The 288,358-nt window shown below is 41.6% G+C and overlaps 1 protein-coding gene and 1 long non-coding RNA gene across 5 annotated transcripts; one reads left to right on the top strand and one right to left on the bottom strand.

Moving 5' to 3' along the window:
- Positions 1-49,697: 49,697 nt before the first annotated feature.
- MMP16 (matrix metallopeptidase 16) lies at positions 49,698-231,134 on the bottom strand. 2 transcript variants are annotated; one of them, XM_083747795.1, is made up of 11 exons: positions 215,669-215,687; positions 211,891-212,141; positions 156,951-157,099; positions 144,055-144,177; positions 134,899-135,203; positions 121,349-121,510; positions 117,307-117,521; positions 89,587-89,725; positions 79,012-79,162; positions 70,366-70,481; positions 49,698-62,450 (listed from the first exon to the last, which is right to left on the bottom strand). In XM_083747795.1, exons 3-11 carry the CDS (start codon positions 157,052-157,054, stop codon positions 62,116-62,118), a joined length of 1,650 nt encoding a protein of 549 aa, XP_083603921.1. In that variant the 5' UTR covers positions 157,055-157,099; positions 211,891-212,141; positions 215,669-215,687; the 3' UTR covers positions 49,698-62,115. The 2 variants fall into 2 exon arrangements, with proteins under 2 accessions (XP_083603921.1, XP_083603920.1); XM_083747794.1 differs by lacking the exons at positions 211,891-212,141; positions 215,669-215,687 and adding an exon at positions 230,293-231,134.
- Positions 200,290-276,869, top strand: LOC310848730. Of its 3 annotated transcripts, none has more exons than XR_014566557.1 (5): positions 200,290-200,317; positions 205,639-205,728; positions 206,645-206,705; positions 227,668-227,750; positions 276,736-276,869. It is a non-coding gene; the product is annotated as an uncharacterized lncRNA (long non-coding RNA). The 3 variants fall into 3 exon arrangements; XR_014566558.1 differs by lacking the exon at positions 276,736-276,869 and adding an exon at positions 271,201-271,467; XR_014566559.1 differs by lacking the exons at positions 200,290-200,317; positions 276,736-276,869 and adding exons at positions 203,271-203,507; positions 271,201-271,467.
- Positions 276,870-288,358: the final 11,489 nt, after the last annotated feature.

The following is a 288,358-nucleotide window of genomic DNA, read 5'->3' as shown; positions in this document are numbered from 1 at the left end:
TTTTCCAAGTTTAACTACAAATCAGGCAAGCTCATGTCATAACTAATTAGCTGCTATTAAATGCTGGACTAACTGTAAAACCTGGAACGTAGAAGACTTCCTACTGAGGTTCGCTGGTGGTTCTGATACAAGTGAGAATACAACAATGCCCTTTCCTAGAGACACCAGCATGAAAGCATAGTGTCATGGTGACAATATTGTGAACACACTGAGCTGGATCCAAATGTTCTCTTCCTCCAAAGGAGAGCACTTTTTTGTTACAGGGGAATTTCCTCCCATTTAGGAATGGGAACCTCTGGATCTAAGGGTAGAATAGCTGCCATAACCATTGGCTGGGATCCTATTACAAATGGTGGAAGAGAAGAAATGCACGGACACTTCCCACCATTGGTACAAAGTAGAGATGTGGGAGAAGTTCTGAATCCATACTTTTCAAAACAATATACAAATTTAAACAACCATCGTTTGAAATTTGCACTTCTCTGAATTTTGCAATGCAGACCTCCTGCCGAGTAATGTGTACAAAAATGTATATACTAGGCTAAATTGTGTCTGGAAACTCATATATTGGTGAAAAATAGCATATTAGGGGATTTTTTTAAAAAAAAATCTGTCTATTGGGGGAAATTGCATACAAAATATGTATATTAGGAGTAATTTGCACTAACATTTTGATGAACAAACAAATGAACCTAAGGTTAGAAAAATCTTAAGTGCCTGTTTCTGCATTCCCATGCCATTTTGCAATGCAAGAAAACATAGAGCAAAATGATGTGCATGGCAGGTACTAGGTTCCTTATCTGTTCATGCAGGGGACAAACATACGCAATCATTCCACCTCATTACTTATAGGAGAAAAGTTCACAAAACCTGGCATATATCAATCAATTAATTCTTCATAACAATTCAACTTCCAAAGAAAGAGGTTTGTGTTGCTGTTTTTTTAAAAAACACACACCAGTTTTTGTCCTTGTCCATAGGTCTGTAGCAATCTGACCCTCTACAAAAAATGTAATTTCTCTTTAATACTGAACCACCAACCCCACCCTCCACCCCAATGTGCATTAGTCTGCCTGAAAACTAGATGGGATGTTGTACATTTCAGGGCCTTTGTATGTATCTCACTCTGAAGACAGTACTTCAAAAAAAGTATTAAAATATGCGTATAAAAAACATCCCACGCAACCTCGACGAGATTATTTTTGCCCAATTGCTGTAGGCTTTACTCTACTATTACTGCTATATTCTAGACATTTTCTATACTTTCTTCTTCCCTGTTATCACTATCAGCCTCCCATTTCAAATGATGCTCACAACTCTCTTCTCCTTCTGTGGCCTCTTTCAGCTATGCCTCCCCCACACTATCCCATTCTTCTCTGTGTTTTGGCTTCCAGGCTGTATTTCTGATGCTTCCCTTTACCTTTTTAGCTTCCTTGACTGACAGCTTACTCAGTATCTTTTGGCAGTCTCTTTCCTTTTGTAATTGCTCCATGTACCCTCAGCAAATGTGAATCATGTCCCTCTTCCTTTCTTGCTTGTAGGACATTATCATCCTTCCTGTTGCATTAATGCTTTCTTCTCTTCTCTTCTTTTCTCTTCTCTTCTTTATTATTCACCACCCATCCACTTTAACCGTTTTACTTTTCCAAACTAACTCTTTATGTGGTCTCTTTCACAATGTTCATTTTTGCAAGTTTGAAGCAGGGTTGCAACTTACTATGAATTTATCAGTTGGATTAGAATTTACCCTCCATCTGCTGCTGGATTCCTAGCTCCCATTAGCCTCAACCTGCATGGTCAATGGACAGGGGTAATGGGAACTGTGGTTTAATATCTTGGAAGCACCATATTGCCCACACAAGGATAGGAATGAATGAACTTTCAGTTTCTCTCAGTTTCTCCTTTCCCCAAACTTAAGTTCAGTCCTCTACAGCCTGCCATTTTTGGGAAATGGTCATCATGAAAATTCATCAGAATTTTAATGTCAATTTCTCCTAATTGACATTTGCGTATATGATTTTGCCGAATATGCACATTTTAAAAAAGCAGTTCCCCATAATATAATGTAGTTTTGTACATTATACTCACAAATGCACACCTTTTGGGCACACTGTACCCTACTATATGCATTTTTATACACATTACTTTTCTAGAGAACTGCATTGCAAAATTCAGAAAAATGCGAATTTTGAAGGGTGACAAGTGTTTTTGTTCACATGTGGCTTCAGAATGTGTGCATTAGGTAGGCTCACTGATAAATGAGAACTGAATCAAATTTCTACCCCATCCCTGCCCCTGGGTAGTGTTTTAGCTGACAAACAAACACAGCCTCATCTGGGCAACACATTTAATAAAACTGCTGATGGCAGACCATATGTTTGAAGACACATTTACCCTTCTCTCACTCATAGGAAGGAATGCCAGTGTTAAGAAAGCCCTTGTCACAACCTATGCATACAACATCCACAAACCAAGGAGTATGTTTTTTCCCTCCTTCCAAACAATTATTTCTTCATATTTATTTACTTAAAGAATCTATAAACCACCAACATTTGAAAACATTATGGTGATGTAGAAAAAGGTTTCCAAAGCGTGGGTACTACTACACTAAATGCTCTAACTGGGTGCTCATTCAGCAAACTGTAACACCCACAAGAGGGCCTTACTTAAGGATTCAAGAAGGATTATTTGGGGAAAGGTGGTCTCCCCTTAGGCTGTTTGGGGCTTTATATATGTGCAATAAAACCTAAAACCTCAGTAGCTAACTTAACAGGAGGTATCTTGGGCAATGTGTGGGTCATTCAGATCCAAAGGCTTCTTATTCACCTGACATGTTCTAAAATGGGCATGACTTTTGCCAGCTTGGACTGGCATAGGAAATTACCTACTACTGCAATCAATGAATGGGGGAAACCTACTACGTGAGCTTGATCACAGCAAAACAGCAGGCACATAATGTGGGGTTGCTCTGCCAAAGAATGGTAGATTGCTCTCTAGGTTCTGTTTATACTTGTGACTGCTCTGGTCTATAAACCTACTTTCTTTTTGACTAAGCTCTACTGACCTTCACAAATATACTGACAGGTTAGGAATGCTGCCCACAACTGACATCTGCATAGCATCTCTCCCTTGGAAAGGTCAACCTGAAACCAGTGTTGATGATGTGAGGGTGAGTGCAATGGAGCTTGTGCTTGTTATTGGGGATTAAGGCAGCTTCCATTCTCATACTCCATTGAATAATTGGTTTGTTTACACTTAGGGTAGAATTCCCAACATTCAGTATTCAGAGAACAGAGTATTCAGTATAGAAATGGGTAAAAGCAAGGTGCCAAATTCCCAACGGAGCAGAAAAGACTACTTATGTATGCGGCCACAGCTGCGGCCATCTCTTTCCAGAGATGGAAAGAAGACAAAGTCCCTACCAAAGAAGAATAGCAGAATAAATTGCCGGATTATGCCAAAAAATGACTGAAGAATCAGAAATCAGGAAGACCAAAATTTTAATAAGGAACGGAGGAAATTTAAAATTTATCTTTAAAACCATTGTAAACAGCTAAAATCATTATTAGGATTGGAATATCACTTGTAGTTTAATGGTGAATTTTGCATATAATGGAGATGTAAAAGATTTGGATTATTATAAAAGAAGCAGGAGGAAATGGTTAACAAAAGGACCCACAAAGGGGAGGAGAGAAGTTCAGGAGATTCTTTGTAATCTTGTTTTTATGTTGGTTGTTGGATAACTGACTGTAAAACATTTAACTGAAAAACTAATTTTTTATTTTTTATCTTAAAAATAGAAACGGGTAAAAGTAATGCTTTCTGTTGAGACCTCATTAAGAAGTTCAGGTCTTAATCATAGCACAGTATATCAACAAATGCAATTTTTCCTGCCCCGAATGTTGACTTTCCCTTCTGGGTAAAATCTTTCATTTTCTAGACTTGAAACATGCCAACCTTATCACAGTATTATCAGTAAAAGCAGTCCTGGATGAGGCAATCACAGTTCTTGGGCTGCAGAAACTGTCTTTTCTCTGAATAGAGGAGTTGAGAGAAGAGACTAGGGCAGGAATGGTGTATGTTACATTCCTTATCTTGTCTTGTCTTCTTCTTGTTTTGACAGCATGGATTCACACTCCCTCCAGCTCTAATTGTAGCACTTTTCATTACTTTGAATGAAACTGGTGGGTTTAAAACTCTAGTAACTAATCCAGATTCAATCAAAGCTTTGTTCAAAATTCTGACACTCATGGTATAGTTGTTGAGCCCCCCCCCCCCAATTTGAAGATATTTCCAATCATATCCTCAAAAGAACACAGAGACCTGGTGCCAGTACCCAGCATGGTAAAGCAAATGCCAGTACCATGCTAACATCAACACCCCTTTTTAAAAACAATTTTGTCACTGTTTTGCTCTGTGCTCTGAATAGAAGCATAAAGGTACAGGGACCCCTGACCATTAGGTCCAGTTGTGGCCGACTCTGGGGTTGTGGCGCTCATCTCGCTTTATTGGCCGAGGGAGCTGGCGTACAGCTTCTGGGTCATGTGGCCAGCATGACTAAGCTGCCTCTGGCGAACCAGAGCAGTGCAAGGAAATGCCATTTACCTTCCCGCTGGAGTAGACCTATCTATCTACTCGCACTTTGACGTGCTTTTGAACTGCTAGGTTGGCAGGAGGAGGGACCGAGTAATGGGAGCTCATCCCGTCGTGGGGATTCGAACAGCTGACCTTCTGATTGGCAACTATGCTGAAATGAATTGCACAGAAATGAATGGGGTGCAGTAACATAATAGCAAGATATTTTATGTAATTAGGTAGTTAAGAATATAAGCTATGTAATTTTTCCACAGCAGACGGTGAGACAGAGCACATGGTTTCGGGTGGGAGACTAATTCCAGTGAAATGGAAACAGTGCTGCAGACTGCAAATACAGGTAGAGTAGAAGACAATACCATCTTACATCCATTGTCAGCATGCTGTCTCTGCTGATGGGAGCTGGGAACAATGTCTGGATGACCACAGGATCTCCATTCCTTGCTTATCGTATCAAGCTGCAACATGGAGCAGGTTAGCCTGGTGTGTGGGGTGTGTGTGTGTGAATGTTCTGACAAAATTCTGATTTTGTTCCATAGTGCTGCTTCTTGTTAGAGCTGAAAAACCGCTAAGGCCAAGTATCTCAAACTCTGTTTATTTGGATTCTTTATCTCTTATTGCCACAAATGACTGGTTTGGCTCACAAAAATAATAATCCATCTTTCACTGGCAGTCCTGCTGCTCGAATGGTGTATGTGATAAGAGGCAAATCAGAATAGCTAGTCACCCAGGCAGTCAATCAAGGGTACAATGAAGACTGGCACTGTAGTAATCTCATGGATATATTATCCATCTTCACATCAGTGTGAGGTTCGCATAAATGCACCTTGATAGCTGCCTATTCACTCATTTCAGCCTTGCTGACTTCAACAGCCCAATAGTGCTGCATGATTGGCTGATTTAGACCCCCTTCTGCAACTTCAAGAGTTTTCCTTTCAGACTTGTGTTTTCTTATGATCTGCTTTAAAGAATGTCTCATGGTTCACAAGAGCATGGTGACCCCACTTGTCAAATAAATGGTAGTATTTTTTTCCCTTAACAGCTTGCAGACAGGATTCATTCCCTATCCTCGATTTTCCTTTCACAACCATGCTTCTTACATCCAGTCCAGCCTATAGCCCCACTTCCCAAACCCCACTGGTGAAAACATAAACATCCATCTTTTAACAACTATGTCATGGGAGCATGCCAACATTCTTTGTATCAAGACCATACATTGCAGTGGCAATTTCATGGTCCGCTTAGTTATTGCCTTGAAAATATGCAATAGAATAATATAAGACTGAGGAAATCAGGAGAAATGCATTAGAGTGTATTATTGCTATAGCTTGTAGCAATAACTGAGCTTTTTCAGTTGGAACACAAGCAATGCAGGATCAGCTTTGAGCGTTCTGGTACTCTAGACAAAGTATTTAAATACTCCCACAATGGCCTCAACTGACTGGGCCTAGTTGTGCCTCTTTGTCCTCCTGTCTTAAATTCTAACTTGTCAACCTCTACTGGGTGCTGTTCTCTTGCTTTGCAACTCAGTTTCTTCTCTATAAGAACCCATTCACACAACTACCTTAGCTCATGGCAATAACAAGTTAGTCACACTGGTGTCAAGCTGCACTTTGCTAGGGTCCATTGGTGGGAACTAGGCCAGAGGGAGAGGGTGGGTAGCTGCTGCTAGTGGCAGCTGTTGCTGAAAATCCTTCTCACCACCATAGTAACGCACCCTTCCCCAAACATTGCTCCTCTGCCCTATCATTGTAGGCGGCTGGTCTGGTGCTCAAGTCCTCACCTCTCTAGGTAAAGGGAAAGGACCCCTGGATGGTTAAGTCCAGTCAAAGGCGACTATCTCGCTTTCAGGCCAAGGGAGCCGACATTTGTCCACAGACAGCTTTCCAGGTCATGTGGCCAGCATGACTAAACCGCTTCTAGTGCAATGAAACACCGTGACGGAAACCAGAGCACATGGAAACACTGTTTACCTTCCCACTGCAGCGGTACCTATTTATCTACTTGCACTGGCATGCTTTCAAACTGCTAGGTTGGCAGGAGCTGGGGCAGAACAATGGGAGCTCACCACTGTTGCACCACTGATTTGAACCACCGACCTTCTGATCGGCAAGCCCAAGAGATTCAGTGCTTTAGACCACAGCGCCACACCTCTCTACCCTTTCCTGGTAAGGGCACTTGCAGGTGAAGCAGGAAGCCTGCCAGGAGCAAGGGAAACCCACTATAAGTCCCTTTTACATTGGACTTATAAAAACATAGACAGCCCTAGCTCTACATTCAACTGAAGAGCCAACATCCCATTCTAGGACTCTCATGGCCAGAGTATGTGACTTTAGCTGACTTATCAGACTTGGAGAGAATCGTCTGGGACAGTCCTTACCACCTGCATACTTCAGGAGCCACTGGCTGCCGAATTAGATACTTCTCTCAGGGGGACAGAGTTAATCGCAGATCGAGACCAACAAGACTTCAGAAGGCATGCTGCTCAGACAACAGCTCTCTTTGTGTGAGTTCAGGCACCTGACAGAGTGATCTGTCTAGAGTCCACAAAGACCTTGCCTTGCCTTTTGTGAACCTGCATAACCTATCTTGACTGCTTTCTTGGGTGTGACTTTTACTCTTCTAGATGCGATCCTCCAACAAATGTCACTGCCTCCATCCAGCCTTCCTTCTGAGCCTTCAGCCAAGCTAGGGCAGGACTGCCACACGCACATATGAAGAACCAGTGACTGGAATGAACCAGTGCAGTTTGATGAAGTTCACTGAATTAGTACAAACATCTCTGAACTGCAGCTAAAAGTGGTTCCCATAATTGTTAGGCGAACTGGTCATGAATTATGTTTACCTTTGAAGAATTTCTGGTTTATCTTCAAGTTCATCATTGCTAGGGGAATTAACAATCCATATTCTACTCTGTGTGCTTTGGTGTTCTTAGCCTTCTTAAGTATATTTTATACTTCAGCACAGCAACTTGTAGCATTCTGAACTTTGAAAAGAAATACGCCAGATATCCTTTGGATAAACATGAACTGAACTCTAAACTGAATACGACCTGTACGAGGTCCTTTTGTAAGGGGACATGTTGAATTTAAACTAGAACTAGTTCCTTTTTTAAATGAACTTCCAAGCTGTGGGAAAAACAGATGTAATATTGCCAATTGGACCACTAAAGCTCCCCAGACAAACCCTCTTGGGGTGGGGATGAAATAGAACAGCAATCAGAAAAAGACATGCAGTCTTGAAATGGTGCAAACTCCACCCACTTTTGGCTCTGACTTGCAGCCCCCCCTCCCGCAAAACCAGAAATCTTTTACCCATATACCGGTAAATCAAATTCATGCCCAATTTCTCAATGCATTCAGAGTCCTGTGGTTGGCAGAAAATGAAACCCTCCACAATTTCCCCAAAGTTTGCTATTTTCTGCCTCTAGTTAATGCTATTGTGCTGTTCATTACCATACCAAAAGCTAACCTTCACATGTGATAGCAGTATATGAGTTAAGAGATATGAAAAGTAGTTTTAGCGTTTTGGGACCATAATGTGTTACATTGAGTGAAAATAGTCTTGACCAATCTTTGTGTATATTGGAGCAAATTTTCATCTCTTACGTTAATGGTGCAAATGATCTGATTATATTGGATAAGAGGGATATTAAACTCAAAGGCAGATTCGAAATCCTAGAATTAAAATTAGTTGGAGCAGAAATAGCATTTATTCTCTCTGAGAATCACGAATAATATCTGTTATGTGTGACATTTCAGTGGAAATGTTTCCAAGGCTTACACAATTTATCTCCAGTCTTCATGGAATGTATTCTGAGTAATCAATGCATTCACACAGCTCAGGCATGAGAAGACATCCCATTCATTTCATTGCAGCTTCACACACACATGGCACCCCCAATATTTTGTTGGACTCCCACCACACCCAGCTAGAATGCTCAATGGTCAGGCATGATAGGAGCTGGAGCCCAACAATATCTGGAGGGCATCTCATTGGCTACCCCTGAACGGAAACATTCCATCCCAGGCAGCTCCATGGAAGCAACAGTGTGGAGGACATGAAGTATGAGCTGATGCCAACATGTTGATAGGTTCTGCTGCTCTATAAAGCCACCTATTTCATACAAATAACTGCAAGGAAGTAGCGCCTGTCAAAGCAGACACAGAAGTTCATATGTTACTTCCTCCAGGTGGATTCATCCACAGAGCCACTTGATATTGAGGGCTTTGAAACATTTGAACCAGCACATGGTGTATGACAGTGTGCTCCCTCCATTGAAGCACACAGAGGTTAGAAACCTCCTAGAGGGTTCTGGATCACATCAGGGTTCTGGATCACACAAAGGCTTTTAACCACTTTCAGCCTTCAGACCTTTGTACTAAACATGGAAAGTTTGGAGGAAGGTGGAGCGTATTTGATCCCCTACATTAATCTAGCCTTCCCATGATCAGGTTGGACTCCTGAATGGCATTAGAATTTCAGTAAGTTCACAATTCACTTTCATTGATAATCATTATATAGTATGTACTATCATCTCCCAGTCGGGCTTCCACTGTTAGATAATGTCCTATGTTGATAGGAGATAATGCTTCATTATCAAATGACTGATTGTATCCATTCAGACATTTATGCTATCAAGAGATGTGCTGTGAATAACTTTGTGAACAGGCTCATGTATATAATGGGACTGTCATCTACCACCATCAATCCTGGAATAGTTCATATATGCTAAGCAGGGAAGCTCTTCCTAAGTGAATTGTAGCCCAGCCCACAATGAAATGAAAGTATTGGGCATGAAGAACTGTGTGTATATCAGCTTACATCAAAGTACTTTGGTTTAAGTTAAGGTTACCAGATGTTTAAGTTAAGGTTACCAGATGTCCCCGTTTCCCGGGGACAGTCCCAGGATTTACAAATCAGTCCCCTGACAAAATCCATCTATTTAGTAGGAAGTTGAAAAGTGTCCCTGGATTCATTGGGGGGAAAATCTGGTATCCTTAGTTTAAATGGGATGTGGATTTATCTGAAAGTGTGCATTAGGCTGGGTTGGGTTGAGCATGTGCATAAAATTCAGGATGTGACACTGACCATATAGTGGTGTTTAAACTATGAAACTCGCTCCCACATGAAGTAGTGATAAGTATTTTTAATTAATTAATGCATTGGTACATTTAGGCAGTACATTAAGTATTCACTTACCTGTCAATTTAACTTACTACTACACAGACATGTGCAGAATTACACTGTAAATATTACAGAGCCCTGTCACAAGACATATCCTGCAAAACAAAGAAAATAATTATATTCTAATTGACCATTATTTACAGGAGGCTAAAACAGTTGTAGGGCTTTTTCTATGAACAGAGTTTTCACTTTCATATTTCTTTAGGAAAGATATCTGAATCATTCATTAATCTCCCTCCCTCCCTCCCTCCCTCCCTCCCTCCCTCCCTCTCCTTCCTTCCTTCCTTCCTTCCTTCCTTCCTTCCTTCCTTCCTTCCTTTGCTATAGGGGATTCAAGGATGGCCTGGATGAGTCTTAGCTGAAGGGTGTGGAGGGACTGAATCCTTTACAGTCCTTTGCAGACTTAGTATTATTATTTTTCACATAGTGAAACTTTCAAAAGGAAACAGGCAATCAAGAAATGTTATTGTGAGCAAGACTTAATCATTTTCCAATGAGTATTCCTGAGCACTTCCCAAAAGCAACTCCACCCTGCTATCTTGGTCTTATACAACACACAAACACACACAAACACACACACGTGGCTGGCTTAAGCATATGCAGCGTTGGGGTGCAAAGATCCGCCCGCAGCAGAAGAGCCCACTGTGGCACTCCGACCGACAGGCGGGCTCTTCCCTGGACTCAACTTTCGGGACCCAGACTCTTGGCCTGGCGCCCCTGAGCGCCTGGTGTCCTGCACTCCTAGTGCCTATGGGTAAGATGACCTCATGGATATGTATGCAACAAGCTGCTTTTGTACATGCACACCTTAGGAAATACTCACTATTTCCAAATAGCTTTGATTCATATGCTAAAGTAGCACCACCCCCTCCCCCAGCCACAGACTCTAGGTCAGCTAGATTGAGATGCATTTGCTTACTGCTAATGGATCAATTATAGACACATATGCAGACCATATAAGCAAGGACAAGAAGAGAAAGGAAGCTATACATGCATTTTTCAGCCTAAATGAGTCACTTGCTCTCAGTTTTCTGATCCAAGAAACACTTTAATCTGAATCCCCTGAACTGCCAACTGCATGACAAATTCCGCCTCCTTCTGAAATGTCTGTAGCCCGCAGCGCTGAGTCAGCAGGGCAAGAAACAGGACTTTGTGTCAGGGACTAAGAAGATGCACTGCTTGGAGGTCTGCTGACTTAGCATAAAAGAATCCTAGCAGCAGCAGCAGCTGGATAAGCACAAAATGCCTCTTTTTCTTAAATATAAGAAATCAACATCAGACACTTTCCCTTGATTAAACAACTGAAGAAGCTTAGTGCAACGTTGACTGCCCTCAAAGAAATCTACAAGCACTGAATTACAGAGTGCATTTGCTATGGTATTTTCAGATCAAAACAACTTTCATTGCACCTTTGAGAATTTTCTTCATGGACCTATGAGAAATGACTGTGACACCAAATTGAACAGTCACTAGGCAGCCCCTTTTGTGTGTGGAAATTCCCCACAGAACCAGAGCAAATTCATCTGTGAATGGGAAACAGACCTTTCCATGATAACTGATAATCTTTGCACTGGAAATAATCAACACAGGTGAGGTAGCAGCATTGCACCTGCCAAACCCAACCCAACTTTACGGTTTCAGTGTTCCATTAAAACCAGGCCTATGTGCATTCAAGGTGTACTTTTTCTGACTCACATTTGTATATGCTCTGCTTCTCTCGGTGTCAGGAATGGATAGTGGAACTTGTGAAGGGTCTGCTAAATGTCTCTGATATAGCTGACTGCTTCTGCCTTTACTATTGTCACTCACATACCCCCTAACTCTCTTCTGACCATTTCATTTCCATTGCAGGAATTATTTACTCATTCTGCATGGAGTTCACATTGTGCATTTTTACTGGATTTGGGGGGCTCCCACAGGGACCATTGGGGTGGGAGTCAGATACAGCCTGGGTGTTACTTATTCACCAAGGAGGAGTGGACATTGTACAAGGTGAAGACAGCACCACAGGGCTGTTTTGGAAATGGTGTGCATGTCTGGATTCAGCAAAAAGTGACCACAAATGCATTTCTGAAGCTTAGTGGATGAGAGAAAATGACCAGAGGGGAGAGAAAAACTCTCTTCCTGTGCAAGTGTCAATGTGTGGGTCTGTGTTTTGGGGTTGTTGTTGTTTTAGACATTTAGACATCACATAGATCTTCCCACTTTTTATTGTGCTTCCCAGGGGCATGTAGCAGCAGGGACTCACACCATAAACAAAGGGTATTTAGTATGGTATCCCATACAATGTCTGCTCCGTGAACAGCAATTGTGTTTGCAAAAAATATCTCCGTTTGGCATTGCCTCACATAAATAAGCAGCTGCAATGTGGATGTGGTCAAGATTTAATTAAACTATGATGGGGGGAAATGTGCAAGCCTGAAGACATTCTCAGGGAGAGCACATGCACCAGTGGCAGCAAAGCAAATGAGAGAAATGCACTTTAAAGTATATTGCTTCGGAGGGAAGTGATCCCCAAATATATGCTAACATACATGAAGGTATATGACCTATGGCTCAAGCCTTATACTTGCTAGATTCATTACTTTGTAAACTGATATTTCTCCACCATCACAAAGGCCTACGGCTGAATTACAGTCTGTGTCTTCTTTGAAATGACATTGTCAAGTAGATTAGACTGAGAGACGTTGACTTGTCTGAGGTTATCCGCTGAGCATCTCAGAGGCACTTTTCAGGCATCTTCCTTTCATGTCGTGACACTTGCTGGTCCCACCTCTTCCACCATATCCTTGTTAGCCCTGCCCTTTGCCATCCACATTTTGGAGGGGTGATCTGAAATATAGAGTCCAGTGTACATGTGCAGGTTCCCCACATGCAGATCTCTGCTGGTGTAGGATTTGGAAGGTGGTGGACTCCTATATGTGGGAGGTTTCTAAACAGAGGTTGGATGACCATTTGTCAGGGATTCTTTAGCTGTCATTCCTATATTGCAGGTGGTTGGACTAACACATGGTTAAACTATGGAACTTGCTCCCACAGGGGACAGTGATGGCCTCCAAACTGGATGGCTTTAAAAGAGGCTTAGTCAATTTCATGGAGGAGAGGCCTTAAGCCATGATAACTATGTTCTACCTCCACAGCTCAAGGTAGCAATGCTTCTGAATACCTACTGCTGGAAACCACAGGATGGAAGAGTGCTATTGTGCTCAAATTCTGTTTGCTAGTTTTGGATAGGTATCTGGTCAGCCATAGGCCATTCTTCTTATATTCTTCCCCTGCTGGTGTTGGTGGCTTTTGTTCCTTAATCTGATGGATGGAGCCACAGTGTCCTTTCCCCTTGTCTTCTGCAGTCCCAAGGCAAATAGCAGCTGGAGCAGAGTGTTCCTTCCAGCAGGGAACAGGTGGGGGAGATAGTGAGCTCCCTGCAGCTATTCCTTCTTTTATTGATAGATGGGACCAGATCAGTCTCCCTCATGCCATGGTATTCCTTCTGGAGGCAGAGGGCATGGCTCCCAGTGACTCTTGGCCCCTTGACTGGTGGCAGAGGCCAGGGTGCATTAACTCTGACTCACAACATGGAGATTAGTCTGCCAGTCTTGTGTGCTGCCGGAAGTCCCAGCTTGAGAACCATCAGGTGGCACCTTCCAGTATGTGCCTTTAAGTACACAGGATGGTGTTTTCTACAAGCTGCCCGATTCACAAACTAAGCTGATTACTTAAATTGGCTTAAACCCAAGTTACTCCTTAGCCAAAGTGGTCTTTGATGACCGGCTGCAGTCAGAACTACCACCAGACTTCTGGCAGCAGGAGTTGGGGCTAAGGTTGCTGGTGAAATGCAAAGAATTCTTCATTTTAAAAGGAATTCTAGAGAGGAGGGGGTATAATTCTCAAAGAGACTGGCTAATATGCCTAACAGTTGGACTGCATTTAATCCAAATTATTTTACCTCACTCTTGGATCTCATTCTCTCTTCCTCTATTTTGTGTGTGTGTGGAGACAAATGCACCAATTTTCAAATTATGACTGTTGTAGTATAACAATTTGAAGGTGGCCTCATTTTCTCTCATTTCAAATACTCTATTATTAATGAGAAACCCAGCCTAATTATCTTTCCATATGCCTTAAAGTGAAAAATGGCAGACCTTTGCTGAAGAGAGAGATATTTTCCAGTCAGCCATTAACAGCAGCATGCACATTGTTTATTTTTTCTGGCAACGGGCCCTTGCCCCTCAAAATCCAAAGCAAAGTTAATTTAATAAAACAGGATAGAGTTTAATGCTGGAAAAGCCATCCTGTCCCATTAGGGCTTGTGCAAAATTCTAAACCTCACTCTTCTATCCGAGAACCCAGAAATCCCTTTAGTTACAAAAGGAAATGGTTCCTGGATCTTCACATGGGAAGGACAAGGCATTAAATATTTGTACTGAAAGTCCTTCAAAAGCCAGTCAACTTTATGTAATGATTAAATTTCTCAGAGTGATCTGCAAGGAGTTACCCTTCTTCTTATTGCGGAAAGAAGGCCTTAAAAAGTTTTAAACTCTTTGCTGGAATGGCTCTCCTTTTGAGGAAAGCTTGCAGTGTTGGGGACTTCTTAGTTCAGAGAAAAAAGATGGCACATTAGAAATTGATAAAAAAAATAAGTAATGCAAGGCATGGAGAAAGTGGATAGTGAAACCTTTTTTATTCTCCCTTTCTCATAACATAACATCCCTTGAAGCTGAATGTTGGGAGGTTCAGGACAGATAAAAGAAAGTGCAGCCTGCTCCCCCAGGAGGCAGTAATGACCACCAACTTGGACTGGGCAAATTCATGGAGAACCCATGATGGCTATGTTCTGCCTCCACCGCTGGAGATGATCATGCTTCTGAATATCAGTTGCTGGGAATCACAGGTGGTGAGAGTGCTGTTGCACTCATGAGAACATGATGCCACACTACATAGGCCACTGACCTGATCCAGCAGACTGATCTTATGCTCTCCTCCGCCTGCGGGGGGGGGGAGGAGCATTGAAGATTCCATCAGACTCCCTCAGCAGGGGGTACTGGAAAGCAGGGCTCGGTCCATCAGCTGTGCTTTGGCAGGCCAGCTCCATCAGGCCTCCTCTGCCCTTAGGTGTCACCAGGGGGCAGCCATTCAATCAGACAGATTCAGTGGGAGCATCAGAGGAAGCAGCAGGGCTCGTTGTGTCAGCTTTGCTGGAATCCCACCTCCATCAGGCATCTCTTGCCCCTGAACTGTGCCATCCGGTCAATTGTTTAGAAATCTGTGCTTGAGTTTTGAATTTTTTTATTATTTTAGATTAAAAGTCTGTGTTGAGGGACTGCCTTGTTTTGTTCATATGTAATCCATTCCGGTAGCTCTTCTGGCTGAAGAGCAGGGTACAAATGCTCTAAATAAATTTTAAAAAATATATACCGGGTGTTCTTATGCTAGTTTTTGCCTATGTTCAAAATTAAACAAACAAAAACCACTAGGCTATTTATACATTAAATGAAGCAGCAAATGAAGTAATAGTCATTCATTTCAATATCCTCCTTTTCTGCTTTTGGTTATACAAACATCAGGTGCGTTCCAGCTTTATGAACCAGTGACATTATAATCAGTCACGGAAACATACCCTCCAACACACTGAGGCAAAAATCAGGATGCTGTCTTCTGGGGCCATGCTCCCGCATGAGTCAAGTGATCTGCATGAGTTTGCAGCCCTGGAAAAGTACTTTTGGGGGAGTTGTTCTGTCACGTAAGCAAAGCGCCCCAAACCATGCATTTTGGGGGGCCATGTGAGATTGCGGCCCTGAAAAAAAGCATGGGTGGGCGGGTGGCAAGATTGTAATACAAGATCACAACACTCAAAATGGCTGCTGTGCTCTCGTATGAAAAAAATGGGATGTCCCCGTTTTGCTGAGATGGTTGAGAAGTATGTGGAAGCCAAAAGTGAAACAACCACTGCTACTTCCAGGTTGTTTTTGTTGGGCTTGGGAAACCTGCTCTCAGTGGGCCATCCTCATGATTGGGCCTCCTTCCTACCATCCACTTGTATCACCCATTTGTTTTCCTCTTGCAGTAGGCATCACTTCTGAGACCGAGAAAGGACAAGGTGTTCAAATGTTAAGTCTTCTCCTTGCTCCTCTTACTACTGGGTTGCTTAGAGAGGGCAGGTGAAGAGGTAGCAGTCACAAGGAAGAGGAAAAATTGGGCTAGAAAGCTCTCAGGATTGGCCCTCCTACTGGAGAGTTTGGGCCTCAGGGGGTACCTAGTGATGCTGACCTCTGACACTAGTCTTGGAGATAATCAATAATATCATATAGATATGCCACTCTTTCATATATCTAGTTTCTAGAACTGTAAACTGGCAAACTCATGCCCCTCTCTAAATGCAGAGAAAGCAAGTCCCTTTTCTTTCTTTCTTTCTTTCTTTCTTTCTTTCTTTCTTTCTTTCTTTCTATCTATCCCATGCCACACAGGAGTACAAAAATGAATTTTAAAACTGCATGGCTGACAGAGGCAATTGTGTCAGTGGTTTGAATTCAGTTGACACTCCAATCAGAGGGTCAGTGCCAAACATGTGGGAATGAGGCATGTGAACTGTCTAATCTACTTGGTTCCTTAATTCCCATGCGCTATCATACAGCAAAGGGTTCCACCGTGAGACTGCGGTGAGTCTATAATCCTGTTGAAATTAATGGGATATATTCCACTGACTCCGTAAGAACCTAGATGTGACTAACTTCCCCTGGATCTGGGCCATTCTGGTTTAACAGGGAGAATTTGTGCATGTATATTCATCGCTTCATGGTTGCAAAAAGCAAAGTGATGACTCAAATATGATGGATCTGTGAAAATGCCATGAGGTATAAATACCAAAGAGAGAGGTTTTGTGCCACATCATGACCTCAAAAATGTACTTGCATACTTGCAAGCGTATCTATTTTCAGGAGAAGCCATTCGTGTGTCTGCTGCAAAGCATTCGGTGATAAGTCATCAAATGATGAGTTAGTTAATTGAAGGTTCTTGTATGGTGTTAGCTAATCATGTGCAGCAGCTTACCACAAAGATCAAGGAACATTCACCAGAGCACCACAGACCTTTTGTAATGACCTTTTGCAGTGGCGTGATGAAGACTGGCTGATCCACATGGCAAGCAGCTGCACAGAAAGCTCAGAAAGTGCAAACAGGAGTAATTTAGAGTGATTCCACATGGTGGTCATCAGTGCAGGCCTGCTCAACATGTGGCCCACCAGCCATATATGATTACCAAGTCAAGGCTAAATCTCCTATTCTTGCTGCCTATCTTGAATAGCAAAAATAGAATTGCCAAGTTTGGGAATATTTTGTAGCCTGCAAGTTGTGCAGATCTGCCCTGATGCATAAAACCTGACCATTTCTCAAGATCTTCTACTTCCACAAAATCTTTCCTACTGTGTACCCCAAATTAAGAGATGGGTATCCTTTTCTCAGTAAACCTCATTTTGCTTGCTTCTATGAAGGATGTCTTGAACAGATCTTCTAATTGTAACTGTAAAGCAGATGTTTCTCCTTCAGAAAGTTCCTCATACTTGGTGTAACATCTGGCAAGTGTTCATTCATGCTGTAAGCACCTAACAGACAGATGCACAGGCTCTACTGGTTTAGAAAAGAGGATTAGTAGAAACATTTCTAAAGTAACATCAGACCAGGAAATCTGCATTTTCCATCAACTGAGCAAGGAAAGCAATTCCTACTGGAATCCTCTTGGAACACATTGCATCCTAATTTTGATCAGACTGAAGGGCATCTGTTTTTCCAATATCCTATACAAGTGCTATTATTACAGTGTCTGTGCTGCAGACATTCTAGCAGGAACCACAAAGAGCTCTAGATTCAATTGTCAAGGGCTGAATTCAAATTCTAAATAACAACAACAGTAACACATCTTTTTAAAAAATAATTTGTAGCAAGGCATGTTTGGGTAAATACTATATCACATTACAGCAAATGTCCAAATTTGGGCAGATGACAACAATCTCGGGTGAATTTGGTAACACGTAAAAATTCAAAAATGGAGCTATGAATATTGAAAGTCAATCTAACTGAAAGTCAGTCTAGCATTTATTTGTGCATAACTGGTGTGCAGGAATGTACACAAAGTGAATGCTGCCATTCACATGTAAAAGCCAACATTCACTAAATTGTCAATGGACACCTAATTTTACGTTCAATGCAGAGTTGCACAGCCTTCTCCTTAGAAAACAAAGAGTCCTTCTAGATGAGCACCTTATACTAAGACCGGTAGATGCTCTCTGGCAGAGGTCTATTCCTGCCTGTTTACCAGATCATTTTAATAGGAGCTGTTAGGAACTGGGTCTGGAACTTTCGTTATAGCAAGCTCAACCAGTGAGTCCCTTCCCCATTACATTGTCACCTCTCCAATCTCTCCAATAATGGTAGCCAAACCTTTTCAAGGACTACAGTCAGATATGACTCTCTCTCTCTCTCTCTCTCTTTCTCTCTTCTCAAGTGTTATTCTGTTAACTTGTCCTGTCAGTGCAAGGATTAACACTAGCACCACGGGACTTTCCCTCCTCTCATCTCTTCCTGCATATGCTTCACCCTACCCAAATCTGCTCTGGAGAGTTGGAGGAACTCCTAGAACAGACAAGGGGCTGAGGGAAGAGAGCACCCCTGCTGCACTATGAGTAAACCTTTTGCTGTGTGGACCCTGGCACACCCTACATTTATATCCTACTTTGTCTCCAAGGAGCTCAAAAGTGGGGGTACATGGTTCTCCTCTCTATTTTCCCAATCTGTCAGGGAATGGACTCTTACCTACCAACTATTCCCACTTCTACTACCCAGCCTGAAACTTTGTGTACACACCACCATTTCATTACACCTACTTCACGAAACCCAGTTTTTATCACTTTTGTTCCATTTCAGCTTCTGCTGGTAGTATATTCTCTACAGGAAATCAATGTTCTACTGAAAATCTCTTTCGGGATGTGCTGTATTTCAGTGCTTAAGTTTCAAACTGATTGCAATGTAGCGACAAATTCATTTCAACTGAAGGTCTAGTGTCAATGCTGTTGGGATTGCACATTACTGTCTGTCTGCATCAACCTAGGCTTTGTTATAGGCTACGATATCAACCTATCTACTGTTTTCTTATTTAACAAGATACATTTATAGTATTTTTGAAGACTTCCTCAACTGCATATTTTCGACATATTGGGTGGGGAAGCAGGACTGAGCCTGCTATCTCCCCACCCTTAGTCTTCACACATTGATTGTTTCTGTGCACTGCTACCTTAGGAGTAGAATTTAGCAAATATATTCCAAGTATGTAGTGAATATTTATACTGGTCAGAATGCTACTTCCCTGAATTTTTGTTCTCCCTGTGCATAATTACATAATTGATTAAATTGTCTTAATTTCTTACAGGGTCCATTTAGCACTAAATAAGTTTTTACCTCAAATTCTTCTGAAAACTAATGTACCTTTCTGGATTATTAAAAAACCAAATCACTGTTCTTTTTTGTCAGCATGGAGCATTTTAATGCAACTTCTGGCATTCTGCATGATCAACTCCGCCAAGGAAAACAAATGTTCAGAGTTTGGGAAATGGAGATTTTTTATTTTATTTTATTTTTTGCAGACAGCTGAAGATCAGGCAACTGTTCATATTGAGTTATCAACAGATGCTGGAAAATCCTCCAGCGTGGGCACATCCAGAGAGCGGAAGCAGCATCAAACCACTGAAGGCATGTTTACAGGTTGGTGATTGCACCTGGACTCTCTTCTGCCAGCCTGGTTTAGTCTCTGTTATACAGTCCACTCAGTTCAGCTTGGTGTTCTACCAACAGAAAGACATAGGGAGCTATATAAACTGTTGGGGGGGTGAGCTAAAACAGCTGGAGAAGGAAGAGCCTCTGGAGACATAACAGAGGACGAGGGGGAGAAGGAGAAGGGGAGAGAGAGAGAGAGAGAGAGAGAGAGAGAGAGAGAGAGAGAGCGCAGCTGCTCCAGCTACTGGGGGACTAAATGTGAGAGGAGATTGGACAATGGTGAAAGCCAAGGAGCACTCTGATCCTGCCAGCAGCAAGAGAGCTGCACAAGATATGCTTGTCCCCAAGAGTTGGCAAAAAGTTGAGAAAGCATGCAAGGGAACAGTTAGCACTCCTACAGGGAAGTCCGTGTGGAGTGATCATAGTGTTCCTCAGAGGAACTAGATGTTGCTGTCCTCCAGATGTTGGTCTCCAACTCCCATCAGGGCCAGCAAGCAAAGCCGGTCATCAGAAATTATGGCACTTGTAGCTCAGAAACATCTGGGGAGTCGAAGGTTCGTCACTCCTACTACAGTATGGATAATGAACCTGTGGCCCTTCAGATATTTCTGGGCAACAGCCAGCCCTAGCAAGCATGGCCAGTGGCCAGTGACAATGAGAGTTGTAGTTCAGGAGCATCTAGAGAGCCAGAGGTTCCCAACACCTGAACTAGAGAACAATTTATGAGCTCGAAGTATTTCCTACAGACTAGAAATTGTGATGGGTTAGAAGAGCTGTTTTGGCCAACTCTCAGAAAGGCCACTTCTTTAACACCATAGTTGCCCAGTTAGTCTGTCATTGACTGGAGTTGATGTGGGTCTCTGCCTTATGTCAGTCTGCATCACCAAGAAGAAGACCAGGAGAAAAGGAAACTTTCCTGAGTTACAGAGGGCTCCTAAGAAGTAACTAGGAATCAAGCTTCTGTGTTTCTGTGCATCCCTATGAACCATAGTGCTTAAGTTGTCCTGTACCCTGCAGTCCAAAAGGGTAAAGACAGTCTGAAGAGAGCAGAGTGTAGCACACAGAACCTGCCACACTCACACTGCTGTTTCCTAGTAATGATTTGTGTGAGTGTGGAAACTAAAGAAAGTACCACCATTGGGAAGCAACACCTAAAATAGGCTCGTTCAAGCTAATCACAGTTTTGTCCATGTAGCTGCAACCAGAGGGAGATGCAAAATGTGAAGGATTTGGCAGCATATGTCTTCTACAACCCACCTCAGCTGTAGGGAACCTTTGGCCCGTCAGGTGTTGCTGAACTGCAACTTCCATCATCCCTGGCCATTGGCCAGGATTGCTGGGGCTGATGGGAGTTACAGTTCGGTAACAACTACTTACATCAGGAGCTGCCCCTCCCCCCCATGTAGGCTTCCACTGTCTCAGGCATTATCCTCACGTTATGTTTTGCAGTGCAGTGAGTTAAACCCAGAAGTCCTGTCAGAGTGATGCTATGTCACCACTGGCAGAGGAAGGCGGGGTGTGTGGTGTGCAGCGGGTGTCAGTCGCGAGGGTGGGTGACATTGCCGCGCCGCTCCCCCGGCTCCCTGCACAGGTGGCGCCCCGAGACGCACACTGCGTTGGCGGCGGACCACAGATAGCAGTGCCTCTCCCAACGCTTGCCGTGCGGGTGGCAGAAGGCTAGGGACACTCCCTGTGTTGGCAGTTATCAGCACCCTCCCACGCTCGACGTGTGGGTGGCAGATGGCTAAAGACTCTTGCCATGTGGGCAGCTAACCCCACCCCCACATGCTGGCTAGCCCCGCCCCTGCACCGCTCCAGGTGTATGTCACCACACAGTACTGATCTCTATGGGTAGAAGAGAGGCAGATGCCATCCAGCAGCCAGCAGCATTTCAACCCCACTCCAGATTTCCTCCTTATTCCCAAATCCCCCTCAAAGAGTACACCAAATGGAGCAGTGAATTTTGGGGGTGTTTTGCTCCAGCCACACAATGGAAAGGATTAAAAACAGCTGCGGAGACAGATTGGAAACATTTCTGTTGTCTTTTTGCTTTTTGTCCCAGCTCTGCCAAAACTTCTATTTACTCTGCAGGGAAATCTTACAAAGACCATACCCATCTTGCCTCAACTATTTTGGTGATACATGTCCCCCATGCCAAGCTTGTCTATAAAGCCAATCAAAGGATTTCTGCGGTGTCGTTTCATGTTGTGCGTTGAACTCTGCATAAAAGTGTGTGAATGAATGGATAAAATAAATTGAGGAAGGAAGATGGCGTGCAAGCTTGGACTGAAGTGTCATCAGCCTGAGCATTCCCTTTCTTCACTTGCCCAGAGTCTGCAGCCTTAGTTCATTCAGGGAACAGGGAAGGCACAAGTTAACTGAGGCTAAATCCAGACACATGGCAGTGACCTTGCCACATCAAAAATAAATGTGAGAATTGGGTTGCAGTGATTATTTCAACAGTGTGATGTGAAAATCCCTGCCTCTCCATTTATTCGGGAATTAAAGGGCATTCTGGGGTCTGGGGTTGTTGTTTCTTGATGCCATTGTGAAATTCTATTTAAGCAGCACATTTTGATATAGCACATTGAGAATAATGACTTCTTTGGAAAAGCATAATGGCAGTTTCCTTGTGTGCTTTCTGTTTTCAGTGCTATTACTGAAGCTTGAGAAGGGGCCAAAGCAGCTGTTTGCTGGATTTCTGATAACTGGAAATATGGTTCCCACAGAGAAACAGCACAAACTTTGAGAACACAACTAATGCTCACTAATCCAGACTTTTGAAAACCTCTTGAATTGCACTGAGATGCGGGGATGGCCCAAGATATTCTGCTACCTGAGTTGTAACAGCCAATGGCACCCACAAAAGGCAAAGGTGCATACAAAAGATAAGACTGGCCTCCTAGTTCTGGTTGCTTGGTCCTACTTCCTTGTTTTATTTATTTAGCACCAGCTAGCAAAATTAAGAATAAAGCCTTAATAAATGCTTCTTGAATAATCCTGGCAACTATATAGAGTAATATATTATTCTCATAAAAGAAGTGCCCTTGTTTACTGTGTGTTTTAAGGATCATACTAGCATTGACAGAGCAACGGGAGCTCACCCCATTGCGGGGATTCGAACCACCAACTTTCTGACTGGCAAGCACCACTCGCATCTGCCAACCTAGCAGTTCGAAATCATGCCAATGCAAGTAGATAAATAGATACCGCTGTGGCGAGAAGGTAAACGCCGTTTCCGTGCACTCTGGCACTCATCACAGTGTCCTGTTGCGCCAGAAGCAGTTTAGTCATGCTGGCCACATGACCTGGAAAGCTGTCCGTGGACAAACGCCAGCTAGCCTCGGCCTGAAAGTGAGTTGAGCGCTGCAACCCCATAATCGCCTTTGACTGAACTTAACTGTCCAGGGGTCCTTTACCTTTTTTACTTTACTAGCATTAAGCATTTGGATTAGGAGCCTTGGGAAATAAATGATTTTCCCAAACTCCATTGACTTTCAAATGACTATATAAATGTACTACATGAAAAGCATAGAATACAATTATATAATCGCATAACCTAAATTTTCCTAAAGAGCAGGTACCCCCCCCCCCAAGAAACCAACCACTCCCCAAAGAGGTAGTTAGAGCAAAATACACAGAGGACAAATCAACTTGGAGCTTTAAAATACAACTAGGATTTGTTTTGATGCTTACCAAGGCTGTCCTTGAAGAACCAGGAGGTCCTGTGAGAGAATCTACCTGTTGCGTGTGTAGGTCCCCAGGCCACCCCTCAAATAACTTCACACATAACACATAATTTTAGTTTTGGTTTTTGGGCACTATTTTGGCCACAACTTTATTAAAATACAAAATCAGTGAGTGGTTGTTTAGACATTGGTTATGACTATCTGTCCCCCCACCTGGGACAGAACTGACATCCCGAGGTTCGATCGGTAGCCAGTAGAAGGGAAAGTCAAACTTGGGGGTCATTTGAGCTAAGCGTCGGACCCACGCCGCTCACCCCAGCAGCATCCCGAAGGCTTACAGGGATTGGACGAAATCATGGCAAGCCCCAGGATTCCTTTAACGGAATTCCCTTCAGCGCAATAGGAGGGGCAGGCCCAGCCTGACCCCTCCACCACCAGCATATTATAACCAATGCCTAACCGCAACCTTACAAGTTGTGACGAATTGCTGAGTAGTAGGCAAAAACCAAATGGCACAGCCAATCACCAAATGGCAAAATTCCTACTAGGCCCCTGTGCCAAGGCAGACGACCCCATGACAGGCAAAGCAAGGTCAACCGGAAAAGAGGGCGGGCGGGCGGGTGATCCGATGCACTCTGCAAAGAGAAAGAGAAACCAGAGTGCACCAATATTTAAAGACTATGGTCCCACCCACCCAATTTGCAACATACAATTTGCCCCAGCAACCCAGTTATCCAATCACAATGCCAGGCAACAACTATTAACCTGCCTGGCAACAAGAGGCCTGGCCCAGCGGCCCACACCACAACATGTGCTCTCATTTATTGGAGAACACACTTTGTATACATTTCTTCTATTTTTAATATTTTGTGTTTGTTTGTATGTGAGGGTTTACCAAAAGTGCATCTCCTTTAGCTGCACCCTTAACCATATCTGGGTATTTTATCTTTCCAGGATCTTTTTCCTTTTAACTTCAAAGCAATTTTAGGTCAGAATTGAAGAGTCTTCCTTTAGTTTCCAGGGCCCGCATCAGTTAATTGTACCAGGTGTTTTACTTGAGCTTAGGGACACAAAATATTCAGTCTTCTTCACCCTTTAGGTTAACAGCAGCAGCTGGCTGGCCAGCAGGTCAATAGTAAAGACAGTGAAAGGTTGCAGAGTAACTTAAAGAGGCTGAAAACATCTGCCGACCAAGGCATATGATTATATTTTGATTTCTTTCCATTTTGATAGCCTTGATGCTAAATGCAATGAACATCTTTTTATCCCATGGAAAAAGAGGCATCTCCTCAAAGCTAAGTATTTCTGTTTTATTTGGAAGTCCTCAACAGGTATAGCAGATTCCTAAAATGCACAAACCTGTTAGCTCCAATATAAACCTGGAGTGGGTAGACACTGGTTTTGGTCAAAGTGCTCCACCATGATTGTTTAGAGGTCCCGTGAAGACTATTATGAATTAATTTGAGTTACCCATGAATTATTCTCACTTATAGTGCATGCACGAAAGAGCTACGTGGACAAACACAGATGGAAATTCAGCTATGTTTGGGTTTGCCGAACAGACCTTTCTTGAAAGGCCTGCTGTTTCTTTAAGGAGTAAACTAAATGCCAGTTCCTTCCATTTGAAAAAAGGGGGAGAGAAATGAGAGAAGGAAGCTTATGCAAAAGAGGTACTTGAGCTAAGTGCCTAATGTTCTTGAGTGCCCTCTGAGTGGAAATGAAAGCAGCACTGGTCTGGCCAATGCTTTGCAGGCAGTGCGCAGAAGGTGGGGCTGCAGTGAAGCACTAGAGGTATAAGCATGCAAATACATTCATTTCCAGTAGGAATTCAGCTGCTGTTGCTGTTTAAAATGCCCGACTTTGATTAGGTGTGCTGCAAAAGTTGAGAGAGATAACAGCGTTCAGAATTCCATTTTGGATTAAAGTTGTATCAGCTGCAGATTCTGCCATTTTGCCTTGGGAACAGCACTTGGACCCCTGAACGAAAGCAAGCATATTGTGCGTCTACACACACACACACACACACACACACACACACACACACGAATTAAACAACTGCAAAGAATAATTTGGATTACAAACAAAGTATCATATACAGCTCTGATCTTTTCAGAGAGAAGAGAGGGTGCGAAGTAGGAGTGTTTACATATAAACACAGGATTCCATTACATTTGGGGATTTCAAAGAGATTATTGGAAAGGAAGCTGAAGAGATCGGTTTAAATTTGCAGGACACAGCTGCACAAAGAGCTTCATATACACATGATTATAATATAATGAACATAAAAATTGTGACCTTTTCCTGCACAAACCCCATGGAGGTGAATGGGGAACTGCACTCATCTTAATTCATTTTAATGGGAGTTATTTTGCTATTAACAATTTTAGTGAACGTTTACAAGAACAGACCCAAGCAGTAACTTTCAACCAATTGTTGTGGTTGTGTTTAAAACACTAGCTGGTTTGTATGGAGACAATACCAGTAATTTCACATACACTACCTTTCCTCCCTCTTATGAAGAATAAGATAAAGGTAAAGGTACCCCTGCCCGTATGGGCCAGTCGTGTCTGATTCTAGGGTTGTGCGCCCATCTCACTTAAGAGGCCGGGGGCCAGCGCTGTCCGGAGACACTTCCGGGTCACGTGGCCAGCGTGATGAAGCTGCTCTGGCAGGAGCTGGAACTGAAAGACGGGAGCTCACCCCGCCACAGGGATTCGAACCGCCGACCATACGATCGGCAAGTCCTAAGGTTTTACCCAATACTTCAAATCAAATCAAATACCTAGATATTCTGCTATGCCCTGTCTGTTTCCTGAAAGGATGGTTCGTTGGGAACCCTTTCGGGTAAAATTGTGGTTAAAAAAGAAGCTACTAAAGCAGTGATATCTTTGTCCTGATCTGCCAGGAGAAACCTCATTTGACTTCTTCTTGGAGTTACAGGCCAGAGGTCCAACATTTTTCTCAGCATCAGTTGGCGAGGTTTTCTGTGTAGAGGGCAATCTAAGAGAATGTGGTCCATTGAATCAGGTACTACTTGGTTGCAGGCACACAGATGGGCTTGATATGGGGTATGTGAGAATCTACCTTTGGTCACTGCAGAGGGGAAGGCATTTAATCTCGCAAGTATAAAGGCTCTTCAATGGGAAGGGAGTAGTAGATCCTTTAGATATTTGGCACAGGTTCCGTAGAATGTTGTAATACCTAAGGCCTCCGGAGAACAGGATCTCGGAGTATGAGGTAACAAGCACTGTCTTTCATGGTTGTACAACTGCTGCTTGATTATTTGGAATATGTAACTTTCATCACATATTTCAAGGCTCTCGAGAGCAATGCCCAAACTATGGATTTGCTCTATACGATCTAGATAAAATGCGGTCTTCAAGCATAGAGGTTAAGAAGGAGTTAGATGTTGTTCTAAAGTGGACTTTCAGCCAAGCCTTGATTGTAGTGAGCCATGCATTGGTTTCCATCAGATGTTGACCAGTTTCAACACATAAGGTTAAGTAACTTATGCATTTTAGGGGCACCACGGATCTTACAAAGAAAAGTTGCTTGAATTTGTTCAACTTCTCCATTAAATGCTTGTATCCAAATTGGAATGTCATACAATAACTGAGAAAGGACCTTGGCATTAAAAATATTTATTGCAGCAGGGACCATCTGGTTGCCTCTGAGGAAGAAAAAATGAAGAATCGCAGGTGTAGAGGATTTTGCTTGGATGAGCATTTGGCGTCTGTATGTTGTCCAGTTTAAATTTAGCTGGTAGAATATCCCTAGGTATTTGAAAGATTTTACCTGGTCAATGGGGTGATTATCTAGTCTCCATTTGACAATTTGATGACTTTGAGAAAAAATCATAATTTTGGATTTTTTGTAATTAATTCCCAGGGAGTTGATCTGGCAGAATGGGGGAAACGAGTTCAGAAGTCCTCTAAGGCTGACCTGAGTATAAGAAAGAATTGTAGTATCATCCGCGAATAAAAGCAGTTTTGTTTTATGTTGGCCTAATGTCAGTGGATGTCCATTTACATCCTCAGAGTGATGAGCTAGGTCATTTAAGAAGAGGTTGAATAAGTGGGGTACCAAGATGCATCCTTGCTTTACTCCTTTGGTTATATTTATACTTTTTGTCAGCTCGTCTTTAGAGTTATGTTTAATTTGACATAATGTGGGAGTATGTAATTTATGAATTAAAAACAGCAGGCATTGGTCAATTCCCATTTTATATACTTTGCGCCAAAGTAGATCACAGGGGACTGTGTCAAAAGCTCCTTTTTAGTCTAGGAAGGCCACACAAAGTTCCTTCCTTCCATTTTCCATGTATTTTTCTGTGAGGTGTGAAAGGACTATGCAGTGGTCAGTGGTGGATTTGCCATGGCAGAGGCCTATTTGTTCAGGCCCGAGGTTCTTGTTAGATGTCATCCAGTCCTTCAATTTCTTTTCCAAATGTCGGGCATACATCTTGCCAAGGATTGACAGGAGACTTATTGGACGGTAATGAAGAATACCTAAGGAATCAAATTAATATGATGCTGCATTGACCAATTTTGTATGGAAAAGACAAAAATGTGAACATTTCTAATGAAGTATAATTAAAAAATACATTTTTATATTATAATAATAATAGCCATCATTGTGTTGAGTTCAAAATAAGTGAATAAAACAAGTACAATTTAAATGGAATTGAAAAGAATAACACAACCCACCCAATTCCAAACAAGGCCTTAAATGAAATTGACGATTTCTTGATGAAGGATCATAGGAAACTGTCGCGAATTCCTCGCGGCGCTTTTAGCAGAAACGCTCAGAGTCCCAGGTTTTTACCAGTGCAGTCTTTTTAATGTGAGCTATATACCGGTATTTACAAAAACAGTCCATACAGAGTACCTGCTCCTTAAGGCAAACGAATACTTTCCACCACAGCACCACCATACCACAGCACAACCACCACACAACCACAATTACTGTTAAACAGGCTTTCCTTTTAAAACAGGTGATAGCCAATCACATTAATCACATTCCTGCTGAGTCACTCTGACCCAGCACTTCACAGAGTATTGCATCATCCTGTTGAAGCCTGCAGACTTACTCAGTATCCTGCGAATCCCAACAGAAACTGCCTTATTCCTAGCTAGACCATTGGTCCATCTACGTAGCTTAGTATTGTTTATAACTGGCTGGCTGCAGCTTCTTAGGGTTTGAGACAGGGGTCTTTCTCAGTCCTCTCTCACCATAATGAAATATACAAGCTTTCTACATATGCTGAGACTTGCCTAGGCATCATGACCTTCCAACATGTGTGACAGCTTGGACCTAGATGGTGTGGGCCCAGCCAGATCAGGAGAACCAGCAGTAAAGACCACAAAAACAGCTAGACACAAGACCTAACACTGGTCATAGCCCAGAGTCTGTTGAATTAAAGAATTATAGATGGACAACTCTGCCAATTCTATTTTATCTTGGTTTTCCATTTTTGGTTCACCTTATTTCCAAAGCAGCTTGCAATTCATCCATATTTTACTTGTGTTTCTCCTAGTATACATTTTTTTGTGAACCGTTATGCTTTAAGTTCCCAAGCAATTTCTCTTGATATAATACATTTTGAACGTATTTTCCCATTATACACATTTTGCACACATTTATTTTCGTTGGAGAATTGCATTGCAAAATTCAGTGGAATGTGGATTTTGAAGGGTTACCTGCATTTTCATTCATGTATTGTTTTTGGTAGCACAAGTTTTAATGTGAACCAAAGTAAATCCCACCCTCATCTATATTCTGAATAAGGATCCTCAAGAGACCACAACCTTCTCTCCTGGGGCTCTATGTTCCACATTGGTGGATCACCAGCAGAGGCATGCAACCAAGAAGAATTGAATGGAAACAAGAAGGGGAGCTTGGCTCCAGACCAATACACTGGCCCTTAATGCTCACCACTCTCAAAGATGGAGGTGGGGCCCGAGCAGTACAGTCTGGGTTGAAAAGCACAAAAGACCTGGTGAAGCTCAAACCTGTTGCTCACTTGAATTCCTGTGAGGTCACTACAGCTTTATCTCCCAGACTACTTTAGCCTTAAGTGATCTGGAGAGACTCGTGGACTCTTACTTAATGGAAGGACAAAATACTAAGCAGCGGTATTTCTGCCAGTTACCAGTATCTGACTCAGGGTTATGCTGTGATTCTTTGCAGTCAACCTCCTAGTCAGGAACTGCTAGGTCCAAGGTCCCTAGAGCTCATCTCTGACAAGAGGAAGTGGTTTTGTTCTTTGATACAAGTTCCCAAGCTTTTACGATGCTTATTTGTAAGCTTGGGAACAAATTCATCCCACACCCAGTCTCAGAATGTGGGATATTGTGACATTATTAAAACTTAGATTTTACAGAAGAAAAAATAACAGCCAAACAAATGTATTTCTAGAGTATTGGGTATTGTTTAATATGTTTTGGGACAAATAAGTTTCAAGAAGATATAAATCTGAACTATTTATTTATATTACTGCAATATGTCTATATATCTACATTAACTTCCTGTGGTTTTTAACAAATAACTAATTTAAGTTTGTGGTGTTTTGATTTTTTAAAACCTACATATGAAATCTTTCTCAAAGTGTCCTAGAAATATACTGCTTCCTCTTTTTTTGCCTGTTTTCTACCGGTCAAAGGATTCATGCCATGCCCAAACGAGTCAATGTATATATCCTTTTGACACGAAGAAAAAATATAAAAGAAACTAGCCCAAATCCTTTGTAATAAAAACCAGACATTAGACCTTCCAAGCCATCAAGAAACAAATGAGAAAGTTTTCCTAATAGAAGGTAAGGTTAGACAGTTGTTTCTCTTAGGCAATGAACACATACAAGTTAGATTTTCTTAGATGGAGCAGCAGACATCTTCAGTGCGATTGATAAGGTGAGGTGGGGGGGGGGGAATACTAATGCCTTGGCAAACCCTGGCAGCGATAGATTAAGTTTTGCTTGAATGGTTCCCGAGTTATTTTCTCCCTGAGTGACCTAAGACAATTGGATTGAATGATAGCTCACTTTGCCCTAGGGCTTATTTGAGGTGGACTCTTATGCATTGCTACTCTGACAACATTCCTGTGTGGCACGACTTGTGGAGACTTCCAATGGAGCAACTAACTTAACCAACAACTTCTGAGATTTGGATTTTATTGTTGATATTTAGCAACTGTTGGATCACTTCAAAGCTTGACAACACACACACACACACACACACACACGTTATTTACCAGAGTAAGCGATTCTCTCCCCGATGCTTTTTAACATCTTTATGCGCCCCCTCGCCCAGCTTGTCCAGAGTTTTGGGCTGGGTTGCCATCAGTATGCCGATGACACCCAACTCTATCTGTTGATGGACGGCCATCCTGACTCGGCCCCAGATACACTGACCAGATGTCTGGAAGTTGTGGCTGGATGGTTACGTGGGAGCCGGTTGAAGTTAAATCCTTCGAAGACAGAGGTCCTCTGGCTGGGACGGAGTGATATGGGATTGAGGGGGCAACTCCCATCTCTTGCGGGGGTGCAATTAGCGCCAGCACCGTCCGTTAAGAGTTTGGGTGTAATCTTTGATACCTCCCTCTCTATGGAGGCGCAGATTATAGCTATAACAAAGGCGGCATTTTTTCATCTCCACCAAGCTAAGCAGTTGGCTCCTTATCTCTCTCGCCTTGACCTAGCCACTGTGATCCACGTGACGGTCACCTCCAGACTGGATTATTGTAACTCGCTCTACGTGGGGCTGCCCTTGAGACTGACCCAGAAACTCCAGTGGGTGCAGAATGCCGCGGCAAGACTCCTTATGGGGTCTGCGCTGCGAGATCATATTCATCCGCTACTATACCAGCTGCACTGGCTCCCGGTGGAGTACAGGATCAGGTTTAAGGTGCTGGTTTTAACCTTTAAAGCCCTATATGGCCTAGGACCCTCGTACCTACGGGACCGCCTCTCCTGGTATGCCCCACAGAGAAATTTACGGTCTGTAAATAAAAACATCCTAAAGATCCCAGGCCACAGAGAAGTTAGGCTGGCCTCAACTAGAGCCAGGGCTTTCTTGGCCGCGGCTCCAATCTGGTGGAACGCTCTGTCACAAGAGACTAGGGCCCTGCGGTACCTGACATCTTTCCGCAGGGCCTGCAAGACAGAGCTGTTCCACCAGGCCTTTGGTCAGGGCGCAGCCTGATCCCCTCCTCTGGCAATCTGCACAGAATTTTGCTTGATGGTTGCCATTAATTTGATCTTAATTTGATTTTAATTAATTTTATAATGAATGTTTTTAGAATGTTGGACTATTTTGATTGTTGTTAGCCGCCCTGAGCCCAGCTTCGGCTGGGGAGGGCGGGATATAAATAAAATTTATTATTATTATTATTTAACTTTTGAAGCAATGTTTACAATGTTATATGAAAAGAAGGTTCAGATTTACTGTTAAATGGACATATCTCAGGTCTGCAGCCTGACATGTTTTGTAATGGTGCTAAGGAGATTAGGGAATTGTTGCAGAACAGTTAGAATTTAAGAACAGGTTGATGGATATTCTGCCAAATGGCTTAATAAGAAGTAGTGCAATCAAGTAATTCCAAAACAGCTAACTGCATTACTTCTTACGGAACATTTGAATACAGATGGCAGGCGAAATCATTCCAAACTGTGCCAATTTGGATTCCTCTTAAAGTATTGTTGCCCAATTTGGCATGATTTTGCCTAGTTAGGCATGAAGGTTCCAAACTGCTCTCATTTGGATGCCTCTGAAGATATTGTCACCCAATTTGGCATGGTGGCTCCATGGAGCAAAGAACAGGTTATGTTCTATGTTTGGATACTATCGCATGCCATTTTGAATTCAGGTGGTGGACTGAACAGCTCCAAACTGAGCTGCTTCACATGCTTCTGAAGATATTGATTCCCAATTTGGTGTGATGGTTCCCAAGAATGAGAAACAGGTTTTTGTCTACATTTGATTTTGAGTCCAGATGGTGGAGCAAACCATTCCAAGTTGCACTAGATAGGAATCCCCTGGTGATATCATCACCCATCTTGGTGAGACCATTCTAAAGTACAACACTTTGGATGCCCCTTTGGATATCATCACCCAACTTGGCATTATGGTTCCTGGAAACAAAGAGCAGATTTTGCTATATACCATTGGATGGCATTTTGAATCCAGATGGAGGACCAAACCATTCCATACTGTGCCATTTTTGGCAGCTCTGCAGACCCCAAAAAGATTGAAAAGAGAGTAGTCAAGGCCACTGAGGTCCTAAAGTGACCCCACCTAGGACTCTGGGTGGGGAAGAAGAGGAGAGAGGAACCAGCTACCACTCCTGTGCTGCATCAGTTCCAGGGGTCAGAAGATGGTGATGACCTCATTGCTGATTGTGACAGTTGATGCGCATCATCTTTTATTCCATGTCTTCTTAAAATCATAGTGTCATTCCTGAATTTCCGAAACCTCTTTGATAGTAATCTCTGAAAAGTGGCTTCTGGGCTATTTTGAAATTTAAATCTCACAAATTACCTAGGATTAGCTTTATTTTTTAACTATCACAACCCTTTTGTTCATTAATGATAACTTTTTTTTTGCCTACGTAGTCAGACTTTACCCAATTTTATCTGTTAAGCTGATACACTACATAATGAGACTGCGGGTTTTCTATTTTGAAATCTTAATGTAATTCCACTACTGGCTTCATTTTCTCTCTTAGGCTGGTTTTCAAAAGAAGCACTTTCATTGGCCAGAACATTAAACAATGTTTATACAGATAAGCTACCTATTATCCTAGATCAATTATGCATGGTCTTCAAACAGTTATATCAATTGCTGTAAAAACTGAAGTTGGATGGCGTGAGAGACCTAACATTTGAAGGACAAAAGTTCTGCAGTTCCTTCTTGCTGCACCTATGAATTTGAATCAGTCATGTAAAAAAAAAAAATAATCATGTAAAATCACTTGAACCTGGCTTATTTGCTGAGACTCTGCTGTAGTCCAATGTGCCCAAGTAACATATGATACCATGGGATATAACAATGCTTGTACCCCATTCTTGGAATAGGCTGGTGCTGTGGGTTAAACCACAGAGCCTAGGACTTGCCGATCAGAAGGTCGGCGGTTCAAATCCCTGTGACGGAGGTGAGCTCCCGTTGCTCAGTCCCTTCTCCTGCCAACCTAGCAGTTCAAAAGCACGTCAAGTGCAAGTAGATAAATAGGTACTGCTCTGACAGGAAGGTAAACAGCATTTCCGTGCGCTGCTCTGGTTCACCAGAAGTGGCTTAGTCATGCTGGCCACATGACCCAGAAACTGTACGCCGGCTCCCTCGGCCAATAAAGTGAAATGAGCACTGCAACCCCAGAGTCGGTCACGGCTGGAACTAATGGTCAGGGGTCCCTTTACCTTTTATTCTTGGAATAATCCGGATGAAGGAAAGGTTAGAGATATAAGACATAAATAGAATCAGAGAGAGTCTCAGTGTGGCAGACAATGTACAACTGAGGCGGGGAAACATCAAGCACATTGTAAGTATACATATTCATGGTGATTCTAGAAGAAAATATAGAAGCAGTCACACACCTCACCTACCGTGCAGTTTGGGCCTTCTCTAGCCTGGTGCCCTCCAGATGTTTTGAACTACAACTCCCATCAGCCCCAGCTAGTTGGCGAAGACTACCTTAAAGCCTTTGTTCCAGCCAGGCAGTGTCAAGATTTGTCCAGAAGGTGCTAAGTGGCATGTCAGCAAATGGAGGAGTTGCGCCACTTTCTAACTTCCGCTTTAATTTTTTTGTTAATTAATCAGTTATAGTTTCACTGTTGCATACTGTATTTTAAATGTGTTATTGTTATTTTGTGTGCCGCTTGGGATAATTCCCCATATGAAGTACCTGTATAAGTGCAGTTAAAAAATAAACTCTCCCAACCTACCTACCATGGTCCCATTTCTGAGCCATCCACAAGTATTTTTCCAAAGAAGAAGAAACAGACATGTTAAATGCAATCTCAGATTTAACATCCTTTCTAGCTTGGGTCCCAATCTATGGCCCAGAACTGACACCAACTAAAGGGGGGGGGGGAAATCTAAAATTGTAGAGCTCTAAAAGCCTCTTAATGATTGTGCTACCACCCAAAACAGGAGAAATTAAGCTGTCTCACATCCAGGATTTATTAAGCCAGCCTTTCTCAACCTGTGGGTCCCCAGATGTTGTTGAACTACAACTCCCATCACTCCTAGCTAGCAAGGTCAGAGCTCAGGGATGATGGGAGTTGTAGTCCAACAACATCTGGCGACCCACAGGTTGAGAACCGCTGTATTAAGCCATCATTAGGCAAACAGTGACTTGTGAAACTTTGAGTGAGTGTCTTCGGGGGAGGGGTTAGCCACATCAGTCTCTCATTTGCCAAGGAATCCTGTTCCTCCACTTCATACAAGAAAACCTCAGAGCACATTTGGACTCAGAAGCTGCATAGGATATTTGAGCATCAACATCCCATCTTCCTGCCTCAGTACAAGATGCTCAAATAGTATGCTGCCAAGGGTAACTTTTGTTTTGTCTACCTCATCACCATCAAAGAAAAACAATAGGCCTTGAGGCCATTTGTTCAAGGATCAAATCCTGCAAGGGAAGTAGCAGGTTCTCTGTTCTGCTGGGTCCCTGACATCATCCATTCCATAGGTGGTGTGCTGATCTACAGAGGCCACTTGATGATTATTGTGTCAGTGGAACAAATGAAGAAATTGGAGAAGATGAGTCCTGCTGATCTCTCAGGAGTCATTTGATCAAAGTTGGAACTTGAAAATCAATTCTCAAATGCAATTCAAAGTATAATGTTTGAGAGAGGAAGTGATTCTCTACACAAGCATTTCCCCAAAGCTGTGCACAGCCAGATGAGTGAAGCTGCCTTTTGAAGAGATCCAAAGTAAATATTATACCCAGAGACAAGCAAAAATATACATAAACGCACCCTAGGAAATGCAATTCTCAGCAAGTTTAGCAAGTGCTATAATTACGTCTGCATCCCGTAAAAAGACCTAGTATATATATATGTTCTTGCAGTTAGCAAGAATGGAAAGCAAACTGCTTAATCCAAATTGCTAAGTCAGCAGTTGCTCCTGCCAATGATTCACCTACAGCTAAAACAATACTTTGGGTTGCAAGTGCCTTTCCTGGGGCTTTCACTCATATTTTCATGCTGACTTTTTTATGCAGTTCTTTTCACAGTGAATCATAGAATAGTAGAGTTGGAAAGGACCTTGAGAATCATCTAGTCTAATCCCCTGCAATGCAGGGATAAGTAGCTGTCCCATTTGGGGATCAAACCTGCGACCTTGGCATTATCAGCATCATGCTGTTTGAAAGCACAGTTTATTAAGATATTGAAAATAAAAATGGCTAGGTCAAAATGCAAAATATTTCATTCTAGCCATAATAATTTAAGAGCTGCATATACAATCTGTATATAATTATCATGCTGCATAAAGGTACCTTGTGAGGAAATGTATTGGCTTTGGGGAAGTTAGAGACACAGGGAGTTTAAACTACAATCTTATACACACTTACCTGGAGTCCCACTGACCTCTATCCTCAATATCATAGAAAACTGGAGGAACGAGTCGAAATGATGTTACTGGTGTTGGCTGCTTTCTCTTCTGTAGTGGTTCTAGGGGTTGCTCGTGTGTAAACCGGTGCAACGCCTGGCTGGGTTGCCTGAGTGAACCTTTTCTGTCCGGACAGCCACTCGCCCGTGGCTGTCTCAATCACTGGCAGAATCCGTCAGTGGGCGTTTCTTAAATTTCTTCCAGCAAAGAAGCTCTTTGACGCCTAGTCTCCTCCTACTCTCCCTGCGCGGAAGCCTTCTGTGCAAGGAGGGTGTAGGCAGCGGAGGACCCTTACTCTCCCCGCTGGTCCCTGGCAAGGAGTCATGGGACCACCTCGCCAATTCCCCCATCTGCCCCCTTCTCCACTGGTGCTACGCTGATTCTCTTCCCCAGAAGATGGGCTGCCTCTCCCCATCCTGGGACGCTCTCTGGAACCCCTCCGGAGCACGCTCTCTCCCTCCGGCCCTGATGGCAGTTCCCTGACATCTTCACTGGTACTGGGCAATAGCATCCTACCGAAAGCAGCACCCAGTTCTTCCCTGCCCCACTTACAGCAGTGAGACATTTCCTAAAGCCTGTAAAGTATCCCCTGAGGTAGGATAATGATGATTATGTTTATTATATCCCATCTTTTCCCTAGACCATGACTCAAGGTGGCTTGCACAAATTTAAACAGCACAGATAAAATACAGAAAGCTAACAATGTCTGAAATATTATAGTTTAAAAGTAATTAAACTATAAGAGAATTAAAACATCTATAGATGTTGACCACACAGTTCTACACATGTTTATTCAAATGTATGTTTTACTATGTTTAATCAGGCTTGCTCCTGGGTAACAGGGCAATCCTAACCATGTCTAACAGTTCGAAAGCACGTCAAAGTGCAAGTAGATAAATAGGTACCGCTCCGGTGGGAAGGTAAACGGTGTTTCCGTGCGCTGCTCTGGTCCACCAGAAGTGGCTTAGTCATGCTGGCCACAGGACCCGGAAGCTGTCTGCGGACAAATGCTGGCTCCCTTGGCCTATAGAGCGAGATGAGCACGCAACCCCAGAGTCGGTCACGACTAGACCTATTGGTCAGGGGTCCCTTTACCTTTAACCATGTCTAGTCAGAAGGAAGTTCTATTGACTTCATGGTAAGTGGGGATAGAACTGCAGCCTAAGTATATACAGAACTGCAGCTTTAAATACATTACCAACTGCACATAGACAGGCCATTACTACAACTCTATGTAGCCCAGTACTCTTTACAAAAGAACTCAAAAGCTGGCAGAGGGTGACCTTCCATCCAAATTTTGCTCCCTGCCACTTGTTTGCTTTACAGATTGTGTTAGATTTCCTAAAGAACCAGGGATTTGAATTGTGGAGCAATGTTATCCAAAATATAGAATTCCAGAAGCTGTATTGCAGAGGTTCTAGAGGGAGAGGACTTTGCTTGAGGTCATTAACAATGCTCAATACACAGCTATGCTACAGTCCCAAAATGAGAAGGAAATAAAGGGGGGTGGGATGAAAGAGACCATGATATTGGTGCTGTATCAGCTGCTGTTAATAGTTTGTGCTGTGTCAGCTAATGCCTCATCCTGATCTTGGCAAGAAGAGCAGGGGCATCATGCAAGAGGCCAACATTCTGTCATTAATCTGCAATTATTGTGAGTTCATACCTTGAGCATCCTGGCAGAGCAAAAGTTATGCACACAGAGATTTACTAACGCATCTCATTCAGGGCTGGGGGTGGGGAGGTACTTCCTATGAATTAGGATGCAGTAGCCATTCAGTGGCTCAACAGACTGGGACTAATGACAGGTATTTCCTGCTTCTATGTTCGTGATTCGCAGCAGAATGGTTCTGAAATTGGCTTAGCTATTCATGTTGAATGTTCACTGGCTGTATCTTTCCAATGACAATACGTGCCATTCTTTGACAGCAAAAGCCAGGGTGTTTGGGTTTGTTTGTTTTTTGCTGGTTGTGGCAATACAATCAAGTTTAGCATCAATATTTATTTGTTTCATAAAAAGAAAGAAGCTTGAAGCTGTTTACAAAAAGATAAAACAATAAAAGATTTTTAAAAATTGCTAACACAGCACAATAATTACAATTGTGAAAAATGGTTTAGGATCCATTACAAAATTGCTCTTTCCCCCCTTTTCTTTTAGGAAACTTACACAAATTGATGGTAGATGTAAAGCAGAACCCTACTATGAAGTGTTCAGGCTTTTCCCAGCACCTAAGAAATGAATGAAAGTAACATTCCCTTTAACTTTCAAATTAAGTTTTGATTAACACTAGCCTAGGAACAAAATCTGGGATAATAAGACAAAGCAGATATTCTGTTTGACAGAAACTATGTTGCACTAGGCCCACGTGCCATGGTATAAATATCATAAATGTTCTCATAATCAGCAGCTGAAGAAAGGATGGGGTCATTTTTCCCTTCAAAGTTTTCTCTCTCTCTCTCTCTCTCTCTCTCTCTCTCTCTCTCTCTCTGCCTTGTCCCTTAATTACAGTTGCTGCTTCCAAGTTCTACCAGCTGCTGCCACTGCAATGGATAAACAAATCAATTTGAGGAGATATTTAGGAAGATGGACTTGGAATACATATATGAATTCTCTGGAAATGAAGGGTTTGCAACACAATTTTAGGAAAGGTTAGTGCAAATTGATTTTCATGCATCTGAAGGTTATTTTCTGCACCTGTTAGAAGGAATCAATAACTGAACTACATATGACTTGATGGAATCCTGCGTTCAAATTGATTACAAAAGAGGCCATAGGAACTTCTGGAGGAAAAACAAAACAAAGATACATCCCCCTCACAACACACTTACTTTAGTGTGTAGTCGACAAAGAATCTGGATCATATGTGCAAACCAAAAAGAAAAGCTGGAATTTTGTTCCAACTGACCGTTTGGGGTTCTTCCCTCTGTAAGTACTCAGAGTGACAAAGACCATAACTTATGAAGATAATGGTATCAGAATCTGTCCCCATCTGCACTACACATTTAAAGCAGTATTATACCACTTTACACAGCCACCATAAAGAATCCTGGCACCTGCGGTTTGTTGAGGGTGTTGAGAGTTGTTAGTGGATTCCTATTCCCCTCTCAGAGCTATAACACTTATGGTGTTCCCAGAAAGAGGGATTTGTTGGCCCTGTGTAGCTCTGAGAGGGGAATAAGGGTCATTCCATGGGTTTCTCCTCCTCTAAGAAAGCAAGTCTTTAATCCTTGCAGAATTTGAGATATGAACCAAAGTGTGTAGACAGGTGAGTGGTACTCAAAAATATCTGGAAGACAACACACTGGAGACATCTACTGGAGTTGATCAAGATGCCTACCCACTGAGAAGTAACAGTGATAAACCTTGAATACTAGTTTTTCGGATCTTGTCACCAAATTGACTAGCAATAATAGACAACTGCTCAGATGAGAGGTATTTATTTGGAATATTTATTCCCCACCCTCCACTGACCCACTGTAAACTGAGGGGTTTTTAGTCTAAGGGTGGGTGCAATCCTATACACATTTACCTGAGCACAAGGCCTATTGAACTCTGTAGGGCTTACCTCTGAGTAAATGTGCAAAATTTCAAGCTGCAAGTAATAGGGGGGGGGGGGGATCTCTGAAATAGCACGTGTTACAGCCTTGTCAAGAGTTTCATTGAATTCTGTAGAAAAAATATTGAAGTTGGAAATGAAATGTCTGGTATCATTTATATTATAAAATGCCATCCCAATACATGTATGAATGTCAAAGTCTTTGCTTGATGATAAAAATGCAAACCATATTTATGCCCCTCTATAAAATGTAGTCCTGCCCACCTAGCAGTTCAAAAGCATGTCAGAGTGCAAGTAGATAAATAGGTACCACTCCGGCGGGAAGGTAAATGGCGTTTCCGTGCACTGCTCTGGTTCGCCAGAAGTGGCTTAGTCATGCTGGCCACATTACCCGGAAGCTGCCTACAGACAAATGCCAGCTCCCTTGGCCTATAGAGCGAGATGAGCACTGCAACTCCACAGCCATCCGTGACTGAACCTAACGGTCAGGGTACCTTTACCTTTATGAAATGTATATTGACTGTATACAGGATTTTATGGTTTAATAGCAGGTGGTCTGATACATGAAGGAAATCTCTATTCCCCCTCTGATTCACAAAGTCCCACGCCCCTCATCTTTGTGTCCTCACATGGATCTTGTTCTCTGACTTTCGTGGAAGTACCTACAAGCTCATTTACATTCTAGTATGTTTGGCAGTACAATTTGAAAGAGTCATATATATGACCTGTTCACGAATCCACTTCTGTGTTTCCTTCAGTGCTTTTTTTTCTAGAAAAAGAGGTGCCAGTACTCACCATGAAGGTGTTACAGTCAGTGCCACACTTTTTAACAACAAAAAGTGGTGTTGATACTACGTACCCCTGAGTGCCCCCTGGGGAAAACCCCCCACTGGTTTCCTTCCTCTTTATTTCAAATTATCTCAGATCCCCCACCTCAGCTTCTGAAGTCTGAAACTGAAGGAAAGTAAAGCAAAAAACCAAAAGAAAAGGCAACGGCAATGGCAAATTGGTGCACGTGCAAGGATGTTCTATGTCTCTCTCACACAAGCAAATACTGTAAGAGCTAATAAATGGGGCTTTCACCAGTGGAGTGTTTTGAGGATTGGATTAGACAGTCACATGGAACATTCTATGAGCCCAGCATGTGTGATGGAAAGGAGAATATATCCTGAGCCATGATTTTCTTAACTGCTACAGTTCATTGGAAACATCTCCCCCCTATTTTTAATTGCCAAGTCTATTCAGCATAAATGTTCCTGAAATACTGTCAAAGGCAGCAATTTTAGTTGCTGTCCAATAGACAATTTGTGTTTAAATGAGTGCCAAGAAGAATAAACATTTCAAAGCTGTAGAACATCAGGGCTTGTCCAGACAACAGCAAGAGCAAAGAGAATGGTTTCTTTTCAACCCTTTACTTAGGCTGACATGAATCCAAACAGGAGTTGTTCAATATTTGGGGCCCAATCTGCAATGCAAGGCTGGGAACCTATGGCCTTCTAGGTGTTGTACAACTACAGTTCACATCATCCTTGACCATCAGCCATGTGGACTGTGGGGCTGATGGGAGATGGTGTTCAAGTCCAATACTATCACATTCCACATGGTTCCTCTCTCTAATGTAATGCACAAGAGGGATAGCAGCCATTACAGACCTCAATGCTGCTGCACTTTTGGGAGTCTCAACAGCTGTCTTTCAAAATTGGGAATGTGCAAAGAGATTTTACTAGTTTTACTGCAATGTCCTCTTCTGAAAATTCCTTGAATGTTTTTCTCGAGCAGGTTCATCCAATTATTAACATCCCTTTCTTATTTGGAGACAACAATAAAAAGGTAAAGGTAAAGGACCCCTGACAGTTAAGTCCAGTCACGGACAACTTGGGGGTTGCGACACTCATCTCACTTTACTGGCTGAGGCAGCCGACATTTGTCCGCAGACAGTTTTTCCGGGTCATGTGGCCAGCATGACTAAGCTGCTTCTGGTGAAACCAGAGCAGCACATGGATACGCCATTTACCTTTCCGCCGGAGCGGTACCTATATATCTACTTGCACTTTGACGTGCTTCCAAACCGCTAGGTTGGCAGGAGCTGGGACTGAGCGATGTGAGCTCACCCTGTCGCGGGGATTCAAACCACCAACCTTCCAATCAGCATGCCCTAGGCTCAGTGGTTTAGACCACAACACCACCTGCATCCCTTGGAGACAACAATAGGCAAGGTCAATTGTGGTGGATCAAGGAAGTATACCCCTGTATATTCTGTTGGACCTCTCCATGGATTTGATATTTATTTCTTTATACTTTTTATACTTCTTAATATAATAAAAAATCCTCCATTTTTGGCTTTGATCCTACCTACTGCCAGCATATGCCCCCCAACAGATTACCTTATAGGAAATGTGGCCCTTGGCAGACCAGAATATATCTACCCTTGAACTAAAGAGTCAGTCAAACAAGCTAGTAAGAAGAAAAGGAAATCTTCATGTTATCTTATGAATATTTCTATGGTAGCAAAACTAACTGTTATGAAGTTATGGCAGAAAGTTGGGTGAGAGAGAATCAGAGCTAGTAGCACACTTTATTTGATTAACAGAAGCATCAGTTCATGAATCATGCTTTGGAATGCAAGATGGGAAGAAACACTTCCTTGAACAGTAGTGCATTCACATGCATGAATGACTTTTCAGTTCACATTCCATGATCTGAAATAAACTATGTTTACTGACAATAGATTCGTTAGACTCTCTTACTACCAGCACTCATAGGAAAGGGGAGGGATAGTGAATCTTTTTTTAATATACATATTGACTGAATGTGTTGGCTACTTCCAGTGTTGATGGAAGAACTGAAACAGCTTTCAGTAGCATCCATGCTAAAAGGAGATCCTTGTTCTGCGTTTTTATTTGGTGCAAAAATATTACACTCAAGTTTTGGCATTCTAGAAAATATTAATGGAGATGTCTGCAAACGGAGTAGTCTCCAGTCGAAGTAGGAGCCAGGTTAAACACATCCCCTTAAAATGCATATGTATGCAGTGGTCAGAGAGGTTTTGATTTCAAGACAGCCTTAATTAATGAAGGTGCTTTGGTAGCTGAAAGGCCCATTGCAGCATTTGTTACTGCAACCATTCAAAAACTATCTGATTAAGCGTGTTCTCCAATAAATGAGAGCACGTGTTGCGGTGTGGGCCACCAGGCCAGGCCTCTTGTTGCCAGGCAGGTTAATAGTTGTTGCCTGGCATCATGATTGGGTAACCGGGTTGTGGGGCAAATTGTATGTTGCAAATTGGGTGGGTGGGACCACAGTCTTTAAATACTGGTGCACTCTGGTTTCTCTTTCTCTTTGCAGAGTGCATCGGATCGCCCGCCCGCCCGCCCACCCTCTTTCCGGTTGACCTTGCTTTGCCTGTCATGGGGTCGTCTGCTTTGCAGCAGGGGCCTAGTAGGAATTTGCTATTTGGTGATTGGCTGTGCCATTTGGTTTTGCCTACTACTCAGCAATTCATCACAACTTGTAGGGTTGCGGTTAGGCATTGGTTATAATATACTGGTGGTGGAGGGGTCAGGCTGGGCCTGCCCCTCCTATTGCGCCGAAGGGAATTCCGTTAAAGGAATCCTGGGGCTTGCCACGATTTCGTCCAATCCCTGTTATGGGACCAGGGCTGCCCAATCCCTGTTATGGGAATCCTTGTTATAGGACCGGGCAGGCAAGCTTTCGGGGAGCTGCTGGGGTGAGCGGCGTGGGTCCGACGCTTAGCTCAAATGACCCCCCAGTTTGACTTTCTCTTCTACTGGCTACCGATCGGACCTCGGGATGTCAGTTCTGTCCCAGGTGGGGGGACAGATAGTCCTAACCAATGTCTAAACAACCACTCACTGATTTTGTATTTTAATAAAGTTGTGGCCAAAATAGTGCCCAAAAACCAAAACAAAAATTATGTGTTATGTGTGAAGTTATTTGAGGGGTGGCCTGGGGACCTACACACACAACTGCTGTGTAGCCATATCATGACAATGTAGGTACTTAAATTCATGTGCAGGCAAGAATTTAGTTTCCTATTTGTGATCCTTCCCCCAGTATCCTTGTAGATTTTACATCTTGAGGTAGGGTAATGCTTTCTGTCATGACAAAATGTAATGTCAGAATCAGCCAAAGTAGTACTGAGTTGAAACTTCAAAGTAGGTTTTAAAATCCTTTTAAAGGAGCAAGCAGATGGTTATTTTTCGCCAGAAGCAGGGCTCTTCCACCTGCAGCAATGTTCTTCTTCTCCTTCATTACATTTATCTGATTATCTATCCACCAAAATAGATTAGAACTTGAGCCAATGTGCCAGTAAAGAGGGAATCACTGTAATAAAATATACATTTCTACAGAGCCTTAGGCTGCAGTGCTCTGTACACTTACCTAGGAGCAAGCTGCATCAAACGCAGCAGAACTTTGTTACAAGTCAACATATATACGACTGAGATGCATGCCCAAATAAGCCCCAGATTTGCAGCTTTCTGTAGTCAGTGAAGATTTATTAAATACAGGTGGGTTTCAGCACATCCTCAAAAAGCTTTACTGACTTGGAGCTCTAGGGATTTAAGATTAGTTCCTGTGGACCATTAATCCATTAGTCCACCAATATGCCAATTTAGAATGGTTCATGGGGAATAAACTCTCTAGAGCTCTAAGTCAGTAAAACTTTCTGAATATGTGTTTATCTCTGCAAAACAATCAAGCAAACAAGCAAGCAAGCAAACACTTTCTGAGGATGTACTCTCCTCCTTTGGTGACTAGTCATTCGTTCAAACACATTCACCCTAATCCTCTTTTCCTTTCTTGTTTCCCCAGTGACACTTTTTAACTATTATGGAAAGAGTTCTGACAGCTCCAGTTCACAATTAAGGCGTTTAAATGGAAGGAGGCATGTTTTGATAATCGGAACAGTTGGACTTTTCTGTATTATAATGGAGACATCTAAGAAACCAGCACATGGCTTCTCTTGCAATAAGTGTGTTCATTATTTCTCATTCTAGGCTTCAAAACAAGTGACAACTATTTCTTTTAGTGAATTCCTTCTGCCAACAGGAGGGGAAACTAGAAATGAATGCTAGATATTTTCAGCTATTTCCTTGGACAGACATTTTATTTTGATCTTGTTTTATTGCTGCTTTATTCTGTATAATATGTAGCTGGCTGACAAAGACAAATTCTCTTGCTTTTATTCTAAGTACTGGCGCAAATATAAAGCATGAGAACAAACTCTTCAGATTTTTTTGCTCAAGAACAGACCGGAGGGGTTGATTGCTTTCCATTTATTAATTTTATTGTTATCATTATAACCAATTATTTCCTTCTCCCAACCCAAGGATAAAATGATGCTACTCAAAACCTGCTGCCTTGCCTTCTTCTTCCAAAAATCAGAAATCAGCTTGCAAAGGTCTTTAATAACTACAGACTACTGCTCTCAAATGATTCTTATGCCATAAGCTAATATAGGATGTCTTTGTTTCTAATTGTGAAAGTATCCATTGTTTACCACAACTTATTTCATGCTAGTCATAGTCTCCAGTGTTATTAAATTCATTACGGAGTCTCTTTGAAAGGTCAGCAGCCAAAGCTGTAAGGAAATCTCGTTTCCAATTCACTTTTAGAATAACACCAGGAAGGGTGGCCAGATATCACCTTCTCTGAATATAGAATGTTAAAAACACTTCTCATGTTCTTATGGGTAAACCTGCTGTGTTCAGACTACTTAAATAAGTATCCAATGCCCTGAATCAGAATAGTGAGATAATCTCACCCAAGGTCACCCAGTGAGTTTCATGGCTGAGTGGGGATATGAATCCTGGTGTCTCAAGTCATAGTCCAACATTCTCACCCGGTACACTGCACTGACTAAGTAGAAGGAGGTGGCAGTGAGCCAGATAGTAAGCTGAAATCTTATTATCATAGTTAACCAGAGCCTCCTGGGATATGTAATTAAGTGGTTATGCTGTGTAAAGTGTGAAGTCAGCCTTTTGTTCACAGTGATACTTAACAGAATTAGATAATGATTGTTTAGAGTGTAGTCTATCTTACTTTAGAAGACATAACTTTTCAACTTTATACAGGTTGCACATTCAAGATGGCTACAGAATTATGTGCATTCCTATTATTCCATCGCATTTGCCATAATTTCAGTACAGTAGTTTAAATTTCGAATGCTAGTATTTGTCCTTTTGTTTCACATACAACTGAATGTTTAGAAACAGCTTTTTAAGTAAGACACTTCAATGATGCTGAAGCTGCCACTTCGATCAAAGGAAGGTTTAGTTTGTGGGGAGAGGGGCTTGAGTCACTTCCTTTACATGGTATGTAAAGCTCTGGGAGGAGGACTTGAAACAGCACATTCCTGAGACAAGCCCTTTACTGGAATGTGGAGTTCCACCTACTCCTCAAGTTTCTCTTTTCTCCTGATGGACATACAAGGTAGTAAGAAGGTTCCAGTTTTTCATATTGCTTTTTTGCTTTTACAGTCCTCATTTACAATGTTCTCATAACACTGAGCTGAATTTGATCTTTGGTATCCAGTAGCTATTGACTTACCAGATTTTTCTACTGTCAGCATTGTGGAACTGGTGTACCTAGGCCCTGCTGATGTGCATGTTTACATTTGAGGGCAATCAGCATTCCTTAATGAAGCCTATTTAAACAAGGTGTAATACTTAAGACTTGCCAAAGTACTTAAAAACTGGTCCTTCCAATCCAGACCTTTCCTTTGCTGAAATCATCAAATGTGCAATTGTTTCCTTGTTGGAGTCAGAGGAAAAATTCTTTGTGAATAATTTGTTCATTATGGTGTAATGCTTACATTTTGCTTCAAGTACAGATTTCTGCGAATTCTAAGTTTTGAACTCATCAAACCATTGCCTTAAACAGCTCTCTGCGTATTTTTAAGCAAGCTTATTGTCCTCTTGGGCCCCAAACCCTGCTATAATCATGACCTTTTTATTCCCATCCTCATCAAGATTCAAGATATATATCCAGGTCATGCAACAGAGTTGGATAATTCGGATGCACGGCTACCATGGATTTCCTTCCCACAGTACTTAATTAAAGCCTGTCATTTGCTGCCAGGATATGTGATGCAGAAAGGGGATTCATGGAAGACAGGCTATTAGGCAAGATGACTGTAGAACCTCTGGGTTCACAGCCAGTATGAGTAACCGTATGTGAGAGATTCAGTGGGGAAAGACTGTTGTTTTCATATTCCGTCAGCTCCTCGGAAGCCCCAGGATGGTCATTGTTAGAATAGGATGCTAGACTAGATGGACCTTTCAGCACAGCTTTTCTTGTGTTTTAAGTCTAGTCCTTTATGCACAGAAAACAGATAACTTATCGCCAGGGCTCTCTGGGTTTATTAAACAGTAGAGAGAGATGTCTGGAAGAAGCAATGCCGATGACCATATTAGCCTGCTCTTCACAAATCAAGAAAGCCATAAATGAGAGCTTGGAGTCATAGTGAACAGCTTGATGAAGATGCCAATGAAGTGTGTGACAGCTGTGAAAAGGTTACATCACATGTAAGGGATCATTAGGAAAGGGATTGAAAATAAAATTGCCGATATTGTAAGGCCATTATAAAATCTACAGTGCATTCAGAGTCAGAATACTCTGTGCAGTTCTGGTTTTCTTGCATCAAAAAGATTGTTGTAGAAAAGTTTCAGAAAAGGACAACCCAAATTATCAAGTCGCTGGAACAACTCCCCTATGAGCAATAGCTACAGTATTTGCATTTGCATGGTAGGAGTGTATGAAATTATCCATGATGTGCCTTCAAGAGGTAATGTCTAAGCTATAAAGGGGTCTTCAACACTTGTCCATAATTATTCTAATGATTTGTTTCCAAGTTATCCTGCTCTAAGTGTAGGGATTGATGAGATGTGGGGTAAGGTTTTTCCTGCTCTAGCACCTAAAATTAGGAAAATAAAAAAATAAACTGAAATCTCTATGTCAAATAAAACACATTTTACACACACACACACACACACACACACACACACACACACACACACTGGGAGCCTTTCTAATACCCTTTCTCAAGGAGGCTATTTTGGGAAAGTTGCCTGTCTGTCTAGCAGTTCAAGAGAGCCTTAGGCCAATTGTGTCAGTAGCAGCTTGAGGCCAGTGTCCCAAATTCCAAATATCATGCAAAGAGTTGAAGAGTGCATAGTTTGTGTTTGTGTTTTACGCAAAGTTGAGTAAAAGGGCAGACATGCACTATCAAAAATAGATTCACAGACCAGAGGCCCACACCGATTTACATTCACAGAGAAGCTAACCACTGACCACACATTTGGGCACTAGTCATGTCATATGTTTCCTTCATTCAGTTTATCTGCTTTTACACTTCCTGTAAAAATTGTCCTGTAACTGTTATGTGAATTCTAGAAGTGGAAGTGCTCTATAAAGTTAAACAAAGGGCATCCATGAAGTCATGCAAATATCCTATTCATAATTTGATACTTCAGGTAGTTATTTTCTTCTGACTTCCAGTTTATATGCATGGGGGCACCATTTGGGAGGGGAGCTGGAGTGGCAGAAGTGATTTCTCTCTCTTTGTGTTTCACTGAAACTTTAGGACATCTCTAGCCTCCCACCAATAGCATTTGAAAAGTCAGAAGGCCATCTATGTAGTTCAGTCCTCCAACTACCTGAAAAGCAAACTCAACTGAGTTCAATTCGAGACTCCCTCATCAATTACAATTAGTTTTTTTTATTTAAATAACTCTATGAGAAAAACCTCATTTCTGCCTCGAGAGCTCTAAATGAACTAGTAATGTTGCTTGTCTTACAATAAATTGGTTTAAACCCTTCTGTTTGTTGTCCTCAAGACAAATCTCAGCTCCAACACAGCAAGGCTAGCACTCACAGCTGGCAATTTTCAAGGCTCCAGGGACTCCATTGGTCCAGCTCAATTATTCCCCTGAGCCATGGGGGGAAAGAAGCTGTGCATTCCATGTGTTTGTCTAACTAAACCTCCAAATCTAAGCAGCCAACAGCATGTAGGAAGATGTTTTTTTACAGGCTCTGCTGGTGGCCCTTAACATTTTCATGACAGCTTTAGCTTATAGCGAGACAATTTGCGGGGGGATGTCTTCCCATATACCTGTGTTGAGTGCAATGCACTTATTGTCCCATGCTGTCCCAGCCTTCAACAACTTGGTTTAGGACTTTAACTCCTTTCAGGCCCAACCGGCTGTTTGCGTGGACAGGCGGAGTCCCCCAAACCCTGAGTGCCCCTCATGTGGAATAACGACTCAAGACAACATGCTATGGGATTAAAATTGGCCTCAACTTTATTATGCTTGAGATGTGGGTAGACCTTGGCTCAGGCATTGGGTGTTTATCCCTCCCAGTCCCCTGCCACAGATCTGGGGAACATCAGGGTTATCCAGTGTGTGAGGAGGATGGGCTGGCTCTGGAGAACATATGTTCAAGCAGAGAGAGCCCGCCCCCATTACACCACAGTTGCAGGGGAAAACAATGACGACTTCTAGGCGTATGGCCAAAGCCTCCCCTCAAACAACCCCTTTAACGGGGAACTGTGGTATCACCGCCGCAAAGAGAAGGGGGACGTGGGTCACCGCTACACGCCCACCCCCATTTAAGGAAGATAGACTAAAGGATTCCGCCCAAGGCCTAATACCGCCAAAGTTGTGATGTTTTGCTACAGGAAAGGCAAACCTGCCAATGCAGGAGAATTCCTTTCCGGCCCTTCAATGGTGACCTTGATGTAGCAGTGCCTGCGTACCTGTGGAGAAAAGGTTAACCTGCAAAAGAAGTCTTAACTTAGGGTGGGAGAAGCTCTGGAGCCTACTGACGATTCCCAGGTAAGGTCCTCCCCCTATTGTGTCAGCAGGTGGTCCCTCCTCCTACCTGGCTTGATCACCTTGGCAACGCCTCCCCAGATGGGATTGGGCAACTGGCTGAGGTAGGCGGAGACCTCCAGGTATCCCACCTGGGGAAGGCGAAGCCAGGGGGCTGTGCGCGACCACACAAAGGGCGCATTTAATGTGGGGAGCGGTCATTGTGGGAGTTGTAGTCCAAAACATCTGAAGGGCACCAGGTTGGCTGAAGAACAATTTTGAGACAAATAGCATTTGATAGGTTTCATGCCTTTTCTCAGCAGAGCCATGACCTCCAGTGTGCAGGTTCCTCCATACACCCCATATGTATCCCCTCCACCACATGCCATAAGTATGAAGCAGATAAATGGCAGAAGGTGCTCGCTTCCCACTGTTCAAATCGGACAACAATCTAAATGAAACCACGACAGATTTAAGAAACGCTGCTTCTGCTTTCTTATTTATTGACAGGTTTTTTTTTAATTACAACACAATGAAATGATGGTAAGTACATAAGATAGTATAAAAAAAGCAATTTTTAACCCTTCCCTTGGTTAAGACACTTACAGCAGACGAGAACTGCCCCACCCCGGACCCCCCTCCTCAAATGAAAACAAAAAAATAAATAGAAATTAATAAATAGAAAACAAATCACTGCACAGCCCTTAACTCTTTGATTGCCAGGACAAGAACCAAAAAGACAATTCTAGCATGTGACGTTTTAATTTCGTGGTTAAAGGTTGCCGCAGCAGTCAAAGGGTTATTATACTATTGTAAACATAAGTATTTTGTTCAAAAATGTTCAGTCATGTCATGAGTGAACAGCAATGAGATTAATATCATGACCCCTTGACCTTTAATTATGCAATATTATAAGGAGTTAAACGATAATAGCTTGGTGAGCTGGTACATAGATTAGTTAACCCATTTTTTTATTTAATAGTGCACTATGAGGCCTTCATTTACTAATAAAGAATGTGTGTATAATAAAACACTGTTAAATGCACTGATCAAGAAAATAAAGAAACAATGAAAAAAAATCTGTCTAAGCACCACAAATTTTTGCCTGATTATATCTGACAGTCAATATACACTTTAGCACCATTTAGTCAGCCTTCGTTTTGCACACAAACAAGCTTTGTGTTTGTCCATAGAAACTACTTGAAAGAAAAAAAAATGGTATTTATTAAAAAATATTATGAATGCAAAGAATGTTGTGGGAGTCGTACAGTAACATAAAATTAAAGTAATGTAAAAGAAATCAGCTCTCTGAAAATAGGAAAATGCAGTCACTGTCTCTTTGCTTACATGCAGCACTGGGAACCAAACTCTGGCATAGAATATGTATGTGCAAAAGCGGGGGAAAGTAAGACCGAATACCTTAACACAGGTATACAGAGCTTGCTGTTTTGATGGATCTCATACAGTGTGACCACCATAGCAACAACTGCCTGTATAAAGGAGTTGTTTCTGATAAAGTATTTAGGCATGATAGGCAGTTTCCATTCTGGCTTGTTTTTAGGACTACCTAAAAGACATTTTCAGATGTTATCTGGTTAAAGGCATGTAACTCAAAACCAGATGTGGTTTAATTTAAGAGTAGACCTTGTATGTGCAGAGTCAAGAAAAGGATTTTTAACAAAAAAAAGGGGGAGTTAATACGTTGATTTTATAATAAGCAGAACATATCAGAACACACTTCTGCTCCCCGGTGCTAACACATTTTAACCATAGCATGTAGAACCCTATGTGCTAAATTCCACAGGGCATGTAATCCACATCTTACTGGAGTTACAAAGAAAATTCCCATTGGTCTTCAAGTCTCTTGATAGCATCTTGTGCCTAATACCCTGACTAAATATTTTCTGACAACATGTGTAACAAAATCTTGGGGGCTATTTATTTTAATAGGAGAGAAAGTCCACTTTGGAGGTTATCTGGAGCACAAAACCAACTGGGAATCCCCTGCCTGCTGATTCGTATCTCCCTATAGACTCCCAATTTGGGAAGTCAAACACACATTTGGAACTCTGCAGAGAAAAGCAATTTAGGAGCATAGTATAGGATGGAGAAACAGTATGAAAAGGATTATCCCTTCTCTTTTTGTTGTTGTTGTTGCTCCCTCTCAATGTGAATTTTACTTCATTTAAATTGCCATCAGTCTCTTGGTGCACACATTTGCTTGTACGTTTTGATTAGGTCTATAGAGGTGGAGGAAATCAAGCATACATCTGTCTAAAGACCAGTTGCAGAAATATAAAGGGTCAGATGTGGGAGAAAAATTGGTTTCTCATCATGCAGTGGGAACAGTGGATGCTGAAATACAGGAAGGCAGCCAAGGGTCAGAATATAAATCGTTTCCTAGATCATTTCCAGCAAAAGGCAAGTGACATTGAATAAATATGAATAATGCTGTGGAAACAACTAAATTTTTATTGTAAGCAAACAGACTGGCAGTAAACCAGCATTTAATTTAGGAGAATGGGTAACAACAACACTTTTCTGAATCATATACTAAAATATGCCCATATCCCCTGAAATCTTGAACTGCCATGTCATGTAAATGACAAAAAAGCTACCATCATGCTTCAGCCATGACAAGAAATAAATAGGTCACCTGTAAATAGCTCCTGTACACATATTCCACAGAATAAACTGCCAATATCTAAAGATCTGCAGCTCTTCCTGCAAATCTACGAAACTTCCAGGGCTCAAATAAACAGTACGGGCTCTGGAGAGGAATTATTTAGCTGCAGAGGCTGGCAGCTATAAGGATAAACTAACAGAGGGCACAGAAAGATTATCTCACCATCTCAGGACTCTTATCTGCGGGGAAAGAAACAGGGGCATCCCAGACTCACTTCTTATTAGTGATTACGATGGGTGATCAGAGTTGTGCGATGGAGGCACACAAACACTGTCCACAGGGAATTTTACAAAGCAGCAAACATTTGGACAGTGAAAGGAAAGGCTCAACAACAAGCATTTTTAATAATAAAACTGAAAGGCACCTGTGCAAATGAATGCTAATTTTGTTGAAACCCAAGCCTATGTAATGTTGTCATCCGGGCATCGGCCCACATAAAATAACACCAAGCCAATTTGACTGCCTTTTACATCACTTTGGGGGCAGGAGAAAATCACCAAGCTGCTGTCTTTAAACACTCTAATTGAAGGGAATGGTTTCTGGTGGTGGAATTTATTTTTCTCTTGTTGGGGTGGAAGTCAATGGTTGAATGAAATTAAAAGTCAAAGACATGTCTCACCATGGGGGGGGGGGCTTGATGTTAAAGGATATAATGCATGTGTTAATCCAATCTAAACGGAAAGCACAAAGATGCCAGTCAAATAGTCAGAGATACGAAAGCTGTGCAGCAACAGCTACACACAACTACACTATAGATACACACACAAAGAAGAATTTGAATTGGGGCGAGTTGAATATCTTTATTAGGTAGCCAAAAACGTTGCTTGGAGAAAAGCAAAATGCCCATTTTATGAATGAACAGAGGCCTTTGTTTGCAGTTGATTCAGCCCTGTTGACTTAATTATCATATCCCAGTATATTTTAGCTGGTTTATAGATTGGTCCACTGGACGACTTTCCAAAGCCTATACAATACGGTTGAATTGACATTGTTCATTTTGCCCTGCTGGAAGCTCACCGTTTCACATAGCAAACAAGTATAATGAAGAGTACATCCACATCTCGGGAATTTATTTATTGATTTCATTAAAAATTATATACTGCTGATGGTTTTTGTTTTTTTAACTACTTCAAAGTGGCTTACAAAAAAATTACTTGAGTGTGATGTTTTCCATATCCTTATATTAAAACCACATAAATATTTTAGCATGGAAATGTTTCTTTTTATCTGATAACTTTCATGAGACTATAATAACTTAGAAAGCTTGGGACACTTTTCTGCCAAAGTTGACTTCTCAGTCCTATTTAGCTTTTTAGAGAAAGCGCTTGAGGTGCTATTGGTGGACAGCAGCACTTTTCTATGAAGATTAAAGTGCCAGGGTTCCTGTAAAAACCACTTTATCTTCTTGCCATGCCTTGTCAACAACACAGGACTGGCCCTGCCATACAGCATGGTGGAACAGGCTGTTTCAAACAGCAGGACTTAGAGGATAGGTGAGAACAGGAATTGATGTTCGAAATGGTACAGAATTTTTAAAGTGTTGGCCCTAGAAGGGTTAGTGAATAGGTTGCCATTTGGTGATCAGCTTCAAGGGGGATAATTACTTGGTCTGGCACTATAACAATGGCACATTTGTTTATTTATTAAAAGATCTTTACCTCTCCCTCCTCCCAAAAAACAACAATCAGTTATCAGGGCAGTGAATAAAATATGACCAATAATGGCAATACTGCCATAGATAAAAGCATAAAACACTATCTAAACAGCTTTGTAAGAGGAAGTAAAACACAATAAGACTAAACATCTAAAACACCAGGCCCAACATGTAAGTTTTGACCAGGTGCCAAGAGAATAACAGAACCAGCACCAACTATACTTCTGTGAGATGTCGTAACAGACAAGCATCTGCTCCACATTGACAAGACACATGTAGAAGGTACTTTAAGACAGTTTTCTTCAACCCTGGATCTCCAAATCTTGGACTGCAGGTCCCACCACCCCTGACCATTAGCTATAGTGAGGGTTTCAGTTGAACAACATCTGGGGAACCAAGGTTGAAGAACGCAGCTTTAAGAAAAGCCTCCTTTAGCAGCTCTTAAAACAGATGTAAATCCGTTTTGCAAACCTCCTGACCATAATTTCATTATGGGGACAGGCCCTCTTCCATCACAACTGTGTTGGACTGCTTCACAAGCACTTCCTTGAGCCATTATGCTTTTAGTTGGTTATTCATTTATTTCAGGCACCCTTTACACATTAGGTTGGTGTGTGTGTGTGTGTGTGTGTGTGTGTGTGTGTATGTTATGTGGTTCATTAATGAAAACATGGCCATGTCAGCAATAAAATAGCATGACCACAGGCTTTACAAATGGGACACTTGAATACAGTTACTTGAAACCTAATGGCATATATGTCATTGGTTGCCATGACAATCAACGAGCCTTACTGAGAAGCGGGTCCATTTCCTTTGTATGTTCAGTAGTTGGTAGAACTGCCACAATAAAGTCACGTATGGGGTTATTTCAAATGACAACAACATTGCCGTCACCCTGGCTTCCTGCTGGGTTTTGCACATGATCATTTTGTAGCAATAGCTTATATGCATACTGGCACAGTCCAAAGATTATGTATTAATGAAGCCCTTGCCAAACTGGTGCCCTTGAGATGTTTTGAACTGCAACTCCCGTCATTCCTAGCCTGCATGGTTGTGCTTCCTTGGGCTGATGGAAAATATAATCCAAAACATTTGGAGGGCACCAAGTTGGAGAAAGTGGCATGGATACAGGCTTCTCCTTGACAACAGAGATTATTTTTTTTAGGCCTGCACTGTGTTGTTCTTAACTGAGGCACTTTCAACAACTATTTAAGGGTAGGAATACTGCACACACTTCTAAAGTCCCTGCCTTAAGCTTGTGTAAAAGGGACCATGAACATTCTCAGTTTTGCTCTCATTTTCGGCCTCCGTGTTAATACCTAACTAATCGGCACTTTATTTATACAACATGCTGCTGGCCATGGGTCCACTAGTCCTTCGTCTGTGCAATATGACATGTAAGAAACATAAGGCCTAAGGGTTGAAAAGAAAAGAAAAAGTAGATGTCTCCCCCTTCTTGTTGAATACACCCCCCAACCTCTTCATTTCCCCGGAACTAAACAAACAAACAAACAAACAAACAAACAAACAAACAAACAACTAAGGCAAACAGGAGTGGCATGTCTTGTAAGAGAGATTTGTCTTGCTATATCGGACAATGCTGGGTGGCAATCGGTCCCATCTTGTTATTCTGGCTGCACTTACTGTTTGGCTGACGTGTATACCAACTGGTTTTACAAGAGGGCAGCAGATGATAGAATCTGCATTGTTTGGCCAGCTGTGTCATCTTCTAAAGCCACAGGCACCTGTTACACATTGGAGGCTACAAGCAAACCTTTCCAATAAACAGGCAACCTCGTTTTTTCCTTCCAATATATGCAGTTCAAGCATCTATCTGCAAGATGATGAGTACTTAGACCTCACTCGAGGGTTTCCATTTTCTGAGTTCTTACCAACAAGCCAGAATAGGATCCTGTGCTTTGTTAGATATTGAAGCTGGCATTTTATTCAGATCAGCATGGTGGCATTAGGAAACAAGCAGAGGTATTCATTATAAAATGAGCACACAGCTCAACATGAACTAGCAGGGCCAGCGTCCAAATACAGGACACTAAAATGGTCACCAGTGGAATAGTTGCAGGGATATGCTTCCCCAAATCAGATATTGAATAATAGAACTGTAGCAGGACCATGAGAATCGTTTAGTCCAGTGCCCTGCAATGCCGGAATCTTTTGGGCTTGATGTTACTAAGGTCTTACTCTTCTGTACATTTACTTGGGAGTAAGCTGCATTGAATAAATGAGATTTCTAAATAAACATGTACAATAAAGAAGTATGGAAATGGGCTGCACAATAGTGTTCATGGATTGAATAGATAAGAGGAGAAATATATATTACATAGGTTCACAGATCACATGTAGGTGAGTGAGACAACACCATTGTGAGTGGTCTGTTAATCATCTCAGTAACCAAGTTAGACAAGAGAATCTCATTACTAAACTTAATTGCATTGTTTAGTGTTTTCATACACTTTTGTTCTATGTTTAGCTGCATTTTTATGCTTCTTAAAACCATATCCTGCCTCAAAAACGTCACCAAGAAGTTATAAAATGCATATTATGTTTAAGACATAGAAAGGGCTCCTTTGGAGCAAGATCATATTCCTTCCAATTCAGCATACCAAGTAATCACCTACAAAAGTATTTACTTAAATTTCATTCCCGCCCCCCATAAATGTTTAACCCAGAAAGATTTTTTTTCCTGGTTTATGGTAAATAATATTGTGCTATTTATCCATTTACACAACACACCATAATGATAAACTGCAATAGATTGATGACATCTATATTTTTGAGTTGCACTGATCCACATTGTGGACTGTGACAATATGACCACAGATGCCTTATTAAAAACAGCTTCTCTCCACTGATCCCATGTATTATAGATATGAATCTCATGCTTTCACTGTCCACTTCATGCATCTGATGAAGTAGGCTCTTGCCTACAGAATGCTCTTGCTACAACAAATTTGTTTGCTTTTGAGGAGTCACAGGACTCTTTCTGGTTTTTATTTAAAACAGATGCCATTTATTCAAAATTCAATGCTGTTTTTTCATGCTAAAATTGGGCAGACCCATTTATTCAAAATTCAATGCTGTTTTTTCATGCTGAAATTAGAGATCATGTTAAGGTTCTCACCAATAGCTGAGTGAGAAAGCAGCCTTGAAAAGGGTTGGATGGACTTCAGACAAAATGCTAATCAATTATCAGTTTCCCCCCGCATTGTGACTTTAAAAAAAAATCTTGTTGAAATTCAACGTCTAAACTGGTAAATTCACATTCTTATTTTTGAACTTTTTAAGTGAAGACACACAAATTTCTAAAATTAGCTTGAACACATAGGGTACAAGATCCTGGGGGAAACTATCAAATGATTGCTTCATAAAATAGAAATTTGTAATAGAAAAGCTAATACAACTTTGACCTGCATGGCAAAATCATGCCCAAACTTTTTTTTCAATTCACCTTCTCTCTGTATATAATATATAATGCACTTTTAAATATATCAACTTATTAAGCATTCACATAACCATGATGTACCTTATATCAAGCACAGCACATTATCACACTTACCTTCCTGCATAATAATTACTGTACGTTAAATCCTCCAAATATAAACATTTGTATTACCTTATAAAAAGAGCAACCAGCAACATGCTCAGCTTCTTCATTGCTTTCCAGGAAATCACTGTACTGAAATTCTATGCTGCCATGAGATCGATTTTGAAAGTAGAGCAAAATGTTCAAGTGAATGAGGGAACAGAAATAAATTGAAGCACCATACTCATGTAACGTATAGGCTACAGTGAAGATCCAAAATGTAGTGAACATGGATATTCATGCACTGATTCCATGAATCTCCTTCCACTTTTCAGACACATATAAGTGAGAGCTGCCGATCACATTCAGGCAGCTGTCAACAGTCACTAGGGAATCTTGAGTTTTTAAGACAGTCACAACAATTGTTTAGGATCTCCAGTGTTTACATGGGAATGCCAACACTCACCATATTTTGGACTCTTCCAAGCCCTTCCAAGTATTTAAAGAACAAATGTGAGCAGGAAGTGTGTAAAGAGTGCACGGTTGTGTGCTCTGTTCCTATCCCAAAGTCCCTGCTGGCTCCATTCCTGGCCTTCCCAGGAATGAGAGGGAAGATCTAGAAGGTCTTCTAAGTGTGTTTAGCTAAAGGTGCTCAGATGCCTCCTGGAATCAGGAGCCTGGTAATGTAGGCAGGGCTCCTGATCATGGCAAGGCTTCTAATCTTGTGCAACCAAATGCACCTAACCTGCCCCCTCCTTTAGACTGCAGGGATGAGACAGGTGGAGATATTGGGGGAGAAGTTGGCCCACAGCCCTTCTACACACGTTATGCCCTCACACATTCTTTGAATGACTGGACAGGGCTACAGTAACATAAAAATCTATTGCCTACAGTAAAACAACAGCAAAACTAAAACATCTGAATTAAGCTCATCTTAGCTTCAGCTATCCCAGGGTCAATACAAAGGGACAGGTTCTTTTTTTTTGCCTGTAACAGACCGTGATTTCTAGATTTCTGCCTGAGGCAAAATAGGAACCACTTCATGGTTTTGCTGGCTAATAGGTAGGTTTAGAAAGTGAGGTGGAACGGAGGACTTCACAGATTGCTCTATGTTTGCAGATGTGGTCAACCAAGGTACTCCGGTACCAACAACTAAAATGGATATTTTGGTGAAATGCAATGGTTGCATAGTGGCTCAGCCTTTAGGATACTGCAAACAGCACCTCTAAGACTCTCCAAAATGCTATTGGCATTGCATATGTGCTACAAAGCAACCCATTTCTCCTTATTTTTGTTATCCAGCCACACTTCTATATATGCTCGGAGAAAAACAATACCTTGCAATGCTGTATAGGATGCCTCACATGATTATAAAACAGACCCTCCATTCAAAACAAAGCAAAACCCCAAATCATGTTCAATTGAATAAAAAGGCATACTAATCTTCATGCTATGCTCAATATAAATATAAATTCAAGGCAGTCAAGCTATTTGTTACCAAAAAATAATGTGTATATATACTTACACTCTCTAAAAAATGATTCAGTAAGGTGGATTAGGAAATCACTAACAAACGGTCTTGAGTCTAGTATAAAAAACTTTGACGTAAAAGCCAATGGTGGCCATTTTCAAGTATTTTAGTGTGTTTTAGAATGTCATCATCTATAATGAGTCATTTGCAGAAAGGACTGGTTTTATACAGAAAATTGAACCAAAATTAAACAGAAACTCATTTCCACTGCAGTTCATTTTTAGAGTGTGCATGTATACATAGCAACTGTTCCATCTAGGTACTATCTGCTACAAATACTGGGCACATTCCATAGGGAAATTTTCCTGTACCAACTGCCCAGTGAAATACATGGGAGCTGAGCAAGAACGCTGCCAGGTGCTACCTGTTGGTTTCCACCAGTCTTGGGGATGGGGGCTCCTCCATGTATTACAGCCATTTCCCTTCTCTAAAATAAGTGAATGTTTGGACAATGTATAGATAGGACTCTTTTTGTTGTAAAAGCCTAGTCCCAATCCAAATTAGATCAGCCACACCAGATTTCCCACTGAGTTTGTGCCGGTTTGCAAGTTAAAGGTCAAAGAGCAAAGACATCAAACAGTACACTGTAAGGAAATTCAGACAGCAAAGGTTTTTTTCCTTTTCTTTTTCACAGAAGACTATGTTTAACTCAGTAATGACAATCAACAGATCAATAAAGTTCAAGGCAAGCTGTTCATTGTTTCAAAAGCTACTCCCCTGGAATCCCAGCTTTCATAAAAAGCCAGGTATCTGACATTTGGGGTGCATCCTTTCTGAACACCTTTAATAAGTTCACAGCCTAGTGACTGTAAAAAGCCTGTCACTGCAAGAAGCAGTTCCTAAAATCAATAAAAAGAGGTCTGTCAGTTGCTGACTTTTCTCTAGGAAAAAATATTGATACATAACCTGCCCTGCAGGTCACATGAAAATGACAATACTGCTGTTAGCACAAATATTACACATGATGACACAATGCTTTGGTGCTCCCTTGGTTCTGTCAGTGATTTAATGCACAGCTAAATGCCAGAGGACTTGTGACCCTTTGGGAACTAAGGCAAACGCCCGATTGGCAACACTTTGCAATGGGAGAGGCAGCACCATGAAACGCCAGAGTCCTTGCTCTCTGGTTTCCATTGGAACTGTTATCTGCACCTGCATATCTACATGATGCAAGGCAAACAGAATAATCCTGCAATACAGTTTAAAAATGCAAGAGTTAAGAGGAACACAAACTCAAGCGCTACGCTAGTTGATGGACAAGAGAGTTCCACCTGGTTCCATCATCAATCCCATGTTCCTGTTGCTCTCAGACTGGAGAAAGACAAAAGCTTTTATGAGAGTTGAAGCTGATATGACAGGAGCATTGTTTCTTGGGATGTCGAAAGTGATTTCTCTTTTCCCCGCTGTCATTTCTAATCAATGGGTTTTGCAGCACTACAGAGACTGCAAAAGCAATGAACAGAGATACATCCCATAGCCAACGTTGCCTCTATCATACTTCCTTCATCTTGCTAAAAACCGCAGCTGTCTGTCTCGAGACTTACTCACTTCCAGCTTTTCAGTCTCAGCCACTGTGGTTCGCTGTTACACTGCCCATACCCATGTAAAAGCACTGTAGCAAAATGAAAGGGAATCTGCATAGCAACACATTGGTGTCACACATTGCAAACATTGCCATGTTTGTTGGTGTGTGGTGGCAATGAAAACAAAATATTTAGGATATACACTATCAATAGCATAAATGGATGTCAGGTCCTTGTTACTGGTGGCTACCATTGCATGGAGCAATGAAGACTGGATAAAAGAAGCAACAGAGATGTGGGAGGACTCCTGCAATGGATTGGCATAGCACATCTTGAGAAACCAAAGACCAGCTAGACTTGCAGCCACTTTTATTCTGTCTGCTGCAATGCATTGTTTTAAAATAATAATAATTATCTAATATTGTTTGCTTCTGTTATATCACCATCAACAGAGTGAGCAAATCATTTTTTTAAAAAACGCTCTCTTATTTTAGGTTATTCTAATTGTGTGGTATCTAATCCACTTAGAGACCTACCAACCTGCCATGTGACCTGCCAATCATGATGACTTCTGGCATACTGGTCTCAGCTGCCATGTTTTGTTATGGTACTATATCGCATCATATGGAAACTAGAGTGCATAAAGTCACTAGAAGGAGGAGAGGCAGACACAGAAGTAAATGACGCTAAGAGGGAAGGAAGGAGACGATTTGCAGAACTGATATGGTTTATGGACCACCTACAAAGGAACTCGTAAATCACAGGAAATAAGTTTTAGAACCCAGAGTTTTTTTAAGCTGTGCAATCCTATAATTTTCAGACTGCCAATGTTCACAGCCCTTGAAACTCTGAAAACCTATAGTTCTCAAAGGGTCACAGATTACACAAACCTAATACTAGCATTATGTTTCTCTGTAACATTAAGTGTCACTTTAGTTCACTGCAATCTACTTCATAGGCTTGCTGCATTCTGCTATGGTTTCAACATTAAGTGTTCTTGACAGACCTGTGGAAGGCCTGGGGCTGCTGGCCTGGTACAGCTCGGGGGGGGGGGGAAGAAAAAAAAAGAGGAGGAGGCAGGAAACCAACAAAATCTAAACCAATCAATAAAAAAGATACTATCTGAATATAGTAATGAATATAAATGTGTTAAAACATTGAGGACATAGCTCAGAACAGCTGTATAAAACACAAAATGAATGTATCATTAAGGCTGTTACTATATTGCAGATATTTTGGCCCCTTATTTGTTGGAAAATGGCTGTCCAAACAGTCTGAATTCCTGTGTGTCATCCTGGTCTCCCACTTAACAAAAATTATGAGTAGGAGTATAGGACTATATCCGTAGCTGACAGAAAGCAATCCTCTTTGGAGACAAAGCTGTTTTGGGTCTTCACACTTCCTGAAAGTTCCATTGTGATTGTTGTGTTATAGTTGCTCTATCTTTTCTCTTTTTTTTTTTTTAAAAAAAAAATTGATTACATTTTTTATTATTATTTTTTTTTTAACCTCACGCAAAACTCTTTCAAAGGGGAGCAGGCTTCAAAGGGGACAGAAAAAATCCCAACAGAGACACTGGAGACGCTTCTTGTTTTCCCATATTTTTGCTGTAATATTTCCTCTTCTTTATGGAAAAAATCCTGATAGTTTTGCATTGGGTGTACTGAGCGTGCAGAGAGGAAAAAGGCTAGAACCGAATGACAAAGAAAGACAAAAGAACTGGAGGAACGGCAGATACTGTGTACGATGGAAGCTTCCCACTAGAGTGAACTCTTACTTCCTGTGCAGGGTGCAGGCAGCCCCCTGGGTTTTAAAGATCAGCCCTGGTCAAAGGGCTGGACAGATGCCTGCTCCTAGATAGGAAACTGCATAACAGCTCTTCGGTTGATCTCAAGTTACCACGAACTCCTAGGAGAGAGAGAGGGAGAGAGAGAGAGAGAGACATACCCCTACATCACACCCACTCTTGCATAGAGCGTTTGCAGTACAGTATGTGGCGGGGTGTTCCTTTCCTCTTGAACTGGAACACAGTGTAAACCAAGACAAGGAGGCACAGGGCCAGGATGCAGGGAATGACAATGGCTATGGCTTTCACAGTGCTGGCTGTGTTGTCCAGTTTGATGACAATGTCTACGTCATCCTGAGGGCTGTGTCGGTCTTTGTCCCGGTCTGCTGGTCCATCACAACCCATAAAATCCTTTAGGATGGATCTGGGATATCCAGGTTCTACTTTAAGCATCTGGTTGTTGAATTTCCAGTATTCTTTGCCTTTGTAGAAATACGTGAAGCCTGAGGAAGAAAAGTGTGAATTTTTCAATGAGTTGTAATTTTGTCGTGTCCAAAGTCAACAAAAGACAAGGAGCTACTGAAACTTTAGAGTTAACAAGCAGGATTAAAACTGACATTTAGAAATTAATAAAACGGATCCAGCCATTCCAATATCCACCCAACAGGACCTCGCTACTCTATACCTTATTTGCAGTAACAATTGCTTCAAAACTCCCATATCTTCATTGACCCATTCTGCACAGTCAAACCTCAGTTGTCTAACGTAATCCATTCCAGAAGCCCGTTTGGATTCCAAAACATCCGACAACCGAGGCGTGGCTCCCAATTGGCTGCAAGAGCTTCTTGGACTCAAGCGGAAGCCGCGTTGGACGTTCAGCTTCCGAAAAATGTTTGAAAACCTTACTTCCGGGTTTTTGGCGTTCAGGAGTTGAAACGTAAGATACCAGGGGCTTTCGGGAACTGAGGTTTGACTGTACATGATTCTGCCAATTATTGTGAAATAAAAAATATATCTTTGCTACACCCTGCATTTTAAAACTTGTACCTGGCAAGTACTTAGAAACCTCATGGCTGAACATTAACTCCCAACATCTGATTAGTGGATAAATAGAAAGGATGATAGAAAAGAGCTTTAGAAACCCCATACTTGTCATCAAACATGCTTTTCGGCTTCGGTTGTGTGAAATGCTACTGTAATATATGTTTAGGCCTCTTCTGATACATCTTTCTGGTATTTATTCCAGAAAGCATTCTCCTAATATGGCCTGCTGGGATTAAAAAAAACAACACTATTTTATTGTTGGTTTGTATTTTAGGATATTAGTTGTGATTTTATTGTGAGTGGACTTGAGTGCACTTTACTGTACCAATCTGAGATTGAAAACAAAAATTAGATAAACCTTTCAAAATTAGATAAACCTTAATTTTTATATTCAATAAAATTTGTCTGTTGAATAAACTTTGTCACAATTCTAGCTGCAGAGTTGGGAAATACAGTACCCATATCTGCATAGACAATACCAACGCTTTTTCTTTGGGGCGACACTGGGGTATGCATACTCCTAAATAGTTTGTGAAACTTTGTAATTTTCTCTATTTACTGTATTTATTTTTCCTGATTTGAACTATAAAATGGTGATTTTATTGAGTCAAAATAAACATTTTTTTTAGAAAAAAAGCACTGGACAATATTGAGCTAAATTGACCAGTTGTCTGACTCAGCAGCTTTATATGTTCCTATCATAATGCCATCATGTGTTCCCAATATACCGTACATACTCAAAGAAAAAGAAAAAAGATAATCGGAATAGCCCTTCCCTCACAGAACATTCTTTTTCCAACAACTTTATAGGGCATGTTGGTTTTTTTCAACAAAGACATGTCTTTATGTTGAAAAAAGTACGTCTGATGAGAAACCAACGTATCAAAGCAATCCTTTGTTATGCACAGGAAACTGTACATGCATAACCCAACAAAGCTGTGATTTTTTTTTTTAAAAGCCCCATTAATTTAAGTGGGGAAGATTGAAGCATAATTTAGCTTGTGTCATGTCCCTAACTTTATGAAACAACCAAGACAGATGCATTTAGACCAGTGGAGGGATTTAAGATCCTTATTTAAAACTGACATTTAAATAGGATCATAAATTATGCTCACCCTGAGTCCTGTTTGCTCAAAGAGCCCCTGCCCAGCTTGGGAACATTGGTCAATTATAGCAAATTACAGCACTGTGCTAGACCCACCTACATTGCTCCTCCCTCTCGACTGTCTGGGCTGATTCTGTTCTCTGTTACTTCTATGTCTTTGAGAGGAAATGCTGTATTAACTCTGCCAATGGAAAGCAGGTGTGCACAGCTTCAGATTTTCTGCGGGGAGCTAGAATTTGATCATTCAAGTGCAATCCAGGATAATTAAAAATGGTGCCTAATTGCAGAAATGCTGCTTTCCTGCCAAATAATCCAAAGCATTTGACTGGCCCAGATGAAAAGTGGCACCGATCCAGTCTGAAACAAACTTTCACAATGGGTGAACTTCCTCCTACTGTTTAAAAACTGTGCACAAATAACTGGAGCTTTCTCTATCTTTACTATGTCACAGTTTGCATTCTGCAGTATTATAGGTCCCCAGAAAAGAAAAGAAGAAGAATGGCCTTCATTTGTGATGCAAATAGTACTAATTGGAAAGTTTAGGTTCGATACTAGTTTCAACTGCTTGCACAAAAATGGGTTTTTGAAATTGCACTGTGGAGAGGAAAAACCTCTTTAGAGCATCTCATTTTCTATTCAAAATAGACCCAAACGCTTTCACCCATCACCATTTTTTGTTAGTTTCATGATGGAATAATATAAAAATCTTGTGCCATTGCTGTTATTTATTTTAATTGTCCTTCAGAAATTCTAGTGCATAAGATATTACATGGGGTACTTGGGACTGTTGCAGGGTTTATTATCTCATAAATTTGTCCATTACTAGAAAACAGTGGCACAATGGAAATTTTCTTTCTTCCCAAAACTTTCTCCTTAAATATTATTTCCATATTAATTGATAACATATATCCTGTTGCCCCCACCTTCTTTGTTTCTTATATTCTGCCCATCAGCGAGTTGTGTTGCTTCTCCTGATACGATGTTGCAAAAGCACAGCCCTACCTTTCTGCCTCCTCAGCAAAATCTCTAATACACTTCCAATCATCTCTTACCCTGACCCACTGCATTCTCTGCATTTCCATTGTCACTCCTTTTCTCAGCTCCGTTCCAAGTCAAAGTCTGTGTGACTTTCTGTTTCCTCCCATGTGCAGCACAAACACCCAGTCCCTTCCTGACCTTCTCTCCATGCTATCTCTCAACCATCATGAACCAGTGTATTCCTGTGACCTCTCCTTCTACCCCATTACTCTCAGCCATCTAAAGGTCTCCTGCTCCCATAAGAGTCATCCACATGGTTGGCAATTTATATGCAAACAACCGGAGTACCTCTTTTTGACATTTAATAATAATAATAATAATAATAATAATAATAATAATAATAATAATTTATTTATTTATACCCCGCTCATCTGGCTGAGTTTCCCCAGCCACTCTGGGCGGCTTCCAATCAAGTGTTAAAAACAATACAGCCTTAAATATTAAAAACTTCCCTAAACAGGGCTGCCTTCAGATGTCATTTAAAAAGAAGATAGCTGCTTATTTCCTTCACATCTGAAGGGAGGACGTTCCACAGGGCGGGCGCCACTACCGAGAAGGCCCTCTGTCTGGTTCCCTGTAACCTCACTTCTCGCAATGAGCGAACTGCCAGAAAGCCCTCAGTGCTGGATCTCAGTGTCCGGGCTGAACGATGTTATTTAACAAAATAACATATGTTTACATCAAGTGTGCCACTGAAAATCAGCATAATTTGCTCACTCTGCTGCTGGTTGGGTTGGAAAATGCATAACTTGATGATGTTGTAAAATATACTGCATGTTACAGTGAAGGAGGAGAGAACCTGAAATAGGGAGAAATGTCATTTTTGGTGGCAGCTCCCCTTACCTAATTGTAATGCATAACTCTGCCCCAAGTCCTGCCAAAAAGTATAAAACTTTCTTCTAAAGCTTTCTGCGTACCTCAAAAGCTTACACATCTTTTTTTCTCAAACAGAGCTGGTCCTGTTGAAGATATTTCTTACTATCAAGAAGCTTTCAAAAGTAGATGTAAGAATAGGAGACATATATCTCAGTTTCTTTTTTTTTTAATCAAGCAACACAAATGTTTCTCCCCTCCCCCAAAATGAACTAGGAAGCTAAAAGGATTAGCGCTATATTAATGAAAGATGTTGTTTAATTGGAAGCAGTTCCTCTGATGTTTCTCCCCTGAAGCTATCTGGTACAATTTCAAGTCAAATCTTTATCTGAAGAGTAGAAGAGAAATGGTTTCAGGCAAAAATTCATCAGAGTTCTCTGAAAGTAGGTTGTGGGGTTTCTCATTTGCTTGTTTCATTGTCTGTTGATGCAATCACCAATTGTGCCATGCAGTGATCTTAACTTTGGGGGACAATTCACAGCACTGTTCCTTGCAAGCTTCACCAGGCAACTTTCAATACTTAGTTTTTCTTCTCCGAGAGCCCAGAGGATTTCTTACATTTAGCCTCGAAGAAACGACATTAACAACAACACAACACAAAGGCAAAAACGGCTCACTCCTTAATTGTATTGTCTGCCTAGGTCTCAGGTATCTTTGCTGTTATTTTAGTAACGGAAAACCAATGAAGTTCAGTGTGACCTCAGGGCCACTTCACACACTACAGAAAAAGAATGAATCCTCATGTCTCCTCAGTGAATTGACCGTGATTTTGCTGAAACATTTCAAGAGAACCCACTCATCTCAAAATGCCTCGGAAACACTCTGCTGTGAAGTGCAATTGGTTCAGGTTTCCAGGCATTCATTTACTGTATGTTTTCAGACACACAGGTGCCCTTTACAGAAAATTTACTGACCTGCACTGAAAATATGGAGGTCCATTTCCCCCCCTGCAATGCACAGCCATTTACACATAAATAAAATGGAAATTATTGCATCCTGAAAGCAAAGGCTGAAATCTCTGGGCTAGTTTGTAGCCCTCTGACTGGGAAGCAGTGAAATTCCACTCACATTCTATCACAGGGGACAACAACATAACCTTCCTATTATTTATGGTGGTTTTTCTCTCTTATGCCATCACTGTGCAAAGTATGAGTGGAGAAGTCCCTGTCCTAAGAGGCTTACAGTCTATCATTCAACATAGATAAGACATAGGTGGAAGGAGAGGGAATAGGAAAGGGTGTATCATAGAAGAGTATGTAGTTATTTCAGTTCACCTACTTAGTCCTATATTTAGGGCTGCTACCTTTGGTCAGGCAAAATACAGGACAGATTGGTGGTTGGGGGGGCACAACACTCTCATGACACCAAATCCTGCCCCCCCTTGGTGGAGGGGGGTTGCTCACATTTGGCTTCCCACCTCCCTCAGCAACTTGGCCCCACTCTTTCGCTCGACTCACATAGACAGCCAGGGGCCGGGGATAGATGGCCAGCTGCCATGGGCAACTTGAGTTGCAGCTCCAGCCTCTCACCCATGCTGGCAGCAGAAGAGCACGGAGGAAGAGGGAGGAGCAAAGGTCAGGGCAGGGTGGTGAGGAGGGCCAAGTGGTGGGGTTGAAGAGGGGCAGCAGCAAAAGGGAAGAAAGGAATGGGTGAAGGAGACCACTTCTTTCCTCTTCCCTCTATTGTCGCTTACGCCAGGCCGCGTTCCTCATCAGCTGCTCCGACAGTGATGCAGCCGCCATTTTGGGCCAGCTGTCTCTCTCTCTCATGCCCGACAGTGTTAAGGAAGGGAGGGGTGCTCCTGGGGTTGGTGGGGATAATACAGTAGATATAGTAGTGGTGAGGACATTGATGATGATAATTTATTATTTACATCCTGTCCATCTGGCTGGGTTTCCCTAGCGACTCTGGGCGGCTCCCAAGAGAATATTAAAAACATGATAAAATATCAAACATTAAAAACTTCCCTAAACAGGGTTGCCTTCAGATGTCTTTTAAAAGTCAGATAGTTGTTTATTTCTTTGACATCTGATGGGAGGGCGTTCCACAGGGCGGGCACCACTACTGAGAAGGCCCTCTGCCTGGTTCCCTTTAACCTCACTTCTCGCAGTGACAGAACCACCAGAAGTCCCTTAGAGCTGGACCTCGGTGTCTGGGTTGAATGATGGGGGTGGAGATGCTCCTTCAGGTATACTAACAGAGAGTGAGGAGAAGGGAGATGGGCAGGTGATGCCAACCAATGAATGGGATCTACCCTCTGCCCTGTCTGCCTAAACCCTCTCTCTCACTCTCCACCAGACCCACCCTCTCCCTGCATATTCTGAGGAGGATGAACTCAAATATTGGGGGAAAGGTGTCCTGTTTGAAATCCACACAGGGCAGGGGACACTGTTGTCCAAAACAGGGACGGTCACATTTTCTAAGGACAGGTGGCAACCCTACCTTATATTATAGTGATTAGAAGGTGCAGCAAAGGCTTTATTTGCACATCAGTATGATCCACTGAAAATATAGTGGTACCTCGGTTTTCGGACATCTCAGAAGTCGAACGTTTCGGCTTTTGAACAGTGAAAACCCAGAAGTAACTGCTTCAGTTTTTGGATGCTTTTCAGAAACCACATGGCTTCCATATTGAGTTTTCCAGATGGAAATGCATGCTTTGGTTTCCGAACATTTCGGAAGTCAAATGGTCTTCTGGAATGGATTACATTTGAAAACTGAGGTACCACTGTACTTGTGATATGTCCACAACTCCTACTTGCATGTTTATTGGTTAAATGTAATACATTTAAGGAAGCCAGCTAATACAGCATGAGATTACTCTTATCAGCTCTGATTCACATATAGAGCATATTTGTGTGCAACAACAGCACCATTCGCTGCTGTGAATCTGGGAATGCTCTCCCCAACCTCACATACACCTTACAGAAGTGAATGAAGATGCCTTGACACATTTAGCACTCTGTATTTACACTGGAGCCAAATTTAATTGAAATGCATTTCCAATCCTACCTAGTGCATCAGATACTATATATACTTTAACACAAGTCTTTATAGAGACATATGAGTGAGTGTGTGTGCATGTGCGTGTATGCACACACAAATAAAACTAGTTTTTTATGGCAATAAATGTGAGAACACAGTGTTGCACAAACTAGTTTCCTGCTGCAAAAAAAATAAAAAAAAGAAACTTCCGCCCTCACACACCCAAAATGCTCAGCTCAGGAAAGATTTTCTATTGATGGATGAAACAGACTTAAAGCAAGGAAGTGATTAAGAGTATTCCCGAGAAGAAAATGTTGTCTGCAGAAATTAGATATTTGAGCCAAAGGAAGGAATAAAGATTCTAAACTAGGGGGAAATGTCTCATAATCTTTTACAGGGGAGACACGTCCTGAGGGAAGAAGGAAGGGACAAAAGAAAACCCAATCTCTGTTAAATCAATCACATGTGGAGAGCTAGAGGTACGTAGCAAGTGAAACTGGTTGCAATCCCATATCTTTATTTCACTCTCAAGACCACATCATCAAATTGTTAAGGGCAGTAATTAATATGCACATAATGATGACTTTCAGCATCAAGAAAAGTCTATGGTGCTTCGTCTTAGTCCAGGGGTTATAGTGGTTACATAAATGTGCAATATAGTTTAGCTATAACTTTGCCATAAATAATTTAGTACTGATGTAAACTTAGGTTCAAAACCACTGGGTCATCCTTTGCTCTTCTTTATTTTGCATCAAATAGCAATGAACTTGTGATAACACTTTGCAATTGTGTGCTCCACAGCACAAAAGTAGATTCACCTGGATAAAGCCAATGGGGCAAAAATTTGCACAACGCAAGCAAATTATACTCCAGACTAAATCCAGAAGCTGTGAACCAGTGTTTGGAGAATAAGGTTCAAAGTGATAGAGAAACAGCATACACAAGAGATGGGCAAACTCTAACAAGAAAATCCCATTCTGGATAAATTTGGAAATGACTCTATATTATTGTAATCTGCAGCAAATAGCAGCTCTGGGTGGCAAATTTTCAGTGAGTGAATGACATGGGGAGAAATGTATATTTACACTTCCCCTGTTCCACCATCTTGATCTATGAGTCTGAAGAAAGAGGAGGGGATTCCCAATCACTGGATTCAAAGATTAATATGGAAACAATCTGAGAACAAGTAGAATATTTTAAAAATTCAGAAATCCAAAAGCATCTATTTATAGGTGTGGTGACATGGAGTTACAAAGCAGTGTAAATTCAGGTAGCAAGGCACAGCTCGAAAAAGTGAGGTACTTAAAAGATGGTCTGCAGATCAGGAAGATTGTTTTATTAAAGAACAATAACATGCACAAGAAGCTACGTACCATTTTCTTTGTGGACAAAGGCTCCCTGAGGTGATTCCGGGATACCTTTCCATATTGTGATTGGTTTGGGATAACCAGGATCCATAGTTCTCATATCTTCACTGTACCTCCAGTACCTAATAAACAAAGCTACACGATTAGAATATGCATTTATGAATGCCTATTTTCAATGTCAGAAAAGAAACATTGAGTGCAATTATGAAATCAGGGCAATAACATCCTTCCTGCTTTAGGTACATTCCCAGGTAACAAAGGCATTTTATCTGCTTGCTGATTGGACAGTTGTTTCTAGTAAGGGCACAGTAGATAAAAAGATTTGCCTAGTTTGAAAACCAAATCAACAAGCGCCTTCTGCATAATCAGAACAACTCTGATGCCTAGGGGTTCTACAAAGCTGCACAAGGAGGAACATTATATGCAAAGATCCATAATAATGTTTCAGTTGAAGTTTTAATCACACACAAGCCATTAAACTCTGAGTTAAGGTTCCCACAGCAATCTTAACTCTTCTCTTATGAATGCTTTACAGGAGTCTTTTGTTACCCAATCATGCAATATGCATTAAATAATTCAATATGCTGAATTCTGTACATGCTAAATCTGGGTACAGAGAAATATTTGCAGTAAAACAAAACAACAACAGCAGCAGTAGTGCACAAATTCAGAGTCGCTAAGGCTGTAATTCTATGGATATTTACACAGGAGTAAGCCCCACATAATACAGTGGACCTTACTTCTGAGTAACGTGCACAAGATTACACTTCAATACTATTTTAAAGCAAGGTGTTGTCAATATGCTTAAGATGTGAAGTTTTATTTCTCTGTTACATCTGAATCAGGAAAAGCTGTGAGAGACCCAGAGGGGTATCTGGATGCAATGTTAGACTGCATAAGGGGCAATAAAGTGAGTCTGAATCCTGAGAAGACGGAGTCTTGTTGGCTGGGTGGTTACCAGATTTTGCTTATTATGTGGGCTGCTTGTGATTGCCTAACCATGTTCTTGCAATGTGCTGTGAGCAGTGCTCAGCACCAAAAGGTAGAGGAAGCCCCAGTGTTGTCCCAGCCAAAGCAAAGTGGGTTACAACTTTGTAGGCCACACAAAGGGTCGGTCATGAAGGAAGCGCTAAGCCAAAACTTCTGCCCTATCAGTTCAGGGTTCTTTTAATCCTGCTTGTCATGGTTTTTAAAAAATCTGGCTTTAAACATGCAGCTGCACTTCCACCTCCACCAGAAAACAATTGGGTGCTCTTCCGTGTGCATTGAATTGAGCAGCTTATCTTATAGAAATTGCTGGGTTTTCCCCATAATATTTCTAAAAAATAAATCTTTATTCTAGAGGCTTCCTCCCAGCAGAAGTTCACTGTGCATGCCAAATATATTTTGTTGCTGATCTGCCAAAGGCTTTTTGTTTTCAAGATTAAGCTTAAAATCATGTGCGATGTTTTGAGACGAAGTCATTTTAGTTATTAGAAAAAAAGGCTTCTATCCATTCCCTAAAGCATGAATAAAACTCTTTTTTCTTCGTGTTTTATGATAGGTGAGAAAAGAGATGAGTGGTCTTTCTGCAGTATTTTCACAGTCAATAAAAATTCACTTTCGGTCACAACTATGTGTCAGAAATTACATATGAATGAAGAGACACACACTGGAGGGGGGAGTATTTAAAAATAAGAAAGCAGTTTGTATAATTTTCATTGAAAATGGCCATTTGATCCTACACTCAGCAAATGCAATATGCATTAGTCTTCCTCAGGGATTAATCACATCATAACATTACTGGGGAATGTTGCCACATTGCTCAACCACCTCTAGACATCTATGCATTGGGTTAGATGTCTGTTCTAAAGAAGCCTGTATGTGAGCTCAGCCATAGACTTCTTCACAACAGATGTCCCAGCAGGAGCGTCCTTGATACTAGGGAACTGGTCAGTAGTGTGGACCCACACCCCTGGTAACGATAGACTATATTCTTTACATGATTCAGACATGGAGGCTATCTTAAGTTCTCAATTCATCAGAGGTTTAACAAAAGAAGAAGAAGAAGAAGAGTTTGGGTTTGATATCCCGCCTTTCACTCCCCTTCAGGAGTCTCAAAGCGGCTAACATTCTCCTTTCCCTTCCTCCCCCACAACAAACACTCTGTGATGTGAGTGGGGCTGAGAGACTTCAAAGAAGTGTGACTAGCCCAAGGTCACCCAGCAGCTGCATGTGGAGGAGCGGAGACACGAACCCGGTTCCCCAGATTACGAGACTACCGCTCTTAACCACTACACCACACTGGCTCTCGCACAGTCTGAGACATGCTAATTCAGAAGTAAATTTGATTTACTTAATGGCAATCTGACCAATAACTGAGGTCTTTGGGGGAGTGACTGTTAGTGGTCAGATGCATGGCTCATTTTCTCCAGGAGCTATGTGCTCCATACTGTGGGCCCAATTTTATGGAACTCCTTTCCAGTTGAGGTCAGTCAAGCCCCCTCCCATTCAAACTTCTAGTCCCTACTGAAGACTATATTCCAGTAAGTACCATATTTTTCGCTCTATAAGACGCACCAGACCACAAGATGCACCTAGTTTTTGGAGGAGGAAAACAAGAAAAAAATATTCTGAATCTCAGAAGCCAGAACAGCAAGAGGGATTGCTGCGCAGTGAAAGCAGCAATCCCTCTTGCTGTTCTGGCTTCTGGGATAGCCGCACAGCCTGCATTCGCTCCATAAGATGCACACACATTTCCCCATACTTTTTAGGAGGGGGAAAGTGAGTCTTATAGAGCAAAAAATACGGTATTTCAGACACCAGGACTGGTGTGATGAGAATGATAGTGAGATTGAACACATTATTGAGAAGAAAATGAAGGCCTTTCAGATCTGGCAAAGAGATAGAAACTGCCACTAAGAAAAAAAACCCTATACCAGTGCTAAGGCTGAGGTTCAAAGAAGAACTAGAGAACTAAAGAACACCTGGTGGATAAAAAAAGCTCAAGAGATTCAGCACTTAGCTGACACTCATGATGCATAGAGTTTCTTTAAAGTCACAACGACCACCTATGGACCAATAAATAATGGGATATGCCCCCTATGCTCAACAGACAGTACCACACTTCTAAAAGATAAATAAACTATTGCATTACACTGGAAAGAACATTACCAGCATCTCCTTAGCCACAGCTGCTGAGGTCCTCTCAAAAATTCCACAAAAACAAATTAGAGATGAGCTTTCAGTATCTTCAAATCTGGGAGAGTTGTGTACAGCTATTAGCCAAATGAAAAACAACAAAGCCAGCAGACCTGATGGGATGCCTTCCAATGTCTTCAAAGTGGGCGGAATTGAACTTACACAACAACGTCACAAGCTCATTGAAAAAATCTGGGAGAGAAAGCAGATCTCTGCAGACTTTACCGATGCCAAAATTATCAACCTTTTTTTAAAAAAGGTGATAGAAGGGACTGTGGAAACTATCGAGGCATCTCTTTATTAGCTGAGGTCAGCAAAATTCTTGCAAGGATCTTGGCAAACTGTCTTCTAACTATATCTGAGGCTACACTTCCTGAATCCTAAAATGATTTTCGACCTTCTAGGGGGACATGATTTTCACCACTCAACAGCTTCAAGAAAAATGCAGAGAGCAAAACCAACCCCTGTATATGGTGTTTATTGATCTAAGGCCTTCAACACTGTAAATAGTAATGCCCTGTGGACTGTCCTTCTGAAAATTGGCTGCCCAGATAAATTTGTGAACATCCTCTGGCTCCTCCACGATAATATGACAGCAACAATCGCAGATAACAATGGCTCTCAAAGTGAACCATTCACAGTGGGATCAGAAGTTAAATGGGGTTGTGTTATCACCACAACTCAATTTATTATTTTCATTGTCATGTTCCTACACATTGTTGAAAGAAAACTCCTCAGCGGGGTAGAAATCATATATCAAACAGATGTGAACTTGAGTATGATGTTAACTTGAGTAGGTTGAAAGCAAAGAGTAAGGTTATTATAACTTCCATCATCAAGCTTCAATATGCTGATGACAACATAGTGTGTGCATACTCAGAGGATGACCTCCAGACCATCCTAAATATCTTCACAGAAGCTTACGAAAAGCTTGGCCTATCACTCAACATCCAAAAAACCAAAGTCCTGCACCAAAAAGCACAAAACAACCCCTCTGCAGTGCCACAAATCCAACTTAACATTGTAACATTGGAAATGTTGATCACTTCTACCTGGGTAGCTATCTTTCCACAAGGGCTGACATTGATGCTGAAATCCAACATTGCCTGAGCTCTGTGAGTGCAGCTTTCTCCCGATTGAAGTGAAGAGTGTTTGAGGACTGGGACATTCTCAGGGAAACAAAAATGCTTGTTTACAAAGCTACTGTACTACCAACCTTACACTTGTGAAACATGGACCACTTATAAATGTCATCTCTAACTCCTCAAAAGATTTCACCAAGGTGTTTCTGAAAAAAATTGCATATCACTTGAGAAGACAGGCGAACTAATGCCCGTTTACTGGAAAAAGCAAAGATCACCAGTGTTGAAGCAATGATTCTTCAACATCAATGATTCTTCAACATCAACTTCGCTGGACTGGTCATGTTGTACGGATGCCTGATTATCATCCTCCAAAACAGCTTCTCTATTCTGAACTTAAAAATGGAAAGCATAATGCTGGTGGTCAACAAAAGAGGTTTAAATACTCTCTCAAGGAAAATCTTTAAAAATGTAGTATAAACACTGACAACTGGGAAATACTAGTCTACGAGCGGTCCAGTTGGAGAATAGCCTTTACCAAAGGCGTCATGGGCTTTGAAGACGTTCAAACTCAGGACGAAAGGGAGAAACATGCTAAGAGGAAGGCATGTTTGGCAAACCCTCACCTTGATCAACTCCCACCCAGAAACCTATGTCCCCACTGTGGAACGACATGGGGATCCAAAACTGGCCTCCACAGTCACTTACGGACTCACTGTTAAAACAGTGTTTATGGAAGACAATCTTACTCAGCTACGACTGATTGCCAAAGAAGAAAGAAGAGTCCAGTAGGTATTTTAACTGAATTCTGTTTTTATAGCTTTAATCTTTATTGTGTACTATTCGATTTAAGCACTATATAAATGCCCCAAAATTATATTATATGGGGGAGGGTATTTATTGTTTTTGTTTTGCTCCTGTTTTTATTATATAATGTATGTTTTTATCTTGTATGTTTACATTGTCAGTCATCCTGAGATGTACGGATGAAGGGTAGTATACAAACTGAATAAATAAATAATAATAATAAAATAATAAAATAAATAAATAAATATATAAACCAAATCAAACACTCAGGATTTTATTTTTTTTAGAGGAAGGGTGCACAGAATCTGCCTGCACATAGATTAAAATCACTGAACAAATGAAGTCCATCTTTCCATGTACAGAAAAAGAGATTCACTAATGGCAAAATTCAAAGATAAAATGGGTTTGATAACCATGGCCTCCAATTACAAAGCTGCAAGTGAGTTCAGAAACAGGGTAATAAGGGGAAGAGCCAACTGGTTTTTTTAAAAAAACAAAACCAAAACCAACAGGCATTCAAGCAAAGTATAGATAAAGTCCTCTGGCACTATCTCTTGCACAGCTCTAGCAAATTTAACTGAGTTCTGCCGGGCAAACCCTACTTCATGGGATTAATTCAAGATTGTACTCAGTAGAAAAATCAGCATAGATTTATCCAGCATGGCTGTGTACTTTTCTATTTATATCACTTCCTTGGGACTTCCTCATTCATGTGTACATTCTCCTTGTGGTTTTCCAGGCACATTTTTCTCCTAAGAGGACTACAGCATATTTTCACGATCTTAGCAGGGAGGCCATTTTGCTCCTTTGACTTTGGCATCACCTCTCGCCTGTCTCTTTCATGCCTGACAACCTCATTGCTACTAAAGAAGCAACGGTGGGTTGTCCTAATTCAGAAAGAAAACCGTAATAGGCTTATTCATGCAATTAAAACCAGCAGGAGGATTCAACTATAACATTACATTAAGAAGGGGGGGGGGGAGGAAGGTGATATAAACAATATGTACTGTGAAGCTTAGTGGGATATGGGCTTATTCCCACTGGTGGTCAATATCCTGTAATAGCTCAATTATCTTGGCATGGCTCATGTTCTTCGATCTTCTTCTTACATACTGTATTGCATTTATGTCCTGCTGAGGTTCATTATGCTTGTTACAGTTCTAAGTAGCAGCCTCTCCATCAGCAGAAGTTTCCTTTGATAGTTCCCTCTAGGTTGATTTTTTTTTAAAGTATATTGCTCAAGCTAATAGTATTTTAGGAAGACCTTGACTTAGCATAGCTGCCTTTGGAAATAAACCTACTATACAAAACCTCAATCGAATAAAACTTACAGAAAGTGTAAGTCACAAATGCAGAAACAGGATGCCAACCATTGTCTTGGTCCCAAGAACCTGCAGGTTGAAAACTGTTGCCCAGGAATAAACTTTAAAAAAATAACAAATCTCCCTATCTGCAGGAGACAAACTATAGGACAGGTTTTGTTCACAGTAGACGCTGATTGCAATATGCTTGAAATTAAACATACTTTTCAGGCGTCAAGATGTTGCCTACTTCTTCTCCCAAGGCTGGTACACAGAAAAGAAGGCTCCATTTATAAAACTGATTGTGACAGTCTTCATAATATAGACTTATATAGCTCAGAAAGGCAAACAAAATTAGCAGCACAGTTGGGGAAAAGATTTAAACAGCATGCATGCTTGCAGGGATGCAACTGAGAGTCTCACACACTCCATAGAGCTCCTACTGCCTATGGTGCCCAGTAAAATTGTTGGTGCTATATTCTTCTCTGTCTCTCTTTTTATTTCTTTTTATCTTTATTTCTTATTTCTTTCTTTCTTGTGTTTTCTCTTTCACATTTTCCTTCTATCCACTCTACTTTTGCCTGTGTTTTATCTTTTGAGAAATGCACAGGAAGGTGATGGATGGAAGGTGAAAGATCCTGTATGAGAGACAGGGAAGGGGAGATCTCCCAAGGTGGGAGGCTGGGAGAAGGAAGGGAAGCTACCAGGTGACTCCTGGGAAGGTCCATACCCTTTTGTGTGAAACAAGCGTTATGTTCTACCTCTCCTAGAGCGCTTTGTATTTTTTCTTTCTTCTCCTCTTTCTTTTTTTCCCCTTTTATGTTATTTTCTTTTTTCGTTTTCATTTTCATTTAGATTAATCTGTTTTTATTGTATTTTATGCTGAAAATATATATATGAAAAAATATATATGAAAAAACACCAGGAAATCTAGTTACACACACAGGGTTCATTCCCTGAATTGCATATATACACAATGTTATTCAATATACTGAGAGCTTCTATACATTCAAGTGCTTCCAAGTGGATTTGAATATCAGAGGAAGGCCCATAACTATTTACAGCTGCATAGCTGTGACCTGACCATTAAGGAAATGAGGAAAAGTCCATTCCCCTGTGGTTTCTATAAGCATCTAGGCAACAGGAGTTGCACTTTGGTCAGTGATACACATTCAGGAGCTCCAAATCTCACACAGAGCTTCCAAATAAGCAAGGACATCTCAGTGTTAAGGTAGCTCCATATATATCTCCCTTGTGAAAGGTTGAAATCATTGAGATACTATCAAAGTAGAAAACATGAGCTAGGCAGAAAAATATTTTGGTGGTGCCAAGATCCCCTTAAGACAGATAGAAGTCACAGCATGACTTCCCATCACCTTTAGGGTCCAAGGGGGAATTGATTCATGCCCCTGTACTAGACGTTCTGCTCTCTGCTAATCTTTCTGCAGAAGGACAAAACACTAGGACCAATCTTTGCCACAGCTTCATCCTGGTCCAAAATAAGGCAGCAGGAAGTTGGGGAGACAGAGCAGCAGGGAACTGGAGCAAGGTAGAGCTAAATCTCCTTCCTCTTCTATCAGTGCTTGTTTGCCATGTTGAGGTAAACCCTGCTTAACTACCAAGAGCACTGAGGATTAAAACAATGCATTAACAAAAGTCACAGTTCATTTTAGAAGCAATCCATGCACAACACTTGCTTCACACAAATAACATAATGCATAAAGCTAAGCTGCTCTGAGAGTACGAAGCAGATTGCAGGTCTTCTGTCATCCTCCATTTCTGTCGCCAAACTCATACTGAAATTGTAACACTTTGTTTTCAGTGTTGTGACCCTAAATTCTTTTGTGCTAGGATTTCAAAAGTACCAGCACAGAAGTGAAGGGAGATAGAAAAATATGCAAATTCGTTGAAAACTTTCAGTACCTAGGTCTCTGAAGTTATTTGACATCACCTGTAAGATGTATATAAAACAATTAATTGCAGGATAAATGAAAATAAATGACAAATGAACGTGCACAGTAGAACCTGAAACCTCAGAGACTTGCTTCCCTTGACAGAGAAGATTTATAATAGTTGGGCAAACACAAAAGATACAGGTCTTAACCTGTGTGGAAGTGTACATATAAAGCCTTGAAATAGTAAACAGTCAACCCAACACTAAAAATTCCATGTGTGTAATATTTTTCACAAGGCCATTGGAAAACAAAGGAACACAAGCAGTCATACACAAATGCTATGAAAATAACAGGTTGATTAGTCCCTTCCAGGATGAATATACCAACCTATCTCCTTTGAAGAAGTAGGTTTTCCCAACGTCTTCCCACCAAATTGCTGAATCAATACCATGGGGTGGAATCCCACTGCCCAATGTTATCAAATCGTGAGGATATCCTGGCTGGAGAGTAGTGTCCTTGAAGACCCAGAACTTGTTACCTGAGAGCAGAGGGAAGGGAGAAAGATCCACATTAACTTCTCGTACTATCATTTGTTGATAAATGTATCCAACAGGCTCTTTCCCCTGAACTCTCCCCAAGAAATATGTAAGACATTAATTAGAAAAAAGAACACAACAGAACACAATGCAGATATCAACATATGAACCAATATCCAGACATTGGCTGTCATTCATCAGAATTCCAAATATTCCAAATGGAGCAGGCTGCCACAATTTGTGGATCACCAAGCTGAAAGCAGCTCGTCAACCATGAATGGTGGCCCACCAAGAGACTTCATATGCTGCTTGGCTGTAAAAATGGTTTGTGGTGAGCTGATGATTCATGGCTACTGGGCTGCTTTTGGTAGGTCATGAGAGGTGGAGGCCTGCTGAATTTGAATTCTGCAGCATATTATGAGCTGTCATGGAGTGAAAGGCTTTGTCTGTGGTAAGATCAAGAAATGCCCAAGTTTAGCAAGCTGCTTGAGCTACAGAACTGGAAAAACTTCAGCTGATGATGTAGTTCCATAGAAGCAGGCTGTCAATTTGTAGTGCGGACATGCCGCAAGACACCCTTAGGCATAGAAGCTAATGGGAAAGTGGATACATTTCTCAACACCAATCATTTTAGAAAATGACATGTACAAAAATGGGAACCCATATCCTTTCTTGTGCTTAACAAAGTATCCAGGCAGACTTGCCTCACGTACACATATCGGCCCTTAGGCACTGTTTTTGTTACAAACATTTTTAAAGGAAACTTGTGTTCACCCCAAAGATTGAGGATCAAGTCTGCGCTAGAGTCACTGTGATGGAAAAACCAGAGGGTTGTTTCACGGTTTGTTTTATAGAGATCCCTCAGCGGCATTAAATAAGGGAAGTCTTAAAGAGTAATAAGAGGATGCAGGGGGAAATAGTTTGGTTTCTTCAGCCAGAATCTTTGAGATTTACAGCATCTCCTTTTGTCACATTTTTAATTAGGAAATGGGATACGGTTTCAATCCTTCCCATGCTCAACTTGTGAACTAAATCTTTCATCAGCTCCTTTGCAACTGCTTAACAATCCGCTTTCAAGCATGAGAATGTCCTACTCCTACTTTTCAGATACATTCTTCTTATTCATGAAAACATTCACGTCATTCTATCGCCTCCCCAATATGCATCACTAGCAGTTGGGGTTGTTACAACTTACCTCGATGGAAGTTGGGTAGGGCAGAGTGATGGTGAGGTCGGGACTATGAAGACACACCAGTGGGAGGGCAAGAGAGGTTCTGCCGGTGTGTCTTGGTACCCCAACCTCACTGCCCCACCCAGTGCCATCCAGATAAGCTACAGAGAGCAGCACTGTGGCTCTGATCTACCACACAAATGTGGCATACTGATATGCACCATTGTTTTGATGCTCTCCTCCCCAGTGGAACACATCCAAGATATTCAGGATCCATTCAGGTGCTTTTAAACTGCATTCATAGCGAAGGGATGATGATGCACATGCTGCTTCTATCTCAAACCATGTCTCAATGAGTGGAGAGAATTGAAGGGGGATAGTCGGTGTGTTTGTCTGAACGTAAATACGTTCCCTGTGATCGGGAACAGTTTGTGAACAAGATTTTCGATCACAAGGAGGATTGCAATTATTCCGTCCAACATATTTATGACCCAATGAATCCAGCCCAGAGACCAGTGCCTCCTCAATAAGCACCACTGCCCTTTCTCCCTTTGTGTCCATCTGTGGACCACTGTTGGCTTTCAGGTTCACGGCACCAGACTGTATTGCTTTGTGGCACACAAGTTGCACAGACATGTCTTACACTGTGTGACCATTTATTTAAGCAAGGAGTGGTTTCCTGAACAATAACTACAAAAGTACCTAACACTGCATAGGCAAATGGAACTACAGTGGTACCTCGCAAGACGAAATTAATTCGTTCTGCGAGTTTCTTCGTCTTGCGGATTTTTCGTCTTGTGAAGCACGGATGCACCCTGGTATTAACGGTTTTAAGAAAAAGGAAACAAACTTGCAAGACGTTTCGTCTTGTGAAGCAAGCCCATAGGGAAAATCGTCTTGCGAAGCAACTCAAAAAATGAAAAACTCTTTCGTCTTGCGAGTTTTTCATCTTCCGAGGCATTCATCTTGTGAGGTACCACTGTACGAGTTATATTTGCCTCTCAGATCCTACCCAGCTGATACCTTTTCCTCTGATATTTAGGACTAAACAAATTTAAACTCTAGAAGCTATCTGGATATATGTTATTTGAGTCTCTAGGGCAATGGCAACAGTAATTATTTATATGCAAGATTTCTATTGGTTTCAGACTGATGGAGATGTATTATGCATGCAGGAGATGACGGGCTTATACTGCCACAGCTGTCATCATTATTTGTAGCATGCGCTGTATATAACAAACTCAAGATTTACATGACTGCAGGTTTTCTTTGAGAGAGAGAGTTTATTTTCTGATTCTTCAGCTCAAGGAGTTATATGAGAAAGCATCTGGATTTCAGTAGGAGAAGGAGGTCAGAGAGCTGCACATTTCAGGAGTTTCAGCAAAGAAACAGAACGAGAGCCTTCAATCTGAGAAGTGCATACTGAAAAGGAATTTAAGATAAGGAGCAGGCAATTTTTTTAAAAAAAAATTATCAAGTTGAAAAATTTACCTGTGGGGATCAGTTCCAACGTTATCTATCATCCTTTGTGATGAGCACAGTTTAGTTTAGTTAGGTGGGTGCTGAACAAGGCAGGCCATAATATTTGTATTGTCTCTACCATGCATTTCAGCCCAAATGTGTGTACTATCTCTCCCCCTCTCCCTACAGCCCTTCTGTTGGAGGGGTAATATTTGAAAAGTCCTCTAATGAACTCTCCAAACAGCATTGGATGAGTCACTATCACACCCTCTGTTTGGAATCTGTACAATGGGAATATCAATGCCCTTTATCTCAGGGCTTTAGAAAGGTTAAGTATGAGAGATTCTAAAGTGTTCCATCTGTATGTTAAAAGTGCTATAAAATTAACATTGACATTTATATTTACCTCATGTAGCAAAGAGATTAAAAGTGTTAGCAGGGTACTGGAAAGTTCCTTATTTCAAATCTCAGAGCAGTCAGGAATCATTAGGCAAGTTGCTATCTCTGAGCCAAAGCAAATACTTCTTTAAATTTATTATTATTATTATTTGTTTTTATTACCCACCCTTCAAGAAGGTCCCAAGTTGGGTTACAGCATATAGAAACACAATGCAATTAAAACAATAAAAAACTAACCCAACCCATAACCCCCAAACAATAATTCAATACAACACATTACAAGGAGGGTACCATAGCCAAATTGTTCCATTTTCAAAGAAAAGACAAATAAATCTGCTCTCTCAGAAGCATTGAGCCTGGTTCCAAAAAGTCACGAGGAGGATTGAAAATATGTCGAAAGAATTAAAAGACCTACTAGGTGTCTTCTTTGAATAAACAGTCTTGCTAATTGATTCATCCATGTGATTTCAAGGGCCTTCAAGAGCTACTCCTTTGTAGTAGGTGCAGATGCTAATCTTTCGGTTAAACTCTTTTACAGTGTTGCAAATATTGCATAACACTACATGCAGACAACAGGGGTTTTTTTCTGGCCAGCCTTCCTACTAAGCTGTTCTATGGCACAGTGGCACAGAGAGAACAGGTGAGAAGCTGGGCTGCAAACGTCTGTTGCTGTTTTGCATTTATCTACAAGACTTCACTTGATCCTCAAGCTCATTCTATCTGTATCACATATTCATTTTGCTTTCAGCATGCCTTTTCCTTACACTTGCTTCACTTAAATAAAATAAAATCCCTGAATTTCTATGCAGGCAGTGTTACTTGCTTCTTACCCATATCCTGCCAGTAAATTTTAGCTTTCAAAATGAAGCTGTCAAATAGTGGGATGAGTGGTGTTGAAAGTTATGGCAGCACCAGTGTGAATTTTACAACAACTTTGCTACTGCTGCATTTGGGCTTGGCACAAGTTCTAGCGCTGTGGATGCCTTTGACAGTTAGCTTTTAGCACTGCTTAAATTTCTTGTCACACTAGGAAGAATTTCACAATCTGCATCCCTGCCAGTTAAAAAATATTTACAGACTTATCTGGCATTTCCTCATTACCTATCCTACAGGAAAACTACCATGGAATGCTATGAAAGAATACTGCTATATTTTAATTAGGTGTTCATGCTATATTACCGAACAGCAAAGTTTCTGTACCTTCTGAGCCGTTATGGAGAAGATTAAGTACATATCTAAGCACTAAATAGATAAATAAAGATGGGTTTTATGCTATTCATTTCATTTTTTTCACTCAAGTATCAACTTAAAATGATATTTTACACTTCCATTTGGGATAGTAAAATGCTATTTTCAATCAATATTTGAATGGCCATACAGCACTTTAATGAAATCCAGCCAAGATTTCATAGAAGGAAGATACATTTCAAAATAGGTATATTTTGAATATACCAACTGTACTAAAGAGATAGCGTTTCCTTCTGGCTTCACCTGCGACTGGTGTGTGGCCTTCTGAAAGTTGACCCATGTTTGAGGGGGTTCGGGGCCGTGCAATGTCACCATGCCATGCACGCATGATGTCAGCACACCCCACAGCATGCTCACAGTGTGTGTGCATGCCCCACGGGATGCTGATGTCACTCGTACACACAACGGGGAGGTGGGCTGACGTGTCATGAAGATGCCCCATGGAGTGCATGTGCAGAGCTTTGATGGAACCTTGACCCCCTGCCCTCCTGCTTGGTGCCGGTGCCAGCCAGCCTGTCCCAACTCACTTCTACGCATTCAATGTACAGTCATACCTCTTGTTACGTTCGGTTCAGGTTATGTTCTTTCAGAATACGTCCCGCGGTGAACCAGAAGTAATGGAATGGGTTACTTCTGGGTTTCATGGCTCGGGCATGCGCAGACGCTCAAAATGACATCACGCGCATGTGCAGAAGTGGTGAATCACAGCCCCCACACACGTAGACACAGGTCACGTTCTGCTCATGTTGTGAACGGGGCTCCAGAATGGATCCCGTTTGCAACCAGAGGTACCACTGTATGTGGATATACAGTCTTAATAGGGGTCTTCAGGCAGATTTTATCATTATACAACTCTAATCCCTGATGTGTGAATTAAAAACAACAACTCTCAGTTGTCAGATGAATTTTAATTAATTGACCTTCCTCTATAAAATAGAACATTATTAGGAGTATAGATGAAATGAATCCAGCTTGAGCCGATTATCCCTTTTTTCTTTTTTCTTTGGTACGCAGGGCAAGAAAAAAAACAACTAAGTGCTAGAATGTCTAAGATTTCCCATTCAGTGTATTATGAAACAATATTTGAACCATATATTTATATAGGCCAGCTGAGAAAAGCCAGAAACATTGGCTCTGCCCATTGGCTCTCTCCCACACAGGCAAGGCATAGCCTTTTGAAGTTCCTCTCCTTCAGCCTCAATGGTGAAAGAGGCTTGGCAAAGCTCTCCCCTTTGGCTTGGCCAAGAGTTTAAATGGTCCTTTGGCCGGGTCTTGGCTTGAGAGAAAACAGCTTAGGATTCTATAGACCTAATTTGAGCAACAAATTCCAAAAGGGGAACGTAGAATCCAAATGAAATTAAAATAACTAAATAGAAGTCACATGCAATCACAGACGGAACAGACAGCAAGGCTGTGATAGGAGATAATGATATAGGAAACACAGGGTGAAGGCAGACAGACTTTCTGTGTGTGGTAGAATTGGTTTTGACACTGACCTGAGCAAGTGGTGCTCAACCAGAAGCATGAAAAGCGACCCAGGAAAGACCAGGCACCATGGGACGTCACTGTGCTCCATGAAGAAAGCCAACCATGAGGATTTCACAGCCTATACTGGCCTCTTATTGAGCCTTCACACAGAAATTAGAAGCTCCTCCCATCCCCATTGATAATCATTTATTTTGTTTGCATTGGCTCAAAGAGAGTCTAGTTGAAAGAACAGTGCCTCAGGATATGGACTTTGAGGCAGTAAATTATGGGAGGGAGAGCATTTAATGTTCCTATCAGACATGTTCTTTTGCCATTTAAATGGTCTCCACAGATTCAGGTTGAAAAACAGACTCTCCTCTGTTGTGTCTCATTTTGCCCTGGGACTATATTGTCCCAAAGTTCTGGGAAGGGGGTCAGATGATGCTCCTTCCCTTTGAATATTTTCCTAAATAGCCCCAAGTGCTATGTTGCCACATACAGTCACCTATACTGTCTAGCATGCTGGATGTCTAGCATGGAAATGTGACCATGTGGTAAAATCATAGAACTGTAGAGTTGGAAAGAGCCACGAGGGTCATATAGTCCAACCCGCTGCAATGCAGCAATTTCCCTCCCAATGTGGGGCTTGAACACACAACCCTGAGATTAAGAGCCTCATGCTCTGCCAACTGAGTTATCCCAATGTTTAAGATTGGATTCATAAATTTGCCCCTGCAAATCTGAATTTTCAGCAACAGTATTGCATTGCATGTTAGTCTGTGACAAAGAACCTACCACAGATATAGGACTGTGGCTTAGCTATATCAAATGGAAGAAGGGTGGTAGGAATGCAGTGTATATCCACAAAAAACCAGCCATGCCAATGGGAACTGACATTTCCTTCACTAAGTGATTTTCATAGGACCCATAATTTGTTATGTAAGGGACTTTCTTAAGAAAGAATGCGGACAAAATATGTTTGCCATAGTATAATTAAGGCAGTTGTTTCAAAGTTGCTTAAGGGTTCAAAGTAAAACTAATCTTCTAGAGAAGGATTAGAGGACAACATGCTTTTGAAAGGTGTAAAATGATTAGATAAATCTAAAAGAAAAATGGTTCGGCAGACTCATCTTACTCTGAAATTTCATTACAAGGTAATAAAACATGATTGAATTCTGTGGTTTGCATGCAGTAATATAAACATAACACATGGGGAGGAAAAGATTTGGGCCTTTTCAGAAGATTAAAAATGTTTTTGTCTGCAATGTGTGTCTGCTGGCTCTTACAACAGATACCAATATACCATATTACAAAAGCAGTGAACATGACAACAAATTGGCAGTGTTTACTTGGGAGTAAGCAACATATAGTTAAATGGTGATTACTCCCAAGAAAGTGTGCATGGGACTGGTGACTAAGATTCATTATTTCTATTTCAGAGCATAGGAGAAAAATGGAGTTGGGCTACAGTAAACGGTTTTTCTTCATCAGCCCATCTATCAATCACTTTGAAAGAATATTCAAAGTCTGAGCTAATGGTCCTTAGCAAACAGGAAGAATGCAGCTTTCATCATACATATGAAGATACATTGAGTTGGTCAACTACGTTCTACTCAGAGTACTCACTGAAATTAATGTACCTAAGTCAGTCATCTTTATTCATTTCAATGAATTAATTAATTCCAAGTATGACTAACATGGGCTACAACCTAACTCACTTATGGACACTATTGGGGCACTTCCCTGTCCCCTAAAACACTGAAATTTCAAGTATGAACACTAGAAACCAATTAGACAGAAATTTTCCACAACATCTAGAAAGTCAAGTGAAGACATCCTTGAAACATACTACATGAAAGCAGGAGCTGTCCTCTTCACATGCCTGAACCAGACCCAGCTTGGAATGGGGGTGGGTGGGAATGTCAGAAAACAATATAAAATCTATATATGCAGAATGCAAACTTACTAGTATTATAAATGCACTGAAATAAAAATGCATGTCTTTGTGTCTTTGTAAAATGATGCCAACAGTATGTCTGCTTAAAACTCCAAACTCACGATGCATTAACACTCTCTCTAGTGGTCTGACTTTTGCTGCTAGTGCTCACATTTTCTCTCTTTCTAGTGGTTTCACTTACATTGCTTATGTTTACTAAACTGGTGTGTGAGTGGGAAGCCTGTGGTCTCTTGATATACTGGGCCACAACTCCCACCTTCTCTAATTATTGGTTATGCTGATTGAGGCTCATAGGAGTTGGAGTCCAGCAATATCTGAAGGGCCCTGATGCAATGGATTACCACGTGCATGAATAATGGCATTTATGAGAACAATCACCAGGGAATGGTGGTGGTCTCCCAAGGCCTCGATCCTGGCCAATTTCTGGTTGACTCAATCACCTCCAAAAAGAGACAGCTATAGCTATACCTGGAAACCCACCATTTTGTATCCCACCCCCAAACTTTGATTATTTTCTCCCAAGGAGCTGCTACGGTAAAAAAAGGAAGCCGAAAGAGAAGTTGACGTGCCTAACTCTGGCCACAACAGCAACAACTGCAACTTACCTCAGACAAAGGGGAAGACACTGAGGAAGCTATTGAGAGAAAGGGGAAAAGGAAAGCAGTTTCAGGGGAGAGCTATAAAGCGGTGACAGAGCAAGAAGTATTGGGGTCTAGAAAGAAACAACAGAGCTAGGAATGGGAGAAAGAATCAAAGAAAGAAAGCCACGGAGTTGGGGTGCAGGAGAAGATGTAAGTATGATGAGGTGGGAATGGGGTGTTTCTGAATACCAGTCCCTGGGGAACACAAGTGGGAGTGTGCTACTGTGCTCATATGCTGGTTATGGGCTACCATTTTGCATCTGGCTGGCCACCGTGTGAACAGAATAGGCTCTGCAAGGCCTACATACTCAGCATGCCCAGCAGGTATGGTAAACTTAATGCACACAAAAGAGCAGCCATTTTGAATTAAGATGGATGACACTATGCCATGTTTGTCTCATCCTTGTGGTCTGATCCAGCAACCCTCTTCTTAACATCTTTACTACAGGTTTTAAAGGTCCCTGATGGTGTTTCATCTACCCTCCTCACAAACCTTTTGAGCTACAATATTTTTCAGTCCTTATTAACTACACAGTTAAATTTGAGCATTTTCATCTGATTCCCTTATTGTTGTTAATGTAAAAAATGCTCATTTAACAAATCTTGCTTTATAAATAATCATATCCTACACGGATTTTCACTCCCAATGAGCAGGTTGCAATGATAAACTAGTATTTATTCAACATACAGTATAATTTTCACATTACACTCAAATTAGATGCATATTTAAGACCTTTAATTTTAAGGAACAGCTGACGCCTGGTGCAAAAAAAGGGGGGAAACACACCGAAAAATGGGGAGGGGCCACAGGCTGCTGAAAAACAGTTAATTTCACATGCCATATTTTCTGGGCTTTATGCAATTTTTAATTATGACGAATATTTGCATAAATGCAGGAACTTTATTAATAATTCATTTCCCACCTGAACACTGTAATGTCACTGTATTGGAAGGAAATAAATTATAATATAACACAGGTGACATGATAAGCAAGATAAACAACTGATGCTTAAAATAAGTAACTCTGATTAGAAGGGGGGAAAGGAAAATTAGAGGGGAGAAGTGTATCTTTCTATAGTTCATGCTATTTAAAGCACAAAAATTGCACAACCAGCAGCACAGTCCCATGCATATTAATCCAGAATTGATTCCTGCTATGATCAGTGGAGCTTATTCACAAATAAAGGTGCATAAGATTGCAGGCTGAAAACAGGGTAGTTTATACTGGGGGGTGGGGGTGGATACAATTTAGCTATGATAACTATAAAACAATGAACAGCAATGTAGGAAAATTCAAGTAGCACAAAGCCCATAAAAGAATAAAAAGTTTGGGAAAATAAAAAGATCTTTGCCAGAATGATAACAAAGTGGGTGCCAAGCTAGATGCTCTGAGGAGAATGTTTTAAAATTGTAGTTTGACCACTAAGAAGACTCTCTCCATGGTAGCTCCCTGCCTTACCTGAGATATGGAAGGGGCCACACATAGAGATCCCTCTACTGAATTTCTTAAGAGTATGGGAAGGTATGTATGGAGATAGGCAGTCCTTCAAGTGCCCTGTTTCTAAGCTGTGATGGTCAAAAACTGTTGCTTTGAATTGAGTCCAGAAGCAGACCAGGAGCTACAGATACAGCACAGACACAATAGGACCATAGTGACTAGTTTCAGTAATCTGGCAGCCATATACTGTAGTAATTCTAGTTTCCAAACCTTTGAAGATACTCCTGTTGTGTCAGAATTCTAGTCTAACCCAAAAGTTACTAGCGATATCACTCATAACTTCAGAAACCCTTTCTCCAAGTGGGATACCTTCCTGACAAGGTCCCAGATGAATACAGAGAAATCTGTGGGGAGATCTTGGCTATAACTTCCCCAGTTGCAGTGGGCAGCATTTCGTAGGAAGAATCGGTTACTGTCTTAACTCTGATTTAAAGAGCACTTTATCTAGGAGTGTAAACAAGTTATATTCCAAAAATTGCTTCTGTAGCTGGTCATCCTCATTTCCATGTCATAGCTCTCCAAATGCAACATGTTAGCAAGTTTCTTAAATGAATTTTTACTCTTCATGTAATTTCACTTCTTACCTTTAAAGAAAACAAAATTCCCGTCACTGTTTTCATAAACTGCATCAATACTTGGCGGTAGCCCCCTCCAGAAGTAGGTAATCTGCATGGGGTATCCATCCATCACTCGGTTGTTTCTGACACGCCAAAACCACTGATCCTGGAAACAAACAAATGTACCTCTTATAACATCTTTGGCACCACCAAAGGCACCACCTTTTCAAAGATACAGAATGTTACTTAGCCTTGCCTTCGGACAACTATTTTAAAAATATATTTCTGTATTTCAGCATGTTTTAATTAGCACTGGCCTATTAAATGCTGCGGGACATGGGTGGCACTGTGGGTTAAACCACAGAGCCTAGGACTTGCCGATCAGAAGGTCGGCGGTTCGAATCCCTGCGACGGGGTGAGCTCCCGTTGTTTGGTCCCTGCTCCTGCCAACCTAGCAGTTCGAAAGCACATCAAAGTGCAAGTAGATAAATAGGTACCACTCCGGCGGGAAGGTAAACAGCGTTTCCATGCGCTGCTCTGGTTCATTAGAAGCGGCTTAGTCATGCTGACCACATGACCCAGAAGCTGTATGCCAATAAAGCGAGATGAGCGCTGCAACCCCAGAGTCGGTCACGACTGGACCTAATGGTCAGGGGTCCCTTTACCTTACCTATTAAACGCAATGGAGAACTCAGGAATGCACTGGTACACCAGTGGCAGCACCAGATTGGCTCTGCCACTGTGTCTGTACAGCCCAAACATTGCCTCGCCCACCACCCACATTTCAGTAAACATCATTGCCACTGCTAAGAAGCTTTGACCTCTATATAGACATGTCTATATTACATGGTGGTCTAATCATGGCATTCCTAGGAATAAGCCATATGCCACCCTCCATTTTTAAAAAAGGTGGATGGTACATCAAGACTGGCATCAAAAATACACTGTTTTCCGTGCATACATTTTTGAATGGTATTTAAACAAAATGCCTCTGCTTAAGGCTCAAATTGAACCTACGGAAACACACAATGCTAAATAAGGATAGTGAGCAAAAAAGGTATGCTGGCTGGGGCTGATGAGAGTTGTACTCCAAAACAACAGGAGGGCACCAGGTTGGTGAAGATTAGTCTGGGAGAAAGATGGTCTAAGAGAACACGCTACAAGTTGCCGCAATATGTTAATATCCATTGAATGAATGGCCATTGTTAACCTGATATTTTCATAAAACAACCCTCGTGCCAACTACAGTGTTAATGGGGAAACTGTCATAGTGTCATCAGTTGTTTCCCTCTTTTTCTCTTTCTTCAAAGTTTTTGGGAAAACAATGTATACATGTGTACAGGTATTAGAGGTTACTGTGTGTATATACATATATATACACACAGATACATACATCTTGTCTTTTAGTATTGTTACTTTGTCTGAGGTGAAAACAAAGAAGTCACCGCTCTCCTCAAGTGAAAGTCAGGTAGTTCTTCAGCATTTTTTCACTGCTTTTGAAAAACAGGTGTTTGTTAAATTGCAAAGCAGCATCAACACTAAAGCAGTTCATCTTTGTACGTGAGAAAAGAAAGGAAAAAAAGAACACTATTTGGTTGGTTATCTTCCAGGATTTACAGTCCTATGTTAAATGCAGCTATAATTATACAACTGAAAGACAATTTTCTTCTTCTACATGGCTGTTCTTTCCTTAGTCTTTAATGGATTACTGCTATTTACCTAATGTATTTCTCCTTCCTAAATGACTTTAGCTCTTTTATTAGTGCTTTAATTTATACAAACAAAGGCAATCTTCCAGGCTCAAGTCTTCCTTGAGGCCAGCCAACTGCTCTGCTCCTTCATCCTAAACATATGGGTAAATTTCAGCAGCGCAGGAAAAAATACGTGACACATCTTCAGATGCCCTTTTTCTTATTTATTTCACAAATCCAAGATTCAGCACAAGTGCTAAGAATAATCACTAGTAACCTGACACAAATTAAACTGAAGCCCTGAAATATTGTACTGCACATGCCTTCCTCTCTGCAAAAGGTTCCTGCATTTTCCGAGACTGGTTGCTCATGGCACAAAGAACACTGCTGCATACAAAGCCAGCCCATTGGTCCATCTAGATCAGGGATAGGAGATCCTTTTCTCTGCATTTCCTTGTGGCCAGCCTTCTACATCATGGTGATGAGAATGGACAAAGCTGGCAGTGTGTGGGATCACCCCACACTTTCTCATGCATGTGCACACACACACAAGCCCGTTTGCTACTGCTCATCTGTTTCTGAATCAGCTGGGCAACAGGTGTAAGAGATCACCAGGAGCAGCTGCTTAGAACTTCCCTCTCTGTGATCTGTCCCCTCTCAGAAAACCAGGAAGCAGATTAGCAGTAGTGAAGAGTGAGCTTTTTCCTTTTTGAACCAATCCAGGCACCTTGAAGTGTTGGCTCTCAACACCTTGCAGTTCACCTTTCCCAACACAGGGAGCTCGTGATCATGTTTGCAATGATCCACCCATCTCTCCTTTCTGCTACTGCATGAAGTGGGAGTTCCCAATGGGAGCATTTTTGTGATCATGTATGGACTGCTGCTGAAGAGGGGCGGCACTCAGGAGATGTTGGCTGGCTGGTGCAAACAGTTGTGCAGAGCAAATCCAGCCCAGGGGATGCCAGTTCTCTAGTCCCATCTACACTAACTATCAGTGGCTCTCCAAGATTTCAGACCGAAGTATTTCCTGATCCAGCCTGAAGGTTCCTACTTCCATGCCTCTGGGAACTTCAAAAAGTCACTGTGGTGCTATCTGCAGCAAGCACCTCAAGTACTGATATATCTGCTGATTTTTAGAGGGCCTTTCCCTAATAAACAGATTTATGTAGGCTATTTGCATTAAATATTTGCAGTTTTATGCACACTTTCTTCTAATAAACACATTTTTGTACAGTTTTTTTTTGTTTCATTGAGGGAAAGGATATCAGTGGTTACCTGCCACAATGGCTATGCTGTACCTCAAGTGTTGGAGGGAATATGCCTCTGAATATCAGTTGTTGGGAATCACAAATGGAGGAAGTGCTGTTGCATTTGTGTCCTGTTTGCAGTGTTCCCATAGGCATCTGGTTGGCCACACTTAGAACAGAATGCTAAATTAGACTGGCCTTCCAGAGCCACCTTCAGTTCTTATGAAGCCAAATAAGTCAGCTAAACTCTATGGTGTCTGGATGTGAAAGATGCTCTAGTTAGTGATGAGTATAAACTTAACAAAACTCTGTTGCGGATTACAAGACTTCTTTCCTGGGAGGAGGACGCTAGTATGAAAACTTGGCATAATCAGAAATCCTGAAAATCTCAAGAGAGCTTTGTTCAATTTTTATCCATTGCTAACTAAAACGTATCTCATATGCCCACATCATAAAGTTTATGTGGCTTGTTGGGCTACCCTTTTCTACTTGAGCCACTCTGGGCTGTAAGATCTACTGCAGCACTTAAGGGGGGACAATAAAGCAATTTTTAGGATTAATTGCTCAACTTCAAAGATGGGGGGGGGGAAGGCAAACAGAAAAATTAAATTCTCTCTTTGGGAAACAAATCTGTAGATGCCTAACCAAAACACATTTCTCAAATCACAGATGTCAACCACCTAAAATTTTATTTAAGGGCAAAAGATGAGGCCAGGGAATAAAGTTAAGGGAAGGCCTGTTCAAAATGGGCATTAGGAAGCACATTTTCACTCAGACACTAACAAATGCCTAGAACAGTTTGCAGAGGAAGTTTCTGAGGCGTCATCAATCAAAGGGGGACTAGATTCTGCTCTGGGAAAAATGACGCAGTGGTAAGTCTCACAGGGCAAATTCCTTTTTGTCATCCCTAAAGATTAGGTTTGGTGCTATTATTTCCTTTCCTCCTTTTTTCTCTCTTACACAAAGTTCATTTATATTTAATATGACGTGAAAACATGCAAGCCAGAAACAGATTGCTGTTGAAAAGTATTGATATTTATTTCTACCTCCATTAGACCACAATTTTCTTCCATAGCCTTCTGATCTTTAACTCAAGAAGCAAGGCAGTTCACAATACTCAGCTGAATTTCACATTCATAAAAGAGATGTTGAAAATGCTGTTTTCTCCCTACTGAAAGATTGATGTCTTCAGTTTATATATGAACAGTTGAGATTTTTTGAAGGAAGCAGCGCTTTATTACAGAGAGTTTTTACACCCCATCCTCACTACAGATCAGAGGACAGGGCAACTTACAACACAGCATACAGTATGAACAGTGAGATGACATATAAAGTGAAATGAAATGAAATAATGCATCCATTATAAAAACAACAACAATAAGCCTCAACTGCAATCAATATGAACATATGCATGAGGTAGCTTTAAAAAAATAAATACCCAGTAGTCAAAGAAGGAAGTGGGGAAAGGGAGCAATGGATGAGAATATGACAGAGTGTATGGCTGGAGAATATCAGTAACATTCTCTTTGTGAATGAAGGTGTAGATAAAAAATCAGATAACAAGGAATTGTAGAAAAATCAAAGTATGAGCTTTTCTTTTATATGAAGTAGTTAGTTATGTTAAATAGTTCCCAAACAGAGAAATAACTAAGATCACTAAAACAAGTTGTTGTTTTTTTAATAGAAAAGTAATAAACCAAACAAATTACTGGCAGCACAACCAAAAAATACAAGTTAAATCAGAGCTTAGGTTTGTATCTCTGTTTGCTAGCGAAAAGGCTCTAGCATTAGTGGATGCTAATGCAACACCAGAATCCAATACAATAGCTCACTGCACAACAGATTGCACTATCATTGTGCAATGAAGTTACCAGCAACCTGCTTATGAATTCTCTTGTGCAAAAATAAGAGATTTTTTGGGGGGAGGGGTGTTGCAAAGTACACAAGATCACATTACTGTAAATGACTTTAACAATGGATACAACCCCCAGTTACAGCGCTAAAACATTATACCATGTTCTTTTGAGGTGAAAACCTACCACACCACTTCTGTCAATCTATGTGGATGACATAGCTCTCCACATATTTCCCTAAAGCTTTGAAGTTTACGGACACGGGCCAAACTTCCTTACCCGGCTCCAATTTGACAACATGAAATAACATACTCGAGGGATGCTAGAAGTTGACATGTCAAAAAGAATACTATCACAAAGTGCTGCTCCTCCTTGCCCCCTATTCAAGCATCTGAAGTTAGTGAAGGCGCTCAACAGTCACGCTGACAGCTCTGGTGTTTTGTAAAACCCATCAACCTACATGTTACCTGTCGTGAAGGTGCCTATCTATCTTTCTGACATCCGCCCTTTCTGAATATAAGCCTCAGTGCAGTAGAAAATCATAGAGCTGGTACATTCCAGTAAACACTAAGAACCTGAATCCAATTTTATCATGCTACGTATTTCTTTTTTTTTAATCACCACTGACAAAAGATTCGTTGAAATACAGTGGCAGCGCAACACTGAAAGCCTCTAATTTTCTGTTCAAGGTACTGCATATGCATCAGCAAGAGAGCTGTGGCACAGACTTCATGCTAATATAATGCTTCAAGAACCAGGTCTTTCAAGAATAAAAACAGAGGGCAATTTTGCACAGCAGTTATTTCTTGATGTGTGTGTAAAGTATTTATTTTATTTTGACAATATCTACTTTAGAAGTGAGGCAGAAGAAGGAGTTATATTTAATCTATGCTTTTTGACCTTAAACAGTGAAGGCTGTGCCAAAATAGAGAACAATTTAATGCTCCAAAACATCTTTGTTTTTCCCTCCACTTCCTTATGGAGAACGAAAGAAAAGCCTGCATGTCCACTCAGAGGACTAAAGGCCAAATATGATGGGATGAAGCCCACAAAGAGGACAGTGTGCATATCTTTAAAGGATTTTAGTGGCAGCTGTGCTGAGGGGAATTCAATATGGGACTTTAGCACTATGGGGAAGGGGATTTCCCCTCCCCATCACTAATGTGTCCAATGAAAAAATCATTCCTCCAACTGCTATATTCCCTGGGCCAGTTGGGATGTGTAGAGAGAAATGTACATATGGAATCTGTAACAGTATATGGACACGTATCTCCAAATAGCAGCTGGGGGAGGTGGGCGGATGCCAACCAGAATTTTCATTGGGTAAATGTCATGGTGGAAAAGGTTAATTCTCCTACTGAAGCACTGTATTCCCAATCTGCCTCCTTGAAGGCAGATTCATGGATCTTATTCACAGATCATCTGTTGTTTGGCCCCAAATATAGATTTTGCATAGTTCTAGATGTTCTGTGGAATAAGCAGTTGAGTACATCTTGAGAAAAGAGTCAGAACCCGCAAACTGTGATAAACAACATTTTGTGGATATTACCTCCCAGCGCCTGCCAACCTAGCAGTTTGAAAGCACCTCCGGGTGCAAGTAGATAAATAGGGACCGCTTACCAGCGGGAAGGTAAACGGCGTCCCCGTGTGCGGCTCTGGCTCGCCAGATGCAGCTTTGTCACGCTGGCCACGTGACCCGGAAGTGTCTCCGGACAGCGCTGGCCCCTGGCCTCTTAAGTGAGATGGGCGCACAACCCCAGAGTCTGTCAAGACTGGCCCGTACGGGCAGGGGTACCTTTACCTTTACCTTTACCTACCTCAGTTCAGGTCAGCCTCCATTGCAGCTTAATCCAAATTCAAACTGAATAAATTTGGGAACCTTAACAGTAATTCCTTGGTCTCAGTCATGCTCCATACCTTTCATGTTACTGACTTTATTTAGATATTATGCTAATAAAAATATGCACTATATAGACTTTTTGTATAACCTTCTAGTAATTTATGCAAACGTGCAGTGCTTTCTTTCATAACCTCTAACAGGCCTCCTGACAATTTCTGGTTTTATTTCAGTGTCATGGCTAGGTTCCAGTGCAGGGAATTCCATTCTGTCTATTAACTCCCCGTGACCACTGCAAATCAATACAATGTTCTTTATGTCCATAAAGGCTTGCTGCTCTACTGGTTTTCTGTTTATTGAATGCTCATTTAATATACCAACACATTTGCCCACAAAATACAAAATACAAGATCACTGGCACCTTGGGTACTGCTTTTGTGCAATGGGTACTATGTTTGAGGGAGACAGAAAATATTGCTTTGGTTCAGTGCTCCCATTCCAAAAGAACTTATGCAGCACAAACCATGCCACAAATTATATCTTTGGCATTCTATGGACAGCATAATACAGGGAAGTCACAATATGGGCAAAAGGCGACAGGAAGCCACATTCAGTTAAGCACTTTCTGTAGTTTATGGGCATAAAAAGCACACTTTACAAGTTGTTTGTTAGCATTTCATTTTGCTTTACTGTGAAAAAGCTTCTCACTAAACATAAAATATCATAGAATTGTAGAGTTGGAGGGACCCTGAGGCTCATCTACAGTAGTCCAAGCCCCTACAATACAAGAATCTCAACTAATGCACCCATGACAACCCAACCTCTGCTTAGAAACCTCTGATGGCCATCCGACCTCTGTTTAAAAACCTCCATTGAAGTAGAGTATACCACCTCCCAAGGGAGTCCATTCCACTGTCAAGCAGCTCTTACTGTCAGAAAGTTATTCCTGATGTTTAGTTAGAACGTCCTTTCTTGTAACTTGTACTTCATTTGTGTCCTAGCCTCAGGAGCAAGAGAAAACAAGCTTGCTCCATCTTCCATGTCAAGCCCTTTCAACATTTGAAGATGGCTCTCATATCTCCTCTCAGTCTCCTCTTCTCCAGGCTAAACATACCCAACTCCCTTATAATGCTTCCATTTCCCCCTTGTTACATTGCAATAAAAAAATCAAGAAATAGCAGAAGATACATGATGCTAAACATGATAAATATTTAACAACAGCTGTGCACCTTTTTTTTTGAAAACTTTAGGTCAATCAGAAAATTATAAGGTTTGTAAATGGTCCAAAACCACATTCCTCTTTTTTGTTTCTCAGGCTATATAGTTCTTGTATCTCCATACTGTTGAAAGTATCTAACTTCCTCACTGTAGCTATTACTCTTATTCACTTGTTAATGTTCTTGTAATGTCTCCACATTCTTTTCTAATTTCACTCACTTCTGCCTTATATGGGCTTTCCAAACTAATCTGTAGCACCAAAATCCCCATTTCATCAGACTTTGTAACAGCAATTTGGAAAATCTTCCATAGTGTAGAAATTTCTCTTCCAGGTTCTTACTAGTCTGAGGACTCAATTCTTAATTTATCCCAAAAGAAACATTAATGTCCTTAAAATCTGCTACAGCTTTCCACCAAGCACTGAATTGATGTCTTTTGTTGGATTCCTATTAACATTTGTGAACCTTTTTCTCTTACACTCTGGAGAAAAGTGTGTAATTACTCTGCCTAATATTTATAATGATTAAAATACAGATTGATGTTGATATACTTTGGTCCAGTTTGGATGTTACATTCCTGGCTTAAAGAGTTATAGTTTGTTAAGTAGGGATTGATCTTGGTTTGTTCCCATTGTATCCATTCAGGCATCATGCTAAACCAGAATTTAGTTTGATGTGACTATGTCTGGGTGATCCTTGGGCTTGCATGTTCCCTGCTCATTTCTTCTAGTGCAGTTGTTTGGAAGCATTCACTACTATTTTTGCTTAGCTGCAGTTCACTGCTTTGTCCATACTGACAAACTGTGGTTAAGGCTACCTATGGTTTGTTTGAAATAAGAGAATTTGAAATCATAGGTTGAAGTTTCCATCTTTCAAACAAACCATGGGTCATGTCATGTTTCCCTGCTTCGTTTCCCAGTACATGACATCTGAACACAGCCGTTATGTCTGAAACAGTGGTTTAATGTTGGTTTGAGCCCACTTAGTAAACAGATGTTACATTACATTTCCCTGCTTACAGATGCAATTGGGAACAGTAGTTTAAACAGACGAAGACTGAAGTGCTGAGGCTGGACTCTGAAGCACACAGACTAAGAGACAGAGCTAATTTCTGGCTCTACAAAATATTATTTTTTTAACAAAAATTATATAAAATTTACTAGAACAAACCCCTTCATGGATCACTGCCTTGCCGTGGCGAAGGGGCCTGAATAACTCAGAGAAGCTATGAGCTATGCTGTGCAGGGCCACCCAAGATGGATAGGTCATAGTGGAGAGTTTTGACCAAACGTAATCCACCTGGAGCAGGAACCAGCAAGCCACTCCAGTATCCCTGCCAAGAAAACTCCATGGACAAAGACACCAATGACAAACCCAGACAGCATCTTAAAAAGCAGAGACATCACCTTGCCAACAAATGTCCGTATAGTTAAAGCCATGGTTTTCCCAGTAGTGATGTATGGAAGTGAGAGCTGGACCATAAAGAAGGCTGATCACTGAAGAATTGATGCTTTTGAATTATGGTGCTGGAGGAGACTCTTGAGAGTCCCATGGACTGCAAGAAGATCAAACCTCCCCATTCATAAGGAAATCAGCCCTTAGTGCTCACTGGAAGGACAGATCCTAAAGCTCAGGCTCTAATACTTTGGCCACCTCATGAGAAGAGAAGACTCCCTGGAAAAGACCCTGATGTTGGGAAAGATGGAGGGCACAAGGAGAAGGGGATGACAGAGGACAAAATGGCTGGACAGTGTTCTCGAAGCTACCAGCATGAGTTTGACCAAAATGCGGGAGGCAGTGGAAGACAGGAGTGTCTGGCGTGCTCTGGTCCATGAGGTCATGAAGAGTTGGACATGACTAAACGACTAAACAACAACAAGAAGAACAACAAAAGACCACTATGCAGTTTACAATAACTACCTAAAACATTCATTTAAAATACCAAATACAAAACAAACACAAAAAACAAGTTCCATAAAAGTATAGATTTTAAAATGCTAATTTTAAAACACATACCTATTAAATGCATGTGTCAAAATTACAGGCCCAGGTAGGCTTGCTGGAACAATAAAAAAGTTTTTAGCAGACACCAAAAACAATACAGTTAAGGAACTAGCCTAATATAAATGGAAGAGGAATTCTAAAGTGTAGGCGATGCCATGCTAAAATATGGATCCTTTGCAAGTGTGGAATGATAATTATGTGGAACTTGTAAAAGGGCCAGTCCCACAGATCTAAGCAGCTGAGAAGATTTATTAAGTTAATTAAGCCAGAAGCATTATCGCCGAAGAGCCCCTTTGAGTGTTTTTCCCTGATTGCATGTAAGTGACCCCTAGGCCTGCTCCACATGGACGTTTTGAAGAGCCATTATAATGTCTGCTGGTCTGTTATGTACTGAGTTGAATAGGATCCAAACTGCAGCAGTCTGATTGGTCCTAGAACAATAGGCTCCAAAAGGGAGCAGTCTGATTGGTCCTAGAACAATAGGATTCAGAATGCAGCAGTCTGATTGGTCCTAGAACAATGCAGCAGTATGATTGGTTAGCAGGAACCACCCAATCATGCTCCAGATAGAAGTGAATCCACAACCTGATTGGCTTACAGTAGAATTCCGGAATTAGCCAATCATGTGCAGCCCATTGTGTAAATAATGTATATAAAGCAGATACTTTGAGGGGACTTTCATTCATTCCTCCTCACCACTATGAGCTGAATAAAGAGCATGAAATCACTTTGTGACTCTGAGTATATTTCATGGTCTATCATGCAAGCAGGATGACAAATAAAAGGCAGGTGCTAAAATGCAATCTTCAAAAACATAAACAGAAGCTTTATTCGCACCAGTATTTCAATCAAACATTTAACAGCATTTAATTAAATAAATGTGCAGGTCAAAGAATCAATCTTGCACTGAATGCGGGAAACCAGACTTATTTTGACATCTAACCACCTTGTACTACATTTCTCCCTTTTGTCAAAAGACAGCAGCAATGGTAGCATCTGTGCTAGCTACCAAGTTCTAGGACAAACACTTTCCTAAACAACAGTGATTTAAAGTAAGTTTTATCTAGGAAAGCTGTGCTCAGGGGCAGTACCTCTTTCAGCAGAACCTCTTTGCAATAGACCTCTTTCTTTTTTGTTTTTGTTGTGGGTTTTTAAAATTCATTTTTCTGTCTGAGCTTGATGGGAGTGAAAAGAAATTAAATGACTTCCCCAAGGCCAGAAAGAATTCAGCAGCTCAGTGTATATTACAAACATCACTGCCTCCACTCCAGTGTCCTTTATTCCAGCCTATAGACTCTGCAACTCTTACATATTCAGCCAAATGCCACATTTTATTAATTTGAACTGAATACCTGCTTAGAACAACCACGCTTCTGTATGATTTGCAAATTGGGCCACGTAAGATCAGGAGAAGTGAAAAACAAGGGAATACCTGTACACAGAAAAGATGTCTCTTAGCAAAATCAGTTACGTTTTGGCTGATGTATCATAACCAATTCCAAATATTAACTTGTCAGCATGTTTAGTCTATTTGTCCACACCTTTCACAGGCAAACAGGAACACCTACCTATTATTTCCCCCTTTCTTATAAACCAGTACCTTAGAATCTTTGTATTGTGCTTTTGCTACAGTGGAATAAAAAGCAGCCTGTGTCATAAAGCTTTAGCAACCTAGGCTTGGTAAGTGGGTCAGAGCTGGGTGGTTTTTCCTGCCCGCAAGAATAATCATCACACTGAACACTTCTTTTCAGAAAAGTCATGTGCAGAGTCGTGCCACCTTTGCTTTAATAGTAGAAGCCAAAAGGCTCCTAAGGCTGGAGACGCATGAGATAACATCACAGTAATCTAAGACTGTGTTCCGTAGATGCCCTTCCAAGTCTGCCTTCAAACCTGATGATGTACCAGCAAACAAATGCTAGCTGGAGCCCTTCGGTTTTGCCCTTCTCTGCTGGACCTGTCATTTGCCACCTCTGCTGCTCCCTCCACCTAACTATCACCTCCTAACCTCTGATAAGAGAAATATCTGGCAACTGGCTGGCAGGGTCTTGTTAGCATACCTCAGTTGGAGGTAGAAGAGGAGTCAGTAATAGGTGGAGGGAACAGCAGTAGCAAAGTATGGGGCCAGCAGGGAGCTGAAGGATTGAAGGAATGTCTTCAAGTTGTTGGGCTATTTGACAACTCAGGTATTCTTATTATTCTTATTCTTATTACTATCAAACCTCAGTCCAAAGATCACAGGGTGGTTTAAAAAACACAAAAATGCATAACATAATAACAAACAAAAACAATACCCCCACCCCATTGATGATGATGACAATAAATAATAATAATAATAATAATAATAATAATAATAATAATAATAATAATAATAATAATAATTTATTTATACCCTGTCCTTCCCGGTTCAAAAACCAGGCTCAGGACGACTAACTACAAATTTTAAACACTTAATTGTAAAAGCAGCATAAAATACAGTATAAAAACATGAATAACAAAATTCAAATTTCAGAAATCAATTTAGGGGAAATCCATCTAATAAACATTAGATAATCACCAGGGCTAGCTGGCTGAATTAGTCAATTTAGAAAGCTAAAGGTTGTTTAATTGGCCAAAGGCCTGGGATGAATGTTTTTGCCTGGCACATGAAGATATATAATGAGGGAGTCGGGTGAGCATCCCTGGAAGAGAGCATTATACAAGCTGGGAGTCACTGCAGAATGAAGCGGGCTTGAAGTTAAGTCTGAGCTAAACCAAACCCCTGACTTGGCAATCTTCTTTGTAAATCACCCAAGGTGAAGGCCTGTTTCCATGGCCTGCAAACATAGCAAACACTTTGTCTCATATTACATAGGAGGAGGAGGAGGTAGCATGCTCTTCTCGATGCCCCAGTTATCTGGGCAATAGCAGTGACCATTTAGAGTGATGGGAACCCAGAATGAAGACAATGTGCCGTGCTCTGAATTGGCCATGTTTGTTTTCAAAGTGCTAAATCTAATAGACTATTTGACATAATTACATTCATAATGTGATTCTTGATGCAAACAGATTTTTTTTTTAAAAAAAGTAAGCTTGCGAAGGGTCTTCCGAAGGACTCCAGGGACTCCAAAAATGTATTTGTGATGCCAAAATCTTCTTCTGTGAACAATCAGGACAGTTTTATTCAGAGCACCTCTGCAGAACCCTATCTAAATTATCTTTATTACATCTGTCTTGTTAAAAGCCAATATAAATAATGGTGGCTGCACTGATTCCCAGCCTGGTTGCTGGAACTGGTACAATCCCACAAACACTCCAATCTGATGTGAGTTGGGGGCATCAGACTGTATTATTTGGCTATAAAATAGAGGGGGGGACATATAAAAGGAAATAATATTGAAGATTAAGTCAAGGACTCGCCTTTGTATTCAGAATCAGTCTCCAAAATGCCAAGTCTACTAGCTACAGCTTTAGTGGGTCTTTGAAATTCCTATTGCTTGGTTTTTATAGGAACCTGAGTAAAGAACATTAGCTCTGTTACTGCAATCTCACAAAGCCAATTGGATCTTTAAAGCTGTGAAATGGTCAAAGTCATTTCGAAGTAAATAGGGTGTAAATGTATGTGATTCAAGAACTGGACAGCAATGGGGAATGCACACATTACATCATTCATTTGATAACTGCAGGTACAGCTTTTCTACCTGCCTGCAGTCGTCATGGACCACTGCCTCTTAGGACATTAGAAGCATGACCCAGCACAACAGGAGTCAAGCTGGGAGGGGATAAAGACCATTCCGCACTGTTTTCATTCAATACAAGTCCATTTAGGGGATCAGCTGCACTATTTCAGCAGGTCCAATTCCTACCCTGCAGACACATCATTCTGTGCAGACTAAACAACTCTCATAGCTGACACCATGAACAGGCTACCTCCTCCTGAAGCACCCTTTCCCATCCTTGAGTCCCCAGATGTTGTTGCGTTATAACTCCCATCATCCCTAGAAGCAGGGCCAGTGGTCAGGAGTGATGGGACTTGTAGTCCAACTACACCTGGAGACCCAAGGTTGAGAAAGGCTATCCTAAAGTGTCCTGGAGAATGAAGTCTCTGCCTTTTTCCAGGATGCTTCCTGTGGTCCAGATGGCATGCTGCATCCTGAAGCCAGGAGCATGGGGTGCTGCCCCTTGAGGTTGAGACTACACATTACAACCAAGCTGTGGCCCGCACCAAAACTAGTTGTCCCAGTCTCTTTCTCCTCCCCCTCGTGTAACATTCAGGACATAGCATCATCATGTTTTGAAATCCCCTTCCAGTTGCTGGGGGAAGGAAATGCACAACGTGATGACATTATATCTCGCCTTTCCTCTACTAAGCTCATAGGGAACAGGGGAAAGAAGATGCGAGAAAGTGCCAGAACTGTGGCTTAGTGCCAGCAGACGAATTACATAGGTGGTGATCTTGCCTGAGTATTCAGACCTTTCAGATTCAAATTAAAAGGGACATCTAGAGGGTGACTGGCTATGTACTAACATTGGAACAAAAAAACCAACCCAATGCTGTTGGAATTTAACTAAAGTTAAAGATTTAAATATACCCAGAGTATGTCGTATAACATTTAACAGTTAGATGCAGCAACTGAACTAGTCATAGCCCTCAAACAGGGACGTCCCAAGAATACCAAGACCACAACTACAAAGACGACTGTGGTTTTGCAGTTATCATAATGAATGAAATTGCCTGACTGGGATGGAATGCAACAGAAACCAAAGATCTGTGACTCGAGTGATGTCTTTGTTGAATTTTGGAAAGGTGTGCACAATTTTGTTATCAATACTACCACCTCCTTTTCTAATTTGGTCATTTATACTCTTGACCCACGTATTTTTATATATTTGTGATTTGTAATCATTAATATTGTTTAAGGATGAATAAACTAAAGCAAAGAAACCCTGAAACTTTCTCTCTTTTCAACACAAAGTGGCATGTCCTATTATTTCTTCCCCCTTCTACCTGTTGTAGCTACTTTTTTTCCATCTCTTGCCACTTTACAGATCCAGCTTTTTCTTTTCCTTTTTATTTCCACAGATAAGAAGCCTTTCATGTTCATCATTCCATTTTATTTCTCTCCTAAACCACTGGACCCCTCTCTCTCTTATTTCCCACCAACAATTTAATGTTGGGTTCCCTGTTTCTAAATTTGTGTCCTGCAAGTTTGTTGGAACCCTAGTATGAAAAACTCAGCACATTTCATTAAAGAACTGAATTTTTAAGTCTTGGATTTAGAAACTCAGGCCATCTAAAAATATCTATTTTCATCCAAATGAAACAAAATTGCAATTCAGTAGCACCAATCTTTTAAAAATGCTTGTGTACTTCTATTTTTCTAAGAATATATATTCAATATAGTTACATACTTGAGGATTAGTCATGCTGCGAATATAGATATGGAAACTAAATAGGAACTATCACGCAATCATACAATCAGACACCTGCTATGCTTCCAGTTAATCAGTGTTATTTTTGCAATACTTTCAATATGAAATCATTATTCATTTTTTCTACATAGCTGGTCAGTATATCATCATCATCATTATCATCATTAAGTACAACAACAGCTTTTACAGACTTTTTAAAAATGGAAACGTGTAATTTTTATTACCTGTGTAATGCTATTTGTATATATGTTGTTTTATAAAGTAATGAATAAAAAACTGGTCCTTACTCCATGAAACTTGCAAATCTTACAAATTCACAATACGAAATTTGAACCCATGTAACTTAAACTGAAGACTATACTGACGCTTATGGGCAATGAATACAATAATCCATTGCTGTATGCCAGAAGTAAGTTCCATTAAGTTCAATGAGACTTACTCAAGTAGCCTAGATAACATTGATTAACATTGCATGGAATACACGGCTAAGTAATAAGAAATAATAGAGAACCAACATCCTTAGGAGGTTGTCAATAATGTGAGAAAACATGGCTGGAATTACTTCCCATCAATGGCATAACAATGTACAGCACAGCTAGTTGTTTCAGAACTGGAACTGTCCATTGGACTGTCGATAACACTTTAAGTGTAAGAGATACAGTGGTACCTTTGTTTGCAACCGTATTGGATTACAACCATGTCAAACCCAGAAGTGTGTGTCCCTTTTTCTGGATTACAACCCATTTTTTGGGGAGGCCCCATTGGCGAAAGCACGCCTTGGGTTACAACCTGTTTTGGTTTACAACCGGACATCCAGAACGGATTATGGTTGTAAACCCAGGTACCTCTGTATAGCAATATTGTTTGTTCGTAAGGACCTGATTGCCCAGCCATGATTCAATAAAAAGATTTTTATTTTCTGACAACTCTTTTAAAATATCTTAATTCAAAACTAAGGGAGTAATAATCTATGGGTGGCATTCCAGGAAATGGATTCAGGAAATGCCATTCTGTATATCAGTATATCATTCATGGAGCTCATCTAGTTAATTATCTACCTGAGCTCTGGGTTACCAAAGTCTGGGCTATGGCCATACTAATCAGCAGCACAAATATCAAGTTTCAGCAATAATACTATTTCATCCATCCCACCACAGAAAAGGTCCATGGTTTTTTTTTCTACGTAAGTAATGTATTTCTCCTAAAAATGGAACACAAAGAAAGGTTATCTTAGCACATAGGTGTGGGAGTATGCAATTCTTCAGATATGGTGTGTTCTCCCTGAAATGAGAGCACGTGTTGTGATGGGGTCTGCCGAGCCATCTCCTGTTACCAGGCAGGGTTAAAAACTAGGCTGCTTGGGGCAATGATTGGAGGGATGGGTTGCTGGGTTAAATTGCATGTTGCAATGTAGTGGGTGGGTCCGGAGGTTTTAAATATTGGGGCACTCAGTTTGTTGCTTTCTCTTTCGCTGAGTGCATTGGATCACCCGCCCACCCGCCCTGAGTTCAGGTTGACCTTGCTATGCCTGTCATGGGGTCGTCTGCCGTTGGGGCAGGGGCCTGGTAGGAATTTTGTCCACATGGCTGATTGGCTGAGCCATTTGGTTTTTGCCTGCTACTTAGCAAATCGTCACAACTTGTGAGGCTGTGGTTAGGCATTGGTTATAAATTGGTTGGAGGAGGGGTAAGGATAGGCTGGGCCGGCCCCTCCAATTCTGGTGTGGAAGGGAATTCTGTTAAAGGAATCCAGGGGCTTGCCACGATTTCATCCGATCCCTGAAATGAGACTAGGGCCAGCAAGCCCTGGGAAGCATGTGGTTGAGGGCCTGTGAATCAGCTCCATTGCTCCCCAATATTGTTTTTCCTTCACTGGCTACCGAGGGGGTTCGAAAGTCAGTTCTGTCCCAGGCGGAGGGACAGATAGTCTTAACCAATGCCTAAGCAACCACTCACAAGATATGTATTTTAATAAAGTTGTGGCCAAAATTATGCCAAAAACCTTAAACAAAAATTATGTGTGAGTTATTTTTAGGGGTGGCTTGGGGACCTTCACATGCAATTGGACCCCCAGCCAGTTAGGGCAGTTTGCATGGCAAAGCAGTAAGGAACAATAATTTTACTGAATAGTTTTTAAATAGACCTCTGAAGCCTTTGTCCTCGTAATTCCTATCCCTATCTGCTTGTTCACACTTATCAGTGCCTTCCCATCTTCCATTGGTCACCCACAAACCCCAAAATATACAGCTCACATACAAAGACATAGAAAACAGAGTGTGGGATTAATTGGATTCCAAGAGGAGGGTTTCACTTCCAGCCAAGTGTGATGGGATGTTACGAACTATGCTTTTTATATCTTCTGCAATTAATCAAGCTTATGTTTTGTAAAATTGTGTTAATCTTCTATGATCACTACAAGCTTTAAAAAGAAAAAAAAATCCAGTTATAGGAACATTTGCTCCAAATTATGTAAGGGGTACTCTAATAAATTATTTTTCATTGAAAAGTCCTCTCCCATCTTTGAATGAGCATGATTAATTAACATAAATAGGGATAATACCTCTACAGCTGAACGTATTATAGTGTTATACTATTTCGAGAAATAAGTACATGCCCGTATGTATTATTCAGATGTAAATGCAACTGAAACTAGAGAAGTGTTCCCAAGGGAGTGAAAGCAACACCATTAAAGATGCTGTTCTGAAGGAATTGTCTGAAGCTTGCAATATTTCCAAATGCAACAAGACAAGCACAACAACTAAATGAAGACTAACAGTGGTCAAAGGCCATTATGTGCTTTGCTCCCTTCCATGCCAGCCCACAAAAACGAAAACAAAACAACATCATACATTGCACAGAAAATAGTGCTAGCTAAAACTCAAAATTAAATGCAACTAGAGCAAGGGCAAACTATGCAGAATTAATTATACCGTATTAAGAAGCAGAAGTTAACATGGATACTATAGTCACATCCACACTGTGCACTGAAAGCATATGTTAAGATTCCTGCTCTGTGACTGCAGTCATGAAATTGTTGTCTATCACATGACGGTATATGTTTTGACTCCACAGAGTGGGAAGTGACGGAGACAGGATGTTTGTGTTACTGTGTTCCATGAAGTGGGACTATTGTCCTTTGTTTTTTCTCTTTGCTGACTGATGCTAGAGAGAGAGAGGGAACCATGTTGCAGTGACCCGTGTGTGTTTATATGTAAATAAAGTAGATTAGCCAAAATGCTGAGTTGCTGAGGTCTGTCACGCGAACTGCACAGACTCTGCACATCCCTAAGTGTGCCGATGTCTGTTGGCATCAGTCGCTGTGATGTTCGGGCAGAAGAAAGCTTTTGAAGCTCCCGAATGAACGACCAGGAGGGAGAGAACGTGCCAGTCGGGCATGTGTCTCTCCCAGGGTCCTACTCGAGAGTAGGATGACTCCTGACAGCATATGGCTCCCCCCCAAAAAAAGAAAATCCTGCGAACTGTAGTTTGTTAAGGATGCTGGAAATTGTAGCCCTGGGGGGTGAACTACAGTTCCCATGATTCTTCTTTTTTGGCGGGGAGCCCATGTGCTTTCATTGCATGGTATGGATGTGACTTATGGTAAGACAAGGAAAACAAAGAATAAAGCAATTTGGGAAGGACTGGGATTTCAAGAAATTTCTAAATTTGCAATAAGGAATGGTAAGATGTAACTCATTTTCTAGTGTAGGCACTGAGGAAACTCTTACAGACCCCAATCTTCTTGAAACTATCTGGTCTCCAAAATTACAGAGTAAGGAATGGATGCCTACTGTTTATCGAGTGATTCAATAAAGGGGTGGAGTTAGTGATTTTTCAGAGTGGGAGCAAAATTTCTTGAGGTTCAGTGTCGGTGGCAGCAGTTCTGCGGGTTTTTTGGGGTTTTCGAAGGGGTAGGATAGGACTTCTGCCTTAGTGTCAGTGAACATTTTCTCTGCAGCCACTAGCTACCATTTCCCCCACCAGAATGATTTCACTTTGTACCACAGCATTTGTGGAAATAGTAGTGGTTGCTAGGAGGTGTTGCCACCACCCTCCCAAAGCTCCTAGAACAGAACTTTTTTACAGAGGAAAGTTATGTTGCTGCCACTACCAGAGAAAACAGCAAAATATAATAGGTTGTCAATTTCTGCTGCTGCTAAGGGAAGGCCTACTGAATATTTTTATTTATTTATATTATTTATTTATTTTGCTGCTTCCTAAAAAGAATGTCCCCACCAGAGTTTTTTTTTTTGGGGGGGGGGGAATCATTTCCCTTGAATGTTGAGCAGAAAGTTCTCCATTGAGAACTTTAGTTCAGACCTTATTCCTGGTGGTCTCTGGGGTTGTCTTGCAGATTCTCCAACTCCCCGTGTGATTGGGTTGAAGTACTCAATAAGAAGCAGCCAGATATCATGGCTGTAAATGCAGCTTCTGAATAAACCACAGCGGCTTCCTCTCTAATAATGTATTTAGTATTAGGGTCTAATATATTGAATGGAAAAGCCAAGAGAACAAGGGTGTAAAAACCCTGAAGTGTTACTGTTACTTACACTTCCTAGAGTGCTTCTAGAGGCAATTCCAATTGCTTCTCAAAATGTCCACCTAAATTAGTTGAAAGGCTATTGTTTTGTAGTAACAAGAAAATTTAATTAAGCCTTGTGCTTGACGTGCTCTTGCAATTATTCCCCTTAGTTCCATTATAATGTATTTTAATACTACAAGATAACACTTGTTTGTGGTAAAAAAAAACCTGAAGAAACGTCTCAGTGTAATTTTAGATTATTCCTCGCTGTGAATATTTGTAATTATTTTTGTCAATTATGCACTTTTTTTGTTCTCCCGCCAACAGAATATTTTTAATCAGTTCATGCAGTGAACAGATTTGAAAGCAACCTTTCCCCTAGGCCCCTTAAGCAAGCTGATTCCTAAGAATATAGAATATTTTCAATGAGATCTACATTTCATCTATACTAAGAGCGATTTTGTTTGACTAATTACACAGACCTTTGGGGATGCAGAAGCACCACCTTCGAATAAAACATCAGCTAACCTTTTGATCTTTGCTAGACATGTGTCTGTGCATGTAGCCGCTGCTAAAGGAATCAAAACGGATTTCTGTGAAGCTGTCTATTATTTCTATTAATTTCTGAATTGCCTTTCACATGAGTCTCAATGTGATCTGAAAACGTAGCATAAAAACAACTGACAACAAAATTAGGTTTAAGATACAAAATCTTTGTGCAACAAAAATATATCCAGTTTCAGTAGTAGTATAATACTATAATAGTAGATACCTGTTGTATCTCATAATTAAGGGACCAGGAACCAGGTGCAGGATGAAATCTTCTCTTAGCACAGTCCTTCAAATTTCCACATCCTACTGAACTTTGCCTTGTCTCTCTATTGCATTAATCATGGTTAATGCTAAGCAGAATTTCACCCCAAACTATCGTCTGTAGCCATTTTCAATCACTGTTTTCAAATCCCATGCTTCTTCTTCTTCTTCTTCTTCTTATTATTATTATTATTAATTTGTACCTCAGCCACTCTGGGCGGCTTCCAGCAAAATATAAAAATACAATAGTCTGTCAAACATTAAAAGCTTCCCTAAAGAGGGCTGCCTTCAGATGTCTTCCTACCTTTGTCATCTTCCACTGACCTATTGGCAGTGTCAGCGCTAACTCTCCCTCCGACATTGTCCTCTACTCCAGGCACGTCCAACTCCCAAGAGACTGGGATCAGTATAAAAAAGTATAAAAGTATATACTTTTATAAAAAGTATAAAAAACTGACAGTGTTCTATCCATTGTCATTGGAGGGAGGAGGCGCATACGTGGGGTGGGTGGATTGCCCAGAGTTATCGAGGGTTTTTTTTTTTTAGGAGGGTAGTGCCCAGGGTTGTTGAGCACTTTTGGGGGGAGGATTGCACACAGTCTTTTAGCTTTTTCCTTGTAACTTTTTGTACACGGTAAGGATCCTATGATCTACCAGGAGCAGCTAGAGATCTAATGGTAGCTCGCGATCTACTGGTTGGACATCCCTGCTCTACTCCATCAAGCAGCTGCTACAATCTCTGAAACTCTACTCCAGAAGAGCAGCAGGGCTGCAGGAATAGTGAAGAGTTTGGATTTGATATCCCGCTTTATCACTACCCGAAGGAGTCTCAAAGCAGCTAACAATCTCCTTTTCCCTTCCTTCCCCACAACAAACACTCTGTGAGGTGAGTGGCACTGAGAGACTTCAGAGAAGTGTGACTAGCCCAAGGTCACCCAGCAGCTGCATGTGGAGGAGCGGAGACACAAACCCGGTTCACCAGATTAGGAGTCTACCACTCTTAACCATTATACCACACCGGTTCTCACCACACCAGTAGGTCTTGAACTGTTGAGACCATCTCTGCTTTAAGAATAAACCCTTGGTGCCTTTGGTGTTGTGTGGAATCCATCATTTCAACAGCAGATGCAACTGGGTGGGGAAGAGAGCTGCAAACGAACTCCAGATGTGTTTCAGTGCAGTCCTTGCTGGATTTTTCCGCAACTGTACTAATGCCACAAACTGACTCCACGTGAAAAGAAAGATTCTCAAAGCACACTGGGTGGGTCACACTGGCAATAGATATTAGCAGTGGAAGGGGTGATTACAATGAACACTCCCAAGAACAGAAGCAGTCTAGCTGTCCATGTTGGAGCTAGAAAGTGGGGAGAATTTCCAAAATAATATTCGGCTGTTGAAGGCAACATTTGGCCGAATTCCGAAGGAAACCTCCCTGCCCTGTTTGTCCAGGCAGATAAGAAGATGATGTCAGTATGAGGTACTCAAGATATCAGGCAGTCTGAGGGGAGCAGGTTGGGGCGGGGGGAAGCTTTCATAAAATTAACCATAGTTTGATAATCTGTGGGACAATTTGTGGTTTGTTTCTGTGAAACTATATATAGCCACTATAACTGTATTATTAGGGTATGATCTTTAATTTTCATGGCTGCATTAGATGACTGCCTGCTGAAAGTCCAGCTGATTCTATTTCACTTTTGCATTCATTATTCTAAAAAAAGATCACTAATTGTTTCTTTCAATCGCTCAAAAGTAAAACCCGCTTACGTGTGCGTTCAGTGCAATTTTGACCTTCTCTCTAACTGCCACACAGTTCAGCAGTAAAATGTACTGCTCCACTACTGGAATCCAAAGTTTTTATTTGAATAACATACTTCTGTAGAAATTTCCCAGGCTTCTATTGAGAGGCCAGACATTCACAGAGTCAAGCAATCACAAGACAGCTCTATTAACAATCTTGAAGAGGTATGGGATAAATAAATACCTATCACTTTAGAAACAATAATAATAAAATACTGGTGCTTTTCCTTCCCTCCTCAATGCCACTTTATCCTCCATTCTTAATCTTTAATTTCCTATCCCCAAATCCCTTTATAGTGAAATTACTAATCTGCTAATGAGAAACAGCATATTCATCAAAACCAATTAATGTCATATTGTTTGCAGTGATACCTTCTCTCTCTACCCCCTTTCCCTTCAGTTTAATAGGGCTGTTGCTCAAACTAAAATGGAATTTTAATTACATGCACAGAGTTTCATATGAAAGGTAGTGCAGACTAAACTAATGGGCAGAGGTGACGACAGCTACCATTTCACCGCAATAAAGTCAAATTTGGCCTGTCTTACACTGCAGGAAAAAAACGTTGCAATGTTTCTTGACAGCTGCAGTGATAGGAGACATATTTTGCTTGAATTGCTGAAGGAGCACACGTTAATTCTTCACAAAATATTTTGTCGCTAGCCAAAGAATACTCTTTATGGGGAAAATAAAGCAGGCTTCTATAGGCAAGCCAGTGTGCACATTAGATTTAATCTGCTAGGAGCCCTGAGGCTGCCTGCATTCAATGTGAGTCCTACTCAGAGTAGACCCATTGAAAATAATGAGCAAAACTAACTTAGGTCTATTAATTTCAATGGGTCTACTCTGAGTAAAACTTAAGCGACTACAATGCCTGGTTTCAAAATCCTACTCAACCATGAAACTTAATGAGTGGCATTGGAACAAGCTATTGTTTCTCAGTCAAATCACTTCACAAAGTAAAATGGAAAACCACCAAAAGCACATTGAAAGAAGGATTGATAGACAAATGGATAGACTGAACAGTACTCAAAGAGGGAAGCAAGGGAACAGGGATGATTTCAAAGTTGGAATAAAAAGGAAGTGGGTAGCCTAGCCTATGTACAATTAAACCCACCCCAAAAGATGATGCATAGCATCCCACCCCAATCCAAGCAGGGAGCCACTGACCTTCTGCATAATCCTCAAATAATGACCAAGCACTATCCTCTTGGGTAATTTGGAACACTCATGTTTTGATTTCACGCCAAACCACTTAGAAGTTAGACTACAGTCAAGCATTTAACATTTTGTTAAATAAATAAAAACAAATGCATAGTACTAAATGTATAGTACTACTTTGAACTTATGCTGGATATAAAGATGGTTGAATTGTATATAACAACTGAACAGGCACAAATAGACAACTATGGGTGATATTCAACTAAGTTTTACTCTGAGTAGAACCACTGAAATTAATGAACTTGACTAAGGACCATCAATTTCAATAGGTCTAAATATCACCCCAGAGTTATATAATAATAATAATAATTTTTTATTTATACCCCGCCCTCCCCAGCCAAGGCTGGGCTCAGAGCGGCTTACAAGCAATAATAAAAACAAGATGAATGATTACAAACTTAAAAACAAAATAAAACACAACAATTAAAATAATGGAACATTAAAATATTAAAATGTAGCCTCATCGCAGGAGGAGAAGGAAAAGAAGGGGGGGAAAGAGAGAGAGAGGGGGGGGGAGGGAGGGAATCAAACTGGCTCCAAGCCAAAGGCCAGGCGGAACAACTCTGTCTTACAGGCCCTGCGGAAAGAAATCAGATCCTGCAGGGCCCTGGTCTCATGAGGCAGAGCGTTCCACCAGGCCGGAGCCAGAGTTGAAAAGGCCCTGGCTCTGGTCGAAGCCAATCTAACTTCCTTAGGGCCCGGGACCACTAGGGTGTTGTTATTTATGGACCTTGAGGCTCTCCATGGGGCATACCAGGAGAGGCGGTCCCGGAGGTACGAGGGCCAATCTAACTTCCTTAGGGCCCGGGACCACTAGGGTGTTGTTATTTATGGACCTTGAGGCTCTCCGTGGGGGATACCAGGAGAGGCGGTCCCGGAGGTACGAGGGTCCTAGGCCGTGAAGGGCTTTAAAGGTCAAAAGCAGCACCTTAAATCTGACCCTGTACTCCACCGGGAGCCAGTGCAGCTTGAAAAGCACTGGGTGAATATGCTCCCATGGCAGAGACCCCGTGAGGAGCCTCGCTGCAGTATTCTGTACCCGCTGGAGTTTCTGGGACAGCTTCAAGGGCAGCACCGCGTAGAGCGAATTACAGTAGTCAAGCCTGGAGATGACCGTCGCATGGATCACTGTGGCCAAGTCGAAATGGTCCAACACTGGACCTGAAGTCATTCGAGGGGCCTCCAGTTCAGTCACTGTATCTAAATTGGCAGGGAGGTCACGGCGGAGCAATAGGACTTTATCCGCAAAAAAACTCTTTTTTTGTGCATTATGAGTTGTGCATTATGACCATTTATCAGGTAACTGAATACCATACAGTATTTTAAATCAATGATATCAAATTATTGTTCTTTTCTCCTATCTATCTATCTCAACCATTTACATACTGCTTCATACCTCAGTCTGTAAGCCAGGTGTGGGGAATCTTTAGCTTACCCCATGGCCAGGCTTGCTAGGGCTGGTGGGAGTTCTAATTCAGCAACAACTGGAGGTCCAAAGGTTCCTCACACCTGCTCTAAGTAAGGTAAAGCTAAAGGTAAAGGGACCCCTGACCATTAGGTTCAGTCATGACCGACTCTGGGGTTGCGGTGCTCATCTCGCTTTATTGGCCGAGAGAGCCGGCGTACAGCTTCTGGGTCATGTGGCCAGCATGGCTAAGCCACTTCTGGCGAACCAGAGCAGCGCACAGAAACGCCGTTTACCTTCCTGCCAGAGCGGTACCTATTTATCTACTTGCACTTTGACGTGCTTTCCAACTGCTAGGTTGGCAGGAGCAGGGACTGAGCAACAGGAGCTCACCCCATTGCAGGGATTCGAACTGCCGACCTTCTGATCGGCAAGTCCTAGGCTCTGTGGTTTAACCCACAGCGCCACCTCTGTCCCTTAAGTGAGGTAGGGTAAGGTTTAAAAAGTTACAATAAAAATAAAATCAGTTATCCATAAGATCAGAAAACATACTTAAAATGCCTGTTGAAATTAAAAATAATACTTCTCATTAGGTGATGCACATTCAAGAGTGGGAAGGCCTCTCTGATCTCAACAGGGGTTCCACAGAGTTGGGCCCAGAGTACTGAACACATGGCTCCTGGTGGATACAAGCCATACATCTGGGCCATGAGGGATCCTCTGAAGATCTCAGTGACCGATTGGGGATATAAGAAGTCAGGCACTTAAAGTATCCTGGACCCAAGATGTTAAGAGTCTTGTAAATGTATAATAAATGCAATGTATAATAAATTCACCATTTTAAGGTAAATTCGCATGAACCCTTCCTAGGCAGAACGTTCCACTGAATTAAATGGGGCTTACTTCTTAGTAGACCTATATACCATAATCAGTCAAATGAAACTAGTCTGCCTTAATAACTACTGTTATTATTTTATAATTAAAAGATAGAACCTGGATAGAAATTACAATTGATCTCTTTGTCTAAAGTCACAGGCATAGGCAAGGAATAAGATTAGTATTAGTGATGCACTGAATAATTTAGCTGTGTGTAAAACAAATTAGGGCATGTTCCTTTGTTCATAAGATGGATGGTGCAACAAAGAGGTAGGTATTTTAATATCCTGCTTAATGTCAACTTAGAAAATGAGATTCTTCCTTAACCTTTCTGCTTCATTCACAAAGATGGATGGCCACAAGGCCCTACAAAGAAAAGCACACAAATGTTTGAGGAGATGATTCAAAGAGTTGGGGCATCTATTAGAAGTGGGAATCAAAGAAGTCACAATTTAAAAAAAGGAAAATATGCTTTTTATGCTTTCAACTGAATACCTGAAATGAAATTATATAGAATCACCTACCTACGAGTTATCTATTTTGTGAAAAGGAGAAACCACAGGAAACCATGACGTACATTCTGTTAAGTGGCACTATTATGTAATGCTTAGTTACCTAAAGCATTTCAATTTAATCAACTCCAAATTGCTTTAACTCTTGAGATGTTATCACTGAAACTGACACATTTGCAATGAGTCCTGTTACATATTATGCAAAATGGCAGAATCACCTGTGTTGAATCACCATTGGCTGTGGATTATGGCAGAAAGTACCGATGCAAATCCATCAGTCCACTTGATGTACACTGCCAATGTAAGGTTACTTCTATGGAGAAGAAGCAACCAATCCTCCAAGGGGTGGCATTGAATTGGTATTGAGAACAGAATTTCAGTCAGTAGGAAGAAGACAAACATTCATACATCTGATCCTTTCTTTCTTCTTTCTTTTGTTCACACAAAGTCTCTTCCCATACTTCCTGGAGTATATCAACATTCATTGTAGAAAAGAGTCACCAACCTTTTTAGGTAGGTGGGCACATTGGGATTTTTCAGCTAAATAATGTAGATTATGTTCCTATGCTTAATATGGAGAATTTGCAGAACACTATCCCTCAGAAAACTCATTGAACGTACTGAATGATACATTTTGGCAACATCACAGGGTGATGTGCCAGATCGATATTCTTTTCCAGTAATGAGATTTGCTTTTGTTTGTTGTGTTTGAATCATTAGTGAAATCTTTGCTCCACCATGCCTGCCCAAAAGCCTTTCCAGTCCACAGGATGTCACCATATGGATGCATCTCCAAACAATATGACAACCGAGCCAACCAAAGAGCAGCAACAGCACAAAAAGCCCACAACACCTGTGAAGGGCCTCTTCTAACACAGGCTTCCACTAGAAAAAAAACGTATCAAGGCAACCACAGCACAATGACAAACAGCCTTTATAAAGGGACTGATCTAATTATAAAGTTAAATTACAGGGTTCTTGTAAAGAAAACACAATAACAGCAATGAGCCTGGAAGTGGCTAAGTTCCCAACAAAATCATCCCTATTAGCTTCTATTCATGACTTGAATTATGCCTTTTTATCTCTGCACAGCATTCAGCATTTACTTACCATTAAATTTTGAAGCATTGCAACTTTCTGCTGACATTAATTCATTCCCCAAAATAGAAGACTCCAGCCTTTCCTCTGTTAGACATTTAAGCCATTCAGGTGTTTATTTCCTTGTTTCTTTCTTGAACTTTAGAACAGCAAGAAAGCTCAGGAGTAGAGGCATGATGAATGAGAGGCGGTTTTCGAAAAGGCAGAAATGTTGTCACTTAATCTAACAATAAAAGAGCAGCCTCCTACCTTGAAAACAAACATTTCCCGACGAAGAATGGCTAGAGTGTTAAAATTTCCATCGCAGATGTTGGGCTTGGCTCCAGGGTAAGAAGGCTTGTCTCCTGTGGGTGGCCGTGGAGGTTTAGGCCTGTCATTCTTCCGTGGATCTGCTGGAGGGACAGAACGATGTGGGGGCACTGTTGGCAGAGGTCTTGTTGGTGGCGGGAGTTTGTCAGGTGGCCCTTTGGGGGGGAAAAATGATACTAGCAGATTAACGTCTAGGAGACTGCATACTGATCAGTTGATGATGCCATGAGCTGAACTGCACAGGAGCTGCAAATTAAACCCACACGAAACAAGCAAATTTGCACAGAAAATCTGGCAAATAAAGGGAGCTGGTATCTCAACAGTGGATTGCTTGTGGCCCTTAAAACTATGGTATGGCTGAGTTCCACAGCCTTTATCGCCAATCCTACCAATTAATTGGGATGGAAATGTTCAAACAGTAATCTGCAGTTAAAGCTTAAGTTAATTAATCACACTTGAGTAGCTGATTAGAGCTTGCAGCCCTGTAACTTTTTCCGTTTTTCTTTTTTAAAAAAATGATTGCTAAACTTCTTAGCAGCAGAGATAAGTCTTAATACACGGTAGCAAAAAAATGTCTGCTGCCAGTGTATTTCCTTCTTTACTATAAATTGGGAAATGGACAAATTGGAATTAGTTGCTAGCTTCAAGGCCAGACTACTCACACTGAATTAATTAGATCTAATCAACTTCGCATAATTCCGGTCATGCTGAATGTGCATAATTTGGGTTACTGAATTTTTGCTATTTTGATTTGCTGTAAGTTACCAGTAGCTCCAGCTATTTTATACTGCCTTGTTCACTGAAGCCAAATCATACTTAGGGCAACCACTACTCTCCCTGGACAAGAAGTTCTCAAAGAAGAACCTGTGTATAACAGATTCTGAACAGCTGGTGCCTGATTAAAATTGGGATCTAATGTCTAGTCATCACAAATAGTGGCTGAGGAGGCAAACTTGTGTTTGGACTGCATCATTCTAGACTGCAGGTTTCACTGAACATCCGTTTCCTCTGCCAAGGAAGCCATCACTGTGGTTTACAAAAGTATGCATGGTGTGAAATACGTGGAGATAGGCATTTCTCTTCCTCTCTAAGAACACTGCAATTTGCGGTCATCCACTAAAACTGGCAGTAGATTCAGGGAAGACAAAAACAAAGTGTTTCTTCATGCAAAATGTCATTAAGTTGTGGAATCTCCCACCACAAGATATTTGCCAAGGACAATAACCTGTGGGTTAGAGCAGGTGTGGAGAACCTTTCGCTCTCCAGACGTTACTGAGCTGAAACGTCAATCACTGCTGACCATTGGCCATGCTTGCTAGGATTGATGAGAGGGCAATATCTGGAGGGCCAAAGGTTCCCCATACCTGGTTTGGAGGATTTCATTTGACAGGTCCATGGATAATCTTTCAATTGTCATGGTGAAATGAAGCCACCAGGTTCAGAGTGCTGGTTGCTAGAAGGCACTTCGTAGTTATGGTGTCATGCCGTGGGGTGGGGGACCAAAGGTGGTTTACATTTTTAAACTACTAAAACAAATATAAAATATAAAACGAAGAGCAACAAGAGCCAATGGTATGTGATTCTTGGCCTGGTCTTCCTTACTTCTGCTGGTCAGGGATGCTGGGAGTTCTAGCCCATCTTAAGTCCACTCTGGGTATGACATAGTTGAATACAACCCTAAATACTTATTGACAAAACCTTCATAACAACTATCTTTAACAAGTCACTGATTCAGTCTACAGCTTCTTACCTAAGGAAACCAATGAACCAGTGAACAATATTTAATCTAAATAGTAAAACAAAGTCCATTGTTGATTTTATCACTGTGGCAGCAGAATCAGGTATCTTCCAGGAGACAATATCTGGTTGAAAAATGCTAAATCCAAACTAAAGTTTCCACATGATATTTGCTAGTGATGTCATGTTTAACTTCTCAAGGGCAATAAAACTCTTCAAAGTACAGCTTACAGCTGCTAGATACTGGTATTTAGTATGAAGGCAAAATAACCTTGTCTGGCCCTTCTGTCTAGACTCATGAGGTCATAGAAAACATCTTCTTCTGCTTAACCACACAGGAGAAACCCAACCATTTAATTTCCTCTGTGGAACAGCCTGGATATGATAACACATATGCAACAGAGTGGCATCTACCATGCTGCTCCTATATAATCTTATATCAATGCACCCAATGCTTAGCACCCAGTTCAACAGTGCACATTGGAGCAAGAGAATATTCTTCTCTGCCTGAAGCAGCTTGGAAACTAAAACACACAGACACATTTCTCAGAAAAGAAAGAGAGTAAAGGAGAGAGAAAGAGGAAGGAACAGCAAACATTTTGGTGCAAATAAAAGTCTTAAACAGAAGTTTAAATCAAACTTTAAAATACAAGAAGCCACAATGGATAAATGAACAGAAATCAAAGATGTCAGAAGGCAAATAAAAAAATGGCAGTGCTGATCCTACACCATTTTGGTGGTACCTGGAGTGGAGGGGGGAAATGCAAACCCAAATGATGTGTCCATCCCCATCCCCTCTAATGATATGTGTTTGCTGAATTTATCTCTGCATGGATCTAAATTGCATGCAGAATATTTGAAAACCTTTGGGCAAAACTCAACCCAGAAAAGAGTTGTTTTGGTGATTTACTACCTTAGCAGTGGTATCGGCTCAGAATAAATACTACTTGTTTTGCTTATCTTTAGGGGGATGATCTGGCATTTCTAGTACTTAATGGAGAGAGGAGCTCAATTTGCCTGGTGTGAAAGAAAAAAAGGAATATTATGATGAACTTCTGTAAGGATATATTGGAATGAGTCAAGAGAGGAGCTCAGTTGGTAGAGCATGGCTCTCTTAAGCTCGGGGTCGTGGGTTAGAGCCCCATGTTGGGTGAAAGATTCCTGCACTGTAGGGGGTTGGACTAGACATTCCTCATGGTCCCTTCCAACTCCACAATTCTGTGAGTCAAGTGCAAGCAAGTGCTTCAGTGAAGCAATCAAATGGAAAGGATGGCTGGAGTGAAGAAGGACCAAGAGCTGAAAACAAATGAAGACTGAGCCAATGGTTTGTCCTGGAGGAAGTCAGCTTACTATGTTTCTAAGATGACTAGAGCAGATATAAGCAATAAGATAGAAGAAAGAGGAAAGAGAAGGGCGAAGGAAAGAGGAAATATTAATATTTTAAGAGAAGTCTAGGTTCTCCTTGAATAAAAAATATTTGTACTACTTGGTTAAATATTTAAGAACATTGTTGCTGTTAAGTGTGGATTTCAGTTCAACTTGTGAGCAGTATTTAAAACATGGTGGTTTGGCAAAAGCCCTTGGCTTTATCTCAACACAGAATCAAAATCCCTTCAAGGAAATGGATACAAACAACAAGAACAAATAGTTATTGTAGTTTGCATGTTCATATTTGTTCAGTTGTAAGCACAACCCTCAAGCTACAAAGTCTGACTTGAAATTGTAAGGTAATTCCCAGAAAAGTTTAAGAGACATCTACCCCTCCTTTTAACATTCTAAACATGCTCTAATGCAGGCATCAGCAAACTTTTTCAGCAGGGGGCTAGTCCACTGTCCCTCAGATCTTGGGGGGGGGCAGACTATATTTTGGAAAAAATATATATGAACGAATTCCTATGGCCCACAAATAAACCAGAGATGCATTTTAAATAAAAGGACACATTCTACTCATGTAAAAACACACTGATTCCCAGACCATCTGCAGGCTGGATTTAAAATGTGATTGGGCAAAATCCGGCCCCTGGGCCTTAGTTTGCCTACCCATACATGGAGTTTTTAAACAAGTGGGTTGCCTCATTCACTTCAATGAAGAAAACAGATAGTGTGCACACAAGGAGTGCATAAGAAGATATGCAACCTTCAATGGATGCATAGTGTGCACAACACACTGTAGCAGTGTATATATCTGGAAGTGACCCATCCCCATTAGAATTTTTTTAATATTTTAAAGAAATAACCAGCATACCATATATCTTTTGGATTCCCTGCAAATCATCATTAGGTAGTTTGAAGTTGTCGGTTTCCATGTACTGGTAAAATGGAGCCATGATGGCAGTAGGGTCATTTGAATGCTCCAGACCCAAAGCATGTCCCAGTTCATGAACTGCAACTAGAAACAAATCGTTCCCTGGAGGAAAAGAAGAAAGAAAGAGGAAAGTTTTAAAACTGCCTTATCAATGCATTCACTGTATTTGACACAAAGCACTTCTTGAATGACTTCAAATCATTTCGCCTACAGTTTAGACATGACCACCCCACACTTCCTCAGGCTCCCTGCTTTATGAGTCAAAAGCTCCCAAAGGAATCTTAAGTATGCTCTTCTTCTGTGGAATTGACTCATGTGTGGCTGACTATACGTGTGATGCTGGGAAATAAATAACAATAATTTGATTCAAACCTGGAAAAAGCGGGAAAGAGCTGGAGAGTCCTCTTGGTTCATGAGGAGACCCTCCCTGGAGCCCAAACACGACAGCAGTGAGGGAGGAGAAAACTCAAAAGAGACGAAACACAGCGGGGTTTTGTTTTGGCTATCCAGTCTCCCCACCTAGCTGTGAATGCATGTGCTAGCACATCCTCCAGCCTCCAGCCAGCCCTAGAGCAACAATTCTAATTGTGGATATTTATGGATACAGTATTTTTGGTCTGGATTGGAGAGTGTGTGGCAGAGAGGGAGCTTAAAGAGTGTTGAGAGGGTGCTCCCCACTTATGCAATTTTCACTTATTTGTGCTGGGCCCCTGAACATAACCCCCATGTAAGTGGGGGGAAACCTGTGCTGAAAAATGTAATGAAACTGAAAAATAATAATAATGATTTCCACAACTGTATTTTTGAGTTTGTTTAAACATCTGGGAGCAAACTTTTCATGGTAAACACTTGGTGAAAAATAGACTTGCTTGCTTTCATGAAGCTGCATATTTCATAACAAAGGCTATAGTAAGTAGTAACAATTCATCAAGTATATGAATGCAAGCTTATTTGCCAATTATTATCATTTATTAAATCTGGATACTGCCCTTCATCCGAAGATCACAGGGGATCTCATTTTGTATTTTTAATACAATAAAAACAAGAACAAAAGCAAACCAAAAACCACCTTCCCACAACACATTTAAAACGACAGAATATTAATCAGCAAAAGGCTTGGTTACAGAGAAACATTTTCACCGGTGCCAAAAGATAAGTAATGAAGGCAGCAGGTGAGCCTTACCCCAAATATCCCAAATTGGAGAAGTGCTTAAAAAAGCTGAATAATGACATATTACCATGTTAAGTTTCAACAACCCCAGAACTAGACTCTGCAATACAACTGGGGGACTTATTTTCAAAGCACAAGTTTCACAAATGAGTGTACCAATATATGTTTCAAACGATGCTTTCAAGATCCTGGGCAGCTGAAGTAGTGGTATGTGATGATGATTGTTGTTATTTAAAAAATTAAGTCTGTTTTGTTTTATGAGTCATTCCCTCGAAGCACCATTTTATCAGAGTTCAAGGTCGCTCTTCCAAATTAGAGCATAGGGGGACAGACTAAATTAACCAAGTGTTCACAATGATGAGAAAGTCAAGGGGAATTTCAATAGAAATTGAATTGACACTTCCTTGCTTGGATTTAGCTGGTTTGTTTCCTCCCGGAGCATTGTCTCAAAGCTATTTCATTGTCTGAATGAATATACACAATGGGCTTATATGTGAGCCATGTTTATTCTACTTTACTGTTGTCCTGTCTACCTGCAAAGCCATGTGAAGCGAAATGACTCAGTATTTTATTTACTTTATATATAGTGTTAATTTCTGGATGAAATCCCCTTGAGGTGGAAAAGGATGATATAAAATTACATTACATTCAAAGCTTTGTAATAATAATGATACCATTAATGCAAAGGGGTATAGTTTAAGGTACACACAGCCAGGACTTTGCTGAAGCTAAGCAGTACAGGATCTGGTTTATGCCTGAATGGGTGACAACAGCAACAGATGTAAGGTTCTGCACTTAGGCAGGGAGAACTACTGGCAAGGACCAGCTGCACAAATATAACTACTGGCTTGCCAACAGTATATGTGAAAAGGATCCAGGGGTTTTAGTGGGCCACAAGCTGAATATGAGTCAACAGTGTGATGCAGTAGCGGGGGGGGGGGGGAGTAATGCTATTCTAGGCTGCAACAACAGAAGTATAATGTCCACATGGGAGGGCGTTGCAGTGCATTGGACTAGATGACTATTTGAATCCCTTCCAACTCTACAATTCTATGAACCTGGGAACCATAGACATACCACCTTGGATTCCGTGAGAGAAGAAAAGCAAAATATAAATTTAAGAAAGAAAGAAAGGTCAAGAGCAGTTCTTTCAACTGGCCCTGGAAACACACTAGTATAAGGCCAACGGGCACAAAATTGATTTAAGGTGTTCAGACCTCTTAGCCCCAACAAGCACTCAAACAGCCACATTGTGCGAATGAGTTTGATTCTAAAGAAGACATAATTTTATTCTATCTTTATGTTGACCGTTATTACAACACTGGATGTTTGAAGGCATTCAGGAAACCTGATAAACCACAAACAAACAGCAAAAATAAATCCTAGTTTCCAGTAACGAGCAAATAGCATTCCTCCCGTAACTACTTTAACCCACTGACTTCCTCTATAGGCAGTTAGGCAACCTGCGAAATTTACATTCCATGCATTAATTCATTTCATTTATATACCGCTTACCATCCAAAGCATCTTGAAGTGGTTTACAATAACTAAATACATAGGTGTGTTTAAAGATATGCATACACACACAGCCCATAATAAAGCTATGTCAAATAAATCCATCTAACATGTAACAAAATACATAAAGAATATTCATGTCCATAAGAATAATATAAATATAATCAGAGCACTACAAGGCAGTATAATATACATTTTCAAACATCACAACAAAGATACAATTTTCATCCAAGCTCACATTACCACTACAAGCATTCACTACCTCAACCAATACCTATGTCAACCATGTAAACGTGAAGCACTCATACTCAACAATATGACATCCCCCATAACAAAGGGTCACTGCCAAGCATTTGTATAAAATGAATGCCTAATTGATGAGACACTATACACACTATACACATGCCACTATATACTATATACATGCCCCACCCCTGCTGAACTAATAGCCCTCTCCCATCTCTCACCTGAGAAGGGCCCAAATCTATATCAGAGCTGGATCTCATGCTGGAGGGAACAGAACTATTTTGATCCACTAAGTCAGTTCTTGGTATGAGCTTTCGTGTGCATGCACACTTCTTCAGATACAGTTTCAGTGTATCTGAAGAAGTGTGCATGCACACGAAAGCTCATACCAAGAACTGACTTAGTTGGTCTTTAAGGTGCTACTGGAAGGAATTTTTTTTTTTGTTTTGACTATGGCAGACCAACACGGCTACCTATCTGTAACTGTATTTTGATCCACTCGCTCCCAACTATAGTATTACAACATACCCAATACTGCAGAACTTAAAAACCTAAAACACTTGGGGTTTTGGTGTGTGGTTTTTGTTTGTTTGTTGCATTCTGTCATATTATATTTTGTACCACTGAAAGTTCAGGCACTTTCAGATGCTAGAAATGATTAAAAGAAGAAGAAGATACAATTCAAGTTGCGTACTTTGTGATTCTTGGATCTAATTCAAACAAGCAGTCATACCGTGCATTGAAATCCACCCGTTGCCCTGAAATCGAGTTGCGCTATTATATGTGTTCTCACTGCCTAGGTTGCACTGATCATTCCAGTTACCTCCTTCTGTGAGGCATTTAGCGCTCCACAGAACAGCCAAGTATAATTCATGGGTTGCCCACCCCAAATCCCATGGAATAAAAACAAATGTATACATGTTCAAGCCAATGTGGAAATAATAGTTTGCCTATGACAAATTTAGACAAAGGTTTTCTAATCAAGATGGGGAATGACTAGACAGGCTGAGGGAGCTCTTGGCTAATCCATAGAGCTATTCATTTCTCATTAACACTGTGGAGGAAATGCTCTGAACTGTTTGTATTAAACATAAATGTAGCATATAAGTATGGGGGTAATGGGGTTAACTTGTACATGAAGTTACTCTATCATTAAGGGCAACAATTGGGCAAATATGTAATGAAGAAGACACATTTGTTATTGATATAGTGAGAACAGGATACCTTTTTTCAAAACACAGCTAATAATCTATCACGTTGAAAGTGGGTGTTTACACAAACTGTATATGGCAAGCAATGTTTCTGTGCAGGCCAGTTGCTACTGAGATGAATGAAAACTTGTGCAGGATCAATGCTCGATCAATTCCACCCTAACTCACCAGCTTACTTGCATCATTGCTGTATCAGATACCAAGAATGTGAATGTTGCACTTTCAAGCATCTCTGCCTGAAGTCCCTCTCTTGCTGTGTCTCAATGCCACATGTGATATATCTACAGTTGAGACACTTGGCTCCCCCAGGGGATTCATCTCTGAGATTCCGCTGGTGCAGGTTCCTGCAGCACAGCTTGCGTCCACTGTGTCAACTGAGCTGGCAGCAATGTGAAATTTACTAGAAGCTGATTATCTGCAGTTCAACAGAGGTTGGGATTTTATGTTTTTCATAAATTTCTCCTGGCTGCTAGCACACCATTGAAAATGAAAATAAATAAATAAATGACTGAGCTCAGCCTGTATAGATTTGAAGTATGTTTAATATGAACCCTGTGTTTCTACAATACTCAGAAATTGGTGAGTTCTGTTAAAAGACAATTAATTTATATCACTCTACGGGATTTAAGTCAATTTTCAAATCAGGGAGACTGATGAAAAGAGGCCATGGGTGGAAATAAATGTGAAAAAGTATGCACTAAATGCCAGTATTGCAGCTTAATAAGCATGAAGGTTTTCTTCAAGTTTCCAAGAGTTAAAGCAGATGATCTGCAAGTTCCCCATATTATTTAAAATAATGCATAAATCACAAGCTTGCAAAAAAGTAAAAGGCATGCTCCTTTCCTGAAACTCAGATAATTAACCTTGATTTGATTCTGCTTCTGAGAGAGACGCACACTGCATGTTAAAAATGAAATGATGTACATTTAGAACACAGAATATATGTGGTAATCTATAAAAAGAGGTTGTCTCTGTAAGAAACCATTTGTCCCTCAGCTAAGAATGTGTGGGAATACCAGAGGAAAGAGGTGATTAGCTTTTAAGCTCCTCATCTTCTAAGCCATTTTGACAATGCACAGAAATTGCCCTTCCTCAGGATGTTTACAAGGACTTGCCTCTAGTAAAATGTACTGAACTGTAGCCTTCCTAGCTGTCTTCACATCCCTAATGTTGATTCATTCAATCTAATTTAATTCTTGATTAAATCAGATTAGCTAGATTTGGTGATTTGCTAAGCAATTGGGTTAAACTAGATGAAGTACATCTCTATAAGTCTCTAGGAGGGACTCTTTCTATACTGAGATAAAATGACAGCCAAAGAAGGGTAATAACTCAGAAATGAACATACCTCCGGATTTAAGGAACACTGTTTACTAGGGGCATTGTATGATAAGAATTATTATAACCACTACATTTTTATATAATGTGTGTGTGTGTTGTTCTGGCTCCCGTCCAAAACCAGTCAATTTTTGGTAGTTAAGTAAAAAAAAAGTAAAATTTCATTACAGCCGTTTAATGGTACAAACTCAGCAGCTAGGAAAGAACCGAATTTAATCCAGGTGCTCTTACAATACAGAGGAATAGCAGCAATACGTCCAGTCAAAGAACAAAGGAGAAGATTTGAGAGCCCAAATTAGCAGCAGGAGTTGCAAGACTACATGGGAGCTGTGATGGGAGCGGCTGCAGAGACCACATAACACCGGTCTTGAAAGACCTATATTGGCTCCCAGTACGTTTCCGAGCACAATTCAAAGTGTTGGTGCTGACTTTTAAGCCCTAAACGGCTTTGGTCCAGTATATCTGAAGGAGCGTCTCCACCCCCATCATTCTACCCGGACTCTGAGGTCCAGCACCAAGGGCCTTCTGGCAGTTCCCTCACTGCGAGAAGCCAAGTTACAGGGAACCAGGCAGATGGCCTTCTCAGTAGTGGCGCCTTCCCTGTGGAACACCCTCCCACCAGATGTCAAAGAGAACAACAACTACCAGACTTTTAGAAGACATCTGAAGGCAGCCCTGTTTAAGGAAGCTTTTAATGTTTGATGTATTATAGTATTTTAATATTTTTTTGGAAGCCGCCCAGAGTGGCTGGGGAAGCCCAGCCAGATGGGTGGGGTATAAATAATAAATTATTATTATTATTATTATTATTATTATTATTATTATTATTATTCTTCTTCTTCTTCAATAAGTTTCCCTGCCTACCTGGCAAGCTTTGAAGCAGAGGTGGAGAAAGTTCAGCTCTCATGAAAAACCTTGCCCCATGAGCATTCTTGACCCAGAGAAAGGTGCTTTTTCGAGGGAAGCGAGTCTCCTCCCTTCTCTTGATGCACCACCTCTCCTTGGGAGAGGTTGCTAGGAGTGCCTCCTCTTCAAAACTTTCCTGTCCAGTCACAGCAGGCTGCATCCCTGAGCACCCTTGAGGGAAGGGGCAGCCCCAGGTCTACTACCTCATCAGGTCTGGATTCACCTGGGGGTAGAGGGCACTTAATCATGTGGGCTCTGCTACATAGCCTCTTACCCCAACTTCTCCTTCTGAGTCCCTCACTTTCAGGTACCTCCCATTCCTGATCAGATTCCAAGGGCTCAGAGGAACCATGACATTTTGTACATAAAAAGAAAATTCTGCTCTGTCATTTACCTCGTGTATTTTATATTCTTATTCCTATATTTGTTGTTTATGTATGATTGGAAATTATCCTTAATTGTGATATATTATGGAAATGTCTGCTCTTCTTTGGTTTGAACTCATATTTAGTTTTTTATGTACAGTGATACCTTGGTTTTCGGAAGTAATCCATTCTGGAAGACCATTCGACTTCTGAAACATTCGAAAACCAAGGCACAAAGTGGTCTGCAGAAAAATGAAAAAAAATAACATGTACACACAGCGGAAGCCATTCGACTTCCAAGGCGTGTTCGAAAATGGAAGCATTCCAGGTTTTTGGCGTTCAAAAACTGAAACGTTTGACTTCCAAAACATTCGAAAACCGAGGTACCACTGTATTTCTGTCTGTATGGGTATGCATGTTTGCACAAGACAGATAGGAATACTTGGCCGGCATTCTTTCAACATACGAGTTTATATTCTTTATTTATATAAATATTTTAATGCAAAAAACAGCTATCTGAAAACAAATTATAGTATAACTGAATCACATCATCAACCCTTGTTTTTAGAGCTAACCAGTACACACACAAAGAATGAAAAGAAGGGGAGAAAACAAAAAAGGAATAACATGAATGAGAAAAAAGAGAAGAGAAATAAGTTTGTGACATGCAAAGTATTTTTTTAAAAAGAAAACAGAAGCACAGAACAGAAGCACAGCAGAATGACGAGGCGATCAATATATGAAAATAGAGTAGCCATGTGTCTTGCTTTACAGAGAACAAGTCCTCTATTTCAAAGGCTATAGGAGGACAACAGGCTTTGAAGGCAATTTCAAGACAGCCTCTGTTTGAAGGGCTGTCTGGGCCAAGTCTGGTTTAAAGATAAAGAACCATAAGAAGGAAGATAAGGGACATTGAAGTTGGCCATCAGCTGTTATCAGCTGGGCAGCATACTGAACAGGTGCCCAGTCCACTATGGTGAGGGATACTGTATTTCTAATTAAATTAAATCAATGTGTATCTATCATAAATCAAATATCTGCAAATATCTGACCACTTTTTCTTTCTCATTTCAAAGGGATGTTTGAAAGTAAGACCACCATAAGTGGGGCAGGGCGGGGTGGGTGGGAGGAGGTGAGTTTCCTTATATCCACATTTCTTCTAGTAGATATCATAACACTACTTGATAACATATGGGTACGGGTGATTTGTCATCTGAGCAATTTAAAAGCTTGTCCTCTAATATTAATGCCCAAGAATTTTAGAAGTACAGGAGACCTGATACAAGGTCGTTTTTCACCATCTAATGCCTGTCCCTCATCAGGCTTTCATATCAGAGATACCTTTAATCAAAGTTGGAGGATGCAATAATTTACGCAGCTGGGACATGGCTACTTTGAAATAAGAAAGCCTATTCTTGCTACTATCTCTTAATAGCTCAGCCAGCAAAGCATGAGACTCAACCTCAGGGTTATGGGTTTGAGCCCCGTATTGGGCAAAAGATTCCTGAATCGCAGTGGGTTGGACTAGATATCCCTTGCGCTTCCTTCCAACTCTATAATTCTACGATTCAAAGCCTATAAAACAAAAGTAGATAACCTCCATCCTGTGGCCTTAATTATACCCAGCATGACCCCACTGTAGCCTCCAAGACTGTTTTCCCCAAATCCTACCCTCCTGTCCCATGCCTGACATAATATTTGATGTCAGGGATGAAGCAGGTGGAAACATTACCAAGAAATTATCAGAACCCTTGAGGAGCTTGGTGCAGGACCCTTGTTGTCTCTGCTGACACCCAGCAACCTGCAGGGATCAGCTGTGCTACAGAATTCCCCACTGGGAACTTCAAAGCTGCCCTTTGCAGCAGAGGGAAGTTGCCACTGGCAAGTCCCTCCTGATGCAATTAGCTGCTTCAGGAGGGATTGCAGACTGGGAGGGTTAAATTTAAAAAAATCACTTACACAGCAGTCCCAAGCATGTGCGCTCTACCACAGTTGGTTGCCATGTAAAGCTACAAACAGACACATAAGGCACCGAGCCAAGGAATGCATGTAACACAGTACGTATTTTGGAAGATGAGTCCCACCTCTCCCGAATTCCCAGGAGAAGTGAGGGCTCAGCCAACAAGGATCCTCTTAAACTCTCAGAAGGCCATTGATCTGAGAACTTTCACAGCTTACAGCCCTGATTTAGGCTCACTCCATTTTCTTTTGCAAGTGTTGTAAGAATTTTCTGTAATAGCTTATGGAAGCCACAACTGGACTTTAGCAAACATCTTTGAATAGTTTAATGGTGCTGGATGGTTCGTTTGTTACACTGCCCCTCATCCAAAGACATAAAGACCGGGTAGCCTAGAAGCAAAAGGAAGTGCTACCTCAATCCAATATTCAAGTTGTTTCTTTTAGATGGTGTTTTGTTTTCCCCACAAAACTTTATCACCCTTGTTGTTTGGGAATTAATACAAATGCTTTCAGATCAGGAGTAACTCCAGCAAGATTTATGAAAGCAGAAGCAACAATATATTAAGGTTTTACTGAGCACTCCAAGAAGTTGTTCATCTCTTTTGAGAAACACAAAATTCAAATTGCCTTCATTAGCAGAGCAATATAGTGTGGAAAATGAGCCTGGTACTTTTCAAGGGGGTTGGCAATTTGCATTTTTGCTAAATAATCAAGCTGTTGCATTCTCCCACCCTCTTGTAGGACAGAGGAACATGTGAAGAACAATCACTCAACCAGCTAATCCTCTTGATGCTCTGGAGTTCAATTTCGTTTTTAAACAAACTGTCACTGAAGTTCTCGGCTGTTTTATAAGATATTTTAAATGACGGCAGACCATACAAGGACTGTACTCACAGAAACCACCATTTATGCCAGGAGCTGGAACTGGGGCATCTAACTCTGAAGAATACCTTATACCTTTAATCTAGTTATATATTTTGCTCCATTGTGACTTTTGGATGTCTAAGATAGTGTCTTCACAAAGGGACCTTGCCTGGGGATTTTCGTACCTCAGCTCAAAAGGTTAAATGTATTTTTAATTATTTAAATTTTAATTATTTTAATTATTTAATTATTTAAATTAGTTGTTTTGAGACTTTGTATAAGCTTAATTCTGTTGAATTGTGATTCCCCACCCCCATGTAGTTTCAGTGACACTTCTTTAGTGAAAAATTTAACTAATAACTAAAAAGTTACTGTGGCCATTACTGATTTAGTACCCGATGGAAGTAAACTGGAGTATGAATGGAGAGGCTAGGAGGAGAAGGAAGGAAAAGCCCTGTTTTGCTAACAGAACTCTGCGTACAGCTCATATGTTTGGGCCTAATTCTGTGAAACTCCCTCCCATTTGAGATCAGATGGAACCCGTACCTGCTGAACCTTTGGTACTTGGTAAAGACCTTTTCCAGAAGGCATTTTAAGTGACCTTTCAGATTTAACTTCACTGTACACATCTAAGGGAGCAATTCAATTTAGCACTAAGGAGATCACTCCCTTAGCATAAGGCATAAGCATTTCTGCTTGCCTGATGGAACAATCTCTTTCCTCCCTCCTTTGTGTTTCATTCAGGAGTTTCTCTCAACACTCTCACTGAGCATTTTTCTTTTTTTTGGGGGGGGGGGGAGACCCTGTTGCACTTGGAAAAGTCTTGCATGGGCTTCTGCTAGCAGGTCTAGTTAGTTGGAATATAAATTGTTGATATATACATTGTTGAAGGGGAGTACAAGCAATGATAGTTGATAGGTGTGCTGTGCCAGGTTACATTTCCTCTTCGTATAACTTTCTTTAGCAGATTGCACAAATTCCTGCTGGTGTGAATGCAATTCAAAAGCTCTATAATATACTGTATTGATTAATATCCAGCAATCTGAATTTGTTACTGAATTATTATAGTGTTCTGCACTATTGGCCACACACACACACATATGTCATCATCATCTTGTTTGATAACCTGCAGAGTAGATTATTTCCTCTTGTCTAAGAAACACGTTCTGAATATGCTTCCAGGTATCACCTTGTAGAAAAGAGACATTGGGGCAACACTCTGTGATGTGATGTTGACCCAATAATGCCTCAAGTGACATTTATGCCTGATGCTGAGAACTGCTGCACCAGGAAATAACTACTTCAGAAGAGGAGAGTGCTAATAATTTGTGATGTTGAGCTAGCACGACGACGATGCCACCCTCAGTGGTGCAGACACTGTAACTATACCCCACCAATCACAAAGGTTTAGAATTTGGCAATTAGAGCCTTACATCTACAAACATTTCACATATCCTAGTATCATGACTTATTGCTAGACAACCCAATATTATTAAACTGTGGTAACAGTGGTTTGGCAAGATGAAGCAGCACAGCTGCAGCCACTCTAATATCTCCCCCTTGAAAGTGCAACTTTTCCTTGCATCAGTATCTCTTCGAAAGCCTAGAGATACAGTAAACAGTGCCTCCCTCAGTGCAGCTAATCAGCCATGCCCCTTGTACCAGCTTGAGAACCCAGAATTTTGATCCAAGATGCTTTGGCTTTAACACCGACTCCTACACTGCAAGACCCACAACAAAGCGAAAGAGAGTCAATTTCAAAACCATTTGTAAATTTGATCTTTAGTGAGCAGATCAAAGGAAATGCATTGCAGTGGGTATCTGACGTGTTTCTCCGGTTAGGTCTTTAATTAAAATTCTATCCCATAGCATTTTCTTCTGCTGCTGCTTTGCTATTGAGGTTCCTGGATTACCAAATGCTTCCTCTGATGCCGAGGTGAGATTTAAAGCTCTAAGTACACAGTAAACCATGAGCGGCAGAGTTCATTTTGCTGTCAAGGGGATAGGATTTCATCTGACATAAGTGAGAATCCTATAGGTTTCTGTGATAGTTAAGATCAATAAACTGCTGTCTTATTGAGCCTGCCACGCTGAAAAAAAAATGCACCATTTAGATGTGTTACTATGCTGGACTCATCCTAGGTAGTATTAGATTAAATCCTTGTTACGGATATTTAAATGCAAACATTGTTCAATAAAAGCCCGAGTCGGGGGGGGGGGGGTGGATCCCTGAAAAAGAAAAGAAAAAAAGTGTCCACAGTTACCCCAAACCAATCAATAAACCTCAATATACATTTTGTGTGATCATAAAGCCTTAATTAGCAATTCTAGCCTTTTCTGCTTGAAGGACATTTTAATTTGAGTTCAGGATATAGTTCCTTCCTTTTACAGACATCACATATTGTTTGAACCAGACATCACGCAGCAAGCAAATCCATTTAATGTGCAGTGCAATCCTAAAATGAGACTACTCAGAAGTAAGAGCCACTGGGTTCAATGGGATTTGTTCCCAGGTAAGTGACTGTAGAATTGCAGCCTAAATCATCTAATTAACCACCAGCTTTAATTTGCTTACCTATCTTAATCAAAGTATTCTTATTTTTTGAACAATACTTGCAGTGTGAATTTCCAATAGCCCCATCCTCATATGTTATTCTGTGCAAACCTATATTATCATGTGGTTCCAGTTTCCGATTATCTCTTTTGATGGTAGCAAAAGAGTACTGAAAAACTCTTGGAGATTAAAATATATATATTTATAATAAGGAGCAAATAAACACAGATGTGTTTGCTCTGTGTTATGAACCAGTATGATTCACCTCACCTGCAATCTCCAACCGAATTTATACATAGCGAAATAGTGAGTGGACGTATTTCTTAATTTCCTACAGCTAATTAGATATTTATTTTTGGTGTCCATACAGATGCAGCAGGCAAGATTCCAGCTACTGAATCCCTATATAGGACTCTGCAAATCCCTATAAATACTGGGGCACGGGGGTTGGGATAAAAGAGCATTGTATGTCAAGAATGGGTAAAGAAGATGGGCAGGGGTCCCTTCTTGGTTGTGCAAACATTTGGCAGACCAAGAGTTAATACAGTTAATGCCAGAGAGTAATTGAGTGTGGATAGCTATGAAATCAGGTGCTATTCATTTACCATGTGTAGAATGGGGTGTCCCAGATGGTAATGCTTGGGTTTTCAAAAAGTGAAAATCCAGACAATAAAGTTTGACAAAGTTTTTAAAAGTTGCACCTGGTTTTCAGCATCGTGATATATCACCAGCTAAACATCATGATATACCGATATATCACGATGTCTGAAATATGGATGGAACTATGTAGAGGCACTGGATGGCTTCACGATTTTCCCCACAGTGATTTTTGCATAGCGCTCGCTCTCTCTCTCTCTCTCTCTCTCTCTCTCTCTCTCTCTCACACACACACACACACACACCATGATTCACAATATATTGCCAATATATTCAAAAATTATGAAACCAATATCATAATATGGACTTCAAATCAGCATTGGACATTATATCAATATATCCCCCAGCCCTAGTATCTGTTCACGCACCAAAAGTTACAATATATGCTATTAGCTTTAAAAATAATAATTCCCAAACATAACATTAACCAGGAGATAAATCTTTACATCGTTTTATAGCATACAGTATGTTCAAAATAAAGCCAAGCTCATCGTCTCTGTGAGATAGGAAATTGTGTGACAGGAGATTCCTAGAGTTCCTTTTGCAAAGTTAAATCCAATTGCCAGCAACATTACCGACACTGAAATGCAGCCATGGTGGCTGCTGGGTGCCACATTTAGGTATGCAATCAACCTTCGGTTCTGTATGTACATAATGTACTAGAGATAGAAATGGAGGCTGTTTAAATATAACTGGGTTCTTACCATCATGATTAGGGTTTCCCAAAGTCCATGGCTCATCTGAGTCAAAATGAGTATCTCCCCCAATTCCTGGCCCGGGAAAGTAAGCGTGAGCCAAAAATCCTCCCTCCCCATCAAAGGGAGAGCTGTCTCCATGAAAACCTGATGCAAAAATGATTGTAATATCCACGTCCCTCTTGCCATTCTCTAGTTCAATGTAAGGAACTTCCTCAAACGTCAGAGGGGTTACATTCTGCCACACGTCAAAGGCACGGCGAATAGCTTTACGGGTTTCAGCATCTCCTACTTTTGGAGTGACGTTCTTTATGCTGCAAACAAACAAAGGTAATGTCCTTATTAGTAACACTGCTCACTTCTGCTTCAAAAGCAATGAATTGTTTTGACACAGTCCGTACTGGGGGAGGGAAATCAGTCTTAAGGGGAAACAGTCAGCATTAATAACACTTAACATTAGCATAGTTCAGAGCACTACACATACATATCCTAGTTAAATATACTCACATGTATTACCTAGCTGTATCCATACATAAGGTTAAGTCAGGATTATTACCTCCAATATTGCAGATGAGCTGATTGAGGGTGTATAAGGCTTGCCTAAGGCCATCTTTTGAGTTCATGGCAGAGGCAAAAGTTTGAACCAGGGGCCTCCTTAGTCATGCTCAGTCTCTTAGTCACTCTGTTACACAGTGCTTAAGCATTATTAGTAAGTGACTGTTACATCTCTTCCCCGACTGGTTAAAAATAAACATCTCTCACAAAAACTTATTTGACAGGCAAGAACTGTCTGTTTTCATATTAGATAATAATTACAATTATTTAGTCAAATGATGGCACTTCATTCTCATCAAACAGATGCAAATTTTATCTTATTATTAATTATAATTAACAACAGGATAACAGGCTAGGCACCCACCCAAGAAGCACTACACAAAGCATGATAATTAACAGGTACTTTTTAAGGACAGTGAAGCTATTGATTCAATTCTTGGTAACTTAAGTATACAACTATCTCTAATAAAATACAACTGTCAACACCAGTTGTGACTGTAGAACTGCTCCCAATGCCCCACTGGCAAAATAAACATCCAAACAGAGGAAGAACTCAATGCTGCAGTTTCTACCCATGCTAACCCTCAGGAAAAGGTATATAATAGTCCAATTGGAGAAACTGCAACAGGACCCACGACTGGAAGGAGGCCAGAGTCTGATTTTTGAGAGAAAGAGAGAGAGAGAGAGAGAGAGAGAGAGAGAGAGAGAGAGAGAAAGAATCTTTAGACCCTTCCGGAAAGAATGCTTCCAAGCAAAATGTGCAGGTAATTTTCTAAGCAATTTCTATGAAATATGCCAGCCTACTTGCTCCCGCCTTCCAATCTTTTTAGCCAAAGACTGAAGTCAGAGATGTGATTGACAAGTGGGTTGTTTGGACACCAGGCTATAAGATTGCCTGAGGTGTGAAGGAGCCGTTGTTAGTCTTCAAGTTACCACAAGTCAAACTAATTTTGTGGTCCTTTATTTCATGGGCTTCATTTTGGGAGAAAGGGGGCCCCAACCACCTTAATCTGGCCTTGCGTAGTGCATGGAGAGGAGCTATCACATTACATTGTATTTCCTGTTGCATGGTGGGTGAGTGGATGTGACAACAAGTCTCAAATTACTCAGTCAAACATGAAGGAGAGATGTTCCTGGGACGCACATGCCACTGGGCTAACATGGGAACACAGCCAGAGAGTCACACAGAAGGCATCTATATCTTTCACCCTAACATGCTCCCTTGGTTTCTTTTCTTCTTTTTTCAAATCAATATTTTTAGAATAACATTTTCCCCACCCCCCAAGTATGTAACAAATATATATGGAACAAAGGCTTCAGAATGAATATTCTAAAAATATTTCAAAAGGAAACATTCCAGAGCGCAAACATGTTATGTAACAGTTATATAAATTTCCTCCAAATGTGATGCTTTGTCAGAGCAGAAAATTTTCATGAATAAAATCTTGGATGATTCATTGATGCAACATTATAAATCATGCCAGATTATAAGGCACTGCATATCTCCAAAAAGTGCATATAGAGCTCTCATGTTTCCATTTTTTTTTAAAAAAATTAACCCTGTTATGTTTAACCTAGCCCAATCATAGTCACTGAAAGATCAGGGATTAATTAAGGCTATTAGAACATAAAATGGCAAGTGGGGAGTTGATACCCCTGAAAGCACATAAAATTCAGTGCACAGAAGCAAAATCAAGTTGGGAGAGGTGAGTATGTCTGCAAGTGATGAAGTAACGCAGCCCTCCTCAGTAATCCAAACAAACAGTAATTCAGATGTCTGGATTATCCGAAGACTTTGGATGCCCTCCAAGGCTGGCTGCTGCTGATAGAGGAATGGCTGTCGCTGGCCCTAGCTAAGAATAACAATGCCAAGGGGTTAAGTATTCTAGCTTACAAGCAGGCTGCGTGAGAGTGAGTGCTGGCTATTTGGCCCTTTCTCACTGCTCCCATTCAGTTATAAGCAACCAGTCACAAGCAGCCAAAGCGTCCATGCCACTTTAGTCCTACATTGCCACCATCAGAAGTTATTTGTTTTATATAATTGTAATTCCTTTCTAGCTGCATTTTGACCCAAATTTATTTATTTGTAAGAATTTCTAGACTGCTTGATACACACACAAACCCCCTAAGCTTTATACAAAAGTAATGTAAAAACAATAAAACTGTATAATAAAAAAGCAGAAACAGGTAAATACAGGAATTCAGAAATAACTGGTCCCCAAAATGTCAAAAATTGAGCCCTTGCAATGTCTTGCAATGAAGTGGAGGCTCCGGGTGGAAATGCAATGGCCAACTTTATGCGACTCTTCTTAAAAATTTTACACATTTCCAGAGAGTGCCATATTACTCAAAAGATTGTAGTTTAATCCTGAGTACTTGGTTAAGAACAAAAGAAGTGCAGGTAGAGATTGTGGTTTAAAGGAATTACAGCAAATAGACGGGGCTCAAATGCGGCCACAACATTTTTGTTTTGTTTTGTTTTATGATTTCATTTCATTTCATTTCATTTTAACATCTTGCTGCAGAAAGGAATACAGGCATCTCCATCTTCTAGCACTGGCCTCTGGATTTTTGGCGTACACTACAAAATTTTGAAGGAGGGCAGCAAGGAGAATCTGTCTCCAGAAGAAATGGGAGGTTTGAAGCAAGAATGAAGTTGAGTTTCCACATACATAGTGGATGAAGGTGGTGGGGTGGGCCTGACATCCTTCTTCAAATCTTCAGTGGAACACCTGAGTGGGGTCGGAATCACAGCTTGGAATCAGTCGAGAGCCAGTGTGGTGTAGTGGTTAAGAGCTGTAGCCACGTAATCTGGGGAACCGGGTTCGCGTCTCCGCTCCTCCACATGCAGCTGCTGGGTGACCTTGGGCTAGTCACACTTCTTTGAAGTCTCTCAGCCCCACTTACCTCACAGAGTGTTTGTTGTGGGGGAGGAAGGGAAAGGAGATTGTTAGCCGCTTTGAGACTCCTGAAGGGGAGTGAAAGGCGGGATATCAAATCCAAACTCTTCTTCTTCTTCTTCAGTCACAACAAATACAATCTCAGCTCCACTCTGCTAAAGTGATCTGTTGCAAAACCCAATTGACTTTAATAAGGTCATGATTTCATGTACTGTTTTAGCATTGAGAGAAAACAGTAAATTACAGGGCTAATACATAGCGGGGAAAGTACTTGTAGTATGTAAATATCATCAGTATGGTGGGACAGCAGTTAACCACCAATGTCCATCTTCTGAAAGCAAAGATTTCCAGAAGACTTTAAGTTTGGTGACCCTTCTAAAATAAGATTCCTCGCCGTATGGCAAAAAAAATAAAAATCTGTCCTTGAGCAGAGGACGTTTTGCAGCCATAAACAGAAAAAAGTGACGTTTTGATACATGAACTCTAATAGTAATAACACAAGAGCACAATTTTAAGCATATACACAATTCCGTGTGATAGATGAGCCTGCCTTGTTGATGACAGATGCAGGGAAGGCTGAATTGGAGAAATACATAGTTTTGTGCCATTTTCAATAAACAGGTAAATTGTTAAGTAGTCCCTTTCTGTCAATTTTGCCTTTCCGTCTAAAATGCAGTTGTTCCCAGACATCCACAGTCATATATCTAACCTGTCAAAAAAGAAAAAAAAGCAGCAGCTTGTGACAACAAGCACTATTCTCAATTTGGTAACTACTTTGAGCTTTTGGTCCTTTTGACAGTATTTTCAATGGTATGGGGAAGACTTCCTTCATGGCAAATCCCTTTCACTGTTACACAATTTGAATAGACACCAAATAAGATGCCAGAAGGCTGTTCTCATATATATAAAAATATAAACACAAACACACATACTACACACAAACATATTTTGTGTGTTTGTGTGTGTGTTTATATAAGTATAAATGTATGTATCAGCCTTTACTGCTTCAACTTTGTGTCAAAACAGAGAAGAAACAGTAAAATAAACTAGTGAATACAACAAAACAAAACATTCCTAAAAGCAGTAAAATCTTATTTATTATACTAGTGAGAAGGAAGAAAGCTGGGTTGAACTTTAGAAGCTACCAAGGTGAATTCCACCACTGCTAACAGAGTCAATCTATTCCAAGAAGCCCACAGAAAAATCAGTTTTCTGCAATTCAGACCAGTTGGCTTCCCCGTCAAGAGAAAGTCGTGTTTTGTAGCAGTGTTTTGTGACTGACACCAAATTGTTCAGGATGGCATTGACTGTGAAGAGCTCCAACAAGATCTATTTGAACAGGTTGGCTGGAAACTATGATCCAGTTATGACTGTACCATAAAGATTGATTGGAGTTGTGATCCAACAGGTGGCTGTGCAGCGGTCAGTCCAAAATGGAAATGCTTATTAGAAAAGGGGTTGAAGAAGGAGGAGGAGGACGAGGACGAGGAGGTAACATCTTTGCCTTGAATCCAAAGATAAGTTAACTGAAATAAGTTCACAGAAGGAAAAGTTTCCCATTCTTGCCTCACTACAACAGTGCCTGCACCTCCCCTATCAAGCACTTGTGCCCTCCTGAATAATGTGGGATAGGGCACAGAGGGCTGCTGAGGGACTGAATGGATCTCTACCTGCTCTGAGGCAATTAGCCCATCCCAGCTGTCTCTCATGTGCCACCACACACTGCAGAGATCCCCCAACCACAAAAATCCACTGGGAGAGGTTTTGAAGGGAAGGGAATTTTTCCTTCTGGAAAGTTCTTTCAATTAAGTTAGCTTAGGAATCAACGAGTTATATCTACATCTGTTGGATTGTCACTGGATGCCACTGGTTGTCCCCCTAGTCGGTGAGGTTCATTTGATATCAACACAAAACTCCTGTAGGATGCCTTTCTGGTAGATTCAGCAGATGCCTATGGTCCTAATGTTTGTTTGCTGAAAGTCTTAGTCACCTCTAGGGGTGAAGTCAAATTGCTGCATTAGTAGCACTCAAATGACCTTCCCAGGGCAATAGACTTGGCCATGTGCATGGAGGTCCTGGGCTACCCAGATAACAACAACAACAATAACTTATTATTTATACCCCGCCCATTTGGCTGGGTTTCCCCAGCCACCCTGGGCAGCTTCCAACAAAAGATTAAAATACAATAGTCCTTCAGACATTAAAAGCTTCCCTCAACAGGGCTGCCTTCAGATGTCTTCTAAAAGTCTGGTAGTTGTTTTTTCCTTTGACATCTGGTGGGAGGACATTCCATAGGGCGGGCGCCACTACTGAGAAGGCCCTCTGCCTGGTTCCCTGTAACTTCGCTTCTCACAGTGAGGGAACCGCCAGAAGGCCCTCGGCACTGGACCTCACCCCCTCCCCTCAGCCTTACTGATGTGGTCCAAAGAAAAGCAGAGCAATGTGCTTGGTGCCAACTTGGCTGCAGCAGTTGCCAGAAGGAGGCATACAAGATGCCATCCAACCATCTTAGGGACTTCACTCCGGATTTGTGTAGGGTTTACTCCTTAGCTTTTTCTTCTCCTTAAGATATCCTGCAAGGCAGTGGAGGTTTTGGATCAGAGTTTTCCTTCTCAACTTGATGAGCCCCATCAGCCTTCTTCCCTCTTCACAAGCAGAAACTGCCTCCTTGACCATTGGACCCACTATTAGTCTCATGTGCTCAATCCAATAGTTATTTTATTATGAACTAATTAAATTAAACCTCCGCATTTAGTGACAGCATGCCTCTGAATAACAGTTAATAGGGGGCCTGCATGCCTTGTTTATGAGTTCCTTGGAAAGCTCTGGCTGGCCACTCTGGGAAACAGGACCTGCGACTGAATGAAGCCTTGCCATTGTCCAGCAGGGTCCTTATTTTCTTAAGAGACCCCACCTTACAGAAGCAGCCTGCTTCACACTTTGAGAACTGCTACTGAATTCTCAACATAGTTCTTTGAATTATTGATCACACCCATTAAGAAAGCAATTTCGTACAAAGTAAACTCAAGATACAGGGGGAAATCTTGCTGCCTGGAATACACGACACAGAGAAGAAACAACTAAACACAATATAGGCAATGGAGTGAGGTGGAAACAAAAGATGGTCCAAGAGTGTGTGCAGTTAATCACATTCATTCATTATCTGGGGGGAAAGGGATAGCTAGCGAGTGAGTTTTCCAATTTTTCTGACTATACGTAACAGCTCAAGATGCAGACATCTAAAGCAGACAGCGAGCTCTGTAGCACTTAGTCTCAAAACAAGGTGACTGGCAATAGAATGGGAAATGAAATCCAATGTTGGTAACCGCATAGTGGGAAGAAACCCTAACTTGGCTGTAAATCACTCAGGGAATATAAATCATCAGAATCAGTGTCCCTAAAAGGGAAGGGGGAGAGACTGCTAAAATAAGGGAGGAGAGGAAACAGCTTATTTAAGATTATACCCTGATTTATTCTGGAAGCTTAGGATGAGTAACATCACATTATGATATTAGCATAAAACATTATTCTAGTGCCCTTCTTTTTCTTAACTGAGCTACGTTACAAGATTGTACAGGATTTCTCAGAAGAATACACAAGAAGGACTTTGCATGTTTGAAATTTAATATATAAATACAAATGAGTATTGCTCAAGCAAAAAAAAAACAAAAAACACCACTTCCTAATCATGTTCAAAGAAAATCCAAACATTTCAAGTAAAAAAATGTTCTAGGACTATCTCTTCTGCAAGCAAGCTTCATAATATCCCATGTTAAAGATGTAAGGTGTTGTTGTTTTTTAATATGCCAATGAAAATATACAGAAAATGAGCAATAGCATGAATAGGTAAAGGTAAAGGTACCCTTGACCATTAGGTCCAGTTGTGACCAACTCTGGGGTTGTGGTGTTCATCACGCTTTATTGGCCGAGGGAGCCGGCGTACAGCTTCCGGGTCATGTGGCCAGCATGACTAAGCCGCTTCTGGCAAACCAGAGCAGCGCACGGAAATGCCGTTTACCTTCCCGCCAGAGCAGTACCTATTTATCTACTTGCACTTTGACGTGCTTTTGAACTGCTAGGTTGGCAGGAGCAGGGACCGAGCAATGGGAGCTCACCCCATCACAGGGACTGGAACTGCCGACTTTCTGATCGGCAAGTCCTAGGCTCTGTGGTTTAACCCACAGCGCCACCCACAATAGGGTCCCATTAGTTATACTCCTCATCAGACTAGAACAAGGAAATGCCCTATGAAATTAGGATGAAATTAAGCAAATTGTTTTTGACACTAAAAATTCATTGATCTTTGGAATCATTGGAATTTATACCAAAGTAATGCTTTATACCAAAGTAAGGGCCTCAGTCCATCTAGATGGGCTTTCTTTATACTGCAGATCTCCAGGGCTTGAGGCCTACCTGGAGACGCCAGGGATTGAACCCAAGACCTTTTGCCTGCAAATCATGTTCTCTGTTCACTAAGCTATAGTCTTTCCTCTATGGAACCTGCTCTCCTGGGAAGCTACTAAATCTAATAATATAACTCAGTTCAAAAGAGTCCTAGACAAATCAATAAAATCAATCAACAATGATGAGCAAAGAAGTTCAAAGGATTCACATTCTCATAGTGATGAAAGATCTAAGTACCCTAAATTTCTGGAACTTGAAACAGTGACAGTGCTCACCCATTCTTTGGTTGAAATCTACCTCTGTCACACCAGCCTTAAACATGGATGGTCGTAGCAAACTTTAAATAAGTTACCCTGGCTAGATATAAAGGTCACAGTATATATTTCCCCTAATGGACCAGCCTCCACTGTAGAACAAAGGTGGAGCCTGTGGGTATTCTGCAAGCTTAGACAGAGTCAATCCCTTGAGGCACTACATTCAACAGGCCTCCTAGCTACACTGGCTCTTTGTTTGCATCTTTAAATGGGCTTCTGCCTCTGATTCTGGGCTGCTCTCTGCCACAGCCTCTTCCTGCTCACTAAACCCTGTTGCTTCTTCAGCTTCCAACACCTCCTCCTCCCAGTCTGCTCCCTCTTTTCCATTTCCCCAGCGTCCCACCACCAATCCCCTGGCTCTGAGCCTTCTTCCCTTGGGGGTACTCCCAGAGGACCACCAGCTGCTGTCCCCCACCATTCTTCTGCATCCAGCCAGTCCATGACACATGTTCTAAAAGTGTTAAGAGAATTACACCTACACACACACACACACACACACACACACACACACTTCTATAGCATGAAAATGCTTCATCAGCCACTTGCCAGTTTTTAATCAATCTAATTCCACTTTGGCATAGACCTGAAGGCCCCCAAATCCAGAAAGCACTCCCTGCCCCCATGACCTGGTGAGCATATTTAGATGAGTAGACCCCACTTTTCTTCTTCCTGAGCAATTTCCCCAGAAAAGTTGCCAAGCCTGTTGAAAGATGTTCATAGAGGTTTAAAGGAAGGCAAGAGGTTAATTTGATAGTGAGAGCTTCAAAAGAACACTTTTATATAATCACGGACCATTTGGACTCCAGAAAATCAGTCATTGCTTCTGCAGCTCATGAGCATTTTCTCCCAAGACCTGCAAATCAATATTTTCAAGCTGCATACCAACATCATTCTTTGACAAATCATATCTCAGTAATAGAGCTGCATTTATTTATTTATTTGCAATGCTAAAGCACTTACAAGGGAAAGGGTCACGGCTCTGCTTTCATTACCTGTAAGTGATATGTTTGTGTTGCCACTTCTGTCCTGTTAATGCGTATCGCTTTCGACGAATATTAAATCTGGAGTTGCCTCGTGTCTGATCAGGCACACCGCAACGAGGCTTCTTCATCCAGCTTTAAACAAATAAGGAGACAAAGGAAGAGATCAGTGGCACACAGTGGCAATAACTTCTTAATGCAGCTGACAACCTCTAGCTCATTTCATTAATAAACAGCTATTCTCTATCTCCACCTTTCCAAGATACGACTCCCACCCACCACACACTTCCACATCTATTTCCTGGCTGGCATTTCTAAACAGCACATCCCATTAGAATAACCATACAGGGAGACAGAAAGGGGCAAGCAAGCAGATTGGTAGGTGGGGTTGCTATCTGTTCATGATTTGCATGGATCCTTCGTATTCAGGAGCTCTGTGCAAATTACGGTAAGTAGGAAATCAACAATGGATGGTGCTTTGTGAACTGGGCTCTGATTATGGCTACCTTCGGTTTCTTTTATTTCAAAAAAAGTGCCTGGAGGGAGGGAGAAGGCAGCTCCTTGAGAGAGCAGAGAGCAACAGCAAGAATGATTTATATGTAAAACCTGCTATTAATGGAAGCTGCGGAACCATGGAAGCTGGCTCCCTCCACCCCCAATCAGTCTAGTTTAGTGTGATCTGACTGGCAGGAGCTCTCATGGTTCCTGACAGGTCCTTTCCAGACCTACCTGAAGATGCCCAGGATTGAACATGGGATTGAGCATGCAAAGCATGCATTGTACCACTGAGCTTCAGCTCTCTCTCTCTCTAACCCATATTATAGAAATATAATGCACATTGGAGGAATGAGTAAATGCCCCTATCTCATTTGCTTATTGTGCCGCAGTATGACTTTGCCAGACATTTCAATCTACCTGCCCTCTGGTTTAACTTGCTGAATTTCTAAAATAGCAAAAACACATTTTGCTACACTGATCTCTCTCTCCTCACCCCCCCACCCCATGCATATCAGGGCATTGATTGAATCTGCACATGAGGTGCACAGTATAAGCAGAGCTCTTGATACAATCATTTTTGCATTGTGTTCTCATGAGTCAATGCACTCATGTGCATCGGCAACATGCAGGGGGGGGGGTTGATGTAAATTACAGTAAGTGTGCAGTGGAATGAACAAAAATCAAAAGATAGGACACATGACAGGTAACTTTGACAATCAAGTCATTTGGAAACCCCATAACTGGAGAGAGATCCAAACAGGAGAATTTCGTAAGCATTCCTAATATATTGTGTTCCTTACTCTGAAAACTAAAATTGCTGTGTAAGATAAAAACACATTACTATTGCTATTGCTATTACTATTACTATTAGGTCTGTGACTGGACCTAATGGTCAGGGGTCCCTTTACCTTTTAAGATAATAAAGGTCTATAACGACCATTAGGCTGGGTTGAATACCACCATTATTAGAAACTCACAATTATACGTAATCACAACGACAATGCCCTAATGTTGCATTCCTTTTGAGTCACTGAAACAGTGAATAGCTGAGCTGCTTGTATTTTGCCATGTAACACTAGGAAGCTGCTCTCACTTTCCAAGGTTCACTAATAACTACAGGAGCATTTACAGGCAAATAAAATGCAATTGATTCAAAAAGTAATTTCACAGTTTGGATACAATCCAATACAGAATTAGGACATGGAATTGATTTCCCTTGCCTGAAATTAGCTGAAGTTGGTGCAGGATTGTGGCCTTTGTGTTTAGATCTCTCTCTCTCTTTTTCAAGTCATTTTTTAAAAATCTGAACAAGCTTCGTTTCATTTCGTCTCTAGCCCAAAAACACAGAGGGATTGTTTGGTCTCAGGCTCTGACATAATTGAGCTTCTCATTAGTTTCTTTCCACTAAGAGCAAACAGCCTTAATTAGCAAAATACAGTTTCTCGGTGGAACAAGGGCACAACAACTTCCTGGGCAAAATCCCCTGCATTAATTGGGTGCAAACTCTGTGGGAAAGACCAAAAGATAACCACCTCCACCCACATGGCCACATTCTTCACCTTCAGCCTTCACTTGCATCAAAGGATCAGGCAACGATAAAGTAGCTCCCATGCTGCAGAATGCGCATGGCAGTAGCAATTCAGGGTTGATCAAAACTGAAATAGATCAAAAGTGAGCAGGGAGAATAGGTGTTTGACTTCCAAGGAAAAAGCTAATGAATATTAGATAAATATTAGACTTTCTCTGGAAGTCAGCCAAGCAAGTCAGTCTGAGGGTTTTTATTGGTGTTGCCCTTTTGGCATACATAAAGGCTCCCTTTCTTGATCCACCTGCATTCAGCTCAATCCAATATACAAAAATTGGTCTAGGAAACACTAAGATATTGTTAAGCCTCTGTAGGCAGGCACTTCCCACCCCCACCTTTTGTAGTACGACATAACGAGGTTAACTGCAATTCCCATCATCCCTGACCAATGGTCTTGCTAGCTAGGGATGATGGGAGTTGTAGTCCAAAAACAGCTGGAGACCAAAGTTTGGGAAACCCTGGCTTAGATTAGGTGGGGTAATCATATAAGGGTGGTAGAGGTACAAAGGCTCCTGTTTTAATGCAGAAGAAAGAGAACCATGTGGAAAGGATGTTCTTCCCATTATTTTAAATGTCAAGCAACTATCAATACCCCATATAATCCCTCCACTAGTTGGAGGGATTACCTCAGCATTCACTGAGCCTACACTAGGTAGAGGGAGTCATATTAGCTTACAAGGCAATCTTACATGCAAATGATTACACTTAAATATGATAGCCATCTAAAGGAGAATGGAGAAAGCTTGTTTTCTCCTGCTCAGGAGGCTAGGACCCAATCCAATGGATTCAAGTTACAAGAAAAGAGATTCTGACTAAACATCATGAAGAACTTTCAGACAGTAAGAGATGTTTGACAGTGGAATGGTCTCTCTTAGGTGCTGCTGCTGGACTCTCCCTGCCAATTCTTTAATTCTATGAAATATGCTCTGAAAATAGGAGAGATGCATTCCCCCATTTGATAATTTGTGTAAAATGGCCGCAATACAAAGAATGACACAACTAGACCCAGTATGGGCTTTGCGGCCCCAAGTAGCCTTCCCCCCCCCCAAAAAAAGTCTGTAGTCTGGCATTCTATACAGGAAGCCACAAAAAGGGTAAGACAGAATAGAGACTTCTTATCACATAAAGCATCTCCTAAGTCCATCCGGGCATATAAAAGTTCTTTGGTGCGGACAAGCCCTTCAGTATACGTGAACAAACCCTGACAGATTGCAGCCTGTCATTTCATGAAACTGTCACTGAGTCTGAATAGGTATCCAAAATACAGAGGGAACTATCTTTTCTCTTGTCCAACAGGCGCTTTGAGCTCAATACTAGCAAGAGAGATAAAGAAAAGTCTTTTGGAGTCCTCACAATGGAAACCATGTATGCTTACTCTGATAAGAAGAGGCTTCCAATTTAAAATGAACGCTACTAAGAAACCATTCATGGGCTAAAGAAAACAGATCCTTTCTTTAACAAACAATAGTTAGCAGATTTACAGTAACAGTGATGCAGGGGTTCAGTCAAATTAAATTCAGGAAATATTATTAGTTGTGCATTCTAATTGTTAGTTCCGCAAACAGAAAATCTCATGGAGTGGGTTTAGTAAACATTTACTAAATATTTAAATGAAGGATGGAGCTGCTTCTCTGACAAGGCAAACATTTATTTCTTTTCTCTTGTTGTATGGCTAATATCTTACATGCTTAAAGAATGTACCAACATAAAAATGCAGGTGTCTTCTAGTGAGGTTGAAGGGAAACCAACTCCTTTTAGGCAAAAGTCCTTTCTCCACCCCACAAATAGGCTGAACTAGCTGGGCTGAGAAACAACAATGCCCCACTGATAAATTCAGAATAAAGACATCACAGAGTTGACCCTGTAAAGTGCATAGACATACGGTGAGGCTCACTACCAGCTATCAAGACAGAGACTCGTGTTGAATCTGAACAAGACCTGCAACTTCTGAACCAAGGACTTAGATCTTGGATAAGTAAATTTAGCAATTGGCTTCTGCTATCCCCCGCCACACACATACTTGCGTTGTGCAAGAGTCAGCCTTGTGATACTTACTCAGTTGTGTAACTGCTTCTAACTCCAAAGACCCGACATTTGAAAAATCTTGCTTGATAGCTATCTCCACAATGCTGTTCAAGCACAACTGCCAGAACCTTGCAGACCTTTTGCCTCAAAAGGGAGTGAATTGTAGTGAACTGAAATCATCTGGACTGAACCTACCTTTTAAGTCCACCAATGTAAATCCCCACATATATTTTGATACCTAATTCTAGGCAAGTACAGTTAACTCTGAACATGTGTGGAGGACACAGCACTACAAAATGGATTTGCTTTTAAAATGTTAATGACAGGTCATATCAAGTGCAGTCGGGATATTGCGATCGTTAAGAAAAGACAGCTTAGGTGATGCATTGGATCTGTATACAACAGGGCTGGGGAACCTGTGGCCCTTCTGGTGAATTGCTGGACTCCAACTCCCATCATCCCTGATCATTGGTCATGCTGACTGGGCCAGAGGGGACCCGGAGTTGAACAACACAAGAAGGTCCGCAGGTTCTCCACCCCTGCTATAAAATCTTAAGGAATTTCCTTCCACTTGCATAGAAAGGTCTCTTTTTCAGATAGCTAAAAAAAACCATCACAATATATTATTTTAATCAGCAGCTGTGACTGATAGACGAAGGGGTCTTTTGAAGAGTGCATGTATGTACTAATTTGTATTTAAAATAAGACTATATTATGTGTGTTTTATAGATTGTATGCACTATAATTTGTAATAGTAAAAGGGTGTGATTTATCTTTAAAAATAAACATAGACATCCATAATCTTTCAGATGGTTTTAGCCTGAACAAATGTAAGGGCAACATGCGGTTCTCATGCATTGATACTATACAGCTATTACACCAATAAGCAGCACACTCATACACATTGCAGTAAGCAAATAACAAAAGACAGATGGTCTCACCTTAATGTGATATCACTACATCAAACGAAAGAGGCAAGGGATAAAGCAAAAACAAGAACTATTATCCTATGTTAGAAATACTCTACATACATTTATTACACATAGAAATAAAATCTGGAACACAGTACAGAATTATTTGAGAAAAAGGTTGTTGTTTTCCAAAAATATTATTTTTGAAGTCATCTGAATCAGAGATCACCCATTGTTTACACTCACTGCAGATGTAATGGAAATACCTCTTTCAATTACGGAGATTTAAGGAGATTGAGATTAGGCCACAGGACTGTAGCAACATCCCCTCTCTAAAGTATATTTATTTATAAAAAGCATTTATACACCACCTTTAGGCCCTAATACAATTTACTACATTAAACTCATTAAATTATTTAAACCAGAAAGCATTAAAACAAGCCAATCAACAGGCAGATGGTAATTAAAATAAATCCAAATCTGGGTTGAATTAAATGTTTAATGCATTTGCATTTAAATATACAGGATATGCAAGCACCAATTTAAGCCTCATGTGTGAAAATGACCTTGGACAATGTATTTCAGCGTTTCAGGATGGATAAACATTTTGTAACTTATTTTCCCTCTCATCTTAGCTGTGGCTGAGTGCTACAGTCCAGCCAATAACAGTAAACTATGGTTAAGACTAACTAGGGTTTAACTTTAAAAGGTAAAGGTAAAGGACCCCTGACAGTTAAGTTCAGTTGCAAACGACTGTGGGGTTGCAGCACTCATCTCGCTTTACTGGCCGGGGGATCCAGCGTTTGTCCATAGACAGTTTTTCCAGGTCATATGGTCAGCAAGACTAAGCAAAACAAGAACAGTGCACGGAAACGCTGTTTACCTTCCCGCCGAAGCAGTACCGATTTATCTATTTGCACGCTGACATGCTTTTGAACTGCTAGGTTGGCAGGAGCTGGGACCGAACAATGGGAGCTCACCACATTGCAGGGATTCAAACCGTGACCTTCCAATCAGCAAGCCCTATGCTCAGTGGTTTAGACCACAGTGCCACCCTTGGGTTTAACTTAACTGCTGTTAAATCTCCTACCAACTTCTGACTGCATTAAAGGCAAGAAAGGGCTTAATTGCCATGATCCCCTGACCCACTCTCCATCTCTGTTTCATCCCATCTTCTTGGCCAAAATGACAGGCACAAGATGTTTCTATCTGTGACTTTAACTTCCTATATGCACTACAGGGTTGATTCATAAAAAGGGAATCTACTTTTCTCCAGCATACTTCCTGTGAACTAGGTTGTATGTTGCCATGCCCAAGAGTGGGGACGGAGGAAGCTACAATCTGGACAAGCCCTCTGTGAGCCAAATCAGTGGCAATGTGTATTGAAAACAATAATGTTTGCTCCCTTAGATATTACAGAGACAGACAAGGGCTGTAAATAATCCAAATGGCCCATTTTCAACCCTAAGCTTCAAAGCCATGGCTGAGAAGAGCTCTCAGGCTTTGTCAAGCATTTGATGGCATTTTTTTTGCAGAGAATATTCTTCCCATCGTAAAGGGCTTTGTGCTCAAGGGAGGAATTTAGCACAGAAGACAGAATCCACAGGTAGGCAATCAATATTCAAGTTTCATTCCATATCCTTTCATCTCACTAGAACTATTTATAATCCACAGAACATTTTAACCCAAATTCAATTACCCTTCAGAGTAAAGAATTATCATGTCCTATAGCCTTTGTATGCATTTGCTTTGCTTTCCGTTGCAGTGGTCAAAAGAATCGTCCAAGTCACTGTAACAAATCCTTCACTATCATTAGCTTTAAACAAGACGTATGACTCAATGTATGATGTATGTCGAAGCACAGCTATGGCAAAGAAATATACTGCATGCTGCATAACATCCAATGTAGAGTTGCTCCATTTTCTATCAAATGCTGCTCCACAGTGAACAGAATTGTAGATGATTTCCAACATCACTTTTCAAAAAGGAAACAAGTCATGGCCAGTTGGCCTGTGAAATAGTTGTGTTTTCTGGTCCATGTTAAATTGTGTGATAACCTTTCCAGAATAAAAAAGTTTTTTAATGTTTGCGATAGACTCATAGGAAATATTTAGGAATACATGAAGGAAATGGTTATGGTCGAACACCTGCTTTGCATGCAGAAGTTCCAGGTTCAATCCCTGGGCGACTTTTCCCATTAACACTGACCTACCTGGCAGTTGTTCCTTGATAGTTTCCATGCTGTCCTACCAATTTTAAAGGTGAAAGGCCATAATCTCCAATGTTCATTATAAACTAGTATCTTTTGAACTTGTGAACTTTGAAGATCACAAAGATAGATAATAATTCTAGACTATCCTTAATTCTATTTGGGATTATCTAGATGCAAAACATCTAAAATATATACTTTCAGGCGTATGCAAGACACATTGTGCTTTGCAAGTCTTCTCCCTCCTGCACACTCAGTCAGAACCTAAAACTACATCAGCAGGAAAAAAAATGCTTAGGAGAACTGAAGCATAACAAATGCTACAACAGCCAAATATCACAAACTAGTATGTGCTGTTTGCACAAATAGAAGCAGAGATGTTTAAGGCTGCATGCTAAATCTTCAGTTCAAAGCATTCTTCCTTGTGTGTTATATTGAAATAGAGCAAGCAGTCTTCCAAAGAAACAAAGCTAATTCTGATTTTCCAAATGTTCCTCTTTCAAAGGGAAGACTTTATGAAACCATTATAGAAGGAAATCAAAAGCATTAGGCTGAAGAAATAGGAATAAAGAAAATAAGAAAATTTAAAGAGATAACCTGGCATTTTTCTTGCAAAACATAAAGCTTATTAAAATAATATTTTGCTTTCACATATGTTCCTCTGGCTTTTCCAATCTATATCATTTCCCAGTTTAGTAAGACTGGAATTTCCCCTTGATTTTACTATACTTTAATCTGGTTCTGAATAAGAGGGAGACAGGCTTCTAGTTAAATGAAGTCAGGCAGATACCAGGCAGATTTCAGACAGCAATATCATCCCTGGGCTGAGGGCACCATAAACAGAAACTCCAATTAAGTCTGTAACAATTCAGTTTGTTACAGCAAGCTTTCACTGCACTAAACCTGCCTCTCCTACAGGGGGCATGGAAACATCATGTCCAGCTTGTCAAGAATCCTAATGGATGCCTTCCAGCAGGCTTTCTCAAATATAGTTTTGCAGAAAAATTGGATCTGATGTGATGTTAATACAAGAACTCTGAGAGGTGACATTGTACAAGTATTTTGAGAGCTGACAGTGTTGCACAAGTAGTAACACTCAAGCTTAAATGTCACCACAGGTATAACAATAACAACGCCAGTTGCACTAGGGGGTTCATAGTATCTTTTGCAATGCAAGACAAACATTGGATTTGGCTGTTGTGCTACAATATGGCTGTACAGTATTACATGTGGGCTGCCACAATTGGATATCACCCATTGTATTTCATCAGAAAAATACCATGAGAAGTTAGGTGATGCTTGATAAATATAGACTTCAGCAGCCCTATAGCCAAGGCACACTGCTCATATGAGCATGTTCCTCATTGAGGCACACATTTTTAAAATTAACATTGTCTTGATGAAAATGCATACCAGATGGTTGCAAAATGTTATCACTTCTCTTTTCCAGCTTGCTATGAAAAGTTAGGTTCCCATACGTTCCATCACAATATGAGAAACTGGAGACAACCGAACAATGTGATTTGCATGAAATTATATTGTTTGAGAGCAGAACGGATGCGCTCAGAAGGTGGTGAACTCTCCTTTTTTGGAGGTTTTAAAGAAGAGGTTGGATGGCTATATGTCAGGGAACTTTAGCTATGACTCCTGCATTGCAGCGGGTTGGAGTCCCAACTCTACAATGCTATGATTACATAAGTGGGGGCCAAGGATCTCAACCAATATCACTTTATAAAAGTTTGGATGGCCCTAGTTAATTGCCATCCTTTCTCCAGGGCCATTGCTTCTTCTATCCTGGTCTAAATTAAAAGCTAGCAAGTGATATTACAAAAGTAGCTTTGAACCAATTCCAATAATACATGTTGTGGGTCTGTCCATTCAAAGGTTTCAGAAGAAACTCCTTTCTATCACTAAGCCTTTGGATTGTGGTGCAAATAAAACTAAAACCTATAAGACTAAGGGATAAATCTAATGCACATCTATTCCCAAGAGTTTATTAGTAGATTTAGTTTTCCTTTAAGCTCTTTTAATTGGCTTGCAGCTCAGCTCAGGAAGTATTTAAGATGATCATCGCAAGTTGCACTAAGCCTGATCAAGAAGATTCTGCTTTTAACTAGAAGATTGGCTCTCAAAAAACTTATATTGGCTATCCTAATTGAAAACAACTTGATTTTTTAAAGGGGATTTTAGGTGCAAAAATCAGCACTTGGAAAAGCAAATATCTGAGAACTACTGAATACTCAAAGATACGATGAAAGGTAATAGAGCAAAATTAGTCAACCTACTGTAGTCATCTAATGCTATCATCACCAAATGATAGATGATAGATAGATAGATATAGATAGATAGATAGATAGATAGATAGATAGATAGATAGATAGATGATAGATAGATAGATGATAGATGATAGATAGATAGATAGATGATAGATAGATAGATAGATAGATAGATAGATAGATAGATAGATGATAGATAGATAGATAGAGATAGATAGATAGATAGATAGATAGATAGATAGATGATAGATGATAGATAAATAGATAGATATAGATAGATAGATAGATAGATAGATAGATAGATGATATAGATAGATAGATGATAGATGATAGATAGATGATAGATAGATAGATAGATAGATAGATAGATAGATGATAGATAGATAGATAGATAGATAGATAGATAGATAGATAGATAGATGATAGATATTGTTGTTGTTTAGTCGTTTAGTCGTGTCCGACTCTTCGTGACCCCATGGACCAGAGCACGCCATGCATTCCTGTCTTCCACTGCCTCCCGCAGTTTGGTCAGACTTGTGTTTGTAGCTTTGAGAACACTGTCCAACCATCTCGTCCTCTGTCGTCCCCTTCTTTTTGTGCCCTCAATCTTTCCCAACATCAGATAGAGATAGATATCACATTTATCGTTGTAAGCAGGGATTCACAGTTTTGATTGCCCTGGTTATCATGGCAAGTGAGATGAAAAGAACTGTAGGCTTCCTCTCCATTCAGAAGTTCTATGCACCTACTGGAAAAAATGCTGTCCCAGTAGTAGGTGGCATGACCTCCCATTGTTGCTGCTGCTTACCAGGGGGTAGAGGGGAAAACTTGAGGTTGGTGTGGCACCACTCTACCACCTAGTTTTGCCCACCAGTTGAACTTGGCTTGTTATGTTTGGGGGGAGATAATAACCTAGCTCACTTGCCTTCAAAGGTTCTAAAGCAGAGCTAAAATAGCTCCATGTCCTATTCCAATAGCTGTGCAAAAGGACTGGAGAAGTATGTTCACTCCCGTTTCCTGTTAGCAGGATGAATTCTCCTTTGTAATTCTTTTTGGTGGTTTTAGCTGATGGAATTTTCGTCTCCGCCTCCAACTCACTTAGCAGTTCAGAAAACACACTACTGAAACTGCTGATGCCAATCTCGGATTGGAAAAATCATTCCATTCCACTCGCTCATGCATTATTGCACTGAAAAGCAATAAAGAGCAGGCCTCATGGGTGCCCTAAGGGAAGGTGAATGGGTCAGAAATACTTGAACTTTAGGAATTTAGAGAATCCAGCAACAGGCATCATCTTAGCCGTAGACTGAGAAACTACAGGATGCCTTCTAAGAGCTCTAGATTTCAGTAACATATTTCAGATTTAATAGACAGGGGAGAGATTAGAGACAGGGTTCTCTGCTAAGCTAACATGAATGAGCTTTTTGACAGGAGAACAAATCTTCAACTGCTTGAAACTTTTAAATGCCACATTAGTGGCAGTTTGGGGGAAGCTGTACATTTCACCAAAGGAAAATCACCTATTGCAAACTGGCAGTAAGGAAAGTTATAAATAGAAAAGGAAAAGATAAAGAAGTCTCTTTTCTCAGTGGCAGTTGCTGCTACCAAACTCCTGGAAGCAGGGATACTGAATGCAGCAAAACAGTTTATATGGAAACTTCATTCTGGATTTGAGAAACTAGGATCACTATCTAGTTTACAGATAGATCACAAGAAATTCAGTGCTACACTATTAAGTGGTCTTATGGCCATGTTGATTTCTTAAAATTCCCTACACAGATGCACAAATCACCATACTGGCTTGGATTCAATTGTTGAGCATCCTTATTTCAAAACATTTAGAAATCTGGGCTGAAAATTAATGCAGAAGGTCATGTCCAGGGATGTTGGCATACAAAAATGCAAAGCTAAAAGGAACTAGACAATCTATTGGTTCTCCTTACAATTTAATAGCCAGGTGAAAGTACTTAGCATTATAGCTAACAAAGTCATTGTGCAAGTGGAACGACTTCTGTTCACTCAACAGATTTCTGCTCCCTCATCTCCCCCTTTGCAGCCCTCACATCTGGGGTTCCACCAACTCTCTGGAGCAGTTTTGGGGATGTCTGGCAGTGTTTAGGCGGGAAGAGAGAGAAGGGAAGATCCATTATGTAGGCAGAAGTTGTTCCCCTCACATCATTGCTTGATCAGATTCAACTCTTAATCTGATGTCAGTAGAAACAAGGTGATGTGCAATAAATAAAAATAAAGATGCTGCACACAAAAAACAAAGTGAGTTTTGCCATTGACACCAATTGGCTGCAGACTCCAACCTTACATATTTTTGGGAAAGTCCCACTGGACTCAAAACAAAATTGCTTTTGGGTATACAGGACTGCAGTCTTAGCCTAAAATCCTGTGTCTTGCAATAACTCCACTGCAATAGCAAATGAAAAATCTACCCAATTATTAGCATTTTTAAAATAGTGCCATTGATGTACAGAGGTCTGTGCAAAGAACATATAAACTAAATCCTGAAAATCTGGAAGGCAACAAACAACTGGGGAAGAAACAAGTGAAAATAAGTAATCTGGGGGGACAGGGATGGAGGACAGAATGGGAGAGACAATTGTAGCAGCTTGCCTTTCATTTAAGAATATAACATAAAAAGAACCTTGCTAGATACGGGCAAAGGCCCATATAGTCTTACATCCTGTTTTCACAGTGGTGAACTACATGCATTTGGGAAGTTCAGTAGCACTCTCTCCACTTGTGATTCCCAGCAAATGGTATTCATTCACTTTGTCCTTCCTATGACATTTTGGCCTGTGCAAGGTTTCCAGTTTACATAACTACCAGATAAATGATGACACATGACCACATACATTTCCTCACAATGTTTCTCTAAACATATGCTTTTTTGCTTCACTCCTATACTGTAAATATGCTTTCAGTGATGGCTTTCCCCCAAACTATGGTTCTAAGAAACTTTCCAGTGTCAAAGCATAGGGTGACAGCATGTGTGACAGAGAAGCCTATTTTCTATCTACTTTTGAAAGTTATGCCACATATGAAAGCCAATTTCTTCCTCCTTATGTTTCCCACACTAACCTATCAAATGCTTTGTCACCACCATAAAAATTGTGAAGTGAAAGTATTTCTGTTGAATGTTTATATAAATATTGATTTCCCATGTTTGTTTTTCATCTTCCTTTTCTCTCTTTTTGTGAAATGGACTCTTACTGAAACTTCAATTATATCCTATAGAGTTCCTACATTTTTTCACCAAACGTATGTTATAAGGGGGGGACCTTATATTCAGAGTGACCATTTAGATTTGCAGAGATATCTTAGCTGGTCAAAAACAAAAATTTATTGCACTTCAAGTTTAAAGAAGCAAGAGCAGTCCAGTAACAATTACTTACTCGATTGTGTTCCTGTCCACTTTTCCTGTCATGTTAATGCCATAGAACTGCTGCATAGCAGCTATAGCAGATTTCATTGTCTCTGCAGTGCGCAACACTGACATTCTGGGGTCAGTTGGTGGAAGATAGCCGTACTTTTGTAGCCACACCTATAATGACAAGCATAGTTTGTATTAAGGACGATTTGCAATCTACCCTAGGTGCCATCTAGTTAAGCTTTTCTTTCAAACATAAAAGAAGCAATTCAAACATAGGAAAAACAATCCACAATGCATTTTCTTAATATTCACTAAGAATGAAATAAAGTGTTTATGATCCAATTATTGCAGTGGAATGTGCACGCTCTGATATCTCCAGACTGTATCCATAGGCAAGAAAGGTTGTAAGAATAATTATTGTATATATCTTATGGATCAGAATAAGGGGCAGCATGGAAGGACCATTTGGTAGACAGGATGACCTATTTTTATAGAACCCGGTTGTTATTGTTGTTTTAAATGTTGTTTTACAACCCAAGTAGACAGTCCTCACATTACTACCCAGCATCTTCTGGCAATCAGCACCCTCAAGTCCACTGTCAATTATGTCCGCTGAGGTCTCAGGTCAAGGATAACAGCAGTCCCATTTTTTCCTTATTATTATCATCATCATCATTTCTATACCATCCTTCATCCGAGGATCACAGTGCTGTTTACAATACTGTATAAAAACACAAAAATACATACAAACAAAAACAATACCCCCAATACACAGTTTAAAAGTCCATAGATTGTTTAATTAGCCAAAGATCAGGGGGAAGAATAATGTTTTTGCTTGGTGCCTATGTAACAAAGGTACCAGGCAGGCCTGCATGGGGAGAGCATTGTTCTGAAACAATGTGGATGCTGCTGACACACACAAAAACATGGGGGCTATGCTTGCTTCTTTTAGCCACAATGTTAAAAGCACAAGAAATCTAAGGCCACGTTCGTACATTACTATACTTCTCAGAGTCGTCAACAATCAATCAAGGGAAGCTCTGTGAGACGAACAGGAATCACTTAGCAATTATTGCAACACTTAGCAAACTACAACTCCCATAATTTTTTTTTGGAGGAAACCACAACCATACTGCTTTAAACGCATGGTGTGGATGTAGCCTGAGAATGCAGTTGGGGGGAGGGGCAACAGTAGTCCCTCCATCCTGACCCTGTAAACAGAGTCCTAGAACTCACCCTTCACTGTTAAATGAAGCGCTCACAGATTCACATTTTTATTTTGTATTTCATTCAAGACTTTACAGAGATCTTTTAAGCAATACTCTCTCTCTCTCTCTCTCTCTCTCTCTCTCTCTCTCTCTCTTCCATGTGCTGAACTATAACCAACAAGGAGTTGATAAGCATCTGACCTAATTAGCAGTGATGTGGTCTGATTTTCCACATTCAGCTAAGCCACGTTTATCTCTTACACATCCTGGTTTAATTTCCTTTTAAGAAGAAACTCTCACCTTCAGGCCACATCCTTCTTGGATGAAGGCCCTCCTCTAATGTGGTTCTGTTCCATTTGGAACTGTTTCATGTGTTTGTAATGATTTTACCTGTTTTTATAACTGTATTTTATTGTTGTAGCCCGCCCTAGCATGTTGTAGCAAAGGCAGAATGATCTTATAAATAAATAAGAAACTGTGTCTAGCTTATATATTTAAAGGCTTGCAACTTACATATTTAAAGCTTTGCAGCTTCCTATCTTGTGCCTTGTGAGGAAGTTGTCAAATCACAGTGTGCTGATACTGGGCTAATCAGTGTAACTTTCACAATTAGAGTGACAAATCCCCCTCATACTTCACTTGCAATGTCATCTGACACACCGTCATTAGATGGAATAAAGGACTTCAAGCTTCACATAAAAGTGAAATGTACACCAGCTGTAGAAAGGCAATCCTTAAATATCCACTGTTCATACTAACCATTTATTTTGAAATAACCTATCAGTTCTTGAGGTCTCTATTCCCAAGTCTAGAAGAACATTACCAGCAAAGCATCCTTCTAATGCTAGTGTAATGTCATGAATGGTGTTTTGGCATATCTATGGGTGCTCCTGATCTTAAGCCTGATGTGCTGCCACAGGGAAGATTTAAGACTTCTCCAGCCACTGACCACATTAATAGTCAGCAACCCCTCAGAGGGACACATGTCAGTGGTGGACATGGCCGAAGTACTGCATGCATACACTCACCACAAATACAGACTACACAAGCAACCACACACAAATCCACACATGACAAATGCAAGTACAGAGCACACGCACAGCACTGGGGGAAAAAGCTGGTGAGACATTTCCCATGGCTTGCCAGTCCAGATCTGGGACACAGGTTCATGGCAGATATGGCTACCTGTGGCTACTGGCCATGATGGCTATGCCTCCACAGCTGGAGGCAATCATCTGTTTTAGTATTTCAGCTTTCAGGTGTTTATTTTACGATCAAGCAGTGACTAATTTTTTAAATAAATAAATAACATAAAAAATTTATTCCGAACACCAGTTGCTAGAAACCACAAGAGTGGAGAGTGCTCTTGTGCTTGGGTCCTGCTTGTGGGTTTGTCACTGTGAGACCAGGATGCTGGACTAGATTGACTTTAAAAGCCCTTTCCTAAGACTGCTGCAGCTGTAAGATCTTAGGCTGTATCTTTAACAAGGAACAATAGCCTGGACATGAAATTACTAATGCAGTCATTCAAGAGACAAGTTTTTTGCTCAATCTGTTTTACACCCTACATAGACATGTTGACGGAACCTTTGTTAAGGCAGTATTATTAATGAACAGGACTTATATGCCTCCTGACAACAAAAATACTCTGGGATACACACACACACACACACACACACACACACACACAACCAATAACATTCTGTTGAACAGAAAACCTGGGGTTTCTGAGTATGGTGGTAGGCCACTATATACAATAGGCACAAGACTCTATTTGAATTTTCTTCTGAAATATATTTGAGACGAGGGGGAAAAATTGGAATAGTTAACATCCAACAGTATGGAATTATCTGTGTAATTTTCCTACAGGTCTCTCCATTATTTGCAGATGGAGAAGAAACACAGGAATTAATTTCAGCAAATTGCTTCCATAAACGCTGGTACAAAATTAAGTTAGAATTGCTTGGCTCTTCAGTGAGCCTATTAAATCATATTGAGCAATTTAGGAAACATGCACATATTAAGTACACATCAGTCCAAACAGCTTTGTTATTAGAAGGGTCTCAACACATCTGCATAATACAAAATGCACTAACAGATGGTGGTGGGTTAATTTGGCAAGGCCCATAGAGGGATAGTCTACTGAAATCAAATCAGGGGGTCGAAAGGTTGAGCTGCAAAGTTCCTTTTGGGGAAATGATTATTTAAACTGAATCTGACATTTGGTTTTCCAGTTCGGTTTTCATAAAATAAGTTTACAGTTTACAGTGCTTCAAGCCTGCATCAGCAGATTTGAGGTGCTGCCCATCAAACATCTACAAAACAGAAGAAGAAAAATTGCGCTCCACTGCCTGCAAAAGCAGCACTCTTTATAAGTTACCTTTTAGTCTATTCAGTTTGCTTTCTTAGAGGTGACTCTAACAATGTGATTCTATGCATCTTGGCTTGGGATTTAGCTCCACAGAGTCCAGCGCTGCTTTTAGCCCTCCCCAATAAGTGTGTGCAGTGCTGGAGCCTCGGAAAGGATACCTTTGGAATCACAAGTGAATATTCTTTGAGAGGCTCAGATGAGCCAAAAAAGCCCGAGGTTCCACACGAAAAAAATCATTTCAAAAATGTCAAGAACTAATTTGAAAATAAAAATAGCATGTTATATAACCATATGCACAGAAACAATTTTGGGAATTTTGCAGCGTGAAGAGAAAAAGTCGTGCACGTTGCTTTCGCTGGTGCCAATGGCCCAGTGCCCACCAGCTTCAACGGAAAGAGAAACGAGTACCAAAGTAAATGAATGAAACAGAGGTAGCCTTTATGCAATGGAAGATTATTGCCTCTCCCTTCCCTTTCACACCTTTTCAAAAACTAATCATATCACCATTCCCACTAACACATAGGGCCACTATGTTAAAGCTAAATCCTGATCCATCCATTTTGGTAAACAGAGCCAATGAAAGGTTTTATTCATTCATTTAGCTTTCTTATTTTTTCAAAGGCAAACTCTTTTCAAAGATTTGCAGAAACATTAGCAGTACAGAATATGTAGTTATGCCCAACTTGCTGTATGAAGAAACAAGATCCACACATTTTTATCAAAAGCAAGGGACGTTCAATCAACATCTGGCTATATGCAGAGCAGGAGATTATAGAGATCGCATTTGTGCAGAAAGAATTAAGGAGATGGTGCAACTCTCCTATGAGGAAGGTTCACAAAATTTGAGGCTTCTTAGCTTCAAACAAAATGGGGAATCATAGAATCAGAGAGTTGGAAGAGACCACAAGGGCCATCGAGTCCAACCCCCTACCAAGGAGGAAACACCATCAGAGCACTCCTGACATATGGTTGTCAAGCCTCTGCTTAAAGACCTCCAAAGAAGGAGACTCCACCACACTCCTTGGCAGCAAATTCCACTGTCAAACAGCTCTTACTGTCAGGAAGTTCTTCCTAATGTTTAGGTGGAATCTTCTTTCTTGTAGTTTGGATCCATTGTTCCGTGTCTGCTTCTCTGGAGCAGCAGAAAACAGCCTTTCTCCCTCCTCTATGTGACATCCTTTTATATATTTGAACATAGCTATCATATCACCCCTTAACCTCCTTTTCTCCAGGCTAAACATGCCCAGCTCCCTTAGCCGTTCCTCATAAGGCATCATTTCCAGGCCTTTGACCATTTTGGTTGCCCTCCTCTGGACACGTTCCAGTTTGTCAGTGTCCTTCTTGAACTGTGGTGCCCAGAACTGGACACAGTACTCCAGGTGAGGTCTGACCAGAGCAGAATACAGTGGCATTATTACTTCCCTTGATCTAGATGCTATACTCCTATTGATGCAGCCCAGAATTGCATTGGGAGTGAGGTGGGGACATGATAGAGGCTTACAATATTATGCAAGGTGTAGCTAAAGTAGACAGGAAAGAGTTTTTCTCCTATATAAAAAAGGTAAAGGACCCCTGGATTATTAAGTCCAGTCAAAGGTGACTATGGGGTGCAGCACTCATCTTGCTTTCAGGCCGAGGGAGCTGGCGTTTGTCTACAGACAGCTTTCTGGGTCATGTGGCCAGCATGTGCTTCTGGCACAATGGAACACTGTGATGGAAACCAGAGCGCACGGAAACACCATTTACCTTCCCGCCGCAGCGGTACCTATTTATCTTCTTGCACTGGCGTGCTTTTGAACTGCTAGGTTGGCAGGAGCTGGGACAGAGCAACAGGAGCTCACCCCGTCGCGGGGATTCGAACCGCCGACCTTCCGATCGACAAGCCCAAGAGGCTCAGTGGTTTAGACCACAGCGCCACCTGCATCCCTAACTCATCTCCCAACTCAGAACCATCAAAAGGAGTTGAATGTCAGAAGATTCAGGAAAAGAAGTACTTCTTCACACCCCCCAAGGCTTCAGACATAGCCATACTTAAAACTGTGGAATTTGATAATGAAAAATATAATGAAAGCCATCAACTTCAGCCACTTTGAAGGGGTATTAAATACTTCCATGCAGGTAAAAGTTATCAATGACTACTAGTCTTGATGGCTATTTATTATCTCCAGGATGAGAGGTAGCATGACTCTGAATACCAGTTGCTGGAGAACAACAGCAAGAGAGCGCTGCTGCAGTCATGCAACAGTGGGACTATAACGCTCAGGTTGTTAGGCTTAGATGCTTTTCAGCAGTCTGTTCTCATGTCTTTACATAGCCATTTTTAATTTGGTACCCTGCTTTACAAACAGGTCAGACCACATGATTATAACATGAGAGTCCTATGTTCTGTTTCTCCCTTCTCAGTTCATTGATATACACAATTTAGCATTCTTCTAGTTTTGACTTATAAACCTACTTGCTTGAATCCAACATGAATTAGAGACCACCTCTGCTACCTTCCTGCATGACTGCTGTGGTCAGGACTTGGCTGAGAGTCTAGCAGAAAACAGTCGGCTCCTTTATAGCTGCAATTCTATACACCCACAACCTTGTGTTCTCTCCAGATGTTTTGGACTACAACTCCTATCAGGATAGGCCAGCATGGCCAGGGATTGGTGGAAGTCCATTCTAAAGCACTTGGGAAAGATTGCTATAAACTGGGAGCAAGTCCCATTGGACTCAACAGAACTTAGATATGAAAAGACATGCATAGGAATGCATTGTGAAATTATATCCAAATATGTGCACGAGACCGAAGACCTACTCAGAGTCTTTCATAGCTAGCTTTTGTTTTTTTCTTAAACACATTAAAGTACACTTTAATGTAGGAAGCTAAAATGCAAATATACATTTAATAATGAAATAAAATAGCTTTTCGTTGTTGTTTTATCTCATGAATAATTACAAAAGATCCAAGAGTGCTTATGGTTTTCTCTCACATGTCACACATACTAATGAGGCAAGACTGTGCAGCAAAGCCAAGATCTGAACTCAGCTTTTACAATGATGAGCCCAACCTAAGTCCAGTGCATTATACTGCATCTTTCAGTTATATCAGTTTTGATGAGCTGGAATGGTGCAATGGCTGAGAACTATGAGGGACCTGACTCTGATGTCTGCTCTTGTAATCCTGAGATATTGCTCCTTAAGTACATCTAATAAAATATGTAATCTAATAAACCCATGTTCAAAATAGGGTTGATGATTAAATATAATAGTCCTTGTATTCTTGGAGCAATGCTATTAGCATACTATCTATATGAAAGTCATTTTTAAATATTCCAAAATGGCCTCCTAGTCAATGCACTTCATCTATGGAACGCTGTCTCCTCTGAGATGGAGGGCCAGCTCTTATGGGTTTTCAGTGTCAGCTGAAGACACACTTTTTCACTCAGGCTTTTGCTGGTTATTAGTGTCTGACTTTTGTTGCTGCTATATTTCTCTTAGTTATTACTTAATGTTTTATTTTCTCTTGCCTTTTTAGTTTTAGTACACTGTTGTTTGTGTTTATAGTTCATAGTACCCTGCTCTGGAACTACTTCTGTGATGAAGGGTGGGCTAAAAATATATTTCACTATATTTACTTCTTCACACAGTGCACAGACCCATAACTGGGTAGGTCCAGGTTGTGGTAAAAACATCTTTGTGTGAAAGGGGTGATACCTCCCATCCGTACAAGATGATGCTGAGACCACTTCTTATGGAGCCCATCCTGGGTTCAGAATATGTGACTTCTACTACCCACTTACAAATGTCCCTGTTTTAAGAAAAATGTTTGAGAGGCTAATGACAGTCTAGCTCCCCATTGCCTGGGAAGAAATTGATTATCTGGACCAATTCCAGTCTGGGTTCAGGTCTGGTTTTGTGACCGAATCCACCTTGGTTGCTCTGACAGATGATCTTCATCAGGAAAGGGAGAAGGACAGGGAGACTGGAACCCTGTTGATTCCCCTTGATATCTCTGTGGATTTCTATACCAACAACCATGGTTGATGAACTCTGTGTGTTGGAAGTGGGAGGCTCCATATTATGGTGATTTGGCTCCACTTCTAGCAGAGTTTCCAGAAGGTAGCATTGGACAACCAGGCCTCAGCTAGGGAACAACAGTGGGAGAGGACTTTTGTGCTCATGTCCTGTTTGTGGGTTTCCATAGGCATCTGGTTGGCCGCTGTGGGAGACAGGATGCTGTACTGGATAGATCTATGCTCTTATATTCTTATCAAGCGAATGACTTTTGCTGATTCCTCATTCCTCTGCAACTCCCTGATGTACTCCAGAGGTTGGGGGCACCCTTCAGAACAGTGTGGGAGGTGGTGAAAGGATACAACCCCATGTAATCCTGAATCATAGGAAACTAGCATTACCTTTTGTAGTTGAACAGGTTTATTCTGCCTTAATATATTTGGCGGGGAACCGCACCTGAAGGGTTTACTGCCAGCATCCAGCTATATTGACCCAATGAGATGAAAATGCAGATTGACAGGGCCAGATTGGTATCAAGAAAATACCTCTTTGCATACAAACCCAGTAGGATGGATGACTGAACACCTCTTGTATCAACCTGAAAGCTCACTTGTGATGCATTGTTATGTGATCACCAATCTCAGATAATCTTTCTTAGTTTTGTTTATATGCCACCTTTCTGCCCAAAAGACCTCCCAGGGTGGTTCATAAAAGTTTAAAATGCAAATAGAAAATTTCAACACCACCACAAATTAAGCTCAAATGGCAAAGAATCAAACAGCACAACAAATTAAGCTCAAATGGCAAAGTTTCAATAATGTCCATCACCCACTCCCCCCAAAAAGTCAGAAATGCACATCAAGATTAAAAACAATGACTTGGATTCAAAGATGAGTTAATTTGGGGTAGTTCATGGATGGAAAGTTTTCCACCCCTTTCTCTGACCCTTTGGAGTGGAACCTCCTGAAAAATGTGGGATGGGCCACAGGGGGCAGGGAGGGGAGGGGAGGGAAAATTGTTCTGTGAACCTCCTTAAGTTAAGCACCACATTTTCCCTGGGTCTTGTGCTACGGGCGGGGGTGGGGTGGGAGAGAGATTCCAGCCAAGTCAATGTATTCCTCTGCTTGCTCACCCTTCTCCTTAAACTATTGCTGACACTGGGTGGAAGTGTTTTTCTACAAGGCTGCCTTTCATCTTTCTGCCTAAAATTCCCATTGCATCTTCTCAAGAACATCTCAGGGTAGCACAGAACTTCACACTTTAGACATGTGGTGGTATAATAACAGAAACCACAAAGGTTTGCCATGAAGATTAAAAAGTACTTCTTCGGAAATAAGTTTAAACACAAGGATAAGTAACATACCCAATGGAGAGACAAGTACAGTCAAATAAACTTAAGAGTTAAACGCCACCCACTTTCCCTCCAGCTAAACAGTCCCTATCAATTTAGGAGTCACTAAGGGCAATGACAGGCCTAGACAGCATCTTGAGAAGTAGAGACATCACCTTGCCAACAAAGGTTCGTATAGTTAAAGCTATGGTTTTCCCAGTAGTGATGTATGGAAGTGAGAGCTGGACCATAAAGAAGGCTGATCGCCGAAGAATTGATGCTTTTGAATTATGGTCCTGGAGGAGACTCTTGAGAGTCCCATGGACTGCAAGAAGATCAAACCTCTCCATACTGAAGGAAATCAACCCTGAGTGTTCACTGGAAGGACAGATTGTGAAGCTGAGGCTCCAGTACTTTGGCCACCTCATGAGAAGAGAAGACTCCCTGGAGAAGACCCTGATGTTGGGAAAGATGGAGGGCACAAGGAGAAGGGGACGGCAGAGGACGAGATGGCTGGATAGTGTTTTCGAGGTTACCAGCATGAGTTTGACCAAACTGCGGGATGCAGTGGAGGACAGAGGTGCCTGGCGTTCTCTGGTCCATGGGGTCACGAAGAGTCGGACACGACTAAACGACTAAACAACAAACAATTCTGATGTTAGAATGGCACTCTTGATGTCCTTCAGAATGGCATTCATCCCTTTGTCCCCAGAGAGCATACCTTGATCTGCCTACCAAAGCAAATCACTGGGCAGATATAGCCTGGGCCTACATGACTTCTAATGCTCAAGTTCAAGGATATTAGAGGGTCTTAATTCCCTTGTACAGAAAGAACCTATGTGCCATCCTCTCCATCTTCAATGAATTCTTCTACCTTCCAATCTGATCCCTGGAAAAGTTAGACTTGACAAGTTAAGCTCCAAAGAAGCCTACATGCAAGATTCATATTACAGACCTTCACAAGTGAATGGTACCTCTGGGGCTGGTCAGCGGGTTCTGGTTACCAGGAGCTGAGGATGCTTTGGAGTAAGCAAGCAAGCAGCAGCAGCGGCAAAGACCATGGGTGGCAACAGCAGCTGCCCAGAGGGCTCCCAAGGAGAGGGGTGAGGAGAGGAGGCTGAGGGAACACTCCACAAGGGAGGGAGGTTCAAAAAAGGGTGAGTGTCTACCAGCTCTGCAGGCAAGGGTTGTCATCTGGGCAGCCCAGGACTTCCATACACAGTGTCCAGGCTTCTGCCCCAGCACTTCAGTGCTGATAACGCAGCCGTTTGACTTCATCCTCGAGACAGACAGATGCCAACAAGTTCCTTTTAGTTCTTAACATTTCCATCCTTAAAAAACAAAGACACACACCCCTACAGCTGAACTTCCAATAGGTGTTTGCACTGAGCTGTCCAAAATGATGTCCAAGCTGCTTCCCTGAGTGATTACAGTTAATTCAGAAGCCAACTATGATGGACAAGTTGAAATTATTCCCTCTGGAGTGCATTACCTTGTCAACATTAAATTCGGCCTGCCACTAATAATCAAGCGCTACCCATCCGCTTCCTCCAAAGCTCTGTTGATGCTTCATGATCATGATGAGTGAATATACCTCACAGACAAACAAAAATCCTTATGTTATGGCAAGCCTCTAAATCTAAGGTGACAGGTAGACTTTGCATTGTTTCTAGCAATATGAGAGCTAACTGAATAGGTGGGATTGGCTGCACATGGAGCCCATCTTTTTACTGGGCGCATCCAGCCTTTCAGTTGGAACCACACTGACAGCTAATCCCTGCCAGCAGTGAGGGCTCACAAAGTCTTATCTGCCCTGCAGGCAACTGCCAAAAGAGCAGCATCTAAGGGCACTGGACCTTGGGGGAATATAAAAGATATTCCTACTCATTTTCATTTGGTGATGTATGTGCCTGGGAAGGGATGTTATGCTTCAATTCCAGCCGTCCTCATGGTCCTTAATGTCACAAGGGACCCGGTGATCTAAGTGGAAGTTTTACAATCAAATTTCTGTCTAGTGAAATATCCACTGGAGGCTCTTAGAATTAACATGGCAAAAGGAAGAGAGAGGGGCACACATCATGAGTCGATGAGAGAATAACCCTTTTGTAATACACTGCAAGCAAAAATTGGATTCCCTGCATCAGAGGTAGCATGTGCAATGCCTTTTGGCTGTCTTGGACTACAATTTCTATAACCATTGGCTATGCTTACTGGGGCTGATGGAAGTTGTAGTCCAATTTATCTGGACAGAGCCAGGGTTGGGGAAAACTGCTCTAGCCTTAGTGAAAAAGCAACATGACAAGGAATAGACTTAGAGAGGGCTGTGTGTGTCAAACAGGTTTTAGGCAGGATTCTTGTTTCCTTATTTTGTTATTATATGGCTTTGTGTCTAAATAGGTATATTTTACAAATTATGTGTATGAATTTGTTGGGTTCATTGCTTAGTTTTGACTGGACTGAAGCCTTGAGGACAGGGGTGGCATCAATATCTGATAGCCCAAAGCATGTTTAGTCCACAGCAAGCACCAGTGAGTTTAATCCTTAGCAGGAGTGCTCAGCACTTCAGCCTAAGTTTGCAATTGCAAGTAAACCTTACTAATAGGGCACTATTCTGACCGAACCAAATACATTTATGCTTAAAAACATATTGCTAGACTCATGCAAAAACTAAATTAAGTACAATAAGGCATGCCAGCAAATTGACTTGAAATAAACAACAACAACACACACACTAATAAAATAATAATAATCCACCAGAAGGCCCTTCGAGCTGGACCTCAGTGTCCGGGCTGAATGATGGGAGTGGAGACACTGGGTCAAAGCTATTTAGGGATTTAAAGGTCAGCACTTTGAATTGTGCTTAGAAATATACTGGGAGCCAATGTAATACACACACACATACACACACAAACACACACAGAACATGCAGGCTCAGAATGCCTGTTATACTTTCGTTTTCCCCTGTAGGATATCTAGAAATGACTAAAATGTCAATGCTACCTATTTAATTAGTGTGCTCCAAATATCTAACTCAATCTCATTTTTTAAGCCGTTCATATGAAGGTCAAAGGAAATATAAGTGTTTGTGCTATATTTGAAAGGGATTGCTATTCTTGCTCTAAATGTATATGCTTTTCTCTCTCTCTCTCTCTCATCATTAATGCTAATAATTTCCAGTAACATTTAAATAACTGACCTGATCACTAAACATAAATGTGATCATAATAATATTACCACTTGTATCCCAGGACCACTTCTGATATTACAGCACCAGATAGATCCCCTGGACAGGTTGCAAGTAAGAAGAAGAGCAGATGAGGGCTGGACTAGAGGGGGTAGGAGTTGGGAGCAGTGCCCTATTTTCCCAAAGGGACCAGCCTCTACTGCACAGCAGCCATTCATTTTTTATCTACCACACAACTCTCCGGGAAATAGTGGGAAACTGAAATGGTGGTCATCAGAGGGGTTTGCTTTTCCACAATGCCCTGAAGTTCCACTATGTTTGGGGCATTGTGGGAAATTTAAATGGCTGCCCAGGGTAAGGGCATCAGTGCCAGTGGCGAGTAGCCCTAAGCAAGAGAAGAAGAAGAAGAAGAAGAAGAAGAAGAGGAGGAGGAGGAGGAGGAGGAGGAGGAGGAGGAGGAGTTTGGATTTGATATCCCGCTTTATCACTACCCAAAGGAGTCTCAAAGCGACTAACATTTTCCTTTCCCTTCCTCCCCCACAACAAACACTCTGTGAGGTGAGTGGGGCTGAGAGACTTCAAAGAAGTGTGACTAGCCCAAGGTCACCCAGCAGCTGCATGTGGAGGAGCAGGGAATCGAACCCGGTTCACCAGATTACGGGTCTATCACTCTTAACCACTACACCACACTGGCTCCTGTATTCTTGCTGTGCCTTCCTCCACTGCTAATATCTGGACGCGTGCTCCAGAGTCCATCACTGGAACTAGCTTTCCACTCCTCTCAGAACCACCTCAGTCCCCTCCCAAATAATCAAAATAAAATCTCCAAACTTCTGGGTTCAGGTGGCAGATGACTGCATGCTTGGGTTGATAGAACAGGGAGTGCCTGTCAGCCTCTGTTCCTCTGTGAGCCATTTGTCTAACAGATGAGCCAGCAGTCACCTTCTTTTATCCCTGAACTGGAAATTCTGTACACTTTCTGATTGTTGTAACACAGGGTGTGTGTTTTTCTGGCGTGTGTTAGCTAGCATCTGTACACGTTTCCTTCTAAGAGGAACTTTGAAAGTATCCACTTTCAACAGTAATTATGAAATGGAACATTTCTATTGCCATCATTGTACGAACCTGGCAAATCAGCTCCCACCAAACATTGTGCTGTAATCCTAGTCACAGACGCTGCCAGGATATCTCCTAAGCAACAAATCAAGTTTACAAAGCCAAAGTCTTGTGTCAGAATTATCAGCGCAATATATTATGGAAAGGAACCACAGAGCTTTTGCAAAGGCAACACGCTGAATATTTATCACTACAAAATATATTGCATTTCACAGCACAACATCACATGTTGCTCTAAATAATTAAAAGCAAAGTACATTTGTCAAAATAACTACACACAGTACATCTGCGATGACATCTTAAAAGAACTGCACAGCTACACAAAACTGGTTCTCTTGCTATTCACTCAAAATGAAATTTTATAGGGAAATCAGTACAATTTTTAAGACTCCAGAATTACTTAGCATATGGACCAATATTTCCCTTTTTAGGAACAGTTATTGGAATGTACTGAAACTGGGAAAGAGCTGTAGTTTACTGGCAAGACATATGCTTTGCATGCAAAGGGTCCCAGGATCAATGTCCAGGTAGAGCTAGGAAACACCACCGTCTGAAGCTCTGGAGAGACACTGCTAGTCTTGAACACCAATAGTAACTAGCCTGGTGCCCTCCACCAGATGCTGGACTGCAGCTCCCATTGGCATGGCCAGTGGTTGGGGATAATGAGACTTGCAACCCAACAACATCTAGAGGGCTGCCGGTCAGCCATGCCAGGTGTAGAACTAAATGGACCAAAGGTTTGATTAATGTATGGCAGCTTCCTATGTTCCCAGTTGTCAGGGCTTCAGGGACAGAGAGCGAGGGGGAGGGGTCCCAGGGCGACGAGGAAGAGGACGACGACGACCCGAGGTTGTCAGTGAGTCCGTCAAGTGAATCCGAGGATTCCCAAAAGGGAGCCCCCCTGGTCAGGCCAAGGGGCAGTAGAGAGGGAAGCAGTCAGAAGCAGGGGAACGAAGAGGGAATCCCCAGTGGGGGGTTGGAGATCGGGACCGGCCTCCCCGTCGGAACGGAGTGAAGGGGGTGGAGTTGCCAGTGTGTCAGAAAGAGCAGAACAGGAAGCAGAGAGGGGAAGGAGTTCGGAGCAGAACGTCCTGCCGGAAGGGGAGGAGTGTAGTACCGAGAGTAGCGTAACGGTCGAAAGGAAGGTCAGAGGCAACGTACGCGCGCCAAGTTCAAATGTGGAGGCGCGCGGAGATGAGGAGAGCCCTGAGGAGGAGCCTGGTCCCAAAGCACGAAGGAGGGGGGAGCAGGCGTCAGAAGACTCAGCCTCGGGGGAGTCCCGGAGGGAGGGAGCACAGGGGGGCAGGAAGACCCTGCGGAAAAGGAAGGAGAGGAAAAGGTGGAGCAGTACAAGCCTCTTAAGCTGGTGCAGGGGTGGGACTGACTCAGAGGGGACTTCTAACATCTAAGGGTAACAGATGCGGAGCCACGGAGCTTGGATGTAACGACAACAATGTTCTTTAATAAAACCTTTTGTATATAACTTGGACTGGACTTTGGTCTCTTGTGAGCTGGGACCTCGGGTGGCTCTGACACCAGTGTTCAGTGTAATCTATATTTGCAAATCAGGTCTTATATAGGACAAACGTTACATCTGCACCAGCCACCCTCAGTGGTAGCTGGCCTGAGAGATTACCAAGAACAAGAAGAGGAAATCACCAAATAATGTTTGGCCCTTATACCAAATAGTTTAAGATGGCAATTGTTATCTAACCTCTGAAGCAGTTAAATAATTTATAGTCTGATCAACAACCCACTTAAACTCAACTACTTAGTTTTAAACCAATTTACTCCCATTGAGACACAACAGATAAAATCCAATTACTTTGGGTTAATTGAGATGTGAAGCAGGGTGCTAGTTACTTATAGCTGCGATTGCGATGCCATTATGAATCACACTCCTGTCACCATTCAGTCTGCCTGGCTTTCTTGTGCAGCAGGATAATGTCAAGAAAAATGGTGCCTAGCACATACATCATTTCTATATTAACCCCCCCCCCCCCCGGAAATAAAAGCATATTCTTTATAATAAAACTGCTGTTAACATCCTTAAAACTGCTGTCACATCCTTAAAAATAGCAAAATTAAGAGAAACGTAGGGATCTCCAAACTAACAGGTGAAGCATTTGCTCAAAATAAAAGCAATATTTACATGAAAAAATTGGCAGTGCTAAAAACATCACCGTATAGAGAGAGCTGTTGGTTTTCCCAGCAAAAGCATCAAAACAAAGTTTTGCATCCCTAATTCCAAAGTAGGGTACAATGGGGTTCAATTAGAAGCCATAGTTGACTCTTTTGGCATAAAAATGCTTAATTATTCTTTCTTAATACGCTGACCTCATCGGCTATGTGTCCTTCACAGGTATAATTTTCACAAATTGCTTATATTTCCTGTTTAATAAAGTGTATTTAATTCCTTTTTCCCATGACAAGAACTTTTAAGCAATGTAAATGGAAGGATGGGATTGCTAAACAAAAAAGAAATGAATAGACAGCAAGGTTGAGGTTCACCCTGAAGGAGCAGTCAGACCATAGGACTTCTGAACTAGGTGTTCCTTTGCACATTTGCAACAATTTCGTCAGGTTTTGATTAGACATCTCCAACAATATTCATCCCACATATTTGTTGTTTAGTCGTTTAGTCGTGTCTGACTCTTCGTGACCCCATGGACCTGAGCACGCCAGGCACTCCTGTCTTCCACTGCCTCCCACAGTTTTGTCAGGCTCATGTTTGTAGCTTCGAGAACACTGTCCAGCCATCTCATCCTCTGTCATCCCCTTCTCCTTGTGCCGTCCATCTTTCCCAACATCAGGGTCTTTTCCAGGGAGTCTTCTCTCTCATGACATGGCCAAAGTATTGGAGCAGGAACCGGCAAGCCACTCCAATATCCCTGCCAAGAAAACTCCATGGACATCCCACATATGGCATCAGCAAATTGATACCCCACTAACAATGGTTGGATCTGCCTAGCCACATTTATCGGCCTTACGATGTCTTGTGATTAAATCTTGATTATTTAAATTAATTGACTTGCATATGATGTGTTCACTCATTTTTTAATCTCAGAAAACAGTGTCGTTGTCCCTCCAGTCCCACTGGACATATGATGCTAGAATTTTAAACAGACTGGCACTGCTTCTGTTTTACGGTGCCCCTGACAACCTGGTAGATGCTCTATTCTGCTGTGCTTGTATTTTTTATTTTGAAATTTTTACTGGTGATGCTTTTTTATTGATTTTGAACTCTTGAGGAAAAGCTGGATGAAATTATGTTTAAATAAATAAATAAATAGAGTCCCCTAAATAAAACTTGGCTTTCCCAACAACACACACATCATTAAGTCATTTTTGGCACATTGGCAGCCTAAAAAAAAAGAAGGGGGGAAAAGTACAAATTTTTCCAACTAAATAAAAATCACCACAAGCAAGCTACTATTTACTGTCATAAGTGTGTGCATTTGGGCATTTCACAGGAAGAGACACAGAGTTGTAGTTTTCTGGTAGAGAACATGCTTTTCATGCAAATGGTCTCAAGTTCAATCCCTGGCAATACCAGGTAACTTTGGAGAGCTCTTGCTATTGTGTATATCAGGAATGGGTCTCCAGATCTTGTTGAACTCCATCTCCCATTAGCACCAGTCAACATGACCAATGGTCAGGGATGATGTAAGGTGAAGTCCAACAATATTTGGACCACCAAATAATAATAATAATAATAATAATAATAATAATAATAATAATAGTAATAGTAATAGTAATAATAGTTATTATTATTATTATTATTATTATTATTATTATTAATTTATTTATTTATACCCCGTCCATCTGGCTGGGTTTCCCCAGCCACTTTGGGCGACTTCCAACTGGATATTAAAAACAATACAGCATCAGACATTAAAAACTTCCCTAAACAGGGCCACCTTCAGTTGTCTTTTAAAAGTAAAATAGTTGTTTATTGCCTTGACATCTGCTGGGAGGGTGTTCCACAGGGCGGGCGCCACTACCGAGAAGGCCCTCTGCCTGGTTCCCTGTAACCTCACTTTCACAGCGAGGGAACCGCCAGAAGGCCCTCGGCGCTGGACCTCAGTGTCCGGGTAGAATGATGGGGGTGGAGACACTCCTTCAGGTATACAGGACCGAGGCTGTTTAGGGATTTAAAGGTCAACACCAATACTTTGAATTGTGCTCGGAAACGTACTGGGAGCCAATAAAGATCTTTCAGGACCGGTGTTATATGGTCTCGGCGACCACTCCCAGTCCCCAGTCTAGCTGCTGCATTCTGGATTAATTGCAGTTTACGAGTCACCTTCAAAGGTTTCCCATCCCTTCTGTAAAAAAATAGATAGACAAAGCCTTCCTATGTTCACAGGCAGCTTCATACAACTGATGAAGCCCATGCCAACACAAATACTTTAACCTCCAAAATGTGAGAAGACTCAATCGCTATCCCAGAAGCACAGCGCTCAACAGACATTGGTGCTAAGCCCCACAGATTCACTTAACACTGTAAACATTATCATTTTACTGTAACTGATCTCAGGAACAATGCCTTTGGTTTTTATTTCACCGCGTTCTTATTTTATTCCTTTGCCGTGTCTGCAAACACTTAAAGATTTTATGTGTTGCACAGCTGAATATCAAAGCAGTGATATTAATATTACTAGGAGGACCTATGCTCCACTGGATAACTGCTTCAATTAACAAAATGAATTGCCCACACTTTGGGTTTTACAAAGTCCTAAAGTAATGCTGGCTGCTGCTTCTCCGCCCCACCTCAACCCCCATCAATGCTCTTGGAATTAAATCCAGATCCAGATGTCCTCCCATATGTGTAACAAATTCCTGCCGACTCCCACATGAGGAAAGGTTTAGGCCTAATGTTCATGGAAAGTCAGAAGTTTATTATCTAAATGGGATATTATTAAAATTAGCATTAAAGCTTACAGATGTTTTATTTTTCATGATACCCAGTTAAATGAAATGACAGTAAACAAAGGACAATTATTTCCCTTTTTGTTTTGATCAAAACATGACAGTTCCTTCGCTTTGAAGGGGGTGGGGACACTAACTGGAATATATCTTTGGCCAACATGGATTTGTAACATGGCAATACTTACTAGTAATGTCCTATTTAGTGTATTTGTCAGCAAATTTGCAGAATATAGCTCAAGGTGGTGCTCACTTATAGCCGTTAAGAACAAGACGTATTTCCTCAACTCACACATGGGTTTTCTTGGCTTGGTGGTCAAGAGGACATGAAGCAAGAATCATTTTCTTCTCTTTTTTTAAATAATTTTTTATTGATTTTCCAATTTTTATCAACACAACAACACTAAACAATACATGTAACAACAGACACACACAAAAAGAAAACATAGATCCAACTTTCTTAACCTCCTTTTCATAAGCCTCTTTTCTCGGACTTCCCCATACTGTCCCCTTTTTGCATCCTAGTTTCACAATTTTTTCAGCAACTCTTTTAACCAATTAAAATTTAAACTTATTCTCCTTTTCAATATCACATTAAATGAAAAAGAATAAATATAGCTGTAATTATACATCTTCCTTTCCCTTCACACTTTAACACTCCTCAATTTTATAGCGATTTTTAAGATATACTTTAAACTTCTTCCAATCTTCCTCCACAGTTTCTTTCTCCTGGTCGCAGATTCTGCCGGTCATTTCTGCCAGTCCCATAAAGTCAATCACTTTCGCCTGCCATTCTTCCAGCGTGGGTAGCTCTTGTGTCTTCCAATACTTTGCTAATAGAATCCTTGATGCCGTTGTGGCGTACATAAAAAAGATCTTATCCCTCCTTGGCACCAGTTGGCCCACCATACCCAAAAGAAATGCCTCTGGTTTCTTATGAAAAGTACATTTGAGTACTTTCTTAATTTCATTATAAATCATTTCCCAGAAAGCTTTAATCTTCGGGCAGGTCCACCAAAGGTGAAAGAAGGTACCTTCAGTTTCATTACATTTCCAGCATTTATTATCGGGCAAATGATAAATCTTAGCAAGCTTGACTGGAGTCATGTACCACCTGTAAATCATTTTCATAATGTTTTCTCTTAAGGCATTACAAGCCGTAAATTTTATACCTGTGGTCCACAACTGTTCCCAGTCAGCGAACATAATGTCATGTCCTAGGTCCTGTGCCCATCTAACCATTGCTGATTTAACAGTTTCATCGATTGTATTCCACTTCAACAGCAAGTTATACATCTTTGATAGGTTCTTCGTATTGGATTCTAACAGTTCAGTTTCTAATTTCGATTTTTCCACCTGGAACCCAATTTTCCTGTCTTGTTTAAAGGCCTCCATTATTTGATAATAATGGAGCCAATCTCGTACCTTGGACTTTATCTTCTCAAAACTCTGTAATTTAAATTCGCCACTCTCTATTTCTAAAATCTCAGAATATTTTGGCCAGTTGGTTCTCGTGTTTAGCTTCTTCACCTCTTTAGCCTCCATTGGTGATAACCACCTGGGAGTTTTATTTTCCAGCAAATCCTTATACCGAGTCCAAACATTATATAATGCTTTCCTGACAATATGGTTTTTAAAACCTTTGTGCACTTTAACCTTGCCATACCAGATATATGCATGCCAACCAAACATGTTATTAAAACCTTCCAAATACAGAATGTCTGCGTTTTCAAGTAGTAGCCAGTCTTTCAACCAGCAGAAAGCTGCCGATTCATAGTACAGGGCAGGGCAAATCCCCCTCTTTCTTTTGAATCAGTAAGTATCTTAAAGTTTATTCTGGGCTTTTTGCCCTGCCAGACAAATTTAGATATACCTTTCTGCCACTTCTTGAAACAATTCAGTTTATCCACAATTTGTAATGTCTGAAACAAAAATAACATTCTAGGCAATACATTCATTTTAATCACTGCAATTCGTCCTAGCAAGGTAAGCTTCAAGTTCGACCATATTTCTAGATCCTTCTTAATCTCAGTCCAACATTTATCATAATTGTCTTTAAATAAATTCACATTTTTAGGTGTCATATTAATTCCCAGGTATTTCACTTTTTTTGCCATAATTAGACCAGTTTCCAGCAAGAATCATTTTCTCTCAAGTACTTTGTATGCTCACTCAGAATGTTCTCGGGACAAACCAAAGAGGGTTTGTAAGAAGAAAACAAATAATGATGTTTTGCCTTTTACATTGTGTTCATGCCAAACTTGAGCAGGTTGGCCACCAACACGAGCTCAGCTAGAACCGTTCCTCCTCCTCCTCCTTGCCACTGCACCCAGTTTTCTTGCTCACCCACCTCTTGACAACAGTGGTGGTGAGGAGGAGGAACAGAAGATGCCACTGCCTGCTTACTCATTGGCTCTCCGCCCAGCAAGTGTGCAGGCAGTGGCACTGATGAGAAAGATGAACAGCTGCCACTGCCAATAACAACAATAATAGTGAGGATTTAGAATCACAGAGGGAGTAAAGGGGACCCAGTGGAGAACATCTTGCTTAAAGGCTCTCCAAAACCTAGAGCAGGCACTGGAAAGGAGAATCCAGTTCACTATTACTGCACAATGCAAAGATGAACATTTGAGGATGGAATAAAAGGAACAGTGAGATTTTCATTTCTTAAAAAGAGACATAACAATAAAAGAACTATTGTAGCCAATTCCCATTTTAGGAATGTTTCCAGCAAGAGTGTCAAATCTTATTATGTATTAACAGCATTTTTAGTTTACAGCCAAATATGCATGCTGACAAGAAGAACAACTCTAAAATGAGTCTCCTCTGTTCTATCAAGATAGGCTAGATTCAATTAAAGATATAGCAGCAGCAAAGGAATAAATGATCACAACTGAATGATTCTTTAACTTAAGATGTACTGATCTTCAACTTGCACTCTCTCGCACATAATGCATGTGTGTGTGCATTATCATTATTCTTTACTGTGGAGCAGATAGACTTTGACTAAGTCTGTGTGAGGTTCTTTTCTAAAAAAAAAAAAAGCCTCAGATTTCAAAAGCTTAAAATAATACACAGCAACACATAATGATTCATTACAAGAGAACTTTTGGAGTGCAGATTTAACACATTGTCAATGGGGCACAAATCAAAAGACAGACAAAAAGTCACTGGTGGCCTTTCTGAGACAATGAGGTTTTCATGCAATACATGTGTACTACTCATTTGTCGAACACAATCCAGATGTTTCCCCTCCTGTTATGAAATGGCTACAGTTTAACAGCACTGGAGAGTCAGCATCGTGAGGAAAGACAGCATCTGACTATGACTGAGAAGCTCAGTGTTCAAACTGATACTGAGTCTCCAGGTGACCTTGGGCCAAATCATTATATTTCAGCCTAGCCTTCCTCACAGGTTATTGGGAGGGATTAAATGAGGGGGAGAGAACCATAAGAGCACCTTGAAAACCTTGGAGAAAATGTGGGATACAAATGTAATGGAACATACAGTCTTTTGAAAAAAGTTATTCTTTCTTTCTGATCCATTGCTGTTTTTAACGGCTGTGTGTGCAGTGTGATTGCAAAAGCATTATGGGCAAGTACTGGATATTATTACCTGTGAGATATATAAATGGTCAGGAGCTACACTACTCCCCTGCCTACAATGATTTGTGATGACTTTTAATACTGTATTTACTGCTTTGAAAGCTGAGAATACTGGTGCTCAATCACAGAAGCCTTCACCTTATGAAATAACCTTCATGTTTGTTTTTTTGAACAAGGGCAATGCTATCCCCACTCCTTCCAAAGCAACTCTTCTGCCATTTCTTCCAGCTGCTACAATTATCTAATTTAGGCTTACCTTACTGACTACTTTGCTACTTTCTTTGCATAGGGTTATGAAGACCAGGGAAACCTAAGTCCAGATACCTGTCCAACTACTAGATTTACTGGTATAACCTTGGACCACTTGCTATCTCTCAGCCTAACCTACCTCACAAGATTGTTGGGGGGGGGAATGGGGTGACCAGCCATATTTACTGCTCTAAGCTCGCTGGAAGAAGGCTGGATAAAATAATAATAAATTGCTACGCATTCATAGGTTAGTTTCAAAGAAGTGTCCGTGCAGAACACATATTTCACTCATGGAAGACGCAGTTCTATACATCTATGCTGCATGAGAAAAGTAAAAAATAAATAAATTCAGAAATGCTCTTCTGATTGCGCAACCTCCTGGAGGAGAATTGCTAGAGAGAACCCATTGTGTTGCACTAAATGAACCCTGCTCTACAAACCGTTGAGTAAGCATTAGCAGAATGGTGTTAGCAAGTGGCTATTTTTTTCTTTCATTCTTTGGATTCAAAGAAGTCCTGACTGGACAGTACTTCTGGATCTATAAACCACACACAGTGAACATAAGCATTTTTATTATTTCAGGAGGTGGAGAACTTAAATCACTCCACCGCTGAAGGCGTCTCCTTTTAAAATATATGATATAAAAAGGAGCCATTCCAATAGTGTAAGACAATTCACAGAATAACAAGTTTCTTGCTGCTTTGTAAAGTGCTGAAGCAATTTGGGGACACTTGTTATCAATACAGATACTGGAGCTATCCATTTATCCAATGACAGTATTTCCTTTATATTAAATCTCTGACTTACCTATAATGATTATACGAGATGGATTTATGCGAAAGAGTCTGAACATTCCATTATGTCAACCGTTCCATCCTTAAGTGTCGTAAAAAGTCATCTTAATAAACATCCTTCAATGAGGTAAGTTAATAAAACGGGTAGAATTTTTTCAGGAGCGGCTTTTTATGCTGTTACTGAATAAAAGGTAGTGCAGTTTAGCAATTTAAGTGTAAATACTTAAAGTGTCCGTCGCTATGATACCTTGATGTTGAAAAGGTGTTAAAAATGTCCCTGAAGGTTATTCAATTCCCTTGCTTAGTCATGAGATGTTTTCCATTATTCCTATTAGAATTTCCTTTTCCTTTTGTGATCACATTGTAACAATAACACAAAAAGAACATTATGCTATGGCCTGATCATGTTATTAGGATAGACACATGGCTACTATTCCCTCTTTTAGGGAAGGTTCAAAGGTTCAATGATAGAGCACAGGTTCAATCCCCAATTCCAGGTTGGGCTGGGAAATCAGAGTATCCACTGAATTTGTATGAATCCCAAATCATATGCTAAATTAGGCCAATTCGGAAAGACTTGGAGCTTGCCCAAGCGAAAGAGGGATCTCTTCAAACTATACCAGGGACCTTCAAACAATTTGGGATACTTTGTGGAGATTCCATTTTAAAAAGCTCTGGGGAGGAAATGAAAACATTTCTCATAACTCCCTAGCAGTAGTCATTCCCTCAGAAAGGCTAACATGTCTGCAGCTTTAATCCAACTCTGCCCCCAAAACAGAGGGGAGATATTGTAGCCTTCTCATAATTATTTATTTTCCCCATAATAGTGAATGAGGGGCCATGATGAGGCACAAGACCTTCAAAATTGGAATTTGGATACAAGCCAAATCAGGCAGCCTATAAATCAGTGTGAACCAAATCAGCTTGCTTTCTGAATCACCAAATCAGGGTCTGAACAAAGTATTATGGTCTGCGCATATTCCTACTAGGAAACATTCCTATCTGCAACCAGCCTGGGCAGCGAACACTGGGCTAGATAGACCAAGAGTTTCACTTGGTATAAAGCAGTTTCCACTGTTCTCTTATTCTGTCCTGTTTAGTGGCTGCTAAACACACTGTTGTGACATTGTGGAGTATTTCTCTTTCCCCTGCCCCATTTGCTTAGCTGCCACTAGAAATAAATCTTACTGGGCAACAATACCACATCATGCATTTTTATCATTAGATGTCAACAAGGGCAACAGGGGAGGAGAGAACAAGACATAGAGCTTTTTTCCCCTTTAGTGCACCCCTTTGTGTGCCATAAAATTATTTAAAATGCAGGCCACATCCACACCAGATATTTAGGGTGGAATTCAACTCCCTGCTATGACTAATGTTCCATCGGCACAAGTATTCCAGCTTGCTTGATGGAATGAACCCCCTCTCCACCCCCACATGCTGTTCTGGGGTGCTCTCCCAACCTTCCCCACCCCAAGCCAATTTGTGGGATGTAAGGGCACATTGGGAGAGGAAGTGGGGAAACCCCACTGTGAAAGTGGAATACCTTGCAAAGAGCAGAGGTGAAATAATAATAATAATAATAATAATAATAATAATAATAATAATTTATACCCCACCTATCTGGCTGGGTTTCCCCAGCCACTCTGGGCAGCTCCCAACATAATAATAATAATAATAATAATAATAATAATAATAATAATAATAATAATAAAAAATAATGTGGTAAAACATCAAAAATTAAAAACTTCCCTAAACAGGGCTGCCTTCAGATGTCTTCTAAAAGTCCCATAGTTGTTTATTTCCTTGACATTTGATGGGAGGGCATTTCACAGGGCGGGCGCCACTACTGAGAAGGGCCTCTGCATAGTTCATTGTAGTTTCACTTCTCGCAGTGAGGGAACCGCCAGAAGGCCAGATATTGACAGACAGGGGTATGTGTGCCATAGGGCCTCACCTGACCACCTAATATAGGTTGCTGCCCTCAGTGTTAAAGGAAGATTTAGAAGACAGTCCAGTCAACCTTGATTCATGAAATGGAAGGGGTGCCATTTTGTCTCAAGCAGCAAAGTCTATTTGGCTGGGCCTCAGGGCTTTTTGGCGGGATGTCTCACATAGCCACTGTCACTACATGATGCAACTTCTCATGACTGCGGGAGAAACAAAAATTTTAATATATAAAAATATAAGCATTAAAGGCCTAATGACTACAAGACCTTCTGTATGAAGTCTAAGAATTCAGAGGTTGCCCAATGCAGCAGTAATTTGGGTGCCAAAGTCTTTTTGAACAGAAGTTCCAAGCACAGCAACAAGCAAAAGAGATTATAAAAAGGTAAAGGTACCCCTGCCCGTACGGGCCAGTCGTTGTGCGCTCATCTCACTTAAGAGGCCGGGAGCCACCGCTGTCTGCAGACACTTCTGGGTCACATGGCCAGCGTGATGAAGCTGCGCTGGCGAGCCAGCACCAGCGCAGCACACAGAAACGCCGTTTACCTTCCCGCTATAAAGCGGTACCTATTTATCTACTTGCACTTAGGGGTGCTTTCGAACTGCTAGGTGGGCAGGAGCTGGGACCGAAAGACGGGAGCTCACCCCGCCGCGGGGATTCGAACCGCTGACCATACGATCGGCAAGTCCTAAGCACTGAGGTTTTACCCACAGCGCCACCCGTGACCCGCCAAAAGAGATTATAGGAGAGTGTAAATAAAGAAAATCTCAATGCCAAGCTTGCAGATTTTTTTTTCTAATACCCATCTCACACCTTAATTTCAGCTAGAAGTAACTTTGCTTCCCAGATGATTTATTGCTATTTATCAGTAGACCTGGAACATTTATGTCATGATTAATAAAAATAATCTCAGGGTGCATGATTAACTATAGATCACCCACATTGTATAATAATTGGCGATTTTGCTGGTGCCCCAGGGACATAGCATATCTAGGGATTTTGATTCCAAGAGATCTTTCTCAAATGATTAAAATTAACTTGAATAGGTTGACAAATAATCTTTCCAGTGATTTGAAAGGAAGGGCATTACTTAAATTTAGTATCTGAGGGGAAGATTAACACACTTAAGATGAATATTCTGCCGCCGACAATATGGTAATATGATATTTCTCTATATATTCCCCAAGTGTATTTTCAAAAGGTTAATGGGATATTTAGGAAATTTATTTGGGATAATTCCCCACCACATTTCTCACTTAAGAGAATGCAGCTGCCAGTTTCCAGACATTATTTTATACCATAAAGCATATCCTTTAGCACATACAACTGTTGGAGAAATTTCTCCTTCTATTTAGAATTTTGTGGGGATCCCTATTTGGATATACAGCTTACATTAAGTTACAGTGGTACCTCGGGTTAAGAACTTAATTCGTTCAGGAGGTCCATTCTTAACCTGAAACTGTTCTTAACCTGAAGCACCACTTTAGCTAATGGGGCCTCCTGCTGCCGCTGCGCCTCTGGAGCACGATTTCTGTTCTCATCCTGAAGCAAAGTTCTTAACCCAAGGTACTATTTCTGGGTTAGCAGAATCTGTAACCTGAAGCGTATGTAACCTGAAGCGTCTGTAACCCAAGGTACCACTGTATATGTTTAACCCAAGATAGAGAAACTAATAGTTACTGTATCCTCAATGTGAGCTGATGGTGAGCAAATGGGGCACTGCCCCACCAACCTCAGTCTGCCCTCAGCCAGCCTCCATTTGCCTGCCTTCTTTCATACAGCTGTATCAAGAGGTGGCTTTGCCTCTCATTGGCTGTGGCTCCACCTACTTGCCTTCCACCCAACCAGTACCTATAAGCACCAGGCACCACTGACAGTGCCAAGAGATGCAGAAGTTGGAGTAAGCAGGCTTTCTTCCATCTTTCATTTATTTTGCTTGGAGTTCCCACCCAGTAAGACTCTAGTATGGTGATCTCGAATTGACAGTCCAGTTAACACTGCATCCATTCCACCCAGAGTTTAGAGTGGAGCGATATGAGTTAGAAGCTGGAAGCCACAGGCTGGGAAAGCAGAGAGTCAGAGCAATGCTTGATTTCTGCTTGAATCCAAGGCTACGGCTATGAGGAAGCAAGTCCCTCTTGAGGGGTTAATGCTGTGAGCCCCTCCATCATAGACTCAGGCTGTATACAGTGGTACCTCAGGTTACATACGCTTCAGGTTACAAACTCCGCTAACCTAGAAATAGTGCTTCAGGTTAAGAACTTTGCTTCAGGATGAGAACAGAAATCGTGCTCCAGAGGCACAGCGGCAGCAGGAGGCCCCATTAGCTAAAGTGGTGCTTCAGGTTAAGAACAGTTTCGGATTAAGTACGGACCTCCGGAACGAATTAAGTACTTAACCTGAGGTACCACTGTATATGTGTGTGTGTTTGAATGGACCATATACAGTGGACGCTCGGGTTGCTAACGTGATCTGTGTGAGAGGCATGTTTGTAGCCCGCAGTATTCGCAACCCGTGCGTCTGCACACACATGGGTTGCAATTCGGTGCTTCTGCACATGCGCAAGCACCAGAACCCAGAAGTAACCGTTCCGGTACTTCCAGGTTTGGCGGGTTGCACAACCCGAAATCGCGCAACCTGAAGCGTCTGTAACCCGAGGTATGACTGTATCTTAAAGACACCAAAGTCTCTGCTGTGCCTCCTTCCGAAGAAACCAAACCCTGAGTAAGTGCCTAGAACTCCTGGAATCTCGCACCATGCAGAGATCGAGGTGGTGTGCAAGTGTAGTTTACATCAAGCACATGCATTAAGTAGCAGCCCTTTGATAAAGAGAAGGGGTGACATGGCAAGCAGCTAGGATCTCCATATCACCAGGGGAACTTCTAGGATACAAGATCATCTCTTTCCCCTCACCCTATTAATAGCTGAATTTAGCTCGTTATCTTCTTTAAAATTAAGAAGGTTTGGGGCTCTGATTTAATGAAGGGGATATGCATGCCCATCACTCCCAAACTTCAATTATTTCTTTGCTCGCCTCAGGTCCCTAAGGTTCATATTGAATTAATTCTCCAACTAGTTTGCACCTTTGTATTTCTGTCAGGACCGAAAAGTTATTTTTAGCAATTTAATTTGGCCTCTCTCTCTCTCAAGTTGTCAGAGCAGGAGGCCTTCAGAAGGCTAAAGATGAAACATCTGCCTCGTATTCCCTATCATATAAGAGCCTTATATAGTGATTATTTGTTTTTAAGTATTCCCTTTGATATGAACATTTGCAACAGTTATTGCTTTTATCAATCATGAGTGAATCTATATTATTAAATCCTCACAAACAAGAATCACCACCAGCCAATATATCAATATTTCCTAGCAAACACCAGAAAGTTAATTATACTAATTTCACACACTAACGATTTTGCCATCAGCTTATAAACCTCTGGGGCCCTCTTTTTCTTTTATTCGTATTAACCATTCCAAAACAAACTTGAAAATTGCTTCACAAGCCATGTTTTGTAACCTGGTGCTATTGCTATATTTCATTTAAATTTTCATTTAGCATGACACTTGGTAAAATTGTCTTTCGATAAGGTTGAGAGTTGCTACATAGTATTTTTACATGTGTCATATTGGGTCAAGTTCCATTGAGCAAATGGGACTTTGATGATCCTATTTGAAGAGAAAAGGGTCTGCTGTGACAACAAAACCTCTTATATTCGGTATTATTATGCCTACAGCACTTTTCAGCATGTGAAGTACAATTATTGTTCCATTTACTTTCATCTCTTATATGACTTGCCCAGCAGAACAAGGATTTCTTTACCAACAGGCTGCCTCATGGAGCTTTATAACAAGGGGGGGGGGGCAGGGAGGGAAAAGTGCATTCAAAAAATGGCTCTTCTGTTTCCCTTGAAAAAAGATATCCTTAAGTTACAAAATCTTTTTCTTTGCTCCTAATTTAAATTATGGGAACTCTGCTTTTGGTAACTAATTCCATACAGTTCTCCTTTATTCTGATTCATAGAGCACCAATTGTTTTGTGACCCATATAAATATGGTAAACATAAGGGATGGAAGAAAAATGTTTATACACCATCCAGGCTCACCTTTATGAGCCATAATGCACGCTCGTCTCATCTTCAGACACCTCCCTATGACCATAAGTGCATGCATAGAGTCTTTACACCAACTACCAATGTGTTCTTTGTCTTCTTTAGAATAGCTGGTTTAAAACAAAACACACACACACACACACACAAAAACCCTTCCTTTTGGAGCCGTGCAGGCGTGAACGCTATTTATCAAATGATAACAGTGACATAAGCATAATAAAAGTTAATTTGGGGGCTAAACTAAATTTGGAGGGCGCTGGGCAGATCTTTGTACCCCAGGTGGCGCATATGCTTAAGACGGCCCTGAATCTGATAGTGGACTCTATTCCACTAGAAAGTTTTTGCCACAATATGCTTTGTTTTTCATTTTTATCTAATGCTCCAGATAGGTTGTTAAAATTTCTACATAGAGAATAGCATATATAAATCGCAGAGTCTGAACATTTAGAGGACACAGGTGAGGTTAGGAAACAGTTTTAGAAGACGGCATTATACAAGGCACTCTTGTAAATTCTTATTTTATTAAACTCAATGTAGCCACTGAGTCCATCTGTCTAAAATAAAAGCAGATTAAAGCTATATTAAACATAACAGAAGGTCAATGGTAATCTTCTTAACATGATTATTTAAGCTTATACAAATATATTAAAATACTTACACCCTAATCCTAAACATTTATATTGGCATATCTGCTTGCAGCACTAATATAGCATCCTGCTTTCAGGTGCTGAGTTAGCACAGCAGTGGCTATGCTCTTTGTTAGGAATCTTTCTGCTGAATTAAAAAGTTTTAGGACCAGACTGTGAAGTCAAATGCCATAAATTTTAACAGGCTAATTCTAGAATCCCCAAAGTACAGGAGCTTAAATGGTAGACAAGAAAACTAGTGACTCTCTTACCATGCTTTTGGCTAGAAGACCATGTTAAAAGGTAAAGGTAAAGGTACCCCTGCCCATATGGGCCAGTCTTGACAGACTCTGGGGTTGTGCGCCCATCTCACTCAAGAGGCCAGGGGCCAGCACTGTCCGGAGACACTTCCGGGTCACGTGGCCAGCGTGACATCGCTGCTCTGGCGAGCCAGAGCCGCACACAGAAACGCCGTTTACCTTCCCGCTGGTAAGCGGTCCCTATTTATCTACTTGCACCCGGAGGTGCTTTCGAACTGCTAGGTTGGCAGGCGCTGGGACCGAGCAGCGGGAGCGCACCCCGCCACAGGGATTCGAACCGCCGACCTTTCGATCGGCAAGTCCTAGGCGCTGAGGCTGTAACCCACAGCGCCACCTGCGTCCCAGAAGACCATGTTACCCCAGTTTAATACAGTGGTACCTTGGGTTACATACCCCTCATGTTACAAACGCTTCAGGTTACAGACTCCGCTAACCCAGAAATAGTACCTCGGGTTAAGAACTTTGCTTCAGGATGAGAACAGAAATCGTGCGGCAGCAGCGGCGGCGGGAGGTCCCATTAGCTAAAGTGGTGCTTCAGGTTAAGAACAGTTTCGGATTAAGTACGGACCTCCGGCTAAAGTGGTGTCTCAGGTTAAGAACAGTTTCAGGTTAAGAACGGACCTCCAGAACGAATTAAGTATGTAACCAGAGGTACCACTGTATTCTCTTTTTACCAAGATGGACAGGCCTTAATTAATCAAACCAGTGGCTGCATCCATTTCCGCCCGCCTGCCCGCCATAGTGATCTTATTAGTGCAGGCACTGATAATGAAGTTTTACTATGCAAATCACACCCTCCTCATGTAATTACCATTGTGTGAGGAGGGAAGAGTGTTCCCTCTGTCACATCACATTGCTATCCTTGCCCCCACAGTGCTTCACACGTTGGAGGCTGAACTGCTATATACTCAGGCTCATCACGCAATTTAGAACCCTGATCTTCCCTATTACAGAAATTTAGCCTGCAGCGTGTGAAGGGCTGTGAGATATGCAACAGTGACACAATGGAGGCAGTGGGGACAGGGAGCATTCCCTCATGTTCCCCCTGACATGATGGTAATCCCCTGGGAGAAAGCATGCTTAATAGCTCTGGAGTTACTTGCTACCTGGTTCTATGTTCTCTGTCTCCTGAACACAACTGAGCAAATAGCTAAATCAGGCAAGACCTAGGTCCACAGTGAATACTGGTCCACAGTGAATACTGAAACTGGAATCTCAGAATGCAGGAGAGGAGATTCAACTATTACTCAGCTCTGAAAAGGGAAAGGGATGAAGCTCTGCAGATGTTTTTGGACCTCAGACCCCCTAGGCTGTAGACAGCATGGACAATGGTGAGGGAAAGTGGGAGTTATGCTCCAAAAGCATTTGGAGAACGACAGGTTCTCTATCCCTGCTTTAGCCTTCTTCCTTGTCCATGAAATTGAAATTGCTTCTCAGTACCACTCAAGTGGCAAGGTAAGCCAAGAGGACGGGAAACTAGACTTGGCTATTCCACAGAATTAGCTAACTGTATCATTTACTGTTTTGCAGTCTCTCATATATGATGAAGCATCATGGTAGCCTTTGTTTTGCTGACTTAAGCTTATTTGCTGAGAAATCTCATATAACACATACACACACACACACACACACACACACACACACACACACATATGCAGAGCAACTCTTTTATGCATAAAACTTCTAAAATATTATTACATATTTCATTATGTAATTTAGGTCATCTTTCATTAAAGCAAGCAAGCAGAGTGCTAATTGTTAATTCAATCATGATTTGCCAGAGAAACTCAATACTTTTCCCTCTGGAAAGTACTGGAATCTGGTTAAGTAGTAATAGTGTTAAATTACAGTAATTCGAACAGCATGAAATCAAGCGATGCAAATTCCAGTAAATTCTCAAGTTGCAGATTTGAAATCTGGTAGTGGTACAAAATCGCTTCACAAAACTTGGGGGGGGGGGTTAGGGTTCATGGAAACAGTTCGGACACCATGGCGACACTAGCCAGTATCACATTTCATGTTAGAATCAGTGATGATGTGTGTGTTTAATAGAAACATTAAAAGCAAAAAATGTTAAGGTACCTAATCGTGTACATCTGCTTTTCTTAATTACATCTCATTGCAATTTCTGAAAACCTACACAGCAATATGTAGGGGAACTTCTTTTCCAATTCAAAAAGAGAGATTATTTTTTTTAAAAAAAGTAACCATCACCAGAAAAAAGAGAGGTCAACATATTTACATGAAGTTATTATTTCTTAAGTCTACTCTTTGGTGCTTGCCACTGAGCTTCCTGCTCAAACTGCTCCCTCACAGTCCCAATTATATTTCCTCCTTTCCCCTCCTAATGTTTACTGTCGCAGGCTGCGGCCAAAGACTATCAAAGCCTTCTCAGCTCCTCTCCCATGATGACTCCTTGCCCTACCATAGTATATCCTCTTCACGCCAAGTTCCATCTCTCTCTCTTCCTTTCTCCCTATCCCCCTTAACAGCAACAGAATGTATTGCTCTGACCCAAGTCAACCCTATGCCTCCTGTCACGTACACATTCTGCTGGTGCGGTGCACACACATCCTAATAATTTGTTGTTGTTTAGTTGTGTCCGACTCTTCGTGACCCCATGGACCAGAGCACGCCAGGCACTCCTGTCTTCCACTGCCTCCCGCAGTTTGGTCAAACTCATGCTGGTAGCTTCAAGAACACTGTCCAACCATCTCGTCCTCTGTCATCCCCTTCTCCTTGTGCCCTCCATCTTTCCCAACATCAGGGTCTTTTCCAAGGAGTCTTCTCTTCTCATGAGGTGGCCAAAGTATTGGAGCCTCAGCTTCACGATCTTAAGAATGGAGAGGTTTGATCTTCTTGCAGTCCATTGGACTCTCAAGAGTGTCCTATTAGACTCTTGAGAGTCCTAATAATAATAATTGGCAAAGCATCCGCCTTCCAGCATTTCCATGCCTGCATTTAGGTGTCCCCTCTCTGGGAATTATCTGTAAGAAGGAAACTGTGGCTCCCAGGCTCCATCAACAGTTTGTGTACATCCTCCTCCTCCTCACACAACAAAGGTACCTCACATCCTGAAGCTGAAAGCAGTGAGGTGTTGAATAATCCATCAGTGACACATCACTTGACATATGTGTGGATGCGTGAATCAGCTCTTAAGAGGTGCCATCCTACGTGATGCAGCAGTAAATTAAAAAGTCTTTCGTCATTACCAGGGATCTACGATTTCCAAGCCTTTCCAAAGCTTACTGTGGCATCAGGGAGAGGTTACATGGTTCTCTGGAACCTAGGAAAGTTTGAAATGGCACTTAGACATTTGAAAGCAGTGAGTCTCCTCATGGCTTTCCAATAGTCATCAGAGTCAGAATGGTATAGGGAGTTGTCCTTATCCTACCCTCCCACCAGTGAAGGCACTAAGAAAGTCACTAGAAGTCAAACAGCTTTCTAAGTTTCTACAACACTGAGTGTGTAACTAGTTGCCAGGGGTGACCAAACTTGGGATCTGCATATTTTGATGCAGAATTTTTTAAACGAGAAGGTGCAGAGACAATGTACAAGTACAAAAATACAAGGGAGGGGGTTTTGCCTGTTTCTGGATGAAGTGGAGCAAAACCATGTATCATGCTAGCAATCCAAGTATCAGTGGAAGCAGTGGTTTCTGTATGTCAGAGATGAGGAATCCATGGCACTGCAGATTTTATTGGGCTTCAACTCCCATCAGTTTCAGATAGTGTGGTCAATGGCCAGGGATGACTGCAATCAAACAACATCTGGAAGGTGAGAGGTTTCATATCCCTGCTATATGTGTTGCTTTGTAAGAAAGGGCTATCACTGATAATAATTTAAGAAACTATTTCAGATTCATAGTTATAAAAACTAATAATACTGGAAGTATGAATATATCATCCCCCCCACCACCCAATGAAATAAGGGAAATGCGCTACTGGTTACAAATGAAAGCTTTAGCTAAAATTACCAAAACATTGCCTGTAAGGTACTCATGAAACATCTGAGACAGCTTTGTTTCCTTGGTTGGGGAGTATTCTACATGCTTTCAGGTAAACTGACTAGATGATATGATTCTTTCCCTCTGGAGTCATATAATATGAAAATAGCTTTTCAGAGGATGACATACATTGCCCAGGTTGAGAAGAACAAGAACTTTCTCATTTTCTAAATATGTGAGCCAACAACAACTGGGAAAGAACTGTTTATAATGTATTGAACTAATGTAACTTACCATTTTTTTGCCCTATAGGACACACTTTTTCCCCTCCAAAAATGAAGGGGAAATGTGTGTGCATCCGATGGGGTGAATGCAGGCTTTCGCTGAAGCCTGGAGAGCAAGGGGGGGTCAGTGCGCACCAACCCCTCTCGCTCTCCAGGCTTCAGAAAGCTTTCCGCTAGCCGTGAGAGGCGCAGCTCTCCCACGACTAGCAGAGAGCTTGCCGGCACCCAGAAGCTTGGGGTGCGCTGAGCTCAGCACGCCCCAAGCTTCAGGCTTTGTGCAGTGCTCCGCTAGCCATGGGAGAGCTGCGCAAAATCGTGCGGCTCTCCAATGGCTAGCAGAGAGCTTGCTGGCACCCAGAAGCTTGGGGCGTGCTGAGCTCAGCACACCCCAAGCTTCGGGCTTTGCACAGCGCTCCGCTAGCTGTGGGGCGCTTCCCCCGCCCCAGCCCCGCACCTGGGGGGGATATTTTTTCCTTTATTTCCCCCCCAAAAAAACAGGTGCATCCTTTGGGCTGGTGCGTCCTATGGGGCGAAAAATACAGTACTCTGTTCAGTGATAGTGCACACTTAGATCTTACAGGCAGAATGGTGGGAAATCTGTCATCCAGAAAAGAATCTTTTAAGAAAACACACATATCCAATAAAAAATTAAATATGTCAAGATTGCCTATCTATGAGGCAAAAAGACTTTACAGAGTTCTGTAGAGACCAGATAAATGTCTGGCAGTCTGAGAGGCAGGAAGTCCAAGGGGAGGGAAAGTCCTTTATCATGCCACTACCATGACAACATTTTACTTGTGGTGGCAGCAGTGTCACAGCTGGGCTAAGTACACATCCATCGATTCTGCTTGGCATCTTCTCTGGCACTGTCTACTCTGCATGGGCTGCAGCTCCTTCTCAAGGCGAACTGTTTTCTTGACTTAGCGCTTGAAACTGAAGAGGATCTAATGAATATGTGCATTTTATGATAAATGATAAATTCACCATAAAATGACATTTACCATTAATTCTTAAATGCTTCTTTACTTAAGCCAGTGCCTTTGGTATATGGCAAATTTTATCCTTTCCCTCCATCATTTACAGGTAATATGAGTTCACAGTTAATGTCCCAAAAAGGAAAACCTTGTGACATAATTGTTTCACAATCAGTATCTTAAGAGGCACCAGCATTCACTGAATTTCCAGACATCTGCTGTTTTCATAAAAATATTTTTTATGGAACTTCCGTTCATCATTTTAACTATCATTTGATGCAATGTTGTGGTTTATTTTAAAATAAAATGCCCACAACATTTGTCATCCATTTAGAATACCACAAGGTTACCACTCTGCTAAGCACAGATGATACCATGAGGTCAACTAACAGAGAACAAGGTCTAGGTACAGAAGTGCCTTCATATTTCATGATATTTCATGCCAGCAGTGGTTAAACTTTAGATTACCTAATGAAACAATCATGTTTTGAAGTCTTTGGCTGTGTGTAATGAAAGTATATCTCTAGGCTACTATGTTCAGGGTCAAATACAGAGGGGGAAAGAGAAATCAATCATTTACATAAGCAGCCCATCTAGCAGTCCTAAAAACCTGCTATTTGCTCAGTTTTTAAGCAAAGCATGAGGGTGACAAGGTTAAAAAGGAAGTTGGACTGCTCTGTCAAAGCTTTTCTGAAATTTTATTTGATAAGCAGGCTAAGACATCCCAGGAAAATGTGATTATTAAAATATCTGTACAAGTGTGATTGCATGACAACTGTTCAGTTAAGTGCTGTATTTAAAACTGTCTTGCCTTTCCATTTCTACTACACATACTGGAAGCTAACATTTCTCCTTAACCTGTTAAATATTGTTATGAGTTTGGTGTGTTAAGGTGGATGCCATACCCCTCTAATCTCTGAATTCAGCAAGTATTAGAATTTAATCAGTGCTTCGAATTCTTGGAATAGCCAGGCTAGCCTCCTGGTGAGATGATAGCCTGGGAGATGAGCCATTAAGGGGGATTAAAGGGCTCAGTGCAAGATGGCAAGTGGGTTGGGAGCCCTCCCTTAACACATAAAGCCAGAGTTTAGGATAAAATGTTTTGGGGCAGTGATATGACCAAGAAGTAAAACAGCAAGCTGCAAAGAGAGAAGAAGAAGAGTTTGTATTTGATATCCCACTTTATCACTACCCAAAGGAGTCTCAAAGCGGCTAACATTCTCCTTTCCCTTCTTCCCCCACAACAAACACTCTGTAAGGTGAGTGGGGCTGAGAGATTCAGAGAAGTGTGACTAACCCAAAGTCACCCAGCAGCTGCATATGGAGAAGCAGGGAAGCAAACCTGGTTCCCCAGATTACGAGTCTACCGCAATTAACCACTACACTACACTGGCAGAGCAATTTTGAGACCAATGTATTATTTCTGTTGGCTGTGGCTATGGAAGAAACAAGACCCTTTTGGGGTGTTAATGCTGTGAACCCCTCCATGGTAGGCTTAGGTTGTATATATGTTTAAATAAACCATATATCATAAAGACACAGCAGTCTACACTGTGCTCATTTCCAAAAGAACCCTGATTATGTGCCTGGAACACCTGGAATTCTGCACCACTTGGAGACTGGGGTGGCGTGCAACAATATAATGCTTCCATACTTTTCACAGAATCATAGAATTGTAAGGGTCAGCTATTCCAACCCCTTGCAGAGCAAGAATCTCAACTAAAGCAACTATGGCAGATGGCCATCCAACCTCTGCTTTAAAACTTTCAATGAAGGAGAGTCCACAACCTCCCAAGGGAGTCCATTCCACTGTCAAACAACTCTTACTATCAGAAAGTTATTCCTGATATTTAGTTGGAATCTCATTTTGCAATCATTTGAATCTATTGCTTCGAGTCCTAGGCTCCATATCAGCAGAAAACAAGCTTGCGTCATCTTCCACGTGACAGCCTTTTCCATACTTGAAGATGCCTATCATATCTCCTCTCATTCTCCTCTTTTCCAGGCTAAACATACACAACTCCCCTAACCATTCCTCACAAGGCTTGGTTTCCAGACCCTTGATCATCTTGGTTGCCTTCCTCTGCACACATTCCAGCTTGCCAATGTCATTTCTCAAATTGTAGCCTCCAGAACTGGACACAAGACAGAATAGAGTGGTTACTATGATTTCCCTTGATCTTGACACTTTATTTTCAAACTCTGTTATGGACAATTCTGGGATTTCTCAAAAGCTTATCATGTGATCCTCAATCAGAAGTTCAGTGATGGAAAGCACTGTTTCTGAATGTTAGTGTCATAATAGTTAGCTAAAGCTTTGCATGCTTATGGGGAACATAAGGTACTTGGCTAAAGCTATATATGCTCATACTATCTACTGCACCAACAGTTTTCCAGCTGGAGAATACACACAGTGGCATTTGTGGCACATATGGCAAACAGAACCTGGCACAACACAATTTGATCCAGAAGGCTCAGGCTCTCTCGCTCTCTGGCACTCTATAATCTGGATTATACACATAAATCTGTTTATGTCTAAAGGATCACACCGAGTGCAGGCTAGACGACCTTCAGGATCCTTCAGATCCTTTAACTTTGCATACTGGTCAATACCTGCACTGAAACCCCATGAAACATATTCCATTGTTAACTACATACATTGAGCAGGCTCAGCAGTCTTTTGTGTGAAGTATCATTATTTAAAGAAATGCAGCCATGGGATAAATTCCTACCTTAAACATTTCACAAAGGCAAACATTTTTTCCACTGTTTTGATTACAGAAACCTGCTCCCATCTCAGAATCTAGACTAAATAAGAGACAGATGTGCTCATTGCATGTATGGCCCCTTAATACTTGTCTGTCCTGAAAGTGCTTTTAATTTATTTGTAGTTTGTTTTGAAATAGATAAACCAGAATATGGATCATGCTGGCTGCAGCTAATTGGCAAATGGAAGTCCAGCCACACATGGTAGGTCACGGGTTTCTCACCCTGGTTTAGCGCGTAGTAAAGGATGAGAGCCAAAATGACTGCAATAGAAAAGAATGTAGAACGTGACAGTGCAAACCAGGGTTTCCCAAACTTGGTTCTCCAGCTGTTTTGGACTGCAGTTCCCATCATCCCTCACCACTGGTCCTGCTAGCCAGGGATGATGGGAGTTGTAGTTCAAAAGATGGGAGTGGCTGGGCCTGGTGAAATTTTAATTCCTTACCCCTACGGTTATGATCCGTGGGTTCCCACTTGATTTTATTTTGATTTTAAATGTGATTCAAATTGTATTTTAAACTAATCGTTTGATTTTGTGTTTCTAATGTATTTTATATATTTGGTGTTAGCCACCCTGAGCCCGGTCTTGGTTGGGGAGGGCGGGGTAAAAATAAAAAATTATTATTATTATTATTATTATTATTATTATTATTATTATTATTATTAAACAGCTAGAGACCTGAATTTGGGAAACCCTGGTGTAAACAAACATATATGTGTAAACAAGAGTGTGGGTAGAGACAACCTTTGTGGCACTGCATGGTCAATTGTATGACTCCCATATTCCCCCTGATATAGCAAAGCCAGCAATTGCATAAGATACTGCACACAGGGAATGAGGGAACGAGGTATGCCCCACGGAGGACCTTAAGGTCCATAAATAGCAACACCTTAGTGGTCCTGGGCCCCGAGGAAGTTAGATTAGCCTCAACCAGAGCCAGGCCTGTCATGAGGCTGCATTTTAATGTTTCAATGTTTCAATGTTGTATTTTAATCTTGTTTTTAAATTGTATTCATTCAACTTGTTTTTATTATTGCTTGTTAGCTGCCCTGAGCCCGGCCTTGGCTGGGGAGGGCAGGGTATAAATAAAAATTATTATTATTATTATTATTATTATTATTATTATTATTATTATTAAAGGTTTTGACCATGCATTTACTAAGAGCATGTCAAATTCCACCCCAGGTTGCAGTAATATCACTAACCCGGGGGGGGGGGAGCAGTTCTGAGTTTTCAAAGAAAAGAAAATACCTTCAGCCACGTACTAGGAGGCTGTCAAATTCTGTGTGGCTGCTACAGCGAATGCTTGCTTCCAAGCCGTATTTCTCTCGCTTTGTTTCCTCCTGATGGCTAAGGATATAATCAATACATTTTTATCCTTCCCACGGAACTGTCAGCTCTACAGTGTTAGAAAACGGAACATTTTCTTTTCATATTCAGCTTCCTTTCACACATTGATTTTTCTTCCTGTGCCTGGAACAGAGCAGAAACTTTACATCCCCCCATTTGTTCAAACACAAACAACTTCAGCTTAAATCACTGCTCAAAGCAGCAGCTTATCCAAGTTGAGTGTTTGCTTCCTGACATCAAGACAGGTTTGGGGAATATCAAGTGCTTTGCAAGCATTCCTCAACAGGTAAGAAGGGAACTAAACGCCTACCTTGCAATTCATAAATTTAAGAATTTCTCTTGCAATAACAGATACTGTGAGACATCGGTGGATGGACAACTTATTTCCTGATATGCGGCATTCAATGGAACCTGGAAGAACCACTAACAGAAACTTGCGGGATTGGGTAAGAAAAAGGGCAAAGTATGGTGCTGATTTGATATGGAGAACCTGTGGTTCAAATGAATGGCTGTTTCTTTGTCCTGTACTTGCCTACTCAAACTCTATCAAGCAATGAACACTAGATAAGAAGTATCCTCAGACTTTGCACCATAGGGCTTTGCCATGCTTTAAAGAAGACCCAAGAAGACTATTTCATTCCTCTCCGCAAAGTAGTTTACAAAATCCCAGACTCCTCTAAACTGGCTGGGTTCCGCTCAGCTGCCAGTTACAGACAGGAATACATTTCCCCTCAAATGGTAAATATTACAATAATAGCTTTAGCAACCAAGTGCAGCAGGATGAAGCTCCTTCAGTAGCTCATCAGATGCAGTTTAGCTCAGTCGAGTTAAATTAAGGTCACAGGTTCAAGTACAGCTCCCTTCAGCCGACGAATTCTGGGATAAGCATGGCTGGCTCTATATTGCTACAGTAGGTCTGAAAAATGTGTGAGAAAGCTTGTTTCCATTTCAGCTTATTTCTATATACAGCAAGGCTTATCACAATAGCTTTCATTTACTGGAAGTTTGCCTCAATGCAGTTTTAATTGAGTTCTAATCTAGCTGTCTCACAGACTGTCCTACACCTACAGCAATAAGCTTAAAGGGGGTTTTTTTGGGAGGGGGGTATTCCTCTGTGAATCACTTAAGCATGGTTTCAGATGGATCTCTCTATTCAGCATGGAAAAGTTTCATTTTTACAGTGTCAAGAAGAAACATTTCAAAGCATGCTGACTCAGAATGAGAGCTGTCCATGGTTTGACTTTCATCTCTTTGTCTAATAACATTGCACAACCTCTGTCCTTACAATTTGTGGCCTCAGTAAAAACTGGCTTACCTTGCCAGACTGTTGTAATGGTTTTCTAGAGTTTGAATACCACCCAAGCAACTAAGATTTACTCAGAATAGAACTACTGGAATTATGGGACCCAACTTAGCAATGTTCATTCATTTCCATTGGTCTATGCTGGGTAAAACTTAGTCAACTGCTACTCTGAAGGACTTGGAGCACTTAAGAATGCAATACTAAATATTATTTTCAAGGAGCGAGTATTAGTGTGGAGGAAAGAGCAGAAGGGTACAGATGTTTACTACAGATTATAATGTAACTTAAGTGGGGGTAGGCAAGAAATGAAGATAGGTTTGCTGTGATTTGAGGTTTTCAAACAGCCTATTTCATCAGATGCCATCAAACGCCAATGAGCTACACTAAGCTGCATCTTGAAATCTTTTGCTGCAGCTTCTCCCTGCCCATTAAATATACTATTTATATTCTTTTGCATAGAAGAGGATAAGATCTCCTTCTAATACTCGTGTCCTATAAATATAAGGTATAGATGCCTTATCATCTCGCTGGCAAGCACAGAAAGTATAGAGAGCAACCCATCTTACTAGTGAATGCTTCTAAAATAAGAGCAGAGCAGAACTCACAGAGATGATGGACGAGCAGAGTCATATCGACCTGCTATGTGAAAAATAGCCCACATTACAAAATTCCACCCGCAAGTAATGTTTGCACATTCTGAAAAGACTTGCAAGGTAAAACATGATTAGAAAATAACTGTGTGTGTGCACGCACACACAACGTACTATAACTTTGTTTTGCCTCATGTGAGATCAGTATAAACAGTGGCATTAATCGCTGTCATTTATAGCAAATGGCTATTAGTTCAGCCGCATTGAGTAATAAACTGCATATACCCATCTGCCCATGCAGCAGCTTGAGTGAGCATGCTGAGGCTCTAAGCCATGGGTAGGCAAACTAAGGCCCGGGGGCCGGATCCAGCCCAATTGCCTTCTAAATCCGGCCCACGGACGGTCCAGGAATCAGTGTGTTTTTACATGAGTAGAATGTGTCCTTTTATTTAAAATGCATTTCTGGGTTATTTGTGGAGCCTGCCTGGTGTTTTTACATGAATAGAATGTGTGTTTTTATTTAAAATGCATCTCTGAGGCATAGGAATTTGTGAGGCATAGGAATTCGTTCATTTTTATTTTTTATTTCAAAATATTGTCCGGCCCCCCTTAAGGTCTGAGGGACAGTGGACTGGCCCCCTGCTGAAAAAGTTTGCTGACCCCTGCTCTAAGTTCTGTGCAAGCACTTTCCCATTTTTTCCAGTATTGGGGAACGATCCAGACATTTTGCTCATGAAGCATTTTCTGACAGTGAAGAGCAGTACTCACACAGCTGCACTGGAGCCCTATTTGACATTGGATCACAGCCATACCACACGAAAACAATACACTGTAGCTGCATAAGCAGACGGTTGTAAACAATAATGAGATTCACATAATCATTTATTTATTTATTTAGCGAAAACTTTCTCAGTCTGAAAATGTGAGCCATGGCTTACGCCCTGCCACATAAGAAAAGAGAGAAGGGGATAATTATTTTCTTAGTATAACCACACCATAAAACTTTTGGTTTTCCTCTTGTAGAAAATTATATCTCTCTATTTTCTTGTGTTTGAGCCACTTCCTCCACTATTTGCAATATCTGTATACTAATCTTCCGTCATAACATTCCTAACCAAAAAGAAACTCAAAATAATATCAGTCAAAACAACCATTTAAACCACAAATCAACAATTTAAACAAAAACAAAACCCAGCAGGTTAAACAAGGGCATACCATTAAATTTTCAAAATTGCCGGGTAAAAATGGCGTAACAAAATAAGGGTGCATTTACTCTCCTCCAAATGGGAAGAACTATGCCAACCTGACCTCAAGGGGGAAAGAGCTGCCCAGCTTAGAAGCCACTGCAGACAAGACCCTGTTCCTCATTTAAAACAGTATAATGATCTATAGCACTACCAGAACACAGAACAACAAAAAATAGACAAGATGAATCCAAATCTAAATTGGATCATAACTTTGGTTGGCCAGGTCAATTATCCTTAACCAACTGTTCATCAGCTGTTTCAGTCTCCCGCTGTTTCAACTCAACCTGCTAATTTCAGGAAGAGATCATCCTTCATTCTATCTTGCGCTAGGGAGGAACTTGAATGTACTTCTGGTCCATGCCAATTTTACACATTTCCATCCACAAATCCATTACATCCCATTTTCACATTAACTAATGTCCTAAGAGGGTGGGATCTGAACAAACAGCTAGAATGAGAATCAGGTAGTCTATTCCTACCTGCAAGGAAGGGGGGAGAGCCCTGAATAGCACTCCATTCTTAAGAATAAACACGAAATGTTAATGCCTGGAGCTGTGTGTGTGTGAACCAGGAAGGCATAATGAGACTCTCCAGCCCTTTATTATCACAGTATTTTTGAGAACCCAGATACAGAAAACAAAATGTACTGTGACACTCTGAACATATACAGTTGACACTTGCATTTTAATGAGCAGATACCATTTAGCCACAGACAATGGTCTTTCCTATCACTAATACATATGCTTTAGTTTTTTATTGCTGCATAAAAATGCAATTATAGAACAGCTACATGGAGTGGGGGGTGGAATCACCAAAATCAATAACTGAGATAGGCATCTCTGGGCAATAAATTGTAAATCTGCAATAAATGATTAATTAGGCCTTACTATCCCACAGCTGCATTCCCAGTTTGGGAAAATGGAAAATATATTGCACATAAGCAGCATCCACCAAGGGTTTATCTTGCCACAAGACCATATGGAAGACTGTCCCCATAGATTCTGTATCCTGTAGTGGCATAACATCTGCTGTGCATAGCAACACTTATCTGATGTAATAAGGCCTTCTGTTCTCTGGCATTCTGAGTCATAAAACATTCATTTTTCACCAGCCATAGGTTCATCACACAGTCCATTCAAGGTGGGTTGAACACAATTAGAGCTTCAGCATATATAATCATAATGAACACACGTTTGGCAGATTTATGATTTCAGGGTGGCCTTTGAACTCCAAGGTGTTTGGAGAGGAGGGAGAATTGCTGCAGAAAAACAGAGGTCCAGCGCCCCCGTGGCTGCTTAGCTCCAAAGAACCTTTTTTTCTAACAAAATTGGCTGTCAGAATTTTGTGACACATATTTGCAAGAAGTGTTCGGTTCAACTTGAGGGATGTAGTGTCTCAAGAGCTTCACACTATTACAAAACTTTTGGCCATGTTTGTAAGGCAAGCTTGCCAAAATATTCATTATATAATTATTGAATTGTAGAGTTGGACGGAATCTCAAGGGTCTTCTGGTCCAACCTCCTGCAATGCAGGAATCTTTTTGCCCAACATGGAGCTCAAACCCACAACCCTGAGATTAAGAGTCTAGAGCTCTACCAACTGAGCTATCCCACATACGCTTGCTCTGGGGCTTAATGGACACATCACCAGGAGCCTTCCCCAAACATAGTGCCCCAAAGTACATTTGGATGCAAGGACAGTGAAACAGGTGGTGATGGAAATCATTAATTGGAGCAGTGTGACACTATGAGTCATTGAAAATTGGGATCAGGACTCCAAAGGTGTTTGGACCCAAGTTGTAAAGAGTTTGGGAGTTGGAATTTCTACAAAAGTAGAAGTGAAATGACAAGCTGTGCACAGACTCCAATGTCTGCACTGGAGTATTTCTAAGGTTAGAATCAGGTCAATTGACTGTCTATGACTTGACTGCTATTTAATTTTCTATGAAACAACCAAAAAAGCCCTTTTGAATGTAGCAGGAGGACATTTAGTTACAGAGAGAGATGGAGAGTTCATTTCATAAAGTCATGTACTGCCATATATATGTATATATATGGTATTTAATATTTCCTTCGTCTGTTTGGTTAGATTTTGTTTTAAAGAAAAATTGTAAAATTCCAGCGCTGGCCCCAGTTTCAGGATAAATGCCAAGGAGAACTGTTCAGTCTGGTGAAAAGTATTCACACATACTCATATTAACATTGCATGGTGAGCCAGAAATAAAGGATTACAACAGTTTGATGCTGCTGTTGTGAAATAGTGATGAACTAACTTAGTGGTGGCAATTTTATTGTAAATTAGCCCAAGTCTTTATCTTCATTTCCATTGTTCTAAATTGGTGCTTTAAATACTTGACCATTATTTCAAAATATTGGATGGGTCCACTGATAATCATAGGGGAGGATGTGTGAGGAGAGAGCACATGGCCCTTACTGTATTTTCACATTCATACACTTTTCCTGAAGATAATCAACAGATCAGTTAATGGACTGGGGCACTCTGCTGGGAGAACTAGTAGGGCATAGGAACCTACAGCTGTATAGTCGAAGACAGGCAAACACAGGGCAAGTTTATTCAGGAAAAGAGGCATACACTAAACTCTCTGACTTTGGACTATTGGCATTCACCCATTTCCTTGAAAGCTACGGAACCTATTCCAGAAATTTTCAGTGTTTTTCCCAAGAATACTGCAAGGCCTAATGAAACCGTAGCAATAGCCATTTTCATTGCCACTAGGTATTTTTTCACCAGGAAAGAGAAGAGGGCAGCTATGGTGGCTGGGAGAACTAGTGTAGGAACTGTGCCAAACTAGTTATGATCTGAGTTTGAATGTCACTTGTAATTATACAGTGGTACCTTGAGTTACAAATGCCTCAGGTTACAAATGCTTCAGGTTACAAACTCCGCAAACCTGGAAGAGTTACCTTGAGTTGAGAACTTTGCCCCAGGATAAGAATGGAAATCATGTGCTGGCGGTGCAGCGGCAGCAAGAGCCCCCATTAGCGGAAGCACGCCTCTAGTTAAGAACAGTTTCAGGTTAAGAACGGACCTCCAGAACGAATTAAGTTCGTAACTAGAGGTACTACTGTATTCCAAACCCTCCAATTCTACTACTTTGCAAATCTCAGAGACCTGCTTCCCTTGCCTTGCCTAGAATCATAGAACTGTAGAGTTGGAAGGGACCACAAAGATCATCTATTCCAACCCCCTGCAATGCAAGAATATTTTACCCAATGTGAGTCTTGAACCCACAACCCAGAGGCTGAGAGTCTAATGCTCTACCAACTGAGCTGTCCTAATGCTAGCATGTCAGCCAAGAGGTGCACCTCATAGGTTGCCTGCCTAACATTTGTAGAAATGAGTTTAGGAATTACAGTGCAAAAGGAAGCTTTAAAAACATAGGGATAAAGTTTCAAGCGGGATATATAATGTATTGTATATGAGAAACAGTATGTGGTCACATAATTAAAGACAAAGTGAATATGTGAAAGACGTTGATATTAACTGAAGTCAAGCCTGACTTTGTATGCTTAGCTGTGGACCATGTAGTATAATTTACAGGAAAAAATAATTCCTGCAGAAAAATATATATTAGACAGTACACGCTTTACCAGAATGTCTGGTCACTTACCAGACAAAAAGAAAACACCACATTCACTACTGGAATTACAGAAGTGAATATCGTTTTAAAGAGGTGTGGAGTACTAAATACCTTACTTCAGCCATACAACTTACTGCAGTCCACTCAACTGTCATGTTCAAATAATAGGGCTGGCCTACCTTACAGGGTTATGGTAAGAGTTGCTGAAAGAATGACTATAAAGCTTTTCAAACACTCAAATGAAGTTCCATGTTTAATTATTTTAAAAACAAACTAAAACACATCTACCCTCAAAGGGCTTGGAGGGAGTGGGAAATCCTATTAGTCTAGACTGGCCACAATCTTCAGAAGCAACTCAGTTTCATTTAAATAAACATTAACATCCTTATTGATAAAGAACAATTAATGTGATGAAGGAATGATATAGTGAATTGTATAAAATAGCAGTATATAATAAGGAGGCAACAAATCAGAAATGGAAGTTGAGGGAAGTCCAGGAGGGAGGAGGTGATGATGTGTAATATGTATGTTATTGATATGACATGTTTGTAATTATAGAAAAGAAAATCAATTAAAAATATTTTTTTTAAAAGAAGAAGCAACTCAGCTTCCTCGTGCTATCACATTGTGAATTGTCAGCTAAACCATCATTTTGCTCCAGATACAACATTGCCACAATATTCAAGGCTCTGTCCTCATTAGCTACAGCAGAAATCCAGCCATTATAGAGTAAGCAAAGCAAATTATAAACATACCATAAAATATTTATTCTGGTTCTTCTGAACAGGGACAATATATACATTCACTGTATGTAAAACATGCTAGAAGAAATCAATGAACTCAAACCACATTTTTACAATAAATACAATTTCTCCCCCCTCTCCTTTCCCCCTTTTTTAACAGAAGTGCAGTAGGATAATAGGCCATTAGGCCAAACCACCTAGAGAGTTTACAGAATACGCTTGAAGATTTTCAAAGAGGATATCCTCTTTAGGGTGGAGCAGGGACTAGATATCCCACACTGGATCTCTTCCAATTTCATGACTGTATAATAACTCTCAGCTTGCAAGGATTGGCAATTTACAGCCTGCGAGATTTTGTGTGATCAGAGGTCTGAGAAGGACACACAGAATGCAAGAGACACACATTTAGTGCATGAGAACAGATGCAAACACTGAGCACAGGCTTTTCATGGCTTTCTGTACTATCTCAGCTATTGGGATGGGGAAAGTTACTTGTCCGAAAGTCTTTTCCAAGTCAAGTGTCCCTTATGTAAATTTCATTTTTCCAGCCCATTCATTTGAATGCAAAACAAACACAATGCAAATGGGGGGAAATAATCAATTATGTATCATTTGCAAACTGAAAGCAACAACAACAGTGAATACCAATTATATTCACTGTATTTATTTCCATTCTGGACCTTGATGAATAAGCAAAAATTGGCAATTCCCATTTCCATTGGAATTCTCTGATATCTCTAGTATGAAGTCAGGCACTTACACAGAGGTGTGAGTTATTTTAACTAGCAAGCTACCTGCTGAGTCAAATTCAGATTAAATTTCTTCCCTAGTTAATATAAATGACAGTTGGATGACTTTCAAAGTCCACTTACTATTCATCAAGGAGCATTTCATAAAACTGAAGCCCCTTTTTAGAAGCAAACCATTCTGCTGGTAAGTGAGGGGGGAAATGGAAGGTTCTGGAAGAGTGCAAAATTGGTCCATCTCTGAGACAAGCATAAATTTGGGCAGTGACCTCCATTGCATGATACCATGGTGTTGAAAAGGAGAGAAGACATTTTCAAAATGTACTGGGCCACTGAATTTTCTTCTGTACACTTGAGACTTTTGTCTCTCCTTTCACACAGATATCAAAGATGCTATGGGATCATTGTTTTAACTGGGCCAGGATGATGTGGAACTGGCAGAATAATTTACTGGTTTGCTAGGCCAGCCCACAACTTCCCAAGCTTCAAAAAGCTTCTGTTCAGAACCTCCTTCATATACAGCAATCAACTGAGTGATGAGAACCCACCATTATATTTGCCTTTGAATACAGTAGTTACATTTAAAGGGGTATTTCAAATTGTGCAATCACTACTCATAGCAAGGAGATACATTGTGCACTATAGCACAAGCAACAAAATGTTTTTGAGAATGAAAAACTTGGTTTGAAATAGACGCATGAGTTATTGGGGTTCAAATATCTAAAGCGCTGTCACATGAAAGATGGATAAAGCTGGTTTTCTCCTACTCTGGAGGGTAGCACTCAAATCAATGGCTTCAAGTTACAATATCCCAAACCTTTTGACTGTAAGAGTGGAACAGTCCCTCAGCAAGTTGTGGACTCTCCTTCATTGGTTGATAAGCAGAGACTGCCATGAATGCTTTAGTTGAGATTCCTGCATTGCAAGGGTTTGGACTAGGTGACCCTCGGAGTCCATTTCAGTTCTACAACTCTGACTCTATAGCTCTAAATCAAAAACTTTCTGCCAAAAGCACACTCAAAAGGCTTTTGTGCACCGAGTAGGATTGTTTATTCCTTTCCTTTATACAGGAAATATAATCAGTATTTTTGAAGCTGAAAAGTGTTTACTTAATCTACAGCTAACACAAAATATGTCTGCTGTGGTAAAAGAAAAGAGTGTTGTGCGCCTTAACAGAAACAGCTCATTCAACTTTAATTGAAAACTAAAGATATATAAACCTTACAAATTCTATTTCATTACTTATTTCTATTCCTGGTCCAAACCATTTGGGTTATGAACATCAGCCGAACAAAGGGGGGGGGGTGGGCAGAGAAAATGCGGCAACCTGGTGGTATCAGCTTTCCTTACTAGAGTATTTGTATTTTAAAGGTGTCCAATGGGCGTTTTAAAGTCACTCATCTTATTTTCTGCACATTTAGTCCTGAGTACTCATTTCCACTCCAGCAAGGTAAGTGTCCTGTATCTTATTATTATCCATCTTTTAGACTTTAAAATTTAGAGTGCTCACTACATTAAGTAGTTCTACTAGCTTCAAGTGGGATGTGTCCCAAAAACAGATAGACACCGTTTTTCTAGACTTTGAAATGGAAAGAAGTCAAAATTCCCAGAAGCTGGTCAACTGAGGTTCTAAAAATATGACAGCTCCTTTAAAACAGGCAAGTAGCACTGGGTAGTAGTATCACAGTAAGTAGCATTGTGGCAGGGCTGGCAGCTAAATATTGCATATTTGTCTCCTACCCCCACAAAAAATGGAATAAGCATGTTGGGCTCCTTTAAGAGGAAGGGAAGGATATAAAAAATAAAACACAAATGTGAAATATATTCCAGCTCAGCCCACTCTTGCTGCAGGCAGCGACCTGTGCATCATTTGGGATCTGGAGTAGTCCGCCTGGAGGAAGGCCAACGCAGCTCAACTGGGAGACAACCTGATATATTTGGAATGCTGCCATTATTGCAACATATACAGTATAAGGAAAGGTTTATTAATATTTTGGTGGGTTTTCAAGCAAAAGTATTGAAATTATTATTAATTCCGCAATGAAAACTCAGGCACAAAGCCACACAAAACGCAAGTGTAGATTTCACGGTGAATTTTTCAGCTGCTGTGCAAGCCTGACTCTGCAGCTGAAAACTGAACAACAGTTCGGTCTTGCCCTCCCCCATGCTTCAGGGAAGTTGTCCATCTTTTACCCAAAAAAAATGCTCTGCAAACATTTGTGTATTTATTCACAAAGCAAAACCTACCAAAAATGCAAAAAACTCCTCTGGTAATTGAGGGCAGGCATCTTGGCACCATCATGGGGGCATTCAATCAGTACCATGTGTGTTCCTAGACGTGGGAATCACCAATCCATAGTGCCTCTGTCCTCCCCAGGTTCACGCTTTTGTGGACTCAAGCCAGACGCAAGGATGGCAGATGCTTAAAGCAGAAACATGTGGGTGTCATTCCACATGGGAGGCTGTTTCTGTGAGACGGTCTCCAACTCATCTCACATGCAAACACAGCCCCCGTCCACACACCTTATTTTTCTGGAACATGAGAGTCTTATGCTGGTGCAGTTCATTCAGACCAAACCATTTATTTATTTGTATATTTACAGAAATTGCACCCTGACCTTACGAGTTGCGGCAAGAGCTGTTCAACAATAAAATGGACTACAGTGGTACCTCTGGTTACATACGCTACAGGTTACAGACTCTGCTAACCCAGAAACAGTGCTTCAGGTTAAGAACTTTGCTTCAGGATGAGATCAGAAATCGGGCTCCGGCGGCGCGGCAGCAGCAGGAGGCCCCATTAGCTAAAGTGGTGCTTCAGGTTAAGAACAGTTTCAGGTTAAGAACGGACCTCCGGAACGAATTAAGTACTTAACCCGAGGTACCACTGTACCTCATAAAGTGGTGGGCTCTCCTTCATTGAAGGTTTTTAAACAGAGCTTTGGTGGCCATCTGTCAGGAATTATTTGGGATAGCTCAGTTGGTAGAGCATGAGAATCATGGGTTTGAGCTCCATGTTGGGCAAAAGATTCCTGAAATGCTGCAAGGGATTGGACTTGATGACTCTCGTGGCCCCTTCCAACTCCATGATTCGATTAAGATTCCTGCATTGCAGGGGGTTGGACTAGATGGCCCTCGTGGTCCCTTCCAACCCTACATTTTTATGATTCTAAGTATTTCTACTCCCGCAGTAACTACAGTTTGTAACATGGAATGACAAACTGCTTTGTTTGCGTGCTCTCCCCGCGAGCAGCTAGCCCACCACTGACATAACATACAACTCAGCCTTCATCACCCAACAATCTCTCTAGCAAAATCCCCAGTTGCTTCATAACAATAAAGTATCCAATGCACACAGAAAAGAGTGAGGACAGTCTACCACCGGTCCAGCCTCCATTTCTACAATGCACAGAATTCTTCCCATCTTCACTTAGTATAATTGCTAACTATGGAAACATATAAAATGATAAAACAGAACAAAACAAAACAAAAACACTGAAATTGTTGCAGGGTAATTGTCGGGCTCCAAAGTGACCGGCAAGTCATTGAATGAACAAAATGTTTCCTTCTGCCTCTCCTCACGGGCAAAATAAGAAGATCCTAGGCCAAAGTGAAAAAGAAAAAAAACGCAAAGCCTTCATAAAAGCAAACTGATCCTGCTGGCTAGCTGTTGCAAACCCCTGGGCTCATCAGCCTAAGCTACTGATGTCACCTTACCGCTCTCCTCAGCCACTCAGCGGGAGCCTGTTGCTATATTTTTCTCCAGTGCAGCTAAATAATTCATCAGGGCATGGTGCTTTGTGAACAGGCCAGATTGCAGGCATCAGGCCAACATCAAGGTCGCCATGGAGACATGCAAGCACCAGCCTCCTCCTATCCTGCCCTGACAACATGAGGCACGCAGACTATAATAGCACAGCCATACAGGTTACCAAGATGAATGGATCTTCTTTTTTTAATCTAAATGAGATGTGCAATATGCAACAGGGTCTCCACTGCTTCCTTTCCAAGGACTTTGCACCCAGTCCAAAAACAATTTGTGAAGCACTGTTTGTATCCACACTGGAACTGTTTTGTGGAAGACTTAGGCAGCCATCCTGACTTACAGTGGTACCTCGGGTGAAGAGCTTAATTTGTTCCGGAGGTCTGTTCTTAACCTGAAACTGTTCTTAACCTGAAGCACCACTTTAGCTAATGGGGCCTCCCGCTGCCGCTGCACTGCCGGAGCACAATTTCTGTTCTCATCCTGAAGCAAAGTTATAATAAAAAAAATAATTTATTATTTATACCCCGCCCATCTGGCTGGGCTTCCCCAGCCACTCTGGGTGGCTTAAAAAAAAATAATACTGTAATGCATCAAACATTAAAAGCTTCCCTAAACAGGGCTGCCTTCAGATGTCTTCTAAAAGTCTGGTAGTTGTTGTTCTCTTTGACATCTGAGGGGAGGGCGTTCCACAGGAAGGGCACCACTACCGAGAAGGCCCTCTGACTGGTTACCTGTAACTTGGCTTCTCGCAGTGAGGGAACCACCAGAAGGCCCTTGGTGCTGGACCTCAGTGTCCGGGTAGAACGATGGGGGTGGAGACGCTCCTTCAGATATACTGGACCAAGGCCGTTTAGGGCTTTAAAGGTCAGCACCAACACTTTGAATTGTGCTCGGAAACATTCTTAATCCGAGGTACTATTTCTAGGTTAGCGGAGTCTGTAACCTGAAGCGTCTGTAACCTGAAGCGTATGTAACCCGAGGTACCACTGTACTTGGGAGCAAACTTCATTGAATTCAGCAGTGCTCATTTCTTACTAGACATGTATAGGGCTGTACTGTTAATGGCTCTTTGGGAAAGGCCTTTTGGCACAGGGACCTCCAGAACAAAATGGGTCAAACCATCATAAAGGACAGCAAAGCAGGGAAAGCATTTTAAATCCCTAAGCTAAATAAATATACCTAGTACTGATTAAATACTAGGCACAAGTTTCACTAATAAGAACAACAAAAGGGAAGAAAATGTTACAGGAACTTTCATATAGATTTTCAGCTTTCCTGAGGGAAATAGCTGCATGTTTTAATCACCAATTGCCTAGCCTGGTGGCTTCTTCTTTTCATTTTTTAAAAACTTGATGAGTTGGGTGCGTGCAGGGGACAGAGAAGAAAATGGGAAGTCAACTGGGCTGCAACACAACCTATGTAGCTGTAAATAAACAAAAAGCACAAAACCACTGGGGAAGATCAATGGTGGAATACATGCTTTCCATGCCAAAAGACCTCAGATTCAATTCCTAACAAGGCTCAGAAAGATTCTTGCCTGAAATCCTGGACAGCCACTACCAGTATTGAGCTAGATGGACCAATAGACGGACTCAGTATAAGGCAGCTTCCTGTAAGGTTACTAAAAGAAACGCCATGGTGCGTTTGTAGCAGCACAACTGGACACTTTCATCTGCCCCAGCGGCAACAAAACATGTCACTCTCGTATTGGTCTCCACAGCCACAGCAGACGCTGCATCTTCCAAAATTTGACTTCACTCCCAAAAGTTCACTCCTCCATTGTCTCCCTAGACAGACGGATGCCAACGACAACTGTTTTCAATATTCCAGGTGAATGTCACCTACATGCATTACAATGAAGCTGGATATGTTACTAAACTCAATGAAGAATCCTGATTAAATCCAAGACTGAAAAGTGGCTGCATTACTCTACAACCTAATTCCTGCTTTAGTATTAATTATAATCTGGGTCATAAGAGATAAATTTACACACTGTTAACAGATTACCTTACAACCAAGCATATATATAACAGGATTGCAGCCTATTTGCACTACTTTTTGTATTTATTTCTATCTTGCCTTTTCTCCTTACTGGGACTCCGGGAAGCTTATAAGATTGCACCTCACTGGACACAGCAGACTTGCATCCCAGTAAATTCAGTACACTGAGCATTGAGCTGCACATGAATTTTTGGTTTCATGCAAGCAAGTAATCATGGATAAACTTCTCTCCACCAGATCTTCAATACTATGCACCCAAGTGACTTTAATAAGACTAATATTATTGCAGGTATTTAAAACTTGGGCTTTACTTTCCAGGAGGAGAAATTATTTACACCACTGAAAATGGAAATTGCACCAGCAAATCTTCTGAAATTTGTACATTCGCCCTTCACTTTATTCCCCCAGAGGTTAAGAATGGATAGCATATAGAAGAATGGGTTCCCCTCCCCTTCATATCTTTTTAAGCACTGCTATAAATGCCTCTTCTGAAGTAGTCATGGTTGATTAAACTACAACTTAACTTTTTACCCTACAGTCTTTCTTCCCCTCAAGCGAGATATCATTTTCTTTACATGAAATTGCTTTCCAGGCATCTCTTGACAACCTCTACCGCCCTTATAAAGAAAAACTCAAGTACATAGGCAGCGGCTGTCTTTAAGAAATTAAGCCAATATTTCTGTACTTTTTTTCGAGATGCTAATAAGTAGTTTCAATCACACTACCCTACAGCACTAGTAAGCAGATGACAGAAGCTGGGACCTTTGGTACAAATGCACTGACCGCTGCACAGAGATGGGATCTCCCTGCAGCCTTATTATTAAGCACAAGTTCTTAATTATTTTCAGTCACTGAAAATTAGAATTGGCTCTCTGCACTCTACTATTACATTTTACCTACTGTATCTATGGTACATACATAATGACATCTGATGCCAACAGTCAATGCTGGCCAGTGGCATTGACAAAACCCTTCTAGCTTTGCATGATACGCAAACTTCTCCTTTAGCCATGGTATAAGAAAGGGTCCATCTGTCCCCAGATTTGGACTCCAGGGCTGGAAAGCTCTTTTGTCTAAGATCGTCCATTTGTCCTTATCTCATTGCCGCTTCTAATAAATCAATTGCTGGCATTCCCAAAAAAGGCTTTAGGTAAGGCATTTAGCCTCACATCCCTCCCCATGATCAATAATAGAGATAATACACTGAATTACTTCATGGTAAGATTTACAGCATTTTACAAAACACTGTGAAAATAAACAAATCAGCAAGTTCTCTATAAATGCTAAGTGTTGTCATAATCTGTAACACCTTCTAATCAGAAGCTTTCTCCAAATTCCTAAGCTCTTCAAAATTACCAAAGTTTAAAATAAGTTTTGAAAAATTCAGTGTAAAAAAACCAGCAGTATTAATATTTACGTCTGGTTGGCTTGTCTAACCGTAAGAGTTTTTAGCAGGTGTTAAAAAGGGTATATGCAATGGGGAACCCTCAATGTCCGTGGCAAAACATATATGTGTGTTTGATAATAAGAGCCTACAGGATCAGAGTCACACAACTCCTATGAAAAAGGTATTCTCACATATAATATTTATTCTTGAGAAGCAGCGCACAGGAGAATCTTGAAACAGGGCAGCCAACTGAAGTTTTTCTCTTTATTGTTTTAGTGTCATTGACACTGAACGTTATACCTCCAGCACTACAATTTGCCAAAACAAATGGAAGCATCAACAAACTCAACTGATACAAAATCTGTCTTTAAAAAATTCCTCCAAAGCTGCTGTTTGCAGCTTTTGAGGGTAGATTTGAAAAAGTTAAGTAGCTGGAGTAAGGGAGTAAGGCTGCTGTGCTATATGAACTTACCTAGGAGTAAGCAGCAATAAATGCAGTGGGTAGATATGCATAGAGTTGCACTGGGTAGATATGCATAAGGTTGTGCAGAAAATGATCATTCCCCCAGCACAAAGATCCTGATCTCATCTTGGGGAGGGGTGGAATAGATTATTAACTCTTTTTTAAAAAGCCCACTATGATAGTGCTCACTGATCTCCAGCATCACTTCAAGCTTGGCCCTCAATGGAGGATGTTCCAATGGCCCTATTAAGACTTTCAGTCTGAAAGCAAGATAGAAATGTAAGTAAACATAAATAAAATATAAGGCACTACACGGTTATTACTGGCAGAAGATGGTTCTGTTCAAACCATTTTTCTCTCAAGCAAAATCATGTCAGACCCTTATTTCTCGAAATGGGGAAAGACAACCTCACTTAAAACACCATTATTTCAGCAGCATGAGTTTTCATTAAACCATCCTCGCGAGTTGTAGTCAATGATAGTGCAGGAACAAAGAGCACTACCTGGTCACCAGTAGGCCAAACCTAGACTCCGAAGGGGCATTACTGACCCCTTAAGTCTGCATACTCAAAATTCTCCCTCTACTTTTCCTTTCCAGGAGCAGACATTTGGGGCAGTTGGAACAGGGCCAAGAAAGCAAAGGTTAAATAGAAAACCACTATAGTATCAGCGAAAGGGAAATAGGACATTGCCTCTTTGAGTGGGCAGAAGTCTGAGCATTGGGATAGGAGAGGAATTTTATTCAGTTTGGATGTCAAGATGAACCCACCTAATTGTCACTTTCCAAAGCAGTGCAAGAACTGAAACACAGCCATCCTTACAAATTCACATTTCTCCAAATTTTGCAATGCATTTTTCCAGCCAGATATTACTACATATACTGGAGTAAAGGGTTCATAAACATGCTATAACAACATTTAAAAGTTGCATTATTTTGAGAAGAAACTGTTTTGCAAAAATGTGTTATTAGGCAAAATTGTACACAAATATGTCTATTAGGAGAAATCTGGATCAAAATGCAGATGAATTTTCATGGTAAATTGGTGTGGAAATGAGGAGAACTGAATTTAAGAATGCTAGAATGAGGAACCGAAATAGAGAGATATGCTTATACCCAGCTGTGTATGCCTTGAAAATTCAGACAAGAGTTTTGATTTGCTGGTTATTAGCACTGACACATTACACATATCTTTCAGGATTTTTAATAATGCAGTAGGAAAATAAGGATGTATAGTGAAGCATTAGGAATAAAAAGGCAATGAATGTAATTACAAATGGGAACAAAGGATGGTGCATAAAATTTTAGCCCCAACCCTTCTGTCCTCAGTATAACAAAAGAAAACCAGAAACACTTTTAAATGCCCTTGATTGCAAAGCACTTATCAAGTGCAGAAAAGACCAAGCAAGTTCATGAAGAGATTCAGACTTCAGAGGCATATTTACATTTCTTGCACATTACTGATCTAATGAACAAGAAAGAAACTGAACATTCATCTCAATTTCAAAAAGACTGTTGAATATTTTTCCACACAACGTATTTCCCTTTACAAGGTCAGACAGGATGTGTGAGACTGACAAAAATTGTTCACACAAGGTTAGAATGAAGTTTACAGGAGGAAAAAGGTTGACCAAAACAGAAACACAGTCCTGCAAGGATAGAATAAGGCATTAATAAATGTCAAGCAACAGGCCTAACTGGGTTTTATTTCTGGGCTATTTTATTGCACCTCCCAGTTCCTGCTGGGGGTGGAAATAAACCACAATCTCTGCCTTAGTATTATGCCCAAACCAGAGGCCATGATTTATTTTGCTCCAATCAAGCAAGATCAGTAAGCCAAGAACAAACTGTGACTACAGATCATAGCTATTCAGAAGTAAAACAAGCCATGATCCTGGTTCAGATGTAATGTTAATCCAGGGATCAGAGTTTGTTTTCCACAAGCATGAGCTGGGAAGAGTGGAATAGAGCAAAACAGGAGTAATTCAATCACGTGTGGTAAGCCATAGGTTATGACATGCAAAGGAAGTCAGCCAGAGCTCAGCTGCAATCGTTCCTACCCATAAGGATAATGTGGCAATTCCCCACACTGAGATGTTAAGGGTTGAATATGCTCCAGGTACTTAGATGGATGACCTAAATTATGGGCAAATATATAAAAATCAAAGGAGTTGTTGGCGTGCTCAATGAGAGAATAAAGTACATCATCTCTGCAGCATACACCTATTCTTGTTCCTACTGGCTGTTGAAAAGAGTGCTCTTCAGACTCAAACCTCTACTCTTCACATGGTGGTGTCAAATACTAGCATGCACCACAGGATGGTAAGCTTTGAGTTTGTTGATGCTTAGCTTTTGAATTTCCCCCCACCCCCAGAAGTCTTGCAAATTATACCATTGTAGTCTTTAAAAGTCAGCCCTCTGAAAAACAGCATGCAACAGCACTCAAAGGAAGCCCTTTGGCCTTTCAAAGCAGCAACTTTTAATAGCAGCAGGAATAATGCACAAGGAGAACAAAGCAAAATATTTTGATGCAGACAACAGACTGGAGCAGAGATGAGGCTGTCATTCAGTGGCCAGGAATTAATAACTGTGCCTAAAAGGATCCCTTCATTTAAGTATTTATATTAGCTTTAGTAAAGAACCTTTTTGCATGTTTTAATGCTAACCATGGCTTATTGCCTCTACCCTGGTTAAGATCCCAAGTGTACCTCCAAATCAGGGTTTAGTGTGTTATGCTAAGTATATCAAGTACACCGCTTCTGTAGACAGACCAGTGAAATCTGCTTGTCACTTTGCAATCAGAGAGCCTGAAAAACTGCCATACAATGCAACCCTCAGCATGTTTCCTCAGAAATAAGTCCTTCTGCCTTCAGTGGGACATAATTCCAGATAACTGTGATGACTATCACTCAACATCCAAAACACCAAAGTGCTGCACCAACAAGTACAAAATGACCCCTCTGCAGCACCACAAATCCAACTCAATGGTGTATCGTTGGAAAATGTTGATCACTTCTCCTACCTAGGCAGTTATCTTTCTACAAGGGCCAACATTGATGCCAAAATCCAGCATTGCCTGAGAGCCAGTATGGTGTAGTGGTTAAGAGCGGTAGACTTGTAATCTGGGGAACTGGGTTCGCATCTCCGCTCCTCCACTTGCAGCTGCTGGGTGACCTTGGGCTAGTCACACTTCTTTGAAGTCTCTTAACCCCACTCAGCTCACAGAGTGTTTGTTGTGGGGGAGGAAGGGAAAGGAGAATGTTAGCCACTTTGAGACTCCTTTGGGTAGTGATAAAGCAGGATATCAAATCCAAACTCTTCTTCTTTTTCTCTGCGAGTGCAGCTTTCTCCCGGCCTCCACAGTCACTAATGGACTTATTGTTAAAACCGTGTTTATGGAAGACAATCTTACTTGGCTACGAGTGATTGCCAAAGAAGAATTCCAGATAACTGTGATGAATATTGCCTCAACCAGAGCTGTTCTTCACAATCAGGGTTCTAATACCCTGGGCTTCATTCCATGGTTTGTTAGCAACTTGAATGGCTTTAAGTACATAGGGCATCGTGTTTCAGTTGAAAGAAAAAAATAAAAATAATGAGTGAGCCCTTACACCTTTTGGAGTGCTATTAGTCGTCCCCTGCATTACAGATGCACAACGCACCTCAATTAGAAGCTAGGCCTTTGATGTTCTTGGTCAGTGGAAGTTGGTCCAACAGGGCAAATGGGGAACTGCCCACCAACTTCAGTCTGACCTCAGCCAGTTCCCATCTGCCTACCTTCTTACTTACATCCAGTCCAGGGAGTGGCCCTGGCTGCTTCCAGCTTCCTCCTCCTTAGTCTCAGTTTTGCCCTTGTAGAACTCAGCAGGGAGGAGGATGGGGGCAGAAGTAGAATGTGGTGACTCCATCTGTCTTTGTCTCTGACTCCATCTGCTGTTGGGTTCCATGCCTTTTGCCCCACCAGTCCCAATGGACACCAGCCATCACTGTCACCAGTCCTATACCATGGAATACTCTTCTAGCAGAGATTTGACAGGCATCCTCATTACTAACTTTCAGATTTGTCTTGAAGACCTTTTCATGCCAACAGGCCTAATTTTCCCGAAGATGAGCCTGACATTTTTACAATTATTTTGCATTGATGTTATGGTGTTTTATGTTCAGCTATATCTGCGTTCATTGCCGTACATCACCGTGATATTTTACGAGTGGGCAGTTTAGAAATATTTAAATACATGAAATAGATAAAATAAACGGGCCTCCTTCTTGACACTGATCCTAAATAATCCTGGCAAATATGCTGACAATTTATTAGAAACCAAACACTCACATAGGATACCAAACTATTCCTGATATATAGCAGAAATCCAGCTCACCAAACATAACCACACTTGGGGAAAACAATGGTTGTATAAATGTGTAACAGGGTGTAGTATTGCAACCACAGTTTTTAAGCAAAAGAAAAAACATTAGCTGCTTTGGATACAGGTAGCTAATATTAGAAACACAGCAAATGCATGAAGTCTCTGTCTTCCATGCCATCTCTCCCTCTCCCACCAAAATAAAAGTTGGGAATACATTATAAAGGTCAACTGGAGATTGGACGCCTGAGGGAAACGGTAGGGACTGAAGAATGGAACAGAATGTGAATGAGGGAAGGATGTTCAGTTTCTGCTTGCCACAGTCCACATCCTATTCCTGGAACAACCTAAACAAGGTGAGTAACTCACTATGCACCCACTGAAGAATTGAGAAACCTGATGACCATCAAATCTAAGAAAAGATAAATTTTGGATAAATATTATGTTAAAATTAAGCTTTTAAGGTTTGGGTAAAAATATCTAAAATTAGGGACACAATATTGGAAAACTATAAAACAAGAAACAAGGTGATAAATTGCTGGTTAAAGTTTGATAAACTTGGAACGCAGGAACGAGAGATGCGAGGAAGTCCAAAGAAGCGAAGAAAATATGGTTATTATAATGTTATATGTTACTTTGTTGTTGTTGTTTTATTGTATTAAGAAAATCTTTAATAAATATTTTATATATAAAAAAAAGAGAAACCTGATGACCATCAGCTATGGTCCCAATTACCACAATCCATGTTGAGATACACCAAGGAATGACTGTGTTCTAATGAGATGGTCAGAAAGAATCTCATGCTAAATGGGAGCCTTCAGTTCTACGTTTAAAGGTCAGTGGTGCAATCCAGTGAGAAATTATCCTGCACAACCTCCGCTGACACGAATGGCCTTTTATTCCATGAAGGTTTGTGCTGGATGACCTCTCTGTGAATAGCCTCTCAGCTAATGACCTGTGAGGACAAGAAGAATTTCCCCCAGTTAGATCAGCACTGCTTTTCGACGCTGCCTTCTCCATCTTTCAGCATTTCCTGCACTGCTTCTAGAACACATTGCTTATTACAGTGATGCCTATGACCTGTTACTTCATGTTTTCAGGGACTGAAAAATCTGGATATAAGAGACAGAAATCAACTAAACTGAATCTTTATGTATTAAAGTATAATAGACCTCGGCTGCTCTGACAGTTCCTCTGCTCTTCTAAAAAGAGTCTCAAATAGAATCATAGAATCATAGAGTTGGAAGAGACCACAAGGGCCATCGAGTCCAACCCCCTGCCAAGCAGGAAACACCATCAAATAGTCCCCAAGCTAAAAAGTAATTAGTTCTTATTACAACTGAAAAAATTATTAATTAGTCAGTAGAGAAATATTTGTCAAAATATTCAGAAAACAGATCTACTTGGTTTTATTGTGGGTGCTGCTACTTTGCTAATGAAGCTCAAAACAATTAAGACCTTACAATTGTCCCCCTTATAAGCTTCATTGTAACAGCCCAAATCTCCAGCTAGTACCTTCCTTGTACTGATGGAGGACTCAAAGGAAGATCAAAGGAAATATAGAAAGTGTTTTCTGCTGCTGAATCCCCCCTCCCCCTTACCAAAAATTATTAGAAGTTGCTTCTGCATGAAGGGAGAAGACTGGTATAAAAATACTGAAGACTTAATCCAAAGAAGCTGGATTTCCCTGGAATTCATCTAGAATCAGTGGTTTAGCATCCTTCAGAATGGTATGGAAAGAAGATGGGAAAGAATCAAAGAATGAGTCAGAAACATGCAGAACAAAAGTCCCATCTTCAAGAACTCAGAGTTAGGCTCTGCTGAGACGGCACAAAAATACTGTGCCCGCCAAATTCAGTATAGATCTATGGATTTGGTTTTACTCAGGACTGACCTGACCAACCCATCATCTGATGCACCACTCAACTATTCCACAATCTTTTTGATATGCAGTAAGCCTGCAACTTACGTGAGGGTTATGTTCCAGGAACAGCACCTAAAGCAAAAGTTACCTATAGTCAAAACATATTGGCCGCAATAGTATGCTGGCTGTTGGCCGTATTAACAATAAACAAACAAAACAAACATTGGGTGCTATGGTGGGTAGGGTTGTGACAGTCTTTTTTTCTAGGACACCTGCTCCCTTTCCATCCCCCTTTTTATTTTTCTCTTTTCTCCTTGCCAAGTGTGTAAAACCCAATGTGTGCAAGTTAAAATGTGCATAAGTTGTGGACTTACTGTATTCTCCATACTTACTTACTTACTTACTTACTTACTGTATTCTTACTGTATTACCCTCTCAGCTGCTCTTTTTGGAGCCTAGTAACCAATGAGGGGTTCTCAACTATGAAGAACACCAAACAGTTTTTTTCATTTTATACCTAAAAATTAGATCTGACAAAAACTGTACAATTGAAAAGATCTTGCTCAAACAACTGAAGCGGCAATCCTATGCAGACTTTCCTGGGAGTAAGACCTACTGAGCACTTCTCAGTAAATATTCATAGCATTGTGTTGTGAGCTAGGGATGGATGAAAAAGTCACTTCAGTTTTAAAGGCAAACATTCTAATCTAAAGCAATGCACAAGCCCAAACACGGCCAACTTTTGGAATTCACTTTTCTCTGAATATTGCAATACTGTTCTCCTACTAAGTAATGTGTACAAAATGCATATACTAGGGCAAAGTGGATAATATTATAATTAATTGCCTTGCAAAACTGCAGACATTGGGCAAAATTGCATACAAAATGTGTATATTAGGACAAATTCACACAAAAATGCTGATGAATTGTCATGACGACTTTTTAAAAAAGCAAATCCAGAAATGTGAACTGAAGGAAAATGAGAAACCAAAATTGACAGATTTTCCATTCCTACTGAGAACCTTCCCATTTGATGTAGCATGAAATGAGTGCACTGAAGATATGAATAATTACAGAAGGGCTTTTGGTTTTTGCTGTGGGTGAAACAGCAGTGACCAAAGTTTCCTATTTGCTTTTTTACCTTTATTTCCTTTCAAGACCAATATCAGAACTGCAGGCGCTTCACGAATGCCCCCTTTCCTCCTCCTCCTACATGGCTTCAGACCAGAAACCAAAAGCAACCTACCCATACCGGTCTAAATCGGGACAGATATATATATACAGATAGAGATATGAAATCCGTGCTAGAAAACAGCTCACAAGCAAGTCCTTTAGAAAAGCCAGCATTGCCTTTTCCCCTGAGCAAGAGCACAATGGTTCAGACTTCTCGTGGGAATCAAATGGTAACATGTGGTGTAGCGGCACAACTACTGTAGCAGTTAAAAAGAAAGAAACAATTTTGTACTTTAACAATAATTCTCATGTCAAAATCAGTTCCAAACTCCTCTCACTTGCAGTGGCAGCAAGCAGATTTTGCCAAGTGTCTCTTCTGCACTGAAACCCTCAGAAACCTTGAGAATGAAAAAAAGATTTCAAATCTTTGAAGGGCCCATCTGTTTTTGGATTGCATAGGAAGCTCTCTTATGCTGTGCCAGACTGTTGGTGTGCAATCTAGGTCAGCACTGTCTATACTGACTGGTAGTGACCCTTCACAAATGGTGTTTTTCGTTTTTGTTTTTTGCCAATCCCAGTCCTACATAGAGTTGCTAGGGATTTAACTTGGGACTTTCTGTACATAAAGACTGAGCTCCAACTCTGAGCCAAAGCTCTTCCCCAATGCTTGGAGGACTACTTGACTATATGGATGAAGAAATTAAGTCTTAAGGTATACATACACTTGTCATATTATCCATCACTAAAACTCAGCCAAGGTCTAGAAACAAACAAAGAAATGATTTGGCGTAAACACAGAAATCATTACTACATAATTAGTGAAGTAGCAGTTCTAAATGTTACTACTAGCATTAATGCTAAATGTGAATTCTTTGAAGATGGGAATCCTTAAATACCATCACCAGTATGTTAAAATATGCTTACAACGAATGACAATAAGCAGCAGTGTGGTGTGAATGGTTGCCAAGCAACCACATAAGTGAAATAAACACCATCAAAATAGCATACAACCTCCGTTCAAAATATAAAGCTCTTGGCACAATTATTTCTTATGAGCCACCCAGTGAACATATGTTATTGGGGGTGGGGGCTGTACAGTATTTTTTAATGTAAATTTTCCTAAAGTAATGTTGTCTTGAGATGTTATCAAAGGTCTACACTTTTGCAAAAAGATAGTTGCAGACCCACGTGCTGTGAGCCCCCAACCCCAGACCATGCATGTATCTGAATAGCCTCTCGTGACAATGATCTTTGTTTCAAATTAGGCCACAACTGTACTGATCACAGATGGCTTTGGCTTAGACACTGGGCGTAACCTGGTCAGGGCCATCTTACCCATAAGCGCTAGAGGTGCAGGGCACCCGGGTGCCGGGCTCTCAGGGGTGCCAGGCCGAGAGTCCAGGGCCTAAGAGTTGAGTCTAGAGAAGAGGCCGCCCATCGGTTGGAGTGTCGCAGTGGGCTCTTCTGCTGCGGGTGGCTCTGCACCACGAGTTCAGGGGCAACTGAGGCAGCGAGATGCTGAGGCAGCTGGCCAGCTCTGCCCTCCTGCGTGCCTGGGACTGGGCAACCTGGGGGGGGGGATGCCGGGCAGATCTTTGCATCCCGGCACCGCATATGCTTGAGACAGCCCTGAACCTGGTTCATCCAGCCTGCCTGCTGGAAGATTTCCATGAGGATTTCCATGAGGAAGTCTGCCTGTTGGAAGATTTCCATGATTCTGAGTCAATGGCAAGGAAGTACTATGACATACATCAAATTGGTAAGACAGCCCAAACTTGCCTTTGGAGGAGTGCTATGGCCCTAGCCCCAACTGGGCATCCAGATAGGAGTGTCCCCTCCAGGATCCCTTTAATGGGATACCCCATTCTCTTCAAGGGGCAGCCAGAGGCTTACAACTTCCCCTCCAACTGTGACTTATTTGGCCTTATATGCCAAAGTTGTTATGAGGAAGGCCAAACCCCCAGGACAGCCAACAGACCTGAAGAACAACTTACTTCCTGGCCCCAAATATGATGACGATCACAGGGTCCAGGTCGGTTCCTTCATCTCACTCAGCAGTGTCAACAAGTATATAGATAAGGTTGATCCAGTTGACATCATATACTTAGGCTTTCAAAACACTTTTGACAAGATACCTATTAGGGTTCTTTAAGGGTGTCAACAAGCATATCAACATAAGTGATTCGGTTGACATAGCATACTTGGAATTTCAAAAAGCTTTCAACAAATTATCTCACCAAAGTCTGAGTAGTCTGAGCAGTCATGGAATAAGAGACATTGCAAAAGGAAACACAGAGTAGGAATAGGTGAACAGTTCTCCAAATGGAGAGCTGTGAGGAAGGGGAGTTCCCCAATGATCTGTATAGGGACCTATACTTTTTAACTTGTTCAGAAATGAGTTACAGTTAGGGGTGAGCAGTGATGTGGCCAAGTTTGCTGGTGGTGCTAGATTGCTCAGAGTCCTTAAAACAATGAGACTGTGAAGAACTCCAAAAGGATCTCTCAAATCAAGTGAATGGGCAGTAAAATGGCAAGTGCAATTCAATGCAGGCAAGTGAAAAAGGATCCACATTGCAGCCAAAAATCGTTTCACATACATGCTTATGGGGTCTGAACAGAGAAGAGACTAACCAGGAATAAGACCTTGGGGTCCTAGTGGATAGCATAATAAGTGTTTCAACCCAAAGTGAGGCAGTTGTGAAAAAGGCAAATTCCATGCTAGGGATCATTAGGAAAGGACGTGAAAATAAAATTGCCAATAACATAACACTATTATACAAAGAATGTTGAGACTAGACTTGGAATACTGTGTTCAGTTCCGGCCATCTCCCCTCAAAAAGACTATTGTAGAGATGGAAAATGTTCAAAAAAGGGCAACCAAAATGATCAATGAGATAGCACAAGTCCCTTAGGAGAAAAGTTTGGGGCTTTTTACTTTAGAGAAAAGCAAATAAGAGGAGACACGATAGACACATAAAATTTTGTATGGTGTGGGAAAGTGGTCAGAGAAAAGCTCCTTCCTTCTTTTATACCAGTACAATTCATGGACAGCCAACAAAGAAAGCTAAATGTTGGACAGTTCGGGACAGAAAAAAGAAAGTACTTCTTTACACTGTGCAACTACACTGTGCAAACTTGACTAGATCATGGATAGCGAGAGTTGAGCCCCTGGTCAAGAAGAACAATGTTGCAGGACCAGAATCAAGAAACCATTTCCAATCATTTTGGAAACCAGCTTCAACTTCACAATTTGAGAATAGGTCCTATAATGAGCACAGTTCCTTCTAACAGGCATTACTACCATCTCAGGGTGGAATGCATGAAGAAGAGCAATATGAAGACAGTTAATATGCTCCAAGATTCATAAGAAACAGGATATTCTTCACTTCTTCTTTTGAGTTTCCTGGGATGGTTTTTAATAAGCTCTCATTAGAATACTTCAGCATCCCAACGTCCTAATAATAACATACCAAAAAGTGAAGAGGGGTGTTGCTAACCCAATTTCTCCATACTTATTCCTAACAGAAATAGTGGCTCAAAAGCGTACACATAGCTTTCAGACTTTTACTTGGAATTAAGTCCCATTTAGTTCAGTGAGACTTACTTCCAGCTAAATGTGCTTTAACATACTTTACTTGGAAAAAAACTTCAATTTTAAAATTGACACAGATAATTTCTTGGTAAATATGCATAGGGATCAGGGTGTTAGACAAATGCAGAAACCTAGAAAGGTCATGTGTAGCAATTCAGTAACAGCAGACCATTAATTGTGAAGTCTCTTAGCAGTGAAAAACAAGGAAGTTTGCAGCCGCTGTTTGCCATGGGGAAGAAAATTCTACATTTTTGACAGCATCTCTCAGAGGTTTTGATTCCACTGTGTTATGTTCCATAATAAGCAATTAGACTGCCACGATTATTAAAAGGGGAAGTTTAAAGTCACTTAAGGAACGGCTTGTAGAAAAGCAAGGCTTGCTTTGAAAATCTCACTGGATTGCTCCTAAGTATTTACCAATGATGTATATGCAAGGCGGAACAACAGAAATAACATTGTGGTGGGAAATGGAAGCAAAGCTCTCAATCCTAACCATGTTTAATTAAAAGTAGGTGCCACTGCATACACAGAAAGTTAAGGATGTGACCTCTCAGCAACTACCGGATTTTCAGTTAATATTGACTCCTATAGGGGTTGACACCAGCACATCTAATTATAATGATATAGATTTATGAGGATTCTATGGAATTTTGACTTTCATGCAACTATGATAAACCGGGGAGCAAACACTGGGCTAGAAAATAGCAACTCATCTGATCAACTGTAATAAAAATTACCTCCAGACAACTAGGCTTTGAAATTTTATGAAATTGGGGGGACGGGGGCTATTTCTTAATTTCAAAAATGAATGATAAGTCAAGGTGACGGATGGGCTAATAACTTTTGTAGATTTGAAAGGCTCTGGAATTAAACTTCCCATCATGTATTTTTAACTTGATAAATGTGTAATCCAAGCCTCACCAAGAAGTTGGCTGAGAGTTTATGTGCTTCTCTGCTGGCAGAGGAGGCAGGATGATGGTGGAATGACACTTATATCACTGCAAGCCCACATGTCAGTAAAAAAACTCCACCAGCACAGATGTTCCTTTGGATGAGTAGCGGAATAATAAGATATGGAAGGGAATAGGAGAGGTGGGTGTTGACACATTACATCCAAAGTCCTTTCACTTCCTTGGCATTCCCACAAAAAATGGCACGCCTCTCACTGTATCCAACAGGTTGTAAGAAAAGCAAAATGGCAGTAACTTGACATGGCAGTTTTTCTGCCAGTAGTTCTCTTCTCCCACTGCTGGAATTGTGCAGTAGCCAAATCCTGCCCATGCTCCTAAGGTCTCTTATTTATTATTAGGGATTACAAGCAAGTTCAGGTTGCCAAATCTACAGAAGAACATGAAATACTGATCTATGGACACTGCAGTCCAAGTCATTGCCTGCCCCCATGTTTCACGGCACTGCAATTTGTTATTGCACCATATATCATGCATGTTAACAGCAGCATCCACATTTTCTAATGGAGCCACAACTCCTTTCTGTAGCAAAAAAAGAGCAAACATGATTTTGCCACACAACCCACCAGCCTCAGAGCACACAGGGGAACCATGTTGGGAGAACCATGACTAGGCTTCTTCTTCTTCCTCTTTTGTCCTTGCATTATGTCCTATTCTAAAAATGTGTAACAACAAATCCTCAAGAGGTTTTTATTCTATTTTATGCGAACCAGTTCAAGGTTTCCGTCAAGGAAGAGATTTAGTAAATAAATAACTAGGTATCATCAAATAAGTAGAATAATGTGGTATTTCCACCCTTACTAAAGCTGGCTAGAAGAACACGAGAGTCTTCTTCTCATTTAATAATCTCCCTTCCTCAACCTGGCTATTATGCCACTGTTAGAGAGTGGTCTGCCTCCCAATGCTCTGGCTGGCATCAGTCAGGTAGTTGACTTTGACCTATATCCTCCCTGTTCACTACATCCTTCTGATGAGGCAAGTTCTTCCTTGCAGCAGTCAGTGGAGTGGGGTTGCTTATCTGGCTTCCCAACATGGAAGTTGCTGCCCGTAACTAAGCAGGAGAGGGGTGAGGCAGCAGGGAGGTTGGCATAGCACAGGCTCAGCAGCAGAGCCAATCCAATGCTACTGTGCCATGCCAACTTTCCCCTCTCAGTCTACTGGCAGCAACCTCAGCACTGGGAAGCCACCCACACTGCCACACTGGTAGCTACTCCTTCCTTGCCGATTTCATGCTACTATGAAGTACTTTTTATGTTGCCATAGTACTCTAGATTTGCTCTGCAGCAGCAGACTAACACAATCTACCCTGTAAAATTGACTCTTAAGCCCAATCGTTGAACAAACTCGAGTGTAACAAACATTCAAGGATGACTTGACTCTTTGCGATGGCGTTAACCATCCATTCAACCAACCAAATCAGGACACAGAGTATTCAAGAGTAACAATTAAGCATGATGCTCCCAAACCAAATCCTCATTCATTTCAGAGACAGCAGATTTCTGCACACAATCAAATGAACAGATGAATCTAATGCTCTTAAATCAATGGCACAGCCCTACATAACATGCAGATTAATTAGTTTATTATCTAAAATGATAAATTGCAGTTAAGGCCAAAACTGCCAAGTCTATATACCAAGTTCTGAACTTCCAGTGTTTATCGCTTTACTGAACAGGATTTCACATTGTCAAAGGCATAGCCTTTTTATGTGATTAACAATACAGAAGTATGTGTCAACCAGGGGCGTACCTAGCTGCTCCGGCACCCAAAGCGGCAGGGGTGGGACGAACTGCCCACAGGGGCGCCGTGGTGATCTGCCCATGAGGGTGCCGCGATGAGCTGCCCATGGAGTTCGCCTGGCAGACGAGCCCTGAGCCACCGTGTCACTCCCAGGAGAGATGCGTGGCTCAGGCACACTACTGACCAGACCCCGTGGTAAGTCCTGCCCCCCACGGTGTGCCATTTTGTCACCCCCTCAATCATGACACCCAGGGTGGACCACATACCCCGCACCCCCCTTCCTATGCCCCTGGTCACAACCACATCACTGAGGACTACCCCGTTAACAGTGTCAACAATTATTTGATGCTACTGAAGACTGACATTTTTAGAGCTCTCACCTAGCAGAATTTGAGTCTGCAACTCCAAGACATACAAAGAAAAGCATATATACATACACATAGTAATCTGAGCTCCAGTAATTCTAGAAATATATCACTAAAATACGAGATGGAAACCAGAAGAATCAGCCATTTCCAGATCAGGTATGGAGAGTACATGTTTGGAAGCCTCCTGCTAAAACCAAGTAATTGTGTCATGTTATACTCATCTACTCAAAGGTAAGGCACACTGAGTTCAATAGTGCTTGGTCCAATGTAAGTATAGAACTGCAGCCTAAGGGTTATAGCCAATGTTAGTTCTACTCAGAGTAGACCCATTGAAAATAATCACCATGACTTCAGTCACTAACTTCAATCAGTCTTGTTGGCATTCATCTGCCCCAAGAGACAATGGGGTGCGCCTCCAGGGGTGAAGTCAAATTGCTGTGTTAACAACACCTAAATGACCTCCCTGGGGCATATGCCTGGGCAGTGTGTATGGAGGTCCTGGGCTGCCCAGATGACAAGACAGCCCTCTCAGCTTCACTGATGTGGTCCAAAGGGAAGCATAGCCATATGTTTGGCACCAGATGGCTGCGGGAGTTGCCTGAAGGAGGAGCACAAGTGGCCACCCAACTGTCTGAGGGACTCCATTCTGTAGGGTTTACTCTCTTAGCATTTTCATCTCCCGAAGATATCCCACAAGGCAATGGAGGTTTGGGAGCAATGTTTTCCTTCTCCTAGATGGACTACCTTCCCAGGTAGTCCATCTGAAGAGCCCCATCTGCCCCTCGCTTCCCACTACAGCACGTGCAGAAACTACCTTCAGTCGGTCTACTCTGGTTAAAACCTAGCTGGGTAGAACCCAGTGTTTACAAAAACAGATATTCACCATAAACCATGTCTATATGTGCAACAAGTGGTGAGTGTATGCACACGCACCCTCCTTTCAGTATTTGTTTTAATGCTACAAGAATGACCAAACAACAATATAAATAACACAGATCCATGTTGAAGTGGCCCTAGTGAAATTAAATTCCATTTCCTATGCTACCAACCATGTGAGCTTAGCCTCCATAAATCCATTACAATGGACTCTGGTCTACAGCAGCCCCCTCACTTCTATGTTTGTTTAAATTGCTCCTGGAACAGAATTTGCTGTGCTCAAGTAGGGATGGGTTCTCCGTGATTTATTGTCCTGTGCAAGTGTTTTATGGGTCTGGTGCTGACACAGAGAAATCCATGGCACAGAGTCACCCAATCGCTGCCAAGTCCTTCCTTAGCCTCACGTTCCCTCTGCATTGTGGCTCCGGCTACTCCGGGTTGTTTTTTTTTTTTTTACAACAACAAATGGCACTTGAAAAGCTCTCAGCCTTACTCAGAAATAAATGTAAATTAATTTCCCTTCAGCCTGGTAGCAGAGACCATGCTGATCTCAAGGAGGCAGAAGACGATAAGGCAGGACACCGCGCTTTGCTCTCAAGAGATTTATTCCAGGACCAGAGAAATCCCAGCCACCTGCTCCCCAGACAAATCAAGTGTGCTAGCCTCCAGGAATGGCAAAGATCCTTCTATGCCTGGATTATTCCACTTTAGCTTTCGAAATGGCCTACAGAACAGAGCAGTGGTGACTAATGCCTACTAGGACTACTTGAGGGCAAGGCTGCTAACTGTAGGCAGAGACAGAAGTAAGAACAGAATACATACCCTCTCCACACCTCTCTTTTTCAGGTGGCCAGAGGCAAAAAAGAAAAAGAAAAAAGGAGAGGGTCCTTTGTTGAACAAAATCAAACTCTTGAATTTCACAGATTCAGGTAGGTAGCTGTGTTGGTGTGACACAGTCAATATATATATATTGTCCAGTAGCACCTTAGAGACCAACTATGTTTGTTCTAGGTATAAGCTTTCGTGTGTATCTGAAAAGGCATGCATGCACACAAAAGCTTATTAGTTGGTCTCTAAGGTGCTACTGGACAATTTTATATACAGTATGTATAGAGATAGATAGATGATAGATAGATAGATAGATAGATAGATAGATAGATAGATAGAGATAGATAGAGATAGATAGATAGATAGATAGATAGATAGATAGATAGATGATAGATAGATAGAGATATAGTGGCTATAGAGATATAGTAGATGAATGGGGGTGCTCGTGTAATCTCACTGTATACAAGTTGTACAAGTGACAATAAAGTATTTCAATATAGATATTGAATTTCACACTTTCACACATGATCTTCCAATTATACACTGGCTCTGAAGCACAACTATGAAACATTGTATCAGGAAGCGGGAAAACACTAAACCCACTTCTCCAACTTTTCTTCATTCATAGTTTTCCCTCCGTACTTCACTGCTTCATGTAAGTTTAGTTTCTCCCCCTTGCTACTTACTGGTGTCTTCCTAGATTCCCTAAACTATCCTCTCACTCCTCATGTCCTAGCACCATCTGCTGCTGGCCTGCGTCCTGCAGAGTAGGCAGCTGGCAAAGCAACTAGCTGTGGCAGGAGGAAATGCTTCTGGAGCTGGAAAGCCTACCTGACTCCCTGCATGTGGCACTATCTAGGCATGATGCTATTGGGTGGCTTTCCCCCCTTCCCCTTGGCAGTCTCCTCCACTTCTCATTGGAAGAATGAGTGTAAAGAGGGGAATAAAGGATGTTCTCGAGAGCAGAATGAGTTTGACTAAGTGGCATTCCTGCCACAGTCAGCTCCAACAGCCATAACCAGAATTAGGCCAAAGGGTGTCAGGTATTGCTCACACCTTTCAGCCTAGCCCTATAACAAGACATCGGGGGAAAGAGTTGGCAATACAGGGTTGTGGGAGGAAGCCAAAATGAAATATAGCCAAGACAGAATAGCCAGGATAGCCCTGAAATAATAGATGAATGTGACCAGGTTTGGGAAATTCAGTCATAGACAAGTATCCTTAGAAGAGAAAGACAAATTATATTATTGACATACACAGAAAATTTGAGTCTAAAGACTAAAGAGAGTCAGACTAAAGAGAGTCTCCTCGTATGGCTAAAAAAAGGGGGCACATCCAGAGAAAGCTTGAGATCCTGAGAGCCAGAAGAACAGGAGTTTATGAGGAAGAAAATTTCAAATGTGCACGAGTAAGAGACACTTTGGGTCTGAAGAAGCACTGGGGTCAGCAAAGGATTGAGCTGCAGGTGTGTAATCAGTAAGACAGATCAAGTCTGATACAGGAATGGGAGTTGTTATGGTTTGTGTGGTCTCTTTCAACTCCTGAACCAGCAGCAGTGGGGGAGCAAGATGAAAGGAGGCCATGCACAAGGATGATAACATAAGGGACAAACTGGGACTGATTTGACAGACAGATGGACAGACATTATGGTGCAAAGCATATGAGAAAAGGACAAAAGCTGAGAAAATGCAGCACACTCAATAATCAACCACACTTAGGCTGCGACTCTATACACACGCAAAGTGCAGGCAAGCCCCGCCGAACTCAATAGGCATTACTGCTGAGTAGACATGTACAGGGTTTGTGCTGCAAAAGCCAGATCCAGTGTTTATACATTGGGCTGAGGCTAAAAACTGGGGGAGTAGTAGGGTGTGGATCCCAGCTGAAGTCTAGCCGTTAACCCAGAGCAGATCCTATCCAGATGCTGTTCACCTTCTCACATTTTAACTAACTTCACAAAGTTCCTCTCCACCTCTTAACAACGCCCGCCTCCCTTCACCGCCCCGTTTGCAGCTGCCTGAGGGGACATCCGTTTAGCCATTACAGCAGCCCCTGGAGCAGAAGTCCACAGGAATGTTTCAAAGTGACAAAAGAAACCTTGTCCTGATCAATGAATGCCTTTTCCCTCTCCACTTTCATTTAAACAACAACGCCCTGATCTTAGTAATATAAATTCCTGCCCCCTCCCCAACTTAAACTCCCATTCAGACTGTTCTTGCGTCTTAATGTCCAGTGGCTACTTTTAACCTACCACCCGTCACGTACGGATGCATGCGCGTTTTGGAGAGGACCACTTCACCACCACCCCGATCTCTTTTTAAAGTAGGGGAGGGACAGTACTGCCAGGGCGCAATGGTGAATCCCCCGGAACCCAGCATCGTGGCTTTTCGCCGTCCTGGGCATCAAGGGATCCTGAGACCAAGAGGCGGCTCACCAGAAACGGGAAACTCTGTTGGCTGCAGGAAGGAAAAGCGTCCTGGCTGCGCTCGCAGAAGCGACTGCTGGGGAGGTTTGGGATTTCTCCTACACCCTGTTATTTTTTATTTTATTTATTTATTTCTGCACGTTGAATCAATGCAAGAAGCAACCCAGACAAGAGAGGAAACACACAGAGAGACAGACATAGATGTGCATAGATCTTACCTCTACATTGAAATACTGCTCCGCTCTGCACCCAGTAGCCCATAAAATCCAAAGCAAGGCTTGCAAGAAAAACACCCTGGAATGATGCACGAAATCCCCCCGGCTTGCAGTGCTGAAGGCGAGTAAGATCATAGTGAACTGTGCTTCAATGGAGAAGGCAGAGACGGCGGGCGAGCGGGAGAGAGAGAGAGAGCGCGCGCTCCTTGCCTTCGCTGCCTTCCTCCTCCTTCTCCTTCTCCACCTCCTTCTCCCTCTTCTCTCTCTCTCCCCTTCCGAACAGCCAAAACAAAAACACAACACGCACACTCGGGTGGGTTTCTCTCTCTCTCTCTCTCAAATGGGAGAAGAGGGGAGGGGAAGAGATTCCCCCCGCGCTGTAGAGGAGGAACAGCTCGACGCAGGTTCACCTCCAGAGGCAGCAGGAGGAGGAGGAGGAGGAGGGGAGAGGAGACCCTTCAGTCCAGGACGCGGCGCGGCGGCATCGAGCTCGGTCAGCTCTTCCACATCCTCCTCCTCCTCGCTCGTCCCGTCCGGGAGGGAACGCGGCGTCCAAGTGCAGCTGCGGCTCCGGCGAGGCGCCTCGTTTGCACAGCAACCGCCTGCCTCCGCCTCCGCCTCCGCCTCCTCGGGCTGCAGCCCCTCCTCCGGCTCGCCAAGGCCTCCTCGGCTGCCTGGCCGCCCGTGCTCCGCTTCCCCGGCTGCGCTTATGCCTCTCGGCTCGCCCCGCCACTCCAGAAACGTTCATCCGTCATCTACATAACTCCTCCTCTCCTTCCCCCTCCTCCTCCTCCTCTTCTTCCTCGCGCGGACCTGAGAGGGGACCGCCCTCCCCAGGCTCCTGGGGGGGGGGGGAAGGAGGGGAGGAGGGGTCCGCCGGCGCCTGCGTGGATATCTGCCGCCTCGGCTCCGGCCAAGGCCAGCCCTGGACGGGGTTTGGTGGGGAGAGGCAGGGAGGAGGTTCCTTGTAGGGCTGGGTGGAGGAATGAATGGGATCGCAAAGGAAATGGGCCGCTGAAAGGGGGGAGGGGGTTTGGAAGAAACGCCCACTCCCCAGAGTGAGACGCCTTTGTGCTTCTGTCCACACAATGGGAGTTAAGAGATGTCCGCTTTTTTCCTTTTCCTTTTTTTTTTTTGCGTGTAAAAAAAATGGAATCTTCCTCTGATTGAGTCGCAAAGTCACACCTTTGTTTAGGCTCTTCTCTTTTTGTCACACAAGCACGGCAGGTAAGGTCTCTTAACACTCCGCCCCCCAATAATATATAAAAATATTCCAACAACATCCCTGATTTGGATTTCGGGAAGCAGAGTTTGAGGACGACAACGTTGTCAGGACTAAGGGACGAGGGAGTTAGGAAGGTGGTGAAATCATCTCTTAAAGAAGCAAAGAGGGGAAGATGAAAGAGCGTTAGTTGCCTTGATCTTAGCAGAGAGAAAAGGCGGGGTTGCGCTCAACGGCGTTAAACTCCCCTTGACTTTATTTCTCAGTAAACGTTCAGGTTGCTGCTGGCAGGGAATGGGGACGTGTTAACAAGGTTTTAGGTAGGAAACAACGGTGACCGTTGTAAAGAAAACAATGATTCACACAGCTTTGGAGAAGAAGCAAAGGGTTAAATCTTTCACTGTGTAGCAATGGGGGGGGACTGCCTTAAGGTTGTAGAACTGCCATTCTTGGAAGTTTGCAAGGGAAGGCTGGGCAGATGCTTTGAATACATGATATCCTACTTTGCATATGAGAGTTGGACTGGGATGATTCATTGGTTCACCTCCTGCTCCCTGATGGTTACCTGGATGGAAGAAGGAGTGTGTGTCTTGAGAAGGGGCGTATTGTAAAGTGAGGCTGTTCCATTTGTTTCATTGGAATGTGATGATACAAGGAACAGGCACACTTCTCCACACTGCTTACGAATTCTTCTTATATCTGCTGACTTCCCCTGGCCACCCTCTTCCCTAATAAAGGTAAAGGGACCCCTGACCATTAGATCCAGTCGTAACCAACTCTGGGGTTGTGGCGCTCATCTCGCTTTTACTGGCCAAGGGAGCCGGCGTACAGCTTCCGGGTCATGTGGCCAGCATGACTAAGCCGCTTCTGGCGAACCAGAGCAGCGCACAGAAACAACGTTTACCTCCCCGCCGGAGCGGTACCTATTTATCTACTTGCACTTTGATGTGCTTTCGAACTGCTAGGTTGGCAGGAGCAGGGACCGAGTAACGGGAGCTCACCCCATTGCGGGGATTCAAACCGTTGACCTTCTGATCGGCAAGTCCTAGGCTCTGTGGTTTAACACACATCGCCACCCACATCCCTTACCTGTTCCCTAGATGCTTGCAAATTCCACTGAATGAGCATAGGGTTCATTTTCATGGATACTGAGGACATTGAGCTGTGGGCTTTGGAGCTGCCATAAAACATGCAATTCTCACATCCTCTTAGTGGACTAAGAATCTGGTCCATGATGTGGGATGGTCCTATGAGAGCTCAGCCTCACAGAGAGGATATATGCTTTTTAAAAATATATATATTTTGAAACAGACTAGGTCTTGGATGATGATATGAACTTAGCAGTGATATGAACTGGTAAAACAATGAATGAATTTAACCTATTGATTTGTCAGACCTACCGAAACCTTGGGTTGTTATCCTTAGTTTCTAGTATATCATCCATAGAGGTCAATTTCTGTTTGCCAGTACAGTACAATTGTCAATCTTTTATTATCACTAATATTAATTAATGGTGAATTCTAGAATATAGCATTTAACAGATGCACAAGTGCTTGTCGTAAAATGATTGGCAGTCAAATCCTCAGCCAGTCCTGTGTATCAAAATTTATTGAAATAAGGCAATGAAGATTCCAGATCCAGTCTGACATCAAGTGTCTCATACGCGACTGGGTGAAATAAAACTGTGAACAAAGTAGCAATAAAAAAACCTGCTTGCATCTGTGTACCACAGAACAATGGCCCCTCTTGCAGAATATGTCCCTGGGATCTAGTATACGTATCCCAGGGTACGTGTCCATATCTGTTATACATTTTAAGGGACATTTTACAAGCCATTTTAAGGGTACTTTATAGAATTGGAACCTTTTCCCTATACAAATTATTAGAGGCCCCCTGGCCTCATTCATCTCTTTTTCCATTTTTTAAGGGGAAATGGCACAGGTGATATAACTTGAGAACATGCACATGGAGTGTTTTTGACCCAGAAGTTCTAAATTTTTAACAAACCCTTTTCCTGGTAGTAAGTCATTCACTTTACTTGATAGTACCTGTGCCCATGGCAAAGAGCAACAAAGTAATATGTCAGCAGCACAAGTGTTTCAGCTTTATTGACCCATCTGTAGAAAACAATCAGTTCTTCATATTTTGTATCGGTAGGATCGGATGCTGGAGGCCTAAAGTCTGTGTAACATTGTTGCTTTACATGTGTTCAGCCAAGTGCTCTCTTCCCCACCAAGATATTTTGTTGCTATGGCAATCAAAAATATTTCCGTTACGCTCAGTTCACACACTAAGTCAGTCCCACATATTATTTCAAAGGTGATAAAATGGAGGTTGGTGATCTGGGGACACCATACAAAAAGGTTTGTGGGGGGGCGGTTTTCAAAAAAATAATAATTCGCATTTTACAAAAAAAAAATCTCATTTTTTCAAACACAATTGTACATTTCCTGCGTTTTTTAAAAAAATGAAGCCTTTAATGACATCATTATCTTAAATAGATATGTCTGGCCTATATAAAGTTATAGAATTGTTAGCTCCTTCCACACTAGAGGGAGATATGCATGTCTTTCATATTTCATATTTAAACTGAAGTTATATCTACTTCAACATCTGCTGAGTTTTGAGTGATTTTGTTTTTTTCATTTTGCATGAAAAGATAACGTTACAAATATTTTCAGTGAAAATAATCACAACTTGAAGCAGACTTATCCTCCTTCATTTGGTTATATCTAGAGAATACACTAAATGTCCACTATGGAAACGAAATGTTCCGTTCCATGAAATGATCCAAAATGCACCAGACTGAAGTTTGTAGGGATGTCATGACTGAGAATGCTGCTTTCTTTGGCAGGATCCCTTGGAGAAGAAACATGTGTAGTCAGGTCCAGTTCAGAATCAATGATAAGACAATGTCAAAAGGCGGATCATCTGTAGTTTATGATAATATTGTTATAGGTTTGGGATGGATGATCTTGGTGTGGTCCTTCCAGCCCTGTAATTCTGTATCCAGTGATGTTTAGAATCTAGTAAAACCAGTCAGACCAATCCCTTTATAATGACCTTAGTTGGCCCATTAAGTACTGCCATTTACATGTCCAAAAAGGTTGCCTTCTTGCTATATAGACAAATAGGTGGGTCTTTTAACAGCTCACCTGGGTGAATGCCACTTCATCCTAGGATGGAGAGCATCAGGCCAAGGAGGCCTATGGGAGTGAATTTTTGCTGATGCTAGAAACTGAAGACACGGAGGCTTGTTTTGCTCTGTGCTGGAACCAAAACTATCATTTGGAGATCTCCTGGTAACCTAATGGGGTAGGTAAGATCTGTTGGGATGTTAATGCTGTGAGCCCTTCCATGCTGTGTTCAGTTTGCATATACGTGTAAATAAAACATATATCCTAAAGGCACCACAATCTCCATTGACCTTCCTGCCAAGGAAATCAGGCCTTGCATAGCTGCAGGAACCCCCAAAGCTTCTCACCACTCAGAGATTGGGGTGTGTGCAACAAAATTGATATAATTATTTCAGGAAGTCAAATGGAAAAGTGGGATGGCCCAGTCAGGATGCAGGAACAGAAGGTGAAAGGAAGCAATGTTTGGGATCATTCATCAAAATCATGCAACATGGAATGAGGGGAGTGACCAAGATAGGTCCTAGCTGTTGCTCTCGTGATCAAAGCTGGATCTAGAAAAACAACTATTCTGTACTGCTCATGTCTAGCATTTTAATGGTCGGACATTAGCAGCAGGGAGAGGGGAAGTCATGATGGAAGAGTGAAACATAGTGATACTCATGTTCACTGGGTGTGTCCAGTACAATGCAGCCCAGGGAGTCACTTGCATTCCTAGGAGATAAAAAAACAAGGCCTGGTATGGTGTACACATAGTAGCTTTTGCAACCTTACCGTAATATTTAGGTCACAAAAAGGCAACATGCTTTCCAGGCTGCTGGATCAGTTTCCAAATAAAGACCAGGGATAAGGAATCTGCTCCCTTGAAATCTTGTTGGACTCCAACTCCCATCATTCCTGGTCATTGATCATACTGTACTAGCTGGGGCTGATGGGAGTTGGAGTCTTGCAACAATTGGAGGGCCACAGGTTCCATTTCCCTGGTGTATGCCATCAGACGCAGTAGTAAGCAGTTTTTGAGTCAGCTTTTTCTTACCCTTTTGGCACTGACATTTTTATTCCTTTAAGCAGATCAGATAGCCATTCTTGGAAGAAGTCATCTGAACTATTTGGCAAGCAATCCAGTTTCGAAAGGAAAGAAAAAAATGCTATAGGAAGTATATTAAAGACTTTTCTGCCCTAGCTGCACACTAGACTTTCTGCATAATTGCACAGGAGCTGTAATTGTGAGCCCTCTGAACAGTCAAATACTGGTCTGTTCAAAGTTGCTACCAGGGAACAGAGGTGGGATTTACAATGCAAAATGCAGGGAATAGGTGCTAATGTAATGGTGAGTCAGATGGGAGAGGCAAGGTCATGTAGCCTTGTCGATATGGAAACAGCAATACTGATTGCATACGTCAAGTGACGGTATAGCAGCTCAGTGAGGACAGAAGAAAGGTGATGCTATTCTGAGAAAAATAGGATGAGGTAACAGAACCAAGAAAGAAGCCGGAAGTTTAAAAACCAGCATGATGTGATTCCAGGATGGAGCAGGTCATGAGATCACTTATGAGAAAGGCTTTTGAGAACCATGTTATTCAAAAGGATATTTTGTTGATGCATATTTGAAATGATGCATTTGTTGGGCAGGTGGAAAGAAGATTAATGACAGGAATTCTGCCATTTGTTGTGTTCTCTATGTCCCTGGTTAGCAAAGTGCGGTGTCTTATTTTGCCTCATCTACTTAGCTGGAATATGAGTATCTAAATTCTTTGCAGAAATGGATCACCAATGGATTATTGCCCTTCTAAAGGATATAAACAACTTATGGACATTTTAAATCAACAGAGGGGAGGAAAAAAAACCCTCGTGAGTTGTGTTTTGTCTTCCAATGAATGGCCAAGGCTAGGGACTGCATATACATTTATTTATTACTTTATTACATTAGCCCTCCAGCTTTCCTTCAAGGAGCTCAAGGAAGTCTACTTCCCTCCCCATTTTACCATATCAACCCTGTGGGATAGGTTAGGCAGAGAGTTTGTGACCAGCCCAAGGTCATCCAGTGAGCTCCATGGCCAACTGGAGATTTGAATCTGGACCTGCTTAGTTCTATCCAATACTCTAACCACTACATCACACTTCACCATTTTCATTTATTCCTTTATCAGCTTTTGTCTAAGGAAGTCACTGCAATATTATTCTATTTTACCCTGTGAGGTAGGTTCCATTCAACAACATGGTCAGGGAGCTTAGAGAACAAATTTCATGACTGAGCTGGCTGCAGATATTAATTCTTGCTTTCCCAATCCTCTTGACTAAAGAAAGGGATGGTGAATCTTTTTCCCTCCAGATGTTGTTAGACTCCAGCTCCCTTCAGCTGCATCCATCATGGCCAGTGGCCAGGCATGATGGGGACTGCAGTCCATCAACATCTGGAGAGCCACAAGTTCCCTATTCCTGGCTTTAAAAATATGGCCATGTCAAAACTGACAGGCAACATATTAGGCACAATGATGTCAAGATTGGCAAATTGCCTGATGTACAAATAAATAAAAGACAAACCATGGTCATTGCTAAAATGTCGGACTACAAATCTAATGTGAGAGCCTTTCCTGAAGTTGGCAAATAAGATGTATAGCAAAAATTCATTATAGGGGTGTCATGTCCAAATACAAAATTATGCCACTAATTCTGTAGATTTCATCATTTTGTTTATTGAGACATATATCTGTCATGACCTGAGAGTCCAGGATTGGGAAAGACACTGAGTCAGAGGCTATAGTGTTACCAAATAAGGAATCAAACTGACTTCCTGGCTCTAAGCCTGGTGCTGTTGATGAGGGAACCACTGAATCTGAAGCTGACAGGCAGGAGGCCAGTGAACCAGATGCCACAGCACCAGAGTCTGTGGAACTGCCAGGATCCTCTCAGTCACCGTCCCCTGAGCCTGAAGAATAGTGCTACCCACGGTATTTTTCTAGTCCATTGTCATTGGGAGCCCAGAAGGCTATGGGATGAGAAGTGCCCATATTTAGGCTTGGGAGTTGCCACTTACAGAGACTCTATGCCTCCAGAGGGGACAGAGGCTAGGAGAGGTGGATTTGGACTAGAGACTCCAAAAGGCCTCAGTTCACTTCCAGTCCTTTTTGGAGCAAGTTGCTCAGTAGGAACTCTCCATGGTGCTGCAGCAAGTAACCTGCTGTTTCCTAGTTCTATTGGACCAGTCAGCAGCCTTTTATACCACCAACCATGACATCCTTCTGGACTGTCTAGAGCAGTGTTTCCCAACCTTGTGCCTCCAGCTGTTTTTGAACTACAACTCCCATCATCCCTGACTAGCAAGACCAGTGGCAAGGGATGATGGGGATTGTAGTCCAAAAACAGCTGGAGGCACAAGGTTGGGAAACACTGGTCTAGAGCAGGCATAGGCAAACTCGGCCCGCCAGATGTTTTGGGACTACAAATCCCATCATCCCTAGCTAACAGGACCAGTAGTCAGGGATGATGGGAGTTGTAGTCCCAAAACATCTGGTGGGCCAAGTTTGCCTCTGCCTGGTCTAGAGGAGCTGGGAGCAATGCGCTCTGTGTGGGACTACCTTTGAAGATGACTCAGAAACTACAACTAATCCAGAATGTGGCAGATAGAATGGTGACTGGGAGTGGCCACCAGGGCCATATAACACCAGTCTTTAAGGTTCTTCACTGGCTCCCAGTACGTTTCCAAGCACAATTCACAGTGTTGGTGCTGACCTTTAAAGCCCTAAACGGCCTTGGCCTGGTGTACCTGAAGGAGCGTCTCCACCCCCATCACTCAGCCCAGACACTGAGGTCCTCCTCTGAGAGTCTTCTGCTGGTTCCCTCACTGTGAGAAGTGAAGTTACAAGGAACCAGGCAGAGGGGCTTCTCAGTAGTGGCCCCCTTCTTGTGAAATGCCCTCCCTTCAGATGTCAAGGAAATAAACAACTATCTGACTTTTTAGAAGACATCTGAATGCAACTCTGTTTGTGGAAGTTTTTAATGTTTGATGTTTTTAGAAATGTTTGTAGAAATGTTGCAAGCTGCCCAGAGTGGACAGGGTATGAAAAGAAGAAGAAGAAGAAGAAGAAGAAGAAGAAGAAGAAGAAGAAGAAGAAGAAGAAGAAGAAGAAGAAGAAACACCAGCAGCATTATGGCTGAACAAAATATGGCAATATGCAGGTTTCAAACAGTACAGAACATGCCTCTGGATGCTTACTGATAGGAAAATTCCACTGTGGTTAATGGGGCTAATTGCCTTCAAAAATGACATACAATTGCAGTCTAGGTTATAAAGTGTAAGTAGCTTATACAATGATACGCAAACACTGGTGTGCAGTTTCGCAGAAAGTGGGTGAAGTCTCTCCTACCTTCTCAGTCCCCTTAACTTTGGGAAGGGGCAAGGCATAACTGGTAGCAAAGATAGCTCACAAAACACAGAAAAGCCCTTGCCAGCCACATATTTACTGCAAATTACTTCCCCAGGAACACCATTTGTCATTTCCTATGTGCCCATTTCCTGTTTGGGAGCGTGAGATTTTCATTTCCCCCTGCCTCCCAAATTGAATGATCATTCCCAGAGCATAAAGACTTGGGAAGCTTTTGTTAAGTATCCTGCCTCTATGGTTCCCTAATAATTTGTTTGATTATAAAACCAACTGTAACAAACAAGGCATGGATCTGCTCTTGCTTTTAATGCATTTTGTGATCTTGTAGTAATTTTGTAAGTAGAACAGCTGCTCTTGCAGATGTGCATCCCATGCATGTAAAAACATCTCTAGATTGGGGCACATATTTCTGGCTTCCCTCTGTAATTCATTTAATTTTTTTTACTTCTGAACGACTGTGCCTCATATGCAAGATTTGTTCCCTATCCCCAAAACAGTCCTGGCAACTTTGACATGCCAACTAATTTGGAAAACTTAACCAAGCATTTGAGACTCGGTAGAACTTGAATAATGGCGGGGGATGATTGAGTTTGATTAATACACGCACAGCGGCATTCAAGTGACAATCACACACTTGGTTTAATTGCATGGTTTGAGACTTATAAAATCTCATTAGGTTTGCTCAGCTGCTGTGTCACTACAGGGTTGATTCCGAACTCCAGTACACAGTAGGCCTCATTCATTCTGATCCTGTAGAAAAGGTATTTATACCTTCAAGTGCATTGTGCTATATTATGATCACAGATACAATCCATTAAGAAGAAAGCCCCATGAAATGTCAAAAGGAATGATGTTTTCGAGTGAATATAGTGCAGTGTGTGTTTTGAAGAACCATATTATTCTTTATTTCAGGATAACAGTGCAACTGCATATAAATGAACCCACTAGAGGGCAATAACACTGCTAATCTCATTGATGTTTCTGCCTCACTCTTTTACTGTGAAAGTAACACAAACAAAGCCAGCTCTTTTCCTAGTTGGGAGTTTGTTTGATTTTCAGGATTTTATGAATCCAGCACCTGGAAGCACCCAAGGCAACTTAACGTCATTAAAGCGAAAGAGTTTAATATTAGCTTTAGAATACAGTAAAATTAAAATGGATATAAAAATCTCACAAGGAGCTCAAGAACTGCACCTGACATAATGCCAAGTCTTCCAGTATTTTTGGCTCTACAGTACGCAGCTGAAACAAGCAACCTATGGACAGCAAAGCTTGGGAACCACCTACATTTCAGCTCAGTACAGCACAGAAACCGGTTGATTGGATTTCTAGAATGTCCATCGCACAATACTAGGCTGGGTCACATAATAGCAGACAACAAAGGGGATCCTACACACAAAAGGGTTGTGTGAATGGGGGATGGTAAGTAGTAGGACAGTGTGTGTGTGTGTGTGTGTGTGTGTGTGTGTGTGTGTGTGTTTACAAGGTGAAGAACCTCTGGCCCATCAGACTATGCTGGGCAAAGCACACCCACCTGCCAGTCACTGGGCATAATATGACATCAGACAAAGAGATCTTTTATCTCTGATATAAGCACTAACTACTAAGATCAGAGATAATGTATTTCTGATCTTAGTGCCAAGCAACACAAGCACCATTCCTGAAAGCAAAAGCTTACCTCTGGTCCTAGTGCTATGGGATGAAGTTGATGATTTATTAGTCACTTTTCCCCTAGAAATTTGAAACCAGAATGACTTTAGAAACAAGCAAAAACAAAGAAAGAAATGCTCACCATCAATTAAAAAGAGCAGATTATGTGGTGGTGCCCAGAATCTGGTGTGATGTGTTGTTGAACTGATCGGAAACAATGACTACATCAGGCATAGGCAAACTCGGCCCTCTAGATGTTTTGGGACCACAACTCCCATCATCCCTAGCTAACAGGACCAGTAGTCAGGGATGATGGGAGTTGTAGTCTCAAAACATCTGGAGGGCCGAGTTTGCCTATGCCTGGACTACAGCTCTATCAAACTCAACAGATATGTAAGTGGACAATTGCTAAGAAAGTTGAAAACTTCAAAAAAAAATGAAACTAAGAACATTAGCAGAACCCTGTTGGATGGGTATCCAGTCTAGAATCCTGGTGTCACAGTGGCCAAGTAGATGCAAAGAAGGTGGCAAAGAAGGAACATCTCTCTGTTACATTGGGAACTAAGCTGGTGCTCTTGTTCTCCAGTCCAGTTGGCTGAAGTTGTGTAGCTGGGGAAGAATGTGAATGGGGATGGATAGCTGGAGGTATATGCTGCGGGAAGCAAGAAACTGAAAAATGGATGAATGGTGTTGACATCCAATTGTACATGTAATTGTGACTATTCTCCATCCACATGTCATTATTTCCTAGTGCCGGATTACCAAATAAGAGTAGGCACCGTCCTATGGGCCCCACACCTTTTAGGGACCCCATGACAACAGATCAAAATAATATTCATTTGGTAAAATAAAAAAACATATTAGGGGATAATTTGCAAGGGCCCCCCTAGGCAGTCGCCTAGGGGCGCCCACAAGGTTTAATCTGGCACTGTTGCTTCCAGTGGGATATCTATTTTGATGTGCACTTGAATATATTTTTCTGCCACTATTCTGTGACCCCCTGCAGTTGATGCTGGTAAGCAGCAAGTATCAGTAAATTTGGGGGAAAGAAAGCTCTGAGTGGGTTTTCAGATCCTTCAGTCTTATGGCTCTAATGGAGTACCCACACCTTTAATAGTTGTGTAGAAGAGGGAGTTTCAGTAGGTGCAGCCTGTTGAGAAGTCTCCCGCTGGTCACTTGCTTAATTTACTGAGGTGGGGACAAAAGGGTAAGCTTCTGGGCAATGATGCTGGGCCCCAGGCATCTAGTACTGGATGTTGCCACATGGACCTAATGGTTTCCAGCATCTTTTGGATGTTTCTGTCAGTGCCACCGAGTTTGGAAAAGGAGGAGCTCATGAGAGGGTCTCAGGCTTCTGAGTCGAAATGTATCCAGGATGTAAACTACAAGAAGCTGATGTCCAAACACATTTCCCTTTTGTGATCCCATCAGTATCTTTCAGGATGGGTGGATGGCCTTCCTTTACAATAAATATTTACAAAATCTTTACATTGGCCCTCCCTTGTAATAAATCTTTACAGATTTTTGAGAGATCATGTAATCAGGGCTTAATTTAACCGCAACACAAAATTGTGTTGGAACTATATTCTTGCGCTCCGATTATTTAAAGGAATAGAGTGCTGAACATTATGGTGATGTGTCACTTATCAGTGAATCTGATGATTTGCTTTAGGAGCTGGAAAGATGAGAAGTTAAATGATGCCCTAATTTGGATGGTGCCCAAATTCTATCCTGAACAGCATATCATAACAAACAGAACAGCTGGACAGGAAGAGGCTGCATTTGTAACACTATATGTTGCCAGTGTATTAGGAAAAAAAGACAGTTGAAATAAATATCTGAAAGAATATGTAATTCATTGTTTGTGAGACCAGGCGGGGTGGGGGGAGCAATTCGTTTAGGAATGAAGAATCTCGTATAAATGGGTTTGTTCAAAAGCTCATTGCAGTCAAGGAAGCATCACAATTCTGATGAATTAAGGCATAATTTGTCCTGGGTGTTAAGCCTCATATTTTGTAGTAAATAATATGTCAGAACTACAAGCACTCGTAGTTTGTGGCGTTTACTTACTCCTAGGTAAATGCACACCATCTTGCCATCTGAAATCATTTATAACATACAAGGATTGTTCATTTCAGGATTACTTGTACAGGAAACATACCAGGCAGGTTATGATAGGCTCTGTACCCAGTATTCAGAACAAAGGAAAATGTATTTAGACAGACAAAAGTCCTAGTCAGACATTAAAAGGACACATGGGAGAATAAAGGGTAATTTTTTCTTGGGGGGTGGTGAACATGCACCAATAATCCTAATTTCCTGTCTCTTCTGGCTCCACACCTGACCATATTCAGTGGGCCACTCTGAAGGAAGATTCTTGGTATGTTTGGCTGTTGAGCTGAACACACTTAAAATCTTCCCCACTTCCCCAATTTCACAGGGGTCCAGATTGTGGGAAGCTTTCTAAGCACTCAGCACACTCAGCTGAAAGGGAAAAGAAACTCACTTCAGACCTTTGGTACCTGAACTCTGCCCTGACCAGCTTGGTACGAGACGGTAGGAGATGCTACTTGTAAGATCTCCAAATAAAAGGGATTGGCTGTTGTGTTCAAACTTCTAGGGCCCTGGAGTTCTTTAGAGTTGTTGCTCCTTATTTTAAAAAAGACTAATCAGCAGCACTAAACATCAGAATATGAAATCCAGAATATGAAAGATCCGCCATTGCCTGAAGTGAGGTGACTGGAATCCAGACATGAAATGTAAATTTTGGAAAAGATAACTTGAAAGGCTCTTTGGAATCTTACCATTTCTGGGTTCATTTTCCCTATGACAAAATGTGCTTTTAGAGTTGCTTCTAACTGAATTCTCTCTGCTATTCTAAATTCCAAACTCTGAACTTTAGGAATATTTTTTCTGCTGTAAGAAAACAAACAACAACTACATAAAACATATTCGTGTGTGGTCTCACCAGCTGTGGCACCTCCACACAGTCACATATCAGAAGCGATGTCCAGAAGAAATGTCTTTGCAAGTGCAAAGTTCATTCATACAATGAAGCCTTGCAACCCACTTGCTCCCCCAACCTAGAACAGCTAGACCTCAGTTGGGAAGGATGTTGTCAAGACATCAAAAAATATACTCTGATATTAGGGATGGAAGAGAAATTCACTTGAATTTGTCATCTCAGTGTAGGGTTACCATATTTCAAACACATAAAATCTGGACATAAAAGTTGTGGAGCTTTTTTGGGGAAAGTTGTTGAGCTATTTTAAAGGGAAATCACAGTTCTTCATTTCCTCCCACGCCCCCCAAAAGTGTACAAAATTTACATATTTACACATTAGGGGAAGGTGTGCATAAAAATCCATAGACTGGTGAAAATAACATCTTATTGTAGCTTATTAAGCTGAAGTGCTTCCAAAAATGAGTACATTTGCAGACAAAATGGTGAATATTAGGAGAAATCTTCCACACAATGCTGACATTTTGTAAAAATGTTTCTAAAGGATTCACAAGCTGATGCAGAACTGAATTTAAGATTAGGAAAAGGTAAACTGAGAGAAGCCAGAGTTGCCATGTCTAGCTCCATCTTTAACTGATGTAATTGAACCGTGATTCACAGTGTTTGCTTTTAAAGTAGTAATAATATCCATGCTGTAATAATATGCTCTTCATGCTGGTTCAACTCTTCCCTTGCAATTGAAGCTTGTCAAGTCAAGCATGCACCCAGCTCTCACTGATTCATTGCACACTGACCCAGCAACTGCAGATAACAGTAACATTTCCAGCCAATTAGAACTTGAGACGCATGAGAGTGGTGACCTTAGGTCAAAAGGTTTTGCATCCTGTTACTATCCTTTAGGTGCAATTTTACTCAGGGTGCCAAATACGTAATGTATAGTGAAGTGTTGTGCTTTCAATTAGAGTGCAGTTAAAATGAAAAGAAGAGACCCCTTAAATCTGGCATCCCCAAATTTGGCCCTCCAGATGTTTTGGGACTACAATTCCCATCATCCCTGACCACTGGTCCTGTTAGCTAGGGATGATGGGAGTTGTAGTCCCAAAACATCTGGAGGGCCGAGTTTGGGGATGCCTGCCTTAAATGTTTCAGTAATCGTGTTTTCAAGTTTTCAATACCTCACTTATAAAAGCAGTCATAAATGCTCATGGCGAGAGTGCAAATTCATCAGCATAGTTTTGGATTCTGCCCTATGGATAAATAACAGTGATGCATAAGACTGGCGTTCAGGCATTTCTTCCTAAAAACTGACAGCCCAGGCCTAAATACATTTATTTCTCAGGCTTACTGTTGGTAAGAATAGGAAATGATTCATGAAGAACCTTCTCCTTAATCCCCACTGAGATGGCCGAACTGCCCATTTGAGTGATTTGAGTTCTTGTGAAAGCCTTTCATGGCCATTTCGTATGTGGCACTTTTCTTGCATTCCTGTGCAGTGTTACAGTGGTACCTTGGGTTAAGTACTTAATTCATTCCAGAGGTCCATTCTTAACCTGAAACTGTTCTTAACCTGAAGCACCACTTTAGCTAATGGGGCCTCCTGCTGCCGCTGTGCCGCTGCTGCACGATTTCTGTTCTCATCAAAGTTCTTAACCCAAGGCAATATTTCTGGGTTAGCAGTGTCTGTAACCTGAAGCGTATGTAACCCGAGGTACCACTGTATTTGAAAAGATCCGGGTGATGCTCTTGAAATAGCAACAGAGGACATTGGGACACCAAAGGTTCTGTAGTGTGTTGCCACCACTAACCTACAACCCCCTATGTTCAACTTTACCCAATCCCAACTACCTATGCCTACAATGAGGGAATTGTGAGTTAAATTGGTTCCATATGCCTGGAGAGAATATATATAATGATATTGTTCCAAAAATTATTTCATATTAGTAGCACTAAGCTGTAGTTATTAAACATAGCATTTTGAATGAAAGACTGGAGAGAAAAGGTGTCTCAGCTTTGCATTTAGGTTATATATCATATGATGATCTGTCTCTAAATTTGCCTTTTAACTCGATTTGTTTAGTTCTCCAGAGACTGAAATTGGCCCAGTGAAGTTAACAAATGGATGGCAGTGAAGTGAAGTCTAGAATATCTCTGTATATTGTTCTGGCTTGCTGACTTTAGTTCCGCTCCTGGCTTCAAGGAGTCTACCTTTTTGTATGATTCCTTGTTCAAAGGCTGAAGTACAAGTGTATTTGATTTCCAGCCATGTCTTCCATATTCATGATATCCCAGAGTAGTCAGGGAGTATCTAAAGGTGGCAATTATTTATATGGGGGAAAGCAGAGAAATGACATAGGCTAGCTGGAGCTGTCCTTAGGCAGACGAAACACACATTTCCCTACAGTATCTGTTTAGTTGGGTGTAACAAGAGTATCTGGAAGCATATAAAACAGTTAGGGTTATGAGCAACCTTGGATCGAAAAGACAAGAGCACTCAACTAATGCAAAAGGTTGTATAATGGAATGGCACTACATTGTGCAGGGTTCACAGCTAAACAGGTTCAGGGTCATCTCACACATAACAGAGACTCAAATCAAGCTTTCCGCTGATTGGACAGTCACTGTACGTGTGCCTGCAGCCAATCACAGCTCCCAGATTAGCATTCCTGTATTACACATGCGGAAGAATAATTGTCCCATTTACACTTTATATTTCTTGGTGTACACTTAAAACATCTCTGGGTATCCTTTTTTGAAATAGTTGTCACTAGAAGGAACTGAACATTCCCAGGACAGAATCTTGTGTTTTGCCCTCCTATGCTCCCAAAAGAAGGCATTTAATTCAAACATATTTTTTTATTGTTGGGCATATGGCATAAGTTGATTTTTTAAAAATTTCAGAGCTAGCCAACCTGGTGTCCCCCAGATATATTTTGGACTCCAACTTCTATCAACTCCATGTAGCATGGACCAATGGTTAGAGATGATGGGAGTTGCAGTTCAGCAACACCTGGAAGGACCATATTGGCTACCCATATATTTGTGTTTCATTCCTTGTATTTTAATACATTTCTTATTGTATTGTGACTTTAAATTGTCATAAACTGTCCCAAGGGGTGGTGGTATGTGTATGTATGTGTATATGTGCATTGCAGGACATTTTTTTTAATTGTGCAGTGCTGTCCTATGCAGGTTTACCTAGAAGTAATTCCCACAGCATTCAATGAGGCGTATTTCCAAGCAAATGTGGATTGGTTTGCAACCTCAGATCCCTTTCTTCCTTCCTCCAAGCAACCGATCAGCATTGTCAAAGCAGATTGCACATAGACCTGCAGAGCTGGCTTTCATGAACAATCATTTGGCTATCAAGCCCCTAATATCCTTGGCTTGCTGACTCTGGAGTTCAGCCAGGATACAGTTTTGTACTATTTCTGACTTTCCCCTTGCAGCTGAAAAACACACTCAGCAGCAACGCTAGGAGGTTTCACTTTAAATTTAATTTATATGGTGAGGATTTAAGCTGGCTTTTACTCTTATCTCCACCTCCTGGCTCCCAAGGAAGAACTTCAATAGGATAAACAGAGAGGCAGAAACTTAATGGGAAATAGACAGCATGGATTTAGAAGGGCAATATCATCCTTAACCTTCTTGACTCTCTCAAAGAGGTTACAGCAAAGGGTGACTGTGGCCGTGCATATTTCATCATTTATCAGTATTTTCAGGAATCTTTTACTCAAAATGGCATGAGCTGTGCCTCCTGCAGTAAAAAGGCACCATAAAGGATACCAAAGGAATGTATAGGGAAGGACATTTTAATATTGCAGCACCAGTAATGTATTTCACTGAACCTTATGTGGGTGTTCCTGATAGTTTGCAATAATAAACATGCTGTTCAAAGCATATGCACCCATTTTTTAACAGTCCACTGGATATTTACCAGACATCCAATGGTCTGCACACTTGGAAAAATGGCTGCGGATGCTTTGGGCTGTGAGGTTATTTTTTATAATAGAAAATCCAAGGGGAAAAAAAATATTTCAACAGTTTGCTTAGTGATGTATACTGTACATAAGACCAGGAGACAACTCTGCAGATGTGAATGAAGTCTGTGGCCAGATTAGATCTAGCTCATTTATTAGCCAAGTGATAATGAAGCAGTGATAAACAGGAGTGCTGTGCATGTGCCCCACACTCCAATTCAGTGCCCAAATCTAACCTGGGATGACCCACACTAGATTCAGACTCTGAACCAAGTCAGGTTCCTTGTGCAGCCCTAGGTTCACTAAGGATTGTAAAACCTAATTAAACATGGGACTCACTGGGGAAGAGAATTGGGAGGAGGAGAAGGGATGTAGGCTGAGAAATGCCTGCATTTCCTTCTGTCCCCTGCTCAGCTACATGTTTAATCCGGGTTTGAAACCTGACTTAAATATGTGGTTGGCACCAAGGAGAAGAGTGGAAAGGGCACATGTCTCCATCTTCCTGTTAGGATAGTTCTGTTCCACCTTAAAGGGTCAGACGTGATTGTTGTGTATCACATGCCTGTTTACTTCCAGTTCCCACTGGGAACTTCCGTTTGTATATAGCTTTTGTTTTCTGGCTGTTTTCCTGGACACGGAGGCAAGCAGTCATGTTTTTCCTTTGTTCTGAACTACGTTGAATAAAGCTGTAAATTTGCTCTCCTGTCAGCATCTTTCGTTGTGGAGACTCTGCTGAAAGGGTGTCTGCCTGATGCCTCTGTCTCCCTGGCAGTATCCCAACACTTCCTCCTCTCCTTTCTGTCAGCCATACTTAGAGGGGTGTGGAAACCAGCCTACTGTACAAAAGTGAGAGTCATGCTATTTGCTCTGTACATTTTTTCCTCTGACCCCACCCACCAATGACATGTGGCCCCCAGACTATTGCCTCGAAGGGAGCGTGGCCCCCAGACTGAAAAAGGTTCCCCACCCCTGCTGCAGTACATTTAATCTCTGCCCAAAATATGCCCGTCCTAAAGATCTTGATTTGATCTTTTTTGTGTGTGAAATAAATATGTCAGAAACTTTTAATCAGTTGTCTTGGTGAGATTTACAATCATTGCACAGTTGTTTTCGGACAGGGCTGTGACTCAGCAGTATAGCCCCTGCTTTGCGTGGCGGACGAGGCCCCTGTTTCAATCAATGCTGGCAGCATTTCCAAGCAGGGAGGGGCCACAGCTCAGCGGCAGAGCACCTGCTCGGCCTGCAGAAGGCCCCAGGTTCAATCCTTTTTTTATTATTATTATTAAATTTTGACATAAATATATTTCACAAACGTACAAAAGACAAAATGAAAAAGGAAAACAGAAAAAGAGAAGAAAAAAGAAAAAGAAAAAGAGAAAAAAGAGAAAAACATGTAATACATACAACTTTAATGACATTGATCGACTTCCCTTTATCTCGATTTTGGAAAATATTACCTTGTTTATCTATCTGCTGTGTCTATTCCTTAATAAAACTTTTTACGTAGTAAGCGTTATCTCATGCCTACTGTGATTTCTGTAAGTACATATGTGTTTCTCATCAACATTTTGATTTTCCCCTTGTCTCTATTTCCATATATATCCTAAATTTATCCCATTCATTGTTAAATTTTGCACTTCTTTGATTTCTTATTTTCTGTGTCAATTTAGCCAACTCCAAATAATCGGATAATTTAAGTTGCCACTCCTTTAGTGTTGGGATTTTTGGTGTTTTCCAGTACTGTGCTATGAGGGTTCTGGCGGCCACCATTGCATATTGAAAAAAGGTTCTATCTTCTTCTTTGATATCCTTACCAATTATCCCCAGCAGGAAGGCTTCAGGTTTTTTAACAAACGTATATTTAAGAATTTTTTTTAATTCATTATAGATGGATTCCCAAAATATTTTGAGAGTCTCGCACGTCCACCACATATGGATGAATTCGCCCTCCTTGCTCCTACATTTCCAACACAGTTTATCGCCCGTTCTATACATTTTATGTAGTTTTACCGGCGTTATGTACCATCTGTACATCATCTTATACAAGTTTTCCTTTAGTGTCGTGCATGCTGAGAAATTCATATCTTTACACCACAATGCCTTCCATTTGTCAAACTCTATGTTGTACCCTAGGTCTACCGCCCACTTCACCATCACATCCTTTACTTCCTCGTCCTTGGTGTCCCACTCAAGCAACTGGTTGTACATTTTTGATAATAATTTTGTTTTACTTTCTATTATTTCAATCTGAAATCTAGATTTCTTGTCATTTATTCCGATCTTATTATCTTCCCTCCACATTTGATTTGATCTTGGTTGCTTCGTGCTGCCGTTGACCCAATTCAGCCTCTGCATCTGCAACCAAAGAATAAAGGAAGAGAATGAAATGCAGACATTTATTGCCACGAGGCAAACACATGGCGAGACTAAATTCATCCCAGATCTACTTTGAGACCTAGTGAGCAATGGAATTGAACATGAACTTAATGCTGAGTTTCTGCAACTCAGTTGACTTATTGCAAGTCACGGTGAAAGTCACAGGATGTTTGCAGCACAGTCGGATAAACTGCTGAAATTGATTGGACAAAGATCGAGCATTTGAAGACAGCAGAAAGAATGTGCCAAACCCTTTCTTCATATTTATATGGGGGCTTCTGTAATTGGCTGCAGTTAGAATCTTCTCCTTTGTCCTTATTTGGCATGGTATAGGGTCAAGGTGAGAACCATTGACTTCAGTGGGAATAAGAACACAAGAAGAGCCTGCTGGATTAGCCAGTGGCCCATCGAGTTCAGCATCTCACAGTGACCAACCAAATCCTGTGGGACATCTGTGGACAGGACCTGAGCACAACACTCTGCCCCCCTGTGATTCCCAGTAACCGGCATTCAGAGGCATGCTGCCTCAATTGGAGGCAGAACATATTTTAACTTATGCCACATTTTTATATGAGTGGTACCTCGGGTTACAGATGCTTCAGGTTGCAGACGCTTCAGGTTACAGACTCCTCTAACCCAGAAATAGTACCTCGGGTTAAGAACTTTGCTTCAGGATGAGAACAGAAATTGGGCAGCAGCGGGAGGCCCCATTAGCTAAAGTGGTGCTTTAGGTTAAGAACAGTTTCAGGTTAAGAATGTACCTCCAGAACGAATTAAATTCTTAACCTGAGGTACCACTGTAATGTTATGTCACTGAGGTAGGAATGAGCTCTGATGGAGCATATAGTTATTCCCAAGCCTAGCAATTTCTCAGCCACATTTCTGCTCTGCCCAGGTATTTTTCTAGACTCTAGACTTAGTGGTCATATGGAGGTTCCCTCTTTAGATGGTAATTTGTATCACTTCTGGATTTAAGGGTCTTGCAGCACTGTATTTTTCGCTCTATAAGACGCACCAGACCACAAGACGCACCTAGTTTTTAGAGGAGGAAAACAAGAAAAAAATATTCTGAATCTCAGAAGCCAGAACAGCAAGAAGGATCGCTGCACAGAGAAAGCAGCAATCCCTCTTGCTGTTCTGGCTTCTGGGATAGCTGCACAGCCTGCATTCATTCCATAAGACGCACACACATTTTCCCTTACTTTTTTGGGGGGGGGGGGAGTGAGTCTTATAGAGCAAAAAATACGGTATTTCCCTTTAATAGACAACAGTGTGCATTAAATGTGTATTATTCAAACTGGGATGCCAACTCAGTTTTGTTCTGCTGAGTGGGGCCTTAGACTTGCTGCCCCAAGGCCCTGCCCTGCCCTTGTCAGGGTCCACCAGTGGTAGCTTCCACTGGTTCAAAGTTGCATCTGTGCTGGTATAGATACAGTACATCCGTGCATTTTCAAGCATAGCACAACATAGGTGGACATAGGAATCATCCCATCCCTGCCCTGCGTACATACATAGCTTAGGAATATGCACTGCTAGAAACTTTAGAGCAATCCCCAAAGTGTCCCTTAGCAATCTCCCACTTGTTAGATAATGCAAAAGAATTGAAACATGCCAGAATCCTCAACAAGGCAAAGGAGCAGCCCCTGAAATACCAAAGAGTTAATGCTTGATCAAACAAACCCTTTCTCCCTTTCAAAAGCCACATCGCAAAACAAAAATCCCAGTCTATATTCCATTGTACAGCAATAAATAGATTAGAGCTATGTGCATGTGATGTTGTTTGTAGGCTGGACATCAACATAATAGGCTTAGGAAGCAAGAGCCAGACCAGCAGTAGTTCCAGGAACACAGCGTGAGATTGATTGAAGTGAGCTTTGTACCATCTGTAGTTAGGATATGCCCGATTGATTCATGCATCTGCAAAAAGGAGTAATAAATATAATGTTAGAAATAAAGAAGTCTCCACAGGAATGTTGAGATGGAAGGCATGTGTCTTGCTTGAGTGTTCAGGGGACGGAAAGGAAAGGAAAGCACTTGTAGGAAAAGAAATGTATCCTATGCACATAAATTATAGGGGCAGATTCTGATGTTCCCTTTTATGCACGGATATTGATTACTTATGCTGGGCTCTCATATATCTTGGCTTCCATTTTGTCTTCGTTGTGTCCCCAGTGAAGTGGTCAGGTGAAGCTTAGGTCTGCATTTGGATTGAGGTTAGATGCCTTGTAGAAAGCCCTTAAAAAGGTAAAGGTAAAGGACCCCTGACAGTTACAGGTAAGTCCAGTCGCAGTCGACTCTGGGGTTGCGGTGCTCATATAACTTTACAGGCCAAGGGCAATCCACCAATCCCTGCTGTGTGGACGAAGGGTGGACCACACCCTTTGGAGTGATGCCTTTCAGGGAGTGGTAGCTGGCAAAGGGTGGAGCCTTTGCTCCCTATACACTGCTCAAAAACTCCCCCTTCCCCACCATGGCATTTAGGTTTGGGGTAGGGTGGGGAAGATACATTTCATTCCTATGCAACCTCTCTTTTTTTCCTGCCTAATTGCCATAGGAGGGAAGAGGAAGGGAAGGTTCCTTACCTCTCTCGCCCTGACCTAGCCACTGTGATCCATGCGACGGTCACCTCCAGACTGGATTATTGTAACTCGCTCTACGTGGGGCTGCCCTTGAGACTGACCCAGAAACTCCAGCGGGTGCAGAATGCTGCAGCGAGACTCCTTACGGGGTCTTCACTGTGAGACCACATTCACCCGGTGCTATACCAGCTGCACTGGCTCCCGGTGGAGTACAGGATCAGGTTTAAGGTGCTGGTTTTAACCTTTAAAGCCCTATACGGCCTAGGACCCTCGTACCTACGGGACCGCCTCTCCTGGTATGCCCCACAGAGAAACTTACGGTCTTCAAATAAAAACATCTTGAAGGTCCCAGGCCACAGAGAAGTTAGGCTGGCCTCAACTAGAGCCAGGGCTTTTTCGGCTGTGGCTCCGATCTGGTGGAACGCTCTGTCACTAGAGACTAGGGCCCTGCGGGACTTGACATCTTTCCACAGGGCCTGCAAGACAGAGCTGTTCCACCAGGCCTTTGGCCAGGGCACAGCCTGACTCCCTCCCTCGGCAATCTTCGTGGAGCTCTGGCACAATGGTTGCCAGTGGCTTGATTTGAATCAATTTTATAATGAATGATTTTAGAGTGTTGTTTGTACTGTACTTTTGTACTGTTTTATTTTTGTTAGCCGCCCTGAGCCCGGCTTTGGCTGGGGAGGGCGGGATATAAATAAAATTTATTTATTTATTTATATTTATTTGGGGGGGGAGGAAAGGAAGGGAATGAAGAGAGGGATGGGGAAAACAGGGAGGAAGAGGGTGAGAAAAGAAGGCATCATAGAGATACAGGAAGAAAGCAGGGAAGGGACAGGGAAGGAGGCAGAGAAAGGAAGAGGCAGAACAGAATTGGTTGTCCCAATGCTACTTATTTATTTATTTCACAAGATTTATATACTGCTCGATTGCATATAAAATATATATACAAAGAAAGCCAAAGTGATTAAAGAAAATAATGCAACAATGAAATTATCAGAAATAATTCAAAATAATTAAAATCAACAATCAGCTAACCAACAACAACAACTCCAGATCAAAAAACATGCCAGCACTCTGCATGTCTGAATAGCCTTGAGTGAACCAAAAATGCTTTTAGCAGGCACCGAAAAGAGTCCACTGACAGTGCCTGCCTGGTCACTTTCTAACAAATGTGGGATGAGTATTATGGGGCACCTGTGGCTTTGGCCCATGTATACATGATATTGGTCCTGTTCACCCTGGTATGCATCCCCCATGAGGTTCCCGTTTTGGAACACAGCTCTGAACATTAAAAAAAAAAAAAGGTTCCCAGCCTCTGTCCTAATCCAGTTTGCAATGTGATTATTTCTACATGCTTTTAATCAACTTTTAAAAAAAATTATAGGGAATTGCAGTTGGTATCTTTTTAAACAGAGACAATGTCAGGCCACTCACTTCCTACATCTGAAATAATAATAACTACTCATTAATGCAGATGGAATATACAGCTGCCTTGTTTTGCTAACATCCCGCCCACATTGTAAGGCTATTATGCAATAAAATGTGACTAAGGAATAGCAAGAAGTTCTGAAAAAATGGGACGGGGAAATGGATTCCATTATCATCTCCCACCAACCCATTAATCACTTTCCTCCTTTTGGGTAATTTCTACACTCCATTGCAAGGGTAGAAAGTGAATAAGAAGAGGTAGCATGTTCTCTGTTGCTAAGGCAACATGACTGACACTCCCTGGCACTCCCATCCTCAAAAGAACCATGTGACTTTGGTAGGACTCGAACTCCCAACCTTTGAATTACTTCACTATGCTAGAAATCCAGTGTGCTATCCATTGTGCCACAGAGCCGCGCAATGTATAATTTGGTTGGAGAAGAATGCCACAAAATTCAAAGAAGCATACATCCTAAAGGATTGCCATGTTTTGATTCCCGTATTGGTTTGGCCACCTCATGAGAAGAGAAGACTCCCTGGAAAAGACTCTGATGTTGGGAAAGATGGAGGGCACAAGGAGAAGGGGACGACAAAGGACAAGTTGGTTGGATAGTGTTCTCGAAGCTACCAGCATGAGTTTGACCAAACTGCGGGAGGCAGTGGAAGACAGGAGTGCCTGGCATGCTCTGGTCCATGGGGTCACAAAGAGTCAGACATGACTAAACGACTAAACAACAAATTGGTTTGGGAAGTGTGCATTTGTTAGGGTGAGCCAAACATAATTTCTCCCCTGCCTTTTGATGTATCCAGTGCTTATGCAAGCATTTGGAAAGCTTGTAAAACCAATCTTCCTCCTCCTCTAGCCTTGCTTGCGTAAGCTTCCTCAACCTGATTTCGGTCAGTTCTCTGCTCCCATCACATCATTGTGCAACACAGCCCAATATTTTGGGGGGACTGGGCAGGGAGACGAAGAGGAAGATGAGTTGTATGGCCTGCCTTCTGCTCATGAAACCATGGGATGCTACCCATTCTTTCTGCAAAAAATAAGTACCCTCTCAACTTCACCACTATACTGATAATCTCTTTATTGACTACCTGACTGCTGTTCAGGAGGCTGCTCTTAACCTAGCAACTTGAAAATAATTCTGCCACATTCTTCTCTTGCCTTGTTTCATTCAATTTCTTATGGCTTAAGAAGCTTGACAAAAGATAAGTGTGCTTCCATATGACTCAGGCATTAATATTCACTCCTACAGACATGATTATCTCTGCCCATGTGTGACTTTGGAGAAGCATTTTTCATTTCGACCAATGCAATTTGGGGGTCTCATTTTCTAAATTTCATGGTTAAGTTCTTCCCTGAGCTGCAAGGGGAAATTTGTATTGTCTCTGAGGCTGCACTGACTTGCCATCTAAACAAAGCAAAAATGCATTGTTAATTGTTGGTTTAATGCCCTTAAATATTTTTGAGATAACAATGAAGGCTCCCTTCATCCCTGCTTCCAGCAATGTGTCAATCACTTCCACGAGGTATGTGTCAGTTTGCATTTCTTAATGCAGAAAGTATTGCTCTGATGTGTGGGAATCTTTCCTATTCTAATTAATTCAAGAGGGTTCTGGAAGCTTCTCTGTGTGAAAGAAACAAGCAGAAGGTTTGTGATGTTTGGGTTATACCTTTAGAGAAGCTGAGTACAGCTGGTTTAAACTGGTTCTGTTATCTCTTCAAGGTTATGCTGACTATAATAATAGACCAGAAGGATCCTGTGTCTCTCTTTTTCTGTCTCTTTTTCCTTCTGGTGTGGTGTTCTGTATACTGTATAGTGTTAAGGTTTAGTCTTATTATAAGTTATTGTAAATTTAAGTTAAGTCTGCTGCAACTGGATTTCATATGGACAGTGCCAAACCTGAATGTATTGGATTTGTAACCATTATACTCATTTGCCTTCAGTAGCAGTAAAGCTCTGCTGCATGAAATATAATTGCCTTTGGTCTATTTTGGAGGGAATCGTGCAACGTGTTGAAGTTGTTACTCTGCTAACTATACATTGGAAACTACTTGGGATCAATATTGAGTAGAATTGCATAACACCCCATGCAGCATGGGTGCACCTGCCAACCTAGCAGTTCGAAAGCACCTCCGGGTGCAAGTAGATAAATAGGGACCGCTTACCAGCGGGAAGGTAAACGGCGTTTCCGTGTGCGGCTCTGGCTCGCCAGAGCAGTGATGTCACGCTGGCCACGTGACCCGGAAGTGTCTCCGGACAGCGCTGGCCCCTGGCCTCTTAAGTGAGATGGGCGCACAACCCCAGAGTCTGTCAAGACTGGCCCGTACGGGCAGGGGTACCTTTACCTTTACCTTTTATGGGTAGATCAACTGCATGGGTCTTTCCCACCTAAAGTATGAAAGTGAAAGTGAAGGAAGCCCAGGTCACAGTAAGTGCTGAAGTCTCCAACTGGATGGTTAAAAACCCTTTTCTTATTTACACTGCCTAAGCAAATAAGTTAGGCTATTGTGTACATAGGTTTTGAATAACAATATACTTCTATAACAGTTTTCTTTTTAATTCTAAAAAAGAAAATACTTCCTTGGGGATTCATTAATTAGATCATAATCAGATGAAAATGTAACTGCAGAAGATTTGTGGTTTTGTTTCCATCTGCCCCCAGGAATATTCTAATATTTTAGAATAATGCTGTTTTGCTTTGTTAAAATCCACATACTGCAGTAACACTTTGCAAGAACTACATCTAATGCAGAATAATTTGATCTGTCTTCTGTGCTGTGATTACCATATTAAGGGGGATTGCTCCAAAATTTTGTGAATAATAGGATAGGCACTGGGAAATGAATACAGCTATTATAGTTTTTCTGGAGGGTGCTTCCTGGTATCAGGACAGAGCTCATGCAAGGTTTCCTTATACGATGGGTCCCCTTCCAAACCCATAAGGCTCTGAATTTTTAGAATGCAAGAATTAGTCAAGAGGACTATAAACTTGTCATTTTCCTGTAAAGAAATGTGCTGTTTTACCAGAGCAAAACCTGCCTACCCTGTATTATACAGTTTCTAATTGTAGCAAATTCAAAATCAGTTTGGAGAGAGACCAAGATTTACTCAGTTTAGTAACACATTTCTTGAGCATGACATAATTTATTTTAAAAGAAAAACACCTTTGTATCCTCCAGATAAATGGAACCACTGTTTTACTAGATTAATGGCTATCTGTTTTGATAAAAGCAAGAGCTCCTAGATAACATCTTACAATTCTTATTTTATACTTTTTCTATTCTCTCATTTATGAATCTCAAAAACATTTCAGTTATTAATTTGCAACTATCATTTTAGGTGTAAATGGTTCCATTTTATGATCTATGTTATTCAGGGAAACGGTGACAAATTGATTTCCCCTTACCTCACACATGAAAAAGCTTCCCTTAGTCATCAGTCTATGTGTCTTGATTAACTAGGAAAATAATGAGCAGGGACAAGACTCAGCGCGCCACATTTCATTCTTAAAAATCCCAGGTCATAAGCCTCGACAGAGTAAATGGCTGCGCTATGAATTAGATATGAGGAGCTTTAAGAGGTACAGACATGATATCCACTGGACTCTGTTCTTTAGTCAGCACTCTCTATATTTCTTGCAGCATGTTCTTTAAATCTGTATGAAAAGATGGCTTCTTATGTTGCTTCTTGTAACCAGGAACCTTTTTCTGAGTACAAAATGCATGTGGTGGGCATGATTCACTCAAAGCCAGACATATTTATATAGCACTGACTTCAGTACTTAAGCAAAGACTTAATACCCTCCTGCTGAAATCACCGGGACTTATAAATGCTTCACAAGGGCTGTTTTATATGCCCTATATATTTTTCTTTTACATACCGTTCTACTCCTTGTTTCCATCCCAGATATTCTGGCCAAAATTAAAGATCCTGTGAACATCCTAAAAAAAAATAAAAAAAATGTAGGGATCTGCTACCATTTTGCAAACTCATTGAAAATTAGGTTATATGACATTGTGGTCATATAGGTAGTGAATCACTTCAAAATATGATTTTATTTAGTGGCATCTATAAGCAAGCAAGACCTTTCCCCTGATTACCTTCATCATACCATGTAAATTGTGGTTTTATACCTCATTTAGAATATTAAAATTGTGTCCATCTCCAACATTTTTCTGATGAAAATAAGGATGTCCTATTACACAACAACAACAATTTTATTATGTATACCTCACCCATTTGTCTGGGTTGTCCCTCAGCCACTGAGCAGCTTCCAACTTTTATAAAATGTTTTAATAAAACATTAAACATTTAAAAAAATCTTCCCTATACAGGGCTGCCTTCAGATGTCTTTTAAAGGTTGTATAATTACTTATCACATAACACCATATCCTCCAACATTTATCTGATGAAAATAGGAACATCTTAAAGAAAAGCAGGGGATTCCAGGATCAAAAAATCTGTGTCTGTCCCTGGGGAACAGGGACACTTGGAGGGTCTGCATCTCATTCATGCTTGATTCTTTATTTTCCTTTTGACTTTATTATCAAAAGCTTATTGTGTTGAACTTTACAATTCTTTGTTTTGATGTTTGTTTTCTTCTTCATGTGTATTGTCTGGTTTCTGTTGTTCAATAAAATAAAATGAAATGAAAACTATTTGTAACAATACCATGAAAATATCCTCTCTGTGTGGTGATCTACTGCAGAGAGAAGAAGGAGAAGAAGAGTTTGGGTTTGATATCCTGCTTTATCACTACCTGAAGGAGTCTCAAAGCGGCTACATTCTCCTTTCCCTTCCTCCCCCACAACAAACACTCTTGTGAGGTGAGTGGGGCTGAGAGACTTCAGAGAAGTGTGACTAGCCCAAGGTCACCCAGCAGCTGCATGTGGAGAAGCAGGGATGCGAACCCGGTTCACCAGATTACACGTCTACCGCTCTTAACCACTACACCACACTGGCTTGTCACACGGCAGTCCATTACAAACCTGGGCCAGGAGTTATCTTCACCTGCTGAACAGCAGCCTGAAAGGGAAGTGACCCCACCGGCAGGTGATCAGCTTTCAGGGACGTGAAGGAGAAGGCTCTGATGGGAACCAGCTGGCTTCAGCCTTCCTAAGCAGAGCTTTCAGCAGCAGTCAGATGTTGGAAACAACACTTGTAGTTCCTGGCCCTACCTTGCTGCTTCCTGCTCATCTTGACACTTGATCATTTGATTCCCTGACCCCTGGACCATCCCACCACATGGATTGCTGTTCACCTGACCCTAGGGCTGGACCTGACTTTGGATGCTGACTTTGCTCCACGGGCAAGTGCAGCTCAGAGACTATTCTGGTTAACTGGTCTCCTACTCCACTGTGCTCTGCATGTTGTTGCTTAGCAGCGAGATAACAACAGGTCAGGGAAGATGGGAATTGTGGTCCAACATCATGAGGAAGGCACCATCTTGGCTACACACAGGACCTGTTTGGAGGACAAGCCTACTTTGTTGCACGGACCGATTCTGGATGCTTCCAACTTATGAGATGACTTATAGTTCAGCAACACCTGGAGGGTCACACCTGTTCTGTGGACTAATTGACATACACACACCTGCAATTCCACATCTTACTTTAGATAGAGCTGGAGTGGCACTAAAGAGAATGAAAATCCTCCCAGCTTAGCATTTTCCATATGATGCCTATTTTACTGGGACAGCTGTTGCAATCTTATTAGTCTCCACCATTAGGCAGACATATTTTTCTATTTCTATTCATTTCATTTCCCAGAAATCCAGGATATAGTTCAGGGGCTGCCAACCTGCCCCCCTCCATATGTTGCTGGACTGTAACTCCCATCACCCTAACTGTTGGGCATGCCACTTGGGGCTGATGGATGTTGTAGTCCAACAACAACTGACAAGCACCACATTGTTTATCCCTGATATAATTAATTGAAATCAATGTGACTTGAATTTGTGCATTTATGTGCTAAGAGTGGCCTCTGCACACTTTTTAAAATGTTTTTTCTCTGCAAGCTTTTACACAAATTGTTTTAAAGTCTGTGTTAAACAGAAGTCCATTAGTAATAAAACAGTTTTAGATATAACCTGTAAAAGGCTTCCCATATTTTCAGTTTAGTTTTATTTTGGATTTGCTAATATCATTTGAGAAAGACAGCTGAGCACTCAGGCCTGTGGCACTTTATCTCCTGCTAATTCCATAGAGAAAATTTATGAGGTTTACAGAATACATTAGTAGAAGAAAAGATGCTTTGTGTTACACAACATTGTGCTTCTTCCAGGTTTAATGTAAAACAACTGTAGCAATAAAAAGGGAGAGTGCATTTCTTCTGCGTTTCAGAACAAACCAGGGGTGCCCTTTGCCTTGCCAGATAGTGCCTGCTCCTGTACAAATTAATGAAAACAAACTGAATTCCAATCATTCAGAGAGAGAGAGAGAGAGAGAGAGAGAGAGAGAGAGAGATGGTATTACATTAAGCTCTCTGTGCTATTGTATATTCTTAAGAAAATACACAAATTTAAACCCAGGATTCCTGGGGCGCATATTTTTTCAAAGCTTTTCAATGAGACCATTCTACATAAAGGAACAAACTTGTTTGTATGAAGAGGGTGACTGTGAATCCCACACACAAGGCTCATCTTCCAGCACAGAGTGAGTCCTTTAACAAGGGATGGGTTACACACGTACGCACCCCTCCCCACCATAATGCTGATTGTTCATTGTTCACCTCCACCATAAATTCAGATCGAGTCCACACCCTCCAGTGAAAATAGGGATGTCCTATTTCATAATATAATAATTATTTTACAATTTATACATTAATCGTTTTAAAACTTCCCTATACGGGGCAGCCTTCAGGGGTCTTCTAAAAGTTGTATAGTTAACTTATCTCCTTGGCTTGGGGTCGCATAACTCCATACCCTCCAACATTTCTCCGATAAAAATAGGAATGTCCCACCATACTGTCCAACTTTTCTCCAATGAAACTAAGGACATCCTACCATATTCTTCAACATTTCCTTGTTGTGCAAGTGGAACAATAGTGTTAAATACAACTCTGTATCTGGAACAGTATGACAAGGAGGACACAGCATCCTTTGACAGCCATAGTGCCACATTTAAGTTAAAATCTGTTTGGCAGGTATCTAAGAAGCCATCTTATCTCACAAGCCTGGAGCAGTGCCCCTCATCAACCTTTCCAAAGGTATCCAAGCAATTTATCCTCGACTAATCCAGAGGCCTCAAAGCTCAAATACAGTAGGATAAAACTCTTAGATAAAACTCTTTTTTTATAAAAATGAACAGCTTGTCTTATTTTCAAAGTGACCATATGGAACAATCCACAAATAACTTGCTGGGGGGAGGGGATACTACTTCCCAGTCTGAAAGTGTGGTTTTTAGAAAGTACACTACTGGTCTGTGTAGTAAAACCATAGACTGTTAGGTAACTACTGTTTGATTTTTGATTTTTTTTATTACCGTTTTATACCACCTTATCTTCTAAGGACCTCAAGGTGGTGTGCATGGCTCCTCTCCCAATTTCATCCCCACCACAACCCTGTGAGGCACATACTAGGTTTCCCCATAACTCCTGACATTTTTTCTTGGCACCAAACCGTATTTGCCAGGTTCTGCCTTGACTCTGTATTCCTGAACCATCCAGGGACTCTGGGTCCCTGGTTCATTCAATTTCTGCTCTCGGCTCCCTTAAAAGCCATCACAGATCTTCCTATTCTTCTCTGGTTCTGTCTGGAATAGAGCAGGAGGGTGAGCACTAAGGGCAATTCTATTTGAGATGTCATGAAAAAGCACATTATGCACTGGAATTAGTAAGTGGGCATGGATGTGCAGTTGTATCAGAACCTGATTTGTGTCTGTTTGAAAAACCTGTATAAAGTCCCTATCTGCAGGTTTCCCTTTTCTGCAGACCCCAGCCTCTGATTTAGGCAACAATCTCAAAAGGTGAAAACGTAATGTAATCTCCCTGACAATTGAAATATTGATATCCTTGCCCAAAAGAGTGCTAATTAGAATAATACGTTTTGTTACACAAAACCTGCCTGCTAAGATCTGAAGCGTAAGCTGAGCCATCCAGCAGATGCTATGACCATTTGATTCACTGACAAGTGGTTACAGATGTTTTGAGTGCCGTAGAATCAGCAAGAATGAAAGCTGGAGTTCTGGTAACCAGAGAGAGACCAACTGACCTCAGTCTCATTTTTAATCTAAACTTGGAGTGCAACAATGATACCGTGAGTAGGACAGTGGGTCATAAATGATTGAATTTTAGGTTGACCATCTGGTGCTGAGCTCCACCACAAATTTAAAGCACATTGAAAACACATAACTTCTTCCAAAGAATCTTAGGTTTAAACTGTGTTGCAGTTTGTTTTAAGAAGTACTTGAAAAGTAGGAGAGGATATATTGATTTAATATTATCCTTCACTCATGCTAGTGAGCTGGTAACAGAGTACATTCCCCTGTATATTGCAGGAAATTAGTTGGTAGATTTGTTAGAATCTCCTAAATTAAGCAATCCAGTCTGGCTTGTCCAGATTGGATTTGTTCCTGGTAAATCCCCTTTGTTCCTTCTTAAAAAAAATAAAGACACAGCAGTCTTCTTTTAAAAGTAATAAGATGTTTACTTACATTCAGTCCACAGTATGATCCTGAAGGCAGGCTTTAGCTTGTAGTTACAGAAGAGAGTGTGGATTCATCCCATATGGGGACTGAGCCCATGTGCTGCTGGCTGAGAGCCAGCAGACAGCAAAATAACATCAAGATGGAATAAAGCAAAGAAGGAGTGAGAGGAAGAGTGCTGCATCCCAGGGTCATTCCCACCTACTTGGTCACACACAGGGGGAGGGTGGTCCAGACCAGGTGTGACAGGAAGTCCTCCTGGCTGGAGTAACAATCCCCTGCGTGTCTACTCTGGGAAAACAGGAAGTGTTGTACTTGACTGCTTATGTTACATCCCACACTATGGACATATCAAGGAAGAAAGTGGCTGAAATATTTTCAGTGGGGATAGGTCTATCAGTTTAAGGGCTAATCCAGCAATCATAATCAAGTGGTGGACAGGGAAGAATTGCTGAATAGATTTGATTCAGAACCTATGGAAGTTGAATAACAAGCAAGGATGTAATGTGGCATCAGGTGTAAAGTTCTAAATGATGTGGCCTTGTTACCTGAAATATTGCCTCCTCTGGGGCTTGAGATCTTCACCAGAGATCATTAACCAGGTTCTCCCACTTAAAGAGTGGCCGTCTTGAAAGACCTACATTGGCTCCCAGTACGTTTCCGAGCACAATTCAAAGTGTTGGTGCTGACTTTTAAAGCCCTAAATGGCCTCAGTCCAGTATATCTGAAGGAGCGTCTCCTCCCCCATCGTTCTGCCCAGACACTGAGGTCCAGCTCCGAGGGCCTTCTGGCGGTTCCCTCACTGCGAGAGGCCAAGTTACAGGGAACCAGGCAGAGGGCCTTCTCGGTAGTGGCGCCCGCCCTGTGGAATGCCCTTCCATCAGATGTCAAAGCGATAAACAACTACCTGACATTCAGAAGACATCTGAAGGCAGCCCTGTTCAGGGAAGTTTTTAATATGTGACATTTTAGTGTATTTTTCATCTCTGTTGGAAGCCGCCCAGAGTGGCTGGGGAAACCCAGCCAGATGGGCGGGGTACAAATAATAAATTATTATTATTATTATAAAGAAATAAAGTGAGTGGTTACTAAGAAAACGGTCCTTTTTAGTTATGGTGTCTCAATTAGAAAATGCCTACCCCAACAAGACTCACCTGGTGCTTATATTAAGATCCTTTTCATACCAGCTGATAAGCTTTTATACTCCAAGCATTATGTTCTTGTCCTTATTTCTACTGGGTTTAAAATGCTGTTATACCACTTGTGCCAGTTTTTAGGCAGGAAAGTGATTGGCTTTCTTTCCAAATGTTTTCAATGTTTTAATGAATGTTTTAAGATTTTAAGTGTACACTGTTCAAACTTAGCGTGAACCTCCCAAAGGATGTTGTTGATTGGACAGTCAACCACTGTTCTGAATAAATAATTAACAACTTGGCAAAAAATAATAAAATGCAGAGCTAAAATGAAGGTTAAGGAAAGATGAGCCAGAGAAATGGGAATAGAATATGGAAGAGGGAAAGTGCAAGCACAAAATTAGAAGCTTGGGTCTTTGTCAATTTAAACTCAAACTACAACATGCTAATGCTTTATAGGGGAAGGGGGGAATATACCACTTTATTTGAGGGAGGCAAGTGATACTAGGGGTTTAGAAGAGCATGAAGGGACATAGGTTTACCTATATTCTCAACCATCCAGAGAAGCAACAGTTGCCCAGAAAAGGCAACAATGGAGGATATGGAGGGTTGACGAAGCCTGAGTCTAAGTGTCCTGTTCTATGGAAAAACATCAAGGTGACTTGTAAAGTAGTCTAAGCTCAAAGGCTGAGGTGTCTGTTGGATCTGTAAGGCCTGGAAAGTGTCCCTCTGAGATTCTGGCCGTGCCCAGGGACATAGGAAACTACATTATGCTGAGTCTGACTACTGGTTCATGGAATTCACTGTTGTCTACACTGGTTGGCAGTGGCTCTCTAAGGTTTTAGACAGGGTTTTGGCATCTGCATCTGGATTTCAACCTAATTTGAAAAATAAAATAATTAATTTAGCTAGCTTGGAGTGTTTACCCTAATTATGGGCATGAATGCAATGTTTTGGGCACAAGTATGAGACGATGTGGTACTTGACTGTCAGTCTCTATGGTGACTGTAATGTTGAGTGACTTACCAATGACAAGATGTTTTGATGGGTGGAAAGTCATGGCATGAATCCCAGAAAAAGGAATGACATATAAGGGTGAAGACAGACAGCTAGACATTCTAAAGTTTGGTGGAAGTGGGTTGAATATTCATTTGCAGCATTCTGAAAGCTTTGATTTTAGAGTACATAATGTGTTTTCAAACAACTTACTTCTGCAGAGGGCAGCGCTGGCCCGCTTAAATGGCCGGGGAGCTGACCAAAGTGAAGACTGCTGGTGCACGGTCTGCTCCCAGGCCCTGCCCCACCCCAGGCCACCATGGATTGGCCAGAATTCAAAACTGGGTCTGGCAAGAACACAGGATGCTCTGCAGCAGCCACGGGGAGGGGCTAATGGACACAAACAAAATGGCGCGACTCCGGGAGGATGGGGGAGTCACTGCATCACTTCACGTGGCCATTTTCAAACAACTTACTTCAACTTCATAGAATGGATGTCCATTTTCACCCCAAGAATGTGATGACAAAATCCAATCAAAAGTGACATTTTAATGATGGGTAACTCTATGTGCGGCCATTGAGCTCTCCATTCTCATTGATTTGTTAATGGAAAATTGCTTGGCCCCAAAGTTATAGACCTAGAGGGAAAAAGCAACTGTTTCTTCCTGCCTTAAAATCACCAACACTTTCCATATTTCAATGTACAGGTGACAAATATGAAGAAGAAACAATAACATGTGCTAGAGCTTATAGAGAGAAGTAAAGCAAACGGGATCTATATCAAATGAGTACCTTGAGTCCACAGGAAAGGTCAAAGCAGAGTTCCATGGAGATTCAAAGTATTATTTAGATATGACATGCTCCCCGAATGTTAAATGTTGGTTTCAAAAGGAATTTGTCATTCCTGTTTGTTTTTTTAATTATGATTCTCAGAAGCAGATGTTTGGCATTCATCATTATATCATGGATTATGCTGTTAGTTCCTTTTTTTATTCCTTATTATTTGACAATTGCTAACTTCTCAGTTAACTCAAGTGACATCTGCTGTTACCACTTTTGCTGGAAAATAATACAACTGTTGTGAGCGCAACACAGCCAGTCCATTTCAGTGAAAAACAATTCACCTGATCAAAGGATTTGGCATCAAGTTTAAGAGAGTTGGTTTAGAATTGTATTGGCCTGCCCCATCAAGACTCATTGGCTGCAAACTCACATTCTTTTCAGTGAGACTTGCCAATAAATATCAGTGCAAAGTGAGTAGCAGAGTTGACAGATCATCTTCAGGAGACACTGGACTGTTGGGGTTGACCTGATGAACGCCCAAGTAAAAGTCCCCAAAGAACCAGGAGAACAGAGGCAGCTGTGAGGGTTGGATGTGATGGGTCAGAAAAGGGGAAGTGTGACAGAGCAGACTGGCAGAAATTCTCCCATAATTTAATTTTGGGTAGTTTTATTGCTTGGAATTTGAAACACAAGCTGTTAGCTTGGTCACAAAATGTTTTGCATGAAATATGGCTGATGCTTTTAAAATGGCGAGCTGCTGTTAGCTACAATAAAAACAAACAGGACCAATGTGTTGGTTGCTTTCATTTTGTTTTTGCAACACGGTTTGGCTCAGAAAAGTAGCAGTTGCAACTGTTTCATATTGTCATGACCAGTGGTGTGGTGTGTGTTTTTTTAACAAAACCTGGGGTTTTATTCAGCATAGTGCTAAAGTGTATATTCCATCAGTGCAACAATTTCTCCTTGTGCAGTGGAACACTTCCCCCCTCTCTTCCCCCTAAATGCCTCATAAATCTGTTCTGGGTTTTCCTCCTCCAGATCAGATTTGGGGATAGAGGAGGAAAGCAGGAAAATCCCATTACACCAGTGCTCATCTTTACTTGAAGACCATCCATAATGTCTAGAGGAACCTTCCCCACTGTTTTGCCCCCGAGATGCTGTTGGATACAACTTTCACCATCCTTGATTATTAGCCGTGGTGGCTGGCTCTGATAGGAATTGTAGCCCATACAAGTAGAGAACACCAGGATGATGGAAGCTTTTCTAGAGTTTGATAAATATGGGCATATCAGGTTCAAAACCTGATTAGCCTTCAATCTCCCCAAGTGACCATAGTCAATTCAACCACTCTCAGACCAATTTATTGCAGCTGTCAATTGGAGTGCGGATGCAAGATCAGTTAACATTAATGTTTCCGTACAATGAGATGTGCAAGAAACACGCAGAGAAAAACTCCAAAATTCACAGTTCAACAAGGTCTATCATCTGTTCCTTCTCCCTCCCCTGATGAGTCCAGCCACTTCTAGCTGTAATATGGCAATGATTCAAAGTGGGGAGTATCTTTTGAGAGACAAGAACCTTGCTCTGATGGGGTTGGGCCCCTGAAAGTGTGACAGTAAGACATTTTCAAGTTGGAGGAAGTAATGCACAATTCCAGGCACACTGAAGCGAACTGTGGTGATGAGTTAAGTTTATTTTAGTGCTTGATAACTGGACTTTCCACAAGAATAGGTAAGTGGAAATACAAGCTGAGTGATGGAGATAATTAATGGCAATAATGTTTACCCTTCCTTTCATGAAAATGGAGTTACTACTACAAAACTACACCAACAGAGAATCACTTGCTGATTTCGTTGTCTTCATTAGTCACATGCAAACTGTCTCTTATATTCCATATAAAATGAAATCTATATGTTAATGGGCACAGTTTCTCCCTCCCTCCCCCTAACTCAAAATGCATGGCAAAAAAAGCCAGCTACATCTTAAGAAATTATTTTCGGGATAATGGTATTATGCTCAGAGGGTGAAAAAAAGCCACCAGTGGTGTATGAGTGCCCAGAGAAATGGTATGAATAATTTAGGGATCAATTAGCTCCTCATCTGTTAGGAACTTTCCTAATTCTTCACTGACAGCATGTTTCTTCATTGCAGACAGCAATAATTTCTATATTATTTATGAAAGACAACATGCAGCCTTGGCTTTCATCACATGGGCTGGCCTCATTAATCAGCTCTGACGATATGATGTAGTTAAAAGGCTTGGCAGCTCAAACTAATGAAATTTTATATAAGTTAATTTACCCAGATTGGACTGTATGTGTTTGTGAGTATCGATTCATATGTGTAATATTTATGCTTGACTTACGAAAACTGTCTCTTGCTGTAAGTGGCATCTACCAATTGGAGGATGAGTCAGCATACACTGGGCAAAGCCTCAGACTTGGCTCCCATTTTCCAGTTTGGGCCCTGGAAAAGCACTATCCCTTGGCTCCTCTGGGACAAAATGGTTCCCTTCATCTGCATGAAATAAGCAGCAGTCCCTGGAGCAACTGAGTCAGCAGAGGGGGAAGGTATTAAACAGCAAAGAAGCTTTGTACAAGAACTTTATTTTTAGGGCAGCGATAATATAAGCGAGACTTGCCTCCCTTCCATAAGCACAGCTCCTCTATTATCCCTGTTGAGGGGGAACAATCCTTATAACTATGTTTCCTTGCTTTCCCCACTGCTGAATCAACAGCAAAAAGGAAGTCTTGCATCTTCCATGCTTGAAGCTGGATGATACTTCTAAGGCAGACCATTGCTATCAGAATAATAGAAGGGTTGGAAAAGATTCCAAGGATCATCTAGTCCAATCCCATGCAATTCAGGAAACTTTTGCCAGAAAGGAACTTTAGCAAGGGATCTCGTGGCAAAGATCTTCACCTCTGCCATGTTTGGGTGTTGTTGTTTTGAAAAGGTAGTTGTTGTGGTGCAGTTCAACAACTACAGGAAGGTATAAGGTGAATATGCCCATTGAGACTTAAAGTAAAAGTCATCACATCACAATGAAATGGTTTTATGCTGGAGAGTGTTGAGGTACACCTGTGTCAGATATGCCAGTGCATGACACTCTAATCATAAAGTCATGCAAAGTGGACTGGTTTCTCTGGCATCTGGTAGAATCCACTACATAAAGAGCCCTTCTGTACTTCACAGTACTTGGAGGTGGCAACTGAGGATATTTTATTGGCTTCTTTTGCTGATGACTACAGTCCTTAGGAATGACTGGAATAAATTTTCCTGTTGAATAATCAGCTACAAGCTCACCATCTGAAAATCATCACCAATGGCTCATCAATAATATCATCATCTTTACAGGAAATCAGTTACCTGTAATTTTGGGTGGTGGGGTTTTTCAGTCCTCTAGCCTGTCTGCCTCTAGCTTCCAGTTATTCCTTATTGAAGATGAACTGCAGAATATTGAATTTTAGTAGCAGCAGGTATTTTGGAACACAATGGTTCATTTGCTATGCAGTGTTTCCTCCTGTGACAATTAATTAATTCATTATTTAATTAATTAATATGCTGCTTAATGCTAGATAGGCTTCCAAGCAGTTATCCTGGTTTACCATGGGCTGACTTAGCTGCATGGTACTTACTGATTTTAGATCAAGGATCAGTGTTAGTATGTGAAGTGGAGAACCCATAGCCCTCCAGAGGTTTTTAGACTTCAGCTCCCATCATCCCTGATCATTGACCATCTGGAGGCCCACAAGTTCCCCACTCCTAGTATAAAGTTTAGAGTACATTGGGACCCAGTTACTCGAGTAAGAGAAAGCTGCTATATGATCAATGAAGTGATGGCACTTCACAGAGTGAGTTCACACATGCATGTTTATCACTGTGCATCATCGAGTGATAGGTTGCATTTGTGAAACAGACTGAACACTGAAGTGTTCTATCATCTGACACCACTGGGTTGTATCCAGCACTGCTGTTCCACTCACACAGTTGACTTGCACAATACAACTCCCTCTATCTTTCCTCTCCCCTGTGTGCATCCTCACAATCTGCTCTAGGGGGCTGGAGGACCATCCAGAGCAGATTTTTGGGGTTCATGGGAAAAAGAGAGCAAGAGGAAGTCCCACTGGATACCAATTTTTAATCGTGATGACTGTCAAGTGATGAGGCACTCAGATCTGTCTCAAGACTTCTTGCTGCCCAAGGTGAAATGCAAGATTGTCCCACCACCACTCTTTCCATAAACAGAAGCCAACTTGATTGGTTGTTGAATCAATACTATAGAATCACAATGAGACAACAGAGGACAGAAGGTTCACTTAAGGGATACAGTGCAGGTTGTCTGAGGCGGCCACCTCACTCTGCCTTAGATACTTAGGTTTGTTTAAATCATGTTTAAACTATTTAAGAAAACTGATATTATCTTTCTATTCTTCCCATTTGTTACTAATTTTAAGATGTAGTTATACTATGTAAATATCAGGCATTCCCATCCAAGGGCTGGCAAATACTTGAGGCAGCAGGTGGTCAGATAATGTAGCAGCACAAAGTGATAATTTTATACGTAGCCACCTGTCTCACCACACGAGGAGCCCAGACTGAGAAGGAGCACATTTCCAGAGACTGGCCTGAGTCTGCCTCCCTGATGTCACATGACTCCCATGAGGACTCTGGGATCAGTATCCAGGCTTCAACTGCCTGAGAAAACTGCTTTGAAGACTAATGACAAAAGACTGAATGTCACATGAATTCATGCATGCATAAATGTCTTCAGTCATGTTTGCGGTAAGTGACAGTGTTTTTCTTCTGTGGTGTGATTATGCAAACTTAAATTCTATGACTGTTCACTGAGAGACACAATAAGTACTGCTTTTATTTGCTGTGATTAGCATTGTCAGATTGCAACTTGGAGAACATGCATTTATCTTTCAGTGAAGGAAGATGTGGTGGCAGGGCACATTATTTGGATGGAGAACCACATTGCAAAAATTGGAGGATTGCAGTATTTGAAGGCTGGTTATCATTTGTTTGCTTATTGTTTTAGAAATTGGGAAAATTCACATTTAAATGTGCACTCAGTTTAAAAAATCCCCATCCCTCCCCATGACCCTTTGGTCTACTGTCTTTCTGTTGTTTGAATTACTGCAAACATATAGTAATGCTAACTACTACAAGAAGGGAATAAGGACAGATAGCAACAGCCATGGCTCCCTTTATTGCCTTTCCTTTATTGATGCATTTAAAAGTAAATGTACATTCTCCCAGGTCCAACCTGGCAAAGCCTATCACACTTTGGGTAGAAGTCAATATGGTGCTCTTCAAATCATTCCATCTGCACAAATATTCTGTACACCAGAGCCAATTTAGGGGGCATGGTGGGTGTGCAGGGGGAGTCAAACCCAGTTGTGCAAATGGAGGTCCTTGTGCAGGTCTGCTGTTGATGGGAATCCTGCTCTGAACATGAAAAATGAAAGCCTGAAAATGAATTTATTTCACTCTCTCAAAACGTTCCAAGTAGGAAAACATAAATATTTGTGAGTCTTTTCCATTGGAACTTCGACTTCAATAAAAATAAGATAAATCTGTCTCCTGTTATATGAATTTCTAAGTGGTATACCTATGCTATCTTTTTCTAGAATCCATTTTACCAGAATCGTTGGGAGCTAGTAGAAGAACTGCCATAAAACTGTTTGTAATGCAGCTACGTGCAAAAGAAAAGAAATGTATGATGCAAAAGAAATTATATCGGCCTCTCCTGAAAAGGCAGGTACATTCTGGACATTGGAATCAATGAAAAGACTTGAGCAATTGCTTGTTGCTCCTCCATTGATAATCCCAGCAATGTTCTTTATAGTTTGAAGAGCAAGACTACATTGTACATCACAGTTCATAGTTGCAAGGTTACATCTTCCACAGATTCTCATTGGTTAAGTTGATTTATCAATTTTATTGTTTGCTCTAGCATTATATTTCATTTACTTGTGCTTTCTAAAGCAGTTTGTTACACCTTCGGTCAGCAGTTTTCTATTAAAGTGCTTTAAAGATAAATTCAACGAAGGACATAAAAAAGGAACCTTTTTCCTACACCTGTTCCATATTACAAGGAAGACTTCTAGTTTGCACCAGGAATGTTAACCACAATGATCCTAATTTTACAGCTGATTACACCCTAAGTATTTATGAAGAAGAAGAAGAAGAAGAAGAAGAAGAAGAAGAAGAAGAAGAAGAAGAAGAAGAAGAAGTAGAAGAGTAGTAGTAGTAGTAGTAGTTTGGATTTGATATCCCGCTTTATCACTACCCTAAGGAGTCTCAAAGCAGCTAACATTCTCCTTTCCCTTCCTCCCCCACAACAAACACTCTGTGAGGTGAGTGGGGCTGAGAGACTTCAAAGAAGTGTGACTAGCCCAAGGTCACCCAGCAGCTGCATGTGGAGGAGCGGGGAGTCGAACCCAGTTCACCAGAATACGAGTCCACTGCTCTTAACCACTACACCACACTGGCTCATATATTAAAATATGGATTAATCACACAAAAGAAGAGAATATTATGTAAAATGTTTGTCACAGCTAAAATGAGCCCTTTAGTTTTAATATTTTATTAGTGTTTTTCTTTTGATAATGTGCATCCCAGATGTTGGTTCTAGCAACCTATTAAACTAAAGGATTTGAGCATGTTTGTAAACTACCATTATATGAAGCTATTATTTATCCCCACAATTCTTTGGGGGGCAGTTATGACAGCTAAATTAGTATAAAACTCATACATTTGTTTTGTGGTTAATATCCCCCTTATTACCAGCACTGCTTCATTTCTTCTCCAAAGTTTAGCCTACCCATAACTTAACTTGTCTGCTGTTTGGATAGCGTGAAATTTAGAAGAGCATTTATTACCTTCTTATAATAACAGCTCTGGAGATTAGATCTGGGAGGGGCTCCTGACAAAGGGGTTGCTAACATTAGATCTAGCTCAGGATCGCGTGTTTTCTGTGTAAGCAGTCTTGGCCTGTACACCAAGGACTATTGATTCCCTATTGGTTATAGGGACTGCCACAGGAACTTTGCTCTTCCTTCTGTTCAGAGGAGCCTTCATCAAGGCTGAAGTCCAAGACCCAGAGCAGCCTGGGGCAGTAAGAAAATGCTTTAATTTCTCTTTGGCCCAGTATACCTGAAGGAGCATCTACATCCCCATTGTTCAGCCCAGACACTGAGGTCCAGCTCCGAGGGCCTTCTGGCAGTCCCCTCACTGCGAGAAGTGAAGTTACAGGAGACCAGGCAGAGGGCCTTCTCAGTAGTGGCACCTGCCCTGTGGAACGCCCTCCCATCAGATGTCAAGGACATAAACAACTACCTGACTTTTAGAAGACATCTGAAGGCAGCCCTGTTTAGGGAAGTTTTTAATGTCTGATGTTTTATTGTATTTTTAATATTTTGTTGGAAGCCGCCCAGAGTGGCTGGGGAAACCCAGCCAGATGAGTGGGGTAAAAATAATAAATTATCCTCCTCCTCCTCCTCCTCCTCCTCCTCCTTCTTCTTCTGGATTAAGATGGCATCTATTTCTTTAGCTGCAAAGATGAAGCTCCTCTATTTTTGAATTAAATATTCATCATTTACTGTGATGGGTCTGCACATTCTTACCCAATAATTCATGAAAAATAGGTGACTCCTTTTTCACTGGTACATCAGCAACATAGTGAAGGATATTATCCTTCCCATCAGGAGCTGCCTTGATGACTTTGGGGATTTCAGCAGATGCTACTTGAGGTAGCTGTTCCATTTCACAGTCACTTGTAGGAGTCTCCCAGGCCCATCACGCAAGATTTTACAGACAAGTCCTGATGAAAGGTGACTAAGGAGATTAGACATGTACATCTTCAGAGACACATCTTGGGTTTATGGCTAAATGAATAGTTTAAAAGAAAATTTGCAAACATTAATCCTGCCAGACTCTATTTATTCACTGTGGAGTCAAAGGCTTACTGTAAGGAAAATTAAGTGAGACAGAAAGAGGGGCTGATATCAGGCACTGAAAGGGCGGAAAGAGGAATGGCTTTGTTCTATGGGGTCTACATGGTCCAACTAACATGGTAATTTTGTTTTTTATTCATTTGATATTGTATATAGCCCACCCTTCCTCTAAACTGGAGCACATGGTGGCTCACATAACAAAGCATGAAACAGCCATCTCCCTGAAGCAAGTCCCACTGATTCCAACAGGAGCAGTTGTGTCCCCCACTTTCTATTCAGCCAATCCAACAGAATATTAAAATACAATAACCTATTAAACATTAAAAGCTTCCCTAAACAAGGCAGCCTTCAGATGTCTTCTAAAAGTCTGGTAGTTGTTTTTCTCTTGGACATCTGGTGGGTGAGCGTTCCACAGGGCAGGTGCCACTACTGAGAAGGCCCTCTGCCTGGTTCCTTGTAACTTGGCTTCTCACAGCGAGGGAACAGCCAGAAGGCCCTCAGCACTGGACCTCAGTGTACGGGCAGAACGATGGGGGTGGAGACGCTCCTTCAGGTATACTGGACCAAGACCGTTTAGGGCTTTAAAGTCAGCACCAACACTTTGAATTGTGTTCAGAAACATACTGGGACCCAGTGTAGGTCTTTCAAGATGGCAAATAAAAGATTAGCTGTGCTCATCTGGTGTTCCTTTCTCTTATCAACCTCCACCTAGTGGCAGAGGAAGCCACTTGGGTGCCTGGGGTGGTGCGTCCAGGGGCGGGGCAAGCAGCCCATAGGGGTGGGGCGCACCATGGGGCCTCCGGAGTCTACCTGCCTCCTCCCACTCAGCCACCCTACAGCCTGGGGGGGGAGGCAATGGGCGGACCATTTGGGCAACACAGAGCCTGTGTCCTCAAGCCACTGTGTCTCTCCCAGGAGAGACACATGGCTCGGGCATGCTGCAAGTCCCGTGGTGAGTGCTGCCTGGCATTTTGTCGCACACACACCCCTCAGTGGTGACACCCGGGGTGAACCACACCCACCACACCCCTCTTCCTCCGCTCCTGCCTCCACCAGTACAAATACCACAGTATATTGAATGGGCTTCATTGTTGTATTTCCGAGAACAGAGTTTGTGGAACAAGACTTGGGGTTTTCCCTATCCACCAGTGGCAGTTAACAGGAAAATAGGTGAGGGGGTTGAGAAAAGAACCATGGATGATAAAGAACCACTGCACTAAGTGAAGCCTATGAATGAGGTAGTATTGCAAAGTGACAATTGCTCCTATAAGATTCAGAAAGCTGCTCCCGTCTGATCAGAAACTTGCTGACTGTAGTGTTCTACCAAACAAAATTGATGGTTTCGATTTACAATTTACATGGCTGCCTGTGATTCACAAGTGTCATCCCCAGAGCTCCAAGCAACTATATATTAATAATCTTCCTATGCTATATTTTAGTATTTTATTCTATACAGCTGAATGCAGTGGATAAATGACCTCCTGTTCTAAAGAATAATGCAACACAATGAAATAGGGTTGATTCCCTGTTAATCAATTGAGTGATGTCTTTGACGCATCTCAGTTGGTATCTGCTGAGTTTGACAGTAGCGGGGCAGCATAATAAAGCCATATGCTTGGGTATTGCATATTTTATACTCAGAAGCCTGCAGATATATTTTCCTCATGTTACCAAACTTATAGGTGCCTGTTTAGTGTCTTGTCAGGGCACAGAACTGAGGGGTGGGGGGGCGAGCATTTCCTTAATTTTTTGCCTTCAGTTTCTGTTTGTCTAATAAACCATCACTCTAACTTATTTTGGGAATATAATTTTAGCTATAGGAAAGGGTAATGCGATTCCACCCCTTGGGTGTAGTGCCATATGCAGAGAAATCAAATCAGGGGTATCTGGCAATGACAAACATGCTTGGAAAAGACACTTGGCAAAAAAACTATATCTACACATGGCAGTTTTCCTGCACAAGTTCCGAAAAATGGAATGTGGGCATATGTGTGAAAATCACTCGAATGCTCCTGTCTTTTTGCATGTATACCTGCTTACCCCACTCAAAAGCTTGATCCAGCAAAGATAGTAGATTACAAGTCTTTGCTTGGGCTCCAGCATATGTAGATGGATGAACACATTTAACGTGTAAGCAAGAATGACATCTTTAACTCTTGATATAACTCTCTTGTGTAAATTGGCTTTATGTGTCTTGTAGAAAGATAAAGCATGCACTGGTTCTCAGGGTTAAACTATGGTCACTTTTACACAATACATTTAAAGACTATGATATCAATTTAAGCAGTCATGGTTTTGCCAAAAGAATCTTTGAAGCTAGTCATTACAGGCAATGAGAGTTGTTAGAAGACCCCCCTATTCCCCTCACAGAGCTATAATTTGCAGAGTTCCTTGGGAAGAGGGATTGATAAACCATTCTGGAAATCGTAATTCTGCAAAGGGAATGGGGAGTCTCCTAACAACTCTCCGCACTCTTAAAAAGCTGCAACTCCCAGAATCCTTTGGGGGAAGTCACAACTATTCAAAGGGGTATCGTAGTGCTTTAAATGTGTGATGTGAAAGGTCCCCACCTCTCTACGTTTCAATCCCCACATCACCTTTATTTCTGGTATTTTTAGAACAGGGGTCAGCAAACTTTTTCAGCAGGGAGGTGGTCCACTGTCCCTCAGACCTTGTGGGGGGGGGACTATTTTTTTTTGGGGGGGGGAATGAATGAATTCCTATGCCCCACAAATAACCCAGAGATGCATTTTAAATAAAAGCACACATTCTACTCATGTAAAAACACTACACAGGCCCCACAAATAACCCACAGATGCATTTTAAATAAAAATACACATTCTATTCATGTAAAAACACACTGATTCCTGGACCGTCCACGGGCTTGATTTAGAAGGTGATTGGGCTGGATTCGCCCCCCGGGCCTTAGTTTGCCTACCCATGCTTTAGAATGACTGCTTTCTTATTTTAACACAGTCTGAATGTGCAGTGCAATTCTGTACATGCCTACTCTAAAGTAAACTGCACTTAGTTCAATGGGACTTACCTGGAGATATGGTTGTGCAGGATTTCAGTTTAAGGTACTAAACACTGGTTTGGCACACTGAAGGCAATCCTGAAAAAATCACAAGCAATTGCTTGCAAATAATTTGCGCATCTAAGATCACTGCCTGCGTCTTCAAAAGGTTCCATGTGCATTTCCTACAGATTTCCTCTTCCATACAAGAAGAAGAAAAATGCTGCCAGGAACAGAAGTCCAATGCAGTCTGAGTTTCCCAGACACCGGGACAGCTACACATTGCTAATCTATACGAAATTGGTGCTGAATGAAAACTCTTGCCACAATTCATGTTCAAATTATCGTAAAATGGATTTTAGTTATTTGGTACTCAGTTTAATTTGGAGCTCATTTGTATGCACTGGTGGGGCTAAATTAAAATGAGGGTCATTTCCCTGTCTCTAGGGGATCATCCAGTGTCAATATCAAGGCACAGGGCTGTGTGCGTTGCCGTTGCGAGTGCTGTAGCATGTTAAGTGGATAATGAGTGGATACTGCTCTCATGTATGGTCAACCTGTCAATTGCCATGGATACATTTTTTTAAAAGACAGCAAAGCCACTGGCACAAAGATCTCATCTTTTTGAAGAGGTTTGGTTACTACATAAATCAGATGCTGGCTTCCATTCGCATTAAGCCTCCTTGATGTGATTTCAAAACTGCCAGGAGGACTACAATAGAGGGGTATTAAGCAGGCTATCATCTCCCATCAATCCAAATGTTAACATCTGGGATTGCAGCGTGTCATTTTATTAGGAGATTTTAGATTGCTGCATAGTAAATTAATTTAATAGACCACCAAGGATAATTGCTAGACTCTCTCATTTATTTGACATCAGCTAATCCTGACGACTATTGGTTTTGCTGAGACGCTTCTATATGCTTCTTTACTATCATCACTGTCAGTGCTTTTTTAAAAAAAAGACACTAGAAGAATTGGAAACCTGGAGCTAGAAAACTAAATTCGCCTCATATATGACCCCCAAGTTTATGGGGCATGTTTGCATTCTGTGGAATGCTCATTTTAAGTCATTATAGCCAGAGCCAGATTTAGGTTTGATGAGACCCTAAGCTACTGAAAGTAATGGGGCCCTTTATATGTCCAGCTGTCCTTTGTCAACAACGAATTGTCGCTGTTTTTTGTGTTCAATATATGCTATATGGTAATTTATGGACCTAATAGGTATCTGAAGCCATTTGCACATAACAAAATATGTATTTTATCAAAGTAATTGTTGAACTGAAACACAATTAAGAAGAAGTATATTGGGGGGGGGGGCTAGAGAGTGGGGCCCTAAGCTATAGCTTGTTTAACTTATATGTAAATCCGGCACTGATCATAGCTGCTGCAATGCCTCTTGTTTCAGGAGTCTAGGGACAACAGTTCCCTTCTCTCACTTTCCAGTTACTATGTGAATAGGGAGGCCCTAGCCACCATAACCATATCATCACTGCACTGCCATCCCCTTCTAGAACGCAAAACAGGGCTAATGTGGAATTCATTCTCTGTTGCCCTTCTTGGGGTCTGTCTTGGGTTTGAATGAGATACATGTGCAATAATGTACAGATATATTAAATTAGCCTTGTTCAACCACCGTTGAATTTTAAATCGGTATGCCCCTACGACTATCAGAGTGAGTACTCGTGCTTTTTGTGTGTTTTATATTGTGTTTTTATGCTGTGAACCAGCCTGAGATCTAGGGATAAACAGCGGGTTGCAAATTTAATAAATAATAATAATAACAGTGAATAGCATCTGGGGGAAAAATCATTGTTAGCTCAGAACATGATCAGAATATGGATATATCTGACTTGCAATACTTGGAAACATTCCAAGTTAAGGAGTATTCCCTCGGAGGTTCTTTACATTTTGACTGAGAATATAAAATGAGAGTTTGACGGTCAACATTTTGGAGACCAAATATCCAGAACCTAGCTTGGCTGGGGAGGGGGGGTACATTCTGAATATTTATTTTAATGGTTTACCTCTTGCTCTTATAGAAACCCTTATTAACTGCTTTCAAATGTTGCCATCCACAAGCAGAGCCAAATGAGGGCTGGAGGGAGACCATCTCATCTGACCATGCCCTCCACCTCCTAGCAGTAGAGGCCACTGGAGAGGTGCCACACACCTGGGCTCCTATGTGTGGAGTCACTGGTCCATACTAGGTCGGTGGGAGAGGTGGAAGAGCAAGGCACCAGGGAGCTAAGCACTATGTGGGCACACTGGCAGGAGCGCAGGATTGGGTCCACAGGTGCACCCACACAGTGCAGATTTCTCCACCGCCTTGCCCCTCTCCGTCCTGCTAAACACCAGCAATGTTGGAGACAAGAGGCAACCCAGTGCCTCCACCAGCTCTCCACCAGCTACTACTGCCCCCTAAGTATCCATTCTTTGATTCAGGCATCTGCAAAGGAAAAGCTATTCATGCAAATGCATCTGTGTGATCAGAACCCTTCTGTGATTGGGGTTCTAATCAAATGGAAACCTTTGTGTATACAGCTGTGCACTCAAGGCCTTCATAGTTTCCAAATGTCGGCATCGGCACCTGGAACAAGCTTATTGTATTTCCGAGTATCTTCTCAAAAGAAATAATTAGTCCAAATAGTTTCTTGTATAGGTTTGTGTGTCTGTTGCTGCTCCCCACCCCAGAACTTAGCCCTTTAAAAAAATCACCGCTGTTTTTCTTACAGTTCCAGATTTGGACTACTTCAAACATCTACACAGAAGTTTGATACAACACAGTCTCTGTCTTGTAGCATCTGTCTCACTTGGAGATTTTTGACTACATGTCAGTTGATGGTACATATGCAGGCAAAGGCTGAACACATTTCCTCCATGTGAAACAAGTTAAGCTTAAATGAACAGACAGATAAGTGGAACAACCCTTTTGACTACATACAGTTCTCCCCGAGACTGCCTAGGGTTATTACATATCTGTGGATTTAAGATGGGAGAGCAGAATATGGTAGTAATTACATCAATCCTGCCATCTTATATTGCTGTCCTTTTCTATACCATAAATAGCAGCAACTGTAACTTTCATGTGGAACTTTTCATTTCTTGACAGCAGATTCATGTTGCGTTTTTGTTGCCAACAACAACAAAAAAGATGAATCCATAAATAAATATATATAAGATTTTTCATTCTGAAATGTAATTCAGAAGCGATGATAAAATAATTTTAAAACTGTATAAAATCACTGTTAGAGACTATCACAGGGACTTATTGCTTAACTTTCCTCTTCAGTCCTTCTCAATAATGGTACAATATTCAGAAACTGTAGTAATCATTTCCAATTTTGTCTTTAAAGAGTACGAACATTTTTTAATGAAGAATTAAAAATATCAAATGATACTTATTTGCTTATATATTTATTTCTAAGGTTTCTTATCCATCTTTTACTGTAAGGTCTCAGGGCGGATTGCAGCAATATAATGACAGAATTACAAACAAGTAAAATAAGTGTAACAGTTTATATACCGTTAGTAAAACAAGGGCAAGCAAAAGCAGCACAAGGTAAAAATATAGCAACAGCCTGTGGGTCAGGCCCCTGGACCACCTGGTCCAGCATCCTGTTCTTCCAGTGACCACCAGATTTCTATGGGACGCCTGCAAATAGGACTTGAGCGCAAGAGTCTTCTCTTGTGGCCTCCAGCAACTATGGAGAAACCTCCTCCCTCTGACAGTGGGCGTAGAACATCATTTTATCTTCCATGTCTAATCCTCTTTTAAAGCCATCCAAGTGGATAACCATCACAGCCTCTTGTGGGAGTGAACTGTGTGAAGAAGTGTTTAAACTACTTAGTACTTAATTTAAAAAAAAATAGATTGAAAAACCGCAGAGGGGGTGGGTTCCACAAACCAAGTGTGCTTGTTTGTTTACAGTTGTGAACCCCACTTTTGATCTCTCTGTGTTATGCTTTACTCAGAACAGAGTTCAGTGAGACTTCCAAGATGCAGCCTTGTGCCAATCAAACAGCCCCTCAAAATTATGCATTCAGGATGCTGTTGATCTCACCAGAACAGTCTTCTGTGAGTTAGCATGCAAATCCGTGATTCAGTTAAACTGATCTACTTGGATTAACTACTTTGCGCTAATTAACCACAAGACAACAAGATCAGTTTAAATCCAATTATTTCACCTGGAAACTTGCTTGCGGTTTATGTGCAAAGAAGAGCACTGCTGCAATCAAACACATGTGAGGTACCTCAAATTGCAGCAGTATAAACCAAACATTCTCGTCTCTCTGGTTGTGGAAAGAGCCTTCTTATAAAGGAGTGTTTGTATGTGAAATGCCTTAGGCCCAGGGGACTTATATTTTTTTTTTTTAATAAATTTTTATTAGGGGTTTTTACAAAATAAAGTACAAAAATAAACAACCTTTCTTTTATCTCAACAGAGTTTCATGACTTCTTTGGGCTTCCTCACATCTCCCGCTGCCATTTTCATCATCATAAATTTTTCCCAGCAATTTATCATCTAATTTGCAAATTTTATAACCACTTATTTAAATATAATCCTCTGTAAATTAATTTCTCTTAATCTCACTTTACATCCCATTTCGATCCGATTTTGTGGTGGCCAATTATTTATGATCAAACATCCTACTTAACTTTCCACCAAATCACAATATTTTTGTAAATAAATCTTAAATTTCCTCCAATCTTCTTCAACCCTCTCTTCTCCCAGGTCTCGAATTCTGCCAGTCATCTCAGCCAGTTGCATATAGTCCATCAGCTGCATCTGCCATTCTTCCAGAGTGGGTAGATCTTGAGTTTTCCACTTCTTGGCGATAAGTATCCTTGCTGCTGCTGTTGCGTACAAAAAGAATGTTCGGTCCTTCTTTGGCACCATCTGGCCGACAATGCCCAGGAGGAAGGCCTCTGGTTTCTTAAGGAAGGTATACTTAAATACCTTTTTCAGCTCATTATATATCATTTCCCAGAAGACCTTCACCCTGGGACAAGTCCACCAGAGGTGAAAGAATGTTCCTTCATTTTCCTTACATTTCCAACATTTGTTGTCTGGCACATGGCATATTTTGGCTAGTTTAACTGGGGTCATGTACCACCTATATATCATTTTCATTACATTTTCCTTCAGAGCATTACATGCCGTGAAGTTCATCCCCGTGGTCCACAACCTTTCCCAATCCTCAAACATAATATTATGCCCAATATCCTGTGCCCACTTTATCATGGCCGACTTAACCATTTCATCTTGTGTATTCCATTTCAGCAGCAAGTTATACATTCTTGAAAGTACTTTAGTCTTAGGTTCTAACAATTCTGTTTCCAACTTCGATTTCTCCACCTGGAATCCTAACTTTTTATCCTTTTTAAAAATTTCTTGAATCTGAGCGTAATGTAACCAGTCTCGCACTTTGTCTTTCATTTTTTCCAAACTCTGCAATTTCCAATTGTTGCCCTCTTTCTCTATTATTTCCCAATATTTCGGCCATTTGGCCTCCATATTGGGTCTTTTTCGGGCCTTAGCCTCCAGAGGTGATAGCCATCTTGGAGTTTTATTTTCCAATAGGTCTTTGTATTTTGTCCAGACATTAAACACTGCTTTCCTGACAATATGGTTCTTAAAGGCCTTATTGATCTTAACTTTGTCATACCATAAGTATGCATGCCAGCCAAATGCATTGTTAAAACCTTCTAAGTCTAACACATCAGTGTCCTCTAGAAGTAGCCAGTCTTTTAGCCAGCAGAAAGCTGCGGCTTCGTAGTACAACCTTAAGTCTGGCAGGGCAAAGCCCCCTCTTTCTTTCGCATCAGTAGGCCCAGGGGACTTATACAGCCCTCCAGGCCTCTCTATCTACTTTGTGGCTAACAGTATTATTATTATTATTATTATTATTTGTACCCCACCCATCTGGCTGGGATTCCTCAGCTACTCTGGGCGGCTTCCAACAGAAGGTTAAAAATACATTAAAACAGCAGTCATTAACAACTTCCCTAAACAGGGCTGCCTTCAGATGTCTTCTAAATGTCATATAGTTGTTTATTTCCTTGAAATCTGAAGGGAGGGCATTCCACAGGGCGGGCACCACTACCGAGAAGGCCCTCTGCCTGGTTCCCTGTAACTTCGCTTCTCGCAGTGAGGGAACACCCAGAAGGCCCTCAGCACTGGACCCCAGTGTCCAGTCTTCTTGTGAGTCTGTCCATACAATCAAACACCTCCATACCCCTCAAGTGTCCTGATTTTTCTGATACAGCCCTGGAATGTCAAAGCCATCATGGCTTCTGCTTTGATCCCAAGGTGCCCCGATTTCTCCTAGCCAGCATAAGGGGGCCATGGGGTGGCAGAGACATTGGGAAGGAGGCACGTGGGTTCCTTCCCTCCCCCCACCATGGTGCCCTTCCAGGACCTTTTTGACTACAACTCCCATCAGTCCCTGGAAGAGAGGCCTGAACACACTTGCTCACGAAGTGTAGGAGCTTCAGCCACTGTTGTCTTGGTACAGTTTCCCTAATGCACATGTGCTGCATGTGCAGGGCCCATGTTTCATTTTATTCATTACTGTTATTATTGCTATGCATTTATTTGTGCCCTGCCTTTCCCCCCAACAGGGATTCAAGGCAGCTTACAGATAAATGTAAGAACAGCTTAAATGCACAGAGGGCAGACATGCTCTCCAACATTTCTCAAATGAAAATGTCCATATTTTCATCAGAGGAATGTTGAAAGCTATGCAACTCTGAACTGTATGTGTGATTGCTGATATCTTCTGGAGTATTGGAACCAGTCTGAGGTACCAGAATGAGGCTGAATGTCAAAAGCTTGAAAAGCACTTCCAAGTCAGAAACAAATCTTCAATTTCAAGCTCCTTGAAACTTGCAACATTCTACATCTTATCTTTTCCAGCACAAAGAAAAAATCCCTTGCCCTGTTTCAGCAGGAGATAGTCATCTATTAAAAGCATTACATATTTGTTTCCTTGTCATCTGTGTCTTCTTTGATATTATGTGATCAAGATGTTCCAGATTGCTCCCTGGCCTTGGCTGTGCTTTGATTTTTGCTGAAAGACAAAATTGATTTGGTTCTCCTGATTAGACCATGCTGTGTCAAAGAAACCAAGGTGAGTCTGTTTGCCAAAACCTGCAGGCCACCATGATACAAGGCCAACTGCTCTTGTGTTATTATCCCTGTCCTGATGAAAAGAAGAAAAAAGCAAACTGTGTAGAACCAATCAGTGCAAATCTGAATCCAACACTATGCCACTGCCAATTCTGTATACAAGAGCATACCCAAATACTGAACAGAGGATTGTGTAAGTAAAATGCAGATTGCTCGCTGTCATAATGTTGTCTTTGGGTAAAGGTAAAGGTAAAGGGACCCCTGACCATTAGGTCCAGTCGTGGCTGACTCTGGGGTTGCTGCGCTCATCTCGCTTTATTGGCCGAGGGAGCTGGCGTACAGCTTCCGGATCATGTGGCCAGCATGACCAAGCCACTTCTGGAAAACCAGAGCAGCGCATGGAAACGCCGTTTACCTTCCCGCCAGAATGGTACTGTCAGAGCCACCCGAGGTCCCAGCTCACAAGAGACCAAAATCCAGTCCAAGTTATATACAAAAGGTTTTATTGAAGAACATTGTTGTCGTTACATCCAAGCTCCGTGGCTCAGCATCTGTTACCCTTAGATGTTTGAAGTCCCCTCTGAGTCAGTCCCGCCCCTGCACCAGCTTAAGAGGCTTGTACTGCTCCACCTTTTCCTCTCCTTCCTTTTCCGCAGGGTCTTCCTGCCCCCCTGTGCTCCCTCCCTTCGGGACTCCCCCGAGGCTGAGTCTTCTGACGCCTGCTCCCCCCTCCTTCGTGCTTTGGGACCAGGCTCCTCCTCAGGGCTCTCCTCATTTCCGCGCGCCTCCACATTTGAACTTGGCGCGCGTACGTTGCCTCTGACCTTCCTTTCGACCGTTACGCTACTCTCGGTACTACACTCCTCCCCTTCCGGCAGGACGTTCTGCTCCGAACTCCTTCCCCTCTCTGCTCCCTGTTCTGCTCCTTCTGACACACTGGTAACTCCACCCCCTTCACTCCGTTCCGACGGAGAGGCCGGTCCCGATCTCCAACCCCCACTGGGGATTCCCTCTTCATTCCCCTGCTTCTGACTGCTTCCCTCTCTACTGCCCCTTGGCCTGACCAGGGGGGCTCCCTTTTGGGAATCCTCTGATTCACTTGACGGACTCACTGACAACCTCGGGTCATCGTCGTCCTCTTCCTCGTCACCATGGGACCCCTCCCCCTCGCTCTCTGTCCCTGAAACCCTGACATCCATCCCCCCCTCGAAGCCCCCCCTTCCCCCCTCCCGCCCATCGGGTGCAGGTTGTAGGAGCTGCAGCTCTTCGGAGGTGGATGCAGGATACAGGTTGTGTACCTCCATATCCTCTGCTTGCAGTTCGGTGTATGAGTGTTCGAATTCGGGTTCTTGACCCAAGGTGTTCTCTTCTCCCTCTTCCATTGGTACCTCGTCTGGTGCTGCCGGCCAAGGTCCCGTCAGCCATTTCCTGCGCCAGTCCTCCTCTGGTTGCTCGTCCCACCAATAGGAGGTTTCTGTGTCCACCCCTGAGCACGATCCCCTGGGCGGGCTAGATTCTGGCGTTCTCTCCTCGGCTGAAGAAAAACCCCGGAAAGTACTGCCTGAGAGTGTGGGCGTAAAGAGCCAGTCATCAAAGTACTCGGCTGGCATGGGTCTATGCGGGAAAAGGGCATGGAACTCGTCTTTTAGAAGAGGTTCGTCTAAAGCGTAGCCCGGCACCCAACCGTTGGCACTGGCTGGAGTGCCCTCTGTGGCTAGAAAGTATTCTACCCCCTCTTCCCCCCATCTTGAGTCCAGGATTTCTGTGACCTCGTTGAGTGGTTCGGCCCTAGGCGCCCTCTCCCTCTCCTGTGACTTAGTGTGTAGTTGCGGGACTGTTTCAGGCTCCTGAAACCTGTGCGGTGCCTTGTAGGGGGTGAGCACCGACCTATGAAATACCGGATGCACTCTGGAACCTTCGGGGAGGGCTAGTCGAAAGGCTACAGGGTTGATCTTAGCCTCCACTTGGTACGGCCCTAACTGCCTGTGCCCTAGCTTCTTCTTGGCCAACGACTTGGCTGGCATGGCTTGGGCGGCTAACCACACCCAGTCCCCCACCTGGATCTCCTCCCCCGCTCTCCTGTTTTTGTCTGCCTGCACCTTATATGCTTGCTTGGCCAGTTCCAAATGTCTCCGCAACTCTTCGTGCACCTCCTGCAGCTCCGCTGCAAACTGGTCGGCTTCTTGCGGCACCCCCTCTCTCGGTGCCCCGAACCCCGGGAAGGTTCTGGGATGCCGACCGTTGTTCGCGAAGAACGGCGTCACCCCCGTGGACGCGTGCTTCGTGTTGTTATAGGCAAACTCTGCCATCGGCAGGTAGTCCACCCAAGCTGCGGGTCGCTGATTGGCGTAACATCTCAGGTACTGCTGCATGATCGCGTTGACCCTCTCAGCTTGGCCGTTGGTCTGTGGGTGTCTCGCCGACGTAAGGTTGATCTTGACGTTCAGGATACCTAAAAGCTTCTGCCAAAAATTGGAAACAAACTGGCGCCCCCTGTCGGACAGGATGGACTGCGGCAGCCCATGCACCTTGAACACGTGATCAATGAAGAGTTTGGCAGTCTGCTCCGCCGTCGCCACCTTTGCGCACGGAATGAAGTGCGCCATCTTGGTGAACAGGTCCACAACCACCAGTACCGCTGTCTTTCCTCTGGAGCTGGGCAGGTCAGTAACGAAGTCCAGGGCTACCCTCTCCCACGGTTGCTGTGGCGTTTCCAGCGGTTCCAACAGCCCCGCTGGCTTCTGGTGTACTGGCTTGAACCTCTGACAAGTGTCACACCTGGCGACGTAATCCGCTACCTCTCCGCGCATCCGGGGCCACCAAAAGTCCCTTGCCACCAGTTCTATTGTCTTCTCCTTACCGAAGTGGCCAGCACTGGGGGCGTCGTGCAACTGCTGCAGAACCTTTGCGCGAAGCTCGTTGCTTGGCACGTAGAGGGCACCTTTGCGAGTTAGCAGTCCGTTGCGCAGTTGGAACTCTTCCCCACTCTGCACACCTCTGCGCAACTCCTCCATTTTGGACTGTGCGAACTGATCCACTTGCAACGCGCGTCGCACCGCGTCCAGATCTACTGCGATGGCAGCGCACGACCACGCCTGCGGTGCGAAAATGTGCTTGGCTGCTACTGGCGCCGCTTCATCGAGATATTGCGGTTTCCTGGATAGCGCATCGGCTATAACGTTGGAATCTCCTGGGATGTACTCTATCCGAAAGTCGAAATCCGCGAAGAATTCCGCCCAGCGCATGTGTCTCTGGCTTTGGAGCTTCGCCGTGTGCCAATACTCTAGGTTCTTGTGATCCGTGCGGACCTGTACTGTGTGCTTGGCTCCTATGAGGAAGTGTCGCCACGCTTTGAAAGCTGCGTGAATGGCTAACAGCTCCCTGTCCCATATGGTGTAGTTTTGCTCCGCCTTGCTGAGCTTTCAGGAGTAAAAGGCACCGGGTCTCCAGTTTCCATGTGGATCTTCTTGCAGGAGTACAGCTCCAACCGCCCTGTCTGACGCGTCGGTCTCCACTCGCATGGGCCTGCCTGGATTCACGTGCAGCAGTTGCTCCTCGGAGGCGAAAAGGCTTTTAAGCTTCCGAAAAGAGCGCTCCGCCTGTTCCGTCCACACGAACCTCTTCTTCTTGGAACTCAGAGTGTCCGTGATCGCTGCTGCCTCCTTTGCAAAACCTCTGATGAATTTGCGGTAGAAGTTGGCGAAGCCGACGAATCTCTGGACTTCCTTCCGATTGCGTGGGCTCTTCCAGTCCAACACCGCGCGGACCTTGACGCTGTCCATGGTGAGCCCCTTATCGGACAGCTTGTAGCCCAGGAAATCCACCTCCGTCGCATCAAACTGGCACTTCTCTAACTTGGCGTAGAGCCTGTTCTCCCGCTGTCTTTGCAGGACTTCCTTTACGTCCCTCTCGTGGGCCTCTTCCGTCTCCAAAAAGATCAGGATGTCGTCGAGGAAACACACACATTTCTTGTAGAGGAGTCCCGCTAGCACGTGATGCATAAAGGCTTGGAATACGTGAGATCCATTTTGGAGACCAAACGGCATAACTCTGTATTCATACGTGCCCAGAGGCGTGAACATGGCCGTTTTCCACTCATCGCCCTCCCGGATGCGAATGAGGTTATACGCTCCACGCAGATCCAATTTGGTGAAGATCTTCCCCTTCCTCACGGTTGCTAGGAGATCATCTATCTTGGGCATGGGGAAGGCCTTGGGCTTGGTCATACTGTTTATGAACCTGTAATCCACAATGAGTCTTTTTTGGGGCGTGTCTCTCTTCTTTACAAAAAACACAGGGCTGCCCCCCACTGCTTTCGATTCCCGGATGAATCCACGCTTCAAATTGTGCTCTATGAACTCCCTGAGCTCTTGCATCTCGTCCTCAGACATGGAATACAGTTTTGCAGTCGGCAACTGCGCCCCCGGCACCAGGTCGATGGCACAATCATAAGGTCTGTGGGGCGGCAACTGGTCAGCTTCCTTCTCGCAGAAAACCTCCAGGAACCCTTCGTACTTGCTAGGTACTGCCTGCACCATGCCAAGTCGCAGCTGGTGCTCAGCCCCCTCCTCCTGGCAGGACTGGATGCAATTTTGAGCACAGTACGATGAGCAAAAGGTGATCTGGCGTTGGTACCACGCTACAGCAGGACTGTGTTTCTCCAGCCAACTCATGCCTAATA

This window comes from Podarcis gaigeae (genome assembly GCF_964106915.1).
Source record: "Podarcis gaigeae genome assembly, chromosome: 7".
NCBI classification, from domain to species: Eukaryota; Metazoa; Chordata; class Lepidosauria; order Squamata; family Lacertidae; genus Podarcis; species Podarcis gaigeae.
Note: the sequence above shows the minus strand (reverse complement) of the source record. Positions and strands in the feature narration are given on the sequence as shown.

Bases quoted from the DNA above. Each gene is read 5' to 3' on its own strand.
- MMP16 (XM_083747794.1), bottom strand. From the start codon at position 230,424: ATGATCTTACTCGCCTTCAGCACTGCAAGCCGGGGGGATTTCGTGCAT. The intron at 89,726-117,306 runs GTAGGAGGCTGC...GTTTGTTTCCAG, and splicing joins GGGAAATGTTTGTTTTCAAG to GATCAGTGGTTTTGGCGTGT. The intron at 70,482-79,011 runs GTTGGTATATTC...TTTGTTTATTAG, and splicing joins TACTTCTTCAAAGGAGATAG to GTACTGGAGGTACAGTGAAG.